The sequence below is a fragment of the Cinclus cinclus genome, chromosome 3, assembly GCF_963662255.1.
Source record: "Cinclus cinclus chromosome 3, bCinCin1.1, whole genome shotgun sequence".
Lineage (NCBI taxonomy): Eukaryota > Metazoa > Chordata > Aves > Passeriformes > Cinclidae > Cinclus > Cinclus cinclus.
In genome coordinates, this window is record NC_085048.1 from 78,894,477 (window position 1) to 79,134,189 (window position 239,713).

General features: G+C 39.5%; 8 protein-coding genes across 14 annotated transcripts; 3 read left to right on the top strand and 5 right to left on the bottom strand.

The window, feature by feature from the left end:
- Nucleotides 1-77,752: 77,752 nt before the first annotated feature.
- On the bottom strand, nt 77,753-81,548 carry SULT6B1 (sulfotransferase family 6B member 1). Its single transcript, XM_062489019.1, is given in 8 exon segments — nt 77,753-77,868; nt 77,871-77,882; nt 78,734-78,806; nt 78,809-78,894; nt 79,181-79,278; nt 79,959-80,063; nt 81,422-81,473; nt 81,476-81,548. Coding segments are annotated over 8 exon segments (615 nt in total).
- A 4,153-nt stretch (nt 81,549-85,701) lies between these two features.
- On the top strand, nt 85,702-87,976 carry CEBPZOS (CEBPZ opposite strand). Its single transcript, XM_062490262.1, has 4 exons — nt 85,702-85,804; nt 87,337-87,381; nt 87,642-87,725; nt 87,842-87,976. The coding sequence occupies exons 1-3, from the start codon at nt 85,705-85,707 to the stop codon at nt 87,722-87,724; spliced, it is 228 nt and encodes a 75-aa protein (XP_062346246.1). The 5' UTR covers nt 85,702-85,704; the 3' UTR covers nt 87,725; nt 87,842-87,976.
- On the bottom strand, nt 87,257-102,930 carry CEBPZ (CCAAT enhancer binding protein zeta). Its single transcript, XM_062490261.1, has 16 exons — nt 102,777-102,930; nt 100,906-102,422; nt 99,631-99,862; nt 99,144-99,318; nt 98,437-98,525; nt 97,929-97,982; nt 97,186-97,288; nt 96,171-96,239; nt 94,431-94,497; nt 93,121-93,221; nt 91,699-91,756; nt 90,468-90,676; nt 89,404-89,487; nt 88,883-88,944; nt 88,715-88,796; nt 87,257-87,942 (listed from the first exon to the last, which is right to left on the bottom strand). Exons 1-16 carry the CDS (start codon nt 102,927-102,929, stop codon nt 87,803-87,805), a joined length of 3,195 nt encoding a protein of 1,064 aa, XP_062346245.1. The 5' UTR covers nt 102,930; the 3' UTR covers nt 87,257-87,802.
- A 160-nt stretch (nt 102,931-103,090) lies between these two features.
- On the top strand, nt 103,091-109,920 carry NDUFAF7 (NADH:ubiquinone oxidoreductase complex assembly factor 7). Its single transcript, XM_062490267.1, has 9 exons — nt 103,091-103,357; nt 103,441-103,521; nt 104,901-105,011; nt 105,957-106,167; nt 106,665-106,723; nt 107,431-107,544; nt 108,351-108,494; nt 108,804-108,977; nt 109,352-109,920. The coding sequence occupies exons 1-9, from the start codon at nt 103,091-103,093 to the stop codon at nt 109,562-109,564; spliced, it is 1,374 nt and encodes a 457-aa protein (XP_062346251.1). The 3' UTR covers nt 109,565-109,920.
- A 114-nt stretch (nt 109,921-110,034) lies between these two features.
- PRKD3 (protein kinase D3) lies at nt 110,035-153,282 on the bottom strand. Of its 3 annotated transcripts, none has more exons than XM_062490265.1 (19): nt 153,246-153,282; nt 149,611-150,624; nt 139,862-140,000; nt 138,095-138,226; nt 137,191-137,417; nt 134,906-135,095; nt 132,085-132,162; nt 130,036-130,219; nt 128,402-128,525; nt 125,528-125,605; nt 123,609-123,885; nt 120,354-120,406; nt 119,899-119,971; nt 116,964-117,070; nt 116,238-116,399; nt 115,686-115,784; nt 114,619-114,886; nt 113,643-113,728; nt 110,035-113,014 (listed from the first exon to the last, which is right to left on the bottom strand). In XM_062490265.1, the coding sequence occupies exons 2-19, from the start codon at nt 149,899-149,901 to the stop codon at nt 112,841-112,843; spliced, it is 2,742 nt and encodes a 913-aa protein (XP_062346249.1). In that variant the 5' UTR covers nt 149,902-150,624; nt 153,246-153,282; the 3' UTR covers nt 110,035-112,840. The 3 variants fall into 3 exon arrangements, with proteins under 3 accessions (XP_062346249.1, XP_062346250.1, XP_062346248.1); XM_062490266.1 differs by lacking the exon at nt 153,246-153,282 and adding an exon at nt 151,645-152,040 and having other exon boundaries at nt 137,260-137,417; XM_062490264.1 differs by lacking the exon at nt 153,246-153,282 and adding an exon at nt 151,645-152,040.
- A 6,812-nt stretch (nt 153,283-160,094) lies between these two features.
- Nucleotides 160,095-172,478, top strand: QPCT (glutaminyl-peptide cyclotransferase). Its single transcript, XM_062490270.1, has 7 exons — nt 160,095-160,196; nt 164,056-164,202; nt 166,347-166,628; nt 169,114-169,290; nt 170,117-170,216; nt 170,697-170,813; nt 171,735-172,478. The coding sequence occupies exons 1-7, from the start codon at nt 160,095-160,097 to the stop codon at nt 171,878-171,880; spliced, it is 1,071 nt and encodes a 356-aa protein (XP_062346254.1). The 3' UTR covers nt 171,881-172,478.
- Nucleotides 172,479-176,656: 4,178 nt separating this feature from the next.
- SLC30A6 (solute carrier family 30 member 6) lies at nt 176,657-192,420 on the bottom strand. 2 transcript variants are annotated; one of them, XM_062490268.1, is made up of 14 exons: nt 192,387-192,420; nt 189,857-189,943; nt 189,144-189,228; nt 188,107-188,149; nt 186,115-186,180; nt 185,634-185,714; nt 184,370-184,405; nt 183,501-183,595; nt 182,719-182,767; nt 180,771-180,890; nt 180,372-180,474; nt 179,982-180,029; nt 179,363-179,431; nt 176,657-178,334 (listed from the first exon to the last, which is right to left on the bottom strand). In XM_062490268.1, the coding sequence occupies exons 1-14, from the start codon at nt 192,387-192,389 to the stop codon at nt 177,837-177,839; spliced, it is 1,383 nt and encodes a 460-aa protein (XP_062346252.1). In that variant the 5' UTR covers nt 192,390-192,420; the 3' UTR covers nt 176,657-177,836. The 2 variants fall into 2 exon arrangements, with proteins under 2 accessions (XP_062346252.1, XP_062346253.1); XM_062490269.1 differs by lacking the exon at nt 185,634-185,714.
- Nucleotides 192,421-199,421: 7,001 nt separating this feature from the next.
- On the bottom strand, nt 199,422-235,376 carry SPAST (spastin). Of its 4 annotated transcripts, none has more exons than XM_062490273.1 (17): nt 234,908-235,376; nt 230,841-230,924; nt 229,495-229,578; nt 223,998-224,093; nt 217,866-218,050; nt 216,712-216,845; nt 216,321-216,414; nt 212,920-212,994; nt 211,607-211,678; nt 211,013-211,088; nt 210,340-210,431; nt 208,563-208,642; nt 207,720-207,762; nt 207,046-207,125; nt 204,653-204,723; nt 202,795-202,835; nt 199,422-201,558 (listed from the first exon to the last, which is right to left on the bottom strand). In XM_062490273.1, exons 1-17 carry the CDS (start codon nt 235,311-235,313, stop codon nt 201,436-201,438), a joined length of 1,836 nt encoding a protein of 611 aa, XP_062346257.1. In that variant the 5' UTR covers nt 235,314-235,376; the 3' UTR covers nt 199,422-201,435. The 4 variants fall into 4 exon arrangements, with proteins under 4 accessions (XP_062346257.1, XP_062346256.1, XP_062346259.1 ...); XM_062490272.1 differs by having other exon boundaries at nt 230,841-230,927; XM_062490275.1 differs by lacking the exon at nt 223,998-224,093.
- Nucleotides 235,377-239,713: the final 4,337 nt, after the last annotated feature.

Here is a 239,713-nt window from a genome sequence, read left to right on the forward strand (position 1 = left end):
AAAACAAAAAGATGAGTGAAAAGACAGAAAATCCAGCCCTGAATTTTAACTCTGTAAAACAGATGAATACATAACAGGCTCACAATACTTGATAGTATCTTTTAACATTTGTATTTTGAAAGATTCAAGTGATCCCTCCCAACTTCTTTGTATTTTTACTGAGAGTAGGTCTTAGAAATCTTCAGCAAAACAAATGCATTTACCAGTGTCCAGGAAGATAGACAGTGAGCTAGATCATATACAAAAACCAAATTTAACATCACATTTAACCAGCAAGGAAGAAAAAAGTCACTTGGAGTTTTGGTAATGGTGCATAGATAAGTAGGACACACTACAAGAGCCATATAAAGCTTATAAGTGGGAAAAAAAATATGTAAAGACAATCAGGCCTACCAGTCTTGCTAGTACCTCCTCAAAACTTCAAGTAGCATCAGAAAGTAAATTCCAAACCAGCATTTTATAAGGGTTTTCCTCAACACCCATGATCATGGAATTAAAAAAGAAAGGTAGGTACCTGCCAGGCAGCCAAATTTATTTTGTTACTGGGACAAGGGAAAAAAAAAAAAAAAAGAATAGAAACAAACATCCTTAGATTTGAACTAGATTTAAGGAAGAAGTTTTTACAATAGTAGTGGTGAACCACTGAGACAAGTTCCGCAGAGAAGTCATAGATGCCTCATCCTTGCAAGTTTCCTGGGGTTGGATGGGACTCTGAGCCACCTCATCTACTTTCAGGTGTCCCTGCTCATTGCAGGGGGAGTTGGAATAAGTGACTTTAGAGGTCCCTTCCAACCCAAAATACTCTATGAACTTCTCTCCTTTTTTCATCTCAACACCAGTAGGGAAAGGCTCTGGGGTTGGTTTCAACTGTCCCTGACACTGCAGGAGGCAAAGTGCAATGTCTTTTGTCACACTATTGCATGAGGTCTGCAGCAGCCAGAGGGAGAAGCAATCTTGCAGGAGACAGCTCATATCTTAGATTACCTGAACTACACTGTACTGCTTTCAGTTCCTGGAAAGCTTTTCCCACCACTGGAAGACAAGTTTTATCATCTCTAGGTAAGGATTCAATTTCAAGTGATAGATTATATTTCTGCCATATTTGAACATATATGTAAACTTTGTCTATATTTTTCCTTAGCTTACCTGAATGTTGTATGCCTTCACAAACTGCACTTCCTTACGGAAAAGTACTACTTATTAAATCCTAACTTCATAGCTCTATTACAGACACATTTAGTGAGATCAAAATTCCTATATTCTTGTACATCCCTCTCAAAATTCAGAACAATCATTATCATCTGAACAATGTCCATATACATACTTTTCCACCTTTCGTTGTATTGAAATCTGGGACCTGATTGTGAGATCTGAGATCTATTCAACCCTTTGGCATTATTTTAACCTGAATAAACAGCTACCTTAATAATGCTGGCATCAAGAGCATATTCATCCCATTACACTACACAGAGAAATAACACAGCCATGTCACAAACTGCCCTGTGAGAGAAGAAAACAGAGCAGAATAAAACATGGCTGAATTGATGGATGAATTTTGAACCAGAGAGGGTGTCAGTGATAAGAATGATGATTTTACTGTTGTATAAATATTGTAATATGCACAATCAATTAACAATTTCCAATATTTTCTCAGAGAGCTGATAAAAATTATTAAGCTTCAGGCTCATTTCAGCAATGTTTAAATGAAGGTGGAAACCTACAGCATGAATCAATCTACTGGCATAGTCACCTAGGATTTAGGAATATAACTCAAGTAATTTTTTTTCTTATCTTACAGAGAGCACTGTAGAAGGTATTTCAATTTATTGTGGATAACACTCTATCAAAATAACCTGCTCAGGACATACCCTGAATACAAATGAGGCAGCGAGAAAATATAAGGGAAGCATGAATTTTTAATTAACCCTGTAATGGTTCACAGATTCTGAAGCTCTCAGACTAAAAACAAAGGTCTTCTAAGAGTTTTACTCAATTTTTTATGCTTCTATAACATAAAATATCAGACCGATTAAAACACACCATAGGGTATTTGTAGATGAGGAAAGCACAGAGATGAAACTCTTCTGGTATGGTGTAGAGCAACAAATTCCTGGATCTATAGCACCAGTTCAAACCAGGTATTGCATCCCAGTCCCTCAAGTCACCAATCAAGGTACAACTCCAGCTGCCTCTTTACCACATCAGGTTTAAATATCCCACTCTGAACCTAATATCCTGCCGTGAAGTAGCTTGGTTTGTGGCCAAAAGCTACTCAATGTTTTACTTTCAGATCCACAATTCATCTGAGACCACCAGCTCACATAACCTAGAGTGGCAGAGACAGCATTTCCATCTTGCAGCCATCAGTTTTCACATGCAAAAGGCTGAAGCCTAAGACCAGAGGTCAAGGAAATCAATAATTTCTCAGTGTCTGTGCTCAGATGAAAGATTTTCATAAGTCAACCAAAAGGACTTATAAAAGCAGCACAACAAGACAGGTGCTTAAGGTGCAAGCAGAAGGCACAGAAAAGGCTAACAGAAAGTTCAGAGTAACTCCCTGCAGAGGAGCATCCTATCGAGCCTTACAACTACTGATGTTGCCATCATGAATACGCAGCCCTTGTTCTTTATTTCCAAACAGAAACACCTTGAAAAGGACCCTAAGATCATTCCCCTTCTGGAGGTTTGGCTGCCTGTGTTCAGGGCCAACCTGGAGACAGTACTGCCCCTTCCTCCTGCTGCCTCTGGAGGGGCTCCAGAGAGTGCTGCAGGAACATCTCATTCCCTCAGGAGCTGGTTTAATTGTGCTTGCCATGGGCACCAGGAGGCCAGAAGAATGAAAGACTTTTAAACAGTAAATTAATTAACTGATAAACAGGTGGCTACAAACTATTATTTCTGGCTGAAATTAATGTAGCAGTAGTATTTTGATAAACTCTAAAAGGAAAAACTTGAAAGCTTCTTCATAGTATTTAATATAAGGAAAATTAAAGTGCTGGCATTTTTATGGTGTTCTAATTAATGAGGATCTAGAGTGGAACTCTCATACAAATACAGGATGCATTGTGCAACAACCCTATTAATACTAGAGAAGTTAATTATGATTAGTGCTGTTACACTGATTACTAAATGAATTAACAGTAATGAGGCACTCCTAATACTATCATCACATTTGTGCATACATTTTAATGGATAGGTTTCACCTTGATTAGAGCTGATAAGTTATTAGCAGCAAACAAAATTATCTCTTTGTAATTTTTCTTTGCCCTGTATTCAGAAATCAAAGCTCATTTCTTAGAAAGAAACGTTACTCATGAATATCCAATGTTTTTCCAGCCTTTATCAAACTGTTCTCACAACTGTTCATTAAAAGAAACTTCAATCATATGGCACTATTTCTAGTCCTAAACATTTTAACCAGGCAATACTAACTTCTTTGAGCTTCTTTAGTAGGGTGCCAGGTATCTGGAGCCTTCCTGTAAGTCACTGGGTAAAAGAAAACCACAGTGCCATCACTTAGGAGCCTGAACTGAGAAAAGTAAACCCAAAGAAACAGAACTTACTAGAAAACTTCAAAGATGAAGGGGTCAGCTTCAGATACGGTGATAAGCAAGCAAGTGCCAGATCAAGAAGTCACGACTGCACTCAGAAGGGACCCTGGCCAGACTTGAACACTTCAGTCTCCAGTCCTCAGCCAGAAGTGGGTTTGCACACACTGCAGGCTTTGAGCACAGCAAACCAAACATTTCCAGGGCGTTTCTAGTACAGAACATGTCCTGCATTCGTGCAATAAATGCAGTGTGTAAGGAGAAGGGAAAGGGGATGTGAACAGAAGCAGGATTTCCTGCGAAGGTGTGAGCACCTGGGCAGCAGGTACATGGCAAGGGCTGTGCTTCCTGCACATCCTCAGCACACCGTGCACAGTCCTGTGAACTCTGAGTGGCTACACTGAGCAACACGCACACTCTGGTCACTTCTGGAAGCTCAGCATGTGGGAGCAGTACCAGGTTTGGCCAGGCTAGAAGACATTCTCAAATCATATACCAGTATAAAATATCCCCACAATCCACTCGAGCACAGTTTCAACTAGAAGAGGAGATGCACCCAGGAAAACCCTGTCAGTTGCTATATTTAACCTTTGATGGAGAAGCTGACTGATGCCATTTGCTGCTCTGCCTCAATTGATTCCTCTACTGCTGCCAGCTGTTGTGGTCTTCCCTTCTAAGAACTGATTCCGATGCAAATGCACACAAAAAGAACAGCAAGGAAAAAATTTACTTTTAGACAAGTAGGAAGGGCTGGTGGGGGAAAAAAAAATTCAGGAAACTGCCAAAAGTAGAAGTCTGTACGTAGAAGAATAAATCTGACCATAAGTGGACTGTTTTTATAATGGCAGTCAGATGAAAAGTACTTCCTAGAGAGGACTGCTTTTGTGTGATTTATGTTACTTCCTGATGTTCATCTCTACTTACTTGCAATTATTTATATTATTCCTGCTTGCAGTATGTTGTTTCAATTACTATCACAAAGACAGCAAGTTTCATGTGATCATGGGATGTCCTTTGGATTCTCTCTCTTCTGTACTGCTCTCAGAAACTCAATAGCCATAGTACAACTAAGTGCTTCTTTAAAATCAGTTCACAGTCCATGTAACCAAGCCTTTTGTGATAATTTAGTGCATTGGTTTAAGGACGAAAAAAATTGTTTCTTGTGGTGAGCATTCAAAAACCTATCCACTAACTCTTTGGAGCTACAAAGCCTCTTCAAGAAGAGGTCCTCTGTCTTCCAAATGCTATTACAGAATGGCAGTTAGAAAAGCAGTACTTGTATAGCAGTACCCAATACATAAAAGCTCGCAAAAATTCACACAGAGTATTTTTGTTGAGTTTTGTTTGGGTTTGGTTTTTGGGTTTCATTTATTCAGAGGAGTTGGATAGTATTAGTTCACTGTTTATGTTTCTGATTTATATTGACAAAGGTTATCAGGACTGCCCTGGTTTACAATACAAGATATATATTCTATTACCATCTGAGAAGGGTGATCATCCTTATCTCTGTGGGAAATGTCTTCTGTCGATGGGCCATCACTGATAAGGGTGATCATCCTTATCTTTGTGGGAAGTATCTTCTGTTAATGGGCCATTCAGTCCTTCTGTATAACTGATAAGATTACATCATCCCATTGGGAGACGCTCCAGCCAGGAGGACGAGCCAAGCCTTTCCTACCTAGATAAAAACTGAGGTTTAGAACACCAAAGGCAGCCTTTTTCCACTGGATTGTAGAGGAAGAACTAGACTTTTTTCCACATCATCGCTGGACCCTTTGGAGGAAAACTGCACCAGCACCCTGACTGACAGGGTATCAGGTTGTATTCTGACTCTGTCAGTGGTTTTATTTTTTATTATTGCATATATTTTGTTTTTCCTTTTTCTATTCCCTATTAAAAATTGTATTACTGACTTGAAGTCTCACTGGTTTTGCTTTTCAAACCAGTACAGGACACAGATTGTACTGTTCACTATGAAATGCTTCTCTTGTTGACTTCCAATTTCAGGCATATTCATGCTTTACAAAAGAGTGGAATTCAATCTAATTAAAACTTGCCATGTTTTCATTTGGGAAGATGTTAAAGGTAATAAATTTTAAAGTGCAATCAGGAAGTAGCAGAGCTGGTTTTCACCTCACTTATACTGTGTTGGGGGTTGGTTGTTTCCCTTTTTCCCTCTGTGGAATTTTCCCCATTGTCATGCTAAGATACCTGTTGACTGGGCCCTGGTGACAAGGGGGAGGGGACGGGAGGGAAGAAGCAAGCCCCACGAGATTCAAACATCCAGAAGAGGAAGCGGAAGGCTGGGCCTCGGCCCATTTCCCCCCGGAGTTTGGACGAGAAGGACGATCGCTGCTACTCCTCCATCTCCGCCATCCCAGCGTCGGGAAACCATCATCGGACCCTGCCCGGCTGTCTTCTCGCTGTGAACTACCACCATCCAGCACTCTGCTGAGCACCAGGACCCACACCATGAGCAGAGGGCTCTCTCTCCATCTCTCTCTCCCCCTGGGACAGCTCTGCCATCACCCCCAGCCCTCCTGCGGCTCTGCGGGACCCGCCCGCCCTCAGCACCGGGAACTGCAGCTCAGGGAAAAGGTGCCTGCAGCCAAAAAACACTGGGACTGAGTTACTGTTCTGTTTGTGGGTAATTTCATAGCTGTTGTTGTTCTTGTTTGTCTTGTTAGATATACTAGTAAAGAACTGTTATTCCTACCCCCATATCTTTGCCTGAGAGCTCTCTTAATTCCAAAATTATAATAATCGGAAGAATCACATTTTTTTTTCAGTCCAAAGGGAAGCTTCTGCTTTCCTTAGCAAACACCTGTCTTTCAAAGCAGGACATACTGGTAGCTCAGTAGAAATAATAACGTCATGCTAGTGTGATAACAACTCTTGACAGAAAACCTAATTTTTCAGAAGATTTGGTCCAAGGCAAAAATCTTCAAATGGCACCTTCCTTCTTGAATAAACCTTCTCATTTCACTGGCCTTCCCAATAAAGAAACAAACAAATAATAATAATAAAAAATCCTTCAGTAACATGAAGACAGCTATCATAGTCTTTAAAGTATGTTCTGCAGTCAAGTACCAACCTATTTCACTGTGCTGTCCACTTTTAACAGATAACCAGTTCTGGTTTGAAACACAGCCAAATCATTAAAGAATGCAGTATTTGTTCAATAGCTCATCAGTACACGTTACAATTATGGTCACAAATTTCCGATCAAACCCAGCACCACAGGTTCAGGTAAAACTTAGGGTGTTCTTTGCATTCATAGGGAGCCCTCCTGGTCTGGGTTCATGACCTACTCAGCTGTCCGACAGAGCTTGAGATTAATGATTTTAAAGACAGTAGCCAACAGAAAAAATAAATGTAGCATGCCTTTTTGCAGCATGCTTTCAGAGGGGAAGAAGAACTGTTACCCTAGAACAAATCTATAGATTTCTGTTTGTCTACAACAGCAGCTAACATTAAATACTTGTGTAAACCCCTTCCCCAGCACACCTAGCTGCTGAAGTGCCTGCTAGTGCACAATTCCTGTGAGGGATTGATCTCTGCAGGCTGATGTCTCAGGTTCAGCTTTTGTCAAGCACTCCTGACACTGTTTCTAGTAGTTTTTCTTCACCTTGTTTCCTGCTAAGTTATACAGCAATTTGCAAGTGCCTCCTACTGTTATTATGAATACTTTCCAAAAGGAATTACCTTTCATAAAGAAAGGCAGAAGGACAGAATGTAGGTAGAGGTGTGGGAGAAGCTAAGTAATTTAGGTGCACAATTTTAAAAAAGCATTGATTTTTTTATTATTAAACATCAGAAAGATTTTATGTTTCTGCACAGAGAATTCCAGCAAGAAAAGATATTACCAACACTGACTGATAACAAAGGCATACAGACCATGCAGAGAAAATCATGTACAGTTCAGTCTCTTAAGATGTCTGATTCTTAAGCTTAACCATTTATTAAGTAAATTACAGCATTATTCTTGCTGGTTCAACCAAGCCCATGCTGTTGAGACATTATGTCCAGTCTGGATTTCCAATTTTTAAGGGAGAGGTTTTAGAAAAAGAGTTTTAGACTCTGGCAAGACACAAAAGAATGATTCAAAGGCTACAAATCTTATTTCAAAAGTGAAGAACTGACAGAAGCTTTGAATGTTTCATTTTTCTCTGAGAAATTTAGAAGCATGATGAGATGTCTTACATGAAGACACAGTATTTGCATAGAGAGAAGTTTAGAATAGAGCTGTTAAGAGGGCTTGCTTGAATCTTTTACAAAAAAGGCATGGAAGAATGTAGACAGAGGTAACAAACTATTTTAACAGATTGTTAACAAAACAACCCATTTTATAGGTCATTTCAGTCTTGTATATCAAGGTTCAATGCCTTTCCAAAATATGCTGTTTGCAATATAGATGAAACAGCATGCTCTGCTCATGTACAGGAAGTGCATTTTCCCAAAGGTCCCTTTCAACCTTCAAAACTAATAATGAAGTTAATGATTCAGTGGAAACAAGAGAAGCTTCCTTATAATGAAAATTATTATAAAGTCCTGATCCAGCACATCAAATAAACATGCACTAATAACAGCAGAGTTTCAATTATCTCAGTCAAAATGCTATCAAGATGCTCCTCCAGCAGCTCAGTATCTACACACTGGACAATCATATTTAACAATATAGAAATATTAACAATAATATTAACAATAATAGTACTATTTATCAATAATATTAATAATATTAATATTAACAATATTAGAAACCAAGAGTTTAGAATTTAAGGAAGTCAGACAGAGATCATGCAGGAAAGTAATAATGAGATGGTGGTGAAATAGAGCTCCTAAGACATTCCTATTCCTGTCATGGTCTCTTTTCCCATAGCACAGCCAGTAAGTACTGGAGAGAATCCTTAGTGCACACACTGGCAGGGTGGTAATACCCTTAGAGTGAGGAAATTAGTTTAAGCAATATACTTCTCCAAAGATATTTAATATTCTGAATTTATTATTTATTATAGTAATACATTATTTATTTATTATATTATGTCTTATATATTATATAATTATATCTATAATATATTAATTATAGTAATAAAATAATATAATGTTAATCTTAGAGTATTTATAATAAGTATATAGTATTAGTGTATTTATTTTATTTTAAAATTATTATACTTATTATATTATTTATTATTCATTAATGTTTATTCTAAAAATTATGCAAGAGAGAAAAAAATACTGGGGTCATCACAGGGAGTTTCTTATTCAAAATTAACTGGTTGTGATTTGTGCTGGAGACTAACAGAAAAGGTTTATTTCACCTAAAAAGAGAAGACAACTCAAAACAATTATTTCTATGTGGAGGGTGATAGTCACCTTTTCTGAAGAACAGAGTGCACAGTATTCATCCAAATCTTTTAGACAAAACTATCTAGCTCGCAGGCTCCAGTTCTGAAGAATAAGTGCAGAGTATTTGGGCAGTCAGCAATGTCATGTCCCTTTCTCCAGTCACGTATGCAGGATATAATCTAACACACACATAAAGCCCTTACTAAGTCCTTTTTTGTGCAAGAGGTTCCTTTACGTGGGCACTTAGTACCAGACACAATACATATCTTTAATTGCATGTCACCCAAACTTCAGCGCTCATATGGATTAAGCTAAGTTTTATTACAATAGGCTATTTCCTGTAATGATGATGATGATGATGTCTTAAACCACGGTAACAAAATTAGATTTCATCACAGTGTGAATGTATTGCCTTCCAGCTATGCATTTTTAAAATGTGAATCTCAAAATGATGTTGAGGTACATGTTAGAATATACCATTAAGTGGCAGCTTCTGAAAAAGGATATTTGGATTTATTTAACCTACAGAAATTTTCAACATATCTTAGGTTTAGTGTATATAAAATGTACATTAAGACATTAGGGCTCATGAAAAAAACCCCAAACCTAATGGCCAGTTATATGTACATTGGCTCATCTGTAAAGACAGCACAATTGCTTGCAGTTAGTTCAGTCCTTGTTCAGGCACTTCTTAAAAACACATTGATTTGCAGATTCACTACACCTTTGCTTCCCAAGAAAACGATGATGGTTGCACAGTTGTTGTCATGCCAAATGCTACACAGTTCAAGTTGTATGAACCTTTCCTCTTTACTGAGATGACCAACATAAGCATGCAGACACCAAGACTATATTGACTATTCATTACAGAACTTTCATTTTGGGCACCCTTAGAAATGTAAATGTCCAATAATATTCTTTCCTTAAGGATCAATAGACCATCAGTACTCTTCCCAAGTTTATGGATCTTTCCAAAACAGAAGATCATGATGGGAGAAGTTATCAATTTCTTCACCAGCTTTAACATGCAGATACTGATTTCTCTCTCACTCATACTCTGCCCACGTAGTATATAAGATATTGTTCAGGAAGTATCATAATACGCTTCTCCAAAAGTTCCAGTGCCCTTAGTTTTAAGGTACTTCTTATTCAGGATCTTTACCTGTGGCAATAAGGACACACTGTGCAACTGATTTTCTATCTCAAGATTTATTCATTATTATTGATATATATAATATTATATTATTACTCCTTCATTAAGAGCTGTAACCTCCAATAGGCTTTAATGGTTCATCAGACTGCCATTCTAGTAAAGCTGTGAATTAATCCCAGGGCTGAAATAAGTCCTGTAAGACATCAATTAATTATTCTCCTAATCTTCCTCAAGTACTGTATTTGCAAATATATCAAGATTTTGATAAAGTTTTTTAATGTAAAAAAAATTTAATTGCTAGAGACTATTGAAATTAATTAACCATTTTTGTACATAAAATGCAATTTTATAATTATTGATCTATATTTAAAGGTAATTGCTTAATTTTTCATATAACATATACTAATATCGTGGTCAAAGCATTTATTCACTGTTGTGCCTTTCTTGAATGAATTTGAGTTTCTGCAGCATCACAGTGTAATTTTAGCTGCATGTTTAAAATAAAAGTTTAGGCAATTTCCCTTTCAGCCTTTCAATGACTTACAATATCACATCTGTCTCTGTTGATAATGACACTCCTTTAACATATGAAAAAATATGTACACATTTCATTGTTCTGCATTAAAAATCAAGCACATGAAGGTAATTCTGTCTCGTTTCAGCTTTTGACTTTTATAAAGAACTAGTTCTTTACAAACTCTTTAATTCATTAAAATTTTACCATTAGAAATCCAATACCAAAATCCATTAGAAGAGTTCCTCATTTTATTCTACTACTATTCACCCAGATTTATAATTTCATTTCAATAACTTCTCTTTTAAAGTTTGTAAGAGCTATGTCATACATATCTATTACATTAATTTTTTTAAAAGCCTGAAATGGAGGATAGTTAGGGTTTTTTTCTGTTTTATAATAGACTGGAAGAAAAATACTCTCCTTTTAGTCTAATAAATTACTCCATGCTAAACAAAGAATTTTTCTTCCAAACACTGAACTTGCACATCAGTCAGTATTAGATTTAGATGAGTAAAAAGAACCGAAATACATAATTTTCCTGCACTGTACATACACTTTGAAATGTATAATTTGGGAAATTAAAATATTCTTCTTATCTTTACAGAAAAAAAATATTGTTACATATCTTTTTTATAGGTATTGAATGAAAAACAAGCTGTAACTCTAGAAACAGCACTTCAGTGAACCAACATAGTTATAACAATTTCACATGTTGTGCCCTTTAAACATATGCCACTGAAAAATTAAATCCACCATTTGTCGTCACAAAAAAAGTTATTTAACTCACTGTCTTTGATTTCTTGTTGTTGCTGTTATTGTTCCATCACAACACAGTCATCACAAGCACACAGACTTTTTTTGCAGATACAGTTAGAACTACATTATACTGGAACTTTTCCACACCAATCCTGAAATCAAGTGATTCTTCCCTGTGTCTGGGAGCACATCTCACTGAACAATGTCAAGCAGTGCCAGTTGTTAGAGAATTGCTTCTTGGAACATGCAAATTACACTAAACAACAAAATACTGCATTGCTGTGGAAGACAAAACCGCTTCAAATAGCAAAATTTCCTTGCATAACACCACCCCTGAGCGAGTATAGGACCAGTGAATAAAACTTCAGCTGTACCAGGATCTTGTGTTCCTACTGAATTGCTCCAACAACAAAATGGGCTCAGCCCACAGGCAATTCCACATACACCATGACACACATGATTAAACTGCAGGAACAGATTTTTCCTGTCAGAGACTCCAAATCGAGTTTCTTTGGAATGTACAGGTTTGTTGCAATTGCTGGATTATGATGCACGATACATTACATAAGAATTGAAGAAATTATACATTAATAAGTAATAATTTTAACTGTAATATTAACAGACCAGCAGCATGCTTTTTGCTCCTATTACATCTTTATGGTTATAACACCATAGCTTCCTATAAAACATTAATGAAATCTATGATAATTATTTTTCATTTTCCAGTAGTACCACCATGTGTGCAATAATATTACACATCGCTAGCTATATTTTCCACCTCAGAATCACTTGCTTGGTTTTAGTGGAATATGAAAGAGCAATGCACAGAGCTGTGTTTGAGTAAGTGCATTTGGAAAGAAAAAGTGACTGGACCTTGCAAGTTAAAAAGCAAGCTAACTGCCTCGATACATTAAAAACATAGAGCTCCACTATTTGTTATTTGCAGGCTATTGAAGAAGAATTTTTATTGTTGGTCTTTACCGTAGTTCAGCTTTAAGTATTTTACGTTTTACTTTATAGAACAGAGATTTCTAAAATTGAGTTTGAGGCATAATATGGCCTCAATAGTAGAAGACCTTTTTCAGTACTGCATTGTAAAATCATAGTGAAGAAATGGTAGGATAGCACAGATGCATGTATGAGAATTATATGGCAATGAATTATAAGCTACAGCACTGTTTAATGGTTTAGTTCTGCTCAAGGACAGAGTACAATGAAGTAACTGAGGGAATAGATAGACTATAGATAGATAGAATCTAACAGAAAATGGATAATTACTAGAAAAATACTGACTATGGCAATACAGTATCTCCCGTGGAAATAAAAACTCAGAAAACATTACAAATTCACAAACTTCAACTACACTGCAGTTGATGTTGAGCAACAGATTCAGATGGTCCCTCTGAACACTCTACACCCTCATTAAAGACCATTGTCTGTAAAAGCAAAAAATAAGCAGTGATCAGAGGGAGTAGCATAATCTTTCTAGATTGCTTCTGTCAATAAATACTCTGTAGATTGCTTCCATCCTTATGTTTAATGGATACATTACAAAAAAAAAATATTCTAAGCAAGAGCAAGCCCATAGTAAAGTGTGCTCTGGGGGTTGCAGTCACAGAGGACCAGCACAGAGCTTGAACAGAAACCTTGGAGGCAGCAGATATGAGTAAGAAAGTGCTTCCTGTAATAATATCTCAAATTCAGCTCCTTAGAAAATGGGAATGTTCCTTATCTCTCTGAGACCTTAACTACTGCAGAGCACATTTTTTAACCCCACTGACTTATTAAAAAAAATACTTATCTTTGGTTGGTGTTTTTTCCTCAATGACCTTAATAAAACATATCTAGAGGTATTTTGGTCATTATCAGAATTAAACACTGCTGCAGTTCATTTCTTGATATTACAATGTTGTTCCAATGTAAAAATTCCCTGGAAATAATTTCCATCTGTAAACGGTGAGGAATGAAGTAATGATAGTAACGAAGTAATAAAAAACAAATCTGATCAATTCTTACCATTTCATCTATTTCTCAGCTTCGATATTTTGCATTCTCTGATCAGAGTATTTTCTCTTAAGGGTGAGTCGTTGCATAGCAATAGATATGAAAACATCAGAAAGGGTTCAAAGGAGAATTGTTTGTCAGGTAGTTCTAAATGGTCAATGCTTCATCAATTCTGCAACAGGTAGCATCAATTTAATCATAAAACATAAGACAGAGTTAATCCCATCAGATTCCTGAGGCACTTTATACAAATTAAATTGTTGATAATTGAACAAGGGGTGCTCCTTATTTGGCTATTATCATTTAATTGGTTTCAGTGAAGCGAGCACTGTTATTTTTAAAGATACAAATAAGATCAGAACAAAACCTTACTGATTACATGACTTCCCTACCCTACTTTATTAAGGAGTTGCTAATTAATTTGTTAATTAATGAGATTGTAAAACGAACTATTAATGGTAATTGTTTTCACTTTTATCAGACACTGTTCCATATTAACCACATTTAGTATTTATGCTGCTTCATTTTCACCACCCATTCATTACTTTTCACAGCTTTTTGGCAAAACTCTGCTGTCAATTAGCATGAATACTACTTGTGTTGATTTGACAAATTAGTGAAAGAGAGGAATTCTGTTTTCTATAAAGTCACTACAAAAAGCTTCATAGGTTTCAACTAGAGTAGGAACAGTTCTTCCACAGATGAGGTCTTCCGTTTTGAAATTGTTGGGTAGGCATTTAGCTAGTTAACAAAGGGAGGCCTGAGTTCTTCGTTATAAGTTCTGCACAGGTCTCAATAAGCAGTTCTGACTAATTTTTTTTTCCTAGTCCTGGTATTCCAAAGCATTGCACTGCTGTAGGACAAGAACTTTCTTATTTGATAAGGCCGATTTATGAAAAGGAAACCAATTTCACCAAGGTCAGATATTCATCTGATGTATGCACTGAGAGCATCCAGAGTCTGACAAAGGACTCAGTTTTCATTGCTCTGATGTTTTCAGCTGGAAAGAAGCCTGTCCACATTATGACATTCAGGACACTGCACCTTACTGTTCTGTCTCAAGCCCTTTACTCACTTCTGAACAAGAGTCCTCATGGTAGAAAGTGTTGATTTCATCCGTGCCCTGTATACTGCAGGCAGAAAAGTCCAAATGGGAGTTTACACACACACACACACACCCCTTAATTATTACTAGCAGTTTTTCTACTGGCACAGAAAAATGAATCAAGGGCAGGAGGATCCATGAGATAGTTACTTTTGACTGAGAATGCATGATCTATGTCTGCATTACTGGAAAATAGAAACTAACTCTATATTAACTGAGGTAGAATATATAAAGCCATGATCACCAGATTAGGCAGAAATATTGTACAGAGTTACGAGACTTCTATTTCTTTTTTTCCCCGAGGTTAAATTGTAATGATAACAATGCAACCATGACAAAGCAGTTACTGCAGAACTAATATAAACGTGAGTCAAAGTTTAATCCACAGAATAGCCTACCCAACTCAATATGAAACAAACCATTAAGTATGGTTTAAAGGAATATGTAAATTATGTGGCTTGCTTTAAAAAAATAACATGGTCAGTGAAGTTGCTTTTTTAAGTGTTTTCTACATGCATTTTCCTATGCAGGTATAAAAAGAAGGAAGATACCAAATTGCTAACAGACTTTGCTTAAGGTGTTTTGTTGGGTTTTTTTTGTTTGTTTGTTTGGTTGGTTTTTTTTATGTTGGAAACAGTAAGTGTGCAGTAGTGTTTTGTTTGGCTTCTGCTCAGGATCCCCAAACACACAGGCACTGGAACAAGGCTGACCCATCCCTACCTTTCTAGGGTTACACGTCTTACAGCCTGTATGGAATTGTCAAGTTTAAACACTGTGGGAAAAGATTTCAGCCAGATCAAAAGTACCATGGTGTGGTGGTCGGACCTGGGCTGGACACCAGGTACCCACTGAAACTGCTCCATCACTCCCCTCCTCAGCAGGTCAGGGGAGAAAAAATATAACTAAAAGTTCATCAGCTGAGATAAGGGCAAATTTCTCTGTGAGGGAAATTGGGCACTCACCAATTTCCCTCTCAGGGAAAACATACTTGACTTAAGAGAAATTAGTTGAGTTTGTTACCAATCAAAATCAGAGCAGACTAATGAGCCATAAAACAAATCTTTAAAACACATTCCCCACACCCTTTTCTTCTACACAGTAAAAGTAGAAAGAATTGTGATCAAAACAGTTCTTCAACCTAGCCAGTTTATTTTCCTTCAGAATGGATTTATAGCATTCTTTTGTCTTCAAATCTTAGTAAATTAACAATGATTATAAGAAGCCACGTTCAGGTGAAGCATACATAAGAATCTCCCTTGGCATATACTCTGCAAAATGAAGGTATCCTTCATGAAATGAAAGGCTGCTCACAGAATTGTGCCAGACCTATTAATTCATTTGTGAAAGATGCAAATCAACAAGTATATTTGATAAACTAACTTTGGAAGTCTTTCTTCCAAAACTAAAAGCCGATTAATCAAGTAGAAATCATATTTATTTTAATATGAACATATCTCTTTGCATTGGCTTCTTCTGTCCCACTCACTCTGGTTTTAGAGATCAATGTAAAATGTTATCAACGTGGTTTATTTCCAACAATGAGCTTTCATTTTAACTTTGTCTTGAAGTGGGGAGGAGGAGTCTCAGAACAGTACTATAGGTAATTCCATTTTTTATGGGAGATTTCCAACCTGGTGAGGCATTAAGTGATAGCACTCAGATGTGAGAAGGGATTCAGAAACGGAGTTTTGTAGACTATATTTTTGTGGGGGGCTCTGCACTAACTGGGTTCCCTCTGTCCATCCACTTCGTGGATATTTTCTGCAAATTCAGAGAACCTGCAATTTCTTTCTACTCTTGGAGTCTTGGAAAGCAATGTAATTAAAAATAATGGCTGTCATCTTTCTGAGGAAGTAAAACATGCTCTAACATGCTTTACACTCTTGAACTTTTGAAACCAAAGCTCAATATATGCTGTATGTATTTCTCTTGCTGATGTACACAACATGCATGCACGTGACACCTGCATGTACATTTAAGGACTTTTAATTTGCAGGGCAAATAATGTACCTGGGTACAATGGTTACATCAGCATAAGGATAAAGTGAGCAAATTAGGAAAAGCAGGTTGTTGCACTGCTAATATCACTGTTGCATACAAGCTTGAAAGCATGGAAGATTAAATGCTTCAAAAATCTATCTTCAAATTACAGTTCGTATTGAAAATTGCTTAGTCACAGAAGTCTAAAATCATTGGTGCTCAGATTGAGTCAGGAACAGGAAAAGAGTGATAAGTTATGGGATAGGAGGCATTGCTCAAACTAGGCAGCCAGAGAGAAGATGAGGTATAGAACTCTATGGAAAATTACAACAGTGAAAAAAAAAAAATCAAACCATGAGTTCTGCAATGAAAATCAGTTTGTTGCTCTAGTCTGCACAACACATTGGATATGACCCTGGAGACAATGCAAATAAATTTGGGTATAAACACTGCAGAAATATTGAGCGTTTTGCTGAGTATGGTGTGGTGCTTCCTGTAAAAACAGGTAAATAAAATTACCGCTCCAGGCATGCCTCTGAAGTTTATACATAAATATTTTGATGTACATTGTGTTAGGAACTTATATTTCTGCTACATCAGAAGGACAGACACAGGTGATTAATTCATGTCAAACAGCAGTTCTATGGTCTCTCGATTACCTGAATTCACTTACTTGCAATGCTTTCAAGGTTTGTCACTTGCTAACCCTCCACTATAAGCAGTAAGTGATCTGGGGAACCAATTTCCATGCTTGGTTGCTACAAGTATATGATTTTTACCCAGACAGCACACTTGCTGTATTCCATATTGTGCACATTTATGGGAAACATGGAAATACCTGCTTGCTGTAATATTCTAGCAGCACTTTATGCTACTGTAACATGCAGTATGCACTGACTAATGTCAGTGACTGTAACAGACAGTACTGGAGAAAACATTGCCATGTAAGAAGGGTTTGCTCACAGAAACAAAATCCAGTCTTCTGTGTGATTCATACAATAGAAATATTGACATTTAAAAAATCAGAGGTCATATTTGCAAACTGCACAAAGACATAATTTACCCCGGTAGGCTGTGCACTGCTGCATCCTGTTGTGCAAGAGCAGACAGATCTACACAGCAGTTACCTCACTTCATAGATTTCTCCACTTCAAATGGGTACACTACAGATTTAGTTCCGTGCCCAAAGCTTCTTAAAGAATGACAGCCATGTTCCCCAATAATCAGTCTGAAGTCAGACATCAAAATAACGCTGTTTATTTGGGAAAGGTTTCCTAAGCCCTGTAGCACAACCTTAGGTTTGCCTCTGTGCTGTATTACAGCACCTTTGCAAGGTGAGGTGCAAACTGTCCTTTGTCATTTGCCACTTCATGTTGGCCGAATTGTCTGGTCTTGTGCTTATTGTCTCCATCAAGAGTAAAATTCAGAATGCACAAATACAATTACACAAGTTTTGTCCCCACCATGAACATGAATGTGTTCTGTCTTAAACTGTACAACATGGTATATTTTTCCTTAACTGTGCATCTGCTGCATAAATGTTTAGAGCTGAACTTTGTGGAACTTCTGTCTCGAGGCAGTCAAATGCTTATTTGCAAACAGTCAGTTATTTATATTATCGCACAGTATTGTGACTGCCACTGCCTCCATCTCTGAATGTGGGCTCCTGCAAAACTTGCAAAAATCTAGGACACTGAAAATACCATTGCATTTGAACCCAGACCGCTTGAAGAAACAGAGGAGCATTCCATTTCAGGTAGAGAAAAGCACATACTTTAGGGTTACAGATTTATGGCTTAGTGCTCTAATTTATAGAGCCATTAAGTATTCCTAGTTTAATAAGGCCGGTCCTACAAAAATGACACAGCATCTTGCCCAGAAGATCTGCTAGTTCCAAACCCCCTTACCCACCTATACCTAGCTACTGTTACAGCTGTTCTGTGGCCCTTCCCCATCAGAAAGCTGTGGTTCAGGTTGGTCAGTGATTTCTTATTCTAGGGAATTTACAAATATATAGTGATAATTTCTCCATCTGGATTACAATCCATGTCAAGGGATTGAACAAAAGAGCAACCATAAGACCCCTACCATGAGTTTCCTGGCAAAGCAGCAAGACCTTGGCATTACCATTGCAACCTGTCCCTTTATGTGATTCATTGTGGGGAAGGTTTGCTACTGATATCAAAGGCCTATTTGTTCATGCACCATTGACTCCTGCTTTGCCATCGTGCTGAGAGATTGCTTCAATAAATGGCCAGAAACAGCATTTACATCACAAGTAACACTTGCTACTGTAATTACTTTCCTGTCCACCCTTTCCCACAGAGTGGAGCCCAGAAGAATTAGTATCCAATAATGGATCACAATTCACACTCTTAGAGTCTGAAACTTTTCTGGGGAAGCAAAGCTTCATACACAGAAGATCAAAGACTTTAATTAAAACTTTGGAAGAAAGGTATACTGATTGCTGCAGAGAAGACTTCCTACAAACTTACACTTTTGAAAGTACATGCTGTGTAACATAGAAGATGCTTCCCAAATGACTATATATGAAAGAGAAGTGAAAAGCTGAATGCTACTGTATTATAGATAAGCTACTCTGAAACAGAAGCATAACTGAAGAGAAAATAAAACAGCCCAACAGATGAAGTAAAATCACAAAACAGGCCAAAGTTATCCTTATGGTGCTAAGAATCTACAAGCATCTTGTTTGTGAGAATATAAAATCTTTGACTCTTTTAAGCAGGCAAATCAAAGTTCACATTGCTTCTCAAGACTACCAGAAAAAGAAAAAAAAAAAAAAAGGCAAATAAACCACACCTCCAAACCACCCAATAAGACAGGTGAAAATGCCTCCCAGACTAACACAGGAAACACAGCTTATCTGCTGACAACAGGACGTACACAACATTCTGGAACAAAAAACACAGAAGGAAATGAAGATTATTTAACATTATCCTAAATCCTGATTAACCATTTCCAGGTACTGCAGACCATTAACTAAATAAGCATAAAAGCTTAGCTTTTAATTTTAATAATTTTGTCATGAATTTTTCTATTTGGCCCCTGATCTTATGACAAATGGCTATGTAGCTGCTGAGACTGTAGATAATAAAGGTACTATTTCATTATTATGGGTATGCAACATCTTTCACAACAGGCATACATAGTCTTGTAGTAGATGCTTGGAAGATTTTGCTTACAAGTTTGGCAGGCTGCCCTCTCTCTCTCTCTCCCCACCTCTCTGGATGCCCAAAAATGGAAACTTCCTGTCTTGCTGCTGCCACTGCTATAACCCATCACAATACACATCCTTTTACTGAGAAAAAAAAAAAAAACCAAACAAACCCAGAAATTAAGAAATACAAACTCACATAAACATTCACATTATTCTCTGTGAAAGAGAAGATACAGAAGCCAGAGAGACATGTGGTGGTGAGACCTTACAAGGATGCAGTCTTTTACGTCTGGCTTCCAAGAATTTTAGACATTTGTTAGATTTTTGCCTAGTGTCTTCCCCACTATATTTTTCAAGTATATTTGAGACCAACAAAGACATATCAAAGATTCATAAACTCTTACAAGTCTATGAAAACTGGTAAGTGGATACACAACAGACTGATAAATGTCCAGATGGGGGGAAAAAAAAAAAAAGAGTAAGTAGATTGCATTTTTAAATTATACTCCAATAAATCAACACATGAGAAATCCCATATATGGCACTTCAAACAGAGCTTATGATCAATTGAAAGGTTCAAATCCAGAGAAATTCCAGTTTCAGTTTCTTATAACACATTATTACTGAAAAGAAGACAACTACTACAAAGAGCACATTGCACAGTTGTCAGGTATAACAGTGATCTTTGAAAAGTCAGTGCTCCAGGAGGATTTGAAAACCTGCATTTGTCATTTTAAGAAAAGAAGAGGCAATGCCTTGACTGCCTTACCACCATGAGGCTGTGAACAAATACTGGTATTAATGGTCTGAGCACAGCTGTTAATACTGGTATCAGAAAAGCACAGCCACTCTGTTGGCTGCAATGCATTGCCTTCTGCCATTCTTCATTATCTATCATTCAAAGTGCCATTAAAACATCAGAAAGTAGAGGTGAGTAATGCTATAATATTGTGGCTAGCAGCAATCTTTTTTGTTATGATATTCAGTTTATTGTGTTAAACTATGTTAGCAATCACTGATTTGAAATATCCATTAGGCTTAGAGGGGACACACATCTATGAAGAGATAAAGATAACAATTTCATGCCAGGCATTGATAAGCTATTAACTTCATCACAAATCAAAGGAAATATTTTCACTGAAGAACAGATATACCATTACAGCAATCACTGAACATCTGACTCACCCTGATCAGAGAGGCATGCAGACACTCAAATGACTTGAATGATCAAGTGTCTGAGCACAAAATACAAGTTTTAAGGGAAAAAAAAAACCTACTATCTACTGTGTTCTTCTGGGATAAGAACTTTCAAATCACAGATCACTTCATCCCACTTTCAGCAGCTCATCTGAAATTAAACAGAAATTGTAGCCTATTCAGTTCATACAGATCTCAGCTCCCACCTCTTCTGGTTGGAAACCATGTGTATAAATACTGAGGGGGTGGGGGAGACAATGAAGAGGAGATGAGTTGTGTTGGAAATTAAGCTTTGGCCATAATTTTTTTTTGACCCAAATCATAACTTGTCTGACTCTTCATCCTCCTAGGACTTGATTGCCCATCCAATTTTGGGGGCTGCAGTCCTAAAGTATTAATCCCATTCTTCGCATTGACAAGACTTGGCACAGCACTGCGAACAAATACCAAAGTGAACACTCACCAATATAAAATACACTTCAGTCATGTTTACAAGGACAAAATTTCTGTCACAAGTTTTTGTTTTGAGTCTTTGCTGGTTTATCCACTTGACGAAATTGACTCTTTGCTTGAATCAAGCAAAATACTCAGCAATCCAGTTTCTCTAAATAAGAGATTCCTGCAGATGTAATTAGTAACAAGTCACCCCTGGGAGGAACTGTCTCGGCTAAGAGTATCTTCTGATGGTGATGTGGCTCCAAGGAGATGGGTTTTTTCCTCTCATCTTCCTACAGAGGCACACCACTGAGGAGAGCTGCAAAAAATTTCCATCTATTTAGATTATTGTGTCCTCTCCTTTATTTGAGCAAGGTTACTCTTAGCCAGAAATGTCAATCTATTCCAGCAAGGCACTAAATTCTATCTTGTGAGAACAGGTCTTTCTTAGTGTCAAGGAGAAGCTTTCCCCACAGTTTTTAACCTTTCAGCCTGTGCAACAAAAGCTGTGCTAACATTCTGAAGGTTAAGGTTGCTTGACACCTTTTCTTAAAATTTATTACAACAGCTTTAATACCACCTCTTCTTCTTGCACAACATGACAAGGACTTGTTTAACTATCTTCATTAACTGGTAATTAAAACTAAAAAGCTAGATTTTGAAGTACAATTCTTCCATGCTTTCAGGTTTTATGACTTAAGTTTTGATTCAAGCCTGCCCATTTGTTGAATTCTGTCAATGTTCCCTTCATTTCAACGTTGGCAGAAACTACCTTTATCTTAATGATGCGGAAGAAGAAAGAAAGAAAAAAAAAAAAAAGCCTCAGATTTCTTTCCTTTGCTTTTGTAGTGGGCAAGTTTGAATGCTTACTTTAAAATTGCAGGTTTTTTTAAACCTTGGTTGAGTTACAGCTTTATGTCATTAAAAAACCAGGTCTGCTTCCTCAGAGAGATTAGAATTTTACCAGCCACCAGTCAAATGAGTCTGCCTTTTTTTAATGTTGTGATATATAGGGCTGTAAAGCACAGAATACAAATCTCCCTGTCCCTGGCCATGCCCACTCTGACTTCCCCCACAATAACCTAATCTTCCGAGAGTGATTCTAAGCTGGGCTTTCTCGCAATACATCTGTGATCTAGTTATATGTTAGAAAGGGAATTAATTGTGGTAGCTCCAAGCTTTTCTTCTCTGGCAGACTGGCATCTGGTCCTTTTATAGAGTATCTCATAGGTGCCATTGAGAGGGGAGGTCCAGAAGTCCCTTATGCATATTTCTGGTTTTATTGCAGTAGAAATGTTCAGACATCTGTCAGGTACTACCAGTGAAGAGATGTTCAGTGCTCTGTTCAACACAAGTGGGTCAGGGATACACAGTCCTTAAATGCACTAAGCAGTTAAAACACTTGAAGAACCATTTATCTGGAGCACAGTCTGGAAAGAGCCCTCAGTCACAAGACAGATTTTAGGAGATTTCTTTGCTGCAAGGTCTCTCCCATTGAACAGGGCCCAGGTGAAGGCCCACTCTGCTGTAAGCACTGTGGTCTGCTAGGCTACCTACACCTAAAACAAGCTAGAAAATATCTGCCCTCCCTTAATAGCTGCACTACATCTCAGTTTTTCATCATTCTTACCCAATGCCCCATCAAAAAGAAAGATCTCAAGCAAAAAAAAATTAAAAAAAAAAAAAAGAAACTTGTCCCATCATTTTATCCACCATAAGATGAATGAGGAAAAATGCCCCCAACCAACATGTTCAGTCAATAACCACATACATCTAGTGAGGCTGAAGCATTCCTCAGAGCAGTAAAGAAGCAGAGGCTGTAACCAGAAGTTTTTGTGATCACAATACAAAAATCAGCACTGCAGCTCTTTTTTCTCTCCGCCTCTCAGAAGGAGAGGGAAATGGTGATAAGCTGGATCTAAACACACCCTCACTGGGCACTTTTGTTAGTGCCTGTTGCCTGTTTAGCTTTGAGCTCTTTATCCCTCCCAGCTGACCTGACTCTCATTTACTCTCTGTTCAAGTTCTCTCCTCAGCCAGTTCTCAGTTCTCCAAACAAACCCTCCCAGAGTTTTCAAACTCTCTTTGGTCACTTCTCTTCCCTCTTCTCAAGAGACCCAGGAGCATTAAATTTACTTTCCAAAATTACTGCAGCAATGTAAGAAGCCATACAGGTTTAATCATCAAGTTCCTTAAATTATTTATAGAACCTACCTATAGTACCTATAGTATGGTCAATATTTTCTTCAGGGTACCCTAAGATGAACCACCAAAAAATCAGAAAATGGTGAAAATTAATGTGACACTAAGGAGTATAAAGAAAGGGGAAAAAAAATTAAGGTACAAGAGCAGTGAGCTTAATTGCCATCTAATCAGCCAAATGTGATCCAACAGAAACACTTTAGAACTAGGAATCTTCATATGTGCTGAAAAATAATAGAGCAAAATTCCTTTTGACATGACTGGAAATAATTAGGGCTTCACTCCTAGGAAAGAAAACCTCACTGGTTCCTGAAGAAGGGGTTTTTTTGGTTTGTTTTCCTGCCACTTGTATTTTCTTTCCCTATTACATTCATATACAGTTAAAAAACACCATAAGGCCACTATTAGTTACAAAACAGGAAGCTCGATCCTGCAAAATTGAAATGACAAATTTATCACGTAAGCATAGAAAAATAGATAATTTAAGTGAACAAGTGGCAACAGTTACTAAAAGGCATCATGTGGCTTTTATAGGCATTAATTCAGGCATTTTGCTATACAACACTAGTAAACTTCAGTAATGTATCAGTGGGAACCGATTGCTTGACAGGGTGACCACAGTCATTCCAGTGGGCCTCCACAAATACCAATACCTAGAACATCAGGAAAAGTTGTTGTTCCATATTTATACAAGAGCAACAGGAGAAAATTTTGCCCTTCTGTTTAATGATATATCATAATTTTTTTTCCCCTTTCCATCAGGGCAAAAAGAGTTGTTCAGATTTCAGAAAAACTGTACCATAAAGTCAAAAAATCCCATTTTTTCTATATCACTGAAAGAAAAAGGTTAAAAAAAAAAAAAAAGTCCACCCAAGCAGTCACGTTAACATTTCCATTAAATTTTCATCATCTTCTGACTTTCCACTCAGGTACCTCCCAATATCATATCCTTAAACTAGTCCTTATGAAACAAATAATTCCTTGACAGTAGTGGCACAGATGGATTATAAACAATTTGTACTTGAAACAGAGGTACTAATACCATCCATGAACCCATGAAGGGTTTTTTGCCTTTCCACTACTTCTGCAAAGCTCTTACAACAAAATACCTTGTTGTCAGTCCTAACCTCTGAGAAATGCAGTGATGAGGTGCTGAGATCTTTCAATTGAAAAAGCAGCATCAATATATCTAAAAACGCAGTGACTCTTATAAGGAAGCAAGGTACCAAGTTACTTAGCAGAAAATAACAACGCAAAACAAACCAGCCTCTTCTCATGAGGATATTTTAATGGTGACTGCGTGACTAGGCTTGTTCTAAAAGAACAGATTTTTTCCAGAGGGATCAAAAATACAGTGGCTTGGAATATCAGCAGATAGCAGTACTAACTTCCCATACAGTTAATACAATTTTGTTTATCTGAGACCGCAAAGTCAGGACAGATTGACCTGTAAAACCCAAGTTCTGATCCCAGCATTTGTATGATCTCTATGAGCTGATTCACCTCTCTTAACCTGTCTATTTAGCAAAACAAAGCTCTAACCCTCACAAGTGTTAAAAATTAGCACTAACTATGAGACTGCCAATAAAATTCAATCTAATTCCTTAATATCTAATACATAATGAACACTAGTTGCTTTCTGGTTTGAAATCTGAAATGTAACAGTCTATCCCAAGCCTAACTCCAAAGCTCCAAATTTCATCCATACCTTTTACCAGAAGAACACAACTCTGGACTTCAAACTTGGGATTCCAATGCCTCATCACAATCCCATGACTGACATCCAAATATTGGTGTACTGCTTGTATCAGTCCAGTGATTATACATTTGTGCTACTCAGTTTTTTGCTGTGGATAGCATCAGCTCTGATCATTGAATTATCTCATTTATTTTCAGTCAAAAAAATCCCTCATTCTCTATATCCAAAGAACAATTAATGCCTGTAGTCATTCCTTATTTATAAAATAAAAAGAAATCACAATTTTGTTTCCGACAACTTCTTTAAGGTTATTAACCAGATGACTACTAAGAGGTTTGTCTGTGCTGTTCAGTCTCCCTCTCTTTTTCCCCCTTCTGCTCCTGACAGTTTTACAGAGCAGCAGTTATCAGCAGACCCACAGTAGCAGCATTGTGAGTATTAAAAATGCTACAGTTCAGAGCAATGGTTTTTATTGCTCACCAGAGCAATGCTTAACTGGGCGTACCACTCAGGTACTACTTTTACCAACATTTCATTTCACATGTTTAATTAAACTTTTTAGTCACAGTTCTGACATATTTTGCATTTTGAAATAAAAGGTTTTTTCTTCCTACATCCTCTACATACTGATTAGTTATTCAAATCTAAATAGTCCTAATCTGTATTCTCTGTTTCTCATACTCAGTATCTGCAGTTGTTTCTTGTGTTCATCAGAGCACAGTACATGAAATTTATGTCTTAATGGCTGCTAAATCATTCTGGGAGGGGATGCACCACTGGCTAATATGATTCTCTGCAAAGTAGTTCATTCCCATATATTCATGACTACAAATCATCCTGGGTTTGGACAAAAATATTAAACATTAAATACTAGGACTGTGTTGTCCATTTGAAAACTTGCACTGAACTTCCACTAATCTCAAACTAAAGCATAACAATTTAAAAATTAGTTATTAACACTAAATCACTGAATTGCCGAGCATATTTTCAAGTTTAGGGTCAATGACTAACATCTAAAACCTACAAAGCTCTAAACCTTTTTTTTATGCACATTTCTCTATCTGAAGTGGAAGTCCAGCTCTGCTTTGAGACAAAATCTGGGCTCGTTAAAAGTAGGAGTACAATACTAACTGGATCCAAGAAGAAACTTTTTGTTTTAGCTACTCTTAGCAGTGAGCTAAAAATATATAACTTTCTTCATTTTTGTAGCTGTGTCTCTTTGGCACTTTGAACATGCATTTCAAGTGTTCCAGTAGAGAGGTTGGATGAACAGGAATGATAGATGGTCGACTATCTGATATATAACGGTGCTATTTTCCATCTCAAAAACTGAATCCAACATAATTAAAGTTTCTTTTCAATATTTTTTTTTTCCTCTCTGATGCTCACTGCCTTCTATTTCCCCCAGCTATCATGATTTTTCCTAATATACAGTGGGCGTTATTTATCAAAAATGACATTCTTAGATAAAAGCAGCTCCAGAAGTAAGTGCATAGCCTACGACCTGTAGAGATCTCTTCTACTGCCTTGGCCAGGCTTTCTATGTAAACAGTGATTAACAGCCACTCTGAGTATTTTGCACTGCTGTGTTTCTGTTGCTGAAAATTGTTTATCATGAAACATTAAACAAAAGCAGCTTTGCTCTGGAAGTTTGTGAAGCTGTTAATTGAAAAGGAAGAGGACAGACATTTTCAGCTCCACATTGGGTTACTTTTATCCTTTGTTTTCTTTATCTTACCCTACCTTACTTGTCTGTATAAAATATAATCACCCAAACATATGAGGGCTTTTCCCCCAGAATTACCTGTGGTTCTGTGGGATTATTATTTCAGAATAGAATAGAATTCATTGAGAAGCAAAAAAAAATTATCATGAGCAATTCTCTCACTAAATGAAGTGTTTTCCTTGCAGTCAACTCAGCTTTTTGTATTTCTCACCCTCATGAAGTATTGAGTATAAGAGAACTGAATACTTGATGATGCACTAAGGGGAAGGGGCAAGCATCCTGTGTCTCACATATACACACATTATACTCATGAATGATTCAATAGGCACTCCCTTAAAATACGTGTGGATCCCCTGGTACCACAAATAGCTCTAAATCTAGCAGTTGTCTCCCAGATGCTTTCCCACATTCTCCAAATAACTTTAAACGCTCATGCTCTCAAGCATATCAAGGGTAGCTCTGATGAATAAATATGCAGTAATCACTTAGCAGTGATGCCTGTAAACAACTTTGGGATTTTAAAAGCAAACAGTATTTCCAAATGTTACACACTGGTCTTAATTTTCTGAATGTGATTCTTCAAAATTCCTGAAATCTAGAATTCTTAAAGGGTGATACCAATATTTTATGTATCCAGTATCTAATCCTGTAAAATGTTGAATAACACTGAGATGACCTCACAATTTTAAACTCTCACTGCCACTTCAAAACCTTGAGAGATTAGGCCTTTGGAAAACGGGCATCCTGATAAAATGATGGCAGCATGAAAACCTAAAAGAAAATGTTTCAAACAAAGTCTTTCTGGAGTATGTGGAGAAAACACATTTCTTAACAGTCATTCTTGGAAGCTCCTATTGGGTCATTCATTGTCCTGCTTACAGACTTACTTTGCCATCTTGTTCTAACATTAAGACAAACTACTGTGAAAGTGACTGTTGTCTGTCTTTTAAGTTCATCTCACTGTAGGTCAGCTGTGATGACAATTGCACATTCACAAAATGGACAATCCTCAGTTGCTAAGGGTAGGTGGCAAGTTATTATCACTGCCTTAGACTGTTCTCTATTTGATTAAATATACAAGATCTGCAGTTTTCTAGCCAGGAGGAGAGTTTTTTCCATTACCCTACAATTGGGAAAAAGCACAAAGTTCAACCAGTAGGAACAACTATGAGCAAATGTAATGAGGAGCCATGGGAAAAGTTCACACACACACACACAAAAAAAAAAAAAAAAAAGGAATCTTTGAGTTAAAAAGCAAAACAAAACAAAAAAAAGCCTAGAATTGTCTGGTCTTTTCCTAGATGATTCTATGATTCTATAATGTGACAGGATTTTTTTAAGCAGCATGGTTTTCCATCAATATATTTGTTTTGGTTAGACAAGTACCAGGCTGAATCCACAAGAATTTGCACCTGATGAGAGCTGGGCCAAAGACCTCTAAGACAGCAGGAAAACAAGAACACATCATCATCAGCCAAGGCTCTCACTCCTGGGAAGGAAATGGAGGCTGAAGTACTATGTGCTCCATTTCAACAGGCACAAACTATGCCCAGAAAATGCTTTTCAGCTTTCAAACTTCAACAAGAAAAAAAGGCCAGAAACACTATTTCCATTAAATTCGTCCATGCAGAAGCTCAACTTACTATCAAAAATCAAAACTACATTTTTTTTCCAGCAAAGATTTCCAAAATCTAATCACTTTTCCTCAGGCCACCTGAGAAAGTGAATGAGAAGACTCCAAATTGAAACAGTGAGGATTTTGTTATTTCTGATGGAAAGCACTTCAGACAGAACTATCCTTTAAATGTAAATGAGACAATTAGATACAAATCCAATCTTCTTTTTGTTTTAAGTAGGTATCTTCTTTCTTTATCAGCCAAACTAGTGCTATAGGAGATATGAATGTCATACTGTGGGCAAGAAGATTATTTCCTGCATTGCTAATTTTAAAGCAGCCTTTAGATGCACAGCATGAAAGCATCTTCATTAGATTGTTTATCCAAGAAGAAATACAAGCCTATTCACCCAAGTTTTCTGCAGACCTCCCTTCTCTTTCAGAAATTTCAGGGCTTTTAAATCCAAGCTTATCAATGACACTGATTTGCTTGTTGTCTTGTCTAAACTATAAAAATTAATAAATTGTAGAGAGCAGGCCTTTCTAGCATAGCTTCCCATAGTTTTGTGCCTGAGGCTATACTGACTCTTGGTGGCTTGAGAAGTAATTCTTGAAAATGTTCCTAAACACATGCATCCCTGAAACACAGCTCAAACACAAGTCAAGCAGTGATATTCCAGCAATCAGGAAAGCAGAGCAGGCAGCCAAGAGGGTGAAGATCTGCTCCTCAGACAATCAGATATCATGCAAGAAGCAGCCAGTAGCTACAGCCCAAAAAAAGTTTAAAAAGCAAATTATGATGCCTCAACATTCAGCAAACTCCTTTTATTCCCATAAAAATAGGGGTGGGGAGGGGGAGTGTGTTGCATTAAATTCCTTTATTCCTACTTTTCTTGCACAGTATAGGTTGTTTATTCCAACTGTAAATTCTAAGGACAGGTATCTTGGCTGAACTTGGCCTCAGTCCCCACACTCTTTTCTGTTCTCATAACCTCTTTTCAGTCATGTTTTTACATGTCTGGAATACTATTCCTTCTCTACCAGTCCTCATTTCTCTTTTCCATCCATGTCCTTACATTTCTGCCCACTTTGTGTATAGCCTCCTGCAACTTTTTCTTAACAGTCTGTTTCAGCCATCCATTCTTATACAGTCCAATTTCTCTGGGGATTATTGCATGTTCAGACCAAAGAAAACCAAACATGATCTTAGGACTGGCTGCACAAACAGCAGTTTGAAAACTTGCAGTTGCTACTGGATTCAATAGGAAATAAGCCTGTTCAACAACTCAAGATTTCAGTTCACCATTCCTTTTAAAATTGCCATTTCTTTTAAAAATTATCCTTAGCAGAATCTTAAATGCATTCCTGACAGAGTGCAATCTTCCAAAATCTGAGTATTCTCAGATTGGACAGAACTTTTAATATGAAAACATCATAAACAAAAAGGTAGTTCTTTTTCTAAAAGCCAGCTATATGAGAATGCCGTGTTAAAATTCATCACCTACACTGGTTTCTTTTTTGTGATTCTTAAGGCATGCACATCTCCAGGCACTGTCTCTATTTACTGTATCTCACTTCATTCATTGTTTATCAAGTGCTCACACCTCAGATCCCCTCCTGGTGAATTTTTTGTAATGCTATTGACTATCCAACCTGTTCTCTTTTCTTCCACAGATTTTCAAGTATTTTCTTCTTCAAATACACAAATTTTGATCACATAAAAATTTTCTTGGGGTCTCAATAGCATGTTTCTAAGATGAAATATTCACTTTTATATTAATTAAGCAAGAGCACACTGGCAGCTACTTGAAACAAAGGGAAACAACACACTGGACCTTTCTAAATGGGAAATTTCATTCTGCAAAACAGAAATAACCAGAAGAAAACTGGAAGGCAACTTCCTTTGGGGAGAAAGTTTGCATGGAAGGATTTAAGTGTGAGACAGTCCCACAGTTTTCAAAAGTCAAAAATTACTGCATCCCTCCATTTTTTTTCTGTATAGTGAAAGACTGAAAATGTTTTAAGAAAAACAACAGTGGGAACAGTGTCTTGGCTTTGGTAATGGTCTATTTAAGTTCCCTTGCCCCTGTTTCTTACCTACTCTTTCAATTTTATCTTGTCATAGTATCCAAGTGCCTTCCACAAAAGGAGAGGTGAAGCATATTTTCATTTAACAGGCAAATATCCTGCAGGGTCCTGAGGTTTTAAGCTAATTTACCATGCTTACCATTTATCCATCTTCAATCCACTGTGTTTGTTTGAAAAGTAAAAATCATCAGAGCAGAACCCAGCTGCTTTTTGTGTTCATAAAATGAAAGTTTCACTGTTTGGTAATGAGACTGAAACTCCAATAAGGTCAGAAGTCTAGAATGCATATGTACAAAATATCTTTCAGTATATCTGACCACCCTTCAAAATTCTTTTAATTCTTTAAATTTAATTTCTTTTCTATCCTAAAATTATATGTTTAAACCCTCTTTCAATCAGCCCCGGATCTGCAAAATTTTCATATAAGCTTCTCTTCAAGCACTGTTATTATCTTCAGGGTTACTGAAGTAAGTCTGCAGTTCTATAAACGAGTAAAACTTTGCAGGACCAGGGCCTAAACCTTGAATAATACATGGTTTCCTTCCTTAATGCATTATTTCTTCCAAGTTGGTCTTTAATTCCTCTGTTTCTTCATCTCTCATCAGTATCCTCAGATGACCAGTATGGGACTGATTAGCACATGAAGAATCATCATTAAAGTCTAGCTTTGTGTTCTGCATCTAATTTAATCTAAGAACTGTCTTACATCTATGTCTAACTTTTCATCAGACCAATTTTTTCTCATTTTAGAGTTGAAAGGTTTTATCCCTCAAGAACTCATAACAGGAAATATTATCTCTTCAAAGCAAATAATAGGTGTATACAAGATCACTATTGTACCTCTTGGCACTTTTGGGGAATTTAACTGTTCCACTGTGTGTAGATAAATACTTGGCTCTTAAATTTCTTCTGTGGTGTGAAGCAGGTATTAGACACTGCATTCATGTACACCACTACTTTGTGCAGGGTAATAATTGTAGGCTGTTTAATAGCCATAGTATTTCAGTTTGGAGGTGGCTGCACTTCAGGTATGCCAAAATGCATGTCTGTATGTTGTGCTTTGCTGTTTTGCAGGAGTAAAGAGATTATAAATGTTAAATAGAAATGCATTTGAAGAGAGCTATAAATACAATCTAATTTTTTTTTTATCTTGAATGGATTTACAAGATTAAAAGTTAGTTAGGTAAGATCATAAACTAAGATATGATCACAGGCTAAGATGGGAAGAAAGGAGGTGAGAGACAAAAGATAACTGAGATGAGGTGGAAACAGATGAGCTAGTTATGCAAAGGCAGCACTCAGTAGATGAAGCTCCAAATAAGAGACAAGTTCTTGTTTCTGCACTACTGACATAAGTGTGCAGAAGAATCCAGAGTAATTTTTACTGGCCATGTGTGCAACAAAAGGAAAGAAGGCAAACATAACCAACCAAAATCTTTGAAGGTGAAATCATGAGCACAGACAGTACCATCAATTAAAAAAAAAAAAACAAATATTAAAAAAAAAAAAACAAACACTACATAGGAATCAGAAAAATTACAGGATCTCTGGAACATGAACAGGAGATAATATGAGAGTCAAGACACTCAGGAACTTAGAATGAAAACTTAAGAGTGAAAAGCAGGACTACTGGAGGCTGTTTTTAAAGCAAACTGTAGGGAAAAATCAAAATCAGAGAAACTGGAAAGGAACTTGAAGAACTTCAGAGGAAGGAGATGTGTAGCAGAGGCTCAGAGATGAATGGCACATAGGCAGCAGTTCTGCATGTGTAATACTACACTTTACGTGTATGTGAGTATGTAACATATTTCCGAGTAGGCAATGTTGCCTTCCTAGTACAGTCAGGATGGCCCAGCAGGCAAGCAGATAACAATGGTACAGACAATGAGGAAGACTTTGCTGGTAAAAGAAATGAGTCTGTAGAGAAATTAATTAGATCATTATGGTCGGAAAAGTCACAGCTAAAGGGCTTTTTTTTGGATGCAATAAACCGATACTTATCCAAAAGGAATATGGGTAACAGATTTGGAGATGCTGAGAAATTTAGATTTTTATCAAAAGAGGAGGAGAAGCATTCTCCTCCATTCATATTTGCATGAATAAAAGGGATCTTGGAAATAAGCCTCCTAAGAAAAAATGGTGCTCACGATGAAATAAATGAATACTATAAACATACAGAAGAGAAAACCAGACAATGAGGGAGAGCTGGGTCAAGAAACATTCAGCAACTAAACCCAGTAGTTAAATGAAAGCACATGAATGTTTCTCTAAACATCAGTCAGGAAGACTATTCATACAGATAAATTACTCTGTGTTGACAAAAGTTCTCATCTGAAATTACAGAAGTTACACCAAGGAGGAGTACATGCTGGGAGGAGACTGCCAGCAAGAGAATTGTTTATGGTATAGCTGGTTAAATGTTTCTGTGTCTGAGAGAAGCCAGCCATGATTGTGCTTTAATCAGCATCTGCTCTATCAGATCAAACTTCTGAGTTTTAGAAGGTATTTACTGGTTTTGAACCTCATAAAAATGATGTATTCTTTTATTCACCCATAATACTTTCTTGTCTGGACACTAGGTAGTCCCATATCTAATCCTTTCCAATGGTTTGTGCTCTCCAGTGGCAGGGTGGAACAACCATCTCTGAAGCTTAATTCTTTTTCTGTACCTTATCTGGAGTTTGGGTGAAATAACATTTTCTCCTACCACATTTTTTTGACTCCTGTTTATAGAAACTAGGGGAGTTTTTTCTCTGCAATGATCCTGTTCTACATCACTGACCACTAGCTTGGCTTCTGTGTTATTCTCGTGAACCATTTCTTCTGGGTTTTAAAGAATTACAGTTAGATTGCTGTAACTTCCCATATCACCTGGAAGTTAATGAAGGTAAAATGTCCTAAAAACATGTAAACAGCTTTTCCATGCCAACATGCCTTCAGTTGAGAGGTCAAGCTCAGACACATAATTCATATGTTTAGAGAGATATTTCTCCTCACTTTCAGGTACAAGCTTCAAACTGTCCTGTCAGTCTCCCTGTTTTTCAAGGAGAAAATTAGCAGGTAGAGCATCTCAGGGGTGCTAGGCAGGTGTATCCTGCAAACATAGGGCTGATCCAGGGAATGAAACACTGGTTACACTGACACTTTGTGACAGTAACCACATAGGCATGTACATCAAAAGGAAAGTTCCCCAATCTGCCCAGCCTGGTTTCTCACTCTGCATGATGTGTCATATCACTGCAGATTCAGTACAGTGCTGATGTCACCTCCTGTCTCCTCACCCACATCCTCCTCCTCAACATGGGGCAAAAACCGAGGTGTGACTTCTCCTTTGTACTTTCCTCTTCCCCTAAACCAATTCCTTCATTTCATAGTGTGCTTTTCCATTTTATACTGCAGTGCCATCTCTCTTCCTCCAAGTGCCAAAAGGAGGCCCAGTTGCCATTTTTACAGAATTACAGAATTGTTTGGATTGGAAGGGACTTTAAAGACCATCTTGTTCCAGCTTCACTGCCATGGGCAGGGATATCTTCCACTAGATCAAGTTGCTCAGAGCCCCATCCTACCTGACCTTGAACATTTTGGGGGATGGAACATCAGAGCTTCTCCGGGCAACTTGTTCCAGTGCCTCAGCACCCACACAGAGAAGAATTTCTTCCTAAAAATTTTCTCCTCTCTTCACATAAAAGACACCTTGATTTAAACTTTGTAGAGAACCTAACTGTCAAGTTGTGTGTTTTGAAGGCTCATCTCCACAAACACGAGTACAATGCCAAGCATGGGAACACCAATAACTTGATAAAAGAAAAGGGAGCCCCTTGCCCTGACTCCCCTCAAGAGGAGTGATTGGTGCTGCTGTCCAGGTGTTAAAACCAGCATGCTGAGTCAACAGGTGCAGTTCCTCAGCTTAAAAACTGATGGGGTGGCAGTTACTGCCTAAAGGGGTATGGGATTCCATAGGGGACACAGGGGAATAGCTCTGGAGGGACAAATCAGTCCAAGCAAATTACTGAAGACAAAAAGAGGACTGGACTCAATTCAGAGGCTCATTTGCAGGGTGCATGCTAATCCATATAAACTGTTTTGATACCAAGCATGAGAGAAGTATTAAGTTCTCCCTGATATTGTTTGTTTCTTGTATCTACTGAAGAACTTGTAAGGTCAAAAATCAAATTTGTACCCTGGGTAAGTGTCTTCTGGTCTTTTTTATTTTTTTTCCAGCAGGTTTAAGAGGTGATTTGAAGACTTATCATGCAAACTGAAATTGTTTCAGTTTCCTAGAGAAAATGGTTTAACAACATCTCCTTTTAATTTCCCATTTTCCAGCTTCAGCAGAATTCCTTCACTCCTAATCTCTCTATGTATCTAAAATTTAGAAACCTTGCTGGCCATTATCCTTTACACTTCCATATGCCCACACTGTGATCTGAACCAGAAAATAAAAGAAAAACTTTTTTCAAAAGAAGGGCCTTTGCAGAAGAGCCCACAATTGTGTGTGATATTGTTTGAAGTTGCCTACTGAACTCACACATTTCCAGTGCTTCAGACTCAGGGGTTAGGTAGGCTTTAAAAAAAACAAAGAAACACTACTGTTCAGAAGCTTTTTTCAGCTATGATGACAGCCCCTCTGAAATTGCTTGTATTTCAGATCAGTGGAGAGTGATACAGACAGTCTTGGATCATTACAGAACATGAAGATCCTTGCACATCTGAGCATATTGCAAGTGACAGCAGAACATAGAGTGAGCCCCCAATAACACTGTCAGCAGCCAGAGTTAAGAAAACAAAATTCACTGAAGTTTTCCTTACTTAGAGATGTTTTCTGACTTTTTTATTGACCCGACACTGTTGTATGTTTTAAGCAGTCAGGGATGTGTTACATGAGCCCAAGTGCCTGATGCAGAAACACAGGGAAAAAGACCATCCAAGGAACGTCACTGATGATCAGGTCAGAAAAACCAAACTGCTTACAAATGTATATGCCACCCATCTTAAGAGTAGCAGTTTGCCAATCCCTCCATCCAGGAGAAGGCGTCTGAAGGCATCTGTAGACAAGAAAAAGATGGGAAACAAAAACAAAACAAAACAAAAAGTGTATGTTGCAGCTCTCCCACAGAAATAGGAATGGTTAAAGCTTAAGGCTGCAAGCAGAACCACACTCCCAGGAGAAAGCTGGCCATTCTGGAGGCAGCTCAGAGGCAGTGCTCCCACAGGCTTGATGATCCCATGCTTTGCAGGTCAGCTGAGCAGCAGCAAATTCACCTGCTAAAGGTCCACCACAGCAAGCACAATGAACCTCCTGCTAATTATCTCTCCTTTTAAAGCCCATGTTCTGATATTCATAGGCCTACTTGTAATAATTTTGTCTTCTCTCTTATTTAAAGAAAGTTTCTGAAAATTACCACCTGAAAGTCCAAAAATTTAGCTGTCGAAGAGATAAGATTATTTTTTTTTCCTCTTAAAGGCAGCGCTTAAGTATAATCTTTTCATTTTTATGACATTTAGAACATGATTTCTGACTGCACAATTCATTTGTCACTGAAGTTTCCATGCTAAGTGCTTTTGTAGAGTGCCTGCCCAAAATGGTTTTCTTGTGTGAGGTGGTGAAGTGTCCCACTGGCAGCCAGTGACCTCAGGATACCAATTAGCAGAGGAGCTGCTCAGCTGTCACTAATACTGACCCACTTCACACCCAAGCAAGTGAAAGCAAGTTGCTGTAGTCACAATCATCTGCTACAGAGTGAAAGTCCACTTCCTGTACCTTCCCAAATCTTAAGGCAGAAGTTTGCCTTTTCACCCTTGAAATGTCAAGTTGACAAGCTCACCATAGGCTACATCTACAACAAGGCCACCCATAGCACATCGACACTGTTTCTCCTCCAGTGTGTCCTCTGAGCAGAACACAGAGAACACAGCCTGCAAAAGGGCAGATACGTGGCACAAGTGTGGTTCCCTAATTTGTGCAAGCCCCTTGAAAGCTCTGACCCACAGCAGGCAGCTGTGAACTGTGAGGAGAGGGGGACCACCTACCTGAATGAGATGAAACTGCAGCAAGAGTTAAATAGAAATGACCAGAGGAAAAAAAGCATGGAATTACACAACTAAGGTATCCTGAGTATCAACAGAACCATTCCTGGAAGTATGAGCACAGGTTGGTGCTATAAAAGAATTTAATTTAAATACTATTATCACCATCTGGCCTGACCTAAAGGCGTAGTTTTAAATTTTGGTTTAACAGCACCCTCCCATTTTGCTTCTTTCCCTATAATGACTTTGTTTCCACTTCAGTTCAACTAGCAGCTTACAGAATGGGCCATTTACACACCATTATCCTTTCCATTTATTCAAATAACTGAGAAGATTTTAAAGTCTAGACCACACTTTAGCTTCTGGTTTCTCTTTTCCAGAAAAAAGATGGTTGCTGACCCACCGAATCCACCTTAACAAAGGGGAGGGAGATTTGGTTTTGTTCTCTTTATATTTGTAATCTTTCCCTCCACAAATTGCTTTCTGGGAAGATGATCAACAGAGAAGAGAGAACTGTGTCACCTTGTGATTGATTACAGCTTTTCTCCAAGTCACTCTCCTCATCTATTTCGTATGACATTTACAAAAGCTAGCATGATGTTATATTCATCAGTTTCTAGAGAAAGAAAATGTCTAGCAATAAGAGATCCATTTGTTTCACCACAAATAATTCTATTTATTCTCAGTCTATCTTGGGAAACATAATGAATACTTTAAAACACTTTCCAAAATATTTCTCAAACATATTTCTTATGTTATACCATGTAAGAAATATTTAGTTGTGCTTTGTTATCAGCTGGTACTGTTTCTGAGCTTTCATAAGTCTGTTTTTCTCAAAAATCTCTTTGACTCCACGGACACCTGCATGGCCCACACACACATTTTCATTTACTGCACAAAGCCACAGAAAAGCTGACCACAACAACCATTTCTATTTAGGGTTGTGTTGCATCCTTAACAAAAGGCAGTGCAGTTCTGAGCTGCTCCAGAGGCACCACAGGAGGGAATTGCACTGCAGGCTGGTGATTATTTACTGTAAGCATAGAGGTAAGCTAGCACTAAACAACTACTCTGGTGCTCAAGTCCAGTAAGCATCAATTGTTCTGGATCATACTCCAGCAGAAAACACAAAGCTAAAGAATTATCCTGTAGCTGTCTTTTCCTGTCCCTGCCTTGCACCTCTGCAATAAAACATAGAGTAAGCACATGCTCATTGAACCTCTCCAGTGCTCTGGGAAAGCATGGAAGGGAGCATGTAGCAATAAGCCCCTGCCTTGGCATGAAGCCTTCCTTCATGGCCAGCTCCCAGAGGAAACCTTAAGCTCCTGGGGCTTCAATGAACCTGGCATGGGCAGTGCCTATATTGAGACCAGACACAAAAACCTGTCCAAAAGCCCCATCTACCCCCTAATACACAATCTCAAGGCCAGTGCACAAAGGGACACGTCAACATTAGCAGTAAGATACCTGGTCTGCTCTTGCACTGATCTGTGAATCAGAGTAGTAAAGCCTTAATACAAATAACAGGTATGCATTTGAGTGTCCTTCAGTGCATAGACAGACACCATCTTTTTGTCTGTAAAATACCACACTAGTTACCATTACAACAGCCTCTACATTCTACAGCAGATCAACACCTAGTTCATGAATCTGGTCTCATGTCTCTCCTGAAGGTCACATAAAAATATGGTGTAGGAATGGCCACTGGGCCTAGTGCAGAGCCCCTTTAACTTACCAGGAAAGGTTCTTATTGATTTAATTCTCCTTATTGCTAGTACGAAGACTTAGAAACAGTTCATTAACAGAGGAACTCAGAAATATTTAGTTCCTATTAAACATTTCAGTAAAGCAGAGTCTGTTGTGTCAAAGCAAGCCATTTCAGTCCAGTGTCTGAAAGGAATACTCACTCTTATGAACATTAATTTGCAAGCACAAGACAGGGCCATATTTGGCAGCAGGATGTACCAATAAAAAGCAAACTGGCTAATATCAAGGGCTTGAGAGACATATATATGTTTTGCTTGTTTTCCATTGCAAAGTGCTATCTAATTAACATTTAAGTCCTCCCTGAAAGAATGAACAGAGGGGCTGCACATAGTCCCCTCCCTAGCCAGAACCTCCCACGAGGGCAGGAAAACCCTCTGCAGATTCCAGAGTAGTCCAGATACAAAGGTATGCTGGATAGCACATAGAAAATATTTATTCTTCAGCTAAAACCATTAAAAATATACAGCCACAAGAGAATTCTGAAGAGATGAAGTCCAAAGACAAGATTTTCAAAAATGAATGCTCCCAGCCATTAATATCCATCTTGCAAGTAATTTCATACACACACCTGATTTTCCAGCCAAACCTTATATACGTTCCCTCTTCCTGCTATAATTGTTTTATTTGCCAATTTACCCACTTTGGGGGTCCCCTCACTTGTGCCCTCTTTTTCCACAATGATAACATGGAATGCTTTCCAAGGTTTTTTTGTTTTGTTTTCATTGGCAAGCATCCTTTTTTCCACTAGGTAGCTTCCTCTCAGTTTTCCTGGAGTCAGTGACACCTGCAGCTCTACTCAAGACCAGGAATACAGACATAGCTTTTTTTTTTTTTTTTTTTGATCCAGCAACTGTGGCTGGATCAGTTGCATGGTTTCCCAGGATGAAGAACAGACTATCAGGCTGGTAAGAGAAGATTCAAGATTCGAGTACAAACACAGCTCTGAGGAGCCTTTCACAGCAGCTGGGCTCCAGCAGCCTCTTACAGAAAGTGCAGACAACAGCCATGACCAAGGAGACTAACAGCAGCAGCTCTGCTGTGTGTCAGAGCACTAATATTCAAGGGACAGTAACAGCGTGTTTTGCGGGGGGTCAAGTCCAACTAAAAGATAGGAAAGTATGTGTTTGTTCCTGGCACCTGGCAGCTCACAAAAATCACTCCATATCACCCACACTACAGTCCTAGTCCAGCGCTGCAAGTTTAGAAAAAGCTGTGATTCTGGCAGATCCACACCATTCACAAAGACACAACAGTCAGGCATCCCTGCTGAGCACCTGAACAGAACCCAGCCATGCTGTAGCACCTGCTGGACAAGCATGGGTCAGCACAAAATAGAGCAAACACAGTAAAACAGACTGGCCACAGGCCTCAGCCACATGAACACCATAGTTCACATGTGCACAGGAGCAGCCTGGCCTCAGCAAGTCATGACATGCAGTTGGATCATGCAGCATGTGGATCTGAATGATGCTAAAACATGGGACCTCGCTTTGATGTCCTCCTTCAGGATGCCATTTTAACCCAAATTTTTAGAAGCTAAACACAAAATTCTGACACTCAGTCTGTGACTACTCAGCACAAATTCAAATCCAGGTGGAGCATTCCACAAAATTTTGCATCTCACTTTAATAGAAAGTGGTTAAAAGGAACATCCTGCTATTTAATTTCCTATAGACAAACTATCTGTATTTGTTTTTCTTTCTGTACAAGGGGAAAAGAATAGATGAACATACACTTTGTTCTTTTCCTGGATCCAGGCCCAGAAATCACAAGTGGAAATACACACCAGTTCAAATGATTAACAGGAAAAATTTAAAATCACATTTTCCAACTGCACAGATTCCTTGTCTCCAACACATTCAGCTATCAAACCTTTCAGATGCAGGCTGTGGTAAATTGGTATTTCCAGACTGCATCGCTGGAGTTAACAGAAAGCAGAGTACAACACAGCACACCGCTGGACTGAATCCAAAGATGGGGAGGTCAAGGAAAAGATTCTCCCTGACTTTGGTGAGATTCAAAGAGGCTCTGGAAGGCTGTGTGTGAAGTTAAATGGAACACAAAAAACCAATCAAGCCTCAGCAACAGAGAAAGAAAAAGGATCCTTGCAAAAGCAGTATGCAGCACACTGAACACTATTACTCCATTTAGAGACTGGAGAGCAAGTTGCAGGGCAACACCCAGATTGCCATATACTCAGTAGAGAGCACCAATCTCAACCCCCTGCCCCAGACAAATGCAGATAAACTGTTCTTTCAGTAGATGGGCTGCATGCCACCCTGAACATCTGGGAGAAGCACTTGCAAAACACTGGAAAACTCACTGCTAGCAATTGGTAACCAACTGGCACTGGGATGAAAGGCCAGCAAAGTGTCTGGGCACTACAAAACCTGCTCATCTTTTGCACTTTTTACAGTGATCACCAGAGCTGCTGCAGCTCCCTGCTCTTGTGACCAGGTCATGGTGCTGCTTGAAGCAGAGACCCTGATCTGCTCTGTCCCAGAAGAATGGCTGTACTACATCCAGCTAGAAGTTCAGCACTACCTGGCATAATTTGTATTCAGCAGGAGCCATAGGGAGGATCAAGGACCAAGTAAGTATGGCAAGAATTCTTAACTTTGTTCCCATCTCCTGTTGGCTTAGCTCAGGGACATGAGCCACGGTATTTTCTGTGTAGTTAGTAGCCCCCAACACCAACTTCGATAAAACAAACATGAATGCATTCACAACAACCTTTAACAAAAAGTTCCATGTCTGATGCCCTCTGCATGAAGATGCAACTTTTTTTTTTTTCTTTAAGCCTTTCTCCTATTAGCTTCACTTGATGCTCAGCAGTTCTTGAATTGGAAAACAGCAAATATTCAACCCTTTATGTGCCTCTTTATCAGAAATTACTCAGCTGTCTCTTTCCAAACTGAGTCCCAGTTCAGTCACAGCCTCCTACAAAAGACTTTTTGTGCCTTTGATCATCCTTGCTGTCCTTCTCCAAACCTTCCCAGTTCTATTACGTTATTTTTAAATATGGAGATCAAACTTTCACACAACACTCAAAGGCATAAAAACCACATATTTACACACATCACATTTTGTTCTGTAATCAACATTTTGTTCTGTAAACAACAACATTTGAATTGCATTTTTAAGCATGAGTAAATTGACATTTTCACAGACTTATCCACTAAAGCCCCAGGTTCTCACTCCTGATACCCCAATTCTCAGTATGAGCTCAGCTCACTACTCATCTTTAATGCAAACTGGATTATTTGTTCCCCACATGGATCAGTTTATCATTACCTAAACTGAGGTAATGATCATCTGACATTTTCATAGTCAGTCAGTCTTATGAGGTTCTTCTGCAGTCCTCTAAATAGACTTCACATTTTCACCCCTACTGAGATGGCATGGTATCTCCAGAAGCTTCTCTCCAAGCCATATATAAGCAGAGCCAAGAGCAGACACATTCCTGAGTGATCTCCTTCCACTTCAAGGACTGACCACTGACCTTGCTTTCCAGCTTTTGGCCCAATTATCTATCCACACCAGAAATGTTATTCTGATGTCATAACTGCTTAGCTTTCCTAAAATCCTCTAACAAGGAAGCTGGTTTTCACTATGGTCTCTGACAAAGGAGACTATATCACACATCACCTTTATCAACAAGCTTGTTGACTCCTACAGAGAACAGCAACACATTTGCAAGGAAGATGTGCAATTTGACTCTTATCAAGCATGCAGTACTTATTCAGATATCCTCTAATTCTTCATTTTGTTACAGTTTCTACGCTGTATCAAGTACTTCTGTCAAACCTGCTAATCGTATTTATCACCTCCTGGTGCAAAGGCATCTCTAAGCCAGCAATGACACAGTGCTGTAAGCTGCAGTTCCTCTGAATCTTTTGGATGAGCACAGTCTAGTTGTGGTGATTTGTTACTCTTCATTTTGACTATTTCTTCTATAACCTTTTACAGTCACTTCAGATTCAAAAAGACTTGCTCAATGGTACCCCACAGGAAGGGTTGTGGCATGGGAAATTTTCCCAGGTCATTTCACAGAGAACAACAATTCACAGAATTAATGAAATTTCTTTTTATCTGTCTTAACAAGTTGGAGGATCCCTGTTACATCTCAATCGCCTATTACTCCTACACATATCCAAGTTTCATGCTCCTGATACATTTGAAGAAATATGTGATCATTATTACAAATGTTTTGATCTCTTTTGGTAGTTGATAGGTCAAACTCAAAAACTTGAGTACATTTCTGGGCTTCATATATAACCTACAAGAGTAGGACTTACTTTTATTTTTTGTTTTGCCTTCCTCAAACATAACTTCAGCTTATTGGCAGATTCTTCTTACTTCTGATAATCTTTGTTTTGGGCAAAAGAAACTATTATGACTTCCTGTAAACTCTACTAACAGGTGCAGTGTCCTCAAATAATGTTCATATCAGCTCATTGATAAGACTTCCTCATTTTTACACAATTACCCTTCTCCCCACTGGTGACAGCTGAGATGATTTTTTTCGCTTTGCTTGCTCTAATAAGGATGATGAACCAAAGTATGTTATAGTCATCATAACAGAGTTTGAAGGATTCAGGGTCTACACATCACTTAGGGCTGCTGATCAACTGCTCCATGAACCAGATATCAGCAAGTTCATCAACACTTGGTTTCTTCACCACATCTTACTACCTTCACCCTGTCAACAAGAAGGAAATCAGAGATTCTCATTATTCTTGTTTTCCTCATCCCTCACAGGCTTTCTATTTTCCAAATGCACCGTGCTAGCTGCGATGTCCTTGACTAAAGTTTCCACCCCAGATAAAATTCTTTTTCCTTGGAGGCATTAACAGCCACAGCACATTTCTTCTTAGAACCTGACTAGTTCCCTAGACAATTTATTGTGTTACTGATGCATGTCATGATGGACAATGAGGTGATGGACATCTATTCACACTGTAAACAGAAACAAAGGTAATAGGACTCTATGGTAACAGTGAAAAGGCTGTTAACCAAAATGAAGGCTTTGGAGTGGGAGGCATGACTATAATACCAGCCAAAGTGGATAAAATGAGTAAAGAGGACATGGAAAAAGAATAAAGTGGGTGAAACTAATCTAGGACTAGATTTGTCTTATTACCCTATTGCTTCATATACACTCACTGTGCTCACAGTTCCAGTCAGTGGACAGATGATAATAGCATTAAGCAGAAAAACCCAGGAATACATATGCATAGTTCTGAATAAAGGTCAGAGAGAAAACACTCCCTACAGCCTATTTTGTTGTACAGAACAACAACAAAAATCCCCACAGAGGCTTACTGATAGGAAAAAGACCACACACCACAAAGATCTGACGCAATGGGACACCAGCAAGTTTCAGCTCAGCAGGGTTGCTCTCCCTCTCTCAAGACATTCCCAGCTTTTTCTTTTGAAGGCCAGAGCTTTAGAGAAGGCTCCATTAGGACATTACCATACCATGAAAAATAGACCTGCCTGGAATATATAAAGAAGATACTGTAAAGTTTGTTTCATGCACTGCATAATTTGCATATCATTTCTGGATTGCATGGTTCCAGGCTGTTTGAACCTGCTGCAAGTTCTTCTACAGCTGTAGTAGTGCAACCTCACTTCTCAAATGGAATAAAATTCAGCTTCAAGTCAGTGGGAGTAGAATTGCTCTAATATTCATACCTTTTAGCAACAGCACTGAAAAACACCAAGTTATTGTATTCAAGAATACAATGAAATAAAGTTCCAATTATTTTTCCTGATGCACTAGAAACTGTTGTATAAAAGTACTTCTTTTTGTACCTTGAAAGCAAGAACTACTTTCAAGTGGGCAATCTGCATTTAGGATGCATTGCAGGAATAAACACATCTGATGATTCCTCTGGTTCAACCATGCTGTATCAAATTCTACAGAGAAATGTGTAAACTATACAGTAGGCAAATATGGGATGAGGAATGCCTTGCACTTTTGAGGTCTTAAAAGCAAACTATGTCACCCAGTTCTTAATTATATGACTCAAAATTTTGTCTGATTAGAGAGGTACAGTTTTCATCAAGAGATCAGTACAGTTTTCATCAAGAGATCAGTACAGTTAATACAGCCATGCATGCATTTACTTACTCTGTAAAGATTTTTTAAAATTATTTTGGACCTATTTCTTCACGTGGTTCCTGATAGTTCTTCATCTACAATCTCTTGCAAGGGAGCTGCAGAAATAGTGAATTTACTTTTATTTAAGTCCCTATTGGTGATAAGTTTTGATGTATTTGCTTTGTTTTACTGCTTTTTGAGCCCTATGGAGCAGTTCACCCTCCATGTAGCCAAGAAGTATAACATCCCGAACATGCTACAATAACTTCAGACAACCATATGGTCAGAGGAAAACAGAAGGAAAGGAAACTATCTCTGCAGGTAATCTTTAAATAATATTCCTTAGATGCTCTATGAGTTTGATAATGCAAAACTTCCTCTAGAAGAGGAAAAAAAAAATTACCTGGCTGCAAAATAACCAAGATTAAGGCATGCTCCATTTCCCCACCATCTTCACAAGAATTCACAGCAGGTTCTCCAGCTCAGTCTAAAGCAGCCATCATCCTATTCCATCAACATTCTTACTAGATCAGACATGAATAAAAGACTCTGATATTACCCTATAAAATGCCTGTCCCCAAGTGAAAGCACACACACTGTTTCAGAACATGTTTCTTTTATTACCCAAAAGAATTATTAGTACCCAACAGATCTTGAGTTGGGCCAGCTTGGCTGGCCAGGCTTAAGTCACTTTACAGCAAAAAATTCAGTATAAACAAAAGCATACCCTCCAACAACTACAACACCAAATTCAGGGCCTTTTTGCAGAGTTTCCATTTATCTATTTTATAGACTGCACTGTCCAATTTTACTTACAAATAAAACTAGATTAGAATTAGAGAGATCAAAGAGAACCTTGTTTCTGGACAGATGTAGGCTAATTGGCAATGCCTTGACCCTCACAGGGGTCTGCAGTCAGTGCAGTACATAAAGAGCTATTACAGTTAATGGGTTAGTTCTAATTGCACCTTCTTTTCCTGAACAGCACACTAAAAATACACCCCACGGACACAGAATGTGCTGCTTGGTCATTCACACAAGACTCGGGCACTCAGGAAAGCTTACAAAGTGCTTACAGTAGGGACTAAAGCACACAACTGCGACGTGATTTGTTTAACAGAGACAGAAAATATAGGGAAGGGAGTACACTACAAAGGAGCTGACTTAGCTTCTTCTGATAAAGTTTAGACTTCACAGATGCTACAGATTTCTGGATGAAATGTGCCTCCATAGAGACAGTCACTTTCCCGTCTTCTCACTGTTTATTAATGTTCCTATAGAATATTAATATCTAGAAACACTGCATTAGTAAAGTCACCTATTCATAGGAAGATTTGAAAACCTGACATCCCTACTTACTGAAGTCAATCAAAACCCAGAGGATGAATTAACCACTAGCCATACAGGAAGTGAAAACCAGTGTCAAAATGATGCCTGGAAAAGCTGGTCTGGAGCAGAGACTAGACAGAGCCAAAGGAATAAAACAGGTATTTATTGAAAGGATACATCTTGGGCTGTGCAAGAGCCTGGCCAGGGCTATACCAAAATCAAATCCAAGATGGATCCTGGTCATGAGTTTTTACATTTTCATAAGTTTTGGTTCATCTACATATTGGGGTCAATTGTCCAACCACAGCCCAAAGTTATGAAGCCTCAGCCCCCTGTCTTGCCCGCTTCCCTTAGCCATTATTTGTGATTTTCGTGTAATGGGTGTCCTTGATTCTCTAGCTGGGAAGGGATTGCTTTGTCTAACTACCCTGTGAAGAGAACTTACCAACACTTAATATGAAGTTTCAGAGCTACACAATAAGCAGCAGAGAGTCTGAAAAATATAAAAAGCTAAAACCCAAGGCATCATTTCCCCATCACAACAGTCACCATTCTAATTAACACAAAACTTTCTACGGATCATAAAATACTGATCAGTAGCAGAAACTGGATTTCATGGCATGAACCAGAAAATTCCTTTTGAGGACGACTTCTTTGCTCCTTACAGATGGAGCTAGAATACCCCAAGAGTGGAATCAAGAGTTCACTAATGTAGCGTGAAAGTAAGAAGGCCACATCTCATACCATTTTCAGTCTGATCAGAGTACCAGTCTCCTTGCAGACTGCAGAGAAGACTTATTTCTGTTGTGACTTTTTCTTGAGCAACTTTATTTTAAACTAGCAAGATCATTGACTACGTTTCTGCCATTCCTAAAATAACATTCAGAAACCAGAGGGTATAATGCTGTCAAGCACTAGGGACTGATAAATTTAGAGTTAAGAACAAGATTTAACTTTAAAAATTAAAATGTTCATGGTATTGGTGAGATAGTAAAGTATTTTGCACATATTGAAGGTGGTGTAGGTATCTTCTATGGCAATAGAGCAAGATAAGCATATTTTTAGAAAATGCATATGTCTAGAAACAAAAAAAAAAAAAAATTAATTCCCTCCACCAAGTGTATATTTTAACCTCCAGAGGATACATACAAACTCAGTTAGCAGAGCTGAGAGGAAGGTATTTGAGATTCAAACACATCAAAACAGATCAGCTTCTTAATGCACACAGGATAGGGTGGAAAGGCTTGGAGCTTGCTTCTAATCACCTGCTGAAGACAAAGTACCACAGAACACAGCTTCCCTGAAAAATCTGTTGGCATTCAGACTGTACTAAAAGTCCTGATATTTGGATACCCAACTGGATTTTTCCACTGACTTGCTTAGGCAATGAAAAGAGCACATCTATTTCACACACCTCCTTATACACTTTCAGGAGAAAAAATGCCAGATTTCTCTACGACCACAATTTTGCACTTCAGGCTAAAACCTCTTGTAAACAGATCAAACCCAGAGGCAAAAATTCATACTAAACATGAAATCTGGTAGCTAAGCCCTTGCCATGGGCCTATCCATCTTTCATGATCAAGAGATACTTTCTACCAATTTCTCTGTGGGTGTCACTGAAACAATATAGGATAGGGACAAAACACACTACTCTTTTTCCTCAGGCTTATTTCTGTCATGATTTCAAAAGCGGAAAGCAATCAACCTGCAGGACTCCTCATTAGGGGAAAGCTGACAGTTATGTCACATTGCAAATGTTACAGGGTTTTCCCCATCCCCTACAATGAAAATAAGAATCCCCTGAAATTCTATAATATGACTACAGAACTTTTCCTCCCCATGGCAATTTTCAATTGCTCAATTGCCTTTAATAAAAAAAAAAATTATTTGTGCATATGTTCCTCTGCAGCTTAACACCTACAGGCACACTGTATACCATGGGAAGGCCAAGTTGAAAATTCAGGGCTAAGGACCCTGTTGCACTTCTGGGACCAAAAGTGACAACAAACCACTCAGGGAAGTCCCTGTGAATTTAGGTGCTGTTTGCTCTCTAAGAAATATCACCCTTTACAATGATACCATGACCCCAGGACTCTGAGAAAACCTAGTTACTACCCTAAACATTGACAAACCCCATGGTCTTTCTCCAGCACTTCTGAGAGAGGAGCCAGGACTAATTCCAAAAACCAAGCACCACACTTGCATACAGCACATACTAACGTTTCATTAGTACCAGGCTGAATTTGGAGGAAAAGGTCCTAAAAAGTACTCTTCTCCAGCAAGATTATACCACATGCCCTGGCTGACATTTAGAACACACTGGTTAAGTTCTTGTGTGAACCAGACAACTCCTCAAACATCTCCCCATGGAGGCTGCTTTTTCCCTTGCAGTGCTCGCTGCCAGAGATGGGAATGTGAAGTTGGAATTGCTGCTGCACAGCGAGGTAGCCCCAGGTACCCCAGCAGGGTCTGGCCTCTTCTTGCAGCCATCCTACATCCCTCTTTGTACCCCAGCACCACACTGGGCTTGTGCTGCTCGAGACACCCAACCAGCTCTTGCTCAAGTCTGGGATACTCCACAGATGTGGAAAGCCAGGTCACTTCATTCAACAGCTTTATGATGAGACTAGGAGCCTTACCTGGCCACACCATCTGGCATGGTACCTTCAGAAGCAAAAATAGCTATTCGTACATGTTAACTTTAAGCATTAAGCTGATTCTAGGCTTAGGCTCAGCATTTAAATAAATTAAGGTTTAAAAAATTAGCAGTCCTCTGTCAGTTTATAACTCCAGAACCAGCTTAACAGATACGAAGCATTTTATATTAAAAAAATGTCATGCATTTAGCCTGACAACCTGGATATTAAGTTTCATCACTGTGGGATTTCAAATGACTGAATATAAACCTCCCAAATCAGGCAACAGAGAAGCTGATGGGCCCTATCACTGACAAGCATTCAGTAGCTCCAGTTCCTTGCTGGAGTATAAGGGCACTGAAAGATGGCATGCTTATTGAACAATCTATTTTCTTACTCAACATGCAAGGCTTTTCTTAACAGGTAAAAAATGAAGCAGAATGAACTTAATCAGCACAGCCTCTTGTCTTCTAAAATATGCAAAATTATAATAGCGCTTGAAGACCAGAGTGTGGCAAATCCTCATGCAAAGTCATTAATTGAACTTTGGTCCTAGGTAGCCTTGCCTACTGACCTTGACAAACCATACTTCTTGTCAAGAATGCTCTATTTTGTTTATATTTTTAAATCATTAATCAGACAAAGAGTGTCAGATGATGTTATCTCACTAGAAAACATTTTGGTATCTTGCATTAGCTTTTCTCCCATCTCCCTCCTTAGAATGCAAAGCTCCTAAAAGTAGCTTATGTTTATTCTCACATATCAACTGCAATTAGTCAAGAGGATTTTCGGGGAGCTTGACACAAGACAACTGAAAAAATTACCTCTTTTGTATTTATTTCCTGCTTGTGGTTCCTAGGTAAGAGCCATGCATAACAAACATATGAACTGCTGACCTCCTGGATGGATTTTATCAACAAGAAAGATCCAGAGTTATAAATTATTTTCTGGTGCCAAATTGTCCTTACAGCTGAGCTGGTGTAAACATTTTAGTGAATGTGTATCTCCTATTTAGAGAAGACTACAGGTAAAAAAAATACCATACACAGATAATACGGGTAAGATGTAATATGTAAGATCACCCTAACTGAGAACAAATTCCAGAACAGTAACATCAAGGCTAAATTTAGTCTCAGTGCCTTCATGTGCAGGGCTGAATCCTTCTTTCATTAGTAGTTCATTCAAACATTCCAAGGATTTATTTTACTGCTGGTATTCAGGGTTTTAAAATCAGTCCTGAATAAATCTTGTGAGTGGAGAGCAGCAAAGGAAAATGTTGATCTTGTCTTCAGAGCTACTTGTAGAGGGAAGAGGTTGTTGCTGGCCATGCAGGTATTTCACTGAGCTGAAGAAATCCTCTGTGAGTGTCTGACTTAACAACCTTTCTTGCCTTGCAGTTTCAAAGGAACTAATTTGGCACACCATAAAATGTTAATTTTCCAGGTGTTTCCTTAGAGGAAAGACATGACTTCTCTTCATTAAAAAAATTCTCAGGCTCAAAATCGTAACCTTCCCTTTTTTTAATTTAAAAACGAGCTGGGGAAAGGGGATGTCACTTACAATTATGTAGCAAAGCCAAAGTCATAGATGGGTGACCTTCACTACACGAAAACCCTAATGCTCACACCAAGCAATAAGTGACAGGGGCCTTATGAACTTGGGAAAGGGTAATCAAACTGAAATACAAGACCACTTTTATCTCACAGCACCAAGGGCTACAGCACTTCCTTCCAAGCACACAGCAGCTGCAGGTTGGGAGGGGTGAGCTGCCTGTAGGACAGCCTGACCCTAGCCCTCTGTCCCATCTTCCTTCCCAAATGGAAAAAAACACATCTTCAAAAATTCCTTCCAAATAAACACAGAGGTTTTTAAACAAGCCTTTCCCAAGTGTACTTCAGTTGCCAAAATCTCACACCCCACTAACATGCTTCATGTCAAATGCCTCCCAAGGCAGAAGTGTCTGCAGAAGTAGCCTGTACTCTCAACAGCTGGAGATAGGACTTTGAGCAGTACATCCCTGGCGTGTGTAAGGCAGTAAGGTTCCTCTGGGTCTGTGCCATTTGCCTCAGTAAACAATAAGTCATGTCCAATTTCTACTGTCAGACTTTCTCTCTACAGAAACAACCCCCTCTCAAAAAGCTGGTCTTTAGACTTCAAGGCTGACACAGCAGGAAGATGCATGCAAAAAAATTAAGTTGGAGAAAAGACAGAAAAATATGCAGGAGGGAAGACAAGTGAAAAAACATAAGAATCACTACTTGATTATGCCTCTAGAGAAGCTGCGCTAGTAAGCACAACAACTCAATGTTACCTATTTGTATCTTATCACATCTATGTCAGCATTGCCTAATTTATTACATACTTTAATAGCCATATTTGTATTAGTTTCTGCTCCACACTGTCAACATTGCTTGCAAATTGCAGACTACAGCATTTTCCCCCGTACATCAGCACCACCAATAGCCAGGAAACAGAAAACAAATTCTGGCTTTGGAGCGTACTGTAAGGCTAACAATTTATATACACCAGAACAAAGGCAGCTGGAGTTCATTTTTATTACCTCTCAAGACAAAACTGCAGATCTGGCTTTGTTATTCATGTGGACAAGATGGCAGGGACGTCGCTAAGGAAACATGACAAGAACACTACAAGATGCTATCTTAGCCTGTTGATTTTTTTCCAGAGGGAAACAGAATGAATCGTACTTGCAAAGAGCACAAGCACTTCAAACTGCTCAAAAAGCCTCAGATCCGGAGAAGCCGGTCCCCTGCTCTCTCTGCACATGGCTGGCAGGTGCTACACATGCTATGGCAAAGCAGAATCAAGCCTTGAAAGTAATATCAGCACTGGTGAAAGACCAGAGGAAGGGACAGTGAAGAGGGAAGATAAATTCATTGCCACATTAGACTTCCAGGTATTAAAGCACAGCACAAATATTATGCTATGATCACTGCTCCGCTGGTTGTGCACCACAGAAGAGGATGGGGGCGATCCTTGCTCTTACAAGGTAACAGTGCCCCAGCAAAAACTGACAGCAGTGAAAAATCTCCACAACAGAAGTCCTTTATTCTCCCTTAAAAGAGCTAGAGTAGTCTCGGGGTAATTTTTTTCTGTTTCATTTAGTTACTCAACAGGGATCTCTGAATCACTAATTCAATGTTTAATCTTAGTGGTTAATTTTAAATGCTTTAATTATTGATGTCAAGCATCCCCTCAGTTTCTTCACAGGAATAGTTTCTGTTTTTACACAGCGCTATCAGAGCAAGGACCCAAGATCCACTTAACAAATACCAGTATGGCTTTTGTGACAGAAAAGGTTGCAAGTGGAGACTTATTTCAGCAGGTCTTAATCAAATTGAGAGAGAAGTAAATTTTGTAACCTTTAGCAAGGCTGTGCTAAGAGGAAATGGGATTTTCCTTTTCCCTAAACTTGAGAAACACAAAGTAGGCTACTCTCTCACTCAGAGAAATCCCAGGCCAGCCATGTTTGTAAACTTAATCAGTCACCTTCCCTCCTCTCAAAGCCTTATAGATATGCCTGCACTCTGTTCTTGGGAATCCAAGCACTCTTCACTTCTGGGTGTGCAAAGGTAGAGAGCCTTCCAACCCAGCTCTGCATTTCTTAGGCACTCAGAAGTCTCCACAACCCTGAGCCACCAGCTCCCAAGTCCTACCTCTCTTGAGGATCAGCTTTCTGTGGATGTGGTTGTTTTCTACTAAGCTGAAAAATCTGTTTAGTATAATCCCCCTTCAGAGGCTCACTTGCTGGTGGTCATTATCAGCTTTTAACATCAAGCCTCCTGATGTCCCCAGGCAGCTGCAGAGGCACATTAGCTTAATTCTGTAGATAGAGAGCAGAGGCAAAGACGCTCACCCCAACATGAGCAGGGAGTCCAACTGAAACAGCCAAGCCACAACACAAATCTCCTGACACGTAGCATCACACTGCTCTTTGCCATGACCAGAACTTAATCCCTCTTCATTACAGAGCCATGGAGGAAACAAAATGTTAGAATATATTCAAGCCTTCACAGAGGTAAAGGACAAGGACCCCTGTGGCTCACTGTGCAATAGCAATCAGTATCACTTTCCACAGTCCACTTGCAAGAAACCACTTCTGCAACTAATTTAATGTCACAAATTTGCCTCTGCATTTAATCCATCACTGAAGCCCCAGATCATGCTGGGACAATCAAACGATGTTATCAATTTCACTGCTAATGAGCAGAGAAGAACAGAACAGTTTTCAGTGAGTACAAATGCAAGTGTTAGGTGCTGTTTGCACACACTTAACAGAGAACAGGTGCATATCCTTCTCTCAGATGCAGATACCTGTGTCCAGAAACAACAACATGGATCAGCAGGTCTCCTGAATGTTATGATTTCCTAGAGCTAGTACAGCTGTCCCTCCAAACTAGAAGTACCACTGTTGGCAGGGTAGGAACACTGGTAGAAAAACTACCTAGCCAAGATCCAAATGTGGGTACTGAGGCTGCCCCAGAATAAAAATTTCAGTGAGGTGAGATGAAAATTAGGCTTCTAAGTGAAGTCAACTACCTTGGGGCATTTGATTCAGCAATGTGCAACAGCAAGATAAAAGTAAGAACTTAAGAACATGTTGGTATCCTGCTTTTGAAGTCTATTTGTGCATTCAGCTAGCAAAAGTATTGGTAGGTGATTTTAGAAGGTTGCACTTAAATTCCTACTCACGTTTCAAATGCAATAAATTAAAAAAAAAAAAGAGAGAGAAAGAGAAGAAAAAATTAGCATGCTCTAAATGCTTGTTCATAGTCCTGTTGAATTCTGGAAAAATTTTGCCAACCATGTCATAAGATGAACTGGAGAGGAGAAGGCACAAAGTTAGATGTCTGTAATCCTACCACCTTCCCATGCATTACTGTCCAAGGAAGCACACACTGCACAAGACAACAGGAGAGCATGCACAATATTCCCCTAGTAGTTTTGTGGCTATAAACTAAACATAATCACTCCCCAACTAGAAAATTGAAAAAAAGGTTAAGGCAGCCTGGAAAATTGTCTTAGCCCCAATGTAACCACACCACCTCATGTGAGACACTATCTGAGAGCTTACTAGAGAAAGGAATCAACAGAAAGCATAGAGAACTGTGCTCCTTCTAGAGAGACCTTGACAGGCTTGAGAAGTGGACCTGTGAAAAACCTCATGAAATTTAACAAGAGCAAGTGCAAGGTCCTGCACCAAAGTCAAGGTAATCCCAAACACAAGTACAGGCTGGGGAGAGAATGGATTGAGTACAGCTCTGAGGAGAAGGACTCAGGGCTGCTGTTGGACAAGAAGCCTGACATGACCCAGCAATGTGTGCTTGAAGCCCAAAACCCAATGGAATCCTGGGCTGCACCTAAAGCAGTCTGGCCAGCAGGTGCAGGGGAGCGATTCTGCCCTTCTACTCCACTCTGGTGAGTCCCCACCTGGAGTGCTACATCCAGTTCTGGGGCCCCCAACACAAGAAGGACTGGACATGCTGGAGTGAGTCCAAAGGCCATGAAGATAATCAGAGAGCTGGAAACACCTCTCCTGTAGACAAGCTAAGAGAGTTGGGGCTGGTCACCTTGGAGAAGAGAAGGCTCTAGGAACCTCACAACATCTTCCAGTTCCTAAGGGGATCCTACAAGAAAACTGGTAATGGGAATTTTAAAAGGGCATGTCGTGACAGAACAAGGGGAAATTGCTTTAAAGGGAAAGAGGGCAGGTTTAGATTAGATATTAATAAAAAATTATTTACTGTGAGAATGGTGAGGGACTGGAACAGGGGAGTAGGTGCCCCATCCCTGGAAGCACTCATGGCCAGATTAGATGGGGCTTCAAGGAACCAGGTCTAGCAAAAGGTGGTCCATAGCAAGATGGTCAGAGCTAGATGATCTTTAAGGTCCCTTCCAACCCAAATCATTCCATGATTCTCCCAAAAGAAAACAAAGAGAGAGATGAAGAAATCCATCCAGTCACACAGCAGGTCTATGGAAGATCACAGAGCTGAAAACATAGTCCTTTTGCCCCTCCAAATACTTTAACTTAAAAGAAGCTAAGTGGCAAGGAAGCTGAGTTTTCAGGAAGGAAGAGATAAAGAAAAAAAAAAAAAAACAGACCAGATGTCCCTGCTGATTAATGTCCATTACTCTTGTTTCTGAAGATACCAGAAGGAAAAATCTTGCTTATAAGAATCTATACCATCCACATCCTTCCCAGTGTAAAAGGCTATGTGATTTCTTGCTCTAAATATGAAAATGTTCTCTATCCTTGTATGATCCCACAGACTGAAGGGAAATGCACCATTTGATTTAAATCATCAGAAGGAAGCACAAATGGTCCCTGTGGAGAGATAACCCCTTCTTCTATCTGCATCTGTCAAGTTCAGCTCATGACAGAATTATGACCCCAAAATAACATTTTAATAAGTGTTTACATGCTACCACTCCCCAAAGACTATGCTGATAAAATTCTGTCTCAGAACTAATTATGCTTCAAGACAAGGCTACCCTCAGTGGATGCGGCAGCAAAAAACGGGACAGGGACAGATCTGTCCTTGGCAAGCTACGGGCTCCTCCTTGTGGATGTCTTTGCACAACTGCGTGCTTTGCACATACTCCTATGAAAGGAAGAGAGAAAGCAGCTCAATTCATGTTTCATCATGTCTGGAATTTCCAGTGCCTATGTTAGTTATATTAAAAATATATTAATATATTAGCATGTGTCCCCTTCTCCTTCCACCCTGCACCCTGATGGGACAAGGAGGGACAGATCAGCTGGCTGTTCACCTTGGAATCTCTCCTTGCTGTGATGCTCAGGATCAGAGCATTGGAAAAGTAACATCGCAGCAGCCATTTGACAGACCCCTTCCAATTCTGTGATTATCATCTTGTGCTATACAGACTATGAAGTGGACAAGACCAGACACTGCATGTGAGAAAACATGCTGGAACACACACCTGAAGACCTGAGGGAGATACAACATCTTGGTGTTCCACATTTCCCTCCTATACATTACAGATCAGTTTCTATCTGCCCCAAACCATGGGAGCAGCAAAGAAAAAGAACAAAAGTCATGTTTAAATATTCCCTTTTTCATCTCAATGCTTAATGAATAAATAAATAAAAATTATTTTTAAAAAGAGGCTTCTACTGCTGACAAAACATCTTCAGCTTGGCAGAGGTAAGAGAACAAATTAAGTCCATTCCAATACCAGCAGAGGAGCAGTTCAGCTTTTGAGATCCCTATTTCAAGACTCAGATTACTGTTACAAGTAAATATTCCCACAGTAGTCAAAGCAGTGGGTGTCTCAAGCACATGCTTGAGCTATTCAGCACACAGCCCTGCCCAAAGCAGGCTCAGAGTCACAGTATAGTCCACTGTTGCATGATTAGTCACTGGGGCATCAAACATTTTAGTTGTGTGTGTGTTCGAAGAATGAAAAGAGCTGAGGACATGAGTCCTCACACAGTCAACCAAGCCACATAATTCATTCAAGAAAAGCATCAGTAGGGTTTATTTTGCACTAGACATCCCTGTTCTGGTGGCAAGGCATATTTTCTATCTAGAATGGATACCTAGTGTACATTCACTTGCTCCTTTGCTACCATGGTTCTTTAGCTTTTCCCTCCCCTTCTTTCCTTGTATTTTTGCCCCTAAACAGCCTCTCAACTTTCATTTTGCTGTTCAAATAAGAAAAGTTGTTGAAGTCTCCTCTGCACTTCATGGCTGAATAGACCTGGGGGCTGTGCTGACACCAATCCTATTTCAAGTTTACTTTCCTTTAACATTTTGTGACCAGAACTATCAGATATAGATGAGATATAGGTATAGATATATAGAAAGAGAGAGAGACAGAGAGAGAGAGAAGATATATATCTTGGATAAGAGATATCCCAGGATCGAAGATTAACTTCTCCAGAGCACTAATTCTTCCCTGGCTTCAGTGGAACAGAAACATACTATTCTTACTTTTGATACTAGGATGCTATGGCTACATACATGCTGATACATGCATGTAGTCTTTCCCCAGTCCACAATCTACAACATGCAAAGAAAATTCTTGTGTGAAATGGTGAATCTGGACTCTCTGCCCTCAAGAAAGCTACTATTCTATTATATTCATCTCCCACTGTATCAGCAAAATTTTTTTTCACCTCTGCCATGTGTGAAGTTTGTTATTCTGGTTAGCCTTCAATATTCATATTGCACTTAAAGAAATATATTTCCTTAACTCACAAGTGATGAATACAAATTAGATCTCTTTTAATTAAGAAACAGTATTTCCTGACTTTACTAATTATTTCTGAACTCCACCTCTCTAATAGTATATCGGTGCACTCCAAAGATATTCTACATCTTCAGCTCTGTAAAGTGCTTTGGTAGGAGCTGAAGAAATTTTAGGGACAGACTTTTGTACCTCTGACCTAAAGCACCCAGAACTTCACAACAAAGTTGTCTGTGAGTGCCTGGCCTCTCACCTCTCCATCTCAAGTTTCAGGAAATCCTTTGCTCTGCCTGCTCCCAGGACAAGAGCTGTGCTGCAAGACAACATTTACTCATTCTGGCACATGCAGTGTACATTATCAGAGTTGCCAGAGTATCAGCCCAAGGCGCATGCTGCTCATGCTGTATTTGTTTACCTGTACAGAACCTACACCACACTTAGCTCTAAAACAGCCACGTGAAAAATCACCCATCAACCACAGAATGGGCAAAACTGCAGCAGTGCAAAAAGTCAGTACCTCACCCTAAGCTTAGGGTTGTCAGAGATCATTACAACTTCAAAAGCAAGTTTTTATGAAGAAACAAAGCAGTAATAATCCTTCATCTTGGGCTTTTATGCTTTAAGGATCTTTATCCAAAATTCAAGTCACTACCTTAAGGAACAGTAAGTATAGCAGCGTACATCCTTAGACAACCTGAGGATTAACAAGAGCTCTATAAATAGTTGTTTTCTGAGATGGCTATGTAATCTGCAGTGATAACTTTTTCCTCCATCCTACAGGCTCGTGAGACTCTCTACCTTGGCTATGTAATCTGAACGAAAGAGACCATTTCACCCAGTGACCATCAGAAATAAATAAACAGCTGGCCCCAGGCAGGCGAGATGGCTCTTGGGCTGTGTAACGCTGCCATCTAGCGATGGTCTCCAGATGTTCCACACGAGACATCCCAGCCGGCTCTGCTTAAACCACCCGGCCTTAGCCTGAATCACCAAGAGATCTCCTACCCTGGCCAGAAAAACAGTGTCAGTCAAACTGATTTGTTCTAGACCCATCTTCTATAAAATATAAGATATTTTATAAAAGAATAGTTTGGGTTGGAAAGGCCATTAAAGGCCATTAGATCCAACACTCCCACAATGAGCAAGAGTAACTCCAACTAGATCAGATTGCTCAGAACTCCGTGTAAATTGACCTTGAGTGTTTCCAGGCATGGATGAAGCATTTGCCAGCTCTCTGGGCAACCTGTTCCAGTGTTTCACCACCTTACTTGTCATAAAAATTTCTTTAATCTAAATAAACCTTCTTTCAGTTTAAAACTGTTACCCCTTCTCCTATTGGAACAGACCCTGCAAAAATTTTGTGCCCAAAGTTGGTCCCCATATATATTTACTGCATACATATGTATATATATATATGTATATATATATATATGTGTATATATATATATATATATATATATATATATATATATGTATATATATCACTGGGTAAACAGATACAAACTGAATGTTGCCTCCTAATCCATTGACCAAAACAGATTTTCTTTACCCTACTTAAGGCTCTAAGTTAATGGTCATCTATAAAGAGAGGGATAATAGAAGAAATTGCCTGGAAGTCAGCAGTGAGGATAACTACTGGAAAAGAGAAAACTTGCACCAATGTTTATTCTATATTCATATTTTAAAACTCAACAGATAATCATTCACTGTGATTAACCTTGGCTAGGGAGCAGTTTTCCCACAACAGGAATGATACAGATACCCAAGACATTAAAAAGGGGAAGAGAGGAGAGTGGTGGGTGACAATTAAAAACAAACACCAAGTTAAGAAGTACCAGAGAACCCAGGGAAAACCTTTAAGAACGAAAGCACAGCCAAATCCATTCAACATAAAGAGCTTTGAAATATCTGGCAGTGTCTTCAGCAGGAAGTCTGAGAGGCAATATTTGTGTGTACTGGCTGTGCACCAGCATCACAGGGTATTTTAAAAGGTAGATTCTCACCATGATTTTTACCTTCAGGTCTTCCTGTGTGTGGCTCAGGTGGTGGTAAATGAAAAACGTCAATGGAGTTTAAGAGACTCAATACAGGCAACTCAAAAAATTTGCTGTTAATCTAAAACTCTGCTATGCCTGTGCAAGCAGCAGATCTAAATAGCTTCAGAGGGAGAAAACTAAAGGAATCCCCAACTTACTGCCCCCAGGCACTGCCCAACACCAAACCTTGGGTTGCCGCACCATTGCGCTTTCTTTCAATAAAAACAATAATAATAAAGATCAGGGGAAAAAAAGAAGGAAAGTAATTTTAAAACTGAAGTGAAATGAAGTAGTAAGGTTTTACTTTTGCTCTTAAGACATGGTTCAAAATATGCTGGAAGGAGTCCAAATTAGAATGGTCAAATTCTCAAAAAAAACCCAAATTAGTTGCAAGTCCAAATCATCAATATAAAATTGCTCAAGACAGAAAGGCATTAAGTGTACACAATAGTACAATGATACAGATAAAACAATGAAAAGCTGTTCACCTGATGCCCTGCTCTTCTTAACTATTTGACAAGGCAATTACTGTCACATTTAGCATTTTCCTGTCTATTTCAGGAGATAAGGTCTAATTTTTCATCCTTTTGGGGAAGCCTTACACCAAAATGCCATGAATAACTAATGACCTTTTTGTAAACCCTCGGCAGAAAATCCATTCATAGGGCCAGTTCTGTGTGCATACATGTCCTTCTATGAGGCTCCTAATTTGCCATCCTCTCCTCTCATAATTTGAGCACTTACAGTGAGAGCACAACTATTCTTAAGAAATAAATCAATAAGAAATCAAGAGCAAAATAACATGTGCAAAAAAAATTAATATATCTGCATTTTTAACAAAGATGTACTGAAGAGATCTATAATTACCACCTGAGAAAATGCACACTGCCCACAAAAGACAAGTACTCTGAAGAAGACAGCACAGCAACAGCTGCAGATATTTATATGGTTTTCTCTCCATTTTAAGTATATATTTGCCATGAAAAAATTTATCCAAACATGGATCATGAGCTGATGATTGTCCTCTTTCTTGAGCTGGGGAAAGATGTTTATTTAGAACAGACTTAGTGAATTATCCTCCCTTCACACACTTTATGCTTCTCTGAACACTGTTTTGTTGATAGCATTTTTAATTCAGCTTTGATGTTGTAAGAGAAAGAATCAGAAAACTAGTGCTATTGGCGGAGAGCCTAATTCAAATATACAACAGAGATTCACCACAAAGTTTCTTACAGTTTTCTGCTCCTGAGCACAGAACTTAGTATAATTGTTTTTCAGCTGCATTGTAATCATTATTTACTCCCATTTATACTCTTACAGCTGAGTGGGTTCTTTCTTACAAGTTGAGTTTTTAGACAAACCAAGTCTATATTTTGGATTCAACACTCACTAAAACACAGCCAGAAAACCAAGACTGGAACTGATGCCTGCCTGTTTTGTAGGGTATCTCGTGTGATAGACCAACTCCATGAGCACTTGCAGAACCAAGCAGTCCACAAGCCAGAGGCAGAAGAAGACTTTCATTCCTGTGCCTGCAGAATTCAGACATCATTTAATACCTGAGGTGCTTCACTTGCAAAGAAAATGATAATCCCTAACATATGCAGAGTGAAGACACTTCAGTCAAGCAAAGATAGCCCTGCATAAATCAGGAACCTCTTGGGTCTAAACACTACCTAAACAAAACTCTTTGGGTCATAATTTAAGAATCAAGGACCTGGATTTATCCTAAATCAAAAGTGAAGCATATCGATTCCAACTTCCCCTTGGTGTTGTTCCTACCACCTTTTCATGCAAGTAAGCCTTGAGCTGCAAGGGAGGTTCCTAAACTCTGTGGGACCACTAATACAGTAACCACAGTCAGAAGTTCCAAAAGGAACACACAGAGAGAGATGAAACTGGGATGACCCTGCAGCAACCAGAAAAGAAAACCACTCACATGCAAGAGGTATTAATCTACAGCCACATCTGCAAAGATGCATCCCTCAAAAATTGCTTCTCTTGCACTAACAAGCCTGCTACAGAGACAGATTGCCAAAAAACTTGTGAGCCATCTTATTCTGTTGCTGTGCTTTGCAGGTTTTATGGCCATCCAACAATACCCTTTTCTTTCTGTAATTGGCTCTGCTCAATACTTCACAACCATTTTTATTCTCTGTCTCTCTGGAGAGTTAAAAGGATTTAGGACTAAATAAAAGGACTTTAACTCAGAAGAGAAATTAAACCTCTAATTAGACCAGGTGTGCCCAGAGCTGCATTCCCCAGAAAACCTAAATAATTCTACTTTCATTTTACAAATTCATAAATCATTAGAATGCAAAACCTGTAAATAGGAATTAGTCAGGAGCTTAAAACTGTACTGAAACACCAGGAATGAGGCTATGCTTCCCACGCTGAAAATATCCCACAAAGCATTAAACTCCTGCTCCAAAGCTCACTGGAATTAGTGAAAAGAGACCCACAGGGGTTTGGATCAAACCTGAACTCTGCAGGCATACATTGTTTAACTAGATAGAGCTGCTCTGGCTTGACAAAAGCAGCTCAGGAGCTGCAGGTTACCTCACACAATGAGTTATATATGAGCTTCCCAAGGCTCAGGTAGAGGCTTTGCATAAAAGATGAAAGCACGAGTAACGTTGGCCCTGTGGTGCTAAGTGCTTCTGAACAAGAAACAATCTGCCTGTAGCTCAGAGAAAATTCAAGTGCAAAAGAAGAAACATTTTGCTTAAGGTCACATAGGAGAATCAGAATTGTCATACATGTCACCTGAATCCCATTTTTGTGGCTCATCCCCTCACTCTAAGCTCTGCCTGCCTCCTTGGATAACACTATTGATGCTGGGAAAAGCAGGTCTTCTTCCTTAGTTAAACAGACATCAAACTCACTCTCTGCAAGGAAGAAAAGGTTATGGTGATAGTTGTAAGCAGACAGATCTGTGGAAGAAAAGGTTATCCTGATAGCTCTTCTGAGCAAATGGATCTGTGGGGAAAGGTTACCCACATATGTATCAAAAAGTGCTCAAAGGGCAGGGCCACTTCTATCTCAACAGGCATTTATTTTCTGTTTATTGGCTGTCCAAGAAAAAACCTTGTGTGGAAATCAAATAAATGGCATTTATGGTCCTTCCATGCTAATCTAAAAGGATGAAGCCCACTCCCATTGGTCAGTTCCATGATTTGCTCAATCATGGAAAAAGTGTGTGGGCACATCAGTCATTAAGAAACAAAAAAAACCAACCAAACAAACAAAAAGCCACCACCAAAAAACCCACCTAAATTCCACTTCCAAAAAGAAAGTAACTTTCCCAACATTGGTTCTGAGCATATACTATTTTCCCTAGGACCTCTCTCTCCTCAACTTACTCATAAATCTTCCCCATGGAAAATTAGGCATAACAGCTACCAGCTATTGCAAAATGACAAAGCAAAAAGAAAAAAAAAAAAAAGCAACTTCAAGAACCACATGACAGAGCTAAGGACAAAACAAGTATGATTATAACAACCAAGGAAATATAGTTGATTAAAATGAGACTTGGATCCTAGTATTTTGGTCAGACTTTGACATGTACAAGAAAGGAAACACTGTTAAAAAGCAGTTTTCAGAGTCATCCATATTTTTACTATTAATCATAACAAACAAGGAAAGAAATCCTTCATTGAAGACTGATTCCACATTTCAAGTCTGCAGCAGCCTTGAGCTGCTCTTCTTGCAGTAACTTTAGCTAATGATATCACATTTGCTCAATTTACCTAGTTTTTATTAAATGACACTCAGCACAGAGTCCAAGGACATAGCCATGATGCAATTCTAAAATTTCTTTCTTAGAAAAGAGCAATAACTGGAAATTGATGAACAGTTGTTTATCTGGTTCAATTTTGAAAACAACTCAAAGCAGATATTTTCACTACTATCCATCATCTTCTCTATTAGTCACTGAGATTAGTGCAGATGAAGTATAGCCGCTAGCCCACATTTCTAGTTTATTACTCACAGGAATGATCCTATTTATCTGAAAATAATAAATTCTTAAACTTTTCATAAGATAAGAGCAGAAGACAAGCCTAGTTATATCTAATGATTTTTCACTCCCCAAATTACAAGATAAGACTCTGTAATTCAATTCTATCAAGTAGATGGTGAGGGATTATTCTATAACACCACACAATTCTTTGTATGATCCTGATTTTCACGTGAAAAAGAATCCACACAGAGGGGTTCTCAAGATGCTTTTAACAAAACATATACATATATGCATGTATGAAGGTTTTGCTTTTTAGCAAGAATATGGTTAGAGTTTTCCAGTGCAATTACAGATATACACATTTGGAAAGCTGAGATAAGCCTTGGACTGCCTGGCCCCGTGAGCCAGAGGACCACGAGTGTGGGAATAGTGATTTTTGATTTGTGGACACTGAAATTGTAAGGGACCAGCTATATCAGCTGAATGTTCACAGGCCCTTGGAGCCTGATGGAATTCATCCCAGAGTCCTGAGGAGCTAGTGAAGTTATGGCAGGACCTCTCTCAATCAGGTACCAAAGGTCTTGGGAGTCTGGGGAGGTTCCTGCTGACTGATGCTGGCCAATGTTATTCCACATCCTCCTACAAAGAAGAATGTGAGGGAGGACCCAGTGAACTCCAGACTTGTTAGTCTGACCTCAGTACCTGCAACCACTATGGAGTACCAGATTCTACTGGGTACTGTGGAAAGGCATTTGAAGAATAATGCACTTATCAGGCACAGTTAACATGGGTTCACAAAGGAAAGTCTGGTTTAACCCATAAGACACCCTCCTATGGAAAGGTCACCTGCCCCATGGATGAAGGGAAAACGGTGAATGCAATTTTTCTGGATTCCAGGGAGGCTTTTGATACTGCCCCTCGCAGCATCTTTCTGGAAAAGCTGTCCAGCTGTGGGATGAGCTAGTTCAGGGTGTGATGGGTGAAGAAGAGGCTGAAGGGCAGAGCTCAGAGGGCTGTACTGGTTTGGGCTACACCTGGCTGGCCACTGGTCACCTGGGGCTGCTGGCTGGCAGCAGCTCAGTCTGAGTCAGCAGGGTGTGCCCTGGCAGCCAGGAGGGCAAACTGCACCCTGGGGTGCCTCAAACAGCATCATCAGCCAGTCAAGGAAGGTGATTGTCCCTCTGAATTCAGCGTTGGTGCAGCCTCACCTTGAATACTTGGGCAGTTCTGGGCCCCACAATTTAAGAAGGACGTGAAGGTCCTTGAGTGCAACCAGAGGACAGCAACAAAACCAGTCAAAGTACAAAAGGGAATGTCCCATGAGGAGCAGCTGAGGGCTTTGGTCTTGTTAGGAGCAAAGGAGGCTGAGAAGTGACCTCACTGCTCTTCACAGCTTCGTGAAGAGGGGAGAGGGAGGTCCTGAGCTCTTCTCCCTGGTATCCACTGATAGAATATATAGAAATGGTTCAGAGGTGTGCCAGGGGAGGTTCAGACTGGACATTAGAAAGCATTTCTTTACCAAGAGGATGGTCAAACACTATAACAGGCTTCTAGATGGTTGATGCCCCAAGCCTGTCATTGTTTACAAGACATTTGGAAAATGCTCTTAATAACACGCTTTAACTTGGCCAGCCCTGAATTGCTCAGGCAGTTGGACTAGATAATTGTTGTAGGTACCTTGCAAATAAAATAGTCTATTCTAAGACAGCTGCAACACAGGTATATGATTTTTATTTACAAAATATATGGATTAGGATCTCTGTGCAAGCCTGACATTGTCTGAGGTTATGTGGTGCAGGCTATGGAACTGATCCTCTATCTGCTGAGCTGCATCCAGCAGCCTCCTGAAGCTGCAGTGATGGAAATCACTGCCAAAAACCCGGTGTGATCTCAACTGTAAGTGTTTCAACACTAGTATTACTAAAGGTTCATAAATAAAATCATGTAGTTATAAAAAAAATAGAAAAGGGAAAAGGAGAGAAGGTCTGTAGTGCTTTTTCTGTTGAAGGCACCTCACAATGTTATTATTGAAGTTCAGACCCATTTGAAGGTTTCCATAAACATTTAAGATAGCGATCACATTTCATAACAGGCAAATTCACAATAAAACTGTGCTGACATACAGAAAACTCCTTCAAGAACTGACTGGGCATAAGTTGCAGCTACTTGTGCAGTACATGTGCTATTCTTGCACACCACATGAAGCCTTTGAGGAGTGCTGCACACACAGTACAGCAGGAAATGACTCCACACAGAGAAATGCCCAGAGGCTGCCTGGGTGTGCAACTCTTCAGTGCCACCCAAGAATACTTGGTGTTAGCATAAAACACACTGCCTACTTCCTCTGCTACGGACCCACATGCCCTGATCCACACTAGTTTGGAGAAGTCACATGGCACAAATGTAAGCACAATTGAGAATTGGTTCTAAGACCTCTGGCAGCACCACAGTGAGGTGGCTTGTCCACAGAAGGCTGCCAGAAAGTAAACACATACTCAAGATATGTTCAAGAAAACAGAAAAATAGAGTAAATACAGGAAAAAGTGCTGCCAGCTACTTGGATCAGGAACACAGCTTAAAGTCACAAGGCCAACAATTTTACAAGGGCCCACTGTGGGCTCTGTGGGTCTTTGTCTCAGGGTAGCTTTAAAAAAACCAAAAAAACTCCTTTTAAAGGTCATTGTGAACTGCCTAGAAATATTGAACTTTAAGGCAAATCCCTAAACCATGACTACTGTTTAAGAAGAAAAATAGTCCAAATTCAACCTCCTACACCTTTTCACTGTACCACAAACAGAGGAGTTGCTCATTTTCTTTGAGTCAGACATCTGAGAGCCCAGTCATATAATGCACTGATAGAGAAGATACACCACTTACTTCGTCTTGCTCAGCATTGTACACACATGGAAACAACTCTCAATTTGAGAGCCTCCTACTGGCAGCCCCTCAGTGTCTTCAAATTACAGTTCACACTAGAGATACACAGAGAGAAGGAAGACAAGGACTGACCCTGAAATGAAAATGAAGTTTGCAGGCTGGTATTAGCACTCAGAGTTCATCACAACCCACAAAATCCATATAAATGCATATTCACACGGTTCCCATTTTTAAATACATAAACAAAACACTTTCCAGTGCTCAATACTTCGCCTCATGCCAGAAGGCAGCAGTAATTCACAACGCAATTTGTGGCATTTTGGAGGTTTTTCTGTGCAGATCAATAAACACCTGAGTTCAGTTACACTTAATTCCAAAAGGTCAGCAAGCCTTTTACATTTTTCCAGAAAAATCACCTGTTCTTAGAATCTTTATCTTGTTAAAAAAAAAGTACTTCACTCCATGTCTGCGACAAAACAAAGCTTCAGTAATCCTTGACATTAGGCAGTAGACATGAAAGCTATATCAAAACTACATTTGAACCCCAAGAAACAGCTGATCCTTTAAGCCTCAGGAACAGGAAATACTTTTGCAACTCACAAAGCAATTGCATAAGCAATATGAAGGGCAGAATCACCCATACTTGACTCAAGAAATAACAAGCAGAATTATATCAACTACACAAAGAAATATAACTATATCAGAATTTTTCAGTACCATACATCTCATCTTTAGCTCAATGAATGTTAGGTGTAAGACCGAAACTTTTATCAGGATGACTGCTTTCCCATGAGTCTTGTGAATTCCACAAAACCTAGACTAACCTGATGCCAGGTGTAACCATGTACACCTGTATTTCTGAAAGACGGCAAAAAATATCCTCTGAAGATAAACTACAGAAACAGAAGTTTCTGTCACCATAAACATTAAGTCTCATGCATTATTAGATCACAAGGAACAGAGAGAAAATTTAAAGTACTTTTAAAAAGCTATGCAAGGTCTTCAATAAAAAGATCAGTGCAAGTCAAACTTATTAGATGAGTAGCTAATGCAAGGATGACTGAATGTAGGGCTTTATGTTTTTGCTTTCTGTTGTATGCATGTAAGTATGAAAAACCTCACAGAAAGTGAGGCATTTTGTACAGCAGACTGGAGGAAAATATTTTGGAATAATCCATTTGAGGAAGGAGGAGAGAATTAACTCTTTCCTTCTTTTTATCAACATTTTAGTTTCACCTAAAGGTCTGAGAAGAGGCCTATAGCTGCTGTGCCAAGCACTCTGCCATTGTGGTAAAAGAACTGGCTTCTTTTACCCTCCATTCACGTTCTGCAATGCTTCATAAGAAAGATGCTTGCACTAAAATATACGTTGTTTGACTAAATGTCTCCGTGTTTACCAGGTAACAAGTTCTCAGCACTGGCAGAGCAGCTCTCAATCAACTGGTGTCTGAATCTGTGTCCTACCTACAAAAGCACAGTTAAAACTCTGCATCTGCATTTCTCAGCTGGCCACATTATTGCAAACGGGACAAACCAATCCCAGATATACCCGTGCTTTAAGGCACTGAGCATTTGGACTAATTAGGGATCCAGCGGATTATATTTCGGGTAACACGTAGTGATCACTTCCAGCCTGAACCTCTCAGAACAGCCACAGCCCACAAGGACAAAGGAGCCCAGACCAAAGGTGAGAGGGAGAAAAGGCAGTCTCAAGCTTTCAAGGGGCAGTCTGTGCAACAATCTCCTGAAGGCCTTTGGGGCTCACCCACCTTAGAATAGTCATTGGTCTGGAGGGAATATTTTACCACCATTTGAGATCAAGGAGGTTTGTGGGTGAAGGGTGAGGGGGACCACAACTAATGGACCTAACCCAAGCAGCCTCATAATACAAACATTCTTATGGTGCAGGGAGGACACCCATCAAGCCTACAGTGGACCTGCAATTAAGCCTGCTCTCACACTCTTTTCAGAATAAGGATTGGTTTAAATAAGTATTTTCCTTAAAGCAGAAGCTTAAGCAGTCGAAAAATCAATAGAAGCATTTATGAGGAAAAGACAAAAATCAGTTACTTTTATTCAAAATGAACACCATGGTGAAAACTAGGTTCCGAGTGCATCCTTCTGTTCAAGCAGAATTAGAATTTGTAGTGGAAAGTTCTATAATATAATTTGCTAACTCTCAGCACATTTTCCATCATCTCCCTAGAATCTCCAGTAAAATGTTATCAAATTTTATTAGCAGTTACACACACCAAAAAAAGTCAGTAAACTCTGTGCTGGAGATAACTATTATTTAGCTAGTCAATAAACAGTAACTAACAGCAGTTTCAGCTTTGCTTGGAGATTAACATAACTGATAATGAAAAGTTCAAAAGACTGCAAAAATTGTTTTTTAACATACACTTGTGTAAAAATAATAGTAACAACATTAGTACATGCATCTGCCTTGAATGACACACACAGCCTTGGAGCAACATGCAACTTACATTGAGAGGAAGTCTTCTGTAGTGTGAACAGACTGGTGAAAAAAAACGCTGCTAAGCCCAACTTTTTAAATTACATTTTTAACTCACTGATATCATGCTCTCTCTTTTTTTTTCTTTTTTTTTTTCTTTTTTTTTTTTTTAAATCTCACTTGCTGTCTCCTTTTCCTTGTCTCCATCTTGCCAATCCCTTCAGTTATCCCTCCTTAAGTAAACTGACCTGAGGGGATTACAAATCCTCAACACCTGCAGGTTGCAGCAATGGGCTCACCTCTTCAGCAACTCTCCCTTAGAGGATCACAGGTGAGCAGGGTTTGTGCTGTTGAATTGAGTCCCTGGGGGGGGGGGGGGGGGGGAAAGAGGGGAAAAAAAAGACATTTCAGAAGTTGAGAAATGACAGGTGTTCGCAGATTTCTAGGTAATACTGGCAAATTTTGGAGTTCTTTTATCTCTTCTGTCCAGAAGAGTTGCAGAGACAGCACAGGATAGAAATGACACTGCAAAATAGAGATTAACCCATCCATTCTCCCTCTGGGAACCAGGGCAAAGTGCCATCAAATGCAAACAAAGCCACTTCTTGTCCACAATACAGGAAGGACATGGACCTGTTAGATGAGTCCAGAGGAAAGTCACCAAGTTCAGAGCAAAGGATAGAGTACTTCCCCTGTGAAGAAAGGCTGAGAGAATTGGGATTGTTCAGCATGGAACAGAGAAGGCTTCAGAGTAACCTAGTTGCAGCTTTCCAGTCCCTGAAGGGAACTTACAGGAAAGATGGGGCACAAACTATTTACAAGAGCATGAACTGACAGGACAAGGGGGAATGGGTTCAAATTTAAAGAGAGGAGGTTTAGATTAGATATTAGGGGAAAAAGTATTAACTGTGAGGGTAGTGAGGCCCTGGAACAGGTTGCCCAGGGAAGTTGTGGATGCACCATCCCTGGCACCGTTCAAGGGCAGATTGGATGGTACTATGAACAACCTGGTCTAGATGGAAGGGTCCCCTGCCTGTGTCACAGGGTTTGGAGCTAGATGATCTTCAAGGTCCCTTCCAACCCAAACATTCTACAATTCTATGGTTCTATGATTTTCTGTGCTGCTTTAGGTGTGTCCACATTGGCACAGAGCAGGTGGAACAAGGCAGTCATAAAAGACACGCTGTGCTTTCTTGCACATGCCAGAATGGATATTGTCAGACAGATTAGGATACAACATAGGTTAAAAGCTACAGAACAGCTGGACAAAGAGGTCTTACCAGAACTTTTTAGCAGTCCTCAGAAACCTTTCACCACTATTTAGCTGTCAGAAATGGCTTTCTTTTTTTTTCTTTTCAAATTTGTCCAACCTCCTTTCTTTACATTTATTTTCCAGCAGTCCTGTTCCTTATACTAAGATACACGGCAATGATGGAGACAGGGCACTGTTCTCATACCCAGCAAGTGTAAGACAAACGGGAAAAGGAGACTGCCCAGATAAATGTTACTCTGCGAGCAGAAATTTCCACTTGACCTGATAATCATATTGTTTTCATACTTATACATCCATATATTTTCATTCTCCCATGCCAGAACCAGCAGATGGACATTACCCAATCTCCCTGAGGACCTCTGACCTCACATACCTGCCTGACATGCACCCATGGGATTGCTGTCCACATCAGGCACAGCAGCAGCAATTTCCACTTGAGAAATAGAGCACAATGCAGAATTCAGTGATTAATGAATGTACTGCTGCAGAATGCAAAGGACCAGTAAGTTCCTCCCCTCCTGCTCAAGTGTAATCCCTCAGGTCCCATCTCCCAATAGCAGGTATGTTGGCCCAGTCAATCACAGTCGCTCTGTCTTGCCCGACTAATTTTGACTGTGCAATAGTCAAAACAGGAGAGTAGCCTCTTTGTATCACAGGAGCCCACAACTTGGCTCTTTTCTTCTGTCTTGGGAGACACAGGTTTGATTCTTCCATCTGCAGAAGGGATTAAAGTTAGGAGTAAGATCCCAGTATAAGGTCATTCCATAAACACAAGGGGACACTGGCATCATCACTTTGGTTAAACAAAGAGAGAGGACCAGTCCCTGCTGCTTTTTTGTTTTGTGGGGTGGGGAAGAGCAAAAAAGGGGACGCATCAATGTCTGACCTAGCGCTGAAATCCCCTGGGGATCTACATGAAATAACCTGAGACTGAATTTTAAAGAAAGCAGTGCAAAGAACAAAATGAAAATTATGCTCCTCATACCCTATAACCACTGCCAGTACCTAGGTGTTGATGGCTTCATTCTCAGGACTGTTGTCTTGAGTGTAGAAGTGATGAAATTACATACAACTAGAGGGACTTTGGTTTCCCTCAGGATTTTCCTCATAATTCAACATCTCCCTCCTTTAATGCTGCAAAAATATAATGGGCTTTTTCATCTGCACAGAGAATGGGTTGTCACAGTACAAATAGTAATCTGACATTTGCAGGGCAGGAGCATGCCCCATTTTTCTGAAGGGCCTTCTGATAAGTCTTTTCATGTACTACTCTTGACTGAACCTGATAATCAAATAGATGGAACAGAATGAGCACTTAGTGACTAAACCAGCGCCAGCCCCTCAGCAACCCAACTGTGTTCGCATGGCACGAAAAACCAGCACAACATTAATTCCCTCCTGTTCACCTCAATAGAAAGACACTTGGAGCATTTTCCAGTATACAGGAGAGAGCACTTAAGAGGTCAAACTCATCCTCAACAGACTGATGCCAGTGCCACAGCAGCAGCTGATTCTAAGGAGAGTATTTATCTGAGAATTGAATGTGGCACTGCTCTCTTCTATTTAATTTCAGGTAACATTTATGGTACATGGAAGGAAAAAGAAAAAGGTTTTTTTGCTCTAACAATCCCCAGCATCTAGCTATGCTCCCCAAAGATAAATATAGGTCTAAACTTCCTCCCCAGCTTCAAATTAGCTCCTAAATAGAGCATTAATTGTATGATGCTCTTATGTAAAAATTAGAAAAATATGGCCCCAAAGACATCAAGCACATATCCCCATAAGATGGTTCATTCATATTTAAAGGTCCAAAACCACAAATTAATTTTACTGAATACATGGCCAATTATTCACAGCATCAGTATTAACATAATAAACATTATAATGGACTTTTTCAAAAGTGAACTATTATAATAATTACACAAGGCATTCTAAATGGGAAACAAAGCCAACTACAAATTTCAGAGGTTATTTTATGCACGTACTGTTGCCGTAGCATTCTGAGAATTCCATTGTAAGCTGAATTGTCCACTTCTGATACTATGAATAATTGCACACCCATTTATTTCTAATAACCTATTATTTATGTGAAAATTCTTTTATTCTTCTAAATGCTATGAACCCATTTAGAGAAACCACCTACATAACAACTTACCAATTAGCCTTGTAAAATGTTGCATTGCTTTGGATTAGGTACACATATAATTAAATGCCAACTAACTGTTGTGCTCATATAAGTTAGCAAAAGTCTGTGAACCCCAGCAATAGAACATTGTATTTAATTCTAAACAACTATTTCTAAAATAAGGTGATTTTTATATAATCACCCCAGAACACAATAAAATTGCACTCAGTTTGCCATTAAAAAGATTACTGAGTGCAGGTATCAATATTTAATGTGCAAATAACAAGTGCCATTTTCCAGATTGTCCCCAAAAAAACTCATTCACTGCTTCACTCTTCCAGTGCATCAATATTGCAGCCACTGTCCCATGTACATCCATGAGCAGCTCCATGATGCCATGCATTTACTCACCCTGCTCACCTCAGGTGACACTGACATTTCACAGATTGGCTTAGAGTTGGCAAGTTGGCAACTTGGCAATTTCTAACACATATTGCATCCACACTGTGGGACTCTGCTTTCCTCTAGGTCACACTGCTGAGCATCAGTGTCACTTTGAGGGGCTGGCCCTTGCTGCTGTGGGTCCTCAGAACTGCAGTAATCATGATTCCTCCCAGAATGGAGCTTTTGAAAACTCCTTTTGTTTCCTTAAGCTCACCATAAAACTGCTGTAGCATCACAGTAGCTCCTGTAGCAAAGACACCATGCCTGGCACTGCCTCAGGGGACAGCAGGGCAGCTGTGGGGTGCAGTGGGACCTGCCAGGGCAGTGATATGCTGCCACAGGTGGGTTACAGAGGGAACAAGCAGTATTCAGTCCTGGAAGCCTCCACCTTCTGAAAGACTGCAGCACAGCTGTACCTGAGCTATGGATTGTCTCTTCCTCTAATCCTTAATGATTTCATGCTGGACTTGGAGCAGTTTTCCTTCTGAAGCAAACTTAGGCTACTTCTGTTATCATTATTCTGGAGGGTCTGCCATGCCAGCAAACAGATTTATACTAACAACAGTTAATAATAATATTTATTCTACTCATTACAAAATTATCTTTCTATATTTGTGCATTTTTCTTCACTTTTGGTGTCCTTGGACTTCCAGTAAACAATTAATTCATGGACAAAGCACTAGTATGGCCCTCAGATTGTAAACCATTCAAAACATGGACAGTGAAAAACAACACAAGAGAGACCTGGAGGGCCTGACCATAAACTCTCCAGAAACTGTGAAATCACCCATGTATAAAATGCACTGTCTGTCTCTCGTGCTTCAGATTGCTGAGTTAAAATGACAGCAGTCAGGACATGGGGGCTGGAGAGGCATAAAATGGCCTGCAAAAGCAATTAAGTGCCACGGAGACATCTGGACTTGATAAGAACAGAAGATTATTTACAGCCCTGTTTACTCCTGACCATGAATACTCCTGTGCTTTGTGTCTAACAAGGACCTGAGCAAACCCCGGCATTCTGACACATTTGTTCCTCTGCTGAGACTCCGGAGGGCACAGACACTTCCCACGGGCACCATTGTGCAGGTGGCCTTCCTGAGGCTTTCTGCTCCAAATTATGATCTCCAGCCATACAGGGAACACACTCATCAAACACATACAGAGCTGCTCTCCCTCTGTACCCTCTTGTTTTTATGTGGTCCTATTCCCCCAGTTGCCCCCACACCATGTTTTTTCTCTGTCTGGCCAGAACACAGAAACAGTCAGGTTTTACTGCTAGAAAAACCCTTAGGAGTTTGGGATTCAGACAGAACGGGGAACGTGCTGTGCTTTTCACCACCAAGTGACCCCAGGCAGGCTGGCACCCTCGGTCACCAGGAGGGGAATAGACTCCCAGCTGTGTTTGTCCCAGCTCCAAGAACTAAGCTGCATTTTTGAAACATGGAGAACAACTTATCTCACCTTTAAAAGCCAACCGTGTAGCACGGGACAGCCCAAGAGAGAAAGCTCCTGCAGCAGGAGAGCCCCAAGGCAGTGGGCTGTGGCAGCCATGGAGTTTTCCTGCTGCTCCCAAGGCAAGAGGAGAGTGGGTTTCCCACGGCAGCCTCCTCTCAGCATGGCATGACACAGGCAGGTGTACCCACCTGGTTTTGCAGGGATGGAGGTGCATGGAACCCCAGCCCCCGTGGGCCCCCCCAGGAGCCCCCACATCTGCAGAAGGTGTTCCAATAGCTGTCTGTGAGAAAAAAATGGAAAAGACAGAAGATTATACGGGTTCTATTTTTGGTTGGCTGTTGTTTTGTGGGGTTTTTGGTTTTTTTAACATTTATTGGGATGTATGTCTAATGCCTAAGGCTAGTATTTCATTTTTCCCTCTGAATATAAATACATTGTCTACGGATATATCAGAAATACACAATAATGCAGCTATGAGTTATTTACCTGCTGGGGCAATGCTAATGAATATTCTAGCAATGAAAATGGCTTCACTGGCTTGTAAAATATAAAACAGCAGGGAACTCACTGGAGAGCCCACAAGCATATGTCAATAAACTTAAATTATTCACAAGTACACAAGCCTCCCAAGACACCAGCTTCCCAGCTCCCTTTCATTTCCTGACTGCTCCTGACTGCCTCACATTTAGAGCTAAGAAAAAGGCCAATTTTCTGTCTTTCTCAAGCCCATAAAGTTTTTGCAGAAGCCAAATATCATATGATAAACCTTTAGTTCAGATAAAAACTGAATATTTTATTGGTTAACACTTTATATATCCAATTGACACGCATTGCAAAGTGCAATAGCAATACAGGACAATTGTATCTAAGACCATAAACACCTGAATGTAAATGACATTTTACCAGAGTGCTCTAGCAGTGCACTCAGACGCAGCACTGATGCAGTGTGCTCTCATTCAGAATACTGCTGTTCTTTGTTTCTCTCCTCTACATCAATCCTGTCAATATTAACATCTGTAACAACCACTAACCACTCTCATTTTGACCCTTCCAGTGTACACTGCCAAGCTCTGCAGGGTGTTACAAGTAAAACAGAGGGTGCTAATCACCAAAGGTCCTTCAGCCAAAATTCAGATCAATGTTTGGACTTTAACAAAAAGAAATAAATAAATAAAATAAATAAATTTTAAAAACCATTATAATACAAGTCCAGGCATCTGCTGTCATAAAAAGATTGTGATTGTTTTGTAACTGTTGTATTTCATGTCCTTCTTCATTTTAAATCCATTTGGCACCCTTTGTAACAGCATGCCCTCAGAAAAAATCATTTGATGTTCCTGTAGATGTCATATGTGCCCTGTGCTTTTACAATACTTCTATTGTAATTCAATATTCATTATCTTTCAAATTAATGTACTGAATAATGCTGCAATATGAAATGCTCACATTTCACAATGAGAAAATTGAGCTCAGCTCTGTCTGCTTTAATCCCATTTTAGTTTTATTATAATTCAATACCAAAATTTTTCTCCTTCTTGGCTGGGTTACTGACATCTGAACACACACAAGGGAACTATCTTCTGCATAGAAAAGACACATTTTTTCTTTTCCAAGAGAAGACCTCTAATTTCTTTTTCAATACCATTTAGATATACTTTCCTGCCTCATGATCGTTACTGAATAGCTCATAAGGAAATCTGAGGTGACAGAAGTACTAATAGAACAGCATTTACCAATTACCATAAATGTAGACATCATGAAAACTTTAAAAATGGTAATTGTGAAGCAGATTACAAATACAGAAAGAAGGTGATATCAAAACTGTGGTCGAAGAATGGAAAACACCTCTATTTAGAAGCAAAATAATCCAATATATTCCTTAAATGTTGTATGTCAAAAATGCCATTCAAAGTTTTACTGCTGAGTACCATAATAATAAAAAAAAAAATAAATAAAAGCTAAAACATATAGAGGAACTTAATTTTACTGTTTGTTTGGTTTAGCTGCTATCAACAGCTGCAATCTTTGTGAGGTACTGGATTTGACCAGGTGGATAATGCCACCATCTCAAAGCATCTCACAGTTCTTTTTCAACCTGAATGAAAGCTAAAGTGTTTGAGGAAGGTACAAATTCTCCCTTCCTCAGGGACATTAGATCTAGCTTTCTTCCTTGTTACACCACCACATCATTTTTAACAGAACCAAATCTGCAACACACAGAAAGCTGCAAAAAAAATCAGCTGACCCTCACACTCACAAATGCTATATTCATTCTTTAGCACCCATCACTAGCTGGCAATTACTGATTATGTGAATATGCACTGGGAAGAATGTGCAGACCAGACAGAAGGAATTTTAGAATGTCACCTATAAGCTATTCCCTCAGATTGCTAAAGAGCCTCATTTAAAATAACACTACTGGTCAAAAGGTCTAATTTAAGGATATGTTTAAAAACAGTCTATTTAGCAACTTGAGACAGGATTTCCTCTTAACTGTTCTGGAATACTTCACTGAACTTTAAGTGCACGGGCTAGATATTACTGATCGATCAGTCATTCAGACAACCTATTTTAACAAGAAGTAATGCTCCTGCTTCAGCATCATTCTTGACCCAAGCCTTTTGAACTTACTTTTAGTAATTGTTTAGCAATGATCTTGACCCACTGCTGCAGCAGGTACAGTTGAGGTAAATAGCCATGGAATGCTGCTTTCTCCAAATTTTTCTAAGTAAAGATTATAGGGAACCTCAGATTTACTTAAGATAGCTTCAGTGACCAGAAACTTTTATTTATTTGTTATTAACCCACTTCATTCTGGTACAGCTTGATTTTGTGATTTCTGTTTAGCTCTTCCATCCTCACCGGTACCTTATTTTTGGTTTACTTATTTTAAATGACCATTATTACAACTTTTAATTTTGAAAGAAAATTTACAGATGCATTGATCCTCTCTTCCCACCATGTGAATGCAAGTCTTCAGGACACTGACATCTTAGCTAGTCAGCCTAAAGGACCAACAGCTGGAGGGTTTTGCACCATCAGTGAGCTGTGCACAAGTGACATTGCTGCAATAAACATGGCTAGAACAGGAGAAGAAAAGTAAAGGAAAGGAAAGACAGACAGACAGACATATGTAAGAAAAGACAGACAAACAAGATTTTGTGGAGACCTGAATAAGAAATGACAAGATGCTCCTAACTATGCACTGCAGTTAAGCTATCTTAATCATGCCCCTGTCACTGGCAGACTTTTAGAAAGGGATTCCCGTTGGCATTGAATGGCTGGGAGTTTGTTGTGTTTACTATCAGCTAACAAAGTGTGCAGCAGATTCTCTCCTAGAGTTCATTTGTGTCAACACCTCAAGTATCCAACACTTGAGTTTTCACTCTGGCCAATGCACATCTACCACAAGCAATTATTTATCAGACAGAAACTGAAAAGCTGTGAGAAAGAAGACTGTAACTTTTTCTACTTGCTAAATTAGCAACTGTGTGCCCATTATCCACATATTCTTTCTCTGAGCATGTTTTCCCTTGGATTCCTTTTCTTCAGAAATAAAGAAATGTCTCTGTTGAGAAAAGCAACCAGTTCCCAAAGACTGATGCTTAACCAGCCTCTCAAGGGAAAACTGCAGCCTAAAAGGACACCCTTTTATGAGGCTGTTTAGTGTTGACCATCTTGTGCACATTGGTCTTCTGGCTCCACCAAAGGACAGTCATCCTGTTCTGGACAGCAACAGCTCAAAGCTCTCAGACAGACATCCAGGAAAAGTCCAATCCTGGCTCTGAGACCATATGTATGGCTCTTAAGCATAAAGTAACCCAAGCAAAACCAGGTAAACACAGATAACCCAGGCAAAGGCTCAATTTCCAGTGATCTCAAACTATCAAAGAAAAAAAAACAATATTGCTGAAAGGGAGAGAAAATTTTCACTACTGAGTTCTTTTACCTTTTTTCTTAAATAGATCAGGATACAGAAAGGAGTAAATTGCAACTACAAGACTCTCTGAAACTTCATTTTACACTATGAACCTAGAAATTAAAACTACATTAAAACAGAATCCTATGAACTTAGAAATTAAGAATCAAAATGACACCTCATGATTGCTTTAAAACACCTCTTGAAAAACCACTCCCAACCTACCGAATATATTTCCAACTATTTCAGCAGTTTTAATTACTGCACATATATTCCACACAGGATCCTACCAGAAACAAGAAATCAAAGCTAAAAATCAGTGTTAAAAACTCAGGAGGCCAAAGCTCTACAGGTCATTTAAAAGAGCCCAGTGGCCTTCAATGATACCAACTGCACAAGCAAGGACTGCTTGTGTAAATTAAGCTAGCAGAAACAGGTCTGCAAATTGCATGGATATTCAATATTTTTAAATTGGATGTTGTCCTGGTTTCTATTTTATTGCATAGAAGTGAATGAAAAACAGCCTGAACGTTGGTGGGCTTTTTCTGCAAAGGATGTTCAGGCCTTGCAATGCGCATCATATTTAAACTTCACTCCAAGTTTAGGTACTTATAAGCACACCGTGAATTTGGTAGCCAATTTCTGGTTCTGAGCTTCAGCAAAAACATTCTTCAATCTCCAAGAACACCTTGAATATAAAGAAGAGGAAATTATTACGCTTGACTCTAACAACCAAAGAATGTAATTTCAAAAAGATTTTCTCTCTTTTCATATTTCAGAATATATTTTCCTGTAAGAAAAAGTATGTGACAGAAGAATACACACATTTGCTTTATGATTGGTGTCTTCAATAGAATGTGAACATAAAGCAACCGTGGGAAGTTACTGTCTTCCTTCCTAACTCTGGCATATACCTTGTACAGCTGCAGAAGACTAGAAAAGGTGACCAGCAGCTGTGGCACCAACCCAGAAAGCTCAAAAGTGTGGCTTTTAACAGCAAGAGCTTTGTTTGCTGCAACCAGACACTGCTCTAAACTGCACTCTACCTTCAATCTAGATTTTGGAGAGCCCACAGTTGGGGGCGGTCTGAGGTTCTAGCCTGACCCATGGCTAAAAAACACAGATCAACCTGTGGAACACCTGAATTCTGTGAATTGACTGTGGTCCATAGGCGACCCCGAGAGTTATTTAGAAAACCCCAGAAGAAAGATCTGTGGAGGCACTCAGCCTACTGGCTACCCGAAGGAGTCACAGAAGCCAAGATAAAACTCTTTGTTGTTTTAGTTGGTGCTTAGTGCATACCACAACAGAGGGTGTGCTACCTGTAGGGCACTTCTGCTAATCATATTATATGGGGCATTACTAAGTGGTACTGGCTCTTGGGGTGAAATCAACTGAGATTCCTGAAGCACACAGTTGGTGTTTCTTAACACCCAGCCTTGAAAATTATACACAAATATTAACCATCTATCGATCCAAATTTTTTTCTGCCCAAGACAAAGAGCTACCATTCACCGCTCCAGCAAAACATAAATTTACCCTTATGGAAAAGAATTAAGCCAACAGCACCATGTGTCTCCTGAGCTTTAACACTCACTGGCTGGAAAGTTTTTGCCTTCCTGCAATGGCCTGGATCTGCTCAGCTGTTGGTGAAAATCTAAAGAATGCAGCTATCTGCTTTACACTGGCAGTCAGGGTCTAAAAGCAGTACAGTGAAAGTGAGATGTGCAATATGCTTCCTCTAAAGAAGGGAGTTCCCCACTTGGGATGTGCATCGCCATCATCTACTAATTTTATTCACTGTTTCCTGTGTTGCATTTCTGTTTCCTGGAGCTCTGCTTCTGTATAACCAGACTCAACTTGTTGCTAAAATCAACTTGATTTTGCTCTTTTAGAAACCTGTGCCATTTCCTCCTAATTTCAGCAGATTTCAAGGAATGGGCTCAGATGTGTTTTGGCTGTCAGTAAACAGCATTTGCTTTATGCCTTTCAGGTCTTCATGTATTATGATCACAGTTTTGTTATCTTCAATGTGTTTGTTCCAGGTGACTGCAGGATCATAACAGGATCCCCAGCTGACTGTAAAGAAGAGAAAAAAAAGCACTGATGTGACCTTTCTTTCTAACTGGGTACTTTTTTTTTTTTTTCTGTACAACTGAAGAATTGCCTTCTCTTGCCTTTTGGTTACATCAATGCAGACAAAAAGAGCACCCTGTCATTTCAGTGGTACTATCTGTACAAGAGAATGACAGAGGCTTGCTCTGAACTTCTGTAGGTAAACAGTTTCCACACATAAACATGAATCTCACTATGTGATTCTATTGATATGAATCTCCCTTCTGTGATTATACTGTCATATCTTTCAACAGACAAAGCCTGACATCAGCCTAAATCTAAAATATGGGTTGCTAATGAGGTATTTGGCCTAATGTGGAGAAACAGTACAGAAACAAACTGCCATTTCATTAATATTTTGAACCAGCAGTATTTCCCCCAACACTAACTGGCAGAATGTTGAGCCAATGCTGCTGTCCAGCTGCCATGCAATTCCCTCGCCCTTTGCTGGAAGAGCAAATATCCAGGAGCAAAGCATCTTTTGGACATTCTCCCCTTCTGGCATTCAGCTGCCTCCTTTCTTGTAACATACAGCCATCAGGAAATTCATTATGGCACAGCTGTTTTCCCACTGGCCCCATTCAGTTGTTTTGAAAATACTTTATTCTGTTGCTTTTTCAACTACAATCAGTATCTGTAAAAATGCAGATCTGTCATTAATCCTGAAAATAACTCATCCCCAGAGCTGTAACTGGGGACGCTTGGCACATTGTTATGGAAATGGAAAAATGAAACAGCTGTATCTTTAGGGTTTCAACACTACTATCTGGAGTGGGAGAAAGAGGTCAACAATTTTAGATCACTCATTTACCGTGGCAACCACAGTGAGAGTATAACCAAACATTTTGCAGCCAATAGCATACTGGGAGCTATAAAATATTTTGTTAATAAAGCCATGCAGAACAAAATTATCACTAAATCAGAATAAGGACCTTATCACCACTTCTAAGGTTTGTTTATGTCATGAAGCAACTGTAGAAAGAAGTAACTGGAAAGACTGTAATACTGTCATTGAATACTATCCCATAACTACCTGGGACCTGGGAAACAGTAAGGAACCATTTGCCAACCTCCTGTCAGGAAAAGCTCCTTTAGAAACCACAGCTGTTACAATCATCTCATTTTTAAATAATCACATCACATTTAAATAATACTCACCACATTTTTAAATAATTGTCTTGAAATCCTTAAGAGACTGTAATCCTCAGAGAAGCATAAGCACTTCTGAAAACACATACACATTAAATATTTTTGCCAGATATGTTTTACTTTTTCTTGCCTCATGCAGGAGAAAATAGCAAAAATAATAATAATAATAATAATGGGAAAAAATCTCTTTCTTTTAACCAATTATTTGTTTCGTCTGTAGTGCATCTTGGAAGTGCTAAGTATCTGCCACTGTTCAGTGACCAAGTACCAGAAACACTGAAGTTTTAACATCATGGTTCTTCGCAAGGAGACAGCCAATGTCCCAGAGATGCTGCTGCCACATTCATTCCCATCATGACCGTGCATAGAAAAGAGTGCATAAAAAAGGAGATCACGACACTCCAGCAATTTCAGAGCACTGCAACAGCTCTTCGTATGTCCTTGCTTATGTCGTCTCCAACACCCCTGAGGCTACTGTAAATTGTAGGGAGTACTAAGAGAGCCCAAGTATCATGAGACTCCCACTGTCTCCAAGTTGTTTTCACTCAGTGCCACCTGCTTGGATGCAAATAAAGGATACGGCTCCACAATTAGTCTTGCATGCTGATACTGTCAGAGAGATGAGGCTTGTTCTTGGAAAAATAAAAAAACTCACCATACCTTTTTCCTTGGAAATAGACTTGGGGAGGCAGATGCGTTATCAAAATCATTAGAAATAGAATCTATTTTATCCTCTTCAGAATTAAACAGAACCAGAAGAGAGATGTTTTTTTTACACAGGTGCAGCGATGATTTGTGAGAGTTGCCTGTGTGAAAGAGCCCCTAATCAGAAAGCATTAGTCATCCAAAATCATCTTCTTTCCCATGTCGGGAGAAATAGCCTTACTTGCTTACTTGCTGCATGACTTCTTTTTAATAACTTTTGTGCAAGAGAGAGAAAAAAACAAATTTAAATGGTTTGACAATTTTGTTTCATTAATCTGATATTTACCTGGATCTTCACATTTAATAAAATTAGTCTTGTGCTTACATGTATACCCTGGACAGTTGTAAAGATCAAATAATTTAAAATCTAAATAAGCCATTTCATACCCACACCAAGAAACCCAGAGAGCAAAATAAAACATGTAAGTGGTTAAAATGTCAGAGCCTTCTCATTACAAAGCTTAATTCAGTATAATAGTCATCAAATTACAACACCAAAGACCAAAGCACTCAAATTATTATAAACAAAGTAATGTCTTCCATTAATGAGATCCTCAACAGCTTGGTAACTGTGACCTTCCTGACTCACTAATAACTGGAGGCCGAACTGACTCAACAAAGCACTTAATATTTTTTTTATATATTCATAACATAGTCAGTGACAGAAAATGACAGGAGCTTTCCTGCCACATGGAAAGATTCTGGGTAGAAGGAAGGAATTAGCAAGAAACTCCACTCATTCTGCTGAGGGAAGCGTCTGCCTCTGTCTGCTGCCTGGTTCAAGGGTGGAGTCACTTATTCAATGTCACTGCCACTTCACGTCCTGGGCTGTGCCTGTAGCTTCCTCCATAAAGCATGTGCCAGAACAAGTGCTAGAAAAGCTCCTCCCCAGACACCTGCATCCCTCCCCACCCCTCACCCTTTGGAAGGCATCTTGCAGTTAAGCTTCCCCCATACTGTATCCCATCCCAGCATGAGCCTGTGGCCAGCTCCTGGAGCTGCACTGCAGAGCCAGCTTCTCCAAGGCTACCATGAGTCCCGTTTGCCTCACTGCCACTGTGCCAATTGCTGGCAGGACAGAGCAAGGGAAAGGTGTGATCACCTTGATCACAGCACCCTCCCCGTGTCCTTGTGGGGAAGTGCTTGGAAGGCTTCCCACGGGGTCCCTGCGATGGAGCTGTGGAGCTGCCCCTGCCCCCTGCGGTTGAGTCCCATGTGAATCCAGCTGCCAGATGCACTAACATGGAAAACACAGCACAAACAGCTCATGCTTTGTGTAGAAAGTTATTCCCAGAAAGGAATAAATTCCACCCTATCTTACATAAAGGGCCTCAGATGCTTGGGTGGAAGCAGCTGATACATGTCATTTATACAGTAATGTGTATATAACACATACACATTATACAATGTCTTATAACACATTTATCATTTATATACCACCTAATATCATGCTTTTATATAAGACATTGTATGATGGATATAATTTATATCACCTTCCCAATTACTTATAAATCCATGCTCACATCTGCCAAGATGCACACAAAAGCAAATCTCATTTCAGTAAAAAGCTACAATAAATAAACCTAAAATTCCCAATCTCTAAATTCCCTACTGGTTTCTCAATCATATGAGCCAACCCTGGGAACTATTGATTCCTGAAGAGCCACTGTCTTTAAACCCTACTTCACAAATAGTCCTTTGCATTAGTTTCTCTCTGTAATACACACACCTGAGTTAGGGAAAACCTTTAGTAATTAGACTTCGCTGTAATTTAACCTTCATTATACTTAACAAATAAAAGGAATGAGGATAATAGCTTGGGAAAGCTTTAGGAAGCAAAGCTTTTGGATGGCCTCAATGCAAGTTCCTTCATCACACGTGTTCATGACCATCTAAGCATGGCAAATGCTAAAGAGTTTGAGCCCAGCATGGAAAAAACCCAAGCTGGAAGAGGAAGCCAGACATCAGAGCCCCTCGGCTCAAGAGGGAAAGAGACCTGCAGAGACATTTTTATTTCTTCCTGGTGACACCATGGCTTGGGGGGTCCACGTGTCACATTTCTAGTTTCAGACTGGGGCAGGTAATCTTTCAGTTTCATTCTTTTTCCTCTAGTCTTGCCTTTTTTCACCATAATTTGCAAGTTATCGGAAATTACGGCAAGAAATCTACTTAGCATGGTTTTAAAATGTAGAAGTAAATATTCAAATGGGAAAAAAAATTCAAAAATATTTACCCACAGATTGAAACCAAGCTGCACTGCACAAATGCATCATTTTTTCTCCCTCCTTCTTTCCTATTTCTTCTCATACAGGCTTTTCCACCAGACTGCCTACCAGCTAACAAGGTGCTGCATTCCTCAGCAAGCCATGGGGAGCTGTGTACCTCCTTTCCTACTGAACAACTGGCAGTGGTCTTTAGTAAAATATTCCCATGCTGAGCTACCACAAACTGTCAGACCTGAGCAGTGTGAGATCTCCTTTTTTTTTTTAATCTACTCATCCTCTGCCCTGAGCAGGAGAGGTTTACTTAGTTACTAAACCTCAGAGACAACCCCTATCATGCCTCCACACATGAACTCTTCCAAACTCTGTGAGAAATAAAAGTCAGTGCCAAGATATGACAAACAACCTCTGCGTAGGGTCCAGCAGGAGTCTGGACCCAAGCCCCATGGGATTATTGGCTCACTAAAATGAAGATGCATATTTCACATTTTGTGCCTGGTCCTTCCTTTTTTATTTGGCCTCTTACAGTTCAGTGTTCTGTCTTACAGCTGCTATAAATTCCCCCTAAACACTACAGGCATACTTCTTAAGCCCCTAAATACACTACAGTTTCTTTCCAGATCAGAACTTGCTAACCAATGCAAATTCTATATGCTAAATGAGACCTTGACCTAGAACCCTCTCTGGTTAGAGCTGCAACCACTACAACGATAATGCAATTAATCCCTCTCCTGGATTCTTGTTTTCTCCAACAACCCTAAGGTTCTGCTGCTTGGGTTGATCCTGTTCACTTAAAATCCTCAGAGCAGGAATTACTTTACTAAGAAATCCCACTGAGTACAAGCAATACTTGCAAACCCAGCCAGCAGTGAAAACAGAATTGGAAAATTAATCATTCTGTAAGAATGAGCAGCAAAAATATTATAACTAATCTTACAAAACTCTGGGGGGTGGGGGAAGCATCTTACAAAGAAAATAAAGTCCCTATTAAGGAAAATCTGAAGAACTTTTATTTTGGCAATAAAGTCAGTCCCATAATATGAGTTAACAGAAATATGAGTAACAGAAGACAAAATGAAAGGAGTAAGATGAACATGTTTTACAAACAGATCATGTGAATCTGCTTGTAGATAGGGCTAGGAACCCATAGAGAAGGAAGTAACAGAAGAAACTCTTAATTCTAGAAAATGTTACTATCAACACAGACTGTTGCCCAGTCAAGGCTGCGTTAAATTCTTGATCCTTTGATCTTGATCAAAGACTTAATAGAATTATGATTAGGTTTTTCTTTCATTTATATAATGAAAAGGGGGGTGCATATTAGAGGGGAGCATAGAGTAGGTGATTTGGGAAGTCTGTACCTTCGAAGTACCTTAGCCAATGGGGAGAAGGAAGAGGGAGATGCAGTCAGGAACTTAGGAGAAGAAGGGGGCTGCATCCCCCAACAATTTGGGAGATCCCATGGGAAAGGCCATGGCCTTTATTTGAATAAAGTTACAGGACTTCTCCATCTTCTCTGTGGACATAAACCTCTGGCATCTTGGATTAATTTTCCCGACACCTGGGAGACACACTGATTATTTATTTCAGACTTGTACAAACCTCAGTGTTCCAAGGTATACCACAAATCAAGCACATCAACTATCAAAAGTTTTTTACTATTTATACAATTTAGCAAACTAAGGAATTAGTGTTCATTCGCTGCAAGTGATATAGTTCCCTTATTAATTAGTCTTCTATCTTCTCTTAGTTCATGATTGCCTCACTTCTCATGCTAATCAGTCAACAAGCTCAGTCTTTCTCTTCTTTGGGTGGGTGGTTTCCTTTGGTCCCTAGCCATGAGCCGGTGGCCACAATCTGCCCCTGCCATAAATCACCTTTTATCCTGTCAGAGCCGAGTTTGCTTTATCAGTTTCTTCCTTCTCTTGGGGGTTCCGCCGGATATCTTTGAAACCATTATCAGCAGTCCATCCTTCTCGCCTGGTATCATTAACCTCTCCCAAGGTCTGCGAATACCGAAGCATATCGGGCCCAAGACCTTAACAAGGCAATGCTACCGAAAAGTCATCTGTATTTCTGACACAGGCTACTCGCCTGTTACCCGCTATCCACCTCACGGATTAATTAATCTATTTTCTCGTTGATTAGGCCAGATACACAACAAATCCCACCCTTTCTTGAGAAGACTTTTACACAGCCAGTATTTCACTGCCCCGGCCGCGGGGCGGGTCCCGCGGCCATGGCGGGCCCGTGAGGCGGAGGAGCGGCGGCGCCTGCGCAGTGCTGCGGAAGGCGCCCAGCCCCGCCCCAGCCCCGGCCATGGCCATGGCGAGGCGCGCCGCGAAGGGGCTGCTGCTGCTGGAGGCGGCGGGGCTGCTCGGCGCCCTCCTGCTCTACCGCGCCATGGACCGCAGCCAAGGTGCGGCGGGGCTGCCTGGGGCCGCGCTCCGACCGGGACGGGGGGGCGGGGGTAGGGCAGGGAAGGCTCCTCCGCGCGGGGTTTTGTAGGGAAATCCTGCCCGTGGGGTCGGGAGTTCGGCTTGGGTGAGTGCAGGCGCGCAGGGGTGCCCTGCTGGGCGCACCCCCTGGGGTTTACCTCTGAAGAACGAGCTGCTGTTGTAGTTTTACAAACTCAAGCCCTCCTCCGGAGAGGGGGGGCAGCAAGCGACCGCACCGGGAACAAAGAGGAATCCTGCGCGGTTTTATGGGATCGGCACCGGGCCCCATAAGGATTTAAAAGGGAGAGAGGCTGTCCGCAAATGAGGCAGGAATTGCTGAGTCCTGTTTCAGGCACCTGCTGAGCCCTTAAAGGGATGCCCCGGCTTTGTCTGGGTGTCGCAGCCTTTGCGATTTGACATTTCCCAGGCTGGCAGGAGGCGGCCAGCGTCGTCTCCCGATTTTTTAAGCTTCGGTTCCTCAGGTCTCTTAGACTGACAACTCCGTGCCCAGGTAACAGAGCACCCGTTGTAATGAGCAAATAAAAAGCAAAGCACCCATTTGGTTACTACAAGGAGGTTTGCTCCGCAGAGCGGTACTTTGCATGCAGGGCTCTGCAGGGTGCAGCACAGATCTGTCTCCCTCCTGGAAAAGAGCCTGTCCTGCTACCTGCAGGGTCAGGGTGAGCCAAAAGGCAGCGGCTGCTTTGGCTGGGAGGGCAAGAACCCACCCGTTTCAGCAGTAGTGTGGTCTGCATAGCAAGCACAAGCTGAGCTTCACCTACACATCAGTTTGCATCTGTTTTCCAGGATCCAGATGATGTCGGGCTCTTAAAATTTCAGCCATCTTTGCACTTTTATTAGAAAATACATAGAACAAAAACATGGAGGAGATGCTTTCAGTCTATTGTAACTTGGCACTGGGCATTAATCTTTGAGGTTTTTCCTCCTATTTTGCATTTTTAATATGCATTTGCATATTTTCTATAATTGCAGTTTTGTAAGGTACAGTGAGCCAATCTCAGTGAACTCAAGAGTGCAGTTTTTACTGCTTTCTTTGTGTTAGTATTAGAATAGTTAACATCTTTTTATGAGCTGCTGTAAATAATTAAAATAGCATAAACCTGTTGCTCTACTGGGTTGTCAGAGCAGCCCGTGGAACAATTCAGTGAACATCTAAATCTGCATAAGGAAACAAAGCAGTTTTCCCTGGTTTTATTTGCTTGTCAGTCTATGAGAGGCATGCAGCTTCCTGTGAATCTGTAGGTTGGACTTGGTTATCACAGTTCTGAGGAAGCTCAGAAAACACTGTGATGATAGGGCTGCACATATGAGTTAACCTGAATACAGTCTCTGACATTATTTTTAAAAAATAAATTCCTATCACATTATTTAATGGTGGCTGTAACTAAAGAGCTCAAACAAATTTCAATAAATCTAGTTAGAAAAATAGTGTGTTTAATTATTCATCTTAATATATGCTGGGAAACTAACTGTGTTTTTTCTTTCTTGTCAGATTTCAGATACACAATGCAGAAGAGGTTTCCATCAATTCTGGAAGGTGGGTTTGTAGTCATCGCTGGCTTCAGAAGGGATGGCTGAAGCTTCTGTTGCATCTTAATATATAAAACTGATCTTAGGATGGCTTAAACTTTCCCCAGGAGACACTGCAGAAGTTTTTATTGTTAAGGCATGGAGAGTGAGACTGTTTGATAGAGACCTCAGAATTGGAGGGTTACACACTGAATAAAACTAACTGCGAAGGGGCTGCTTGTCAGATATGTCTAACTTAGAGATGACATGGATTTTCCTGTTTTTCAGTTTATTACAAATCCAATGAGTGGTCTGGAATTCATGGCATAAGGGAGAATGACCAGATGACATGGTTAAGCAGCAAGAACTGAAGTAAGAAAGACATGTGATTAAATAAAAAACTATTTAAAAATAATTATTTTTAAAATGCCCATGTAGAGACATCCACTTCATCGTCTTGATTTCTTGCCTTTGTACTTGTTTTTCAGCCCTCTGTGCCTGAACTGTTTCTTCCTTTTGATGATGCTTTTCACATCCCTGTTGTGAAGCCACTTGTCACGCTCTATTTCCCACTGGATCTGTTTGACATCTGTAGGAGGAAAGGTGAGAAATAAGGAGCCGATGGATACCTCTGACCATGATGTGGCAATACAGATGAATCATGTAAAAGTTCAAACTTGACTACTGTATTTATAAATAAAGTGAAAACTGCCCTTTTTTTGAGAAAGCTGTGGGTTTTTTCATTTCACAAAACAAACCCTACCATCTCAGAGTTTTAGACATTGCTTTGTGTTTTACTAATGCTAGACACATTTGCTTTGGGACCAGTGTTTTAGTGCTCCTAACATTTTTCAAGTGACACCAGCAAGACTTGTAAAAGCTTTACAAAGCTTTATTCAACCAGCATATATACATGTAATTCATTAGAATTATTTTGGGAAAACTACTTTCTGCTTTACTGATACTGCAAGGAGACAGTTTCAATAGGCAGGTAAAGACAGCAATGCTTCATGCCTTCCCTTCCCAAGGAATCAAGGACACTTTACCTGAGTAGAATTCACACAAATGCTTGAGAAAGAGCTCCTGTCTGTCTCTATTTACATTTTAAAGAGCAATGACAGCCTCTCTCTCCCTCTTTTCTGAAGCCTTATTCACTCCACCACTCCCAGTTAATATTCAGCGCTGAGCATCTCGCAGTCACTGGAGAAAACTCACATCTCTAATGTTGAGCTACTGTCCCTGCTGTGTGGTTTCTGAACCTGTATTCGTTAAAGGTGGTTCATCTTTTCACATACAGAACCTGAAGGGAAAGAAGTGAGTTTCAGCATTACAACTTCCTGCTACTTGCAGCATGTACTTACTTGCATTATCGCTGTTGGCCATGGCGTTTATTCCGATGTTGTCAAACTTAGACCCAGCATTTTCATCCAGCAGACAGCCAAACTTTAAAGAGAGAAATTTTAGCATTGTGTTACAAAGCAACAGGTAAAATGCTTGATCACTTTTTGTTAAGCACTGATCAAACTCACCTCCTCTGCAGATGCCAGTATACCAGCATCTTGGAGTTTTCTCTTCTTTCCTCGCCTGGATCCTTCAGACAAAAAGTATTATTCTTTTAAGACACAACTTCAAGTTCCCAAAGACTCTAAAACCAAGTTTTACCATGTTTTAAATTTTTAGCTTTTCTTAGTGAGACCATCTGAATTAGCTATGTTGAAAACCATTGTTTCCTCACCTTCCCTAAAAGACAAGGAAAAAAGGGTTTCCAACCAAGCGTTAAATAGCACAAATCTCTGCATCAGGTGTAAAAGATCCACAAACCACCAGTACAACTTCAGCCTTCTTCAAAATTCCTCCTTCAACTCTCATCTCTTCAACAGCAGATTGTTACTCTGAATTATGCTGGTTGGGGAAAACCTCCTTTTCATTTATGGTTTATTCAAATCTGAACCTAGATCCAAAATGTGATTATCTACTCTAGTAAATCCCTGTATTCCAAAGGTTTTTGAACTATTTTATGTATTAAGCTTTCATGTCAGTGTTTTCTTACCTTCAAGTGATCCTCCAAAATTCGTATCTTTCTTTTTCTTGCCCTTTTTACTGACAGATTTCAGTTGCTTGTCATTGTTTGAGTCTGATGGGAAAAAAACCCAAATACAACACTGTCCAATTTTCACACCATGTACATATATTTAAAGTGCAGCAGAGACTAAAATTCCTTTTTAGGCGTATTTGTCATAATGGTCCAAGTCTTTAAATGGCACTTCACACAAGCAAATCTAATATTTCCTCAAGCTCCACAATTAAAAATTGGTCTGTGGTGTGCTGTTTTTTATGTTTTTTTCCACAGCGCCAGAAGGGAATGGTACTATGATACATAAAACACAAAAGCTAAAAGTGGGAGTTAGGTAAACCTCAAATGTCTGTGTGGTAAGTTTGGTGAAACAGTAATGTCATGAAAGATTGGGTTAACAACTGTATGAACAGTTTACCTCCTCTACCATCAGTAATCTTCCTGTGACCTTTAGTTATTCATTGAAATACTCCATTAATCTCTGTTTTTCCAACCATATGTACTGTATTCTGTGTAAACTGTGCTTTTCAGGTGAAAAAATAAAACTGCATGTAGAAGAATCAGTTACTACTACAGTGGTAATAAAAACTTGAGTGCATAGCTGTATTGCAAGAGTAAGCTGTTAGTTGTGAGACAGCTATTTCATTAAAAGTTGATTCATCTTTAAAAAATCAGCATTAACTATGCCTAAAGAAATACAAAAATTATCAATGACCAGATTTTTTTTTTTCTTCCTGAGCTCTTTTAATATTTCTGCCTACTGAAGCCAGTTACTTGTGTATAAAGCTACTGCTGTTATGCCAATTTTCAGCAAGAAAGAAACAAGTCTCATTTAGAAGTTTTTATACACAGAAGCCTAATTCCCACTCTCGCCTAGGAGACTGTGCCAGGAAATGAGAGGAGGACTTGTCATTTCCTTGCTTAAAAGCCAAACTTCCCACCTGGATAACTAAAGTGGAATTTGCATATGTAGTTACATATTAGATAACCTGTTTTTAAAGCTTTTTCTTCTTGTTTTTCCATAACAAATGGCACTTTACCTAGGTCGTTATCATCTTCAGACACATCCATAAATACACCTCCCTCTTCATCCATATCATCTTCAAAGTCTTCCTCCATACTTCCTAAGGAGACTTCCTCATCATCCAGATCGCTGAAGTTGTCTTCATCATCAGAATCCTCCCAGTCAGCACCAGATCCCTCTCCACCTTGGCCTTTCTTGCCGCCTTTGGGATTTTTTTTTATATTACTAAAAGAAGATGTAACAAGCTTAGCAATCCATCTGGAAAAATACTGTTTGCATCTAAAATGACATGTACCTGCTGCCAAACACTATATTAGGAAAGTTCAACATCATTGCAAACTACTGCAAATGTAGACTGCAACCTAAAATATACGTATTATACACTCAGGTGTGTTTTCAACATTAGTACAGGCAGTTGTATTATAGAAGTCAACTATTTTACGAAGTTCTGGAGAGAATCCTATTTTGAAATTAGTAGAAATGACAGCTTCCGTATTTAATCTCTCTGTGTTTGCTCCTTTTCAGAAAGTCTTTTCTATAAAACACACGAATTATGTTCTGTTAAACACCAGTCAAGATCACAGAAATGTTTCAGGTTTCACCGGGAGTTTAGATTTTGATTCTGCTGTCACCTCAAGGGAAAAAGTCTGTGTGCAAATTCAAACACTGCATTATAGATACTTCGAGTAAAACAGAAGCTAGTTAACCATTTATGATTAGACTCAATGAACCTAAAGGTCATTTCCCACCTAAATGAGAATTTATTATTTTTTTTATTAATTTTTTATTCATGTTCATTATGATTTTGAAAGTGCTGACTTCAGGAGAACTGAGCTCTGTGACTCTGGATCTCACAAACCTGATTAACTGTGTTAAGTCCAGTAACAACCAGTCCTTATGGCAACAGTGCCATTATGCCTCATACTGCTTTTGTACTTGGTAATTCTCAAATAGAAACCTGAGACAATGAAAAACAAGATTTTGCACTGCTTACTGAGTTGCTCCATTGTATAAAACAATCAATTAATTAATTAAGATAATACAATACTACAGGTCTTATTTAAGGACTGCAAATATCCCAAGGTCATAAGGAACGATTACGGGACATGCAGCAAACCTGCATTACTCAAGTGTAAAACTGATAGTGCCTTTTTTGCAAGGTGATACTCTGAGTCATTCTGAAAAAGGTCTATCTAGTTTCACGGAGTAAAACTCTATGCAGAGTAAGAACTAATCTGAAGTCTTACCCAGCAAAATCAAGGTCATCCTGACCCACAACAGCATTATCAGCAGCTTCAAAAGTATCTAGGGAGAAACAAAATTGTTATTACTACAAAGAAATATGCAACTCACTGTATCCAGCAAGTACATGGACCTGTTGGAGCAAGTCCAGAGGAGGGCCACAAAGATGACCAGAGGGCTGGAGCACCTCTCCTAGCACTGAAGTTGTTCAGCCTGGAGAAGAGGAGGCTTCAGGGTGACCTTATTGCAGTCTTCCAGTACCTGAAGGATGCTATAAGAGAGCTGGAGAGGGATTTTTTCCAAGAGCATGTAGTGACAGGACAAGGGGGAATGGCTTCAAACTGAGAGAGCTTAGATTAGGTATTAGGAAAAAATTCTTTACTGTGAGGGTAGTGAGGCACTGGAACAGGTTGCTCAGAGAAGCTGTGGATGTCCCATCCCTGGAAGTGCTCAAGGTCAGGTTGGACGGAGCTCTGAGCAACCTGGTCTTGCGGAAGGTATTCCTGCCCATGGCAGGAGGAATGGAAGGAGATGATCTTTAAGGTCCCTTCCAGCCCAAGCTATTCTCTGATTCTGGCATTGCAAAATACCTAATTTTCAGACATAGGGTAATTATTTTAAGCTTCTGAATTTATGAAGCAAATTTTCATTAGAGATACTAACAATAAAAGACAAATGCAGTTAGTAACAGATTCTTCTCATAACTAAGACCATTAATTGAGTCACTAAGAAACCTAATAGAAGAATGTAGAATTCTCTCAAAATACTGTCCAAAACAGTTATGGAGAGTTAACTAGATTTTTTTTTAAATACATTTAAGTACAATTTGAAATAACAAACTAACGGACATTTTCTGGTACGCTAACAAATTTAAATTCTGGAACAAGTCATACACTAATTCCAAAGCAAAGTACATACTACAGGGAGATCTAAGGCTACTGCAGAAGTTTGCCAGTGACCTTACTGAACTCATAACCTCATGAAAGACACTAGAAACAATGAGAGAAACTATAAGCAAGACTGAAAAAGGCCAAGCAGTAAAGAAAAAATAGAGGCAAATGTTGCATGCTGCTAGAAAAGGTTACTCAGACTACATTAGGAAAAGAACAGAAGGGCATGAACTGCCAGTCATGATCTTACACTAGTGTAAGTTCAAAATCAGACAATTTCCAGCCACTCAAAGAAGCTGACTACTGCAGTGGTGGGAGCAAGGCCTCTTTTACAGCCACATGGCTGCCTCACACCGCAGACACCAGGAACTGCTGTCTGCAGTAGCACAAAGAGCAACTGCAAAGCCAGTTTTCTACCACTCCCATATTCCTCTCTCTGGTTCTTTTACACAATATGAATGAAATAAAGGATAAATTAGTAATCTGAAAAATCTAGGAATACGGGGATAGTTACTGCAAGGAAGAACACAGCCTTACCCAATGCTCTTTCAAATTCATCATCATCCACATCTTCCACACTTTCTTCATCATCCAGACGCTTTTGTTTCTCTCTCTTCTTATCAAACTTTGAATAAAATCTGAAATAATATATTGCTCTCAGACACAAAATCACAGGGGATGATTTTAATGACTTTTTAAATTAAAAACCTGCAAATTGTTTCCCATGTATGTTGCCAGTTGAAAACTGTAAGTGGTGGTTTCAAACACACCTAAAATCAAGAGATTTGTACTTTCTTTGTTTTTCAAAAAATCAGACTGTAATAGTTAAAGAATAAAATTTCACTGGCCAAAGGTGGCAGAAGTTATTTTTAACATAACGAATTTATAAAAGACTACAACAAAGATATAAATATCTGCCTTAGACTGAGAAGGAAGGATCAAATTCAACTTGAACAAAATTGGGAAAAAACAAATAAGAACTTCACCCATCAAGTTTTATTAAATTTTCTCACACAGCCCTCTTCTTTTGGGTCTTAGTTCTTTTTGTCAACTGTTTTCACCTTCATTTCATGTTAAAGAACCATCAAACACAGAAGACAATTTTCACCATATACAAAAGAGTACTTTAAATGTGTAATCACAGTTTCAGCAATCTTCAATGTAACAATACTGTTAACTTCTCAGACAGGGGCATGTTTTTAAGATGCTTTTCTTTAATCTCAAAACTAAACCCACTATTTTATTTTATTTATTAGTAGTATATTCCTCAATATTAGACACAGGTAACCAGTATTTTAATCTAATAAAGACAAATCTTTGCCAATGCATATCACTTCAATTTTCGTACTACAACTGCATTTTTTATATTGTAATCTCAAAGGAAATTCAAAGAAACAGAAAGAACTTGAAGTAATAAAAAAGTAAACACTCTGAAAAGTAGCTCCTCTGATTTTCTTTTGTTTTGTTCCATTTTAATAAGCTTTGATGCTAACAACATAAGCCATATATGCCAGCTTTCATTATATATACCTCTAATTAAGAGGTAAGAATTACAACCCACAAGATACGCATCATTACCCATTACTTAAGGCTTCTCTATTATAATGTCAGCTTACTTAATTTATTTAATCTACAAGCCCCAATTGCCTTTGTTCATAGGTGATATTCTTTCCCAAGCACTTTTAACAAATGTTAAAATTGTGTCCAAGAAAAGCACTATCACTCAAATTAATCAAAATTTGCAAACACTTGAAATACCAGAGGATATTTACAAAATGCAGTGGGTTTTAATGGCATTGCATTAAAAAAAAAAAAATTAAAATGCACGTTCACAAGTATTCCATTACCTGTGAAAGAACACTTCATCCACTGGGATTTTGCTTTCATCTTTGGCCCGGAACTCCTTACTGTTGACTGCAAAAACAAAAAAAGAACTGATTTTATCCCAAGTTGAAATGCTGGTTATTCTTTCCAGAGGTTAAGCAGCACACACAGACAGAAGCATGGCATCCTCCATTCAATAATGGGGAGTTTATCTAAAAATCTCTTCAAACTAACACAGTGCATATACTTTACTCCTGTGTGCAGTATGGAAAAGACCCTGTGGAAAAACTCAAGTGGCACATCCCTAACCAGGTTCTCAGTTATGTATCAGAAAGGCAGGGGGATACAATCACCTAAAGCAGGCATACATTTAAAATAGTAACAGGAAAGAAGGCAGGGACTAAGATGAACTTGCTGCCATGCAGTAAAACACTGTCATTACTTCCACCCAGCACTCCCTGGCAGTAGAAATGCTTGTCAGGAGCTGCAGAGCAGGACCATGCGCCAGCTGAGCACAATGAGGAAGGGATCAAGCCTCAACCCACCTCCATTTCTGAGGAATTCAGGCAAAATATGACACTACAACAGCAGATCAACTAGGCTAATGACCAGGTTCCCTATGGAGGAGCTTTTTACCCTCTCACATTCCCCTTCCCTCCTCCTCCTCAGAAGTAAATCAAAAGAAGAAAGCTACAGATTATCTCAGTGGGCACAGATTATAATAATTTCTAAGTGACATGGGTCCAAGTTTCTGAACACACACTCACAGATGGACTCTTCAAATGAACAGTAGAAGGTACCAGAGGATTTGCAATCTCAGCTTCCTACACCTCAGCAGACATCATGCAACAAATGCAGACTTTTGGAGCCATATTAATATATCCATATTTTTGTATCGTGTCTTATTTCTGAAACACTTGAATTCCCCAAATTCTGTCCTAAATCTTCAGTATGCCCCTTCAATTCAGAATAAGCTAAAGAATGTGACAAAGTGTATAGGATAAAATTTCTATTTTAAGCTTGACCAGCCATAAAACTAACCATAAAAGTACATCAGTACTTACCAATCTGCATAACTAAAACCTCTTTGCAACACAACAGACCCAAAGCTGGTGGAAATTCCCACATCCCTGGGAATGCTACAGAGACTCTGCCACAGAAGATGGTACCTCTTCTGTCCTCAAACAGCATGTTTTACTGATAGTTTGCTCTGGTTTTTTAACAGCTGGTTCTTACACCAAATCCTACTCTTGATTGTTGGCAACAGTGGGACTGGACAAAAGGCAGCTTATTTCTGGAGGCAGGAAGATTCTTAGCAAAATAACAGTGCCAAAGATACCTTACACTCATCCTAACAACAGTTGCAGCTGTGGCATTGTATGGAGTAATCCATATCATTTAATGAAAGAACTTTATGTGATTTAAGTAATTATACAGAACCATTTTTCTGGTATTTTAAGCCATTTTTCAATCATAATAAACAGAATAAAAATGGATATAGAATAAATGACTTTCTCTACATCATTTTTTTCTTCAAATGATTCAACAGATCCAAAGTTCCATCTGTGCAGATTCCATACATCCTTACAAGAAGATGAGGTCTAATCCTGAAAATCAGTCATGACCACTGCACTCCTGATGGATGGCACTTTCTTTTATTGCTAAGACAAACAGTGTAGATAGTGCAGGTGACACATCTGCATCAACCAAACAAGGATTTTTCAGTCATCATAATCTTAACTGGACTTAAAGGGCTGACTTACCTGCAAGATTCTGCATAACCTTCATAAACTGCTTCTTTTTTGGCTGCATTACCACACTGCTGGTGTTTTCTGTATCAGAATATAAATCAGAGAGGAATTTTTATTTTATTACTTTTATTTTATGTTTAGGAGTGGCTAAAAGACCAGCGGGTCTATTGTTATTATTTTATTAAAATAAAATAATTTAGTTTATGTTAGGAGAGGCTGATAGACCAGTGGGTTGTGCTGCCATCCATAATGACCTCAAGAGGCTGGAGAAATGGGGTGACAGAAACCTCCTGCAGTTTAACAAGGGGATGGGCAAAGTCCTGCACTGAAGGAGGAACAACCCCATGCACCAGTATACACTGGGGGCTGCCCAGCTGGAAAGCAGCTTGGCTAAGAAGACCCTGGTAGTCCTGATGGACACCCAGCTGACCGTGAGCCAACACTGTGTCGCTGCAGCAAAGGCTGATGGTTTTCCTGGCACTTGTTAGATCACACTTGGAGCCCCGTGCCCAGGTCTGGGCTCTCCAGTATAAGGCAGACATGGGTATACTGGAGAGAATCAAGTGATGGATCACTAAGTTGATGAAGAAGACTCCACTTCCTCAACACTTGGAAACACTTTTTCACTGCGATGGCAACTGTGTGCTGGCACAGGTTGCACAGAGGAGTCTCCACTCTTGGAGACATTCAAAAGCCATGTGGAAAGTCTGCTCTGGGTGCCTCTGCTTGAGCCCATGACTTCAGAGGTCCCTTCTAGCCTCAACCATTCTCTAGTGTTTACATCTCCCTATCCCTTGTTTGGTCCTGCCAAGTGAGCAGTTCTGCACTGCAGGTGTGAGGGGCAGCAGGATGTGACTGTCAGATGGCTCCAGGCTGCAGACATCTCTCTTGCAGCCCTGAAGATTGATCTCACTCCTCTGTTCCACCACATGCACCCCAAATACTTGACAAGGCTAATCTCAGAGAATGAGAATTTGGACAGCACCTATAACCAAGATCACATGGTAGATCACAGAGAAGTGCCTACCTTTGCCTTTGCTGAGTTTGGGATTTCTATACACGAAGCGATCCAAGAATCTCATTAACGTGAAATCCTGCAAAGGATCACCGGAGTACTGAATGTGATTTCCCTGAAAGGAAAAAGCCAAAAACCGTTAAGGTCTTCATTTCAGAAAGACACCATCTAAACACAGAGGACTCAATCAATTCAAGAATAACATAAAGACTCGGGGATACTATACCACATAACCCTGACCAGGTTCTTCTTTTAGCAATTTCACTATTTTCTTAACTAAACCACACCTCTTTTGCTTTGTTTCAGTGAGAAACTGCCTTGCAATGTACCGTGCTAACAGCAGTTAACACTCAACATCATTTCAATACGATATATTCAATTAAAAAATACGTATTTTAAATACATATTTGTTAAAGTTTGAGTGGTTTTGGCATGGTGCCACAAAAGTATTTTTTAAAAAAATATTCCTATAGTAGGATTCCCCACATTAAAAAAATAAATTAAAATATACAAAAAACTCTAATAAAGCTTTAAGAACCATATAATACCTACATTTCTACAAAATTAAAACTTTTGTGAGCAGTCTCCTTTATACATTCCATGAAAAGCTTGGCATTTGAGAATATGATAGAGTTCTGCAGAGCTGCTAGTCACCCACAAAGTGCAAGGAGACTTTAAAATGTACTTTTTCAAATGGCAAAAGACACAATGAAAAATATCAAACTTCAAAGCAACAAGCTAGCAAAATCACTTACTTCTAGAATTGTTTTTGCAAACAGGGCCACAGAAGGATGAAAATGTTCAGAAAGCTGAAAAACACGAGTCATTCATTTACCTCTAATTAAAAAATACGTTGTAAGACCACTTTGTGACTTATTAAATAACAGACATACACATAGTAGTGCAAGGCTGATGAAGCACTTTAACAACTGAAGAACTTCAAGTTCTAATCTTTTATTTGCATTAAATACATTTTCACTTACCATTTTACTTAAGTCAACACTAAAAAGCTTTAATGATCAAAGCTAAGATCCAATAGTAAAAAAAATATTAATATTGTCCAAATCTCCACTTTAAAAATTCTATTCCCTACTCAAGAATATCAGTATTGTATGGAACAAGCTTAAAGCTGAACAAAGTGTTAGCTTCAACCTTTCTGTTGTTACTCAAGTAGCTACTTCAAGAATAACCAAGTTCTTTTTCCTCTCTGCATACAAGGGCCACGCTTATAAACACAGCAAACACAATGCAAGGAAGTCCTACCTTCTTCAGTTCCCAAAGGCTTGTACTTTCAGCACCACAGTATAAAGGACTTCGGTGCATAGGATCATAGGAAGCTCCACTCTTCCCACCTGAGGGGTGGAGGGCAGCAAGACAGATTTTCTCCAGCAACTTTATAAGAATATTACTCTCATTTCCCCACAACAGTAATGCTGCCCATCACTCCCAGCTGGATATGCCAGGGGTTTATCTGGCAACAGGAAAAGGCTGCCCTTCACAGTGTATGAACAGGTGCACAGGCTGAGTTCCTGCCTGCTCCCAAGGAAGGCCCTGAAAAGCCCTGGCCTGTTCCAGATGCCTTCAGGGAGGAGTGAAACTGGGCACAAGTTCAAAGCTGGACAAACTGCTCTAGCAGGCTTCACAAGCCAGAGAGCAGCTACACATTCTAACCCTGGCTACACTGCTCAGAAGGTTTGAACATGGAAGCAAAGAATTCCAAACCTGTTGACAGTTAAGGCACAAATAATGTGTTTATTACAAACTGCAGCAAGTGAAATACACTAGCCATAGTGTCTTTTCATCACTGCTGAGGTAACAGATAAATTGCTCTGACTGGTTGCTTTCAACCAAGCTTCAATTTAAAAACTAAAAATAATGTTTTAATCACTTAACCTTACAACTCCTTTTGATCAACGTGTCACTGTTATGGACTCTTAGCTGTTAAATTATATATTTCCTTGCTGATTTACCTCCCATATTCAGATGATGCACCCACGAGGCTGATGAATTTGAATTGTTTGTTTTAGCAGAACTTTCCATTGTACTTCTCTTTTCATCTTCTACTTCTTTGTCAGTGTCCACAAATTTTTCCCCATCCTCTTCAGCCTCTTCTTGATCCTTAAAGCACTCTTCATCATCTGACTCCTAAAAATCAAAAAACATTAGCAAACAGCTTTTCCTTTCCAGATTTACTCTGATTTTTTAGAAAAATGCTCATAAAATTCTTGAGGTTTACAAAAAATCTAAACAAAACATGGTTGATGTTTAAGAAATACAGACTTTTGTCCTTGGTATAGCACTTAAAATTGAACTTTACTGCTTAGAACACAACTATAATGGTCCCTCCCCACTCAAGAAACATCTTAACAAATGATTATTAATAAAAAGGTTCAGAAAAGGTGCCCATGGAAACAGCTCTTACTGAAAAAGCAATGAGATAAAGAATTCATCTTATACCACATGATCCTGTAACTGGACCCTTAGCTCTGGTTTTACTTTCAGAAGCTCAGACAGAAGGTACAGGGTTCCACAAATGAAGGGTGGCATTTGTCCACAAGTGACTTGAAGTAGCCTCTTCACAAAGGCCTTCACACGCCGCAGCACAACATCTGCCTTCAGAGACTTATAGATGAGATTTAGGAACATGGATGGCTTTGAGCACGTTGCTAAAGCAGGATCTAGAAGCTTCCTGTAGGAGAAATTTTGCTGATTCTCACAATGCACACAGGAGAAAAACTGCTATTAACAACAACTATTGACATTTTTCAGAGTGCCATCTAAAAAAACAGTGACAGTTTGTTCCTCAGTACTCAAAACCATTAAGATCAATCCTGAACTGTCATATATATCCATGTTTCTGGATATATATATGAGACACTAAAGATTAAAAAAAAATTAAAAGCTGCCCCAGTAAACAAAATATTGCAAGAAAATAAGAGGAAACAGTTCAACTGAAAACAGTTTCAAAACTTGAGACAGTCAGTGTTAAGAAACTAATCTGATTTGTTCATATGTTTGAAAAAACAAAAAGCAAATGGTTAAAAAGCAGCACACTTCACAATCAGATCAGACATTTGTACTGGCAAGTTCATTTTCTACTCCAATTTTTTTCCAGGCTGCCAGGCACAGTAAGGCCCTTAAGGACACCACACATTCTCAGGGAACCTGAATTCCCTTTTCAAAAAAACCAGTAACTTCCCCTTGATCATCTAAACAGAAGCCTGTAAGGATCCTAAAAAGGGTCTAAATAAACAGCTGGGACAAGAAAAAAAAGTAGTATTTTTATAACACGAGGCTTTCCAGCTACACAAATTAAATAATCTAAAAAATGTAAGACAATATTCCTGCTCCTCAAAATAAGGGAAAAAAAATAAAGGAAACAAGATTTTAGGTTATTTACAGGCATAATTTACAGGCCAAATTACTTGTAAAGGTGATTTCAGAAGAAATAGTTATTAATTAGTTTCAAGTAACATGGGGAAGTAAAGCAAGCCACCACAAGAGAAATGCACACATGTTCTCAGGACATATGACTGTCTTTTGTTTTTATGCTCATGTTAAATAAAAGAAATCACATGGATTTTCTTCCAGCTCCTACAAAACGTCAGAAATTGTAGCCAATGAAACAAAAAACTAGTAAGATCTTAAAAGCAAAGTGTTTTGACAACTTTAAATTAATGGTGACTACCTCTTAAAATAAAATTTATATAAAAATGCAAACCTGCCACTTACTTGTACAGTGCTGCATAGTACCTGTCCGATACAGTCTGCTGAGAGTCCATCACTTGAAACAGCAGCATCAGGGCCTGGACACTGGTACTGAAGTTCACAAGGTGCAGAACTTTGAACAAGGTGTTCATTTGCTCTTTCACTTTCTCATCACCGGTCTCAGCGTAAGGGTAAGCTCTGTTTACCCCGCAAAGCAGAGCACTGAGCATTTTGGATTCAACATCTTTTTTCTTAATACAGTTCCGGAAAAAGCAGAAGTACAAAGTTATCAGCTTGTTAGCCAAGGCACTTTCCTCATGACTGAGGACTATCTGATTTAGAAAGCAGATAGCATAATACTGAGTTTTCACATTGATGTTTGAGCGGTACAAAAGCCTCTCCACCTCACTGCACACTACTCCCTTCATATTTGGGTGCTTGTGAAGCAATGTCTCTAAAAGATAAGAGGCTTTGGTGGCAATCTTGTTCTGAGGGTCACCCAGTTTATTCACCAGCAGAACCAGAAGAGCTTTCTCCTGCTCGGGCTTGTTACAGAGCAGCTCATGGGAAACTGCCAGCGCTCGGGATTTCGTGGCTGTCAGACAATCATGGCTCATTGTTTCCAAGGCTTGCACGAACTCTGCTATCTGCAGCTTCAGGTGATGCTCAAAGTACCAGAGTATCAGCCGCCTGTCTCGGGAATCCTTGTTTCCACTCGACATCTGCACTATGTTGTTAAGCGGTCGCTGAGAGAAAGACCACAATTTTCGATTGTCTGGTAAGATATCCGTAATGAGAAGCTCCTTGAAAGTATCTAAAGCCATAAGGCTCTGCTGCCTGCTGCCCTTTTTCTTTATGAGGTTTATCAAGTTCTCAACAAATTGGAGACTGTGAACAGCACTGTCCTGGATGAGAAGGGTCATCGCCGCCATCCTGTCAGCCAAGGTACCCGAGGACACAACAGTTTTAATCCATGCTGAAGAGGCCCCCTTCTGATAGTCTGTCTTATTCTTAAACAGGTCTGTCTCATGTTCGTACAGCTTTTGGGCCAGGGCCTTATACTTGGACAAAAGTGTCTGGTTCTGTGGCTCTGGAGAGAACTCGTTGGTGTATTCTAGATCATACCACTTGCCCCCTGGTTTGATCAGGATTGCTTGCCTAGCATGAAATTCAAAATTTTCTTCCAGCCTTTCTTTCTTTGCTGAAGGCTGTTGGCCCCGATCACCACCAGCTTGCTTCTTTTTGCTGTCTTTCACACTGCTTGCCTTCTCCTTTCCTTTTTTTTCTTTTTTCCCCTCCAGGGAAGGATGATTTGTTTCCTTCTTGCTTTTCTCTTTCTTTGGAGGCTTCTCTTTCTCCTTGCTGCCACCATCATCCTCATCCCCCTCCACCACCAGGCAACTCTCTGCATACTTGCGGAGCCCCAGGGAGCTGACGAACGCCTCCAGCTCCCCTTCCTTCAGGTCATCGATCGTGTCCTTCTTGCCGCCGTCCACCATCTCGCCCTCCTCGTCCACGGCACACAGCATGAGGTAATCTTGCTGCGGAGACAGGGCACAGCCGTCACGGGCAGATCTGGTGCAAGGTTTGCCAACACTCCCAAGGGCTCCCCACTGAATCCCTGAATGGTTTGGGTTAGGAGGGACCTTAAGGACCATCCAGTTCATCCCCCCAGCCATGGGCAGGGACACCTTCCCCTAGACCAGCTTGGTCAGAGTCACACGCAGCTTGGGCATCTCCAGGGATAGGGCATCCACAAGTTCCCCGGGCAACCCCTCCCAGCGCCGCACCACCCCTGAGCAAAGAACTTGTTCCCAGCATCTGCGTGGGATCCCGCACACAAGGGCCCGTCCCGGGATGGGGGATCCCGGCCGCCACGTGCCCCACTCCCTCACCTTGGTGCCGCCGAGGCGCAGCACCTCGTCCAGAGTGAACTCTCCCGCATCTCCGCCTTCCGCTTCTTCATCACCGTCGTCGTCGCCCTCCTCCTCGCCGCTGTCGCCGCCCGCCTTCCTCCGGTGCCCCACGCCGAAGTCCCAGAGCGCCATGGCCGCCGTGGCCGCCCGCCGGAAGGGCCCTCGCGCACACGCGTGACGCGCGTCCGGGCCGGGCCGCGGCCTCAGGCGGAGAGCAGCGGCGGGAGGAGGAGGAGGAGAAGAGGGAAGACCCAGGAGGGGGAGGAGCAGCGAGAGAAGCGGCAACCGCAGCCATGGCGCTACCGCTCGCGCGCCGGGCGCTCCTGGCGGGCCGCCGGCGGCTTCCCCGTCCTGCTGCCCGCGGTGGCCGTGGGGCCCCTCTGTCCCCCCCTGTGCCCACGGCTCCGGCGGCGGCGCGGCTGTGCTCGGGCGCGGGGGGCGAGGCGGAGGCGGCCGGCGGGGACGGGGCGATGCTGCGGCACCTGGCGCGCAAGCTGCGGGCCAGCGGGCCGGTCACGGTGGCCGAGTACATGCGGGAGGCGCTCACCAACCCCGGGCAGGTGCGGCGGGGCCGGGGGGGGCTGTGTCTCAGCCCCTGCTGACTGCGCTGACCCCCGGGCCCTGTGCCGCTTCCCCCTCGCAGGGTTACTACACGCGCCGCGGCGGCGTCGGCGAGAGCGGAGACTTCATCACCTCGCCCGAAATAAGTCAGGTGTTCGGAGAGGTAACGCACTTCCTTGAGCCTTAAGTTATTTGTTTTACTTTAAACGCGCGGGCGCGGCTGGAATCGTGGAGGACAACAATCCGTCCATGAGCCACCAGTGTGTCCTTGTGGCCAAGAAGGCCAATGGAATAATGGAATCCTGGGGTGCATTAGGAAGAGCATTGCCAGCAGCTCAAGGGAGGTGATCCTGCCCCTCTGCCCAGCCTTGGTGAGGCACATCTGGAGTGCTGAGTCCAGTTCTGGGCCCCTCAGGACAGGAGAGACATGGAGCTGCTGGAGTGGCTCCAGTGGAGGGTAACACAGATGACTGAGGCACTGGAGCACCTCTGTTAAAAAGGAAAGGCTGGGGGAGCTGGGGCTGTTCAGGCTCGAGAAGAGGCACTGAGAGGGGAGCTCATCAATGTCTGTGAGTATCTGCAGGGAGGTGCCAGGAGGATGGAGCCAGGCTCTGCTCAGTGGTGCCAGGCAATAGGGCAGGAGGCAATGGGCAGAAACTGATGCACAGGAAGCTCCACCTGAACTCGAGGAAGATCTTTACTGTGCACTGGCACTCAGATTGCCCAGCGAGGTGGTGAAGTTTCCTTCACTGAAGACATTCAGGAACCATCTAGACACAATCCTGTGCTGTGGGTGTGCTCTAGGATGACCCTGCTTGAGCAGGGAGGATGGTCCAGATGGCCCAATACAGTCCCTTCCCGTTTCCATCCTAACTGATTTCCAAGACAATGTTCAGATACCTTATCAGTGTCAAAATACTGGAGCAGCAATGATAAGGTTCAAGTTATTTCCCAAGAAAAAAATTGGTTTTGAGGGAGGAAGAGGGATTTTGTTTTTCTGAAAGTCCTTTGTCTGAAACACCATCTGTGCTTAGTAACACTTTACTTTCATACAGAACTTGCTTATAAATAAAAAGAGTTATGGTGATTTGCCGGTGTGAAAAATCCCCTCAAAAATAATGTCCAGAGTTTGGTCTGGCTCTCTCTCTGGTTTGTTTATCATTTCCAGAAGTGAAGAGTGGCTAAATCCTGTTCTCAGTGTTGCTTTGGTAAATGTATTGTCAGGAAGAGCAGTTGTCCAAAGGCACCTGGGGCAATGACCTGCATTTGAGCCTTAAGTGAAAGTTCTTGCTCCAGCCAGAACAGATTCCCCGGATTTACTGATGGAGAGTTACTTCTGCTGAGCTGACAACAATCAATGACCAATTTTAATACTTAAAAGACCAGAATGTGACATTATGTATCATAATTCTTCTTAACTTTAAAATACCAAGACATGATGTTGCCATGTTATCTTAGTGATTATCAGACAAAATGTAGGTATGATTTTCCACAAGGGCTGGAGTTATTCCTGTAACCCTGTGTGTTGTTTCTCACTGACAGTTAATAGGAATATGGTACATTAGTGAATGGATGGCCATGGGCAAACCGAACACCTTCCAGCTGGTGGAGCTGGGCCCAGGGAGGGGCACCCTCACTGAGGACATACTGCGGGTAGGTGAAAACTATTCATGTTGTTTCTGACTGTATTCCATAGCTACCGTGAAATCTCAAGGCAAGATGTTTTGCTGTCAGGGTTTACACTTCCCTAGTAGCCAGACCACTTCAGTCAGGTTGGCAGCTCAGACTCTGATTAGAATAGATGAGTTTCTGGGAGCAGGGCTCTCAGGTGGAAGCAGAATGGGGGCCAGCATGTGCACACTGCACAGACATGCCTGTGACCTTCCAAACACCACTGGCTAGAAGGGGAGGGCAGGAACATTCCATTGTAAATTATTTCTATGTAGGGAAACATTATCCTAACTGAAAACCATCTAGGAAGGTGTTGCTATGTGTAACTGGGATGGAGACCTTAGTGCAAGGGGAAGAACAGTAGCGCAGAATGAAATTGTGTTAATTCCTTTGGCATTTCAGGGCCTTACTTCTTTTGAGTTAATGCTTTGTGGTCAGTCATGCTTGCATGGCTGTCCTAATTAAAATGCTGCTGATTCATAAACAGATTGGTAATGGGATTTAGCACCACCTAAGAACTTTAATTTTACTTACATATGTTAATAAAAATGGTGAAATGTGGGATATCAAACACTTGTTTAAAGTGGCAGGGAAAACTGAACCATTTCTCTCCTAACGCTAATCTTTTCCACAGGTCTTAGAGGAGCTTAGCATTTCATGTTGTTGTCCTTACAGCCCTGTAATGTGTAGCCAACGTTTTTGAAGTGTAGCAGCTTTTATTAAGATTTATGAAGAAACTCACGCTTCCTACTGAAGGAGCAAAATGCATACTCTCTCATTGAGATTGTTTCGTTAGTGAAAGCCAACTAAAATCTTCCATCTTGAATAATTAATAGTGAATAGTAAATAGTGAGAAGAAAGATTAATACTTAAACCATTAATGTACACGGCACGACTGCGCCTAATGGAATTCATCTGCCTTTGTAGGTCTTCAAGCAGCTCACCTCCGTTCTTAGTAAATGTGATGTCTCTGTTCATCTGGTAGAAGTGAGCCCCAAACTCAGCGAGATCCAAGCAGTGATGCTGACAGGAGGGAAGGTGCAGCCAAACCCTGAGGATGAGTCTGCTTACATGAAAGGCATTAGCAAGACTGGAATTCCCATATTTTGGTACAGAGACATTCAAGATGTGCCACCAGGTAGGGAGCATGAATGCCTTGTTAAAGGGATGGTGCTCTTCCTTCACTGACAGCTTTTGATAGCAGAGGGCATCCCTGCTAGCCTTCACACTGGACAGAAAAGTAGTTATATACATATTTGTTCTTCCTGGTATGAGTCTGAGGCAGAATCTTGGTTCATTTTCATCACTGCTACTTATTCTGTCTACCTTCATTTGGGGATAGCTACCCAATTTCTTATATTCTGACTTTTTCTTTTCATGGGGTTGAAAAACCAAACAGTTGCTGGCTTTGCCTGAATCTCCTTCCACAAGACATTGATGTAAAATTCATGTACTGGAAGCTAGAGCTAGCTGTAGAAATGGCATCTTTAACGTGTACAAGCTGGAAGTAGTTATAATTTTTTCACAGCCACATTAACTAGCTTAATTCATTAAAAATCATAAAAACATTTTAAACTGGAAGCTGCTCTGGAAGCATTAATAATTTAGTGCAATTCTTTTTTTACCTTCACACAGGTTACAGCTTTTACCTCGCACATGAGTTCTTTGATGCCCTGCCAATACATAAGTTTCAGGTATAGCAAGATTATTATTGTAATTGTGACCATCTGCTTAAACACCTTTTCTCTTTGAGGAAGAACTGAATTAAGGTACCAAACTAGACAGATGCCCAGTCTCTGGTGATGAAATAATTCTAACTGAATTTGGACAGATAAAGCTTAATTCAGCTGATAACTGTAAAATTAGTAATTATTCTTGAATGGAAAAACTTGAAGAAAGCTAAGGATTTCTTTCTGCTGCGATAACTCGTAAGGTTCCGGCTTTTTTTTATTTCTTATGCTACATTAATGCAGCTTTTAATTTCCACATGATTTTCTGTAACACTACTAACAAAAGACTAAAAGGCTTTCATTTGAACAGTAACGAGAGCAGCAAAATAGAGGCTAGTCATGATTCAGAAGTAGCTAATTTATGAAAACCACCAGTAGAAAGAAATCTCTTATTTTGATAAGTTCAGTGTTGCACTGCCAATAGAAGAAGCAGCATCATTAATTCCTTTTAAGTATAATTAAACCTGTATTTGTTGGCTCTGCAGATGAGACTCCACCACAAGCTTTTCCTAAGGCAGTTAGTGGATTTAAATAGGAATGAGTAAGAGCTGTTAATAATGTATTGTTCCTAAAACCTTTGGGAAAAGGCTTGGTATATTAGTTCAGTCAAATGAACAAGATGCTGTGGTGCCTGTTGAATATAACATGAGTACTTTGGGCTTGTTGAACAGCAAACAGAGAAAGGCTGGCGTGAGGTGTTGGTTGACGTTGATCCAGAAGTTCCTGACCAGTTGCGGTTTGTTCTGTCACCATCCAGGACCCCTGCGACACAAAACTTTATTCAGGTGAGGTTATGCCTACCAGAGCACATCCTTACACCTATATTGACTCTTTCAAGTACATTTAGTGCTTCTCAGTTACTCTGACAGCAAGTGGAGGACTCTCAGTCTATAAATGAATAGAGCTTAAAATTTCTACAAGCATTTAGCTTTGTATGCTGTGAAACTACAGCACAGAAATTACCACGTGTATCAAACTTCGCAAAATAGGAGCTTGAACACACAAAACGGCTCAGAGAGCAAACCAAGGCAGCAAGTGACAGGCAGAGTTCTGCACTGTTTGTGTGGCATCACCATCTCGAGAGTGGCCCTGCCCCAGCCAGGCTCTCAGCCTGCTGTAGGGTACTCGGGGTAGCTGCCTGCTTCTGCGCCAGGCTGACCTTGAATGGAAAGTGGCTGTGGTTTCTTCCTGAAGCGCACTGGATACTCAAAGCTACAAAATTAAGTACTGAAGATTAAATGGTGCTACAAAGTCTCACACCAGAAAACCTCCGAAGGGTGTGGACAGCTGAAGCACTATTTTCATTAATTACCAGAGTAAGGAAGTTTCACCTGATACAGATATTCTTCCTAGAAAATTTTTCATTTGACTACAGGTTATTGAAGAGATTACTGAAATTCAGCATTCAGAAAACACTGATTGAGAAAGAGCCGTAGCAAAAATCAGCTCAAGCTAGTATAGGCAGCCTGGAACAGACCTCCTGTACCTGCTGTCCCAGCAAAGCAACAGCCCCAAGACACCCAGCGCGAGGGATACTTGCCTTGTGCTTGTCTGCTAATACAGATGTTCTGGTCTTTGAACTCTGCAATAGCCAGAAGAAACAAGAGACCACGTGGAAGTGTGTCCTGAGGCTGGTGTCATTGTGCAGAGGCTTGCCTCTCGGATAGAGAAGGATGGTGGGGCTGCTCTGGTTGCGGATTACGGCCACGACGGAACCAAAACCGACACTTTCCGGGTAAAGCACTCGTCCTGTAGCAATAAGCCAGAAGACTGTTATCTTTCATTGTTAGGTTTTTCTGAGATAAAGTTTGTAGGTGGGCAAAATAGCAAAAATTGCGTATAAATGAGTAATTCCTATTTAATCAGTACCCAGAAGGGTTTTCTGTCAGATGGAAAGGGTAATCTGAGCTCTTGCTACATTTATCTCAAATTTTCCATGTATAATTTGCTATTGTCACCCCTCAAAGGCACAGCTTAATTTTTGCTGGCCCCAGCTATGATGGCTGGACTATAGCTGAGTGTAATCTTCCAATTTCGTTTTCAGGGTTTCCGGAATCACAAACTTCACGATGTGCTGAGTGCTCCAGGTACAGCAGACCTGACAGCAGATGTTGATTTCAGCTACCTTCGAAAGATGACACAGGGAAAAACTGCAACGTTAGGCCCCATAAAACAACGGGAGTTTTTAAAGAACATGGGCATTGACCTCCGACTGCAGGTACAAGAGTGTTCACAGCTACAGAACTCTCCCAGTCCACAGGCAATACTCTTAAGCAGCACAAGAGCTTTAGTAAAAATCTTCAGTTTTAAAAGGAAGTTATTCAAAATAACGTGTAGATATGAGATCAGAAAGGTGCTTCTGCTAGATATAAGTTACTCTAGATCCCTGAAAGTAAACCGATCATATTATATTTAGGAGCATTTAATGCAAAACGTGAATCCGTGTATGGGCTGTGGACCACCACCAGTGATCTCACCAGTTCTATCAACCGTCACAGCACAGTTAAGTGAGAAGGATGCAAGAAGGGATTGCAGGAATTTATAGGAATGCAGGAAGGGCTCTAACCTGCCTGTTTTGGTTTTTTTTTCCAGGTGCTCTTGCAGAATTCTAGTGATACAGCAACTCGTGAGCAGTTACTACACAGCTATGATATGCTGATGAATCCCGAGAAGATGGGAGATTGTTTTAATTTTTTTGCCCTGCTGCCTCACCACAGACTTGTACATCCTGACAAGAAAGAGAAGCCAGAATCAAAGTCTCCCTTACCACCTGTTGCTGGATTTAATGAGCTGTTACTAAAGTAATTTCAAATACTGTCACAAAATGTGTGATGGCTGTTTCAGAATACGTCTGGTGCAGCACATCAAACCTCTTGACTGACCTACTCAAAGCAATATGAGTGGAAATAAAATACTACACATACAGAAACCAGCACACACAAAATGAACAATGATTTGGGGGTCTTAGGATAGAACTGCATAAAATATTTACTAGTGGAATCAAAACTTGTCAGTAACAAACAGATGCACTAAGGAGTCTTTAAATGTATCCAAGCTTTGGTACTTGAAAAAAATCAAGATGCCTTGACATCTCTGAAGATATTTTTATGAAGAGAATGGTGACTGGATGCACATAAAAGGAATCTCTGCTGGCAGAATTTCCACAGCAGGACATATCTAATAACAAATCCACAAACAAGAAAGTATAGAACCATTTACTCCTAAGAACATTCAACAGGAGAGATAATTCACATAAATAAAAAGAACGAGTCTGATAGGGAAATAAATTTTATTTTCAAGCTTGCCAGAGGATATTTACAAACAATGGGGTGTATAAAAATATAAAAGTACTTGACAGTGTCATTTTGAGGCTATAAATTTTACATGAGCTTTTTTCTAGCATCACCATAGCACTATTGCTTGAACAAATGCAACTTAATTCATCTAGGGGAAAGGGTATTAAACACTGTAACCTACTGCTGTCAAAGTCCGCAGTAAAGGTAGAAAAAAGGGAATAAAAAACTCAGCTATTTTTACTACTCTAGTAAATTTACTCATAATGTAAGTCTGATTTTTTTGGTTTCTTGACTACTAGCTGCTTGTGGCTTCTATTGTCTGGCCCCATAAGTCTGCATATGATCAGGCAATCTCTTCCAGAGGCCAACAGCATTATTTTTATTTTAATATAACTTGAAGAATAAATAGCTCATATAACCTTTTGAAGCAGAGCAGACTTCATGGGGAGAGACAAAAGCCAGGTCTTCTACTTCATTATTGTTCCCTCCTTCCTCTATTCCTGTTGTGCTTTTTGAAGTGACTGAGCTGCTTTATTTCTTCCCTTCAAACAACACAAATAACAAACCCACAGGTAAACCTGAAATAACAGCTCAAATAAAAAATGTGAAGTTTAAAACCAAACTATATGTTCAGTTTTTTAGATATAAATGTTTCTACAATATTGCAGTTAGGATGGAATATAGCAATGGCTTCACTGAAATTTGGTCACTTGAGCACTGGAAGTTGAAAAACAGCACTGCTTTTCTCTCGCCAAGAGTGGGAAAATACCAAACTACCAATGTCAGAGGTGATTGCTCTGGTTCCAGAGATGAAAAGCAGTGCCTCTTTGAACAATCAGTCCTGAAACCCTCCCTAAACAGGGTTAGGAATCCAGAGCTCAGCCTTTGCCAACATGGACACCTATGAAATGCAGTGGCAGACAAATAAAGGGCAATGGGAAAAGCAAAAGTGAGTTAAACACCCAAACCTACCTGTGGGCACATCATTCTGCAGCTGCCACTGACCACTCCCAGGTCACTGCTACTGCAAGCAGCTGCCAGCTCTGAACTAACCATGTAACATTTTAGGTATATCTAACAACTTATAAATCTGCTCACCTGTTTCCTTACCTGAATAACAACAGTAGAAAAAAAATACTTATCCTACATACAAACAATTACAGAAAAATTTTTGTAGGAGAGAGGAGATACCCTAAAGCCTGTCACTGCCTTTGCAGTTCAAAGGCACTATTTTAGAATTACTAAATATATCAGTATTTTAGAAATACTTCCAACTAAGCTCCAGTTAAGCAGCTTGGCACATCAGGGATGCATACAGCCATCCAGCACCCTCCAGCAGCACAACACTCCCACAAAAAAAAAGATTTCACCCTTTTCATTTTTTAAAATAAGACCAAAAAACCTTCTTCCATTTCCATTTAGCATTACGGCCTCAAAGTTCTTTGAAATACCATTAACTTGAACTGTTCAAGGGAATAATTTCCAAAGAGCACTGCAGTTTCCCCCTCTATTGTGCCACAAGTCCTGTTAGTGGTTGGGAATCCTTCAGTTGAGGCATGTGCACAGAAAAGACTGAGTTAGGAGTTACTTTTGGACTCTTCATTCAGCTCAAACAGTTCTGAGCACAGTACAGAGGATGGGAGGGGCTGCAGGTTAAGGCGGGAAGACAAAGTCCTTTCTCCTACAATCCAGCTGCCCTGGCAGAAGCAACAAGTGATGTGGTATCCACTGTTACTTCTAGGTTTTGAGCAGAGTTAACATAACAAGCTAGCAGGCTACAAACTACTCCTGATGTAAATCCAGGGAACCTTAAAAAAATTAGAAAAATATCAGAAAAAATTTTAAATCTTATTACTCAAAACGACAGAAGAAAGCTGCATGTCTTTTTCCCTATTTTTCCACATCCTTCTGCTAGAAGCTGGTCTTCCAGAGTGAAAGGATATGCTATATCAAGTCATCTATGCTCTCTGTGCATTGCTTGTGTAGTTTTAAGGCAAAATGCCTTTGGTGTGTATCAATGATGTGCCAGCCTTGCACAGCAGCGCACTGTTGTGGCTTATTGCTTTTTTTAACAGACAAAATAAAAGCCTAGCACAGCTTTGATTGTCATCTCCTTAGACTGTCAGCCAGCATTTCAAGAGGAATGTAAGAAGTTATGGGGATTTTCTTTTTTTCCTTTTTTTTTTCCTTTGTTGCTATCTGTAGAAAGTTCAATTAAGGCCAAGATACACATTTAACCATCTAAACAGCAGCAAATTATTCCTTCATCTATGAAACTGTATTCAACTAAACCACCATGTTTTGCTTTCGGCAAGGTATTCTGTACTGATTTCTTTATAGAGTCGCTTCATCATCCACCGTTTGAGAAATGGGAGATGTATCTAAGTAACAGAAAACAGTCCTCTATGACCTAGTAAATAGGGATTAGAAAACTATTACAAAAACTCTTACTGCATTGGCTATGAAAATATCAAAAACCCTTGAAAAACACAAACCGTTCAGTCTGTACACACTACACCTCGGTAATGGCTTTGTAGCCACCCAGCTCAGTGAAATGTTACCCAACAGGGCTTTGTATCCCACTGTCCAGTAACTACTCAGAGAAAGTCAGGGATGCAGAAAAGCTTGCCAGACAGTCTATTCCCATGGCAATGCAGGGTCCTCTGGGGCTTTACACACCAAACTATGTGTACAGCATTTGGAAAGAGCAATAGCTGTTCCAAAACTTATCTCCAGTTTCTGCCTGGAGTAGCCTTCTTTGCTGCAATTTAGCGTAGTGAATAAATCAAGGGTCTTCTTCCATATCATCTGGATTAGGAGCCATAATGAAGTGCTGGGGGTACTCGAGGTTGTGTTCGTAAGCGTGTTCCTTCCAGCGTGCATCATCGCTCTCGTGGGTAATGTAACGCTCTCCAATGCGTGTTTCAAATTCTCTGAGGTCAAGCCAAGTCTGATAATCCTGAGGAGTAAAAGAGATTTAAGGAAGCAGTTTTAAGAAACAGCAGCACTACATTCCCACAAATAAATTATGTAGTTCGTGTCCATTTTTAGTGTAAACAGCCACGAGATATAACCAACAAGATCTGCTAAAAAAAAAAAATGCCCCAACAATGTCCACAAAGAATAGTTCAAAATTAAATAGGCTAGTATCTAAGGTTGTCAAAGCAGCAGATAAACTCTATTGCAAACAAACCTCTTCTAAACCAACTACAAGTTACAGCACACACCAGTGTGTCCACTTCAGCACTGAGCAAACAATGTTTGTCTCCATGCTGATTTCACAGGGCTCCAAGCACCCATCACTGCCCACAGTCAGGAGGGAAGCCAGAAGAGTAAGCCCATGTTGCTGCCAGACAGAAAGGAAAAGGTAGGAGAATAAGACAAATCTCCCTTGAGGAAAGAAGCTAGTCACAGATGGTCAGAACCCTGGAGCACATCAAATGCAAAGCTAAACCCAGAAATGCTCAAGCTTTCATGAATGCTTGTTAACAGAATGTGACACTTGCAGTTTTCGTAAGACTCTGAAGGATTTAATTAAAAAAATATTCACCCATTATAAATGTAGTGAAAAAGGCAGATGAGTTTACCTGTAACCATGGGTGACTAAGGGATTTGTCAACACTGAAACGTTTTCTCATCTTCACTTGAAGCAAATTGTTTATTAAATCAATGGCTGGCAAAGAAGAACAAAAATTACATCATTTTTATCACCTCTATCATCATTCACATGCTGAAGTAGAAATTACTTTTTTTATGTGTGAGTGTATTCTACACTGAACTCCTTTAAATTTAACCAAGCCTTTGAATTTTATATTTAGCTTTGCTTATGTTAAATGTGGCTACAAAATAGGTATGTGGTAAGTTCCCCCTACTTTTGATGGAAACATTAAAAGCTTTACTGTGTTATTCGTTAATCTTTTCCCCTAGTGATTTTAATGATTTTCAGATCTGCCTAAGAAGTTTGAGCATAATCCTCTGTTCCACTATGATATAGGTACTTCCACTACTGTATACTTTTGTATACATCCTTCCACATGTACCTGTGTATTAATCACGTATTAACCAAACACGGTAACAACATATAACCAAAGCTGGCACTGGAGAGCTCCAGAGACCAGCCTTGTAAACTTCTAGGTTGCTCAGACCTGACACTTAAATCTGTACTTCCTAATGTACAAACCAAAATTCCAGATTCAACTTTGAACCGTTTCTGTGATTACAGTTTAGATAAAATATGCCAGCATTTAACAAATACCCACACATTAATTTTCTTTTGGGACTTTTGGGAAGTGTCAGATTACTCATCCCACTCATCATGCATGAAATTCATTTTTCTTGCTAAATCTCCTGACTCCCCTGTCCTGAAAATGATCTAAAGCATTGTATTTCACAATTTATCTTTCACAAACATATTTGCCTCATATTTATCCAATTCAGCATAATCTACTAAACTCAAACTATCAATGATTTTCACACTCCTTCCTAAATGAACCTTGATGTATAAGCATTTAAATGTGCTACCTACACACACAAACATTTTAATAGAGAAAATTAATGTTTTACCTTCACTGGAAATTTCCTTCCAAGGATTTGGTGGGTACATAAATGCTGCATTTTGTATCTGATCATTGATATCCTCATCTTCATTAAATGGGAATGTACCACTGAGGCTCACATAGACAATAACTCCTACTGACCACATGTCTAGGGAGCGGTTGTAGCCTTTGCTCCTGAGCACTTCAGGGGCAAGGTACGCAGGAGTGCCCACCACAGAGCGCCGGAAAGACTTCTCACCAATGATGCGTGCAAAGCCAAAATCACACAGCTTCACCTGCAAAAGCAGCACATTTTAAACTGAGGAATCTCTGCTTGACTTCACACCCTTTCTGCCATCACTTAAACATTGCATGTATGCATACAGACACAAAACCCCACGTAAACCAGTCCATTTGGGTTTTAGGTTGCCGGGTTTGAAGCATGCAGATCAGCCACGCTTCAGATCAAGACCTGAACTGGCCCTGCGCAGACTCAGGTCTGAGGCAGTTTGCTTATTACATGGTCACAAGTGTGCAAATAAGGAAAAAAATATCCTGATTCCAAACCCAGCTCATTTTCAGAGGTAAATCCTCACTCTCGAAAGGCACAGAACCAAAGTTAAAAACACACATGAACCCCAGCCAAATCGCATTCCTCTTAACCATACTCCAGAAGCTGGAGGCTTTGGCTACATGGAAATCAAACAATGAGTTTTAGCTTGAACTCAGAGCCAGCCAGCTCTTCACAAAACATCCCAGTAAAATGCATTAACAGCTGGCACATGCATCGATGCTCAAATCTTTATGATCCTGCAACAGTTCTTTAACTTGAACACAACAGGCACTTGTGGAGACAAAAGGATCCAGATCAAGTCCAGCATGTAACCCTAAGTCAATAAGCCCTCCTCAGAGTATAAGAGCAGTGCACTGAAGGCACTTAGTAAGACAAGGGAACTACAAGACATGCAGTTCAAGTAATTCTAGAAGTCAGCTGAAAATCCCACAAGAGGCTGCTTTTTAAGCAGCAATGTCGACATTGCTTTAAAAAAAAGCCCAATGAACAGTAATGAAAAATACTGCTTAATCTTCACTCACTTGAGGGAATGGTTCTGCTGATGCTAGTAGTACATTTTCTGGTTTTAAATCACAGTGCACGATATTCTTGAAGTGTAAATTCCTCAAAGCAACAAGTATCTGCAAAATGAAATAACGCTTTCAGAACATATTCAAGCAGGTCAGAAGTGTCAAAAGACACACACACTAACCAATACAGCAATTTTTATCAATATAGTCCTCAAGAACTAATCCATATATACTGTGCAAGTACTGTTTTTTCCAGCCTACCAAGACTTGAAAACAAGGGCATTTATCTTCCAACCTTTTCCCACCTCTCCTCCTATGTCTTTTTGAATGCTTACTGTTTTGACATTCATCTTTAGATGTCCATAATGTTATGTCTTGGGAAAGAAGGGCCAAAAATTAACATAATTAACATTCAAAGTTCTTTTCTTGCTTATTCAACTTTCATTAGATGTGTAGCTCTCCATGCTGTCTCTTAAATAACAGCATAGAAAACCCCTTTTCAAATTCTCATCTTTTAATTACAAAACCCAAATTTGGCCTTCCCTCTCAAAGCAGACTGCTCACCTGAGTGACCATGAACTTAGTTATTCGTTCTGGAAGTCGACTTTTCTCACTGGAAAGAATCATCTCTAGCATATCCCCATGCAGCTTTTCCATCACAACAAAGACCCGTTCTGGGGTTTCAAACATACATTCCAGGTTCACGATCCCAGGGTGGTGCAAATTCTAAAACAAAGTAGCATAGGTACATCACTAAAATAACACAGTATGAAATATCCCAAATTACACAGAAATGCTGACCACAAATAAAAAAAAACAGTTAAATAGATACAGGTAAAAAACATACCTGAGGAAAGAAACTAGCTTGAAACAAATGTCAACCTATAAAACATGCCAGCTACTAAGGATAACTTGTTTAATACAAATTAGCTGCAATGATTAATTTTACAGTTGATGCATGTTCTGTACTCAAGCTACCGAGTATAAGAATAACACTCAAAGACTGAGGAACCAGTAGTGGAAAACAGTAGAAAATTATAGTGAGGGAGACAACATAGAGCCAAAGTACATGGTTTCAGTGGGATCAGCAGGGTAGGTATCACCCCCAAGTTATCAACTCTACCAAGTACTCAGGCATTCCTGAGCTTTTATAAGATTCCCTCTTCAAAAGTACTCAGAAATCACAGATGTAAATTTAAAAATCAATTTAGAACACTTACACACAATACAAAATCTCAGTAATGGTCTATTTAAGACAAAACTCCACCATGATTCGAAACACTTTCATACCTGGAGAATGGCTACTTCATTACGAAGCTGACTTTCCTGTTTAGTTGGAAACCTCATCTTGTCAATGACTTTGATAGCCACATCTCTTCCAGTCTTCCTGTGTTTTCCTAAACAGAAAGTCAGTGTCAGTCATCAAGAAGTAGAAGCAATTCATAGCTACAAAACATTACAGGAGAAATTCCTTTTCGGGGGAAACCACTATGTTCTGTAAAGTGGAGAACTGCAAATGGCATATAAGTAAAAGAAGTGACCAGCCTCCACAGGAATTCTATAGCTTAAACTTAAACCATTTACCACTCTGCTGTCAGATACACACACACTGACATTAGATGTATCGGGTGAAGTTTTTGCTTGTGCAAGGGACTTGGACATGAGCAAGTAATAACTACTCCACAGAATATTGCCTCTCCTGTAAAAACAACAGCAATTCAAGGCCAAAGTGAAGACAGATCTACAAACCCACTCCAGAGGTTTCATACTTTCACGGGCTTCATGTGCACAGGAAATTATACACCTAATACTCTATGGGAACATGAGAGTCATTAGATGCCCCAAAGAACAGCAACACATTCAACACTCAGGGCAGTCTGCTGTGATCAAAGCTCTAAAAGGTTGTGGTAAGAAAAAGACCATGCTGACACCACATATTATTCCTTGGTGCAACCTGCATCAGCTCCATGAGAAGCAGTCTGCAATATGCAGGGAGGCTATGTCCAGGGCTAAGTGAGGAGCTGTTAATGCCTCCCCAGCTTCTTCACAGCTATTGAACTGGTTTCTTTCAGTCTTATCAGAGGAGCTAATGGGTTCACATACTGCAAGACCTTGGAAATCTGAGACATTTAACACTAAACTATTACAGAACAGTAAGTCTGCACCAAAGAAAAGTGGCATTATCTGCTCAGTGAAGGGTTTGGAAGCCATTTTAGGAGAAGGGATGACACACACAGCTACAGTGCAAGTGGCACAGAAGGCTCTACCAGCACTGCTGTGGGGAGCCCAGCTACATCTCAGCAGCCACCAGCCAGCCTCTCCTGCTGCTTCCTGATCAGCACTGGTGGCCAGGGCTTAAGCAGGCACAGGAACTGCTCCATGGGCTGCCGTGCCAAGGAACTACTGCACCTGCCTTCAACATCATCATGAATAAAGGGCTTATCTCCACCAGATGAAGGAAATTATATTGAAATGTAGCACAAATACAATCAGTTACAAACTAGATGCAAAACACAGAAGGCTAATGCTAGATTGCTAAAGAATGTAAAGCAAACCAACCCATCTAACAAAACACCTAACTACACAAGCTAGACTACAGCTAAAAATCACCCATGAAGAGTAACAGAAAAGCAGCTTGAAAATTCCTCTTGTTAAACAAAACACAACCAGCCAGTTTTCAGTGCAAGTTTTACATCAGTAAGAAAACATCAAGAGTAGTTTTTTCTGTCTACCTTTTTCAGATTTTTCAAACTAATCAAAATAGGAAAAGCAGAGGGTAACTGTTCTCACTGATGCAGGAGTTGGATATCTATATCCTGTAACTTTTGATTTGCAATTTTGGAAATTATTGTCAAGAATAAAGACCACAAAAAATACAACACAAAAGAAAAACCCAATCCAAACCTGATGGCAATAAAAGCAACTTATTTTTTTCCATTAATTGTTACCATTATTTCAGTGTGACTACACAGATCACTAAGCCAATATCAGAATTTACCAAATCTAGTCTCCCCAAATATCAGCAACAATTAAGCAGTGTGTAGAGCCAGCAAAACCATAGTCTTTTATATTGTCTTTTCCTACTCTTTCAGCTTTTGATTTTATATTAAGAAGTAAACATATCCTATATATTTTAAGCCCTCATTCAGTTAAAAAATTAATGAAAGCTTTTTATAAGTGTTTATTACACTTGCAAGCATTGAATCATATAAAATACCAAGTTGATATTTACCTACAAGGCAATGTAGGAAAAATAAAATCCAATCATTAAAATAAGCATCTGGATTTGTTAATTTCTATTCATAAGAGAGGGAGGACATTTTGATTTACACTATACTTAAAGAAATACAGAGGGGGCAAAAAACCTGACCTCCATCAAGAGAGATGTAAAACCAGACCAAACTGTATTTCCACCAAGCAGTTTAGAAGTAATAAAGTATCTAACTACTCAATTGGCACATAGAAAAATCATAGCCACAATACTTCCTGATTAGAAAGAAAACATGCCAGAAGCAGAAAGATTACCACTTGTAAATCATAACTTATGACTTTTTCTTTCTTTCCAGATTTATGGTCTGTGGTTTTCTCAACACTTGAGGTATAACATGGGATTAAAAACAAAGAGAGAGATAGAAACAGAGTTCATATGCATTTCTAGTATTTCTTCTTTTTTGTGATTACATACTAAAAACAAGTTACATGCTGCAACAGAAGGTTTTAAATGACTAGGTGATAATACTGGACTTGAAACCTAGGACTAACACTCTTGGCATAGAGTATCTCTTTCTACTTTACCCTGCTGACAGAAATTTGTTCATATCAAGTATGTCAATAATATGATTGCATCCATACTGTCAAGCCATAAACTATGTCTTTCTCCAATTGCTTTTGGTCACATCTCTCAGGTGTCATTCAAAACAGGTATAACTGACAGCAAATACATGGGCAAATTGGATTGCTTTGTATTTAACTGTGGTCAAAATGCAATGCACATTCTAAACTGACTAGGATGCCAATGCAAAACTGTAAATGCAAGAATTTAATTGCAAAGAAATACTGCACATAAAACTGCAGAGACATGCAGCAAAGTAATCCAAACACAACTTTTAACAAGATTAACTTCATCTAGACATTCTAGATACAGCAAAGTAAGTATGAAAAGGATAATTTTATCAAGCAGACATTCTACCTTAATAAATGCATAATAGAACATAATGCAATTTACCTCCATATACAATACCAAACTGACCAGAACCCAGTACTTCATCAGCAAATATTTGGTACACAGAGCTGATATCCTAATGCATAAAAAAAAAAAAAAAGAAATCACAAATATCAGGAGTCATTAAACTGTTCTAAGGACCACCTTAGAATTAATGTAATTATATTTGGCATTAATCAAACTCTGCAAAAAGTACCATCATTACACTGAATGGAGTGGGAAAACACAACAAACTTTTCCTGAAGAAGATCCTCTGAGCTGCACCAATAGTAGGGACATACATTCATAAAAACAAAGAGCCATGGCAGGTAAGTAGGTTACTTCCTGCATATAACATGGCTTTCTTTACCTACAGTGCTCTGGTGTTGCTTTCTCATCCAGACACTGCTACTACTTTGCTATAACTTTGTAATGATCAGATTAAAAAATATCACTATAATACAATGCACATAACTCACCACATTCTCCTGGACCTGGCAATTTGAAACAGAGATGCTTAGGGACAATTCTTCTGCAATAGAGAAGATAAAGTCAAGTAAGTAAATAAAAAGGGCAGACTTCTTCTAAAGAGATTAGAAAGATGAAAATTAATAAAACCCCTTCACTGACTTCTAACCCAGTATCAGTGAAATGATTTTTAGTGTTGTTTTGCAGAAACTTCATACTGTGGAACTCATTAGATAAATAAGCCTAGAAGTTTTGCTGGGAATGTCTTTTTTTTGTCCTGTTCCTGGTTACAAAAATAGTAGAACAATACAAGTGTGTACACAATAGACAGATGAATAATCAAAAGCAATAGCAATTGTATCATAGTTCATTAAATGAATAACAATTTCTGGTAGCCATAAAGAAAAATACAGGCAAGAGGAGCAGGTAGATCCCTTATAGTTAAATGAATATGGTTTCCTATCTTCTGTGGCACCAAGATATAAATAATTAATGCATAAGAAAAGGAAACAAATCAAAGGAACCAAGTAACAGAATAACTGATAATTTTAAAAGCCATCAAGCCCATAATATTTAAAAAAAAAAATCCTTGTTTCATGGATAAACTACAGGAGTATATCAATCCTTGGAATATAAGGGCACATTCAGGAGGTGTAATTTCCACATAAATATATAAAATAAAAACGTCTTCAGTCTGCAGAGGACACTGACATGAATTTTTCATTACAGGAATAACACTGATGCACAGGCAAGAAGAGTTATACCAAGGAAGTCAGGAAATACCCTTCTCTTGACTTCCAAGGGCAAAGTAAAGCACCTCAGACTAACAGACATCCATCACTTCAAGTCTGTCTCACTGAAGGCATTCCAAACCCAAATGGACCCTGGACCCTGACTTGTCAGTGGGGTTGGACTGTATGATCTCCAGAGGTCCCTCCCAACCCCTCCAACAGGGAATTCCCTCCCTGTTAACTTAAAGAAAAAAAAAATTAATTCCTCTATAAGGTAGACAGTAAACACACTATAGACTTACTGCAACCTTGAAAAGAGCCTTTATCATCCTAAAGAGGATTTAGAGAAGAAAGATGCCTGATTTTTGCCACCTTTGCTTTATCTCAAAAAAGAAATTTATAGAGAGAAGATAGGAACAAATACTAATTCTCAAGAACACCTGGAATTCTGCATCTGAGATATGAACTTTGAGCCTTACATATGCCTAATGATTATTGACTATAGTCAAGTCAGTACTGGAGTAACCACACAGAACACAAAAGAAAACAATAAAGAAGTCAGACAGAAAAATTCCTATGGTCAACAAAAACTGCTGCAAGGTAACTAGAAAATAAAGATGCACTTTTTGGAAGTGTTTACCAGAACACACTGAACCCTTGTCCACAGATGGCTACAGAATACAAAGTAACTCAGAGGTAAAGAGAGTTATTCCTTCCAAATAAATCCATTTTTCTAGTGTCTGAAATGTGCAAGTGTAAGGGCTAAGAAGTACTAAAGAAATAAGTAATGCTTCAATTCAGTTCCTAATCTACAGCAGGTAAACAGCTTACTTTCTCTCTCATTTTAGTTCAGAATCACCTCACAAAGAAACACCTCACCCCAAACACCAGGTATGTGGTTACAAAGGATTCTTTGTCACGGGTCAGACTGGAAGAACATCCTCATTTCTACCTACCTCTGGCCACAATGTGGTATACAATAACTAGATAGTGCCTCGTGGACACTTTGACACTACAAATTCCCTGCTGTCACAAGTATTTCAAGCACTAGAAACATCTCACTCTTCATCTTTTCATTTAAAAGCACATATTTGAGATTTTCTTTTAGCTAAAAATCTAATTATCTTAAAGGCTCCTGAGACACATTTCATGATTCACAAAGACTGAAGAAGAGGGATGAACGGACATTTTGTGACCTTCTGAGAGTTTACAAACCAACCTCAGTTGACTAAAAATATGTAAATGCCACTCCCTGACTCACAACAATTTCTTATACTGCTACAATCCTAAATATATTAAAATACTTCCTCTCAGCACCTACCACTGCAGTTCTATTCCCTACCAATGACAATGAAATGTTATTATTTATATCTGAAAAAATATTTGCTTTGGAAAAATCCAGTGTCTTTGCAAGTCTGTCAGCAAAAGTCTGCCTTAAGTGCCAGAAAACAGAGAGTTTGGTACACAGATACAGATATAGATATACAGATACATGAAACTAAAAATTCTATATCAAAAGTGGCATTTTTTGTATGTATGAGCCCAGGAATGAGGCACCATCTCACAGGTATGTTTCTTCACTGTAATTAAATACCAGTGCCAGTACTGGCATTTCATAGTTTACTATTTTAGACCATTGCTGCATTTGCAGAAAGCACCTTTACCTCAGACTAGCATTTATATGTTCTTAATTGTTGCTGATGCAGAATAGCCAGATATCAAGAGATAGAGAAACTGATCTCAGAATTTCCTGCAGAAGAAAATTTTACTACAAGAAGATTAAAGACTAGCTGGAATTTGAAAATAAACTAAAAATGAAAGCATAAATATCAGTATAGAATGAGAACGAATGCTGTTGCAAGGAACAAGGAGATGTCTTAAAAGAAAAAAAAATATATAAGTTTAGTGGAACCTTGATAATGAATATAACCCCATGCCAGAGGAAAAAAAGGAGTGAAGGTGCATTAAAAGAAGAATAGGCTACTTTTTATAACTACCCACAGCTCGGAAAAAGTTTTTAACATCACTGATGATATTTACATTTCAACACTAACTCCTTTTCTTCTCCTTAGCTACCAACATCTCACAGAATTTAAAATACATATGTATATATATACATATACATATATATATATAGGTGCTAACGTAAAAAAAATCCAAATTTAATTCTTTCCAAGTGTATGGATATAATCGGAATACATTTATTTAGTTAGGTATATTAGAAATATCTAATCTGTGCTCCCTTTCTACATCTTTACATGTTTGTGTTCCTAATGGTCCCACAATAAAACTCTGCATTCTCCAGTCATGTTGTAAATCTGACTCTCTACTGCTTCCTGCTACAACAGGTTAAAGGATTTGCCCACCCTACACAAACCTGAGGGTCACTTTTTAGAGACCCATGGAAAATGATGGACCCAATTCAGCAGATAACCAACAGACAATACTTCACTCTAAAGAAGCACTTTTCCCAAAGGAATCACTACCATCAGCAGCTTCAGCACAGGAAGAACAGTGCTTTGTCTGCCTGCTTACTGTGATCTTTTCCTTGTCCTGCAGCAGTGCAAACGCTGGGCTGAGGAGTGACTGGCATCAAGGCCTGGCGAATGGCTTTCTCCCAGCCCTGAGCTACTTCAAGTCCAACTCCGGAGGCAGCAAGAACTGGACTGTGATGAGTGCTGCCATTGTTCTCGCCAACAAAGTACACCATCGTGTCAGTGATGATCTCAAAACAGTACGGGTTGCTGCCCTGCACCACGTGTGAAAAATCTCGAGGCTGAGTCACCTGGAGAATTTCTGAAAGTGGAATCTCCTGAAGAAAGATATTAAAAAATTAAAAAATGAAAATGCACATAATATTTTAATATACTAACACACATAACTTAAAGCATTGCGAAGAAACCAAATCAACTATACCAAAAAACCAAAGCCGAAACACCAAGCTTCATAAATAAATTCAAACTGCACATGACCATTGCCCACATAGTTTTCTGAATTCCTGTATACAAGCATAGACAAACTTTCAAGCCCACCACAGTTCTTTCTACACAACTACTATTTTCTACTCAAACTACATTTATATTCATCATGAGACACACCCCCACTGCATGGGTAGGTGATGCACAACCAGAAAACGACCATTTTCCCCTTGCAGTTTACACAGCTTAGGCAGAGAAGAGCATGAGGGAAAAAAAATGAAACATTAATGAGAGGATGCAGTTATACACGCTAATCAAAAAGCACTTCTTTGTGCATCAGAATTGTTTGGGGTAAATATTCTCCTTCATACAGATATTAGCAGATATTTTCTGCATACAGATACTATCCTCTAGCTGGTCAGTTTATGACCATGGTACAAGAGTATCACAGAACAGATCTGAAGGAAGAAATGGCTTCAAGTTCACACTAGCTAGAAGAGGACATCCCACATCCATGGAAAGGTGCAGGTGCATGTCACTTGCAAGAGCAGTGAACAAGCAGGTGAACACCAGGCAGGCATTAGGAGGATAAGAGATGGCAGCTGATTGAGATGAAGAGCAAATAAATGTAAAGGCAAAAACTGTGAATTACTCTAATAGCAAAGACAAACAGTCAGATCTAAGCAGTTTAGACAAGGGATGCAAAGGGGCAAGTGAAAAGACTAAAAGCAGTGACATAACGGAGCAAACAAGCAAGGAACATATTTTACCAGCTGTGTTTTGAATGCACAGGGCAATACAAGTATCAGAGAGGTCTGAGAAGAGACTGCATTGGTCAAGATAGGGATGAAAAGGATCTAGGCAAGTTTAGCTGGGTGTACAGAGAAAAGGCTTGATCTTAGAGATGTTATAAAGGAAGAAGCTGCAAGATTTGGACCCCCACCTAAAGGTATAAGACAAGAAAAGGAAAAGTCCTGTTTACACATTCAAATGCATTTTCTGAATATTCCACCACCAAACACAGTCCTACATTGACAATACACTAAGCTCCATTTACATAAACATAATGCTATATGGTACATTTTCCTGTAAATCTAGCTTAAAACTTTCAGTTGTACAATAGCAAGTAATTTAATTTGAGGAACATTGAAATAAAACACATAAGCATGCAAACTTTCAGTCACTACTCAGAGAACACAAAAATCCAAGCCTTCATTCAACTGGTGGTCAAAGAAATTCTGTGGTAATTGTGAGAAAAGCTTAATATGCCAGGTAATTCAGGAGAACAGTACATGCAAAAATGTAAGGAGAGACATACTCAAGGGAATTAAGAGCAGGAGCTGCAAGCAACTTCTCAGAGTTAGTCTTGATCCTTCTCACTTACAGGCTTTGGGCAACAATTAACCTGGTCGCAGTTTTGATTCAAAAAGAGATGGGAAAATGGAGATAATACATAAACTGCTCACAAGTAGATTTCATATCTATAAAGCACTGAATAAATCAAGTGAAACATAATTACTACTCATAATTAATTACCTTGTAATATTTTGTTCCAGATTCATTTTGAAATAGTGTGAGGCATTTGCTGTCCAGTCTCCAGTAATGTCTTTTTCTCTATAAAATGTACAGTACAATTACATAAGGAATAAACCTCTCTTACGGCTTTTGCTTTCTCATTTAAATTTTAAAAATGATTTAAATTACTGTGATAATCATTCAAAATTAATCTGCAGTTTAATCTTAGCTACAGAAATGAAAAAATAAACTTTGGGAATAAAGACTTTGGTTTAATTGAACAAGCAGCTCAAAAATTATTTCCACAAACTAGCAAAAATATCACTTACCTTACAGCAAAAGCAGTGACAACAGGAGTTACCTCATACACAGTTACCTCATACACATACAGAGAAAACAGTTACTAGACAGGTTTTACTCCAGTTGTATGTTCTCACAAAAGCTGAATCATTTAAATTTAGTGACAACTGCAGGAGTCATACTTTCTCCCTTTGTGCCCTCATACCAATATAGCAAAGATTCAAGCACCAAGCAAGCCTAACAAGATTTTAATTGTTTTGTCAATACTGTGGCAAAACAGACGCATTATGAGATTCAAATGAAAAAAATAATTTGTGGGGGGGAAAAAAATCCAAGACAGACTAAATAGCCATTTGCTGGAAGTATCCACCAACAAGAAATCTCCCCCACAAAAAAGTAACATGGATTAACTGCTGTATACAACCATCTTGTAATTTAAGCAGAAGAATACTCATTAAAACAAAGAAGTTTTTAGAAATCTATTATGGCTGTATGAATCTAAGATATTTTGTTTGCACCACACTCATATAGTTAGAAAACCACTTCCATTTCTCTGGGACAAAAATCCAAGACCCTTAACTCTAACTTAAGATGACAAAGTTTGAAATATTATTCTACTATATTTACATTTTATAAACTTTGTTATATTAAAAGCTTTTTTTTTTTTTTTGGCCATATTCAAGCAGAGCTTAAATCACTATAATCAGGGAGAAGCTAAGTCAACCTATAGGAATTAGAAAAAGAAAACTAGACAAAAAATTGATTTAACTGAAAGGAATTTCCAGACAGCACTGGGACAGTGGGTGAATCCAAAAGGGTAAACCCCTCATTTTGACATATATGCTCTTTATTGAATCATAAAACAGGAAAGACTTCGGAGGAGAGGAATTAAGGAAAAGGCTGGTCACTTCCTCAAGGATTCATAATCTGCCCCATACCCTACTCTGAGAAAGGATGGGTCAGAAAAAGAGTAAAGATGATGACAGAAATTTCTCACTTCAAAGACTGAAGCATCTTGTTAACCAGGGAGCACAAGAAGCACACGGATCCCGCTGTTAAAATGAACCTGTCTGGAACTGATATGAAGCCCAGTTGTTTCAGGAATAGGAAACAGCCTGACATGCTGAGAACAGAACGGTCAAGGGAAATAGCCGATGTTGTAATGCCCAACACGGAAGTCTCCTCCCATTAGGAAGCTCTGTGAGATCTTGTTTGGCTGGAGCTACCTTGCTTTGGGTCAGGGTACTCCATTTGACTGGCCTTTTTCACTTGATGTCATCAAGGTAGCAGCCAGACCGACAGATGAAGAAAATCAAGCTAAGCTAAGGTGTTTCATCAGATTTCTGTTCTAGGGGAGGTTAAAAAACAAAGTCCATGGGAAAACATACTGGTTGTACTGAAAGTTTAAATTGGAGCTGAATACCAGGTCTGCCCTGAACAATTCTGCTAGAAATATTCACCTCTGTCTGCCACTTGGCCTTAGTTTTTCCAGAGCCAGATGATGACAATTGTGACTTCTATGTAGTCTTGGCTGTAACCACATATAAAATATGCTAGATATTTATTTTGGATTGTGATAAATACATCTACGTATTAGAAAACTGTACAGCAGTCAGTTTAGCTGACAATCACAAAAAGTCAGAACTTCACAATAACCTGAGCTGCCTATTATCACCCCTCAACTTGATTTCATCAGAACTTAAATAACTTGGTTTCTCTAAATTCTTTAAGTCTCCTTCAGTCAGATGTCATAGAGATAAAGAATGCAGAAGTATTTCTTGACAGTCTCAATTTGACAGTCTCAATACCCCAAAATGTTCTCCATGAGATCTGGGAGCTTCTTAAATTCATCAATGAAAAAACAAGAGGAATTCACTTCCTCCCATCAGACAACACTAAGGAACCCGGTTATTTTGCCTTGTCTTCCTCTTCAATACACAAAACTGAGTAGCTTGCCAACTCAATTAAGAGCTCATTACTGGTAGCACTGGCAACAAACAACACAGTCTTTTTGGAGCATGCTTGCATACCCAAGAACATATAGTATAGCCACAACTCTTAGAGTGAATTGCTAGAGGAATTAAGCATACCTTAATAGCTACATATTAACTATTATCTACACATAACTATTTACATATCTACACTTAACTACTTACAAACACCTAGATCATTAGAATAATGCTGTCAACCATTTCAGTGCACCTAACATTCTTATGATTTCCAGCTTATCACATAGTAGAATAGAAAAAGAGACAAAAGTATTTAGTTCAACTACTAAAGAGAAAGAAGACACAAGCAAATTATTCCAAGTTACCTTCTCAGGAAAGCTGAAATACTATAGATGCAATTAATTTCAGACAATGTAGAGATGCTTTTTCTTCTTAAAGGGGAGAAGGAAATGTACTGTTCAATCATCACATGAAGAATCTTTAATAAATTACAGTTTCTCCCTTGAACCATGGGACCAATCTCCCTTGATATTCTTTATAATGAACTTCACAGCTAAGTTCTTATACAAATTATACTATAAATCAAAGATAAAATACACGAGTTTAAAGAAATAATTTAATTTAGGAAGAAACTAAAGTAACTGACCAGGTTGTCTCTACTAGTATAGTGGACCATCCATCCTTCTTTCACCATTGTACTGCTCTTCCTCTTTGTGTGTTTGATTGATTGCACAACTCGCATGAGAGGAATATTATTGCTTGTTGAAGGACTAAAAAGAAGATACAACAGTTTAATATGTAACAAGTTAAAATACAACAGTTCTGCAATTACACTAGTTTTACACATTTAGTCCATAAGTTTCAGGAATAGACACTATACAGTAGATTTAGTTGATGGATGAATTTGATAAGGTATGTGAGCTCCTACTAGCTCTCCTAGGTCAAGTATTGCAGTACTTAAGGAACAGAGAAGAAACATGCTGAAATGAGAACACCCATCGAAATCATCTTCTCTCAAACAATCTGCTGAGACTACTGGTCTTTTATGCTCTTTTACACCACAGAAATATAATTAAAATAATATAAAACATCAGCATAATTATAATTTCTTCTTGTTTATGTAAGTTGAATATGCTGCTTCATAATATTGCTGTTAATGAAGCTCTCTACCAAAGCAAATTTTCAACTTATGAAAACATAAACATATGAAAACATAAGTTGTGTTAAATCACAACTGCACTAGAAAATTCTATCAACTAAGGTATATTAGCTGTCCTGCAGACAAGGGTTTCCTAACCTATAATATTCTGAGAGAGCCATTAATTAAACATACAGGTTTTAACAGCATTGAAAATGAAGCCAACCACCAAGGTGCCTGCCTAGCACCAGAGCTCTACATGTGGCACTAACAGACACATCTGTAAACACACATCATGAGGAGGTACCTAAACAAAAATGTAAGGACACTTTAACATGGCATGCTGTTACACTACAGAATTGGCTACAGGATGCTCTCATGCCAAAAGCCTGAATTGCTTCAAATTCAATTAGAAATAAATGGAAAAATCCTACTTAGAGGTAGACCTTGCTTCCCACTCAGGAGATCTTTGAGCTATAAATCACTGAAAGTTGAGGGTGTCATTATATGCTCTCCTCACAAATTTGCTATTAAGCTCTGAGCTACAGTGATGTCTAGTTTGACCGAATACAACTGCACTTATCTTATTAAGAATGACTAAGAAAATCAGGATGACACTACTCAGAATAATAGAAAAATAAAAATATCAAATTTGATTTAAGGAACTACGTTAATAGTTATTGGATAAAAGACTTCAGAAAAATCTCTTTCAAGATAAATAAGGCAAACTACTGTGTAACGTGCATAGACTATGATGCCAATATTAAAATATCCCAACTAATGCCTTTTAAATCTACCCATATGCAACAGTAATTAAATTAGGCTCAAGTCACAGAGACCTTAATAACAACACACTAGCCTTGTTAAGCTGTAGGTTTTATCCCGCTTTGATAATCTGGTTGTATTTCTTCAATAACTGTCACAGCATAACACTTTTTTCCAATTAGAAGAGATTATAATCTTTAGTCTATTTGTATTTCAGATTTTCTTGAGACAGGAGAATTTTACAAAGTATGTTCAAGCAAAAAAAAAATATCCCACACAAAGGAAAAATACACTTAAAGCGGTAAAACTGGGGTAATTGGTAACAATTTGCTCACAGTATTGAGCAACTGAGCAAAGAAATCCATCCTATAACTTACCTGATTGTTTTGACAGCTTCCTCATCTTTGTCTGCATCGAGGTCAGATGGATCCATAAAAAAGATTTTGTCCTCTGGAGGAGAGGGCTCCTCAGCATCATCTAGAACTCGACTACCATCACTGTTCATTTCACTGCTATCAACTTCCATTGGCATATCCAAGTCCTGACCTGGGCTAGCAGGTTCTGGAAACAACATAAACATAAATAAACATAAAATTACAATCACAACATACAAAATCTTCACATTTTTGCTATAAGAGGCAGAGTATGCTAATGAACATTATCAATTTCATTTTGCTAAATGCCAAGGCAAGAGAGACCCAACTAAAACATGAACCATACTGAAAGAAAGAGTGAAAAGTTTAAAGTCTGAATCTAAATCTCATTAAGTAATTCTGTTCCACAAGTAATCAGGACAAAGTAACCTTTCAATGGCTAGAGATGACACAGAGAATCATTCCTGTGCAAATGAAATTCTCCATTAACAGAAACCCAACTCCTCTCTCTCTCTGCTCTTGTAGTCCATAGTAAGAAAAGGGAGGCTGTGGAATTGCAGGAAAAGAGAAAAGCAGAACAGATCTTATTCACCTCTAATTTTCTGCAGGCAGAAATTTAGTGTTCTCAAAAGCTGTACAACTGGTACTGTGGAAAACTAAGAATAAGACAAAAATATCTTCACCTGTAGCCTTTTTATGGTTGTTTTTTTTTGTTTGTTGGTTGGTTTGTGGAGGGTTGTTTGTGTGTTTGTTTTTTACCTGGGGTGAGCTCAAGTAAGAGTGGGAGAAAGGAAAAAAAAAATTGTTCCTTACATCTTCAGAACTACATGAAACCATAGTTCCCAAAATACGTAGCCTTTAGCACCTTAGCAACACAAGGGCAGTAAAACCAGGCTGCAGCAACATCGTGTTGCACATTGCTGTTAACAGCCACCAACTTCAAGATCCAGGAAAGAGCCTGGGAGCTGGAGAAGGTTAGCATGAATGGATGGGATATATCACACAATTGCAACAGATCCACTAGCTAACACAGCTGTTGCCCAAGCCTCTGAATCAAATTGTACAGTTTGATGCAATCTGCTCCACTTCAATTTTATTTTTCACTAAAAATGTGTGACAAAGCAACACAACCACAGAATGGCTGAAGTCAGAGGAGATTTTTTAATGTCACCTTGTCCAACAAGCCCCCAGGTTCATTTCTCCAGTCTGCCGAAGTGCCTCTGGATAGCAGCACAAACTCTCTGTCATATCAGTCAATCCTCCCAGTCACCTGCAAACCTGGAGAGGGTGCACTCTGCCCCATCCAGATCATTAATGAATATGCTGAACAGGACTGGAACCTTTGTTTGCCCCTGGGGTACAGCACAAGTTACTTGCTATTGATAACCACTTTCTAGGCCCACCCATTCCATCAGTTTTTAATCCCTGTCTGTTCATCTATCCCATATTTCATCAGCTGGTCTAAAACTTATAAAAGCACTCTAAACACTCTTCCACAAAGTGCTCTGCACACTGCTCTTTCAGTTCCGCAAGGTCTATGCAGAAAGCAGTCCTATTTCATTGGGGTTTCCAAAACTTAGAGTGGAGTTCTTTCTTTTGGTTTTGCTTGGGGTTTTTCTCCTTTCTCTTTTTTCTCAAACACTTCAGGTAACTCTGGCCAGTAAAAATCACGGATATGAAAAAGCTGTAAAAAATGGTACGTGTCTTCAGATATTGACATTTTAAAGTATCCATTTCATGGTGAACAATGAGCAGACTGATCACAACAGGTCTTCACATTTGTACAATGGGGTGGCTTCTAGATTTTTCATTTCCATTGAGCAATCCCCAAGGAAAGGATAGTGAACTTGTCAAGACTGACTAAGTAAAATTAAAGTCACCAGAGTGTAGGTTTTACAGTGAATCTTTTGCATTTTCACTGACCTTAGTGAAAAAACTGGCAAGATAAATAAAAATATTTCAAATATTCAGAGATGAGGGAACTAAGTACTAAGGCATTTTATTCAGCCTCAAAAGATCTCTCACTATTTGAAAGTATATTTCTCATCTTACCTCCATTGAAGATAACCTCTCCAAGACAGTCTCGAGGTACTTTAGGTGCACAGCGTTTGTGACAGTTGAATCTGCAATCTAAAAGAGCAAATAAATAAACCCACGATACCAGAACCTCACTCCCACCCCGACACCAACATTTTTCATTCACATCTTCCAACACAAACTTCAGTTCAGATTCATACATTTGCATGTAAATGAAGACAGCACCAATGAGGTCACCTCCAGGAGGAAATTAACAATCTTGTCCTTATGTCACACGTTGATTTGTCCCACCACTATTTATTATGTCAGTACTTCCCCTTCCAGTACAAAATGGTTTCGTACTTGTGTAGCTTTTTCTGCAGCTACTTTTTCCCTCATGATGTAATTTCTCCCATTCTTTCATTTGTTCCACGTCCTTTTATCCATTGATATATGATTTCACTGTCTCATCTCTTAACATTTTTCCCCACCTGACAACTAAGACTTGCAGTCATCAGAGGCCTCTACGATCACACAACTACATCAGAGCAAATACATTCCACAGTAAACCCCAAAGTCCAGTTCCCCTCTCATTCAGATTACAGATTTGCCTGACTACTCAAGCTCCATTTCTTGATGACATGGAGCAGACAGAATAATGTTATGTCCAGATATGGCCTGATGTGGAGATAGAATCTCACCTGGATGTGAGCCATTTCTGCACCCGAGCTATCAGACACAGCCTCCTGAACAAAGTCCAGTGTACAGCATTACTGGTATTAACAGGAATTTCCTTTATTAGTAGCATCCCTGTGATTTTCAACTCCATCAACACCATGAATTCCAAAATTCCCTACTGCCCCTGCAACTGTTTTCACATTGATAATTTAGCCCCTTTTTGCTATCCAAAGCAAGTTCAATGTTTTTCTTTTAAGCCTGGACAAGAGAAAAAAACTTCATCTCTCCATTTTTAGTAGCAGAGGAGCCAAATTCTGGAGCAGAATACAATACTGCTCAGCTTCCGAGTGCCTAAAAGGATGCATCCTAGGAAACCTATGAACGGTCTTTTTTACAGCCATGACTTCAGTCCATATTATGGACTACAATTACTTCACTGCTTTAAAGGAGGCTGCAAGAAACAGAGACATTTCAAATCCTGTCAGGAAACTACAAGACTGAATCTGTCCTAATAAATTAAACTACATTCAGAAACATTCCTGGATACTGCAATGCAATTCTCTTGTCTAATAAACAGCTACGAACAACTCCTAGCATGCTTCTGGCCCACAGCATTAGCATAATCCCAAACAGTTCCAAGATCCAGCTCATAAACCAGAGCATCCCATGAAATTGCTCCAAACAGGCAGTCTGCATAGAGCCACCCAAGCTGGGATGCTAAGAAAACTCGTTCATGAACACAGGTCATTCTGTCCCAGCTGACATCAGTGTCCGGGAATGTTTCTGGGCACATTCAATTTATTACCACAAATACAGCCTTAGCATCCAAAACATCATCCTCAGAGCCCAAGAAACCTGAATTAAATCAAGATATCCAAGGCTCTTACTGGTAATCAAAAACATAAAACTACTAAAAGACCCCAAGATTTGTGAATGTGCACAAGGAAGTCAGTGGGAAACCTTAACAATCTGGAGGAGAAGGCAGGATGAAAATATTTGAACTGCTTGGTATCAATTCCTGATACATTAAAAATAACTACAGGATCTTACAGCATAGATGGAGGCCTATTACGACACTTACTTCTGTCTTACATATATACATAGCATTTCTCTAGGCTTGTTTTCTGTGCATAAATGCTTACAATATGCATACAAATAATGTTTTTATCCAGTGTTATTCAATTCCCTGAAACCGTGGTAGCCCCATTTGTTCAGCTGGATACAGTCACAGCAATTGTATATGGCCAGCAGCATCTGTATGTTAAAACCACAAGGCATCTTTTTCAGGCTTCATTATTTTTGTATCATGTGTATCCAAGAGACACACTGAATGGAAAAAAATATCAAAACCAGTTCAGGATGCAAACTTCAAACAGACTACAAAGACTGCAAATAACAGAAATGAAAGATAAAACTACTTCCTTACTTACATGAGACAGCAGTATTACTAGTCAAAAAAAGTTAACACAGCTGTAAGCTTACAATTTCTTCTCTCCTCCAATAAAGCAAATTTAAAATGTATAAAGTAACCTCTCTCAAAAAGCTGACCTTCAGTACTCCTGTTTGAAAAATTCACATGAGAGAAATGGAAACTCCTTTTCCAAATTAATGCTTATGATTCATCACTAGACTTCTGTTTCCTGCAACAAAGCTGACAGATCCGCACTAACTAGCAATAAAAAGACAGGAGGAGATCACACTAGTTATGCCCTAGGAACCACACGGAAGAGCCTGAGAACTAAAGCCATGCACATTAACACATGCTACATAAAAACCATGCAAGTTCAGCACAGCACTTTTTTCTTTTAACTCCAAAACCTAATAATCAGTATCCTGTACTAGAATAGTAGAATGAAAACTCAGATTCTTTAGTGGTCAGTCTAGAATTGAATTGATATTGAACATAAGGAAGCATTTCCCATTTTTATTAATTCATAATTATCCTTCTAGAATTACAGTGTTTTCAATCTACACAATTAGATCTTATTTTTCAGAAAAATGTACAATGCACAGCATACTACCATGAAAATGAGGGCTGCTGTGATATTCTGAAAATTAAGAAATTTTCAAAAAATTACACTTCCCTATTTTGCCGTACACAGCCACCTAAGATGCAATCAGTTTTAAATACAAGACCTTTAATGAAATTTACTTCTGAAGCAGAAAATTAAATAGTTACCTTTGCACTGCATTCCTTGGCGAAAAAGGCCCTTAAGCAGCCGTTTGCAATACTGGCAGATGGTGGGACGAGTGTAAGAGTGAACAGCAAAGGTGTGTGGGACCTTCACTCTGCAAAGCACCATCTTATCCATCCAGATGGGGCGGCCACTCCAAGAGGGAATCCTCTTACTAGGTTCTGGGCAGCAACGCTGGAATAAAGAAGGAGTACATAATTGGCACCAGAACAGTTCTACTGCCATGATTGCTTTGAAAAGTCACAGCAGTCAGGTGAAGCAGAAAAAGGCAAAAACTGCACCCATGTTTAAAAAGGACAGAATGGACAGCCCTGGGAATCACTGATGTTTCAGCCTCTCCTCTGTGCCTGGGAAGATCAGAGATCCTACTAGAAGCTGTGTTAAAGCACATGAAGGACAAGGAGGTGATTCGGGACAGCCAGTGGCCTTCCATGATGGAGTGACTCCATCACTGGACAAGAAAAAGGCATAACGTCATTTATCTGGAATTCTGTAAAGCCTTTGACATGATCACCATAACATCCTTCACTCTAAAGTGCAGAGATGGATTCAATGGGCAGACTTTTAGGAAAGTAAGGAATTGGCTGGACGGTCACATCCAGAAGGTAGTGGTCAATGGCTCGGTGTCCTGACGGACATTTGTGACAAGTGGTGTCCCTCAGGGCTGATACTGGGACCAGAGGTATTAAATGTCTTTACCAATGACAGACAGTGGGAGTGAGTGCACCCTCAGCAAGTCTGTGGATGTCACCCAGCTGAGTGGTGCAGCTGGCACACTGGAGGGGGACAATGCCATCCAGGTCTGGACAAGCCTGAGAAGTGGGTCCATGTGAAACTTATGTGGCTCTACAAGGCCAAGGGCTGGCACTGCACCTGGGCTGGGGCACCTCCCCATATCAACACAGGCTGGGGACTGGTGCCAGCCCTGCTGGGAAGGACTTGGGGGGTCCTGGGGGATGAAAAAAAATGTCAGTGGAGCTGTAAGGGAAGTGTTGGCTCCAAAAGTGACCAGACGAGAAAGCAGCCTAGCCAAGAAGCTTTAAAAGGACATTCTGGTATTGTAAAACAAACCATGAAAACACCAGATGGAAAAGCTTTAAAGAAAGCAGGAAGTTACATATGAACCTTTATTTCCACAGAAGATAAAATGCTAGAAATTCACTCATAAAATTTACTTTTTAAGCAACCTGACAAGGTTCAGACAGCATACAGAAGGTAAAATGGAAAACACTGGAGGCAGGCAAACCAAATTCCAATCACCATCTCAAACTATCAGTTTTTAAAAGCAAGGTATAGCATGCTGGATAGCTTACTAAACTAGGCAAAAATATTTAGAAAATTCAGAAATTCTTTTGAAAATTAAACCCCCTCAAAAAATTTCTTTGCAATGAAGTTAAAAGAAAAACTTTAGCAATTAAAACAGAAAAGGCATTGAGTAAAACAAAGAGGTATCAAAAAGGTACTAAACATGCACACAGAAATCATATACCGAAATTCTGTGATAAACGGTTACAATTCTATGTTCACTGAATAAATCTTACAGTACTCAAACATAAAAATAATTTTTTTTTCATTAATCAAGATTAGGCTTTTATAGCTTCTAGCTAAGAAAATTATGTTCTTGAACTAGAATATATGATTTGTATTTTAAACTGCAGTAAGAACAGTTATAGTGTAAAGTAACAGTTGATTAGAAAAGACTAAGGCACAAACAGATGGATCTAATCACTGCCTGTCCTGTGTTACAATCCCAATATAGTTGGGATATACTTGATAATTGATATTTGCTACCTAATTGATAACCTCTCAGCAATCATCATAACAAGGAACTACTATGGATGTCTGTTTTTACTGCAAGACCTTCATCCCCCACACCCTCCTTGACAGGATTTGGCCTTTTTTGGATTAACTCTGTAAAAAGCTTAACAGCAGATCACAAAAAATCTTCCCCACTATTAAAGCTTACAATTTGTATTGCTTTGGCCAAGTAACTAATCTATGCTGATACAATAATTACAGAATGAATCTGTATTACTAAGAGGCAGGATGTTTCCTCATTCTGAAGCCAAAGTTCTCAAGATTGCATATAACCATGAGTGAAAGGCTAATAAAAAATAAAATAGAAAACTTAACAGTTTATTTCCTGTTTCATCTCTCACAGTAATAAGCGATAAATGTCACAGTCTAAGAATCACCATATTTTAAAATTCACTAAAACCAATCATAATGGTTAAGCTGGACTCCCACACACTCATCATGAGCCACTTACAACACTATTTGGTTCTCCAGAGGTTAAAGAATTTAAAACAGAAACCGTTTCTCCTTTCACATTACATACTTCTTCGGAGGCAGAGGATGTGTGTTCAGCCTGTGCTGGTCTTGGAACTGAAAGCCCTGCTCCCGGTAAAGACACGTTAGACAGGCGCCTCTTTCTCACTCCACTGCAGTTGTTTGGAATCTTGAAGGCACATCGCTTATGGTAGTTTAAGCCACAACCTGGAAGAGGAGTTTGCTCATTCAAAAAACCTCCCAACATTCAAAGTAACAAAAACACTACTAATATTTTGATAAAGCACTTTCAAAAAGATGACCCAGGAAAATGGTAAAGGCAGAAATAGATTGTTGTGTCAAATTCTCTTATTTTAGTGTCCTTGATGCAATTCAAAGAAACAGCTTTTCCTCCAGTAAGCCCAGTTCTAGTAACAAGGTCTAAGTCTTGGAAGCAGCTGATCTCCCACCACCAGGAGGCGTTCATCACTCCCTCACTTCGGAGCACAAAAACGAAGAAGGATTCAGTGAGAAGGAAGCATCAGTACCTGACAGCAGGCTGCAGAGTGCTCCACAGCCAGCTGGATGAAAGCCATAAGGAAAGGGATTCCCCTTTGGGAGTCTCTCCAGACTACATGTTCCTTGTGCAAAGAACACAAGGTTGTAAGCTAGCTATTTTTTTCGAAGTGGGAAATAACAACACTTCTTAAGTCATTAGCCCAAGGTCACGCACAGTTTGCACTAATGCCAAGATCAGAACTTGGGTTTTCCAATGCACAAACCCTTCCAGCTATGAAATAGTATATTTATCACTTGCTAACATACCAAAAACAATATGACTTCTTCTTCCTCATCTTATATAGATACACACACACACACAAATACACTAAATATCAGAGACTTACCTTCACATTTTAATCCTTGTCGTACCAAACCCCAAAGCATCTCTCCGCAGTAGTCACAAAAAGTAGGAGCCTTGTAGGAATGCACATAAAGTGCATGAGGACGAATCTGGAAATCTTCAACTGTAGCCAAAGCTTTTAAAAAATTGCAGTAAGTTATAGCTCTTGCCACAGGATCAACAAGGATTTATGGAAAGAACATGTTTTAAAAATGGCTAATGTAAAGAATGTTAACAAGCTATTTAGAAATCACCATTTTACTGTATGCCATTTAAATATGCATTCTGGAGACTGCACAGTTTTCAGCAAACTTTTTTATTGAAGAAAAATATCCATTGAACTCTGTAGGCTAATGGCCCCAACTAATCAACAGTATGAATCACTCTGTTGAAAACCTCACTAAGTTGAAGGTAGGTACAACAAGCTTTGAAACATTTGAAAGACCAACTTAATTTTCAAGCTGTTCTGTAGCCTACAAAAATTTTTTAAAAAAGACAGTTCTACAAGATAGTTTTTTATCTTCTAAAGGACTTTTGCAGTCAAAGTTTATTAAACTAAACTCAGTGTATCAAAACAGAACTGTGGTGAAGTTCGCAGAGAACATTAAATATTATTTTCCTTAAACAAGCATAGATATATTTAAATTATTTTTGTCCTGTTTCTTTGAGGAAAAAAAAATACAAACAGGTAATTTGCATCAACATTACCTTGCCCTGAGGGCTACTATTTTTCATCACTTATGTACTAACATTTCCTATTCAGATTCTTATTTCTAAAGTCCTCCTGAAAGAGATTTACATGTCTTCAAAATGCCTCAGTTTCGGGTGGTCTGTCTGTCTGGAAGGAAACTGTCAGAGACTGCCAAGAGACAGACAACAAATTTTCCAAATATGCTATTCACCAGAAGCAATGAAAAGTTCAAAATAAGATGATCAATTACTGAACATCTTAGACATGCCCTGAAATGTGGCCAAGGACTCAGCCCTTCAGCTATCAAATTCATCCTTTATGGAGCAAGTTGACAAATCTAAGCTCATGACAGTCAAAAGGTCACTCCTCCTAATATGTAGGATCAGTTTGTCACTTTATCCTCAAAGACATAAAAAAACTGCTCAATACTAGTCCAGCTTTTATTTGTAGTTTAACTACAGCTGACTTTTTATTGAATTTGACAAAGTATTGATCAAATGCATACAATGACTATCAGGCTGGGGTTATTTTTTCCTTGTTATTGGTTAATAACCAGCACTCTAAGGACTATATTGTTCAAATAAACCATTTTTAAGAATTACAAAAAACCCGTAGGAGTCTGTTTTTATTGGTATGATTCAGCAACAACATGTATATGAAGTCTTATGACAGCAATAAGCTATCGATAGCAAAAGCTACAGAACAAAAAGACAGATACAAGCAAAAGAAAACCCACAACATTAGAAAGAACAAATTCTGAATCCTACCAGCATTTCCCCTTAAACAAATATAAAAATGAAAAACTGACATTATTATACTTATGAATTCTCATTTGTACAATTCAGATTTATTGATGATAATAATAAACCTGAGGAAGATTAAAACAGAACAATGAAAAAATAACGAAACTGAATACTGAAGCATCAGTGACACTTGATCTTTCTTGGAAATGTCTACCCCAAAGTGTATGAGATTTAAGTGAAAAAGCTCAAGGCAGGCATGAAAATAATGCTCCATGAAGTCCTATTTTCTTTTCATCTACTGAATAAAGAGTTGTTCCACTGTTACAATAATACCTACCAGAGAGCACAACCTCAACAAGATCTCCCTCATGTATCTCTTCTGCTGATGTAATTCGTTGCAAAATATTATCTGAGTTCAGGTCATGGCGGAATAGGAGAATTTTGTCATACATGCCAAAGAAACCACACTCTGGGAACTGCAACAGAAATCAAACCCTAAATTAATACATGCTCTTTTATAATATACATAATATATAATATACATAATAATGCATACATCAATGTTTTTAAGAACAGCTACAGAACTCAGGAGTTGTAAATGTTTCATGATAACAAAATTATTCTATTCATTTTTGAGGAAACATAGCCTTTTCTGAAAATTTCTAGGTTTTTTTTTTTTTCTTTAAACATGAAAAAAAGAAGTGTTAAGGATTTTCTTCCTTTGGGTTTTTAATCTCTCAGACTCGCATAATCAATCTGGCAAGTAAAAGCCAATGCGGGCTTTTAATTTGGATACCATCACCTATAACCCTCATTTCACAGGTATTCTGGTCAGGCAGGTATTTAGCTCGAGACACTCCAGCAGCATTTGCCACAGTTTTCTTCAGGAGCAAGCCAGTTAAGAGGCTCCGTGTCATTGTTTTACAACAGTTTAGACCCACACATGTGAGAAATCCTGAGTAACATGCTCCAGAGGACGCTGCTTACAGCAGGCAAGTTGGACTCTCTGACCTCCAGTGATTACTACAAAATTACCCATTTTCTGTGATTCTGTGAAAAGAAAAACTCAAAACCCCACAAGGACAGAAAAAAAAAATCCATACAGGAAACAGATACACTAAATAGCATGCCACTTTTCCATGACACTGAAAAGAGCTTTCTCATTCTTTATTTTCTCTTCTCTTCAAAATACTGTCAAGCATGAGTAAAACTTAAAATGAAAAGCTTAGAAGTAAATAGTTTATGGGGAAAAAGAGCAGGAACAGACCCTGGAGAGGAAGGAGCAGCACTCAGGCATCTCCTTTGAACTTTTTGGTTTAAACCAGAATTCAAACTTGAGGTGGGAACACACACGCAGAACAAAACAGGAAGAATGTGGGAAAAAATACGGAAAAGCTCATAAAGCTTCTTCTTAAAAAGAAGAGACTTTAAATTAATCAAGTATCAAGTTAGTAATTTACCTGTTACACAGTCAGTAAGTATCTAAACTGCATGAAGCTTGTGGTAGACTAACAATTCTTAACTAAAATTGTCAAAGATTTGTTCTACCAAATCAAAAATATAATGAAGGTATCTTATCCATCATGCCCACTGTTTTCACACTTTCTTCCCATTCAGAGAAAAAATCATGTCCTCTTTACAACAGTTGTATCTGAAATACCAAGTTGGTCTTCTCTGTTTTGCTGTGTACACACTACATAATTACATGACAAAAATAATACTGAAGAAGTCCATGCTCCAGAAAGCATGCTATCTACCTTGGACAGTCACAAAGAGAAGCAACAGAATTTGTACAATTTAAGCCTTGCAAAAGCAAAAGACAGAGCTGACCAATCTATACTGACACATAGATATTTATTCCACAGCAATAAGAACCTGATTTATTGGGCCAATGCCAAAGCAGCCGGCTGCTTCCTCTGTCTGTCAACTCACTCTCACATTTCCTACATAAAATAGCAAATATACAAGAATATTCTGAAAATTACATTTTTCCAATTGCCTAAAGATCATTTGTAATAGGAAAGAAAATAGAAAGCTTAAGAATTAGCTGTGCTGTCCAAATATATGTCTCAGTATCTCTGCAAGTATGCACAGGACTTGACTTCATATTCAGAACATGCAAAGGTACAGCCACCAGTAATTCTTCCAGGGGAACTGACATTTCTTCATATCTGAAACCATGTTACAAACTTATTTTAAGCTCTAACCCAAAAATCCCACTGTGCCTTGATTGACAAGAAAACAAGATACATTTACATTATTAAAATAAGTGTTGTGAGATTTTATTCCTTCATACACTGTTAACTTCTGTTAATTGCATTATATTGCTGAAGAACTTAATTTTAACAAAAGGGATACAAAATCAACATTACAACAGTATATATCTGACTGCAGATACACATGACACTTTTTAATAACACCAATATTAACTTCAGCTGCCAGGAGGGACAACTCATGACTCAGGGAATCATGTGAACTATTGTCTCTCTGTATTAAGTTCACAGAACCACCTACGAAGGACAGATTTTAAGGAAGCCTCTAAGCTATTTCACAGGTTTGAGACTCCTTCTTTTGATAAAGACATGTCTTTCTCTTTTATTTTTTTTTCACTCTTTAACACTATAACCCTGTCATGCAGCTGCCAGAACATCCCTACACATAATCCCCCACCTCAGTAACCAGAGTCACATAATCACCTGCCAAGCAGCACTTCTCATAATTGCTATGATAAAATATATTCTGCCTATGCACCATTTACCCATTCTCATGTAAAAATCTTGGATTTATTACAGTGTTTTAAACATGATACATTAACTTTCATTGCTAAAAAACATTAGCTGACAAAATAAAAGTTACAGATGAGCGCTCAAGCTCTTTTTGTGATACCAAGTGTGATCATTACAAAATACGAGACATTGCATCCCTTAAAAAGCAGCATCAACATTGATCCAAAGTTCGTAAATAACATTATAATAACTATAATTTAGATTTTTTGTTTTCAAATAAATTCCAGACAAAGGCAAAGTTAATTTCTATGGAGTAGAAATATTGTGAAAAAAGCAAAATCATCTATTACAGATTAGAACTGTTGTATCAACACCCTCTTTTGGTCCTCCATTAATTAAACTGACCTTTTAAGCTGTGTATCATGAATGCTTCTCATATTGTCATGATATGACTTACTGCCCTGTTCTTCCAAAACAAATATACCTACACATAAAAGAAGTGACTGTGAAAGATTGTCTGGTTTTGTAACTCTAACATTTAACCTCCTTAAAAGATACTTCTTCTATTTACAAACTTGAGCTTTATCAGTGGCTTCTAGACTAAGATGCAGAATCACATGCTCACAACTAACAAGGGAATAATCTATACTAGTACAGAGTACAAGAATTCTCTCACTAAACACAGACTCTGTATACAGTTTCTATAGTATGTGACAAGATTGCACCACAACACATTTCTCTAGGCATTGTGCATGCCTGATCTCCATTTCTGAAATAATAATTCCAAAAGCTGAAAGGATGAGAAAACAGAGAGCCTGTTCATTGGTATTGAGAGCTTCAGTTGCTAGGTTTTCCTGAATCCGTAAGAGGGACAGGGAGTAGCTGAGGAACCTCACAGTAGCTCCTTTACCTGTCCTGCCTATGAGGTGCTTGTCTGCACATCCACAAAGCAGCAGAGAGGAAAAATGCAGGGGGGGCAGCCCACCAACACCCTGACCAGGACTTCCCACCCCCTTCACAGGAACCATCAGGCCACCAAAGACCCATCTCCACAAGCCAGGGGAGTACAGAGAAAGAAGGGCAGGTAGGAACCTAAATTAAGAACTCCAGGGAAAAGATACCCTGGCCTTCACAGGACACCCTTAGACTCAGTTTCCACACATACACTGATCAGGTAAGTCCACAATAGAATACCTTTTGGCCTGAGAGGGGTTGCAGTCCAGTGGTATGGTACAGATTATAAAATACTGGGAAATTAGGATTGTACAATACCTATGGAATGTTTACAGAAGGAAACAAAGGCAAGGAAAGAGGTGATTCAAGGAGGAGTAAACGTGGGAAAAAATCAAGGGATAAGAAGATAAAAGGAGGCTGGTCACCTGTAAACAGGGGTTGGTCAGAACAATTGTCTGATCATGTCCTGTGCATCATCAGCACCACCCATCCTCTCTTCTCACTGAATTCAATTTCTAGCTATTTTCCTGAATTATTTTCTCTTATTCCGAGCCCATGATTGTTTATGGGAGGGTCTGACTGCCAGCAATTAGAGCAAGAGAATCCTGTAATATCAGTGACTGGAGAGGTCAGAGTTAAGTAAAATCAAGAGCTTGAATATCCAGTTATCAGCAACTGCAAAGACCAAGATCCAGCAGCTGCTCCTGGGCAGAAAGTGCTTTAAGCCAGCTGCTGGAGACATCCACTATTCTTTTACTGGTGGATGAGTATGTGTATGATGTATGGTTTTTTCCCCACTACCAGACCTCCATCCTGTACCACCAGAGATTGATACAGAATGGGACTGCTGGTGCAGTTTGTGTTCACGTGAGTGCTTACAGACAGATATACAGTTGATCTGTTTGGATCTGTGTGTATACATGTATGCGTTGCACATCTGTATCCAAATGCTATTGCCTATCAGAACTACATGGTCAGTCTTGCTGTCCATGGCTGCACACAGGGACAGAGCTGCAGCAGCCTCCAAATTCAATCATACCTAATAAAATGTTTCAAGTTAGATCCTGCTCTTTCCTTGCACACTTCCCCCTTACCCCACCAAAAACACATTTCCCAGTTAAAAAAGAACAGACCCTTACGAGAAGATGCCTGCCTCCCATCTCCTTTCCACACACTCTGGCTGAGATTCCTCTCCTCTGTCCCAACTCCAGCCCTGTGCACCCAAGCCATGGAAGCACTGGCTGGCTGCCCTCCCCATGGCCGGCTCTGATGAGCTGCAGGTGGCCCAGCAGAGCCCTGTCTAAGGCACTTGGGCCTCGACGCAGGCCTCCAACCAAGCAGCTTGGCTCCTTACAGGCGTGCAGCGCCCTGCTCTCTCTTCCGCCCCCCAGTCCATTTGGGAATTCAGCATTCCTTGCTAGCACCTTGGCCAGAAGGCTCCGTGCAGACTGCTGGCCAAGAATAACCTCATTGATTAACAGGGGTTTTATTTCAAGTGGTATCTTTTAACAGAATTTTTACGCAAAGCTTAAACTATGTTCAATAGTTGAACTGTATTCAAGTTGTACACTACCAAATTCTTCTCTCTTGTACTGCAGCAAAGTACAGCTTTTATAGCTTTTCTTATGCTCAGTTACATGAGGCTGTTAAGGAAGAACATTATCCAGATCCTTTGAAGTGTTAAGAGCTCATAATGTAAACTTGAAAACAAAACTCAAACCAGAATTTTTTAAAGCTTGTTTTATCATATGGGATTATACAGCTATTACTTTCCTGCATAAAAGCCTAACGTATCTGCACAGTTACTCAGAACATATAAACTTCTAATCCCAGTATTACTTAGCTTCCTAAAAGCAAAAACATGACTGTTCCCATTCTTAACAGTTCCAAAAGAGTATCTAGTAACAGGAAATCACTTGTGGGAAGTCTATATATGCACTGGACTGGGCCAAAATTAATCTCTTGTACACCAGTATATCAACTTACATCAAGAATATATGTAATTCTTAATACTTGGGTGGCACTAGCACAAATAACACAACTAGGGCATTATTGCAGTTACACTGAGAAAAAATCATTGGTGTTATCTAGCATGCTCATAGCTAGATAAGATAAAATATTTTAGGTTAAAATATCTTATATTACTATGCTAAAGCATATCTAGCTTTAATTGAGAGTGCATTACATCTTCCTTTTTATCCAGAAGAACTCAACCAACACAGAGCAGTCAGTACTGCCGAGCGAAACACAACTGAGGCTTCTTCCTATCTTGGCAGTAACTGAAAAATCCTTTTACTTCAAGTTCCAGGAGTTATTTTACAAAGTTCTGGACTAGTCGCCAAAAAATCACACTAGGGAAAAGTGTAGGCGGATATTGTTTCAAGGTCCAATATCTCATGACCCGTCGTAATGCAAAACAAATGCTTCAAACCACTGAAAGTTAATTCCAAAGTCTAATGGTCCAAAACACCATTGGAAAGTCTCTACGTTCACTGAAGTCATCCATTCTATTATCGTGCATCCCTACCCAGCTATTCACTCCCACTCTTTAGAATCATATGCCAAATCACATTATCACACAGACAATTAGTTTCAAACATGTTGCAGGAGATCTTTCCCTCATCAGATGCCTCAGTACAGACATACTTGGACTACTGCTTGGCGAGGTTTTCCAGCATTCCACCTATCACCATGCTGGAAATGCTCATCTGCCACTCATGTAACACCTCTGTACCATCAGTAACTCCCCAGCTCCCACTTTCTCACAAGCACATTTGCTTCTCATGCCTCAACTCTTGCTAAGTCTCTGCGTTGCTTAGCTCATATGAAGAAAACAGCTGAAAAGTCAAGAAGGCAGAGCAGTAGAAGGAAAATAGATCTGAGCACATCTGAACAGAAGAGATTATTTGCATTCATTTTAGAGCCTTTCAAAAACAAACACCATTAACTATTACAAACTAAACCTGGAGAAAAACCCAGAACACTGATTGCAGTACTGTTACTTATTTATTCCACTCAAGTTGTTATTGCAAGAGTTGTAGAGATCCATTTTTAATATGGATGGATTGCAATGTGATCCTTGTAATGAAATGAAAATACAGAAGCAGAATCTAATCAGCAAGATATAAGAAATATCCCTTTGATTTTGCTAAATGATGAATGCTAAATGCTCAACCCTTGGGTGGGTTCAATCAAAAGAACTGGTCTAGAAAAACCAGGTGGGAAGAGTAAGAAACAGATTGCACAGGTAAAGTACCAGTACTCACTCAAAAAGAATGCAATGGTTAAAGAATTATGACAATTTCAGTGAAACATTTTAAGGCAGGGTAGCAACTCGTCTGTTTCAGAGGAAAACATAACAAAGCCATCAGAGGAAATATATATAGAGAAGGAGAATGTGGAGTATGACTGAAAGTGAAAATGATGGACAGGTCTGTGGACCAAAAAAGATAGAGAAGTTACAGAAACATGAAAGTAAAGATTCATAAGTTTACTGAAAAAGTTACAACAAATCTTGCAAGCACTAATACTACACAAGTAATAGCACAACTAATACTACAGTAATCAAATGTTTTTCATTTATAGCTCTAACCAGAATAAAATTAGGTAAACTAGAATACAGCATTCAGAGCATGCTGTCCAACATAGTTCTCAGTTTGCAGGCAGCTGGAACATCACCACATGCAAGTTTCTAGTTTTAAGTCAGTAATCCTTTTGTTCTACTTCATGAGAGGAATGAAGAAACAGTATTCCAACACAGAACAGGATCAATAACTTGCCTCTGTAATATCTGATCATTGTGCAAGGACACACACTGTCTACCTGCTACAAGTTTTTCTGCTTCTAAACACTGCCCCTCTGTTCCAGCAGCCATGTGTCCAGCTTAGGCTCCTCCTCAGATTGCCCCTGAGAACTGTATGTCTGATACTTTAATACACAGCAACCTAGATAAGGAATGGACAGAGAAGACCATGAATGTACTGGAGACAACAAGCAAGAATTTTTTGAAGTATCCCTATAAAGTCTAAAGTTTGGATTTTCTGAGGGCTTCTATTAAGCATTCCAGTACACAACAACCCTAACACAGTGCCCCCCAAACTTAAACTTGCAAAATAAATTGAAGAAAAACACTTTAAAAGAAAAAAATCTCCTGATGTTTAGAACATCTGTAATAGAGCTAAGAGACACACCAAATATTTGCATTACTCATCTCTCTCTCCTTGCAGACATATGCCTCTTTAGTTTCAGTTCTCTTCATGCTGCTTCAAAATACCCTTCTGCAAAACCTGAACAAGCTACACTGAACACCAGTGTCTGAGGCAGGAAACACAGAAGAGCAGAGTCCTAACCAACATTTTTGATACTGTAATTGTAGCCTCAAATACAGTTAGGCAGGTGGTTCAAGCTCCCAAGTAAGTGAAGAAGGACTCCTCAGAGTTTTATTTTGTTCCAGATTACATAGAGGAATACAAGCCTAAAATGTGACTGTGAAGTAAGGAAATGTCTGTTTAACACTAGTAAAGATAACACTCTAGTAAGAAGAGAAGCTATCAATTACTATTCCAAGTAAAAAAAAAAAAGTTATTTCTCCTTATTAACTAAAGAAATGCAACAGTAAGTAAATACTGTTAAGTACAGAACTATCACAACAAACCACAGAGGAGCCTTCAGTCAAGATAAGACAGTTTAAGCAGGCTGTGGAATACTGGAGGAAAGAAGCATTAACACTGTTGAATCTCAAAAGCAAACCCAGCAGCTTCAAAGCTTTTAACTGGAAAAAAAACAGCAACCATTTGCATGGCTACTGACAAGAATGCAGCTCACAATTTTCACATTTGGTATATCCTAATGCTAGAACATTTAACAGTCTTGCAACAGTCACCAGATCTAAGAGAAAAAAAGTCAAGGCAGGACATATTGCTGTCAAACAGAGAGTACACAGGGAGAACATTGCCACTCATGTACTAGCTGCAAAACTACTTATGTAAGATGAATCCACCACACATGAGGTTGTTTCCTGATCAGTTTGCTGCCTGCAACATGTTTTCACTGAGCAGTCACTTTCTGGTATCGTCAGCTGCAGGAGAGCAGAAACTGCAGCAAAACCAGACAAAATGGAAAACTGATCATGAAATCCTCATCAGTTTTGCAGTAGATTAACCTTAACATGTAAGAAGTTTAACAAGTATAGCAAGACCTCAAGTTAAACTTTTAGCTGATCCTGCTGAAAAAGCAGAAAGGAAAAAAGAAAAGTAAGTGTGAATGTACTTGTTTTCATCTTTCTTTAAGAAAGAAGACAGGAAATATGCAGATGTAAAGAGAAGGCCCTAGTATAGAAAGAAAAAGCAGCCTCTAAAATGGCTGCATAAAGGTACACATCTACATGTATGGTACTTTAAGAAAAGAAAGTTGACCCAAATAACTCATCTTTTCAGAAAGCAACTAACATGCTGAATTACATTTTGGAAGTTATTATGAAATTGGCTTGTTTGACAACTTGTTTGTAAAAATATGAAAGACGCAGTAAGTTATGAGATGGGAAGAAATATACACAAGTATATGAAAAAAACATACAATGTACTTATGTTTTTTCAGGTTATTAGGTGAAAAAGAATTATGTAATAAAACTAACTAATGATAAATACCACAATTATCACAACAATGAAAGACATGGAGGCAATTCCCTGACCTTGAAAGAAAACAGCAATTATTTCTTATTTTACGAAATACTGTTAACTCCTTCTCAGGCTGCTTCCTGGGATCTAACCTTCCTAACTTAACCTAACTTTAACCTAACCTTAACCTAACTTTTGGATCATGCTGGATGCAAAACCAGCATGATCAGCATTTCTTCCCTCCTAGAGAGACAGTTTGCAACAGGGTAGCCAAGACACAAGGGAAAAGTGTGCTAAGGTTCTTTTATTTCTCATCAGCTCTCTCTTTACAGAAATTATATTGATATATAAGAGGAACACATGTATTCAGTATACAGAAAAACAACACTAGGACAATTATTAGCTGTCTGATGGGATCCTTAATTCCTAACTAGAAACAAAAAAGAACAGCTAGTATCAAGTCTGCCACCCTGCAAGGCACGTCCATAGCCACAATTGGTCCTGTCACTGTGGCTGGCTATACAGATCCAAGAATATTCCTCAAGAGTAGTATGCGTAAGCTAGTAAAAACCTAATGTATCAGTGACACTTGCTGAAAGGAAAAAACTGTCCATATTTGAATTAAAAGCTTCTCCCTTGAGAGATACCAACATTTCTCACTGCATAATTGCAAATACCTAACATAGATATTTGTCACCACACCAAACTCTTGGAATAGCTCAGCTACTATTACAAAACAGCCTGTTAGCAAACTGTTGCCATCAGCAGAACATGGTAGAGTTATACTATACCTTCTGGTAAACTATTGAGCACACGAGGTCTTTAACAGCAGAGAGGGACAGGTCCTGAGCTTCAATGGTGACAGTCTCTCGAGTGAGACCAATCTGCAGAAGAAAGGAGATCCCATGCATAGAGCCTCGGGAGTTGGTGAGGCTCTGGGTACTGAAGCTGCCATTGGAGAGTCGACTGGAGAGTCCCGACTGGGGACTTGAAGACAAAGTTGGGGTCTGTGGTGCAGCAGCATGACACGTAGGTGGGGAAAACTTCTGTAAGGATGGGGGAGAAGAGTCGTTTGATGACATCTGACTTGCTTTACTCTGCCGAGACCTCCCTAGTAGTCAAATTCTAAGTAAAATACGTTATCAGTTCTTGTTTTGAAATTAAAACAATGTAAGTTTCCCTTTCTTAGTTCAATAAAATGCTCTTGACCAGTAAAACTTAAATTTCCCTTTCATTCGGTGTAAGCCAAAAAGTAAAATAATTACAGCTGCAAGTTACTTTAAATTAAAGGTTCTCTTTCTGCAGTTACAATCAGCTGATCAAAAGAAGACTGCCTGTCCTTTAGCACCACATCCAGACACAGAGGCTTACATAAAGGCCTCACAGGAACACATCAGCTCTGCTGTTTTATACTTGTTCTTCATTTTTATTAAAAATAAAAGCTGGAGAAGCAGACCGAAATAGATGTTAATAATTCATTAAAAGTATCCTTGTTCACCTAATTACACAGATCATATCTTAAATGAAGTCTCATCTTCATGCAGATAGCCTTTTATAACAAAAGAAAACTCTTGAGCAACAACAGAAGTCCACGTATGTTATGACTCTATTCCTCCTTCAGAGAGCCTCCTCTGAATTCACAGGACACGGTGAACTTGAAGATCAGTGAAGATATCCAATTTCATTTTTATAAAATCTTTTAGTTCATGAAATGGGGGAGCAGAATGTCTGAAGACAAATCACATTAAATGTAATCTCTAGCATCACCCAGATAATCTCCAGCATTTTGAAACGTTGAACTCTGCCTGTAGGGGAAAAGATACAGCTGTTATTTCACATGAAATGCATAAAGTCACATACCCATGTCATAACCACTCTACTGTTATGTACCAGGATACCAACCCCTTTTACTCAAGTGTATTACATTAGAAGCATTTCATACTCGTAAGTTAAACTTAACTGATTTCCCACTGCATGATATACAAGAAAAATCACATCTAGCAGTGACCAATATGTTATCACAACTTCTAATTGATGTTGGTTTAGCAGGGCAAAGCACTTGGCAGTTAAGAGCAAAACAACAAAGAAGGTAGGGGGAGGGAACAGTAGAACACAGCTCTGCTCTGTACATCTATATTGAGAAGCTGGTGGGTAGGGAAGGAAAATCATTAAATGCATAGAAATGTCAAAAAAACCTCAAACTCTATGCAGCAGCGTGTACTCAGGGTTATTCAAAAAAAAACGAAGAATTACTTGTACAAACTCTAACTACAGGAAGATATGCAGAGCATACAATTGAGCATCAGTTGGTTCCTTTGGAAAAGAAATCATTTAATAATACTCACACATCTAATTAAAAAAGCAAGTCTGCTACGACCTTTGAAAACAAATAATTTAATGAGCATGGGCTTGAGATACTTGCTACAAGATGCTACGCTACCTGATTCAATATTTCAAGCATTTCATGAGAAGCTGAAAAGTTTGAAAATAATAATTTCAAGACTCCCCATGTAACTTTGCCACAGAAAAAGTTTTCCAGGGATGCAAAAGTGGTCCAAATAAATAGACATTACTACATATTACTAACAGTTTTTAAGGAGCACTGATCCATACAGGATACCAAAATCAGTAAGTTCACCTATTTTTTCTTTTCCTTATGTAACCAAAAAAAAAAAAAAAAAAAAACAAAAAACAAGAAACTCAGTGTATTACTCTTGTAATAAAATTTCAAAAGAGAAATGCCACATCTTATTGCGCACAGTAGAAGCTGTCCTTCCCAGAAATAAGGCTGAGAATTTAATACACTATGCACTCCTGATACTTACCAATATAATAGCTCAAAACCCCACTGTCATTGCATTCTGAAAGGTAGATAAGGAAAGAGAGACATACAATTTGCAGTACTGAAAGGAAAGTAAGCTCTTGGTACTGTGATAAAAATTCCTAACAGGGGATCTGGAAGACAGAACAAATTGATACTCCTGGATTTTCAGCACAGGTATCTAGAAACTCTTGCCTTCAAATACAGAAGATTTGTTGGACATTTAGCAACGACAGCTGAAAAGAAACTTCTGCCTTAAAGAACACACTAAACATGACACAGATGAAAGTCCTAAATAGGAAGAATAAAAACAGTGACAGTAACATTTAAGGATCTTTCTCAAGAAAGCAGCTTCACACTGCCTTCAAGTTTGCTTGAAGATGACTTGTTCTTGTTTTCTACATACCACTTTCCTCTCCCTCACTTCTCACAGCAACGTCTCACCAGAGACAACAAATACAAAGCCTTAGGGGTGGATTTGGATTACAAAAAACAATGCCTAACCACCATAATAGAGAACAGAAAAGCCTTATGATGTGAAAGAATTAATGAGTCTGCTAGGCAAGTTTAATTTTGACAGCAAAAACACCCTGTGAAAGCTCACCTACAACTACCTAATCAAAATGTTAATTATATTTACCAAAAGCACGATGCATTTGCATTGACAAAGCGTTTTGAAACCATGTGTATTTGCATACAAACCTTTGAAGAAGTTTATTTTTGTTACTGGGTAGGAAAGAATGGATCTTTCTACGAAAGGAAAGCCATAGAAACTGCTCACTTTGCAGTGAGGATAGAGTCCTTCCGAACATCAAATCAAGTAAGCGTATGCTGAAATTGACATGTAGTCAGCAATTCCGCATTTTTATTTATGCAAAGAAAACCCTACATCTCAAAAAACGAGAGGAACAGGGGCTATGAAGGAGTCCCTCTGCCTCCTTCCCCTGCCGCCTAGCTCGCAGCCTGCGCTCGCCCAGAAGCGCTGTCCCTGCCGCTCCCGTTGCCCCCAAACCGAGCGTCTCTCGGGCAGCTTCTCCAACACCTGGCCCTTAACCCGCCCTTCCGTCCCGCTGCGAGGCGAGACGCGGACGCCGAGCCCCGCTCCAGGCGGCTCCCCTCGCAGTCCTTACCCCCCGGGAGGGCCGGCAGCTCCCGCCACGGATGCCGGGCGGGACCGGCGGGACGCGTCCTGCCTGCCGCGGGTCACGCAGCCCCGTCCGGGCCGGCGCTGGCAGCCGCCCGTCCCGTCGCGCCCGTCCCTCCCGGGTTTAAATCCCCGCTGCGCGACCCGCCCCCGCCGGCACCATCTCCGGAGATGATGTGGCTTCGGCCCGTCACCCCCACCCCGGGGCACCCAGGGCGGAGCTGCCGCCGCGGCGCTTTCCCCCCGCGGGAGCCGGCGGGCGCTCCCCCGGGGCACGGCCCGTGCCGGGCTCGGCGGCCGCTCCCGCCGCCGCGGCAGGAACTTTTCGAGTCCGCCCCCGCCCTTCCCCGGCGCGACGGGGGCGGCGGCCCCGACCCCCCGTACACACCCACACGCCGCGACCCCGCGGCGGCTCCCGACCACGGCGGCGGCCGCGGCGCCCCCGGTCCCGCCGCGCTCACCTGCGGCCCCGCTGCCCCGGGCCGGAGCGGCCGCTCGCGCATCTCCAGCCCCGCGGCTCCCCGCACACACACCAGAGCCGCCCGGGACGGGACGGGGGCTGTGCCGCGGGGGCTGCCGGGAGCTGTAGTCCGGCGACCGGGTTCTGCCGCGGGCCGCCCGGCCTGTGCGAACCACGAGCCCCGACGTGCCACGCGCGGGCGGGGGGGCTCAGCGCGCGCGGCGGCGCACGCGCAGGGCTCCCTGAAAGAGTTTCCGTTAGTTTTCCTTGGCCGTGGCGGGCGCTGCCCCGAGCCGCTACAGCACGGGACGGGACGGGACGGGACGGGACGGCCCCGGCTGCGGGGCCCTGTGCTCCGAGCTGCAGCTGCCGCCCCGCCGCCGCCTTGGCCTCGCCTCTCCAGCCGTGCCAAAGCCTGGGTCCGCGCCAGCTCGCAGCCGCCGGCTGCGGTGCCAGCGCCGGCCGCGGTTCGAGCGGCCCCCGCCCTGCCCGCCGTACCTCGCAGTACCGCGCCTCCGTCCCCCCGCGGGCGGCCCCAGCCCGCGTCTCCATCCGCGCCGCTCCCGGCTCACCTTGCCGGGACGGGGGTGGTGCAGCCCCGCGGGGATGTCCCCTGGGCCGGGCAGGCCCTCCATCGCTGCACAGGAAATACTTGACCTAGTGTGTCACCGCATCGCGCTGGGCTTTTCCGTGGCCGCGCTGACCTGTGAGCTGGCAGTGGCTTTCGGCGTCTCCCGCTAGCCCCCACGGATGTGCGTGCATGACCTCAGAAGTGCTCCAGGCCCTTTTCACTCTCCTTCTCCTGCTGCGTTTCAGCCTCCCTTCTAATACTCTGATTCACCCCAAACCCATTTTCTGCCCTGCGTTAATGATGCCGCTCTTGGCATCGGCAGCAAATTTCTGCACGCAAGGTACTTAGCAAAAACAGTGAGCTGAAGTACCAAGTAAAACTGGTGCAAGGCAAAATCGCTTCTGTAACTTCCCTCTAGCCCGAAAGCTCCCTGTTGAGAGACAGCCCGTAATCTTCCTTCTTAAATTTGGATTCAATTTCTGTGTACAAGTCCTAAAATAATATCTGCTACCATAGGAAGTTGCTGAAGTTTAAGTTACATACCAGACCGAAAACACCTTGAAAAGGCAAACTGTCAATTTCAAAGGCTTCTAATCCTCAGATCATCGAGACACAGATGGAGAAGCAGATTAGTGCCTTGTCATTTATAGCTCTGTTTGTAACGTACATTTCTCATTTCCTTCATCTTGCGCTCCTGAGGCCTGGCCCAAAACCCCGTGAAGCTGAGGGTAGTCTTTCTGCTTTCTTCACCCTATTTTGCATCAGGCCTTTACACAGTGCAGCTGATAGGGAGTGTAAAACAGCTCTCTGTGCTGACTGGCGCCTTTTTATTTGATAAATAATTAGCCTGCAGCTTCTTGTCAAAATCTGGAAGTACTTTAAACTAAAAACATAGCTGTTAATGGTTGATTCTGCTTTAAACTGGTTTTGAATGCCAAAAACCACCCTGGGACGTTTTAATGAAGGCTAATTCCATGAATAGGGGATGTTCTTGCCAAAGCTCTGCACCAGATAGCTGAGCAATCTTCGTTTCCTTTTTCCTCTGAAGTGGGACTCCCACACGCCACCACTGTAAACACAGAGCTTGCCTCCATAAACATGATTTCTGATGCCTAGCACAGCAAGGAGTCGCACTCTACTGAATTTAAAGTGCAGCAAGCTTCTCACATTTTGTGTAGCAGCCCTAAAAATAGCTGTTTATGGACAACAACAGATGGATATTAGGTATTACCACAGTCACTGTGCAACGATTATATTTCTTTGTAAAGAAGCTCAGCTTTGTACCATCCAATAGGATTGGTGCCATTTAATTTGTTGCCCTAAGCTGTAATAGCTGCTTTTTCATAAATCAGAAGATGGATTCGTTAAAATCAATTTATTCCAGAACACAGGACAGCATCAGCCAAAATAAACCAAACTGCTATAAGTACTTCTTTGGTGTTACTTTCTATTAAACAAATATCACTGAAGCATCAAAACCCTGTTCTGTTTGTAAAGATCTCTGTTGTAAAGATGTGTAAAACACATCTGAAAGCAGCTCTCCATTCAGTATCTGTGTGTGGAGCAGCACATCCATCTGTGCACATGCACAGCTGACTCTGTGTGATTGCAGCATCATGACAGCATTAGCCCTGGCTGCAGTAATTGACAGGGCAAGCATTCTGGTTTGTTATTTTTATGACTACCACAATTAGTGATTTCCTGTGGATTTCATCAATGTTCTTACTTTTTTTCCTGAGCCCACATCATTCTCTCAAATGGTTAGCTTGCTTTCACAGCTCAGCTTTCCCCACTGAAGCCAGCTGAACTTTACAAATCACTCTTAAATCTACAAGATACCAGGAAATGGGTAACTTTCATTGTATTTATTTGCTTTTATAAACAAAAAACTGGTTTTCTCTGTGGATCACAAGGTCTATATAAACAAACTGCCTTTGGAACTGTTTTATAACTAAAAATGCATCAAGTTTTTTCAGTTACAGAATATCCCTAGCATTTGCATATTTCATATGACAATGGATACATAGTGTATTAATTTCTATTCACCAAGCTAATGTTTTGAATATTTTCATATTCAAGGCAATGTCTTGGGAGAGGTTACTGGTGTGTTTGCCTAAGAAATTCCATAAGTACATGCTGCCATGATTATTTTTCACTGCTTTTGACACTGATGATGCATAGCAAAGGCCCTCATTTAGGATCTCCAAGATCTGCAACAAATGTCAGCAAAAAGAGGAAGTAATATCTCTATAGACAAAATATGGAAGTGCTTTTCCTTTTTTTATTCTTTTTTTCTGTTCATTGTCTCTTTTCTCTTTCACTCCCTCAATTCAACCTCTCTCATAAGGGAACTGAAAAAAAAGTTAAGAGTTCAGGTTTGGTTTGGATAAAATCCTGAAATGTGGGTATGTCTCCGAATTACCTCATCGTCTTGGTTTGAGCCCTTAGCTGAACTTTGTCCCAAAATCTACCTACAATAAACCAGTGAAAAATTTAGCATAGACTTAAAAAACATAGAATCAAAACTTACCTTGATATAAACATACATTTTTTACCTTTTTTTTAATTAAACAAAATACGTATTTGTATTTAAAGTTATAGGTAATTGAGTTTTGGAATTCAATTCCCCCTCCCCACCCCAGTTGAAGGAATAACCTCACAGATCCTTGCATCTGCTGGATGAGGAGCCTCATTTATGTCATATATATAATTCTACTGTATTGGCTCAAAAATGATGTTATTTTCCTAAATAAGCGTTTAGGGTAAACGTAACATATTTTACACTTTCCACTTAGTAAAGCTTTGTCTGAGAAGGCATCAGCCCATGGAAGCAGAATCTCTTTAACCTGAATCCCCCAAATAGGGTGCTTCCAGAGCCTGATAAAGGCGGCTCCAAACCCCACAGAGGCGAGCAGAGGATGAGTTAATCGGGATGAGCAGCAGCTGAGGCCCACCAGATGAACTAGAGCACCAGGCACCTGCAGGCTCCTGTGCTCCTCTGTGACCATCAGCCCCACCAGCCTTTCCCTCTGGGCTGGATGAGCTGTCCATGGATTTCTGAGTCTACAGCAGCCCCAGCTGCTGAGCACTGGAAATCTCAGCCTCTATCTGCTGCCTCACTGCTGTTGGCAAATCAGCCATAGCTCAGGCTCAAAATTACAGAGTTGTAGAGTGGCTTGGGTTGCAAGGGGCCTTAAAGACCATCTGGTTCCAACCCCCCTGCTGTGGGCAGGGACACCTTCCACTAGACTGGCTTGCTCAGAGCCCCATCCAACCTTTTGGATTGAAAATGACCTTTTATGATGTGGATCCAAAGCACAGCAAACCACACTTCCTCTGCTCTCCCTGCCCAGGAGCTGCCAGTCAGTAGAGCCAAGCACTAAAACTGTATTTGTAGCCGTGGAAGGTGCAGGAGAAAAGTGGCGTGCATTAAACCCGCGGCGCTGGGCAGTGCATTCCTGCAGAGTTAATGGCCTAGGCAATGACGGAGCTGGCTGAATTGCTGACATATTGGAGGGTCAGCAGAAGGAAAAGGCTTTGGCAGCGGTGCCTCCATCGGCTGTCCACGGAGACTTCAGTAGATGGCACTGTCACACCAGCTGTCACTTCCTGGGCACAGGAAAGGACGGTGTACGGATCATACTGTCACAGATCGGGCTGTGCTTTCCTTCAAATAAACTACCCTTGCCCCCCCGTGATGACATCTGATTACATCTATTTGATTTTTCAGAGTAATAATCAGACTATTTAAAATGTATATGATAGAACAGCTGAGCACTGACCAATTTGTTGACACATTTTCTATTAGGTGGTATGGACCAGGACTAAACAACACATTGTCCTTTATAAATCCCTGGAAAAACAAAATGTCCATCACTTTTGATTTATTTTTAAAGTTTGCATATTTAAAATAGTTATGTAATCCCATTTTCAGCTGTGAAGCATTCTGATTTCTGTTACATGGATTCTCTTTTTTTTTTCTCTTCAGTCTTCTCTATAGACATAGAATTTTATGGGGTGATTACTGGTTATGAGAGGGTATATTGTGTACCATATATTGCATAGCATAACATACCATATATCTCCACTCCAAATTTTGAAAGTAATGTGCTTAAAAAGTCCTGTTTAATCTCTCCACATATCTCATCCAGCACTTACATTTTTATGTGTGTTTCCCATGTAGGTGATATTAACACTGCCTTAATCTGACTTCACATTTGCCAAATTTGTAATGTATCAAGTAATTGTAACCCTCAGAGCAACCACAATCCCTTAGGGAAAATCAGTGTTAGCTAGTCCTGACTTACATTCTTGTCGGATTTCTCTTGTAGCTATTGCAATTATTTTGTTTTCTGCTAAATTGTATGAGAACCCTGGCACATCACCCAGAAATTCTGTCCAGCATCTGGATTGTATAGTTAACCACAGGAAATCTCATGGAGGGGCAACAGATTTTTGTTCTGTTGTGTAGTTCTGCTGGGATCACCATCATCTTGGTAGTGGGATTTAGGCAAATTTCCTGTGATTTGATCTCTGACATGCTGGGGCTTTTGTCTAAAAATGTGTCAACCATGCTGATTTTTCTTGGTAATCAAAAGATTGCCTGTTTCTTCCTGTTAACCGGTGACTTGGCTGTGAATTTGGAACAATTTCCTAACAAAGGACTGTGGACTTTCACGGCTGAAAAAAAGGCACGTTCAATTTAAATTAACTCTTTGTTTTCCCATATATATAAAAAAATTGGACACAGCCACATTCTGACTATCAGAAGGATGCTGCATCTGCAGTAAAGCTATCACCACCAGAGATGTCATCTATATGCTGGGAGGCAGATCCACCAGCTTTTCTAGGAGACCTGTAAAATCTGGGTCAGCGATCTGCAGATCACAAATCATTCCATTTCTCCAACATCACCCTTACTTGCAAAGCTATAGTTACTAGGATGTGCTGTTCCAGTACAAGGCTGACCAGCAGCAAAATGATTACTCCTGCTGCTTCCCTCCTTAATTTCTTCTTTTTTTCTTCTTCTCCTTCTTTTAATTTGTTTTGAGATTAAGCCTGAACTTTAAGAAATATCTGAAAATCTGAGACTTTAAGTGGAGTATCTGTGATGCAGACTAGTCAGATATTTTCTACATCCTCGAGGAAGAACGGTGATGTCAAACGACCTAAAGAAGAGAACGTGAGCTCAGAAACTTGTGCCTTTGGTTTAATAATTTAAATTTGTGTACTGCAAAATACCGCCTTACCACAGATTTGGCTTCATTGTTAGTTGATCGTATAATTACAGAAATTAAAACGCCTGGAGGGCAGACTTTCATTTTAGCAAGTATTGCTGTTGTTTTAGGCCTAAAGAAGACCATAAGAAGAATTTATAGATTAATAAATTAAACCACTTGGCTATTCCGTAGGTCTTTGCAGTCGCACGGGCTCCGAGCTCCCGCCAGCCGCGAACTGCTCCCGGCCGGTTCCCAGCGGGAGAGCCGGGGCCGCTCCGCGGAGCCTCCGCGGTCCCAGCGCCCGGAGCTCCCTCCCCGCGCTGCCCCAGGGCCGGGAGACCACGCGGGGCCCCGAGCCGCAGCCGTCCCGGAGCCGCCCCTCGCAACACAAAACCGGCTTTCAGGGCAAAGCCGCAGGCTCCGGCTTTTCCCACGGTGGGAATCACGAGTGCCTGCCCGCCCGGGAGGAGGGAGGAGGGAGCGGGGCGGGGGCCGGGGGCGCAGGCAGCCCCTGGCACTGCTGACGTGCTGCGGGGACGGGCTGGGCTCGCAGGCACCGCGAGCTGCCAGACACGCACCGGCAGGGCTGCGGGTCCAGCAGCCAGCGCCGCTCCTGCCGCAGCCTCCTCCCTCCTTCCCTCCTTCCCTTCCCTCCTTCCCTCCGTGCCGCCGCCGCCTCCGCCGGCACAGCCTCGGCTCTCTCCATCGCTCCCCGGCTCTCTCCATCGCTCCCCGGCTCTCTCCATCGCTCCCCGGCTCTCTCCATCGCTCCCCTGCTGTCTCCATCGCTCCCCTGCTCTCTCCATCGCTCCCCTGCTGTCTCCATCGCTCCCCGGCTCTCTCCATCGCTCCCCGGCTCTCTCCATCGCTCCCCTGCTGTCTCCATCGCTCCCCGGCTCTCTCCATCGCTCCCCGGCTCTCTCCATCGCTCCCCTGCTGTCTCCATCGCTCCCCGGCTCTCTCCATCGCTCCCCGGCTCTCTCCATCGCTCCCCTGCTCTCTCCATCGCTCCCCGGCTCTCTCCATCGCTCCCCGGCGCCGGGCGAGGAGGAGACAAGGGATGGCGGGGGTCGCTGGCCGGCTGCTCGGGGCGCTGTGCCTCGCCGCCTGCCTGTCCCCGGCGCTCGGGAGGGACGCCGGAGAGCAGTGGACCCTGGAGAAGGTGAGTCCCGTTTGCTTTTCCCAGGCGCTTCTCGGCCCTGCCTCGGTGCGGAGGCAGCGCCTTCCCGGCGGGCAGGGGTCAGCGGCTGGACAGCCCCATCCATCCTGCCCTGGCCGCCAACGGGAGTTCGGGCTGGGGTCACCCTTGGCGCGGTCCCGCAGGTGAGGGTGGGTGGCATGGCTTCCCTCTTAGCCCGAGCTTGGTGCCTGCAGCGAGCAAATCTTCACACGTTTGTCTTCGTGTCTCGCACCGCCTGGGACCGGGCAGCAAGAGCGGTAAGCTTTGTCGGGGCAGTTACTGAACTTAAGGGGAAACCCAAACAGGACAAGACGGATCAAAATCTGAAATTATATTCCTTGTAACATTCTACTGTACTCCAACTTTCATTGTGGTTACGGTGACTCAGAGGACAGTGACTTAGTTTGAGAAGACAAATAGCTCTTCCAGCAGCATGCACACGTATCCAGGAAAAACAAGTAGGCATGGTGTTGATAGCTGGTACAAAATTGTTTTGAAAGATATAATGCTCTAATATGTTGTAGACCCATACTATATTGTGTATAATTTAGAGCAGTGTGTGAACTAGTGAAAAAAGGAATCTTGAGATAAGGTTTAATTAAACAGTGGTAAGCTTTAAGCCACAGATTTCTCAATGAAGCAGCTCTGAGTGTTCCATTATGAAACATTAACATAGTTTTCTTCATAAATAATTAAACCACGTGAAACATAGGAGAGCACAAAGCTGCAAATCACATTTGACTAAACATTTCAGGAATTTCCAAACAGAAAATATATTTCTAGGGCCCTTCCCCAAGTGTTTGTAGAAGAGCTGAAGTCAAAGTTCAGCAAGAAGCAACTGAATTCCACTAAAATCCAGTGCACCATTCTCTTCACCCACAGATCAGAGTCCAGGACAAGCTGGTAAAATGAAGCTTCCCTCAAACTTCCCCTTCATCATTCCCTTTCTCCTTGATTTTATTCACCCCCCCATTCAAAGAAATGTTGGCTTGTTTATTAATGAAATACTGTGTCATTCTGTTCTATTAATTGTATCCTACAATACACACATATACGTTTACAGCTCACTACATAATATATATAGCTCATGTACAGACTAGATATCTGTAACATATCTAATTTTTACTGATTACATCTGTAACTACGCACAATACATGTATATGTACATATACAGTATATACACAAGAACATGTGGGGCTAACTCTTTAGTCACACTGGTCAGTGAGCAATCAGGTAGCCCCAGTGCTCCTTTTTTTCAGCCCCATTGAGCCCCAGCACTTCAGTCTTTAGTTGGTTCCATTCTGACCAGTCAATCTCCTCACCAGTGCTGTCTGCAGTGTCATGCAGCCATAGAACCATCACACCTGAGCTCCTCTGCCTGTGCACACACTAAGCGGGAACGTCCTCTTTCTCATCAAATTCTTGTCCTTCAACAATTTTGTTCTTTCTCCCTGGAGGGACGTGTAAGCCAGAAATTCTAAGTCCTACAGGTAAGCCTGGGCTACTTGTAGAACTTGAAGTTTTGCAGTTTTATACAGCTTAGTACAACAGGCTTAGTGACAGCCCTGTCATGAATATATTGTTCTCCCTCCCTGTTGTGGCAAAATAGGGATTGACCAACACTTAAAGAATGAGTCACTTACAAATCTTATTTTGCTTCTCTTTTATTTCATAACCACTTCTGTAACTCCACTCACTTCCCAAATTTGAAGATATCTCCATTATTAGAAGTGGGAATTGATTCCTCTTTCCTGAAGTATTTTCTTCCATTTGCACTTTAATAATGTTTCTTTGTAAAGTGATTCAATGACCCCAATTACCAGGCATGCTCTTCACTTGTTCACCTGCAGACACATTTTCTGAAAATCCTTAATTGTCCTCCTACACTAATTCTGAAGTGCATAGTTTTAGCTTTTCACTCTCCCTTACAGCATGCTCCTCCTAAACCAAACAGCTCCCTGGCATTTTCTCTTGTCTGTGCCTCTTCTACACTGGTCTAAGTTCCACCATATTAAACTTCTAGTATTTCAAAAGACTGTTTTACAACTTCCATGGTACAATTTCCAAACTTTCAAAAGTTCATCTTTATATCAGATGAAATGCAATTTTTCTTTGATCTATGTCTAAATTTGCTAGCATTAAAAATGTTAACTGCCCATCCTAAATTTTGGTGTCCTTACAGTCTTAAAATTTAGCTAATACACTGAAATTACACTTAAAATTCAGCTTTAAACACTGTATTAGAACTTGCAATATGAGATTCAGTTGTTAATTTCACTGGTAAACCTAAGCAGAATTAGAGGAAAGGTTCACATAGAGATAAACAGCTAGGAAACAAGAGAAAGTTAGAATTAAATGTTTGCATTGAAGTCTAGAAAATACTCGAGCTCGTACTTGCTTGTACAAATATAGACGAAGTAAAAAAGCAGTCGAATAGTGTGGCAACCCCTATTTTTTAACAATATTCATTACCTAGGGTAATAAGATAACAGGTAATAAGGTACCTGGCTTTTCAGGTCAATTCACATTCTGGCCAGGTAATGGGTTTTAGGTGTTATTTCAGACACGTGTGAAATGACACACATGAGTAGAAAAGGAGAGTGAATTATTTTTTGCTAACATATCCAGTGGTAGGGTTAGACTACATGTATTTATGAAAATGTCAGTTTGATGCAGGAGCAGCCCAAAAGCAAGTCAGCTGTTAAGCAGTTTGAAAAAAGAAAAATAATAAAATTAAAAATACCATTGTCCTACAGTATAAACTATGATGTGCTCATGTTCCAGTTTATCTTCTTTTGCTCATCTCAGAAAGGATGGCATGGACAAGGTACACTGAAGGACAGCAAGTCTGATCAGTCATGTAAGGCAGTTTTGATCAAAAAACAAATTTAAAAACCCAGTATTTTTTATCAGGAGAAAGACAGGAGTAGAGGGAAGGCCCTGTGATATAAATGAGGAATGTATATGATAGTGCCTGAAATAGGAATCTATAAAAACAATAGGGGCACAGGAAGTTTCTGAGGAGACAATTGCTAGAGATTGGATAGGTTCAAACCTGGTGTATAAAGGGGCATTTGAGATGTCCTTGGGTATCCCACCTGGCATTCAGCTACCACTCCGGAGCACTGCAGGGCTCTTGCACATCACAGATGTGCATTTGCCAGCTACATAAGGATGTCTCAAGCACTCTGAGTCACCTGATGCAGCCCCAAAAGCCTTCACTTGGGCAACAGAAAGGAAGTCACTCTGGAATTAAGTCACATACTGGTGGGAGGTAGGTCACAGCTGAGGTTAGCCAAGACAACAAATGCCCCAGCTAGCCCCAGACGAGCCACAGCGTTCTGTGCAGTCACACCCATTCTGCCACTGCGGGCAGAGGCCACAATGACACAGCTCGCTCCCTCTGGGAGTGAGTTACCTTAGGCATCTCTCTGTTTTACTGCATCTTATAACACAGACACAGCATAAAGCTAAATATTATTACTACTAGAAACAAGGCTTCTGGTGTTTGTCTCAACAGAAACCTCAGCTGACGGTGTTGTGGTTGCAAACATGACACATAGAATTAAGATATTAGGAAACAGAGAACCCATTCACAGGTTCAGGGTTTACAGCTAGCTGGTAGGTAAAACTTTCTCCTATGCTTTAAATACTAGCATATTTTGCATGGAAATGGAAGACAGAGAAGCCAGTAATTTCTTAGTAAAAAGGGCTTTCTTAATTACTTTCTGTTGGGAGTAAATCAAAGTAGCACAAATTTTTATTGTAATTCTGAAGAAAACTATGGTTTAAAAGGTCTACAAATAGTTATAGTGCTCTTTATTTTCTCTACCTTCTGCAGTATTCTCACCAACCAAGAATTTTAGGTTCTGATGCTATTCAGAAAGTTGTGGCCAACACAGATATTTCTGAAATGTGGGAGAATGATTTGCGCCCTATCCTGATAGAAAGATACCCAGGATCACAAGGAAGTTACACAGTGCGACAGGTAAGACAACACTTCCTGACAATCTCTAAGAACATCTTTATTTATTATTATTATTATTGTTATTTATATTTTAGTGACACCTTTGGTGACAGTCCCACTGAAGTGACAGTGATATTCCTTTCATTCAGTAGGATGAACTCTATCATTCTTCAGGTCTTGACCACGTAGTACCTACATGACACAGCTTGCACATCAGATGGCATTTTCTGGGGCTGTATAGCATGATGAAAAATAAGTTGTTTTTTTTTTTAAATCAAGTTTTAAATTAAAAAGTCTGCCCCAGGTTTGGTACCCAAAGTACAACACAATGGTTGTCCTTTCCCTCACATAAGCAGGGTTTTGGTCACTGGCTCAAACCCAAGAATATGCATGGAATGAAATAAATGACACCCCACCACTTTTTCTGGAGAGGCCCCATCCTGAGCTGTTACAGTGCCCTGCAGTGTTGCTTCAGATGGCTGTATTAACACAAAAGGGGATCAGAGGAGCCCAAAGGGGCAGGCAGATGAAATGGTCAGCACAACAAAGTGCAGCCCTGGTCCAAGAACCACACCAGCTCCACCAGCCCAAGCACAGCAGTGTCCTAGTGCTGGGCTAACAAACCCAGGCTGCAGCTGGCCCCAAGGCAGTGAAGACTCCAGCACATTGTCTTTGAGCCACAAGAAGTTAGTACCCAACTGTGTTGCTGCTTTGTCAGCACCTCTGCTCTGCACTCACAGCGTGAGCATCTTCAGGTCAGTGTCCGTGCTGGCTGTGGATCACATTAGCCAAGAGGGAGACAGACAACAGTACAGCTGAGTTTACTAAAGACATTCACATCATCTCACTAGCCTTCATTTACCCTTCAGGCACTGACTCAACAGCTCTAAGACAGCCCTAACTACAAGAAATTTAGTTGCTACTCTGCAATTGGTAGGTTGGAAAAATGAGGCCTTTTTATGCATTGCGTGTGTGTGTGTGTGTGCAGGTCTCTGTAGATTTAGTTTTGTGGTTTCTTTAGTGATAGTCTGGAAGGCAGCCAAGTAAAAGGGGGGAAAGGAAGAAAAACAAAACAAACAAAAACAAACAAAAAACAAAACAAAAAAAAAAACCAAACAAAAAAAAAAAAAAAAAAAAACAAAAAAACAAAAAACCCAAAAAAAACAGTTGAGCCTAGGCTAGAAAACCACAGATCATGTTCAAAATAGGATCATCCTGTTACAAGGTAACAGTGTGTGTTAAATAAGACCCCACACCAAAGGAAAAAAAATAAGAGTCCTCTATTGTCAAAACACAGTAATGGAGTTTGAAATGGATTACACTTCTCTGCTGAGACACAAAATCATCAGACTCCTTTAAGGGAAAAGGGAAAAAGATGGGAACTCCATCCAGGCTTATATAGTCCCCTTAATCCTTAACAGACATCCTTCACTCTGCCTACTGACAGCTGATAGACCATACAATGTTGTAAAAGCTTTCAGAGGGTGACCACAAACAAAATGGAAGTTTCTTCTAGCACTAAAATCTATGGCACTATTGTTGTTTTTTTGTAATCCCTACTGACTTCCCTAAGAGCAGAACAAGTCCTCAAAGTCTGTTTTCCCCTCAGAGGCTTTTCCTAATGTTTACTTAAAGAGAGAGGAATCTGCCTTGAAGAAGCTCTCTAGGGACTCATCAAAATAAGTTGCACAACAGAGAGAGAGAGATGTCCCTCTAAAAATATGAGTTAGCTAAAACTCTGGTTGAAGTATAGCTGGGCTTGTTAGAGGCGTTATCTTCAGACAAGAAGATAGCTAAAATGGATGATTTGCCTTACAGATTTTCTTAATTCTTATCTTTACATGAGCTACACTTCCAGATTTTCATTTTTAAAACGCTGTTCTGAAATGTTTCATCCTTGCTTTAATTTAAAGAAATCTACCTATTTGTTATGGCCTTGTAAACAATATATGTCACTTGAAAGGCAGATTTCTCACAGAAGTTTTAAAAGCCCAACCACCTCAGACCAATCAACTAACCCAAACAGATTTTTAAGTTTGTCCTTTAAAACATCATGAACTTACTGACATAAGCTTAAGAGCCACTATTAATTAGCTTATGACAATTTGTCTTCAACATCTCACTGAAGCAGGAAATATTAATCTGATTGTTTTTTATATTTGCAGCATATCAAGCGCCGTCTTCAAACATTAAAGGCTGGTTGGGAAATTGAAGAGGATACATTTCAGAGATACACACCATATGGCTATAAAACATTTTCAAATATTATTGCCACTCTTGACCCCTCTGCAAAACGCCATCTCGTACTTGCTTGCCACTATGACTCAAAATTCTTTGGACAGCAATGGCAGGACAGAGTGTTTGTGGGAGCAACTGATTCAGCTGTGCCTTGTGCTATGATGCTGGAGCTGGCACGGGCCCTGGATAACAAGCTTCAGTTAATCAAGGTAGTTTTTTTGTTTAATTTTCATTTGCCCTTCCAATAGCAACAGGCCTCAGGGCATTTCCACATTCTTTTCCATAGCCTGCATGCTGGGTTCTCTGATTGTTGTGCTTGTAATAAATCTCCCATTGACTCCAAGAACAAAGAGAGATCAGTATCTACTACTCTAAAGTACATTATCACATTAAAATTTCTCATAAAAAGTGCGTGTATCTAAAAGTTATCTATATAAACATATACTATATAAAAATAACAGATGGTACATGAAAAATAGATGTTTCATAGACTTGGAAAATACAATGCTACTTTCTATCTAAAAGGCACAGAACCTGACCCAGAAGTTCGTATCATATCCAGTAACATCTAGGGTTTATTGAAAAGTTCTGTTGCATTCTGAATCCTGCAGAAACCTCTCAGTTGTATTCTGCTTTGGGACACAAAGAAACTAAATGTTGTGCAGAAGAGTCACACTCAGGTTCCCCCATCCCACAAGGATTTCAAGTTTTTCTCCTTTTATTTTTTTTTTTTTACAAATTTGAATTTTTTATTTATGAAAGAAGTATAGTGTTATCAGTCTGTGTTACCTATGCTATGAAAATCTGCTTCGAAGGGCTGCAATTGCTAGGCACAAAATCTGTTCAGCCTACAAACTCTTAAAGCTTGTAGGATTACAAATTTGTAGGATTACGGATTCACGAGTGCCATCTACTGGCTCACTATTCATTGTTTACAGAAAAATAATTCTCATATGTTTACAGAGCTTTTACAGGAAAAGATCTCTCAAATGTGAGAGACTCTACAAAATGTCAGGAGTACACTCAGCTCAGGTATTAGGATTACTTGTCAACAGCAGTTTCCAGAAACTGATTTGGTGCCTTCTGATATATGAATATTTAAGAACGAGAAGATTAAAAGTATGCAAATAATTTTAATCACAAAACAAAACACTCCTGTAATACACAGGCGTTCATTCAGAAGCTTCATTGATAATAAATTTGCCTAGTGATTATTTATGAAACAACCTGCACACTGACTTTAAAGACTGGCATTTTTCACTATGAATACACTGTTTTACAATGAAAATTGTTTTTTATCATTTAAGATAAGACAGCGTTTGACAAAAAGGCAACTAATTAATCTGCACTGGCCACCACTTGTACAGTCTGTTAACAACATATACTTTGAGATCCATCTGCTTAATGCATTAGCTATGAGGAATTTGCTCTGCTTATGGTAGCACAACAGACTTTGCTATGTTTTCAGCCAAGTATGTTTATACTTTGACTTGAAGCAGTGATTTTTTTTTTTATTTTGATGGTTCCCCAGTTTTATAAAGTAAGTTTAAAATTAAAGGGGAATGACATGTCTCTGCATTATAATGTGTTAAGCAGTAATAGTAGTAATAATACAAGTACTACTTTCTAAAACTCAAATAGCACTGATTCAGTTTCCTCTAGAATGTAATGCAAAGTGACTGCTGTCCACAGAGCTCTGTCATGTGCAAAGGAAAGGGCAGCAAACCATTGCCATTAAAGAAATCAATTATACCACTGTGAGCACCATCAACACCATCTTGCCTGCGTGAGCTTTTGACTGTTTATATTGCATCAGCTCCAGCTATCTGGGAGTTGTAGCCCATCTAGGAGAGGACTGCTGCCAGTGACCCCACCTCTTTAACCACATCATGCAGTTTTGCTCGAAGTAGTGTTATTCATAGAGGGGTTAAAATATTTATAGCAACTGTCAAAACCACAGCTCCCAAAACTGTTCATTTAGTGGAACCAGACTGAGATTCACTGTGCTGCAGATTATTAGTTCAAACAAGGCTTCAGATAGCAGACTCCCTCTACATTGGAGAGAAATTTCATACAATGTCTTTTTTGTGACATTAAATACATTTATCATATATATTCTCTGGTTTTTAATACTGTTATATTTTTGGTTGTTGAAAGGGGAAAACATATCTGACATACCCACTCTCTTTGCTTTGGTTTAGCATAAAGTTGCCTCAGTGATTGCAAATTTCCCTGAATGAAGAGAAGGGGCTCAAAGAACCATTAACTTGTCAAATACATAATTCACCTCCACTGAGGCACAGCTGTAGCAATTATATTAATCCTTGTGATGCAATCAAATAATAATATTAGCACTCCCATCAAGTGTTGTTACTGACACATCTCCTCATTATCTGAGAAAATGTTGCTGCTACCTGGTTTTGCAGGTCTCTACGCTCATGTCTTCCAAAATCAGAAATGAAACTTTTATCCAGAACCAAAATTATATGAGACTGGAGAATGGGTCACTGTATTAGATAAATAACAATTACCTTGACTGATCACTACCACTATTACACTGCAATAACAGCCAAAGGAAGGTTTGCACAGGAAACCTTGAAAATACACCCTTATTTGTGTTACATATATAACTACAGTATTTGCCCTTTATTTAGTGTTCTGGCCAGAATCAGTTATTTTAACTTCCTCCAACAGCCCAGCTCAACATCAAGACCAGACCTTTCACTTCAACTCATTTTTTTTGATGGTGAAGAAGCCTTTGTTCGGTGGTCCCCTTCTGATTCCCTCTATGGATCTCAACACTTAGCTCAAAAAATGGTGTCGACTCCACACCCACCAGGTTCAACAACCACAAACCAGCTGCAGGGCATAGTAAGTGGCTTTCACCTCCTTAACAAACAATAGTAAATGTCATTAAAAAAAAAAAAATCTTCAATTAGTAGGTAACTGGCCAAATTCCCAAGAAACCACGACCCCACTGAAGTTAAAGGAAGAAGCAGGCTTCTGGAAACATTATGATAGAGAATTGGTAAGAGCCTTTCAGGTGATTAGACCTGCTGCATGCAAGTACCAGGAAGAGTCACAGAAATATCAAAATACGCAATTTATTTGAATATAAACTAGGATACCCACCTTCTTCAGGAAAATATAATTCAAAGTGATAAGAGCACAAATAGTATTGACCTATGAACAAATCTCCCCTAGCTCAACAGCAACCTCTGTTTTCCTTTGATTCCTACTAGCATTCTGGTTGTCTGCTCCCTTCTACTTTCCCTGTTCACCGCTGAGGCACTTCTCTTCTGTCACTGCTTCTTGTGACTCATAAAAAGTCTTTCCCTTGACAGACTTCGTTGTTCTCAGGGGAAGAAGCAATTTCCTCTTCTTTCTCCCCACCTACTGTTGTTTTTCTTTTAAAGAGATACAATGCACAAATTGCACACTAAGCTATGCAGCCTGCTTCAGCTTGAGGAACAGAGGAAAAGCCTGTATTTTCCCTCCCTGGGAAGACAGCAAAATGTATCAGATTGGAATCAGGTTCTGCTAGTGAATTCTTCTCAAGCACCATGTTAGAAAAGCCAGATCTTTGGCCAGGGCTAGCAAAGACCTGCTCATGACCTATACAGGAAACCAAGAGTTTCATTGCTGTTGCTGATGTTGTAGGAAAACATTCTGTACTAAAGATTTTTTTCTTCTCTAGGACCTGTTTGTACTACTGGATTTAATTGGTGCACCAAACCCAGTCTTTCCCAATTATTTTCAAAACACTCTTCGATGGTTTCAGAGGCTTCAAGCAATTGGTAAGCAGAAGGATATGGGTTTTGAATGAATTTCAAAACCTAATGAGTAGTTTCTGAATATATTAAGCCCTGGAAATCAGATTTTTAGATTACTTTTCTGATTTACAGTAATAATCTTTGACAATGTACATGTGAAATCTTAAACCTGTAGGAAGATTTTGATACTTACTTAATAAAACAACTTAGGACAACTCTCAGACATTTGTAAGCAGCAAACCAGCTTCTATTACTGACTGTCACTCTGTGACACTTGGCAACGGCTTCATTTCTGTGTTTTAGTTCTCACTTCTGTAAAATGATGGCAATAGCGCCAATCCTGAGGTCTTCCAAGTATTAAACAAATTCTAAAGAGATACACCATTGCCTTTTTCTTCTCTGATGGAAAAAGCTTCCATGGAGAGAGGAAAAAATATAATTCAAACGTGCTAACATGCCTCATTGTCCAGAAATTGTAATAATCATTTTCATTGTGCATTACAGAGAAAAAGCTACACAACATGAATCTGCTGAAGAATCACCCTGCTGAAATTCAGTATTTCCAGAGTACTTTACATCGAGGCTTGGTTGAAGATGATCACGTTCCATTTTTATTAAGAGGTACCAGAAATTCTTATATTTTGAAGTATATGTTCAGTAAGAAATGCATCAATTAGTAAATGAGCAAGTGCATATGCTCCTGTTTGTTAAGCTCATTTGCCCCAACTTGAGGCTTCTGAATCCAGCTTTAGAGCTTTGATGTAATACCTAATGAAAAAAAAATTATTCCTTAGTGGTATGCAGCTGAAAAATCAGAGAGAAAAAGCAGTAAACAGGAAATAGGCTGAGAAAAAAAATGCTCCTCCCCAAAAGCAATCAGGAAGCAAAAGACATTTAATTCCTCTTTCACCTAAAAGTTGCAGTGGCTTGATAGGTGTATATATATATAGGTGGCTTGATGTGTATATATATATATATATATGTATCTATACATACACACACACACACACGTATGTATGCAGTGATACAGTTCTTTCAAGTGGAAGTTCCCTAATATGAGGGCAACACTGTCTCTATTTAATAGAGTAAAAATAAGACACCCTATTTCACCATTTATGTACAGAAGTAAAAACAATGATTCAAAAACATTTAGTCATAACACTTTTACAAAAACATGGCAATTTTCAGTTTGAGGAGCTGCAGTGATTTCTCTGTCGTTCTGTAGCTCCTAAACACACAATGCAAATAATCTCAAAGAAACCCCAACAAGAAGTAGCTACTGATTACTTAAAAAAATAAAATGAAAAAAAGAGGGAAAAGTATTCAAAGGAAAGGAAGGTGGCAGCTTTACACAACACATTCTTTAATGATGCAATGCAGTCACAAGCATCAAAACAAGAGAGGGTAAAAGGAAGCTGCAGTGACACACCCTATAAAGCAAGTTTATTGAGTTACCTGACTGTTGCTAAATGGTGAAGTATCAGTTTGCTTAACAGAACTTCTCCAATATTTCTTCTCCAAATTTCACTTTCCTTTTTATAGGGGTTCCAGTCCTGCATCTGATTCCATCCCCTTTTCCTGCAGTATGGCATACCATGAAGGACACAGAAGAAAACCTTGACAAAACCACTATCGACAATCTCAGCAAAATCCTGCAAGTGTTTGTACTGGAATATCTCAACCTATGACACACAAAACATCAACAAATTGCACTCCATTCCCACTACTGTTTGCCTACCTTCACACTTGCTATTTAATTGCATTAGAGAGTACCAGGGTGAAGAAGAATGTGCTAGTTCTTGCTAGACTGATTATTGATTGAGCTATTCCTGGCCCATTGGTCCATCAGCCAAATAACATACAATTAAGTAAGACCTAGTTCAGCCTGGAAAGAACTTGATCTTTCCATGTGTTATCTCTGAATAAAAAAAAAAAAACAAAAAAAAACCCTTAATTTTTCCATATTGTTACCACTGGTGTTTGTCACATATTATGATCCCAGGAAGGAATGCCTCATGACTTAATTGTATGGTACAGTTTTTACAAGGTGTGACCAACTGTTGCAGTGTGCAGCTATGGAAATGTACACCATGTTATCAAAAGAGGCAAAAATCACACCATAGCAGACTTCTACTTCGAGCTAAACTAAACCACCTCATGCTGATAGGAGTTGCTAGAACTCCTAACACACATGATTTTTAATCCCCTCTGGTGCTTCTCCTCCTTCCCCTTCAAAGGCAGCTGCAAGGGTTTTTCTCTGCAGGCAGCTGACCACCAGAAAACAGAGCAATAACCCAAATCCAGTTCTGCCCCTATCATTTGTTGGATACTTTTTGATGGAGAAGGGTGGTGGGGGGGGGGTGATGCTAACAGGAAGGAATGTGGGGGTTTCCCTGTGCTCTGACTGCAACAAAGGAGATACAAAGAATCAGGTGGTGTGTGGGAGCAATGACCCAGTACATACCATTCAGTCACGTGAGAATCATTCACAATTTGACCCAAAAACCTCCAAACCACCACCCACCTCCTGTTTTTAATACAGACTACAACAAAAATAATCATACCAGGAAAATGATCGCTTTAGAAACTATAGTTTATCTAAATACAATTTTAATGGCAAAGCGCTATCAAAAATAAAATGTTATTAAAAACAAGACAACATTTTAGGCACCAAAAAGATACCAATTTAACAACTCTGTGCTTTTACATTCCTTACTGGAATTATTCAGTAGATTTAGTGTAACACTGGCAAAAAGAAAGCTTGGAATGAAATTAAGGAAAGCCAGAAAAACAGTATTCAAAAGCTACTGACGGAATGAGGGTTTCCACTGGTGAGAAAAGGATGAGACCATTTTAAGAGAAAAATTAAAATACCAAGCTGATAGAAGATGAACTGAGAGAAAAAAAAGTCAGTATTTTACTCCTCCAAACTTTTTGACTACAAAGTTCTACCCTGAGCAAAGAAATTTAAAAAGCAAGTTAACAATGGAGTTGTAGGCATGTCAGATTTGGCCTGTATTTTATAATTTTCCTAAAGCAAATATTTTGGAGCCTAAGACAGTATTTACATCCATATCAAAGTTATTACAGAAATAGGTATTTACAGCAATGAAAATTTGCAAAATTTTACTATTATAGGATAGCCTGAAAATTAAATTTAATCTGATTTTGGTAGCTCAAGATGAAACAAAAGCATTTTGTGCTTTCCTATCACTTCAACACTGGTGAGAAGTGCTTGTCTTACCTGCAACTTCTGAAATAGAATACTGTGAAAATTCTAAAAAATTAGACAGGTGTCTTTAATTTCAGGTATTACTGTACATCTGTGTAAATACATCAAAGCTTCTTGAACTCTTTGCAATCATATTGGCCTCTACTTCAGCCCATAAGAAAATAGTCTAAAAAAACGACATTAAATCTGAAGTTTGAATACTTTGAGCAGTATTTTCCACACCCTCCTAAGTAGTGAAGAAAGTAACAGAATGGCTAAATATAGAAATATTAAACATGAATTCATATGGCTGATTTGTTTCAGTGAACTCTTGTGGTACTTCATAATTTGCAGGACCTCTGAAAAATGCTATTCTGCCTATTTGAGAATTTGGAAGTTAACTTAAAACATGCTTCATTGTGAAATGTTGGATCAGAGGGTTGTTATAACTGGGAAAAGCCTAGCTTTCTAAAATCTCTATTAAGATTTAGTTGAAACCATAATTTAACCATGTAGTACACCAAATCAAGCCATTTATTTTACTGCCTGAGCATGCAGCCCTCAAGTTATGTTTACTCTGTCCAAGGAAATGAGATACAGGTTGCTGTAATATGATTCAGTATCTCTCAAAATGTGAAGAAAACATGAAAAGGCTTGCTTTTTTTCCCCTTCCTCCCTGGCTTTTGTATTTGGTTTTTTTTGTTTTTTTGTTACAGGAAAAAAGGGCCATCTCCTAACTGGATGCTAGCCCTGGAAAAGTTTATTTAAAGAGGGAAGGGTCATCATCTTTGCAGTTTATATGATCCATCATTCATTTAAAAAATAATTGCTGGAAGGAAAACTTACATCAACCCAGTAACCATGTGAATCCAAGAATGTGAGCTCTCGAAAGCACAAGAAGTAGTCAGTAAGGCAGACATGGTACTAGGTGGGTTCTCATTGCTGCTAAGGCAGGGGGAGAACAAACAGGTAGGACAAAGTCAAAGCTATTTCTTAAAATGTCCAGAAAACAAAAAATACAAGTGAAGAGACTGGGACTGGTATCTCTTCTACTCTGAGTTTCAACACTGAATATGACTAAATATCCAGAAGAGGACAGATAATGACTTCAGAATTCAGAGAGAGGCTTTGTGTTGAAGAATGTATGGCCAGATAGTTTCTCCTTCCTTGTTAGATGTTGGCAGCAAGGGTTAGAAATCAATAGAGGACTTCAGTTAATCTGATCAGCAGAATTGCTGCACAGGTTCTCTCCTTGCAAAGGATTTGTCACATCTCAGTGAAGGGGAAAGGAATAAAATCAGTTTACTGGCCACAAAAGGCTGTCACTGGCTTTGTGTGCCAAAGGTGTCTGTGATTACCACCTGGGTTAAGGGAATGCAGAACAGAATGAACTCAAGAGCCATCACTCAACATGTAAAGCTGAAAAAAAAACAAAATCCCATATTATAGCAGTTATTTATCTTAAAATAGGTGCTCTGGCTCCTACTCTATCAGCACAAGGCAGTTCCTCACAAAAATCTGAAGCCAAATAATGGTACATGCCCCTCAAACTCTCTAAAGCTGGATGCATTTACATACAAGTGATGTGATCCTGTGCAATCACAGCTGGAACAACTTAAGGGAGTAACAATGCCAAATGCTCTGGCAGACAGAAATGACACCAAGTACCAGTCCTCTTTTCTCTCTAGCTGGGACAGCATTCCTAGCATTAGGAATTAGAATAATTTAAATAATAAATTCTTATTCACTATGTACCAAATAAACATTTAGATTGTGACCACCTAACAGCAAAACAGTTAGAAAAGGCAAAATATATAAAAAACCACTTCCTACAGAATTATTCCAAGGACCAATCTACACTGATACTAGCAAAACAGTTCTGAAGTTTGACATCCCTGCTCACTGAGACTGAAGTATCACCCCAGAGCATCACTAAAACAATATATATATATAGAAAGATAACTATAAAATCCTGAGTACAAATTACCACTTTTTCCTTGCCATTTATGAATCACACTGATTTTATTTTCCTCATATAAAAGGGGACATTTTACTGTGCTGATTAAACAAATATTCATAATATATTCATAACAATAAAGCAGCTAAAAAGCTGGTCTAATGTCTAAAAGAATATCATCTGCACATGAGATATATTGTAAACAATCACTCAAAAACCTGTTTTTGTTGAAGTGATTATATTGCACTCAGAATTCTGGGATTCTCACCCTCCTTTCTCATTTAAAAATCAGAGATCAGCTTCATTTTTTAATCAAATTGAGATTTAATTTTCTACTGAAAACAAGTAAGCATGCATTCAATATAATACAATGTATTGAAAATATCAGAAAAAGGGCATGTGTTTGATTATGAAATTGGAGTAAGAAACAATTGTCAACCAGGCCACACAAAAGTAGAGTATTGTAAACATTCTGCTGACTCTAAGGTGTTGCAGATGCTGTAGAAAAGTGCAGTCTGGTTCAGCACCCAAGAGGTACAGAGAATCTGTTCAAGTGTTCTGTACTTCAGTGAATTTCCATGCAGCAGTGGCACATGTAATAGACTCACAGAGAGACAGGATAATGGACCAAAGGTGATTACTGAGTCAATACTGACCTCATAGAAACAGAGCCAATTGTTGTAACTTCATTGTAATCTTTAAATGAAAGTTTGCCAGGTCATTACATTTTCTAACAGAGCAAGGAAATTTTCACACTCACTGCAAATGAAGTACAAAACCAGATTCCCTACTTGTAGCTTACATGGACAGCATCTCAGTGGCAGTCTGGACACTACCCTCAGCCTAAAACATCCCCAAAAGATACATCTCCGTCATGCAGAATGTCACCTTGCTTTTGCAAGAATGACTCCCTCCTCCAAGCACTGGCTTAAGAAACACAGGTCATGGAGGGGGGAAAAAAAGGAAAAAGGAGGAATGCAGTGTTCTTACACAGAAAAATAAATCCTCAGCCAGTGAAGAGGCCACAGATCTTTAAAATACAAATGAAGGCTGTTATCTCCACTCAGATTGACATGAGAAAGATTTCTTCATCAAAGCAATTATCTTCAGGTAACATAGTATCTTTGGAATCCCTGAGATACTACAGCTCCATGTAACCACATCACAGAAGTGGAGAGACTGACTTAGCACACAGATGAACAAGGTGGAAGCCAATATATAGCACCCTGAGCTGCAAGTAGAACAGGAATGGGCAACCCATTCCTAGACAACCAAGAGATGCAGAAGAATGTCCAGAGGAGCAATTGTAACACAGATACTGCACAGGGGAACAGAAAAATAACTGAAGTATTTCTAAAAGGCCTTTCCCTGTTGTCAGAGCAGAGAAGGAAAAGACATCAATGAGAGAGAAGAGCTCTCTGAGAAAGGCCCTGGAGAAATGCAGAAACCTCAATGCACAGTAGGACAGTAATGCAAATGCAGAGACAAGATAAGTGGTCTCATTCCAAGTGTGCCCCAAAGGTTAAGCACTCCAGCAGTGACTATGAACCCTCAGTGATCACTGACCTCTGGATATGAACCAGGAACGTAAATAAATTATTTTTCCCCCTGGAAGTACCAAAAAATACAAAGAGGAAAATACAAAGTCACAATCAAATCACAGAACACTCTCCATAGTCAAAATTAAATACTGGCTTCAGAAACAATAGCCATCTGTTCTGTATCCTAAACAGGGTTAATTGTAAAAAAGAGGTGCTTGTAAAATCTTAAGTTTTAAGTATTTTATTTCCCAGTATATTGCTAAATAATTTTGCAGTTAAACCAAAAAGTAAGAAATATCAGAGATGAGTATGGAATACTTACAACTAGAGAATGGTTGCTGAACCATCTGAATTTCTATAAAAGCATCAGTAAAAATGTAAAAACACAGTCTCACAAAATCAATTACACTCTGAAATGCCAGATGCCACAATGGCAACAGCATGAATATTGATGGATTTTTGCAACCAAAGACTAATTGTGACTTGGCCCAAACATGGCTTAATACAGCAATCAAACATGTCTGAAAATTGGGACTTGCATTTCTGCCATTACCTACTCTCTCAGCTATTCAGCATACAGTAATTCTCATGAGAAAAAAAAATGCTACCTGGTCACAATTTTTATTCTCTTATGGAGCTGTGCTGCATCTTAATACATTCTTGGATAAATGCAGAAAAGTGGATAAAAAAGATGAGTAGAAATAGACACCCTATAAAAACTACTTGAAAAGTATTGTAAGTCTGCAAGGTATCTGTGGCATTACACAGGCTACTGCTGATGCAAAGGAAAAAACTGCTATTTAACCACTTCATGAATATGAACAATGCACTTGTTCCCAGCCATTTAGAATGATTTGACATTCCAAATGTTTATAAAAATTGGGTAATAAAAGAATTAAGTCAATACCCTTAAGTACAATAAATAATGGCGTTTATTACGGTCGGGGTTGCCCACGTGCGTTTGTTCCATATCTGTTTGGGACATTTGCAAAACCAGTTCTGAATCCTTGAGCTGCTCCCATTCCTGGAATTCCAAGTCCTTGACTGAGTACACTGCTGTAGGGTGCAGATCCATGATTAAAACCCAATCCATAGGGCTTTGTCTGAGTGTTTAAAAGGATAACTGGACTCACATTTTTGCCTGGTGTGTTAAAAGAAAATTCTGGTGGTGGGCTGCTGGGCTTAGCTGGAGTGGAGGTAACAGGGTTCAAATTGTCAGCAGCTTTCAAAGATGGCATTGGAATAATGTGATGGTCCGAAAGGTTCAGAATATTGTTTGCAATAGGCACGGATGATAAGGTCGGTCTGACCCAGTCATCTTTGAAAATCTGAACAGTCAAGGTAGAGACCAGTGTGTATAATCTGTTAGTAACATGGGCAAGTACCATTTGCTCATTTGCATCTCTCCGAATTCGGACATGGACTGATCCGGCCTAGAAAGTGATAAAAACAAGTTGGCTGTTAATTGTTATTCCAATAAAGGTTCCCCACATGCATTCAAGAAGAGGTAAATTATCCAGCAGAGAGTTACACAAAGACCTTTTGCAGCAGAAACTACTGACTAAATTAAGAAACTTGTTACAGGATACATTCTGATCTTTTCTAATATTTTGCTCTCTTTTATCAAGATCATCATTCAGGAAAAGTGAGTCTTAGAACCAAACTACACAATACATGTGTTGGCAGGAAAGGCAACAACTGGGGGAGAAATATGGCTCAAAAGAACAAAGTGCAAATTTAGGCATAAGTGGCAGAACAGTAACCTGAAACCTATTCTTATGTCAGAAAGGGAGAATTGCTGCCTTTTTTTCTTGTTTTAAGAGGTGCAGCGTACTGGGAAAAAATCAGTGAAGAAATATTCTAAGACTCTTATTTTTCCAGGGGTCACAGAATACCTGCATCAACTTAGGAATAACCAAGTTCTGCGTGACCATTCTGTATCACAAAAAATACCCCTTTATTTCTTTCAGCTCACTGAATTATTGGTACACAACTGTAGTTATTTTGTTCTACCTTGTCCCCTAGAAATGCTGAAAACATATGATTCTATTGTCTACTGTAGCCCTTTAGTGCTTGAAGGGTTACAGTTATTTCTCCCTTCCTAGACAATTTACACAAACACCACTTTGAAAAATGTTCTTCCTATTGTTTTTTTCTTCACTCCAAAATATGAAAGAAATTCTACAAAGCTGCAAAAATGCCTGCTTTAAGCCAGAACTGCAGTATACTGCAGTTGATTAATAACATTAACCAACAACAAAGCTTTTAAAAAATGTAAAGGACAGGGGAAGAGAAGTTCTGCAATAAAGCTCAAGGACTGAGTACTGACATCAATTTTTTTTAATATTAAATTAATTAATATTTCAGAAGAAATATCTTACTTTATGTAAAGTAAAATACTGAAGTAGTATCTGACAACTTTTCTTTCAAAGGCTAGAAAAACAATAAAGACATAACTTACCAAAGTGCCAAAACCTAATGTCCAGAAATGCTCATTTCGAACTTCCAACACACCATCCAAAGTTGAAACCTAATTTTACACAAACGTCCACAAATATGAAAATAAATTATTAGTTTCAAATCCCTTTAGAAACATACTTTTATAGATAACTGAATCACAAATAATCTTCAGTAGTGAAAAGAACAGATGACGTCTGTTAATGTCGCTAATGCTTATCTAACGCACTTTTGCTACCCTTAAACATCCAAATCCATCAAAAACGTTTCAAGGAACATATTTCAAGTAACTCTTGCTGCCAAATTGCAGTATGTTCTCAACTTGATATGCTGCAATTCAACAGCTGCCTGTACTCCTTTGCCTCCTTCAACTCACATTTGTAACCCACTTCAGTAGTAGCTCAAATTTAAATAAAAACAGCCTGCACTACTTAAACAGATTTGTTCCAGATACCTAAATGAGACTATTCATCTTGGAAAGCAAGATTTGTATTTTCTACATGCAGCTAAAAACATATTTAAAAAATAGTTTAAGCAAACTTCTTGGACTAGTCAGAAAAATTCTTCACATTCCTGAATGCTTATTAGCTGTACACAGTGCTATCTATTATACACTGACTTACCTCTCTAAGAAGTTTATCTAACTGGCCAATCACATGAGGTGGGGTTGTCTTCAAAAAGAAGAACAAAATAAAATAAATACAAGCTATAATAAAGATTAACTGTCCCTGTTCAAGTCAGAGAGCCTTTAAGTCTGGTCTACCCACACAAGAGACCAATGGCATTTTCATTACATTTTTACAACTCCGTGATGCATATGTGCACAACCTTTAACATTCATGTAGCACATCACAAATTCCCATGGAAACACTTTCTACTTGCAAGCTTAAAACAGATTGCAAGGATTTTTTGGTTTTGGTCTTTTTTTGGTCTGTTTTTTTTTTTTTTTTTTTAATGAGGCCATTTAACAAAACAAAAACCACAAAAATTGTTGATCTGGGAGGCTGCCTTACCTGGAGTAGTACTTTCCCACTGTAGACACTCATGGGATACATGGTACCAAATGTCATCAAAGCAATTGCTATAGCAGAAGCTGTGTCCACAGCAAAATAATTGCTAGGGAGAAAGAGCAAATTTAAAGAAACACTGGTATTTAGGTTTTTGAAAGGCAGGACAACTTATGATTCTTTTTTCATTCTTTTAAATTATACACACTTAAAGAATTTTATGCATACCAATCTCATTTGAACTCTCATTCATCTTGGACAATAGACAGATGCATTAACAGAGTTGCAATGCCATTCATACAAAATGCAGTTCTAGACCAGATCATTCCTTTCATGTAAAAAATGTATTTTCCCACAGACTGGACACAAAAAGAGCTACTGTTTTAAAACAACAACTGCACATACTTGATTTCAATGAGCATATAGGTAATGCAAAGAGCCAGAGCTCCAGCAATATCAATCAAGACAAAAGGATTCATCCGTGGCAGAAAGATGCTACTCAATCCTGGGATGATTCCACAAATACTGCAACAAAACAGAAAAAGCAGTTGTCAGCCAGATCTTCATCACTACTTTGAAATTCCAAAATTACACCCATTATTTAGCACTTGACTTCTAACACACCTTGCTGTCACAGCATATGATGAGTACTGTAAAGGCCCCACTAATTCTGCTCAAATGCTGCTGTCAGCAAAAATTAATCAAGTGGTTTTTTTCTGGGAACACAGCTCTGTGGTATAGCTGTATCAGCTGTCTGAAACACAAGTGCTTCAGGGGTTCAATATTGGTATTACACAGAGATATTATGTAATGCAATCACTACATTATTACAAGTAGCCAGAGATTTGTGTATCAACAGTCTTCAATCCATCTGCCACCTTGATGTGCAAAAGTGTTCTGAAGCCAAAGCTAACTAATTCATGGAGTCTGAAAGGAGGAAGATCAGCTAGTTGAGTAAGAGGAGACCAAAAAATGCATGAGAGACTGCTGGGAAAATTATTTATTTATAGCTATTTCCTGTCAATGGGAGTATGAAGAGAGAAAGGAGTTTCTGTGCTTCCCAGTGAATGTAAGTGCATGTCATGTCCTGGAAAATTTCAAGGCAAAAACAACATGAGATGTTTTGTTGCTATGGTTAAAGCCAACTTATGTTTAGACATCATGTACTAGCCTGCTTCTGTAAGAATTTTAATCAACATAATTATATACAGGTGCAGATATTTTCCATCAGCATTGCTTCACATAACATCTGAAATACCTGTATACATACTAATTCAATTTTTTTTCATATTGGCTTAACTCTATATAGGTTATCTCAAAATCCAGTAGAAATTATATTACTCTTGATCTGGGACTCTTTCAAGTTATCCATCAGTGTCCTTCCTCTTAAAACTGGGTTTTTACACTGAGAAGAGGAAAGCTGTGCTACTGTCTGTGATTGGTATCCACCTTTTTCTTTTTTTTTCTTTTTTTTTTTTAATAATAAAACTTGGCCAACCTAATTATTAGTCCTCCAAAACTATTTCACAGATTTTGGCTCTGATGATGTAACATCTTATAGCCATATAAAATCAATTCTTCTGTTATCAAGTCAGCATTTTCTGCTTTCCTTCACTGTAAAAAAGATCACAAGATGCAGAAACAGATGGGTTTTGAAGCATATTTAACATGTTTTACAACTTGGTTTAACATTCCGCTTTTGATACTGACAGACAGTTGGAAGAACATGTATGGATTAAAATAAACTTCACTGAATCTGACAAAACTATCTGCAAACAATGTTATCCTGCATTCAGATATCCAGTATATGCAAGACAGTTAACAGACAAGATGAATGAGCAACACTGTTTGTATCCCTGGAGGACATGGACTTCCCAGTTTCCTGCTGGACAGGTGAGGAGTTTCCACAGCTATGGTTCAGTGAGTAACCTGTTTCATATATCACATTTAAACTCAATCATCTGAATCCCAGCCCAAAGTAAATAAACATAAATTATTACAAAATATCTCACTCAGTAATGGATGTTGCGAAATGCAGTTCAAGTATGTATAGGATAATAATGCTAGTTTTTCTGTTCTAACCCAAAAATAATTACATACAGTGTACTGAACACATATACTCAAAAGAATAGACACCCAGAAAAATGTATTTCTGTTAGACTGATGTATCTGGGAAATGTGGGAGACAATGTTTGCTCCAGAGTTCATACATGAGACCTACAGTAGGTAAAGCTATTTTAAAAGCTGTAATGCAAATTTATGCCTCAATACCCCTCCAAATTGTTATTATACATACAAAACCAACACTGCCTTCCAGGAGCTAATGATTTTGAAAAACAATAAAAAGCTTTACCTTCTACTGAGGTCTGCAACATGTTCCTGAAGCCAACTTGTGCTGGCAGCTGCAAAAGAAAGAAGGTAATAAAGTTACCATAATTTTAAGTACCATTTTAAAGTACTGCATTTTAAAGGACACGTAAGTTTTATTTCAAGGGAAGAATGCAATATATACACCATGAATGAGTAAATATATCTCAATAGATACCCTGGCACTTGATAAAAGCCCCAAGTCTGTCTTTTCCAGGCAGCAAGTACAACATCCATCTCTCATAATAATCTGAACTGACTAAATACAAATATAATTTCAGGTTATAACCATTATCTTTTATATAATATAGTGGATAATAGATACTTATAACTATGGAAAATTTACAAGACAATTATATCAGGACAATTTACAATTGCAGGAATGACTGCAAACCTACTTCACAACAAAAAAGGTAAAAGAGCTTTTAAAAAGAACTATTGCATAAACTTATTTTTTAATCCATTAATACATCCATAAAATGTGTTGAAAGTTCTGATATCTGTCACATGACCTTCACTGGTTGAATTCAAAAGATTGAAAATAAAGGATACTGCAGCACTAAAATAATACTTGGTTTACCATATTCATAACCTCATGCTACTCAGAGCCTAATAAGCAAACTGGAGTTGAAAATCAGATGGCAATTCTACTGCACAAAGTTACATTAACAGAGGTAATACTAATATAACACTAGTTACGAAAGTTACCAGACAAGTTAACATTAACATTTTTTCTCAATTCTTGTTACAGTCTAATTTATCACATACCTTCAGAGACATAAGCAAAAGGCTTATTCTTAATGGAAAGCATTGTAAATAAGTTGAAAAAGAGAGCCACAAAAGTACCAACCAGCAGTCGTCCCCTAGGGAGGGGAAAAAAGGTGTCTTAATTTCCCATCATCATAGAACATGTCATCAAGCTGTAACTACCAATAACAGTATCAAAATACTTTGCTTGGTTTCCTTCACTGAGGCTGAAAACAAGTAGGATAAACTAGTGTAATTCATAATAACCAGCAGTGTATTATTTCAGTAAGGGTTATATGAGATCACTGAACTTCGTACATTATCGTTATCACATAATGCTTGTAATGTTGAGTAACAGCTCTTAGCTAATTGCATATATGTACACACATACATATTGGCTTCTGAAGATAAGAAAATATTGTCCCCTCAGCAGCACAGCTAAGAAGCTTAGCTTTCTACGAAATTGTGTCTTATATCCCCTTCTTCTAAAACATACGTCCTATTCCTTTGCCCCATAACACCTTCTTTTCCTTTCCCAGTGTTCTTTATAGTCTGAACCCTCTTTGCAAAACCTTCAGTTCCCTGTTGACCACAGCATCCTTCCCTCCCACACACCAGGCCTTCCAAGAGGCCACAAGAAACAAAACGAACTGAACTAGGAAAAGCAGCAATATATAGCTAGACCACTGTTTGAGAGAACATGAGCATTAAATTTCAATTGTACTTTGAAAAGAATGGTTTGCAATATAGCTTGCACATGGTTTGAAACAAAGCCAAAGTACCAAAAGCAATCTGGTACTGAAAGCACCTGCATAACTAATATATGCTAGATAAGAATTAGAAACATAAAAGGACAATAACACATTTTACATGTCAAAATAATTTCTTACGTGTGTATCTCAGGCTGTTCCAGAAACCGCTCCGCACTACAAGAATAATTGAAAATTTGAGTTATATTCATACAGTACAGCCTTGATACCTGAAGCATGTTCATAGCATTGGCTGCCATTCATAAATAAAAAGTGATAGACACAGTACTGCAAGAAAATGGACTGCTTAAATAAACACAGCAACTTTTATAAACAATAAAAGCATTTAACACTGAATCGAAGCAGATGTGATTTAGATTTCCCAAATATTTCCAAACTGTGCCACATATGTGCTAGCTACCATCAATGCTGCCTACATGATTAAGTATCCTTGTAAATGAACATGCAAAAAAATATTGCTACTGGCACTACCACCGGTGCTGGAGACTACTTACAAACTAAGTCTGAAATTCTTGACTTACAGCCTCACACTAAACAAGGTCAAATAAAGTAGACATTGGATTCTGTGGTGGAGAATAGATCTTTTCTCACCCACTAGTGAGTTAACAAATGAGCTTCAGCTGTAACAGAAAAATCTGCTAAGTTTGTGGAATTTCCTAAAATTGATGTTGGAAAACTTGGAGGTTTTGACAGAGGGTGATTTATTCCAGTGGACTGCCAGTTCAATACACTGACCTTACAGCATAAAGTTGCTAAGTTGTTCATACAGCCCTTTACACAGAAAATAGAGCACTTGAATAGAAAAAGGGAAGGTACACTGCTGCAGTTTTAAATTCCAGATGTTAACAATAGCTTCTTCATCTTCAAAATACTGTTTTACACTAACCTCCCAAAATACAAATGCTGCCAAGCATATATGGTATGACAAATTAATACTTGAGAAAACACTGAGGGAGTGAAACACTTGATGTTTTAAATATTCAGATCCTTGATATATTATGAAGCTGCTTTGACTTCAAAAAGTAACAGAAGTAAAAACAAAAAAGTTATATCTGCTAATGAACTTTAAAGTCAAGATGCATAAGGAAATTCATTAAATTAATTATGCAAGCTTTTGGAAAATGTATTCTTAAGACCATTAAATCTTTCCCTAGAGAGCTTTTTAAGTATATTTATCAATTCCCATCTTTATGCCTAAAGCCATAGTATGTAGTGCAATAAATGTAAGCAAGCAGTAAGGTTTAGCAATATTTTTTTTTAAATTTTTAAATTTTTTCTAAAGTATCTCTCTACATACAGCATGCGTAGAATGCATGTGCTTTTGGCTGATCTGGACTATATCTCCATATGTTAAAAAATTAAAGAAAACAGTATATAACCCTACCTTTCTTTCAGTATAAAAAGAGCACCAAGCTGTGCCAGAACTGTAGATGCAAATACAGCTAGAACTTCAAACCTTTCAAACCTGAAATTTGAGAATTAAGTTTAGAAACACTGAACATCGAAGATTGCATGCAATAGAATCTTTTCTGTGCAAGAACCAGCAGGATGCATCTACTCTTTCCAATTTACTCAACAGCAGAGAGATGGGAAGAAAATGGAAGTTTCATGGAACAGGCATTATTTTCAGTTTCTTTTAATACTCCACTCATCAGAAACACCTTAAAATTAAGCATTTCTTAATTCTTCTTCCTGTCTGTCCCCTACTCTGTAATTATTCTTTACAATAAGTCTTGGCCCTCCTCATTTTTAGGCTCTATCACATACAGAGTATTACTGATGGCTGTTTGGGGATCCAGGCAATGACAGTGAGGAACGTATGAAATGCCGAATTATCAAGCACTATACCTTGTTATTGTACTTACCCAAATGAATAGACTGGGCTGGGTTTCTTCATCATTACCCAGTAGCTTATTAGACATGTTACCAAACTGAAAAAAGGGGGAGAATTAGACTGTGATAAATAACAGCAGCCTTTACAAACTGCATAATCTACAATACACACTTGAGCTACCAGAACTCTAACAAACAAATACAGCCATATCTTGCCCTGAACCCAGCCTCCATCAGCGTCACAGTGATGCTCTAAGTGCTCCTCATGTGCTTTCTGAATTTGCCTAGAAATGCTGCAGTCTGAGAAAGGCTGTTTAAATGAGAAGGAAACCAATAAACAAGACAGAAGAGGGAAAGAAAAAGCAAAGAAATCTCTCCCTTAAAGTCTTGTTTTAGAGATATAGCATGAATTAGATTTAGTACTCTAGTATACGTCTCAGGCCACACCAAGTATTGCCTTTCTTTTTCACAGTGTTATTTCTCTATGTATATGGCCAAAACAGATTAACTTTCTTTGGCTGCATTCACCTACACAAGCTCTAATCTAACTGGCCATTCACTGACAGCCACAGGTCTCTCTTGCCATCTTCTGTCCAATTTTTTCTCTCATACTGTACATCTAGAATTCCAATTATTTTGGAATCTCCATGGGAGTAGTCAATGTTTCAAGGATGAGTATAGCTTCCTTTTCCTATTTTTCATTTTTATTCTCTATTGAACAATTTTTTTCAATTGCAATCCCCATGGATTCAGTGCCATCTGTGCTTTCATGCAGTCCTTTTGTAATTAACAGCAATGTCAAATCAGACTGGATCAAGAACTCATCCCTGCAACTGATGAACAATCACATCCTCACAACTTGATTCTCAGCTGTGCAGAATAAAAGTAAAAGCAGAGGAAGTAATATCATTCATATACAAAGCTGTAAATTCATACTCTCTGTAAGATTATTTTATACAACAAGGAAAATGACAAAATGAAAAGAAAAAGAAATTGATTTCTGCAGCAGAATTACTGAGCATTGTTCTCCTTTACAGCAAATCAAAACTCTTGAAAGAGATTTCTGTGAGTTTGAATAATGTTCTAGTCCAACCCCTAAATAACTTAAGATAGGAGTGCCAAGGGTATTCTATCTTCTAAAACTAAAAGGAAAAAAAAAAAAAACAAAACATACAAATGGAAAGTACATCAACACTTTCCTCAGTTTCCCCAAGGTGAAAAAGGTATTTTGAGTCAGGACAAGAAAAATTCAGTAGATACAAAATTCTAAGAGAAATACAAGATTCATTAAAGTTAAATCTCAATTCTAATGCAGTCACAGATCAGGGTTTTTTTGTGCCTATCCCAACAAGTCATTTTTGTTTCTGCGTGCTTGCTGTTGTTATTTATGAATGTTTTACTGTAAGGCAGATAAGTGATAGTATGTAGCAGATATACATGTGACTCAGAAAGCTGATCCATACCTTTGATTGGATAGTGAGATAGCAAGGAAGATAATGTAGGCTAACATTTTTAAAATAGATACATTTCATTTCTCAACCACCGCTACCATTCTGTATCTTCGCTAAGAACTGAATATATTTCACATCTGTATTATCTGTACTTCCAAAAGTGTTCAGAATTATCATACTAAAACTTGTTTTAATATAATTTTGTTAGAAAACAAGAAAAATACTGAAAATATCTAATGAACTTATGTGCAGAATGCTTGGTATCCAGTTTGCAAAATAATGTCTGAAATAAGAAATATATAAGAAAGCTATACTGCTTTATGTTTTCACACATCTGCACAGAGAAATCCATGACTGAACTGATCAGTTACTAGTCATTCTCAATATAGCCACAGGGGGTTTTACAATCTGTTTATTGTGTGCAATCTTATACTCATTTATGCTATATTTAAACCAGTTACTGTTTTATACTGATGACTAAGCTACAAGTCTTTGAACCTGAAAGTAAATTTTAAATGCATAGAAATATACAGAAAAAATGAACAGTAAGACGAAATGGGAAAAAAAACTCACCTGAAAAGGTCAAAGATTGTCAAATATGTATAAGCAGTTAAAGCTGTAAAGAAAAGTACATATTAAAACTTAAGTATTAAGTTTTCAATGCAAAAGTCACTTGTATTCTGAGTCCCTTTTGTGCAGCTATTTTCAATCTTCTACCTACATAAACTGCCTCAGCTGATAGAACAAGTCTCTATTATTCTAAAGACACCAGTATATTTAATGTCATAAGCAGGATGATTATGACAATCTTAATTTAACTAAAGTATGTAATAAAGCCCAGATACAAAAGGTATCACATTTGTGATTAAGTTGTGACTAGAAATTTAAGTACTGAAAAGTTAGGAGATCTTCCAGAAGCATTTCACTTACCAAAGTAAAAGCTCTTTCTTAAGTGCATTATTGCAGAGAAAAGTAGGTTGAACTGGATGTTTTACTTGTTTTGCATCTCTAACCTATCCTGAAACTTCAAGAACACCTGCATTAAAAATTAAAAACTGAAAAAGCTTTCTATTCTCATTAGAGGTGACAGGAAGCACATGCAAGCAGCTATCCAAAGGCAGAAGGCACATAAAACTGCATTGGGTCTGGCTGATCTGGATTTCATTTCCCCCACAGCAGCCCTCACAGTGCTGTGCTTTGCAGTGGCACATGGAGTGGTGTTGGAAACACTCCAGTGTTTTGGCTACCGCTGAGCATTCCTTGGAAGCAAGGAAGTCTCAAGCCTTTTCCACGCTACAAACATCCTCATTCAACTGCAAGTGAGGCTCTCTGCACATCACTGGTGCTACTTATACAAGTCAGGAAGCAAATGACCAGCAGGACTGAAAAACTCTGCAAACTTTGACTGAGTTTCACCCATCCAAACTTGTCTGTGCAAAATGCTTCTGAGCTGACTGCGGCAAATCAAAAGGAAGCACTTTCTGAACCTGGCTGTGCAAACCCCTAACTACCATGAAGTACTGGATTTGGCTTTTTCAGTCAGCTGGAACTTCACAAGCTAAAAAACACATGTTAGTTTGTTGTAGCTTCAGTACATAAGAGCCACCTACCTATGCTGTTTGTAGAGCTGCACCACATGAGCAGGAAGCCAATACATATTAAATTTATAGCACCAAACAGTAAAATCTTCCAGGACTGTTGACAAGAATAAACATGTATTTTAAACTTTCCAAAATTTACAAGACAGAAATGTATCTATCTGGTCTTAATAAACAATACAGCAGTACCTGGTCCTGCAAACAGAACTGGCTTCTCCTCCCTCCCAAAAATTCATCATTCATTTCAGAACAGCAAGCCCTTACTCTATTTTAAACTCTACAGATTATTTTAAAACTCATTTATGAATGCCACCATGCTTAAAATACCTTTTTGGTCTAAAAAAACCCCAGCCATCAATAATATTTGCATTTTACTATAGCACACAGCATCCAACTTTTGAAGACCTACCTATGCAACTTCATAATACTGGGTTCCTTTTTTTGTGCTGAAACATTGGCCCCAAAAACATCTGCACACATTCAATTTACAGTTCTACTGAACCCATCAGACATAATAATTCTCCATAATTCTGGAGAACACTAATTCACAGGGACACTAATGCACAGAAGCAATACAGCTCCAAAAATTAGATGATATATAGATATTTTAAGCACAGCTAGAAAAATTCAAAGAAAATATTTCATAATAGATTTAAGTTAATACTATATTTTAACTTACTAGAGATAATGTATTTTTATTATAATTTTTTTAAAGCAGTACTTACCCTTCTGTCTGCTGCAACCAACCTAAACTCATGTGTTAACTTTCCAACCAATGATCTCTGTGATTTGCGGAACAAGTGTATTGTCCCCTTAAAAGGAAATCAATAGTTTAATTTAAAACTTTACTTAAACCATAATTTAAATTAGCAAAAAAGGAAATCTTCATTTATGAACTATTTTCACAATTATATCAAATATTCAGGTGAATTTTTCGTCAAGCAGAAATATCACAAACTTTAAACTCAACAATAGTTTGGTACCATTTCACATGGTTATTATATTAGAAAATGGCAAATTACTTAGAATCAAGCTTCATTTGGACATAATCCAGGACTCAAGTTTACTGAAAAAGACACTAAAATATCACTTAAAGAATGAGTTTTAACTTTTATCTCGATGAAACTACTACAAGACAGTCTGAAAACATAAATATTTTTCTTCATCAAAGCACACTTCCCACCCAAAGGCAATGGATTTCTTAAACAGGAAAATATTGCTTACAGATCTATAAAGGAAACCCACCACAGAAGTAAAAACAATGTTGGTGATGTGGTGGACACAAGGCCAGTAATAAATGAGACACACCAACAATCTTGGCACTGACTTAACATAAAGGCATGCTACATGGCTCTCCTGCAAGCATCCCAGGGAGCAGCCTGCCAGAGAAACTCATCAGCCACGACACTTGTCTCCCTTTCCTTCAAGGGTCCAAGCTTCTAGTTGGTTGTCCTCCATTGTGCTCTCCCCAGAATAGTGAGCTTTCCATGTGAAAAGCCCTTCTGAATTGCAATAGAAATCTGTGGACTTGTAATGGATGGTCTGCCACTGCAGCAGTTTGGGGCCGGATTAAATAAGGCTTGATTTTAAGCTATCACACCTTAGCTGCCAGCAGAAGGCAGAAAGACCTTTGAAGAGCCTAAGGGCTCTTTACCAGAATAAACTGAATTAACTTTCAGACATTTTGTCAACACAGCTGCATGTCACATTATCTAAGAAATACAAGTGTGCCATGAATTAAAGCACTACTACAGATGCCAAATTTAGCTCATCGAGGACAAAACACTGGCACTTACTCTCTTTACTAGCAAATCATTACATGATTATTTTGATTCTTAACAGACACATGCAGGATGCCAGAAAACCTTGGAAAGCTTTTCTAACAGGCAGTGGACAGCCTGCTTATGAAAGCTGCTGTGTTACAGAATCACAAAGAACCACAGACTATCCTGAGTTGGAAGGCACCCACAAAGAACATTGAATCCAACTCCTGGTCCTGCACAGGACACCCCAAGAGTCACACCATGTGCCTGACAGTGCTGCCCAAACACTTCTTGAACTTTGTCAGGCTGGTGCTGTAATTACTTCCCCGGGGGAGCCTGTTCCAGTGCCCAGACACTCTCTGTGTGAAGAACCTTTTCCTCATATCCAACCTAAACCTCCCCTAACACAACTTCAGGCCATTCCCTCGGGTCCTGTCACTGGCCACCAGGGTAAAGAAATCAGTGCCGGCTCCTCCTCCTCCCCTCATGAGGAAGTTGTAACTGCAATGAGGTTTCCCCTGTCTCCTTTTCTCCAGGCTCATCAGACCAAGTGACCTCAGCTGCTCCTCACACAGCTCCCCATTCCCCCAGACCCTTCTCATCTTCCTAGCCCCCCTCTGCACCCACTGCTTTCCCACACTGTTGGCACCGTGTCCATCGCCCAGCCACACCGTGCCACACCTCCCCTGCTCACAGGGGTTGCCGTGCATCAGAGCTCCGAATTCTGTGCCACAGGGCACCTCGTGCAAACCCACGCAGGCCACAGCCCACCGCTGGAAGCGAGCCCCAGCTCAGCACGCGTTGCACCCTGGCACTCACTAAGGCATGCCTAGATCCTACAGCGCTCCCAGAGCCCGCTGCTGGGCGGGGCGGCTGCCCCACAGCTCAGCCCCTGAGGGGCTACAAGAGCCCCACAGGCCGTGTTTCTGCAGCGAGCGGCACCGTCTGCTCCAACAGGTGACAGCACCTGTTACCCATACCCACGGCACTTCAGCGCTGCTCAGCACGACAAGGGAACCGCACACGCGGCGGTCCTTCCCGAAAACAATGGGTTTTCGTCTTTGAGCCACAGAGTGACAGCCCGACTCCGGGAAGCAAGCGCACTATAACCTGCTTGTCCTGCGGCGAGTCCCAGCTCCCTGACCGACGTGCCGCCGAAGGAGCCCTCCGAGGCTCAGACCGCAGCCCGGCGACCCCGCTCGAGAGGCAGCTCCGGCACAGGAGCCCCCCGGGGCCCTGCCCGCGGTGCCGGCCGGCCGCGGCCGGGGGCAGCGCCCGAGGGGCGGGCGGAGAGCCCGGAGCAGGAAACACCGCACGGGCAGCGACCGCCCGCGCTGCCCCCGGGCCCGTTATGGGCCGCGCCAGCCCGGGGGCCCCCGCGGCGCCGCCGCCCCGCCGAGGGAGCGGGCACTTCCAGCAGCCTCCTCACGCCGTGCTCCACGCACGACTTTCCCTCCCCCTTCGCTCCTTGCCCCCAGCAGGGGCCACTCACCATATTACTCCCCGCAGCGGAAGAGACGGCGCCATGCGAGGCCGGAAGGGGCGGGAGAGGTTCCCGTCGCCGCGGCAACGAGCGGGCCCGCCGGGACACGTGGCGGAAGCGGCGCCCGCCGGGAGGCGGCGGCTCCGTGCCCGTCCCGCGGGATGTGCGGCACCGCGCGCCCTTCCCTCGCTCCTCCCCAGCCGGCAGGCTGAGCTGGCGGCCCACCTTGGGACATAGAGGTCATGTCTGCGCCTCACCGCACTTCTGCCGGTGTCTGCCCGCTGCCTGCGAGAGGCCAAGCAAAGGGGTCCCACGGGCGGTGACCGTCACAGACTCAGAGTCCAGCCTGTGACCGAACACCACCGTGTCAGCCAGACCGCAGCACTGAGTGCCACGTCCGGTCTTTCCTTTAAATACCTCCAGGGATGGTGACTCCACCACTTCTTTAGCAGCCCATTTCAATATCTAACCACCCTTTCTGTGAAGGAATTCTTCCTAGCATTCAACCTAAACCTCCCGTGGCACAGCATAAGACTGTCGGAGTCCTAGGCCAGTCATAGTCTGTCACGATGCTCCACTGCAGCAGTTCCCCAAGGACAGCTTTGCTTCCCAGCGCAAGCATTCCTCCTTCCCCACTGCCAGCCCTCACCCTGGCATGGTGCTCAGCCTTAAGAGCACTCAGGCTGCAAAAAGGCATTTCTTTTCCCCAGCAAAAACCCCCAAAAGACAGCAGCTTTTCAAACTACAGGATAAAAGCTGAAAATTTAGTCACTTCGTCGTGTGCTGAGATTGTTCGAAGCGCTCCCGTGGCTGTGAATACGATGAACATCAGAAGCGTCACAGTCCAGAGGAGGGATCTGCACGCAGTCCAACCCATCCCAGAGCCTGCTGCTATCCAAGGCAGACTTGGACAGAGGATTCTGCTGCTGCTGACTACTGCTGCCGAGGCTCTGGAACACCGGGACTCGAGGGCTGCGAGGTGACAGCAATGCCCCGGTGTGGGTGGCCCGCAGATTTCCTCGCTGTACCCTGCAGTTCCTGCCAGAAGGAATGTGCACGGCAGGACCGCTTCGCGTGGAAAGTACAGCGAAATACAGAACAGAAGTCATCTAGGGAGTTTGGATGGCTCTTAAGAAAAACTGTGTTGCAAAGCACCTGCACGGGATTGAATATGTACGGAAAGATTTATTCATAAAATAACTTATTTATTATTATTTGCAAAGTAAGTGGAAAAGAGAGGAATAAAGATTGAAGTGAGGTATTTTATTGTGCCTAGGAAGAAACTTGAAACAACCTTCTGTAACACTGCCTTAATCTTTGTTATTTTAGAGTCTATTCAGTTCTCCTGTACCCATAGTTAAACTGGTAAAAAAGTGTTATTTGCATCTCGCCTGTTCTGTAAAACATACCAAAGTAATTACCTGACTGTGGGTGAGAGATAGGCCTTCACATCAAATTAGACAAGGAACAAGCTAGTCTTTAATCTGCTTCACAGTAAAGTGTGCTTCACAATTAAGTTGCGTGTATTGTCTCCTGTTCCTGTTCCCATTTGCAGAGCATGTGATTTTATCATTGATTAAAAAAAATAAAATAATTTTTATTTCCCAGATTTTCCAGTGTCTGGTCCTTAGAGGACACAGTATCATTTATTAATTAATTAACAGCTATCAGACTGATCAGGTAATTGCACTCCATAAGATGTATTTAATATCTCAGACCTCATTCTAAGCTCTTGGCTGTAACCAGTAAGCATTTTTCCAGTGTATGGAAGAAGTTTTGGAAACTATTTTGCAGAAAACAGATTTGCACTTTATAGAATCTGGATGGCAAGCAAGAAATTCAAACTGCAGCTGCTGCTTCCATTCAAACTTAATGAGGAAATCAGAACTCAGGTGAAGCACTGTATAATTTGCTCCACAAAGCTGTTTGGTTACTTCATTATTGGCATAGTATTGGGAATTTTGATTTATCGATGTGACAAGGTGTTTCTTCCCAGAAGAGGCCAATAGTTAGTTATTAGAAACAGCACTTGCAGAAGTGTCTTCACGGAAGAAAAATCCTGCAATAGCATTCTGCATATAACAAAACTAGGTCTTCAAGAATGTCTTACAACTGAGGCAAGTTTGAGGCCTGTTAGAAATTGCTAAAACGAGATTTGAAAATAACAGAAGTTACAGACTTAGAACGTACTATTTTTATAGTATACACTTGCCAAAAAGTGTGGAATGTTCAAAATTGTGTGGTAAAAACATCACACTTTGCTAAATAGCTAGGTTGTTTGTAGGCTGATATTCTGAAAAACATGTTGGGTTTTCTTAATATAGCTATAACACAGCACCTGGAATAATCCCACAAGTGTTGAGAGATGGATTTTAGTTAAATTATATTTTTCCACCTTCATCACTACATGTATTTTCTGTTTTATCATGATACACAGAATAAAAACTAACTTAGAGAAAGTTACATAACGCTCTTCTCCAGAGCCATATGAACCCTTGTAGGAAACAGGCTGGATTTCACAAGTTTACAATATATTTGGAAATTTGCAGAAAGATGGCATGATTTGGAAAAAAAAGCCAACAAAGGTTCCCAAAACAAAACAAACACCACCCACCCAGACAAACAGGGAAAAAAAACAACAAAAACAAACAAACAAAAAACAACAGAAGTTGTAACTTATTTTTTTTCTGACTTTTCTCTGGCAGACTTAAGCACTATAATACAGAAATAAACAGATCTCCGCCTGAGATATACCAGCATCTAACAATCCAACTCCAGGCATGAAGCCTGGTTGGAATGGGAACAATTTAGTGAGTCCAAGACAAACTTCAATCCAGCTCCCAAAATAAAAATCTCTGTGGATTTCAAAATAGCAAATGGTGGGATATATTTTTTCATGCTCTTCTTTTTTTACTAATTTTAATTTTTCTGATTATCTCCTCTACAAGGACAAAATATTTAAATATCTATAACTTATACACAAAATTACCAATAGAAATAATTTTAGTGGTTAAAAAAATCTACCTCCAAGCAGTAATATTTCAGCCAAAGAGAGACACCTTGGATAGACCCCAGTGATGTCTTTCTGTCCTAAGGAAATATTCTTTGACAGAAGCAGGGATAGCACATATGCTTCAGTGCAGAATAGTGTTTTTCTTTCTTCCTAGCTGTATTGATTTTTATTTGGTTGGTTTATTTTAGCAGTGATTGACATGATGATGTGTGGAAGGCAGTGGTCACGGCTGGTTTTTGGGAGACCCCTAATGTTTCCGGATATGTAAGATTAAAACGAGTCTAAAAGAATAAAGTTTTATTAATTTTGTCTTCAGGATGTAACTGTAATAACAGAACACCCCATAGCTGTAAACAGTCCAGATGCAGCCTCAAGACAAGAATTACAAATGGTAAGGCAATGGGGAGAAGTAAAGAAATTATATTAACTCAGAATTAACAGCAGCACTCTCCCCCAAACAAAAGAAAAGCCATTTTGAAGCCAAGAAAATTTGCTCCAAATGTTTAAGGACTTCACCACGACCACTGGAATTAGTTATGTGAAACCTCCTGTTTTTCACCATGATCTAGCAAGTCTAGGGATAAGCACACACTTTCAGTTTAAGCACATTTATTTAGGAAGTAGCACTTCTGTTTACATTAGTTTTAAGAACTGGAGTTATGTTCTTTAGAAATTGATTTATTTACATATTTATTGTTCCATCATCTGGTACACAACACCTGATGGTTTATTTTTTTTTTAAACCAGCAGCAATTTAATAGGCTTCAAGTTTAATGAAAAGGCTTTTAGTTTTGGACATTTTATCTGATAAACAGACAAGAAAACAGTAATAACAGGACAAACAAAACATTTTATTGTGAGCTAAAGCTGTGTGTCTGCTCGTCATGCTTTTTTACATTGCTTATTAGTAAAATGGTGTTTAACATTTCAGAAAACATTCTTAAAAGAACAATGAAACAAAAGTGCTTCTAAACAACAAAATACAAAAATTAGTCCCATCCCAGACTGGAGTTGTCTAATATATTTTATGAGGGTGGGGTATGGTGTTTTGTCTCCACCTTTGGTTTTCATCACTTTAATACAAATTTCTGAAAAATACTGACTAGCCCTTCACATGACTAAGAACTGGAATCATGTGGCAAAAACGGTTTCTTGTGTTTCCAGTCCCTTTGAGAGGTGTGTGACTATTAGACAAATTACTTTCTTCCCCACTTCTAATGGGAGAAAACCCTGCATAGCTGAGAGGCCACACCCCGGCATCTCTGAGGACCACGCCTGTATTAACCAACTACAAAGAACGCTGACCTTCTATCCTCAAAGCCACTTCTCTGAAGAAAGGATTTTTTAAGAAGTGTATCTTATGAAGGCAAGGAAAGTCTTAACAGCAAAACAAGGTTCATCACCATGGTTTCCAGAAGTAACGTCAAGCTTTCAAATCAAAACATCAGACTCTGAAGAATCTGCAGTGTTGAGCCAGTATATTGAATCCACCAGAGGAGTGTATACCTTGCCAATTATTGCTGAACTCAGGAGGTAGTTATTGACAAGGTATGAAGTTTCCACTCTAAGACAGTTAATGATTTATACTAGAAGCAGGAAAAAACAGAAAACACATTTCCCTGTATTTTACAAGATGATTTTGTATTTGCAGGAAGTGACATCTTAACTTCCTCATCCTGTGGAATTATAATTACCATAATTAAAAAAAATTAAAAGAAAAGATACTGAAAATTATAGCTAAATGAGAAATACTAAAAGAAAATAGCTGATCAATTGGTTATCTCTTAGGATGCCTGCAGATCATCCTAAGCATGAAAATTCACATAGGTCAGTAAAACAACATTCTTCAACATTAAAGAGCAGCTCAAGATAAACTAATAATAAAACTGCTTCTAATTAGCACAATGACTGAGATAACTAGTTGCATTCACCACCTGCTTGCTACTCTTCATTCAATTTTTGATATCTGGTTGAAACCCCAACAACTTAAAGCATCACAAAAGCTCAAGGCCACCACAGAAAATGAATGAAAATCTGGTCAGGTACAGTAGCACTGGCCACCTGCCAAAGCTGCCACATGCAGAAGCATCACTAAAGCACTGGAGAAGCTAGAGAAGCACGTCCTAGGCACAACTGTGCATCATCCATGTCTTGGGTAGGAAAGCACTATGAACATTCTAGGGCACAAAGTCTCACCATAGGTGATTGAGGAAATCCTAAGGAGAATGCTGCTTTCCAGTGGCAGAACAGATGTCTCAGTTCTATTTGCCAGCATAGCTGACTTCAGTATTCCCAGAACAAAGTACTTAAATTTCACAAGAGGGACCTAACAGCAGTGCCAAGCAGTGCTAAACCCCACTTGTTCAGAATAGAAAAAAATACTATTTATTCTATACCAGAAGGTAAGGTTGATTTACATGTATTAAAACTATCGTTTTTAAAACATGGGAGAGAATGGAACAGTAAAACCAGCAACAGCCTCTAACCAGTGTGGTGACAACATACCTTCTCAGTTTAGAGATCCCATTCTTACTAATTTTTAAAGTGTTATTATCACCTTTGTTACCTACATAAAGTTGCAGGGCCATATTCAACAGAACTGTATTAGCAAGTGGCTTTGTAAGACATCTCAGGGGCACAATGCCTATTTCTGATACAGTAATCAGTCTAAAAATCTAAGAAACTAACGGGACAGAGAAACTTATTTGTGCATAAATATCTGAGTTTAAGGCTTGTTTTTAATATTCTGTGTTGGTTTTGTCTTAGCATATGCAGAGAACCTGTACAAGTTTGCTGTAGTCCACAGAAAAGTCAACATTAGTAAAGGGAACATGGTAACACAGATCAGATTCTCATTTTAAGGAGAAAGAACAATCTACATAGTATTCTTCCAGTATGTTGAAAGACAAAAAATGTGGCTCCTGCTTAATAAAAAGCAGGAATCTGCTTAATAAAAGCAGGAAGATGTATGAAGAAGGTTGTTAGAAAAACACAAGGGGTTTGGATTGGTTTTTTTTCCTCCCTCGATTAACTGTTACACTTGTAAGTCAGTAAAACACACTTGCAGAGAGCCAGACAAGCTGCTTACTAATCATGTCAAAAAACTGGGTTAAGTCACTCATTCATTAGCAGTGGGCAGATTCACAGAGAAGAAAACAAAAAGGGGAGGGGGATTGAAAGAAAAGGAAAAAAAAGGGAAAAAAACCCCCAAACCTGTTCAGAGAGCTAGTTCTATGTGAGTACTACAGACTTGGGAAATATGGGTAATTTGAGGGTTTTTTTTTTTTTTTTTTGGGGAGGGAGAAAGTTTGGTGTTTTTTTTCCCATTGTTGTGGTTGTCCTTCCCCAGATCTGCTCAGTTAATACACAGTGAATCCAACATACAGATGGAATCACTGCAGTGGGACTTAGTACATGTAAAAAGAGGAGTAAGATGCAAGATAATGCCTTAAGTGGAACAGAATTATTCTTAAAAGACAGTATTCAGAAAATAACATAAGATGAGATATTTAAAGGAGATTTATGAACCAAACAGCACTGGGCCACAGGCTAAGAGTCCAGCAGCCGTGGGGCAAACTGATGCTGCTGAACAAAATTTTCTTCTTTTTACTGTGTTCCAGCACTAATTTATAGGGCTGTAGTTCATCCACTAAGCAGAAAACAATCAGGCATAAGAGAAGATGAAAAAGCAGCAGTCACACAGATTCTCTGGACCTCAACTGGCTGTACGAGCTAGTGAAAGGGTTGGTCCCTTTTCTTTTTATGTAGCAGCTGGTGATTCTGACTCTTTGTGCTGCATACAGGTGCTATGGGGACTTCTATCTCAACATTTCAAGTAGCTATCCCAAGCCAATGAGTATGCATTTGAAATAAATAGCCAGTATATTCCTCAAAATTAAGTGGACAAAACCAAGAGTTTTGTAACAATCATTTAGGAACACTTAAAACAAGAAGCAGTATCTTCAAAGTTCTCATTTGCAAAGGATCTCAAGGAATGTTTACCAAAGCTTTATCAATAAAGCAAAGGCCCTTTCTTAGCTGTAGCTATTTGGCAAATGCTAATACAACAGTAATATTCATGCTTAGCACTCTGAAGAATATTACAAATGTGGATTAAGTCAGCCAGGAATCTCCAACAACAGATGGTCTACTGAAGGCAGAACTAAGGCAAAGCAAGACATGAGATTTAAGAATCTGAAATCTTTTATCATTTCTCCAGAAAAGTGAATCAGGGGAACCAAAGTAATTTTTCATTTACATAAGATGCACATTTGAGAGAGTCCTACCCTTAGAAGGCTAGAAGTGGTTTGGTTAGACTATTTCAAAAGGCATAGTACTAGAACACAATCTTCTCTTATTTGATTGCTTTTAATCTTAAGATCAGTTAAAAGCAACTCTGGTTGAAAAAAAAAATAACTCCAAACATATTGCATATGTGCATCTCAAAGGTTTGACAGAGTTTCTGCTATTTAGTACTCAATACCACACAGTGAGCACAGTCCTCTCAGAGTATTACTATACCTACAACAGCATCTATCAGCTAGGGTTGTTGTTTTCTTCATATATACATATAATATATTATTTATAGTCAACTTTCGAGTAAGTAGTTCCAAAAATTAAGTTAAATGAAATATTAAAAACAATTTTTCTGTTAGTACCAAAAGCAAACAACACAACTAATTTTCATTAAAACAACAGTAAACAATATGCATTTTTACAATATCCCTAAGATGGGAGAGGTGTAAAAAAACCCCCAAACCAACAAAAAAACTCCAACAAAACAACACAAAAAACCAACAACCCACAAACCTGCTTTAACAAGGAACTAGCGTTCTGCCTTGCAAACATCTGTGTTTAAACTGTGTAGAGTTTGTAAACAAGATGTTGGGCCTTTAGAAGTAAAGGCAAAAATGCTTTCCTTTATTATGGTATTTAAAGGCTATCATTTAAGAGTTTGTTTTTTTAATAGCTTGTCATTTATATAATAAAAACAAGTATTTGTACAAAGATGCAGTTTCTTTTTAAAAAAGCAGATCATTCGAGTGTTTCATACTTTAATATATAAACCAAAACATATGAAAGCTATAAAAACATTAATGTGTGCCATGTATTAAACATGTAGCCTTGTATTTTAATGCTTACACGTGGAGATTAAAAAAATTATCACAATGGAAATCTTATTTTCAATTATCATAAACAGACCAAAACACAGAGTAGAAACACATAATTTCTGAGACTCAACAATTAGCATCACTTACCCTCTCAAACATCAGCTGGGCTCAAGTTGAACAATGTAAGCACAAGCTAACATTCTACCAAATGACAGCATTACAAAATGCATTAAGAGATAATACTGCCAGTAAATGAATATCACAGTCTATTATTTTATTTAGTAATTTTTCTTTTAAAAGGCAGTTTGAATTGGTTTCACAAGGTTGGGGTTTTTTGCTGTTCTGCTATCAAAGGTCTTCTTTAATCCTGTCCTGTGAACAATTCAGTCAAATTACAACAAAAGAAAAAGACAAATAATAACAGACCAGCTATTTTTAACATTTTAATTATCTTAATTCCCCAGTGCTGTTCTTCCACTCTGCACAGGGGAAGTGTTTTATTTGGCACATTAAGGATAAAAAAGTCAAAAAAAACGAACTGAAGTTTACAAACCTCCAACTGAACATCATTGTTCCAAGTTCATTGTTCATCAATGTCATGGCAAAATTAAAAACAAAAAAAACAGACAACATAAGGAAAGGTCCTCCAATGATCAATATCATCAGAGCCTTGTTGCAGAAACAATATACATATATCAATGTTCAAACCAGAATCTTATCTCAAGTCCTGTTGTGCTCTTACTTACAGTGTGTAAATCCTCACTAAATGGCAAGGAGGCTTTGATGAACACATTTCACACTGTATTATTTTCTCTTAATATCAAGTTTTAACGCAGATACTTCAATATCTGTAAAGTCCTGTAAACTCTGGCTGCTTCCCAGTCGTCTGCACCAACTGCTCCACAGGCAGCACTGGTTCAGTTCAAGTAGTGTCTCACACTGTGGTATCTCCAAAGTCCTTGTTCCAGCGAATGTATGCTTCCAGGGTCTGAGGGCTCAAACTGCGCTTGATCTTCTTCAAAGATTCCGTGAAATCTGACAGCTTGATATTTCTCATCTAAACAGAAAATGGAAGACATCAGGGTCACAGGTGGTTTATGTACTTTGGTTTGTTCAAGAAGTACTTGAGTATTCACTTTTAACAAAACACATTCTATGAGTGCTGCATCTTGATGTAAGAACAAATTTCTTTCTACAGTGAGAGCAGTCATTCCCTGCAACCCCTCAAGAATGCAGTAGAGTCTCCATTGCTGGAGGTTTTGAAGATATGACTGGGCAGTGCTAAATAATCTCATCTAAGTTCTTTCCCATAAAAGGATGGACCAGGTGATCTTTCAAGGTCCCTTCCAACCCAGGGTATTCTATTATTCTATGACCTGATGCAAGAATCTTGTCATTTAAGACTACCAGGATGTACCATTTTTAATAAACTCGCTAACAGTAAGATCTGCCTTGTTACTTAATAGCTCATTAGGCTGGGTCATTACTTCCTGATTCAGTAGGTGGTGTGAGCTGATGCATAGGAGACATCACAAGAAAGTAACACAGTAACAGTAAGATGCTGTTATCCTCCTGCAACAAATCCTTCCAGCTTACAGCTTTAATCATGACTTCAGGGTAAACGCAAAAAGCAACTGAGAAATGGACTTTTGCTTCATTTCCCCCTGTGTAACTGTGGTTTGCACACACACCTGAACAGAAACTTCTGCAGACAGGACCAATTGCTTCCCTTTTTTTTAAAAATGTTTAAAGCTGCAGTTTGTGATCAAGAGCTTAATCTTTTTCTTTGTGATGGTCCATGTGAATGAATGCAAGTATTATACATACACATGCACAAACTCGTTTTACGTTCTCCCTAAGTTAACCTGCTTTATGCAAAGATGGGGTGGAGGGGGTAGAAGTAATTTCACATAACACTTCTGGCAATGTTCTTTGGAAGTTAACACTGTGAGAAAATAAAAGCCAGGCCTCTGACATCATCAGCTAGGTAACAAATACTGCAGTTCAGGGTAAAGACAGAACAGTCAGCTGACATGAAGAACAGACTTACTAACAGAAAAAGTGCTCTGAAGCCTGAAAGATAAACTACCCATGAACCTCATACATATGAGGACAGATCTTCTCAATCTCTATTTCTAAAGAATTTTCCTTAATGAAGACGTGATTAAAAAGAATAATAACCCCCCAAAATATCTTATTTTGTATGACACTACACAGAAAAAAAGACCTTAAAAGTTTCTAGTGAGAAAACATTATATTCAAAGGGGAAAATACAGCTGCTAGAACAGCTTACCTCACTGGCAGACATGTTCTTCACCTGTTCTGGTTTTAATTCTGTAAAAATAAAGACAGATGGGCAAGTTTCATAAGAAAAGTTTCATCACTTCTGATAACTAAAACATGTTAAAAGCACTTCTATTCTGGAAAAAAGCCACTTCAGCTAAAAATTGTATCTTTCAGCCTCAACACAGTCTCCTGTACAGAAAGGTACATGGTGTTTTTGACTCCTCCTTTCCCATTTATCAGCTCTTCAACCAGGCTGCTCCCACACTCGGTTACTGCAGATGCAGCACAAAGTGGTAGCAGAATTATTTCTTCTTCCTAAAGTATGGAAAACAGCACACTAGCAAACAGAGTTACCTTCCCCCATATTATTTGTGGTATCCACAACCACCCGACTGATTTTGAGGAAACAGAAGGTACAGTCAGCGAAGAACACTGAAATAAAATCAGGCAGGGCACATGACAGTGCTTCTTGCCCTATGCTGCACTCATGGGATCTAAACATTCTTGTATCATTCACCAATTTTTTTTTTTTAAACTTGCAATGCTCTCATGGTATCAATACTAACACCAAACATTTTGTTACCAGGGTACAAGAAAAAGAATCTAGGCAGGATTGGCAAGGATGATATCACAAAACATTTTCAAAAATATATTGTTTTATAGGGAATACAGGAGCAAGTGAAAAACGTGTTGCACAATGTTACACGGTCTTTTCTTGAAATGGACTTGCATGTGAAGTGAGTTCTCAGCAAAGTAAAGCCTGCATACCTAAATCCATACATAATTAATTCCACCACTCTAAATAAATATATTCAAATTCTTAGGAGACATGACGTCTCTTATGAGAGCCATTTAATGCAGTTCTGTTTCCCAGTTACTATGCAGGATTGTGAAAGATGTGCTTTACAAATTCAGCAGCTGAAAGAAAGTGGGTAAAAAAACATTACATTCCAACATCTGCTTTCAAGAGAGATCGTAAACTGGCAAAAATGCACGCTACAAGATTTAAAAAAATAATAACACAAATACACCCACAAAACATGAACAGACCTCTCCTCTCCATAAATAATTTAAGAGAGTTGCAACCATTTTTACTTATGCATAATAGGCTGGCATTACAGAACACTTCTGCTCTGTCTGCTTTTAGTACCTTTCTGTCAAGTAGGACAATATGTCTACAAACAGAAAACTAACACCAGATCTTCACAATCTTTTCTACACAAAAATCCCATTACTGGTCTCCACTAAACAAGATCAGTTCCCTCAGATGTGGCTACTGAACACGTAACTAGCTAGTTAAACAGAACAAGGAGAGGAAGTCTTGGAAAAATTATTCACATTAAAACTGTGGGTTTTTCCTATCTGGATATGTCAGAGAAAGAACAAGCATAAGTAAAACTCTAGCTCATTCACAACTGTCATCTGGATCACAATTCAACATTAAGAGTTAAAAATATAAAAAGCTATGTCATTCAAACTGTACCTAGAAAAACTCAAAAAAATTGATTGTTTCAGTTTTCCTTCCCTTAGACTCGGAAGAGATTTGACCCATTTATAAAGACAAGTAATGCAAACAGCAATTGCTATTCAAGTAATAATTTAGCTACAACAGAACTGACGACAGCCTCAGAAAGACAGTAGTTAAAAACCCTACAATTCAGTGAGAAACACTTCATACTGCTTTTCTCCTATGACACAAAAATTTTGTTTCACATGGTGAGGTGCTGAGGGGTTTTGTGTAAGTAAATCTTATAAAGAGGCTATTATGAGGAACAGACTAAAATCCAATGAAAAAGTTACATTTCAGAGGTTTGAGAAATATGAAGATGTAAGAAAATATATGTCCAATGTCAAAACCTGCTTACCTCGAATGGGGCCTAGGGCTGCATCCTTCGCTAATGCAGTTAGGTCACTTCCAGAGTATCCATCTGTCATTCTTTGTCAAAGGAAAAAGTAGGGTCAAGGAGGAAAGAAAAAACCAAAAAACGTGCTTCAAACCATATCAATTTAATTGCAGATAATCAAAATGTTACTTAATCAGGTGAAGTATTACTTTGATGTTATTTTGCAAGCTTAACAAATCAGAAGTGCATTCACTTTAAGGGATCTGTACTTCACTGCAAGTGATCTTTCACAGATTAAATTTGAAGTACAGATATTCAAGTCCCAAATAACATTCTAGGAAAAAAAAGTTAGGAACCTGGATTCACAGATGAAACCTGATCCCAAGCATATTTACTATTTCTCTCAGGAGAATTCTGTACCAGTAGTTTATCAACATTTGTCAATTATTGTAAAACCAAACCTCAACTGTCCTGTACTCCCTCAATCCTATCAGTAAAATGATAAATCAATACCATATGATATAAAGTAAACTGAAAGGAAGGTAAATTTTGCTACCACTAGGGTTGGTTTGTTTGTTTGTTTTATAAACCTGGCAGATCATCCAAAATCTTCAGAATTACATGCTAGAGAAAGAGGAGAGGGAGGGAGAAGAAGAGAAGGGAGGGAGGGAGAAGAAGAGAAGGGAGGGAGGGAGAAGAAGAGAAGGGAGGGAGGGAGAAGAAGAGAAGGGAGGGAGGGAGAAGAAGAGAAGGGAGGGAGGGAGAAGAAGAGAAGGGAGGGAGGGAGAAGAAGAGAAGGGAGGGAGGGAGAAGAAGAGAAGGGAGGGAGGGAGAAGAAGAGAAGGGAGGGAGGGAGAAGAAGAGAAGGGAGGGAGGGAGAAGAAGAGAAGGGAGGGAGGGAGAAGAAGAGAAGGGAGGGAGGGAGAAGAAGAGAAGGGAGGGAGGGAGAAGAAGAGAAGGGAGGGAGGGAGAAGAAGAGAAGGGAGGGAGGGAGAAGAAGAGAAGGGAGGGAGGGAGAAGAAGAGAAGGGAGGGAGAAGAAGAGAGGGAGGGAGAAGAAGAGAGGGAGGGAGAAGAAGAGAGGGAGGGAGAAGAAGAGAGGGAGGGAGAAGAAGAGAGGGAGGGAGAAGAAAAAGTCAAGGAGCCAAACTCTGTGGGAGCTTTTCCAGAACTAGACTTAATATTCAATTTAACCAATGAAATACTTTGGAGAATAAAGGCCTCCACACTAAACCAGGAAGCCACCAATACAAAATGCCAACGTAAGTGAAAATGAGTAGTACAGGTTACCTAAAGGAAAGTTTGAAAACAAAACCACCACCTTTATAGAGCAGTGGCTAGCTGCAGCAACAAGCTTTGTCTTCTGGAGATCATGAAGTCTGTTACAGTTTACAGAAGAAGTTGCAGAGGAGCAAAGGAACACAACATCATAATGGAGGTCGAATACTTCTTTTCCAAAACAAAATGGAAAAGGCAACAGGCAGGGTCCTCAACTTCTACATTTTCTCTAAAGCCTTTAAAAAACGTGTACTCAAGTTGCATTTGTAATTTGGTTCTTATATTTGCAGTTAGAATACAGGACACTGACTATGTTTTTCCTCCAGTTAGCTATTATTGCAGCCTGAATGTGGCATGAGCTAACAACCTTCAAGCACAGAGGGAATATATTCAGCAGGACTACACATCAACTTCTGCAACATTACTAAGAGGCTGAGAAATGCTACATCCAAGACAGTACTAACCTCTGGTGTACTACCACAAAGAGAAACAGACATCCTGCCTATCTTTGCTATCTCATGCTCTGTTTTCACTCCTTCCTGCCCCACCTGCTTTTTAGTCTAATCTCCTTCACACCCATTATTATATTTAGGTGACTAACAGCAGTACTGTGCAATCTCGATGATGAAAAACCTAAAACAACTCCATTTCATAACAGCAGGGAAAAATTAACCCACATATTCCAAATCAAATTTGGAAGTGAAAAGAACTGAAAATTATCCAGTGCTTGCTCTGTTAGTGCTGGCAATACATTCAACAAGCCTAGGGAGGCACCAGAAAAGAGAACTTGCCTTTTATCTGAAATGAATGCCAAGTGCAAAACTGGTGCTATCTTTTTGCATCAGGGAGGAAAGCTGGACTCCTTGAGGGGTGTGTGGAAAGAAGCATCTTCCTCCCTCCTCAAAGGAAAGAGCTGATAAGCATTTTCAACAACAGAACCTACACTGGGTGTCTCCTAAAATACGTACATATAAAACCACTTTCATACAGCCTGATAGGGAACCATCTTCCCCTAATGTATGCAATTCATGTTGTTGCTGTCGGATGATTTACATTAGTTACATTTTGAATGAATTAAGCAGTCTGAATGAATGTAGTGAGGAATATATTTATTCAGTATGGTTACAAAACACTCACCTAGCTAGTTGAGCCAACTCTTTTTGGGTTAATGGACTTCCTTGCTTGCTGAGAAGATTTTTTAGCAAAATCAATCTTGTCTGAAAAAAAAGATAAAATTATCAGTTGTAAAACTCGTTTTCACGGAACACTTAAAATTGTGTTGCAAGAACAGAACTACACTTTTGTCAGTTTTGCTTTTGTGCTTCACCAGTTTAAACTTGCCTATAGTGCTTGTGCAGTTAGACTGTACTATATCATCTCTTCAGGAGCAGATATAAGGACTGTGTGAAAACAAGATCAAGAGCCTAACTACTAGTATCAAAAATAAGTTGTTAGAATCTTCATCAAAAGTCCTGATCTCCTGTTGAACTAAAAAGCACTAGGAAAATTACTTTCATCTTTTGCAATAAAACACTCTCCTTTAGCCAAACAAACATGCTCCTGTAAGTCCTACTTCAGACTTGCCTATGTCTGCCAGTCTGTAAGTTTGGTACTGAGTAGCTACCACCAGATTTGCTACTAGTATGAGTGGAAAAAAAAGGCAAAAGCTTAAAATAGTTCCCAGAATTAATGCACATTGTATACGGCCAAGGTAAGCCAGAAGTTAGTTCACGGAATTGTAATCATCCACAAGGGCAAGTTAAGAATTGCCTATAAGTATCTTAAAAATATGAGTGAAAAACAATACTTACCTCCTCGTTTGGTAAAGACACATATACCCGTTTGGTGAATCGTCTGAAAAAAACCCCAAACATGTATACATTGTTCACACTATTCTGTAACTATTTAGCACATACAAATCTATCATTTGATTTGGTTAAGTGACAAAATTTCACTTCCATCATCAAACTCTAGGAAGCAGAACTGGAGTTTTTGAAAAAAAACACCAACCACCAAACAAAAAATATGCATAAGCCACTGGTGCCACTTTACTCTTATCTGAATTTGTAAGACTCCTCCCAGAGGGGAAACACTCTAAAGGCAGAAATACCACTGACTACCAGCAATGAAATGAAGCCTCTTTCAATTTTTACAGAAAAAATTTCTTCAGGCAGTGCTGACATATCTGTTTTCCTCAATCAAGAATGAAAAGAGAATAAAGTATGAGTACTTTCAACAAAAAAGTCCTAAGGCAAATCTACAGCAAGATCTCTAATTGCATGGGATGTCAGAAGACTATATTCACAGAGAAGAAATACTAGATTTCTGGTCCATCTGCAGTAGTGATCAAATTCTCTCATTTATTCTACCATTAAGATCCAAATAACAAAAAAGCAAAATATGACATTCAAGAAATTTAAAAAACACTGACTTGATCTCAACAGGTACTACTATTTCAGACAATTCCAAGACCATCATGATAGTGCAGATGCATCTCAAAAGAAAAGAGTAAAGCGCTTCTTTGAGAGGTTAAATAATTTAGCCTTGCTGAACAGCTTTTACTAATTACAAAACTTCACCAAGACACTAGGCAAAACCTGTTCTTCATAATGAGTATCATCTTACTGTATCTTCAGAAAAAGACATTTTGGTACCTGAGAACAGCATCATCAAGCTCCTGAGGCCTGTTTGTCGCTCCCATCACAAGGATTCTGTCCTCTCCAGAAGACTGCACCTAAATAATGTAGGAAGGCAAGACAGCTTTCAGTTTACAGAGTCTACATTTCAATTCAGCAGAAATACAACAAAACCAGTTAGAGACTTGCCATGTATTCAGCACACTGATGGGATCTCAATACATGTATGATTTGGGGTTTCTTTTCCATTAAGGTAGGTTTAAAATATTCCTCAGATAAATGTCAAGTCAAATCAGAAAAAGGTAAAAAAGAAACCCAAAAAAACTCTTTCTGGAAAAAAAACTGGGACTACAAAACTACAAAAGGCACTCATAAGTTTAGTCACCAGGAGATAACCATGTTGGAAAAGCCAGAGACTTTCTGCTGTTCTGGGGTTTTAACACCAAACACTATTTTGAAACTAAACTTTAAACTAAAGTATAGTCAGAACCACAAAATCAGAGCAGAGATCTATCTAACACAGGCCTCGCATGAATCCAGTAAACAAAACAGGCTATAAAATAATAGTAAAAGCAGAAAAACACAGCAATTTCCTTCCCAATTCACTCATTTTATAACCATGAATATGGAGACTTAGAGCTTCCAAATTTCAGAGAAAACACTGGGCTATCAGAGACATTCACTTAGTGTTCAATTCTTCATAGATTTAGGTTCACTGCTACCACACCATGTTAAAAAGGTTCCTCAAAAATGCTGTATGACATAGCTACACCTTAAATATGAAGTCAGCAAACTCTGCATTATGCTTATTTTTCCCTTTTTATTTTAAGGGAAATTCTGCATGTGTGTGTAATAATTTCTGCATATCACAGTCACATTGCATTATCTGTCCTGATTCATCCATTTTGGAGTTTTTCCCAACCTTGCTGTCTCTCCATGTTATCTGCTCCTCCTGTACCTAATTACTGTTACTTCACCACTGTAGCAATATTCATTGTGCTAATGGAACAAAAACTAAAACTATTCAAAACAAGAACAGTGCTCTGACAGAAAAATATTCTGATACTCATTTGTGTGTGTGTTCCACCATGAAATCCAGCTCCTCTTCCTGGGTACTGCATTCATGGCATTAAATACTTCTTACTGGATTTGGTCTTCTCTAGCTCATGATGCCAAGAAAACAGTTATAGTTCAATAAAAGGTGTACTAACACAGAAATGCATCCTTCTGATGTGTCAGAGCAGTGTATACATGAGATACTTATATAAATATAATCCGAACTAATTGTTTTAAATCCTCATCCCTCAAGTCTCACGCCTTGACAGTGCATGCTTGTGACACATTCCTTTGAAACCAAAAACTATTTAAAAGCCATTTAATCTTGCTTTGCTTTGCCAGAATAAAGAAAATTGACTCATCAAGCTATGTAATTGCAAACATGGATTCAACTCTCCGTGACCCTCAAATGTCCCTCTTGCCCTGTAAGAACAGTTGTCCTCACAGCTCCTTTAATAATGCCATCTGTTAACTCTTTCTTCTCCGTCCATAATCTTCCAACACATCATTACAGCTCATCTCCAGATCACTACTTTTCAGTCCAGACTGCATCTTCCAGAATACCACAGTAAGCAAGTAGAAAATTAAGACCTAGCAAAAAACCACCACAAAAAACTGTTTGCCAATTATGGCTAAGCCCCAGCAGCCAAACCCTTTTTAATTCACCTACAGGTTGTACTGGCACACACTACATTAGCCAATTTAGCCAAATCAAACAATACCAAGACTAAATACTTACACCATCAAATTCTATTAAAAATTCTGTTTTTAGACGCCTGCTAGCATCATGTTCACCTTCTCGTCTTTCACACAAAAGGCTATCAACTTCATCTAAAAAACAAAGAAATACATCTTAATTAAGCATATATCAAATGTATTTGATATCAAATGTATCATATATATGTATTTGCCTAGGGTCCTTTGCTAATATAGGGTTCCATTAAGAAAGACCAGATCTTTATTCTTTAGGAGACTGGCAGATTTTAGGAAAGTTTAAAAACTTGTGTCATGTGTTGGCCTCTGAATAGGTAATGCCAAGCACAGGTGAGAGGAGAAAAAAAAATATTAAAAAAAAATAAAATCTTTATGATGATTAACTGCTACTCAGGACAAGCAAAACGCATTTTTATGTTTGAAGTTTAATGGCCTTATTCTGTGAAGGCAGTACAGTATTTTTCTTTTTGAGAGCACCTCTTCCCACTATTACCAACAACTAAATAACATAATGGTAATCAAACATGCTTTATATGAACTACTGATTGGCCAGCAGGTCATACCTGAGACAGTTGTCCTGAGCTGCACAGTTACCCAAAAGAAGCTTACCCAACTATTCCAACAGTTAATTACTTACTAATCTTTGGTAAGTAAGATTATTTAAGAAAGTAAATAAAAGTTAATATCTAAGGTCTTACCAATAAAAATTATAGAAGGCTGAAGTTCTCTGGCTACTGCAAATAGAGCACGTACCAGTTTCTCTCCTTCACCCACCTAAAATAACAATAAACTGGTTTTGTAGGGGGTTAAAACTTTTACTACAAGACAGCTAACAGAAGGACCTACAGAAAACCTTGCTGGTAACCAACCACACTCAGTTCTTTTATACATATTCAGATTATCACTGGTTCCACACATACGGTATTGTTTAGATCTTAAAAAAAAAAAACAAACCACTACAACTTCTCTTATGACCACAACTGAGTTAACTGTCAAGAGATTTTGGTGTCTAAATTACCAGAGTGAAAGAGAGATAGGACCCAACTAATTCACTTTTTAAAGATGAAAAGCACCACAGCCACCCATCTGTATTACTGCCACCGCTGAGCTGAAAAAACCTGACATTGATTTATCACAACCACAAAACAATTTTTTAACTTCACAAGTCACTTTTTAAAAACTATGTTCATTATAGGCAACAGTTCACCAAGGATTCATCAGAAGTTGTTGGCCTTCCTAAGCCTCAATTAAAGCACAGGTGTTTTCAAATATAATTTACAGCCAGTACTTACATATTTTGAAGTCAGGCTCGCTGCGCTGATGTTAAAGAAAGTAGCATTTGATTCTGCAGCAACTGCTTTGGCCTAGGAAAAGGGGATAAACAAAAGTGCTTTTAAAAACAACCATATTGAAGATAGTTCTCTGCATCTGTAGTGACCACTCATGTCCTGATAGACAATTTTGAAAACCCCTATTTCTTCAAAGGGAACACCTTGTACATGGTACAGAAAATTTCTGTCCAGGCTACTTACAAATGAGAATGGCTATGCAGACAAATCAAAAGAGAAATTTCCAGACTCCCATAGACTTCTCTAATCCCATTAGCTCCACAGCCAACTACAACTTGCTTTCAGAAGAATAAAAATCTCCATTTCCTTTCAATTTATCCTGAATAGACATTTAAGCCAGTTTTAACTAATTTAGGGAAGCAGTTTAAGGCATTAGTCAGATCAAATGAAATAAAAAATTACCGTGTTTTTTCCCCTCCTTTATCTATGCAAAAGCTATTTTCAGAGGAAAGCTAGGGCAAGTAATCAGTTGGAATGCTCAGACTACCCCGTTCTTTATCAGTTTCACCATTTTCAAGAAATTATGATTCCCTGCTTACAGAGTCTAATTTTAATGATTAGCAATTCTATTCCAGTATGTCAAACATAACAGATGAGCCTACATGAGCTGCTCTACATTCCCACTCCTGCGCTTCAGAGCTGATCCAGCTCCAGTGTCAGCAGAGAGTGTAGAGCTGCAGCCACACCATGTGATCAGGACGATGTGCCCAGCTCAGCTGCAGCAGGACACTCGATGCTCCCTGCCTGATGCACAGCCATGGTGCTCCAGTTCCCCGGATCTAGCACATCATGCTGAGAAAAAAAGCTGTGGCTAGGCAGTTCCACAGCCCTTATACTCTTCGCACAGCAGTGTGCCAGTGAGACAATCCCTTCATTTGCTACTGTGCTCCTTCCCCATTTCCAAAACGTACTTCTAGTATGCTTCACTAGAGAGCAGAAAATTTCTCGTTCATCACCACTGTACAAAACAATTAACCCACTTCCTTTTGCTCTCTCTTAAAATGAGACCTGGACTTGCTGGTTTAAGTTGTAAAATATTAATTGACATAAAGGAAATAATTAAAGAGAAAACAGTTTAGCAACTCCCTCCATAAAATCCAGGGTTAAGAACAATTTTGCATTTTTATATATAAAACAACACCATAATACATATTCTGTAAGAATGTACAGTTTACTAGTCCAAGCCCCAAACTGAAAGCCACCCCTTGTGGTTACATTTTAAGCCCAGCAACTCATGCATGAAGTAATTTTCTCACCAACATTGTCTTCCCATTTCCTGGTGGGCCAAAAAGCAATAAACCACGTGCAGGAGCTCTCAGACCTGTAAATAACTGAAAAGGACATAATCACAAGTTATTTTCAAAGACCTGAATAAAATGCTGCTTTACCTTTGTAAGAGAAGGATTTAAGACTGAGGACACTGGCTAGCACTGATAGTAACAGCAGCAGTGACTGCCGTAACAGTACAGGCTTTGAGAGAACTACACTCTGTCAGTAACTTGACCTAATGCACACCACTATTGTTTCCTACACAGCAGCTAAATGATGTTCTAGTTGTTCTGTGCCTGGATGCACTGTGAAAGCAGTTTAAAACACTTTCCACAAGACAGACTAGCCTATCAAGTTTAAAGCATTCAATTCCAGTTAAAAAGGGAGTAATGCAGGTGTACAGTAGGAAAGCTAAAGTACTGTTCTTACTAACACCATATGGAAGAGCTCCTTCATCTTTCCTTATTAAATGAAACTTAAGCTTTCAATGAAATGACTTAAAATATTACTTAACAACCACCTACTCTCTCTGTGCTACTGACAGTCATATACTCTCTTTCTTTTCAATCTTTAGATTCATCTTTCCTACTCTATAAAATTGCCCCCACCATATGTAGCATCACAGCAAGCAAGTCTACAAATTCTCACAGAACACAACTTTTAGTTATTATTCTTGCTTTTTTTCTCTTGCACCTTGTCTTTACCCCTTCCCTCAAAAGTTTCAGAGTTTCTCTTTTGGTCTCACACTCACCCCTCCCTTCCAGCTTCCAGTAATTTCAATAAACAAGCAAAAGCAATAGGAGGGCATCTCATATACATCCCATGTGTAAACAGCACTGTTGGCAGGCACTTCTTTCCACAAGATCCATGACAATAAATAGCTCCATACCAGTGTTGTATTTCTGTCATGACTGACCAACACGTGTTTTCTCTATTATTTCATCATCCATAGCATTTTGTTTGTGCTTGACTCTGAATCCTAAAAGTAGTTACCCAGCTATTCACTGAGTGAACACTCCAGTGTTTCTGCTTTCCATGCTGCATACCACCAGGTGCATTTTTTGTCTGACTTCTTTTGTTTGAAATAATTCTTGGGGAATTCCACCATTTTTACACAACCCAGATTAAATCTGTAATTCCTCCTCACCTCACCTTGATCATCACCTACAGTTCAGCTGCACTGACATTTATTACTGAGATACACAAAGCATTTCAAGTTTTTGTTAACAGGCTAATTATACTGAACATGGTCTGAACTAACTGCTATAATTTCATTAGCATCTTACCACTGAAATGGTTGCAGCCAATCTTTCCTGCTTATCCTGCAATCTTTCCTCTCTCTTTTGCTCTCCTACAAAAATACCACTGGCTTGTTAAATATGAATTTGAGTGAATGAATATGAACTCTTTAAAACTGAACTGGTGTAAATTTACTAAGTATTCCCCCTGTAGTTCCCATGTCTAGTGTGTTCATTTACAAGGAATAAAACCAACCCTCTCTATTTCCAAGGAAAGGTTAAAAATTAATGGGATTCTCTGTCCTTATTAAATTTCAACCTACATCAAGGTCAGGCCCATTACTAGCTACAGTAATATGAGACAACCTTATTGAAGATACCACATTATTGGAAAAGCTACTCCAAGCCTCCCATCTCCAAGTCCTTCCTGCCCAGCTCACAGTACTGGTGTCACTGAGCAACACACTTGACACACTATTGCACTGTAGTAACAGAGATGCTGTAATGACATCTTCCTTCTGCATAACAACATCTGAGCACACACATTTCTTGCCAAAGCTTTGTTCTCCTTACAGCTCCTATTTCTGTGATGCTATGCCAGGTTTAGGGTTTCTTCCCTATGTTGCTTCAAAATCAGAAGCTGCATTAAGGGGAAAACCACAGAGCAGCTCCAGTCATCTGTCCATGTAACAAATGAGACCCACAAGCAAACAAGAAGTACAAACAGCAATTTTTCTTCAGTAATCACAGAATCATAAAGTAGGGCTGGGTTGGAAGGCACTTTGAAGATCATCTGCTTCCAACTTCCCTGTCATGGGCAGGGACATTTTCCACTAGATCACACTGCTCAAGGTCCCTTCCAATCTGGCTTTGGAAAACTACAGGATGGGGCATCCACAACTTCTCTGGGCAACCTGTTCTAGTGTCTCATCATCCTCATTGTGAATAATTTCTTTCTAATAGCCAAATCAAACCTACTCTCAGTTTGAAGCCATTTTCCCCTGTTCTGTCACTACCTGCCCTTGTGAACGGTTCCTCACCAGCTTTAAGTCTCTTTCAGGTACTGAAATAATGTAATAAAGTCAGCCTGGAGCCCTCCCTTCTTCAAGCTTAACAACCCCGATTCTCAGCCTTTCCCTACAGGAGAGGTGCTCCAGCCCTCCGATCATCTAGGTGTTCTTCCTCGGGACTTGCTCCAACAGGTCCATGCCCTCCCTGTGCTGGGACCCCAGAACTGGACACAGCACTCCAGGTAGGGTCTCATGAGAGCACTGCAGGAAATCACTGTACACCATTTCCTCAAAAGTACTGCAACTTTTAATAAGTTCAGCTTCAGAAAATGACCAATTTCATTTTTTTTTCTTAAAAGTAACTCAAAATTCCAGTAGTATGTAGACTAGGCCTGAATCTAGGCAGTCACAGTAGTTGAGGTACCATCTATGATAAATAAAAGCCTAAATTATCAACTTCCATACGGCCAAGTAAAGAAGAAATCTGCCCTCAAATATTATATATCTCAGTGTATTTATTTGTTCAGTACACTTCTTTGCATCCTCTCCATCTGTGAACAAACTATTCAGTGTGCAACCAACATCCCCACAGGGAGGATGACCACAATAACAACAACATTTTCCAATCAGACAGTGTCATGACCTAATTTACCTATACAAATCTCTCCCATTTCACCCTTCCAGTTGTGGGCTTTTCCTTTACATGGCCATACAGGGTTGGACACACAGCTATAGCTAATCTGGAACAGTCAGCCTGACAAATGGTGAGAAATTTTGTTTGTTTGCTTTTATTGTTTGTTTGTTTTATAGGATTGTGGGGGTGTTGTGGATTTTTGTTTGGTTTTTATAGGAGTTTGCGGCTTGCTGATTTGATTTGGGCTTGGGTTTTTTGGGGTTTCCTTTTTTTTCTTGCTCCACTCACTTTCTGCAACACTGATTAACCAGAAGACAAGGAATCACATGGTAATATTTTAACACATAAATCCTACATTCTTTTCCAAGATGGCTAGGACCCCACAGCTACCCATAGCAATCATAATCAGTAAAAACAGGATTCAAGAACCATAATTTCATGTGTGAGGCACAGTACATTTCTTTGATCCTGTCACAGATTGATAACAATAATACCCAGCTGCTTACCTCAGGTCTAAGAGAAGGAAGGATAACAATTTCTTGCAAAGCTTGTTTAGCCAGCTCCTGTCCTGCGATATCATCAAACTTGACAGCTGGCCCACTAACAAAGAAATGGAATACTAATTAGTCTAACAATGAGATACTCTTTTTCAGCTGCAGCTGACTAATTTAACACATTTGACTATTTATACAAAACCCTTTTGAAAAAATCCACAACCTAAGTTGCTAAGTATTTTAAGACATCCTTTTGCCAAAGTAGCAATTAAAAAAAACATCCAAAAATTAATCAAAAAACCCAACAAAGTAGAAGCACCAATTTCATTCCAAATGGACCAGGATTGTACTGAATGCAAAACTGATTTACTGGATTGAAAAGCTTACTGTTCTTCTTACTTACCTATCAACAACTTCATTTAATATAAGATTAGCGAGATTGCTATCTACATTCCTAAATATCTTTGTGTCTTTCTTTTTCCGAGGAGCAGTGGTAGGAGTAGAAGGTTTATTTGTTCTGCTATTTTTAGGAGCGGCCTGGAGAGGGGAGAAGAAAAAGAAAACCACCAAAAATTTCAGATTAATATTTTGAAAGTGTAATGTTAAACAAAATAAGATCTACATCTAATTTGCTCCTGTAAAACTATGTTAAACAAATATCCAATCTTCTAATGCTGTATTTTGCTACAAATGATATTATCATATTATTCAGCCATAAGTAGAACATCTTAGGCCCCGGTGGTGAAGGGTCTTTGGTTTGAGGTTTTTTTGTTTGATAATTAATTTATTCAGCTACAGTGTTTTTCCCCCAGTATACTCAGGAAACAAGCATCACAAACCACCTCAAGTTCCCAATACCTATAATAATTCCTACTGCTGTCATACTTGGTAGCAAGCCACTGAAAAGTCTTCATATTATATTATAGCATCAATAATGTTTTAACAGAACAGTTATGTTCAGCCCATTCTGCTTTTTATTCTACTTTACTGGGTAATAAGATGGAAGGGAAAAAGATGGGTCAACAGAAATGCTGTATTTTCTGTATTCTTACTATAGGACTTACTTCTCTGTTTCAGTCCCAGCCTAATCATAATTTGCTTTTCAATGTGGTTGCAAAACACGGGTTTGCAACCCGCGTGCAAAACACTCGCATGCATACAAGCTTCAGAAGAGAAGAACATGTAGGGGAAAAAATCTTGTAGCTCTGGAGTAAGAGGTTTTTCCCTCCATCTATTACATACTAGAAGTAACATTATTTTTTCTTCTACGTAACTTTCACTGAGCTTCCCATGCAAATTTAAAAACAAGTAGTATTTATTACTGTGATTATACTTAAAATCTTTTTGCCCATGAATCCCACCTGATGCCATCCAATTTCTAAAATCCACTTTGCAGAATATCTCAAAAGGCCTAGCTAAAAATTGGGTGTTTCAGTTTTTTTAAAAAAAACCTCTCTGCTGCTACAATACTGCAATCAAGGCATTAAATCCAAAGCTTCTTCTGGAATTTACACTTGATTATTCAAGTGTTTACTCCCATATTTATCCTCACTATACCTTGTGAGCTGAAGGTGTAGGGTTAGGTGCTGGTCTAGACACAGATGATGATACCCCACTGTAGCTGGGCGTTCTGTGGTGACCTGAAAGGCCTGTGGATCCAGTTTTTGCAACAGTCTTTGAACGAGGAAGGGAATTACTCGTGTGTGTTAAGGGGTCCTTCTTTTTTGGAACTGCTCCACTTTCTATAAAGAAAACCGGTGTCATAAGAACATTTTCAGCAGTCATACTTTTACCAAACTGCAACTAGTAGACAGAATTGTTGAAACATATAATACCACATTATATATATATAAGGTACATTTCTAAAGAGTTTAATGTTTTTAAGGGGATATTGACTGCTGCTTTCAGCTACAGTTAAAATTCTAATTTTTAGGAGCTCTCAAAATGAACCCTAGCTAGCCATCCTAAAAAAGCCAGAGGTAACTTAGTCCTGTTATCAAGGGAATAACACAATCTATTCCTTATGATGCAAAGTCTTTTGGCTTGTGTTCTGCTGTCTTCTTTCTCAAGAACTCTTAAAAATAATCATTACAATGACTCCCAAATTTCAAGCCTTTACATTCAGGGTATTGATTCTTCAAGTGATGTTAGCAGGCTAGTTAACTGGATGCCACCTAACATTATCTAGTATTTTCCACACAGAAGCTTCACCAATGCATTTTATCCGGAAAAATTATAGTAGGAATTATATTTGCAAGTGACTGTCAGGCGTTTTTTTCTTTCAATTTGCTTTCACTTTAGGAATCTTGAGGTGTAAGTAAATTCTGAATGGACAACCCTGAAGCAGCTTATCTTCCTACATTAAAAATTAAGTTTTTAAATATATTAAAATATCACCAGACATTCCATTCATACTGCTTATGCACCTTTATGATGAAGCTGAAACATCTCAAATTAGGTGACAGATAAACCTGAACTATTGGCCACAGTTCATCAAACTACAAAAAGCCATTTTGATCCAGAGTAAACAAAACAGCACTGGATGTCTACATTCTCCGTATGAGATACACTATAAAATAAAGCTCTTTGGCACAGAAATGGCAAGTAAAAAATATCAAATCGGAGATTAAGAGATAAGAAGGTGATACAGCAAACAGGCAGGTTGGTCAGGCTGGTTAATGATTAGAGCACAGCTTTAGATTAGGGTATATTTTTGTGGTGGGACTACACTACTGGAAACTGTCTAGTACAATACTGTTGTCTGTGATGGAAACAATAAACACCATCTTATTTTTTATCCTTTTAAAAGGATTAAGGAGTCTGTTGATTAGGTAAGAGAAATAGGGCATCACAGGCAAGGAAGCTCAAAACAGACTTCAGCTACACATGCCTTCACTAGGACTGAAGAAACTTGCAACTCAGTTTGACCTGCTGGTCTTAAGGAACAGACCAAAAAAACTCTGATTTTTAAGGAAATTAGTGACTCTGTGAAGTATTCTTATCTTATAACATTGCAGCTCAATGAAAAATAACTTTAAGTAAAAAGCCTCATAATTTTAAACTCCATGTTTAAAAATCTCAAAGAATACTTCAGTCAAACAGTACCATGGAAGGCTCATTTAATTACTTCTATGTTCTCAGCCTCCTTAAACATACTACCAGGACCAAATATCTACACACCCTGCAGGTATCCTTAGCAATTCAGTGAAAAGGTTTCTAAAGCCCTTCTTCAGTCACAAATCTAGCCCTTTTTAGAGTTACATAAACTCTGCAGGAGTCACAATAAACAATGCAGATGTATCAATATGCAAGAAACAAGGCAACTTGAAGAATATAATTAAGTATATTTAGCTGTAACATGTTTCTTCTTAAAAATCAAATGAACAAACCAAAAACAAAACAAGAAAAACCACCAAAACTGGCTACTGACTAAAACAGAGCTCCAGAGCTGGATACTTAGTCATTCATGCACAGGAATTTTGAAGTCACAAACCCTTTTAAAATTAGACATACCTAGTAACTTTCAAGTTCAAAAAACAATATATGATTCTCTTAACACATCTAGCTACTCAGCACTTTGAGTAGTGCAATTTAATCAAAAGGTGGCACTCAGCTTGGCTGGGATTTTTTTAGCCTGCCTCACCCACATTTGTACAGCTTGCTTGACATCAACATCAGAATGCTTCAAAAATCTAAAACAGTTTTTCTCCATGTCCTTCACCCTAACATGCTGCTCAGTTATCTCATTCTCTCAGAATTACCCCCACAAGCTGAGAACAATACACAGATACTGCAATTTTGAGGGTCATAAAACTGCACAGGTAAGGAGTATTTCAGGAAGCTGGAAACAGAAGGGAAGAAAGAAGGGAAAAGAGACAAGAGACAATTAATACAAATTATGATTTACTCTAACTCCTCCAGGACTCAGGACTGGTAAGGTTACATGTTTTGTTGTCAGTCCTGATGGGTAGCACATAAAGAAGCTATAAAGAAGCACTAATGAACAGGCTCCTGAATGTAAAACAAAAAGTTGTTTGCTGAATGTCAGTTCCAGAGGGAAGCTTCATTTTATATGCAAATTTGCATTGAAACAACAAAAATGTTATAAAATTGTTCAGAATTACAATTTACCTAAAGTTTATGTGTTTCTAAAGCATGAAGTTATTCAAGTGAACATCATATGCGAGACAGCTCCTACTGTTCCATTATGCAAGATACATACATTGCCGTAACAAACGCAAAACCCCCCCAAACACATTTCTTACCCATTTTTATTTTTTATCTACTGAAAGACTGGAAATAGATAGCAAATAACTTTAATGCCTTCATAATATCTCCAGCAGCCTTTTGCCAAATGTTTCATTGTTCTGTTTAAAACAATAAGGAAGTACCTAAAACAAAACATGTTCTCATCACAAAGAGACACCATGGAATTTTCTCAAGTGTATCTGAAGCACTGGACAGTTCAACTGCCTACTTCATGTACACTTATAGGATAGTAATAGATGCTTAATCAGTTTGATTTTACTCTCTAATTCTGGACAGAATAATTTACTTCATAGCTCCAGGCTAACACCACTGGATTACACAGACATAATAGCTGTCTGGTCCTATAACAGCCCTGCAATTTTCATCTGCCATCCAAATACACACACAACATAAATTACAAACAAGCAGGTAGCAAAATTTTGTCTGGGGCTTTCTGTTTGTTTAATTGTGATAAGCTGCAGACACAGGTACCCAATTTTAGACTCCCTTACAGAGAGAAATATTAAAAGTTATTCTATTATACGGATACTTATTATATTAAACTGGTCTTAAAGATAAACAAATGTGTTTGAACACATCTAAGAGAAGCTTGATTTTATTAAATACCTGGAAATGCAAAAACAGAATTATGCAGCTGTAGCTCATTTATTTAATATAACAACATCCTTTATATTTCTAAAAAGCAAATTCATTATATTTTCTTTTCTGTATTTAAACCAGATTAAAGCACATATCAATAAAGAAGCTTCTACTAGTCTATAACTTCTTAAGCATCCCAAAGAAAGTTTCAATTCAAATTAATAGCAGCAATTCCAGTACTGCAGAACAATTTCCAGCCTTTAGTTGTGACATCTTAAAAATTATCAGGGAATACTCCTCAGAAATCCCCTACATCTGTCTATTGATAAGTAATATAAAGGGACTAAAACAAGTCACTGTACATGGTCTGTGGACACCAAGTTGGAAGAAAAATCCACCAGTCCAAAATTATCTGTAACTTTATGTATGCAGTTTCATTAAAAAAACAAAACAACAAACCCAAAAACCTTTAAATTGCTGCTTTAAACTTGCAGCAATTACAACACTGATCATTATTCAGAATCAGCATTCACAATAGCCCCTGAAATTGCAATTCTTCAAAAATTCAGTTCAGACGTTTCACATAGGTAGAGCCAAGTAATAAAAACTACTCAACAGAAAACTCCAGCAGCTAAGGAGGAAAGGCTGCATATTTTCAATGGTAGCACAGCTACACAAGCCAGGAATTGCAGCTGTTCTCCTTTCTGAACTGACAGACACATCAAAGATCTGCTTTTGTCAAATTATGCTATTAAAACAATCTTACTGCTACTAGTTCTTCTACTTTGGGAACTCCTTTGAAAACTTCAATATTAAAAATAGAACTTTTGCACCATGACAAACATTTTCAGTGTATGTCTTCTATTAAAGACAGGCCAGCAACTCCTTCCATGTGAAAACTGAGATAAAATACTAGCTACCTGCACAGTATTCATGTTGAGGTAATAGAAATGTAATACTTTCTCTGGTGATCCATCAGGCTGAGATTTACATGTGAAATGGTATACACTGTAATTACTTAATACTCTAAGTATTGCATGACTAGTAAATGAGTTCATGAAACTTAAACTCTGCCTTTGGCAAGACTGGTATAATCTCCTTCCCTAGGTTATTAAAAAAAATAAAAATAAAAGAACACAATGCAAAGGAAAACAAGCACATTTGAGGGGTGAAAATATATTTAAATTGTTTTACCTCTTTCTAATTTAAGACTGCTATGAGAAGAAGATAGATGAATATTAAATTAATATTATTTCCAAGTAAAGGTCTGGGTCAAGGCTAGTTGTTATTGCTCTTTAGATAAGTTACTGTGTAGCCCTCTGCAACTGAAGGGCAGATGATATTACTGCTATGAGTCTTGAAAACTTCAGTCTATAGCTTGAAGATAAACTTTCAAGAAAAATCTCTAGCTATTCATGTAAATTTGGAAACCACAAATGCTGAAGAGATCGGCAGTCATTTGTGTCTGATCAAGTAAACTGGTCAGGAAGGCTGACACAAAGAGTATCTTGAGAGAACAAAGAATCTCAAGTCAGTAACACTTTGGAAGTATAAAAAATGTGCAACCTGGCTGTGAGAAAATCTTACACAAAATTATGAAGCAAAAACATCTGTAAAGACTTTGCCTTTAGAGGCAAATAAAAGAAAGCAATGTAACTTTATAGAAAATGGGAAAAAAGACTGTTTACATTAAAACTAAGAATGACCATGTTTCATACTTCATAAAAATCCAGAACTTTTAAAAAGCCCAACCTGATTAGGCAACAGGGCAGGTAATACTTTCCACAGACAGAAAACTAAGCTTATGCCAGAGCCCTGTGGCTCAATACCTCTGAAGTACCTCTACCTTCTCAGGTAGAGACAACAGCTCTGATCTGAAGTAGCCTGCAAACTGATTTTGTAGTTTTGGAAGAAATTCTGTCATCTACTTTACACTTTTAAATTATTAGAGATGTCCATATGAAAATACTATTTTACAGGTATAAAGGAAGAACAACAGCAAGATGATTAGCAGATTGAAGCATAACCACCTTTTTACACTGCTTTTAAGAAAAAAAAGTATTAGTAATAAGTTCTTACAAAAAACACTCTCTCAGCCCACATCCCAAAAAGAGATAAAGCAAGCACAAGAGCACAGCCACCAGCCATTTAACAAGTCCAGATGCCTGTTAATAGCCTGACTTTTATGGTACTGTATCAAGGATCCCACAGCTGCAAACGTTCAGTACTTTGGGTAATCCTTGGACTTCCACAGCTTTACACCCTGTTTAGGGACAAAAAAGTTTATTTCTGCTATTTTAGCAAGTTTGGTTCAATCTTCCAGGAAAAGATTAAAACAACATTCTTTAACAAAATGCAAGAGCTGCTGCCATTCCCCCCTCATTTCAATTGCATATCACTTTATTGATGTAAAAACCCCCTGAAATTTAAAGTTGCTTGATAAATATTCACAGTATCATAAAGGAAGAGCTAATTAATGTAGGCACAACATTAACAATATAACCTATATATCCGACACTAACACTTTCTAAAACAGGTTTAATGTAATTCCTTGAAGAATGCTACATGAGAAATATTTTCTCAAATGTTGCCTTAGTAAATAGATTTGAATTCTATGACAGTCATTGTAAGAGAAAACCGAATACTACGAACTAAAACAGTGTTGCCAAAGCCATGGAAAAGGATGGAATGTATTTTATACAATGCCTTTAAAAACAGAAATATAAATTATTTTATTTTAAAGCTAGTGGGGCCAGAATACAGCATTGCATTATTTTGCCTTGTAATAGACCAGGAACTGAGAGACATCCCCTCAATAGGTGCTGGTAAAACCAAACCCACCTGACTGGAGATGTCCATTGCGGCATGCCAGGTTAGTACTGTCATTATAGACCTCCATTTGCGGCTTGGAAATTTGCAAAACTGCCTGCAGCTTCTCTACATAGTAGAACAGAGGGGGAGGGAGGAAAAAGGACAAAATAAACAAACAAAAACCAAAAATGAACCAAGAAAATTTATGTATGTTGAACACAGAAATGTCAAGTTTGGCTTTGTTATAGTTAAAGATAAAAGGAGTATTTCTATCTATTCTACATATTCAGCAAATGTGTAAGAAAATTCTGTTAGTATGAGCATGACTGAAAACAGCTTTAAAACTCACCCTTTATGGCTGAGTTAATTACAACAATCTTTCCAAATCTAATGATTGCAGTTACTTCTCAAAAGCAATGTTCAGGACTAACCCAACTTAATTTAATGAATATTTATGTTGATAACACATTTCTGAAAGTTCTCCTCAAGGTGTTACTTTTGACCAGGTGCAAGGAGTCCTCACTTCTCTACATAATACATGTTCCACTTAAGTAGCAACTGCCAGTTCACATTTTACAGAAACCTTCAAACTTCAAGCAGAACACCACATATACATTACAGTGATTTCTTTTGAGTCTCTATTTAGGTATTTAATTGCCTTGAAATTAACTCGAAGTTGCCATGCAAATCGCATTCTTTAGGAAGATTAACTTCAGAAATACCTGAATACAATATTTATAAAGCTAAAGATTAAGGAGAAAGAAATTAACTCTGAGAAGTAATGAAAACCAGCCAAACCAGAAGTCAAAGAGGTGTAAGGCTGCAAACACAAAAGAAAAGTTAAGGACTACTTGTTCTCTGCAGCCCAGCTACCACTTCCGCTTTTCCCACTGCAGTTAAAGACCTCTAGGCCATACTTTTGGGACCCTTTACTGCCTCTCCCACCTTTATTTCACACACATCCCTCTTGTTTTAAAAACCAACCACAGTCTGTGAGGATGCAAGGCATACTCTGTCAAGCTCTCTCATTCCCTGCCTTTTTTTTATACCTCTTCTGCTCTCCCCCGCAAGAGGTAACACTACCAAGAAGCTGCAAGAAAGGGGATGTCCTCTGGTAATATGAAAGTATATATTGAGTGCAAAAGCAGACAAATTCTACTGAAAAAGTACACAGTAAAGATCATAAATAACCTGCCTGGAGGAAGAAGTGCCATCCAGAGCCTGCAGATGGTACAACCAACATGCATGAGCACTTCCTTCCTTAGACTTTTTTACCTGTTACAGATCTTTCTCTAATCTTTCTGCTTCATTCCTTTCTTCTTCTTCCTGCTCCTGATCACTCACTGCTTAGCTTTCCTGAATAGTATCTCTACACTTCATAGTTAAAGTGATGGCTTAATAACATTTATGTTGGACAAGATGTGGTTTAGAATGAAAACTTGGTAGTCACAGGTAAATATGAAAAGCTGAAGGTCAAGATTAGTACATGTACACAAAGTTTACCTCATTTTAAATTGAAAGCTTTGAAGAGTCAAACAAAAAAATGTCAGTCATACAAGAACAGCCCAGAAGTTACCCTCTTGAGCTTTCCTCTCCAGAAGGGTAAGTAGCTCTTTTAGTATTACTGACTGCAGAGAGTGTACTACTTTAGTTGACACACCACTACCAAAGGAGGCAGCAGAATCATCTATTCCCTGCCCAGTGCATGCAACCCAAATGGAAAGAACATACAGAAAGCTTAGGAAAGAAAATTAGTATTAATAGATTTTTAAGATATTAGATAACCAGCTGAGTTTTGAAGAACGTTTCTGAGCATAACAAAGAAGACTTTCAATTAGCCTGTGCAGGAATTCAGGAAATGCTATTTGTTTCAACACTACAATTTGACACTGGGGTTCTACAATTATCAATGCTTAGCCAGTTCCACATATTCAGGAACTCCAGTGCTCCTACCAAAGAAAAAAGCAAAAACATAATCTAACAGAATCTAATCACAGTCCAGTTTCAATTAACAGTCCTCTCATCACATTGCTTATTAACATGTCATTTTAGTACTGCACATAAAATTTCAAGAAGCAAATATATAATCTTTCTTTAGGGACAGTATAGCTGTAGGATCCTCTGGAATATCAAAAATAAATTACACTGAGCTTTTAAATATTATTCCAGGGAATTATAGGATACCATCATCTTCCACTTAAATGCTTTCTCCCTATTTTTCCAGATACTGACAGAAAGTTTACAGATTCTTATTCATTATTTCACCTTGATGATACAATGCTGACATAAACCTACCAAACAAACAGCACTGCACCCACTGTCTTATTTAGGCAACACTAAAGCTTGAGTTCAAGGAAACTAATTTCTACTAAAAAATGCTACCCTGCAATGTAAGCCTGAACCAAAAAAGTACCATCTTCTCCAAGAAAGTGAAATATTCCAAAAGGTGTCCATTAAAGACAGTATCTATACAGGTAGAATAGAGGAATATTAAGACCCTCCAAAGAGGATACTGAAGACAGATACTTGAATTATGTGTCACATACACCCTTCAACCAAAACACTAAAGCTACACTAAATACACAGGAAGGCACTTGTGACAGAAATCTATGCCCCTACAGAAAGCCTCTCTGAAATGAGAGAGCACAGACTAGTAAAACACATAAATAGCATTAGAACTGAATAGTGTTGCAATGACCATCTATCCTTTGGAACAAGCTGCCAAGTGTATTGACTGTAAAAAAAAAACACCCGCGTGCCTGTCATTCTAAATACATCAAATTCAATGACTCTAACATGGGTGATCAGTCATCCAGGAGAGGCCAGGTGTGTGAAGACCATCAAGGCAAGGTCTAACCACACAACTAACATACCCTAAACCATGTCAAAAACGGGAGGCCACCACCAAATCAAATGGAAGAACTTTCAAGTCCCCTGGCAGCCAGCACAACTCCATATTGTCAATGCCTGGGTGATCAAGTCCCCTTGAGGTGACCTGAACCACATCAGCAGTCACTCCAGCTTTCAGACTGTGCTCTGTACAACAGAGTAAGATACATAACTTGGACTCAGGATGAAAACAGGGCTCTAAGTAGAAAACCCATCATCCACAGTGGGCAGCTCCATCCTCTTCCATCCAACATTAAAAGGCATCAGTGGTGTGATGACACAGTGGTGACACAGGGGTAACACAGGGGTGTGATCAGACATCACACTCACCAGTGGAGTCCAACACCCCCAGCAGTGGGGTCATGCAACTTAAACTTACACTGATGTACCAATATTTTAAAAAATAAAACAACAACAAAAAAATCAACATTGAGAACTTTCAAGGGACAGCTGTCATTCAGCATGATTTAATTTTCACTATCTGTACTACCAGTGTGACTTGTTTGACTGGATGGCATTTGAGTTAGGCAGTCTGCAATCACATCTCTGTCTAGCAAGCAGGATGAAATATTTGGTATTGCTGTCTGGTTTGGACTTGCCTATTCTGACTTAAAAAGGGAGAAATTCCACAAAGCTAGCAGGCAACACTCTTATGAGTTCAATTAATAAGAAAAATAATTTCATTAAACTGTAATAGCTTCAAGAGCCTCACGCTTAATTCAACTACAAAAGGATCTTTACACCACTCAAAAATTTCCAAGTATCTGTTACTATAAGTAACAGGCTAAAAGTGTGTTTAGAATGGAATTCAACCCCAGATTACCTTAAATTTCTACAAAATCCATGTAAAATGACAGACAAAAATAATAAAAAAAGATGCTGTCACTACTTAGATGGCATAAAAGTAATACTGAAATAGAACCCTAATGATCAAATTTGTAGGAATTTAAAGCCATTGAAATATCTGTCTAAACCACATCTTTTGTCTTCCTAAAGGGCATGTGACTTCTTGCTCCTTTTATATCCAAAGTTCACATTTAGGTACACTGAAGTACATCCTCAGTAAAAACTAACAAGAACCTAGGCAGAAAAAAGTACTAAATTGATAATTTAAAAATAAAGTAAAACATTATTTTACATTGACTAACATAATAGACACTATTCTATCTGTTTACCTTTCAATCTGCACTCTGAATGAAGCAAACAAATAGCATGTGATCACACATTCTGGTAGTAGAGATGAATATGCTTAATGTTTTTTTGTGAATTTTACCCTTTTCTTTTCTGTCAGACCACAGCAAGTAAACAACTTGGCAACACTGCAAGTGCTACTAAAGTAATACAAGCAAGGATGAAGCACTACTCACAAAACACAAACACTGTTACTTCAAGCTTTGAGGAACAGCAATTTTTTTTCTAGAAAAATTCTAGTTACTTGCCATTAGCATGTGTGCAACAAGCCATACCTTATCAAAAATTGTTAGCATGTAATCACTTTCACTCTATTGTTCCCTAGTTCACATTGCCTCTAGAAGTCAGCTTGTAACCCTACTAAGTGGAACACATCTTTTCTCCATATAGTAAAACTGTAGCAAGAAACACCCCATCAAAGCACAGAAGACAGATGCCTATTTCACTTCCTGTCCCCTTCAATTTGTTTCAAAAAATACTAAAGACATTAGGAGCTCAAGGGAAACAAAAGGGGCTCACTTCCTCGGGGTTGTCACAACTTCCCTGTCAACCATGAGTTAGGACCACAGAACTACAGAGTGTAAGAAGAGAAAAGAGCACAAGTTTTCCTGTCTGCTCTATATGCTCCTAGAAGAATGAGTTAGTGGAAGTCCACACAACAGAGGGTAAGATCACAGCTGTGATATGCAAGTTTAAATCAAGTACATTGGTTCATGTACCCTTAAAGAGCAATTTAAAAAAATATCCTTATTTTAATTTGACTGAACTGCAAGCATTTTCAAAGTTTTAAATTTAGAGGATGCACTACACAGAACCATGGGTCTGTTGTTTAATGGGACGATCTTTTCTCTGTTAAGACCTTAAATACAACACTTAATTTTAATAAAGCTAAAGCTATACAACACTATGCTTCTGAAAAAAGTGACCGTCTAATTTTAAAATAGAATTCTACTAGAAAAGAATCAAGAAAATTAGAATTTCACAACCTTATGGTCTACATGACACTAAAAAATTATTATCATCATCACTATTATTATTTACCAATAATAAGGAAAATTGTTAACACAAGTGATAGCAAAATCAACAGAATATGAAGTAGTTACACTTACAGGAAGCACACTTGGCACTCGTGATCAGCAATATATCATAAATTTCACTACAGCACTAAAAGTCCTGAACAGACTCCATCAGGAATTAATCAAGACATCCTCATTTTATGAGTCAAGTGTGCTATGATATAAAGACTTCTCAGTTACTTTTACACTTGAAAGTGTGTAATGAAATTCCATCAACAGCACTTACTCTCAACTAAAAATTAAACTAAAGAGACCTACAAAGATAATGACTCCTTCACTTTAAAAATCAAAGTAATATTTTAGAGGAATGCATTAAATGAAGTTGTGCAAATAATTACAAACTTTCCAAAGTCATGAATGGTAACTGGTACCTAAAAGCTGCAACCGATCCTTGGCCATTGCCAAATTTGTCATCATTTTAGACTGGAGACGTCGAGCCCGTTCACACTGATCACCTTACAAAGAAAAATCCGTGTTAAAACACAATTCGGTAAATTAACTTTAAGTGCCAAAATACTGATACTCAGCCTTCCCTCCTCCTCCTCCCACCCCTTATCTATCCCCTCCACTATGGAGCTTCATTACAAAACTAATGAAAAAAAACTCTAAAGCTTCCTAAATAATCAAGAATTTTTATGTTAGTTGACACTATAAAATAGAGCTTATAGAGTGATGGGAACCCAAACACTGCTTTGCATATTGCCTAACATTTCACACTGACCTAATATGCCCCTTGTCTCTGCATTTCTCTGAACAAAAAAACAAATCTAAAAACATTTTTTTAAAAGCTTGAAAAGTGACTGAGAGGCAAGTACAATTTGAAAGAATTCATTTTGGCAAAATTAACAGATTTCAATTAGTTGACTGTGTCCCTTTACATTTCAAAACATATAGAATCAGACATTAACACCACCATGTCCTAAAAATACTGTCTGTTCAAGTCAAGCTTTTTTTTAAAACTGGGCAATTAATACAGGTTCTATCAAATGCCACTGGTACTGCCCCCTAAGTAAGATCACCATATACTTCTAAACACAGCTAAGGAACAAAATGCAAGTCTGCAAAAACACGTAGAGGTTTAGATTTGGGGTAGGTGATTTGGTTTGCTTTTATTATAATTATAATATTATTTTGAGGACAGAAATTCTCAGCAGGTCCTTCACCACACCTGTATTTCTATGGTACATACCTGCTTCTACTCTAAAGGTTAAAATGTTTCCACATAGAGAGATGGCTTTCTTCCCTTGTTGGAAACATTCAGTTATTTTGGCCTAAGTTATTCAGAAACACAATGTCAGGTCATTCCAAATTGGGGGAGTTTCTTTTTACATTATACTGAAGGGAATATAAAATTCTGCATAAGTGAGAACATGAACTGTCAACTTCAGCAAATCAAATCAAAGCTTGGTGTTTTGGCACTCCCGTTATATAAGAAATCATGTGTTTTACTTCACAATGTTCATGAACTTCTTATGATTTTGCAGAGTCCGAAAATATTTGGAGCAAGATTTGCATGTGATATAGACCAGAATATTAAGGTGGAACAGAGAAATGGACCAATGCTCACCTACAGCTAAAACAGGAATAAGAAAAATCCTTATGAAGTAATTCACACAGCAGGTTGCTACAAGCCCCTAGTATGTTTAGTAATACTGATTTCTCACTTCAAAGAAGCCATAAACCAAAATCAGTTCCACAAAACTCAAAACTGGCTTACCTTGACCAATTACTAAGACAGCTATTCCTTTTTCCAGTTCTTCAATTCCTTTCTTATACCATTCAACAGCTTGTTCCTTTTGTCCTGCTTAAAAAGGAAGTGAGCCCATTATTTTCTTGAACGAATTAAAGCTTAGGAATGGTTCTATGTAATGCTGCATAAAACAAGTAAGAGAGAGGAAGAGATATTTGAACAAAATCCTGTGATTTAAATAAAGTCTTAAAGGGACACTGTCAACTTCATATCTATTTAAACACCAAATCAGCTTCTCTATTAAAAACAGGTACTACACCAGACTCAAATCACTTTAGCCTGTTTTAAGAATAATTCATCTGCCTTTAAAGAAATAAATCCCCCCTCCCCCTGACCAAAAAAAGAAAGAAAAAAAGCTCACCCACACATATTCACTCCTAACAGAAATGGTGAAATTAACAGTTTCTACTTCTGGAACATCAGCTAGAGATGTGCCTCTTAATCTTCAGTGATAGCCAATAATAACACTAATAATAGCCAAAGTAACACGTAAAGCACAGAAACTCAAGAAGAAAACCAACAAGTCTAAGACACTACATGAGAGAGATGAGAGACACTTCTCTGGTTAATTTTTGTACAGTGCAGCTCATTTGTAATGAGGGTATCTCTTTGTTTATGCTATTATGAAACTGCTGTACTACAGGTGTGTGCCAACTTTCAAGTGAAGCACCAGTAGAGTTAGAGCACACCCCTGTACCAACCACATCCTGAATGGATTTTACAGCAAACACAACCATGAAAATGCCAATGCCTGCCCTAAGCAATGTGATACCATGACTGCAAGTCAACCACTTAAGTCCTATTAATATCTACTTCACATTGCTCCCTTTCCATAAATACTCTGCATTAAAAATATATTTGCCTGCATATGGAAAAATACTTTTTCAACATAATTATATCACACTAAGCATGCATCTCCACAAAGGAATATAACAGATTAGGTATTAGAACTTAAAACCTGATCAGTATTAACAAGCTAGCAGTGGTAGAAAAAAATGAAAATGCCTACAATGAACCTTCAGATATAATTACCCTAGTTTCAGATGACATAATGTTTCACAAAACTATTCCTAAGTGACAGTTACTAGTGGTTGTGTGCTTCTATAATTCAAATCTTTTACTAACTTCAGTCCCAAACCTACTTTCTAACAAATTTCAGCGTTAGAAAAAATATTTAAGCACATTTCTAGAATTCTCTTCAGGGTCATCCCTTGCTGCTCTTCAGATTAAAAAAAAAATCTCCTAATAGTAAGATTTGGCAAGTTCTCCTGTGCAGGTAATCTCATGCTTTGCTCTTCTTACCACCACACACCACAGAGCACCTGCCTATAGTCATGAACACCACACACCTTGGGAATCATTTCCTTGTTGCCCTTTCTTCACCAGCCTCATATATCCTGACTGTCAACGACAAATCTAGATAAATTAAATCACCCAAGGGGTGTGACTTCAATCCTCTCTTTAGACTTTTTCTTTAAGCTTCTTCTGCCAACCACCCACAGGAACAGCTTCAACTGCAGTGTAAATCAAATCTAATACTGATTATAGCTAAATAAAAATCTGGTTTGAGATTATTCCAGCCACCTCTGATGATAAATCCTGAATTGGTTTGTTATTCTTAGGGGCAGCTGCAAACATGCCAAGGTCATCAGTAAAATTTCACTTCCAGCTTTTAACTGGAGGAACTTCTAAAAGCACAATACCACACCAGGCTGTTTGCAAAGGTTGTGCTCCAACTCCACACAGAATGGTTGACTAGTTCTCAGTGATTATGACATTAAAATACAATAAATGTCACATTCCTTGGAAGTTGCTGATTTGCTATATTGGCTCTACTGACTATATAGTTGCTATTGGCTATATTGAGCAGAATTGAGTTAATTTTCCTCAAACAGTCCCAACTGTGTTTTGGATTTGTGACTAAAACAGTTTATAACACAGATGTTTAAGGTATTGCTGAACAGCACGACCTCAAGGTTTTCTTTTTCCCATCTCGATCGCCAGTGAGTAGTCTAAGAGTGCACAGGAAGTTGGGAGAGGACACTAGCAGGATGACTGACCCAAACTGGCCAACAGAATACTCTGCATCATACAATATAATGCTCATCAATAAAAACCTGGGGAGATGAGTAACTGGATGGGGGCTGTCTTCCAAGGCAATCATTGCTTGGAAGGATTTTCTCAGGTCTTTTTCACCCCTCACTTTTGATCCTCCTATGCTCTCCCCTGTCGCACTGAGAAGAGTAAACAAGCAGCTGTGTGGATGCTTAACTGTTTGCAGGGGTCAACACACCACACTGGCTTTCTTACGAAAAGATATTAAACTTAACTGTGAAAACCAAAACAATAATAATTGCCCCACTAATTCAGAAGCATAAAAAATTACCAGAAGTGCATCAAAATTACTAAAGTATACATAGCTCCCACAACAGCAGAAATGCCACATAGCTAACATGCTATTAGACAATTCAGAAATTCCAGCCGTTTCACAAACTGTGTCTGACATACAGTTTTCTCTTTGAAGCTATAAAAAGTTTGCTCACAGATCAAAAAATTTTCAAGGATAGACAAGTATTCTGGTAAAATCAGATAAGCAAATAGCAAATCTGTGTATTAAAGGGAGCTTTTTCTCAGTGGAATGTATCTTGCAGTTGCAGGGCTGTAACAGCTGTGCAATTGCTCATATGAGCAGCTAAGATCATCTTAGTAAATGTATGGCCTGTGCAGCTAATTCATATATGATCACCCTAAGGCCATCTACAGAGCAAGTCCGTGATTAAAACTGGTATTTAAGGGCTTACCCTCCAAACCACCAGCAGTTAAAGGCCACAACACTGGAACAGGTGGCTGATAAGGTAAGACTTTACTACTCCTCACAGAGCGATTATCAACAACACCAAAGCTTTCAGCTACCTCACCTTCTTTCATGCTTTGTTCCTATGACCCTCAGTGCTCTCTCGCTGTACGTCTGTGCTGAACTAACCTTGCCGCACATGGTGCAGGGTTTTTTACTCTCCCAGAGCATACCACTGCCACTCCCAAATCGTCAAGGCAAAGAAGGACACATCCCATGCTTCTCTGGTGCTCTCAGCATGCAGCTTCAAATGAAGGCCTACTCCTATATTTTTAATCTCCTCCTCTAGGACAGGAGTTTCATTAAAGCCCAACTGAAAGTTTAGAATAAAGCATTCTGACTTTTCCAGAGAATTTTAAAAACCAGCACAGCATGCCCCCGAGGCCTACCTTTTTCACACTAACAGAATCGTGCTGCTGCATTTGAAATAAATGATTAAATTAAATTTAGTAACAAGTGCTTTGTTCGACTGGGTATTTTTAATGCTCCACAAAAAATAAATTAAAAAGTCCTCACTCCTCTGCTTTATTTAACTGAGCCCCAAACGTCCTCCTAAGGTCTTTCCGTCACACAGCAGTAGATTTATAAGATTGTTAAGAGTACGCATGTCAAACAGTTTAAGAAAAACATTTTTTAAGATACTGTCAAAATTCAAGTACTTCTTTCCTTAAAAGTCACACGGCTCAAATGAGCATTCTGAGGGCCAAGTAGCCTGAAGCCTCGCTTCAGCACCCACATCATTCGTCAGGCAGTGCATTATAGGATGCACCCTTATTATTGTTCTTGGTGCTTTTGTTGTCCGGCTGGCTTGGTGAAGGCTAGTTACAGGCACACACCCGCCCGCAATTTTTCATCGCCTCACCCAGACCTCCTCGACAAAAACTCTTAAGCTTTTGGGGAGAAATACAAGCACTCGTCTTGTAAAGGGAACGAGCCCGAGCCGCAGCTTTGTGATCCGATCCGCACCTGGAGGCTGCGGCAGGGACGGACCCGGCCGGGGACCAAAGCACCGCCACCGCATGCGGGCACAGCGCGGCTCAACCCCCGCACACACCGTCCGCAGCCCGCATTTCTCGCCGGAGCGGGTTTTGTTCGCTCTTAGCTGAAAGCGGTTCCACGGCACAGGGCCTTCCCGCCCTCCCCCCGCACCCCGGGGCGGACGCAGCCTCTCCCTCCCTACCTGTCTCGTCCTCGTCGATGCGCAGAGCCATGGAGATGCACTCGAAGGCCCGCTTGTGGCACGCCCGCACCGTCTCGGGCGCCCCGCCGGGCTCGGGCGCGTCGCTGGCCCCGGCCCTGCTGCCCTTGGCGGCCATGAGGGCGCCGCGGGAGAGGCGCTCGCAGAGCCAGGCGAAGAGCAGCCCGAGCTGGAAGGCGACGAAGCGGAGCAGGGCGAAGGCGGCGAAGAGCGGGTACGAGAAGTAGTACAGGTTCCGCTTGTGCGGGGACGCCGCCGCCGCCGCCCCCGCCGGCGGCACGGGGGGCGCCGGCCCGGGCGGCGAGGAGGGAGAGGAGCCGGCGGTCGGAGGCGCGGAACTGGAGCCGGCTGAGCCCTTCTTCTTCCCTCGGCCGCCCGGAGAATTCATTCACCGCCGTCGCCATAACCCGCTGCCAGGGACTGACAACAACCGGCCATGGCGATGGCGGCGGCGGCGGCGACGCCCCTTTCGGCCGGCCCAGGGGGAGGGACGGAGGGCGGGATGTGGGCGGCCCCGGCCGGGGGCGGGGAGAGGCGGCACCGCCCGTGCCTTCACGGGAGAAGACGGCATGGCGCCGACAGCGCCCGGCCTGGCCCGCTCCAGCCGCCCTCGGAGATGCTTAACGCTGCGCCTGGAAAGCACAGAATCGATGTGGTTAGGAAAGACCTCTGAGGTCATCGAGTCTAGCCTTTGACCGATGTAAAACTGGACCACAGCACGTCCCGACTTCTTGAACGTGATCAGGGACGGTGACTGCACCACTTCCTTGGGTAGTCCTCCCCAATGTTAAACAACCCTTTCTGTGGAGAAATTCCTCCTAGGGTCCAACCTGGACCACCGCTGGCACAGCCTGGGGCAACGTCCCCTCGTCCTTTCGCTGGCTGCCCGGGAGAAAGCTGCGTCCCACCTGGCTGCAGCCTCCTTTCGGGAGCTGTGGAGAGCGCACCTCGACGCTGGAAGCACCGGCCCGCTCCAGCCATGGCCAGGCCGTTCAGTGTCGGCCCGCGAAACGCACCGAGTGGCCGGGCGATGAATCATTGAACAGGATTCGTTGTTGTGACTGGGGTTGTGAGCCGCCCCGCAGGCACAATGCAGCGCAGGTTCCTGGCGCCGCTCCCGCCTGGAGTCATTGCCAGCGGCACACAGGCAGAGCCCGGGGAATTCCCTCGCACGGAGAGGCGTGGAGCGGCCAGTCACCGGCGGTGTCCCTGCTCCCGCCGCCCTGGAGCTGCCCCCGGGAGCGTACTCCCGTGCTTTGTCTGCTCCGCAGCTCCGTAATGGGAATGACAGGCTGTCTCCTCACATGCAGGGAGCTAATGGAATTTACTATGCATTATAGATACATCGCTCTGGAGGAAAAAGAAAAATGTTTATACATATATTATATATATATATATATCTTTACTCCACTCTCCTTACCAAAAGCTGTCCAAGCCCCCGTCAATTACTTGCCCAGACATAACATTTATTTATTTGTGTCTCTACTAAAGAGATAGATCCTCCAGCTCCCTACTCCTTTGGTTATTTCAAACCTTAAAAATGCTCTGGTACCTTTGGTCTAGCAACCTAGGGGAGGCATCCATACACCACCACATCTGTGCCCACTGCTATATTCACCACTTTAGCAAACGCCTCCCTCTCTGTGGTTGCATCGTGTCATCTTTTTTGGTGTTGTTTTGCTTTGTCACACACTCTCTGTTCTACAAATAAAATACTGAGTGATATTAGATTATGACAGATCATCTCTCTGCTGCACCCCTGAACTGCACACAGGAGCTGAGACAGTCCCAAAACTGTAAACAGGATATTCAGTGCACAAGCAAGTGGGGCATGTTAATTAAAAGGATATCCCAAACTAAAATCACTACTATCTGCAATATTTTATTCATTCTTCCAAAATTACTAAAAAACTACTAGTTTTTTTTTCGTTTGTTCGTGCCTCATAAAATTACTTCCAGTTTTCCGTGCTAATAGATATTCACTTTCTTAAATGACAGAGTAGTTTTCTTTCAATGACAGAGCAGTACACAATATAGTTTTCTTACTGTATAAAATACAGAATTTTATCACATATAAAATAACATACAGACATATAACAACTATTCATGACCTAGACCATTATTAGACAGACAGTGAAACTATCAGTGCTGAAAAAATGCAGCAATGTACATCAAATATTTTTATTCTGTATTTTGTAAGAAGAATGATGTACTTCTATTATGAAAATATTATCAAGCATGTTCCAGCCCACTCATGAGTGGAGAATTTTTTTTTAGTATATGTAACTGTCCTTTAAAAAAAATCTCTTTTTACTGATATAAAGGTTTAACAGATTTCGTAGTACCAAAGAAATTCCAGAAGCTTCAAGTAGTGTTATCACTAAGTAGCTTCAAAAATGTGAAATAAGCCCATAACAACGGATTATTGACCTATTGTCTTTACTATCCCACTACTATCTAAAGTATCATCCCATTCCTGAGCAAAATAGAATGCCAGTGAAGGAGTAAGTTTATTAACAAGGACAGACTGAATGACAACAGAAGACAACATATCTATATCAATCTTGACTAGTCATTTTATTCAGTTATTTCTACTTCTTAAAAATTTTAGAATGACACCTTTGTGAATCATGTGACTGTATCACGACAATAAGAGTGCACATTTTAGGAGTGTAACAACATGCCCCTAAACATGCCAAAACAGCTTCAAAAGCGGAAATCAGTGAGAAATTTTGAGAAAGTCTTAATGCTTTTAGTGAAAACCTACAGAACCAGTTCACTATTTTGGCTATTAAATATTTTTGTGCTCTGCAAATTGAATTTCCCTACCCTCCTGTATTAACATCGCCCTAGTAGTCACTGGATTTGCCAGTAAACCATTCTAAGGATTCATCGTGTAAAGATTAATGCTAGTTTGGAAAAAAAAAACAACAACAACAAAAACCCCACAAACCCTTAAACCACATCAGAGCAGTGAGTGGCTTGTGGCTTTCATGCTGGTTAGTGAGATACCCTGGCTCAGCAAGGGTTCTGATGAACACCAGCAAGGGCTGAAGAAGTGAAGCCTCCCTCTCTGGTGTGGGCAACTTTTGACTCTGAAGATTGAAGACTTATGAAACACAGGTATCTTAGCAAAAGGTTTGGTAATCCGAGCAGACCAGCATTACAGTCATAGGAATTAGAAAGGTGTAACTACCCTGACACCACAATTCACTGTTGCACAAAAAGGTAAGTTGGAAAACCTTTTTCCTTTCCCAACATGACCTCTAAATGCAATTATCTAAAATATCATTACTAGAACACAATGAAGAATTCAGAGAGAGGCTCAAAATTGACTGAAAAGCTTATACCTCTTCACATTAAGAAATTGTTTGTATCCCTGTTCTAAGTTTCAGTAAAGAAATCTCAGTGTTTCCACCTCACCTCTTCAGCATCAGGTAAGCTTGCCAGCACTAGGTACTAAAATAGACACAAAGACAGGACACAGTTCTGCTCTAATTCCAAGGTCTTCAGTTGAGTATCAAATCTGTGACTGCACTAGTTTTTGAGCCTGCTTATCACTGTGGTAACATTGTCAGTTCTGCAAACATTATTTCAAATTCATTTCTGCATTTGAACACACTTCATTATTACAACCAGATGGCTTCATCAGAGCAGAATCTATTGAAAACATGGCATTTTCTGTTATTTTGCCATTTCACTAATCTTTTAGGAGCATCAACTAGATCATTTATATGCATCATCATCACTGCAGCAAGAAGACAGAAGAAGTAGACCTATTTTTGTAAAACAACAAAAGAAAGTTAATTTTCTAAAAAAACCCTCAATCAAATCAAAACACCCAAAATCCCCAAAAACCCCAAACCTATAGAAATGAAACTACTTTGTCAGTTTGAACCCACAAATATTCTTAAGGCATTTTAATTCACTAGCACAAAGCACATTACCAGACAAAGAATTCATAGCATCATTAGGGTTGGAAGGGGCCTCTGGAGATCATCTAGTCCAGCCCCCTGGCCAAGGCAGGGTTATCAAAAGGAGGCGACACAGGAATGCGTCCAGGCAGGTTTTGAATCAGGTAGTCTCTAGCTCTAGTGAAGGAAACTTCATGACCTCCCTGGGCAGCCTGTGCTCCAGTGCTCCGCCACCTTCAGGGTCAAGAAGTTCTTCCTCAAATTTAATTCCTAATGAAAACAAAACAAAGCAATCGGACACAGATGTTCAAACAGCGGTACCGTTTGTAGCAGCTCAGCAGCTACAGAAGCAGCACTCTTCCATTTCCTGACAGCTTCGATCAGGACAGGATGACTGAAGCTGACCCCTGGTGAAAGCTGAGCAGCTGCGATTTTGTTAACAGAGAGACAACTTACGGCCAGCACTCACCTTTGTGCAACCGCACTCCACGCAGCTCTGGAAGCTCATTTCACTAACAAAACCCCACTTACGACCCAAATCAACTTCAGCAATGTTGCTTTTCGTGAGCACCACAGTGACCTCCTCAGACACCGAGCCGCATTGATTACGAGCACACGTGTGTACCCCAAAACCCCAGGCTGATACGGAAGCATTCCTATCTCCACTCCCGACAGGACACCGGGACGCACAGCCCGCTCCCGCTCCCGCCCTTCCCGCGGCCGGGGCTGGGTGGGGCCCGCGCAGGCGCAGTGCGCCGGGGGCCGGCCGCGCGACCGCTTCACTGACGTCAAAACATCTCGCGACGGCGCCCGAGGTTGCTGTGCCCAGGCTCCCGGTGTCCCGCCGATCCCGGTGTCCCGCCGATCCCGGTGT

Coding starts and splice junctions, on each gene's coding strand:
- CEBPZ (XM_062490261.1), bottom strand. CDS start 102,929: ATGGCGCTCTGGGACTTCGGCGTGGGGCACCGGAGGAAGGCGGGCGGC. Junction 93,222..94,430: donor GATGAAGTGTTCTTTCACAG/GTAATGGAATAC, acceptor ATATTATTTCAG/ATTTTATTCAAAGTTTGATA. Junction 91,757..93,120: donor TGAATTTGAAAGAGCATTGG/GTAAGGCTGTGT, acceptor GTTTCTCCCTAG/ATACTTTTGAAGCTGCTGAT.
- PRKD3 (XM_062490265.1), bottom strand. CDS start 149,901: ATGTCATCAAACGACTCTTCTCCCCCATCCTTACAGAAGTTTTCCCCA. Junction 132,163..134,905: donor CCAAGGAATGCAGTGCAAAG/GTAACTATTTAA, acceptor TTGCTCTTTTAG/ATTGCAGATTCAACTGTCAC. Junction 123,886..125,527: donor CTGGAACAAAATATTACAAG/GTAATTAATTAT, acceptor ATCTTTCTTCAG/GAGATTCCACTTTCAGAAAT.
- QPCT (XM_062490270.1), top strand. CDS start 160,095: ATGGCGGGGGTCGCTGGCCGGCTGCTCGGGGCGCTGTGCCTCGCCGCC. Junction 160,197..164,055: donor AGCAGTGGACCCTGGAGAAG/GTGAGTCCCGTT, acceptor TACCTTCTGCAG/TATTCTCACCAACCAAGAAT. Junction 164,203..166,346: donor GAAGTTACACAGTGCGACAG/GTAAGACAACAC, acceptor TTATATTTGCAG/CATATCAAGCGCCGTCTTCA.
- NDUFAF7 (XM_062490267.1), top strand. CDS start 103,091: ATGGCGCTACCGCTCGCGCGCCGGGCGCTCCTGGCGGGCCGCCGGCGG. Junction 103,522..104,900: donor TAAGTCAGGTGTTCGGAGAG/GTAACGCACTTC, acceptor TCTCACTGACAG/TTAATAGGAATATGGTACAT. Junction 108,978..109,351: donor GCATTGACCTCCGACTGCAG/GTACAAGAGTGT, acceptor TTTTTTTTCCAG/GTGCTCTTGCAGAATTCTAG.
- SLC30A6 (XM_062490268.1), bottom strand. Junction 182,768..183,500: donor TTTTGCTTATGTCTCTGAAG/GTATGTGATAAA, acceptor TTTCTTTTGCAG/CTGCCAGCACAAGTTGGCTT. Junction 178,335..179,362: donor CATTAGGTTTTGGCACTTTG/GTAAGTTATGTC, acceptor ATCACTTTCTAG/GCCGGATCAGTCCATGTCCG.
- CEBPZOS (XM_062490262.1), top strand. CDS start 85,705: ATGGCCATGGCGAGGCGCGCCGCGAAGGGGCTGCTGCTGCTGGAGGCG. Junction 85,805..87,336: donor CGCCATGGACCGCAGCCAAG/GTGCGGCGGGGC, acceptor CTTTCTTGTCAG/ATTTCAGATACACAATGCAG. Junction 87,382..87,641: donor GTTTCCATCAATTCTGGAAG/GTGGGTTTGTAG, acceptor CCTGTTTTTCAG/TTTATTACAAATCCAATGAG.
- SPAST (XM_062490272.1), bottom strand. CDS start 235,313: ATGAATTCTCCGGGCGGCCGAGGGAAGAAGAAGGGCTCAGCCGGCTCC. Junction 230,928..234,907: donor CATCGACGAGGACGAGACAG/GTAGGGAGGGAG, acceptor TTCCTTTTTAAG/CAGGACAAAAGGAACAAGCT. Junction 212,995..216,320: donor TTCCTTCTCTTAGACCTGAG/GTAAGCAGCTGG, acceptor TGTCCTTTTCAG/TTATTTACAGGTCTGAGAGC.